This window comes from Enoplosus armatus, chromosome 18 (genome assembly GCF_043641665.1).
Source record: "Enoplosus armatus isolate fEnoArm2 chromosome 18, fEnoArm2.hap1, whole genome shotgun sequence".
NCBI classification, from domain to species: Eukaryota; Metazoa; Chordata; class Actinopteri; order Centrarchiformes; family Enoplosidae; genus Enoplosus; species Enoplosus armatus.
Window position 1 is genome coordinate 8,194,466 of NC_092197.1, and position 288,358 is coordinate 8,482,823.

At 40.1% G+C, this 288,358-nt stretch overlaps 7 protein-coding genes across 9 annotated transcripts; 3 read left to right on the forward strand and 4 right to left on the reverse strand.

The window, feature by feature from the left end:
* Window positions 1-13,677: 13,677 nt before the first annotated feature.
* On the reverse strand, window positions 13,678-42,236 carry nup214 (nucleoporin 214). Its single transcript, XM_070924195.1, has 36 exons — window positions 42,195-42,236; window positions 41,230-41,425; window positions 40,935-41,089; window positions 40,038-40,236; window positions 39,874-39,944; window positions 39,698-39,761; window positions 39,438-39,541; window positions 38,730-38,836; window positions 38,504-38,570; window positions 37,806-37,929; window positions 34,266-34,424; window positions 32,926-33,349; window positions 32,686-32,822; window positions 32,453-32,541; window positions 32,010-32,093; window positions 30,811-30,960; window positions 30,434-30,592; window positions 30,228-30,331; window positions 29,972-30,151; window positions 29,457-29,545; window positions 29,285-29,371; window positions 28,703-29,014; window positions 28,002-28,169; window positions 27,494-27,605; window positions 24,994-25,067; window positions 24,390-24,455; window positions 24,095-24,179; window positions 23,723-23,775; window positions 22,079-23,614; window positions 21,259-21,326; window positions 20,998-21,169; window positions 20,692-20,844; window positions 18,553-18,724; window positions 16,862-17,007; window positions 15,932-15,965; window positions 13,678-14,421 (listed from the first exon to the last, which is right to left on the reverse strand). The coding sequence occupies exons 1-36, from the start codon at window positions 42,234-42,236 to the stop codon at window positions 14,385-14,387; spliced, it is 5,979 nt and encodes a 1,992-aa protein (XP_070780296.1). The 3' UTR covers window positions 13,678-14,384.
* A 6,431-nt stretch (window positions 42,237-48,667) lies between these two features.
* Window positions 48,668-71,992, reverse strand: LOC139301414 (nucleus accumbens-associated protein 2). The gene is made up of 7 exons (XM_070924801.1): window positions 71,916-71,992; window positions 53,835-54,016; window positions 52,964-53,716; window positions 51,183-51,359; window positions 49,670-49,775; window positions 49,298-49,395; window positions 48,668-49,200 (listed from the first exon to the last, which is right to left on the reverse strand). The coding sequence occupies exons 2-7, from the start codon at window positions 53,944-53,946 to the stop codon at window positions 48,668-48,670; spliced, it is 1,779 nt and encodes a 592-aa protein (XP_070780902.1). The 5' UTR covers window positions 53,947-54,016; window positions 71,916-71,992.
* A 4,213-nt stretch (window positions 71,993-76,205) lies between these two features.
* LOC139301693 (transmembrane protein 250) lies at window positions 76,206-77,375 on the reverse strand. The gene is made up of 2 exons (XM_070925137.1): window positions 77,278-77,375; window positions 76,206-76,986 (listed from the first exon to the last, which is right to left on the reverse strand). Exon 2 carries the CDS (start codon window positions 76,777-76,779, stop codon window positions 76,360-76,362), a length of 420 nt encoding a protein of 139 aa, XP_070781238.1. The 5' UTR covers window positions 76,780-76,986; window positions 77,278-77,375; the 3' UTR covers window positions 76,206-76,359.
* A 34,709-nt stretch (window positions 77,376-112,084) lies between these two features.
* lhx3 (LIM homeobox 3) lies at window positions 112,085-122,442 on the reverse strand. Of its 2 annotated transcripts, none has more exons than XM_070924684.1 (6): window positions 122,373-122,442; window positions 116,680-116,851; window positions 116,344-116,546; window positions 114,174-114,325; window positions 112,860-113,031; window positions 112,085-112,518 (listed from the first exon to the last, which is right to left on the reverse strand). In XM_070924684.1, exons 1-6 carry the CDS (start codon window positions 122,440-122,442, stop codon window positions 112,085-112,087), a joined length of 1,203 nt encoding a protein of 400 aa, XP_070780785.1. The 2 variants fall into 2 exon arrangements, with proteins under 2 accessions (XP_070780785.1, XP_070780784.1); XM_070924683.1 differs by lacking the exon at window positions 122,373-122,442 and adding an exon at window positions 119,583-119,685.
* A 16,069-nt stretch (window positions 122,443-138,511) lies between these two features.
* On the forward strand, window positions 138,512-163,629 carry gpsm1b (G protein signaling modulator 1b). Its single transcript, XM_070924330.1, has 14 exons — window positions 138,512-138,602; window positions 147,458-147,679; window positions 148,471-148,606; window positions 148,786-148,928; window positions 150,535-150,658; window positions 152,611-152,726; window positions 152,898-153,053; window positions 153,153-153,261; window positions 153,382-153,496; window positions 155,383-155,453; window positions 155,566-155,736; window positions 160,931-161,093; window positions 161,222-161,427; window positions 161,600-163,629. Exons 1-14 carry the CDS (start codon window positions 138,541-138,543, stop codon window positions 161,798-161,800), a joined length of 1,995 nt encoding a protein of 664 aa, XP_070780431.1. The 5' UTR covers window positions 138,512-138,540; the 3' UTR covers window positions 161,801-163,629.
* A 792-nt stretch (window positions 163,630-164,421) lies between these two features.
* On the forward strand, window positions 164,422-170,442 carry ak1 (adenylate kinase 1). Of its 2 annotated transcripts, XM_070924622.1 has the most exons (7): window positions 164,422-164,508; window positions 168,317-168,354; window positions 169,099-169,134; window positions 169,233-169,396; window positions 169,862-169,978; window positions 170,066-170,257; window positions 170,355-170,442. In XM_070924622.1, the coding sequence occupies exons 2-7, from the start codon at window positions 168,348-168,350 to the stop codon at window positions 170,418-170,420; spliced, it is 582 nt and encodes a 193-aa protein (XP_070780723.1). In that variant the 5' UTR covers window positions 164,422-164,508; window positions 168,317-168,347; the 3' UTR covers window positions 170,421-170,442. The 2 variants fall into 2 exon arrangements, with proteins under 2 accessions (XP_070780723.1, XP_070780722.1); XM_070924621.1 differs by lacking the exons at window positions 164,422-164,508; window positions 168,317-168,354 and adding an exon at window positions 168,922-168,970.
* Window positions 170,443-177,538: 7,096 nt separating this feature from the next.
* eng (endoglin) lies at window positions 177,539-212,010 on the forward strand. Its single transcript, XM_070924980.1, has 14 exons — window positions 177,539-177,580; window positions 178,566-178,717; window positions 192,062-192,204; window positions 198,026-198,139; window positions 201,927-202,104; window positions 205,115-205,295; window positions 205,381-205,483; window positions 205,774-205,969; window positions 206,432-206,583; window positions 206,892-207,122; window positions 207,304-207,370; window positions 210,867-210,977; window positions 211,069-211,116; window positions 211,202-212,010. The coding sequence occupies exons 2-14, from the start codon at window positions 178,660-178,662 to the stop codon at window positions 211,321-211,323; spliced, it is 1,704 nt and encodes a 567-aa protein (XP_070781081.1). The 5' UTR covers window positions 177,539-177,580; window positions 178,566-178,659; the 3' UTR covers window positions 211,324-212,010.
* The last annotated feature ends 76,348 nt before the right edge of the window (window positions 212,011-288,358 follow it).

Genomic DNA, 288,358 nt, shown 5'->3' on the forward strand with positions numbered 1-288,358 from the left:
TTGTGTATGAATACCAGTTGTGTTTCTATTTATGGGCTGGGAGAGAGTGCATTTAACTTTGTTTGTTATTGTTGTTGTTGCTGTCGTGTGCTTCACATGACAAATTGCATTGGGTGACATACTAGATTTTAGTACTTTTTTAAAAAAACATGCAAGACATTCAATCCATGCTGCCTTAAGTTTACATCGCTTTCCACTGCAAACTTTTTCGCCTTAAACAAAGTGCAATGCAGTATTTTGCTCATTTGTCCCGTCTCTTCCAGACTGTTGGTGCTGGCATGTGTGGGTTTAGGACAGGAACGACACCACAGAAGTAGACCTGCGTCTGGAGTTTTTTATGTTTAGTTGCGTTCACCTGACAAATGTATTGTCTCATGAGTACAACCAGCATTATGCGTAGACACTGTTACACAACCAAGCTAACTAGCTGTGTTTCAAGTGCATTATGCAACAAAAGAGATGCTCTGTACTGATGGACACGCAGAGAACAGCAGCGAAGCCAATCCTCGTCAATAGCACTCAACACAATAACGTGCAATAACAACTTGAGCAAAAAGTACACTTTATTCTGCAGTCGTAGCATTCAACGTCCAAAAACAGGTTTTCCTCTCTCTATCACTCCATCTCAGGGCCCCCTTTTCACTTCCTTCCCTTCTCTTTTTTCATCCATCCTGTTTCGCCTACTCTTTCTTGCCACCGTGAGTAACTAAGTGTTTGCATTGCTCACATTGAGCAATCAATACTTTAATAAGCAGCCGCAGACAGGGTAAATAACTCTAAATAACTTGGAGAATAAAAACAGCAGGATATCTGCTGTGCTGTTTGTCATCTTTTCTCCACTCGTCTGACAATCTTATACACGTTGTATTTATTATTGCTGCCTTCCTTTAAATCAATAGCATCCCTTTTCCTTCTATTACATTTAAATCAAAACATGTCTGTCTCTCATGTTAACAGTGGTTTTGTTCCTCGTCCTCAATCATCTGTAGTCTTCATCTACACCAGCGTTCTGCCTCTCACTCCTCCCTTCCTCCTCCCCAGCCTCCCCCTCTTCGTTGTCTCGTTCTTGTATCTGTTGTTGAGGCTGAAAAGCAGAGCAGGAGGCATGCAAGTTTGATCCTGACTGCTTGGTTGGCATATAGATGACCCACTTCTCTACTTTGCCAGTTGTAGCTCTCGCTGCAGAAATGTGGGGCTTGTCTCCCTTTATTTCACCGGCAGCAAATGTAAGACGCAAGCACACGCATAAACAAGCAGCTCTGGTCAGCTAAAAACCAACATTAAATGCGATGATGCCCGTTTCACTGTTCTCTATGAAAGGCTTCAGCTACAAAAAACTCTTTTAAAAGCAGAGCGAAAGGCTGAATTTGGCATTAGAGCATTTTTCTCTCCTTATTATGGGAAGCCAAAATATGGATAAAAAGTAATTTATGCACACATATCTGTTAGCTCTGTAAGAGTTTGTTCTGTTAATGGCCAGTTTTTCACTTTAAGATGTTACAAACATCTTGCAAGTTCACTATGCCCACCGAGGCCCCGTGTTTTGCTTCCAACCACAGAAATCATTTGCATGCAGGTCTGATCCGCTCATGTATTTCACAAAGATCAGTCAGCTGCTGCTGTTTCAGTGTGTTAGTATCTCCTTACTATCGACGTACAAAGTATTCGTCCTTCCAACTAGGTTAAGGCTGTTTTTCAGGATATTCTGCCCAATCCACAATTACAAAACTGAATTATTTTGTGATTTTATTCAGTAGTACTTTGATCTGCCTGATATTTCTACCAAGACTGTCAAGGAAAAGCTTAACATTTTGGGAAATACACTTATTCGCTTTCTTGTCGAGAATTAGATAAGAAGATACCACTCCCATGTCTGTATGCTAAATATGATGTTATAGGCAGCAGTTAGATTAGCTTAGGGGGTGAAACAGCTAGCCTGGCTCTGTCCAAAGGTAAAGAAATACACCTACCAGCACCAAAATAAATCACTATTTAACACATTATATCTCATTTTGTTTATTTCATACAAAAGCCAAAGTGTAACAATGATAAGTTGTGGCTTTACAGGGGGTGTTTCCTGTTTTTATGCTAAGCTAAGATGACCTTCTCCTGGTTGTAGCTTAATATTTTGGATAAAGATATGAGAGTAATCTTTTCATCTAACACTCTGCAAGATTTGTAAATATTTCTTTAACCATGAGTAAAGTGGTTTCCAGTGTAAATACAATGGCAAGAGAGCGCAGTAGAATGACACTTACACTCTATGGAGAATTAGCAAGCTAACGGCTCTGCAGAGCGTCATGTAGATTTGTGTAGTAAAAGTCAAATAATATCTAGCTGAACCAGAGCTCAAACGTCACTTCACGATGTCAATTTGATGCCACCAGCTAAACTGCTTTGTTCACATTATAACTTAATGCTAAGCTCACACTACATCAGACACTCCTGCTCGGCCGCTGGGTCGCAGGGCACGGGTGGTGAAGGGAGAAGGAGAAGTTAAAAGGCTATTGGGGGACTGCTGTCATAATTAGATCTGCAGTGACACACTTACATGCCCTAGATGGACTGAACTGTGCCGAGTCGTGCAGTGCAGCGCAAGGGCTAGCTGAAGTCATGGGTGAGGTTTAAGTGAGGTCAAATAGCAAAGGTGAGGGTCAAAGTGTTTGAGTGAGGGGAGCCATCAAAGTCCTAAAATGAGCGTGGAGACAGCTGAGTGGGAATGAATACGTAGGTGACAACAAATTTAATCCATTTAGACATTAAAGCCAGCTTAAAATAACGCTGACATTTGCCAAGCACAACTTGGATGTCAACCACAACTTATTTCAATTTGCGGTTTGTTCTGAGGGCAGCACAGAAAGCTGCGGCTCATATTAAAAACTCAGTGACCTTTCACATAACGTAGTATGGGGCCATTTTTGTGTCGTGGACTGCCTCGTAATGTCTTGCGATGACCTACGGACGCTGTGGATAGTACTCAAGCTGGACTACACATAATGTAATTAAACCTTGACATGCAGAGTGGCCCGCACTCACAACGTGTGTGTGTATTCATGTGAGCGTGTGTGTTAAATCCCATTTGAGGGATTTAGGGAGGATGAGGAGTTTCACTGATGTGCTTCTGCTGTTGTCGAGTCATGATTCTTTCTCTCTCTCTGTCTCTGTCACAAACACACACAGTGCAGGGAAGGTAACGTCCTTGTCATAAAATAGGGGCAGAGCTTGCCCTCACAAACACACACACACACACACACACACACACACACACACACACACACACACACACACACACACAAATACCCTGAGGGGAAAGGAGCAGGCCTGGTGTGGTATCTGATTGTCACAGCAGTGTCACATTGGCAGTGTGAACTCATTTATCAGCCCTGCACGTGGACCGTCTGAACACATGCACATGCTACAAAGCCATATGCACAAACACACCTGTTTACTAATAAACAGGAAGTGATATATGTATTGTTTGTGTTGTTAAACTACAGTGAATAGGTTTTAATGTGAAAGAGAAATGGAAGTATTGAGGTCATTGAGTGGGTGCATGTCAGCTATCAACAGCATTTCATGTTATATTTTAGGAAAAGGGCACTAATTGTCTTCTCTGTGTGTCTGAATCTGTTAAAGATGTGTTAATGATGTGTATTTTATGTTCACACAACAGAAGAATTTAATAGATGCTTTATGTTCTTCCTTAACTAAGCCACAGAAAAACAAAATCACTCATTGTTTGTTTGCTGTATGGAGGGCAAAAAGTGCCAAAATTGGACAATGCCAAAACTATGCAGTAGGATTAGTGACTTGTGAACGAGAACACCTCTTGGCACTTAATAATAGGCCTGTTTTCAGTTGTTTTTGATCATTAAATGCATTTAGCATATTTGTATTTCCAGAGAAACATCACAAATGCAAAATGTAGCCATGTGGAAGTTTCTTGGTTTGTAGTGTTTTGTGCTTGTAGGGCTGTGCCAAGTGAATGGAAGCCTCTCCTAAACCCACACCATTGCAGGTATTCTGAGGGCTGCTACCTTTGCGTCAGATCTTTAACCCCCATGAGACATCAGTGAATCCTCATCCCTTCATTTAAACCAATAAGTTCACACTCAGGACCACCTGCCTTCATTTCCTGGCTTTTACATTTGGTTTTATCCCATGAAAAAGAAAAGTTAGTATCAGTTCATCTTGCTGTTCTCCTAAGTCCCATTGTTTAAATACAACCCTAAATGTAGCACATAAGGTATGAGCGACTATGTATGTTTCTCATTTTGTTTGGTTTGTTTTCTGGAAATACAGCACTGAAGTTGCTAAAGCAGTTTGTGCTCTTTAGTTCAGCTTTGACTTTTACACCAATACTTGAAAATGGGTCAGTTCTGGCAAATATTTAAAAACTGTGAAAATGCACAACACTGGGGAAACAACCCCTGAAAAAAAAATATATTAAAAAAAACTTTTTTCATGAATGAATAAAATGTACAAATACTCGGTTGTCTTTGTTTCTTTTTAGCTTAAATGTGGAGATATATTTTTCCCGTTATTCAAATACAGTATGTGCACTATTAAATATATATTTTGTTCTTATAGTGAGCTGCCTTACAAAAACATGTCTCCCAAAATTAAGAAACACCCATGTTTGGAGAAAGTTCATTTTGTCATGTTAAATTCTCAGTCATGTTACTCTTACTCACTCTTAACAAATCAAACAACCTTATACCCTCTGAGAAGGATAAAGATATGCGGTCTTAAGTGCTCAATTGAGAAAATCTTGAAAGCCTGCATGCATACTGTATGAACAAACCCCGAGGCTACTCATACATGGCTGAGCACATGATGTGCTCTTATGCCTCGGCCATTTAAGAGATTTCTATAGCTAAAACAGCTGGGCACTGTGGTTTTTAGCAAACGTACCTCAAACAGGAGTAAACCACATTTGTTGGGGACTATTTTCAGCTGCGGATTAATACACATTTTATGTTCTCGTGAGTATGTGGGATTGACTTAAAATAAACTACAGTGCCCACGTTCATGGTAATGAAAGAACATGTCATCTAGAGCAAAAGTGTGGCTCCTTGATGTGTTTTGAACAACAATGAATGTCTGTAGCACAGAAGAATAATCTATATTAGACTTTGACAAAACAGGAAATACTGTTTAATAGATATAAATATAGAATATACCAGGCCTCATCCTTGAACAGTTTATGTGTACAACCCCCGTCTTATCATCAAAGGGGATATAAAGGATATCAAAAAGGATAATTTACTTAAATTCTGAGCATCAGAGCTACATTGTATGAGACGAGGCACAATTGAGCAATGATTAACTCTCAGTGCCTCCAGAAACTCTTTGTATCCCACCAACATACAATCATTGGCTCAGATGAATCAAAGTTTATGAATCTGAATTAAGTAATTGAAATGCAAGAGGGCGCACAGGTATGCTGAACAGCAATAATAGCAGAGGAGCTTTTTTTCCCACCCCGTCTGTGCTGCACCTCCATTCGAACTCTTTAAGGAGTTCTCAAAGGACTGCAAAGTGCTTTATTGGGTTCCTTAATTTTCAGTTCATCACTTGGTATGTAACATTACCACATTAAGCACGTAGGTAAGGGCTTAAAATTAATCTCTAGTCTACAGCATAAGCAGGGAGCTGATATTTTCCCTGTCAGTACAGGCTCAGAGAATCACTGCAGATATGAAGGACATTGACTCACAAATCTTAACACAAGTTTGGGATTAAGCCACTGGTGGCTTTAATGAGAAATGTGGAAACTCTGGATAAAAGTATAAAGAGTAAAGAAGACCAAATACCAAAAAAAAAAAAAGATTTCTAGTGATTATATAAATGCCTCGTTTGTGTGTGGAAAACCATGTGTAGTGAGTCCAGCAGCAGCTTCTGTAGTCTAGTTGGACCCAGACCTGCAGCCTCTACTGTCTCTAAGCTATCCTGGTCACATTCCTGAGTTGTGCATTCACAGCTATATTTACTTGGCTCAGAGTCTGTGAGTATGTTGCCGTGTCTCCCTGCATACATCCACCTGTCCCCATTTGTAATACCAAATAATCACTGTACCACTGTATCTTTGGCACCAGACGTTACTATTAATACACCCATGGTGCCAATGTTAGAGTTGCAATAGCTCTCCATCATTCTTTATGAACTCTGGGACAGTATTGGGGCTTATTAGCCACTGATCCATAAAAATCTACTAGCTCTGCTATTTTGGTTTGAAAAGACTTCCATCTTTATCAGGATTGACCTCTGCATAACTTCGGTGTTTGTAGCAGGACTTAGTTCACACTTTATATCACTATTTCCTCCTTGATTTTCAAAAGTTATAGTACTTGCAAATATGGAATATCCCTGTCCTGTAGTGGGACGTAGTAAAGCTACCATTGAGGACACTGAGGCCATGCCCTCAGTATTATTTCTGGAAATTTTAACAACCTGTGAGAAGGTTACATTGTACAACTTAAAAACGTACACATGGTAGTCATCGTATAGGCTGATTTTTTGTGCAGTATTTTTTTGTGTAGTTCTACCTGACAGTCTGAAGAGACAGTATTTAGAACAGATCATGTTGGGAAATAAAATTTACAAAAACTACAATTCAACACTAAACTGAAAAAAAAAACTATGAAAAATGTAAGTCACTTTAAAAATGTAGAGACCTTCTTTTTGATGTCTGAGGATGGAGAGACTTTGACTCATGATCCAAGTATTTCTTTCGTAAACTCTGGGCTAAGGTACAAGATAAACCCCCCATTTAAAGTTGTAAGTGAACCCACAGCAAGCCCTGAGCTAACAGGAGTCTTAAGAAACCTTAGGTCTATGTAGAATCCAAAGACATATTGTGAGATTCAATTTATTTATGCAGTGTCGACAAAGTCCAGGAATCAATACTTTCTGAAGGCACTGTGCTGTATATGTCTGCTATGAGTGATCCGAGTGATGATCCCTGTGTGCTTTCAAGGGTGTAATATCGTGTTTGGCCCATCGGTTTCTCAGTCAACACAAACAGGACAAACTACTAGAGGGAGAAACAATAAAGGTTTCTATTAAGCGACATATTTCCCTTCAGTCACAAGATTTGAGATCCCTGTTGATAGCATCAGTCACAGGGTTTCTGGAGGGTTCACCAAGTAACATTTAATATATTGTAAATCAAATGTAAGACTTTTTAATACATTCTAAGGCCTTTTTTTTTTTTTACTACTATACTATACTTTAAGACTTTACGGCCTGCTGTCACCCAAAAGACAATATTATGTAACTTCCATTTAATTGTAATGCTGCGACAAAGCAGATCAATCATTGTTAAGCCATACACTCTGATTGCAACCCCTACAGTTATATAAGAGACTGGTGTTTAAACAACATGCACATCAGGACAACATCTGGACTGTCGGACTAAGCCTTGAAAAAGGACAATAACTGCTTACTATACATTAAATTAACGATAGCCATTAAACACTGAACATCCCACAAGCTTGGGCAGGGGTACTTATGGGCAAACGTTAATTGTCCTCAGTGTAATTACAGCATCTGATGTAGTTGGATCCCACACCTCCCACACTCGGCCGAGGCCTTGTAATAAACCCAGACATCACAAGCAGCTCCTGAGGGAAAGCATCTAGACCCTTTACACAATTATAAGCTGAAGTTAAACTGAACACCTCATCTGACCTGTGGCTGCTTTGTCTATAATTAATTTCTGTGAATATTAAAACCTTCACCCGCATGAATAAAACATAAGACTTAGTCCCCTTTCATTTCATAGTTACTTTAATTTCTCTCTCTCCAGTTGTACAACTTAAAAGGAGCTTACAAAAGGTCGAGGAAATCCAGTGGGATGACGGCACGTCTAAAATATGTGGAGAAAAATAGCAGATAGACAATTTATGAATAATTTTAAGTGACCCCATTAGAGAATTACTGAGGCCACATTGATAATTCTTTACACCGCCGGTGTCAGCATGGTTTTGCAGTGTCGTCCCTGATGCTGATGTGCTGCCAGGTGGTGACATATGTCCACGTGTCTTGGCTGATTAACCCCCTCCCTCTTTAATCTCTCATGTGGTTTTCTGAGCGTTGAGAATTGTCAAAAACATCAAAACATGTCATTGTGATTGATAGCCGTGTGGAACACAGAGTGAAACATTCTTCAACGCCAGTGTGCTTAAACAAAATTCATGGTCGTGGTCTGTCATGTCTTGTCATTCCACGCCGCTGTGCCATGTGTAGCACCTCCATATAATCCTTGGTAAAAGACTTTTTGGCACCACTTTCTAGCACCTTTTGTAAAGAGTTTAAAGTTGTTTAATAAATCATTTAGTAATGCTTTATAGATCTGTTACAAGAAATTAATAAAGAACACATTTTGGGTTGCCAGGTTGTTAAAAATCCTGGCTGGTGTTTGTCCTTTCTATTTTATAGAAAGCATTATAAAATAATAAACATAGATTTTTTTCCCCCCACTAACTCTCATCACTTCTGTGGGTGTAATGTCAATAAGTCATTAATAAATGGTTTTAAGCATCTAGTCGGCAGTTCTGTGTTAATAAGTTGTTAATGAATTGAATTTGGTCCAGAAGGTGAGTGGTAAAACAGCCCAAGTTAAATGTAGGAATAAAACATAGTTATGCTTAATGAGCAGAAAACAAATTAATTTGTCGGTCCTAAGTCAGATCGCTCAAATACACTACAAAATAGACACAGAACATTATCTGTAGATGGGAATTTTATTAAGGGCATTTACTTTCACTGTTGTATCTCACTATCTGGCAAAAAACTAAGAATTTACAGTGTGAATAATTTTCTACCATTTACTAACTGAGCTGAAGCCAAGAAACAATAAGGGATCGGAAGAGTACCTACGCTGGCTGGCAGACTCTGCATTATCCGCAATCAAGCATGTTTGGGTGTAATTAATGTAAAAGCCTAGTGAGCACATGGCCTGTGATTCCTACGCTTATCCCCTTTGACCGAACAGAATAAAAAGCCATTGGTGACTGGCAGTTTGGCCGCATGCCTGCTAAAATAAACATACTATAAAAGATAAAAGCATGCAGATGTTGACAAAGACCTCTCTAGATCTGTGTGTGTCTGTTACACATACAGTAACACTTCTAGATGCACATTAAGCACCTGACACTAACACAAGCTACAGGCACTTGAGTTGACATGGTGTCGTTAGAACAGACCAAAGAGCTGTGTGATTTCTTATAAAGGTAAAAGCTCATTCTGTTTTTGCTGAATCATTTGCAATGTCTCATCAGACGACCTTTAGATTTTATTGACGATCAAAAAACAAAAGAAGGAATCACTTTCGGGGCGGATATGGATTTAGTTAAATTTGGGCAGTACAACACATCTGCTGACACCAGCAGTGTTTAATATGCGTTCAAATGCAAGATGCTTGCTTAGTGAAAAGGGGGAAAGTCCTAGATTCAGCAAATAAGAAAATGAACTACTTTAAGTGTTGACTGAGATTCAAGAGCTCAAACTGAAACACTCTGAAAGGGATATTGATGAAACAACACGGTAACCAAGTCTTCTGCTGCAAAACAGATTCCATAAATTATATCAAATCTACTGCAAACAAGTGGTTGGATAAGCTAACAACATAGTTAGTAGGCAGTTCTGACAAAGTTGATGAAACCTGGGTGATGACTGAGACCAAAGCTTAAGCTCAAACTGGAGGCCAGCGCTATAGAAACAGGGAATGCTCACCTGAGTGGGACATTTAGAGGGGATGCTGGGAAGCCAGTTGTGTCTCAGCCCTTCCTCTTAAGAAGAAAAACAGCTTTCATAGCCAAAGCAAGGGGCTGACCTCAAGTGCACGACATTGTGAATGAACGAGGACTTCTCACATCAGTGGTGCAAGCTTGTTAAAGCTATTGGCGATAAAGGACTCTCATTAGGATGATAGTGAGGAGCAGCAGGCTGAATGCTGTCGGAAACAAGAGTAGTGTAGGTGTGTTGATATATGCTAAATGATTTACATATTAGGATAAGGCTTCCTATGTCTGCCTCTATATATATCTGGTCTCATATTTTCAGTTATCATGGACAGATAAATGGTTGAGATACTGTCACAGCAAGCCATGCAAGTCCACATGGCACGCGTTCTCCTTCTCCTGGTGGTGATTGTCTCATTTTAGATGTTCCCTGATGTATATTTTTGACTAATGGGAAAGGAGTAGAAGGAATTGGGATTAACAGAATTTAATACTTTTTTTGGGGGACACAATAAAAAGTAGATTTTGCTTTTCATTACAGGCCTTTTGAGATTGCCTTCTTCACAAACCTCAGCAACTCTGTGCGGCTCTGGTGATGCTAAAAGCATTCCCCCCGACATCTGTGATAATGCCTGACATCCATGATCAAGTCTATTAGATAAGACTTTAAACCCATTCTCCGTAATCCATTCACATGCAAAGTAAGCGTTGAAATTGCCGTTGCATGCTCCTGTTTATGTTGTGTCACATGTAAATGGAGAGGGAGTGTCGACTCCTTCTGCAGGGCTCTTTTTACCCCCCTCCCCAACACTTTGTTCATACTTTGAAGACTAAATGGAGTTTGATTGAAATGAAAACTTTCAGCATAAAGCTCCTTTCAAGTATCAGGATAAGTAATGACACTGAACTGCATAATCCCTGTGGAGGAGTTAAAGACGAGGAGGGAAAGAGAGTGAAGAGGAGGAAGCGAGGCAGGTGGGTAATTAAAGGTTGTGAGGTTCGGATGGACTTACTAGTATAGTGGCTTGGTGTTATTTATCATGCATTATGTTCACGTCAGTGCCGCTACACTGCTCAAAGCTGTACTTAGCATTTAAGCATGAATACCAGTAAATAAAGTGATCATGTCCTTACATTCTGCAACTTAACGTACCAGTACCCGCAAGACTGAGTGACAGCAGTTACAGAAGGGACAAACACATGGCTGGAGGTGATGAGTGGCACACAATAAAGAAAACAAAAGTCATAACTACGATGCCATTTAAAGTTAATATTAATACTAAATACGACAATGTAAGACATACAGCAAATTATAAAGCAAATGTTGTCACTTTCTTTGTTTCTTTTAGCAGTGGGTTGTTTTTGAAAATGTCCACTTTTACTGGCTACTTATATGTGGTGTAATAATATATCATGCCAAAGCCAAACTTGGTAATGGATGCATCCAGTTACAATTATCATTTATGGAATTATATAACAGGCATCAAAAATTCAAATTGTCCCCAAAAAAAAGAAAGGATGTTAAAGAAGACCAAGAGTCAGTCATAATAGCGGCTCTGCAAGGTGGTACTTGGGCACAGTGGTGCTTTGAGCTAAATGCTAACGTCAGCATGCTAAGATGCTCAGAATGACAATGCCAATATGCTGATGCTAAACTGTTATATTTACCATGTTCCCCATCTTAATTTAGTGTTAGGATGCTAACATTTCCTAATTAGCAATAAACAAAACAAAGTATAGCTGAGGCTGATGGGAATATCATTAGTTTTGCAGGTATTAAGTCATAAACGAAACCATTAGACAAAGTGAAATTTTGAGTTGATGATGGTGCTAAAGAAAACATCAGGGAATCACCAAAGTCATTAGGATTCATCCTTTGTATATCATGGATATCTGTACCAAACTTCATGGCAATCCAACCAATAGCTGTCGAGATATTTCAGTCTGGAGCGAAGTGGTGGACCCACATAGCCACCAATCTTGTGAAACCTTTCAAACTTTTCACAGCAGTGTGGCCACTGGTCATAGGTGTGGTTCTCCAAATATGGGGAGGCCTCAGCAAAAGTGATCCGCAGTGTACCACCATGTCAGCACAGTGTGCAGAAAGAAGAGAAACAGGGGGCGAGGTCTCCCTTGTCTGTTGGTGGATTATTGGATTTGGATTATCTGTGCAGACAAAATTACCCATTAGGGGAAATCGTAGCATGCTCTTTCAGAGGAGCTGGTGCTCACAAACGCTCTGGACAACACTAATCACACAGACCTGAACAGCCTGGCTGGTACATTATGTACAGTACAGGAGACACTTGACCAGAATCAGGAGAAGCACACTGTTCATAGAAATGCCTGAAGACCCAAAAGATGCACATGCTGGGGAGTGCAGTGACACATGTAGAGATGATGAATATGTCAGCAAAGCAAGGCAGGATGTGCTCAAGAGCTGCTAATCATCACTCACTTGGGGGGAGGGAGGGAGGGTGCTGGGAGAAAAACAGAGAATAAGGGTGGGGGTTGGGGGAGGGGTGAGGGGTGCTTTAGCTATTTTTATCTGGATTCCATGAAGACAGCTGACATCCTCCCGAGTGTTTGTGAGACTTTCCTGCACCAGCAACAGTAACACAAGAACTAAGAAAGAAGTGCTGTCACTGTTGAGTATTTCTGTTATATTTGTGGTATAATAAAAACAAAACAAAACACTGCCTTTAATGCTTTCATAGAGGCCAGTTGTGGAGTGGGTGCTGGAAATCTCATAAGCTCATCCGCTTTAGCTGAAAGCATTACAGACTTTGGGCTTTGTAACTGCCCGTGTGCCTCTAATCTGCCAATGTATCCATCTTTACCTGAGACATCAAATAGATCATCATTGTGATCATGTAAATAATGCTGCTTATGTCTCTTCAGACAAAAATCTCACTTGGATGACCAATCTAAAAAACAAACAAACAAGAAAGTGCACATTTATAATTGCTTTTTAGCTAATTATTTGGACACCAACAGTGCCAATGGCTCCAGTCTACTGTTTTATGTCTATTAAAGACAATTGGGGAATGTGGATTTGAGGTTCAGGTCACATTTTATGACCCCGACATTCCCGCGCCACTTCAGAACGACCAGGACCTCTGCCACCCGTCTGGTGAGAGGCGCGAGATAAGGGTGGACAGAGTGACAGTGACATGCTCCACAGTCATGAGCCGGTAATGTAATTCTGTAGATGGTGGCCAAATGCCACAACATCGAGGCTCTGATACGAGCTATAGATCCCCATCAGCATTCCCGCACAGCCCGACTTAGCTCTGAGTCAACAAATTCCTTACTGAAGATGGAGGAATGAGCAGCATACCAAGAAGGATTTAGCATTAATTAGTGAACCATCTAAACATGGCCTGGGGGTTGCTCCCATGCTATTCTTCATGCCACCATGTCCAGTTTTATATGGCTAATATTCAGATTTAATCTTCCTCTGTATTAAAGAAAGACTAAGCATAGTGATGTCCTGTGATGGCTGATGTGCTGTTGCAATGCATGTCAAGATGTTTTAGTACAAGTTTTGCTGTTCATTAGATTCAATAAAATCAAAGTAGCATCTTCCCACTTTGCAAGACAATTTGTCATCTAAGGAAGATGCCGAAGGATTTTTAGAAGAACTTTTAGTTGCTACTACTACCGCTTAAATTTGCTTCCTAGAATGTAAAGAAGCACTACATAATTGAATAAGTCACATTATGCTCAGACAATGTTTGCTTTTATCTCAGTTTCATAACCACTATAAAGAATAAACATAATCAAAGAGTCATTAATATGACTGCATTAATGGATTTTGAGTAGACAAATAATTTGCTTGAGAAACTTCATTTATTTCCACTTTTTCCATGTAAAAATATACATCAAGCGGGGGTTTACTGCAAAGATCATGCGAAAAGGAAAATATAACTTTGGTTCATCTCAAACCACAATTCTTTTTATTACAGTTCAAAATGTTGGGTTTGTTTAATTTTGGTACATTCTACATGGGTGTACATATTTGCCACTTGTTCATGGATTTTAATTCATGTAGCCACACTGAGAACACCATCTCACATAATTCAATGAAATGAGTGAAATGTTCACAAGTAAAGCTGGAACGTTTTTGTTAATTTCCATGTTTCAAAGTGCAGAAACAAAAACTTTAAAATGCTGGGCACAAAAGGTACTACATTTTCTGAAGAAGGCCATGAACTTGATTACAAAAAGACTATTTTTCAGTTTTATATGATTTTCAAAAACACTGAAGAAAATCAGTTTTTCCTTGTACCTCACACACTAACCTGTCTTCTGCAGGTATGGATGGCAATCCATACCTGAAAATTGATTTTCCTGTGTTACTAAGAAAATACTAAGAGCAGGTAATACGGCATAAACTTCCCAAATTAATATATGTGTAGATAACAAAAAGCACTCTGCATGTTGCTTGAAAACCTGTAATTATATAAACGTTTTCTACAAAGAAAATGCAAGTACATCTATCTTCTAATTCACTTTATTTACCCCTTTAAGCCAAATGCAACACACCCCTCTCCCTCCGCCCACTGTGTGGCACAAAGAGCTTGATTGCAGAAAGTACTGTAGCAGTGACGTCTAGCTCATGGAGGTTTAATAAAACTAGCTTCTCCAACTGGCAAATGTTTGAGGACTTGATCTGGAAGAAGAAATGACAGACAAAGCAGAAAGGGAGAGATTACTGAAAAAGAGTTTCAGTGCTGGAAACAGCACTCGCAGTAGTATTATTAGAATCACCACAAGACCTGTACAATTTTCCATTTGATGTAATAGTGCTGTTTTTAACATACTGCATATTGGATTTGAATGTTTCTGTCAACATTAGCATGATGAAGCTTCAATCAAGCGTTGGAACAACCAGACAGATAATCTGAGTGATACTGAGGAGTTTTGTGTCATTTTAGGACAATAAGAGGAAATTGAGAATTTAGGAGGTTCAAGAGGATAAACAAAGCAGCGGAGCTGGACAGACAGTTTCATATCAAAAATAAACAAACACGAAAATAATATATTTAGGCTTTTTTCCTGACATGTCTTGTGTAATTTATCAAATATCACTGGAAATTAAATGGCATACGATTTCCAATGAATTCGATTTTTCAACCAGTGAACATGCGCGATCAGTTGAGGATTCAGTAAATTGGCAACAGTGGGTTGACGATGGGCTAGTGATTTCTGTTAATCTGATATCTAATTTTCTTGTTTTGTTGTTTTGTTTTGGTGGGGGGGGGCGGTTCCCCCTGCGTGGTCGTGGTGAGCTGATAAATTGTGGTACAAAAGAATATTGATATACTGATATTGCTTATCAGGGTAGCAAAGAAACACAATGAGCACAAAGCTGAATATGCTGTAGGAGAAAGACAAAAAAAAAATGCAAAACTAGAAAAGACTGAGAGAGAAGGATTATTAACAGCATGTGAATGTGTCCAATAGGCTAAGCCTCGTCTCCACACACTCCTGCACACTTCAGAGTGCATTCCACTGGAACACACCCCGGGGAACACTGGCTGCCATGTGACACACAGCAGCAAACGGAGGGAGAGGCAGCATAAGAGAGGGAGAGGTGGAAAGTGGGATTGAGGGATGAGACAGTAGGATGGGAATGAAAACCTAATCACAAGGGCACAATTAGTAAGGAAGGTCCTACTAGAGCACTCATCATGCACCACCCATTTCAGGGACAGCGACTTTTAACAGGGATTTAATATGATGTATATTTAGCAAGTGTTCAGTATTTATTGTACTATTTATGGGATCCCCTATTTAAACACGAGTTAACGTATTATTAATTTATTTTTGTGTTTTTGTATTCAAGGCTTTAAGTGGCAAACTGTAATGAAATCCCCGTATTTCATTACAGTGAAATAGCAATAAAGGTGGATCTGAAATGAATAAAGAGAGGAGACAAGGCAAAGAAAAGGGAAAGAGATGAGGGTAGATGAGGGGGTATTAAATCTGAAAGGTTCTATGGGGAGCCGTGTTGTAGAAGAAAGATGTGAGCTTCAGCAGAGTTCAAGCACCACAGGCAGAAATGTGGTCTACTCATTTCTTCACACGCATACACACACACACACACACACACACACACACACACACACACACACACACAAAAAAGACATCATTTAAAACTAAATGTGTTGACCACTTACTGGTTTGCAGACCCAAAGGTGTTTCCAGAGAATCCTACAAAAAAGAAAAAAGTGATTACTTGGGTGATTGTAGTAATAAAACATTATGACTGTCAGTATACCAAAAGATGAAAACACACTACTGCAGGTCTCATTCACAGCATAAATTATCTGTAACAAACACACCTGTGTGTCTGTCTGTGTACATAACATGACTTGACACAGGCAAAGCTTTGCTACCCAGGGCTATCAAAGATAGAGGCAGAGAGGGTTTAGAAAGATGAATGGATGAATTGAACGGTCTGATGTACAGCATGTGTATGACTAACAACACAGCCATTAAAGGCTGTAGAAGAGTCAAGGTGACTGAATAAGTTAAGGAGACAAAAGAGAGGAAAAAAGGACAACAATCGCAAAGAAATAAGTGGGAGGAAGACGGCAAGAGAACTCTGATCTGCTCACGCATGCAAATCATCTCTGCAGAGAGACACCAAAGGGTACGACTAAATCACTTAAGTTAAGTAACACTCATGTCTGCAGAAAGAATTTGTTGTGGATGAGAAAGGTGTACGCCTTGCAAAATGTACACCGACATTATAACTACTGCACCGGAACAAGTAAATGTTGGGCATTTTAAAGCTTCCCAGGATCCCCAGCTAAAAGTACACAGACACAATATAAACCAATACATAGCGGGTGGGAAATTACAATTATGATTTGCACTGCTTGTATAACTTTATAGGATGAAAAAATACTGGACTCATCTCAAAGGCTAGAAGATGCTTTGTCGTCATGATTATTCAACTGTACTGATGTTGGAAGAATTGCATACCGACTCCACTTGACCGGCTGCTGAAAATATTCAACTTAGTGCTGGTAGGCAAGAGGACATTTGAAGATGATGAGGGAAGAAAAGAGGGAAAAAAAGGGCAACTAAAGTAGTAGTTTCACCTCCCGCTTGTGGCTGTTGTCCAAAGCCTGAGAAGCTGCTGGGCTGACTTCCAAACCCAGAGCCCTGCTGGGCCATGCCCCCGAATGATGGAGGGTTCTGATTGGCTATAGCACCAAAGGATGGGGCGCTGGGAGGTGAGGCAAACCTGAAAACAGGAGCAGACACAGACAATGTGATATGGTATACAATAACAAAAAAGGTACAACTACTAAATTAAAATAAATATCTGCTATTGACGGAAATAAGAAAGAGAAATGACTACAGTATATATATTCCTTGTTTAGCTCCTTCCAAGTAAACATGCTAGCAAAGGCAGAAGGTGTCAGATGGTGTGTGTTTGTGTGAGGATTGAGAGACAGGGGTTTAAGCTGTAATCCCTTTTACAGGACCCACGCCGTTGACTCCAAAGGGAGAGAAAAGGAAGAATAAGCAAAACAGGGAGGGGGGAGAGGGAGGGGGGAGAGGGACAGAGAGAGAGAGAGAGAGAGAGAGAGAGAGAGAGAGAGAGAGAGAGAGAGAGAGAGAGAGAGAGAGAGAGAGAGACAGTTTAATCTGCAACCAGCAGTGAGATTATCTGAGGGAATAATCTACTCCTGCACAGGGCTCCATAGTTTTGGGCTCATAGCTGTGCTCGCTGTAACAAAACACATCCACATTGTGGACACACCAGGTTGATAAAGCTGGAGGAATCATTAGATAAAATAATCCCTTTCCCTGTAGTTTAAAATGAACCTTCAAATGGAATAAGGATGACTTGCTGTAAAGGATTTCCCATTCAGCAAGTGGACCTCAAGTTAATATGTTTGTCAAATTCAAAATTCTTATTTTAAGGACACGTCTGCCACCTCAAGTCTTACCTGTTGGAGGTAGAAGAAATAATTGCTGTGTGTATATTACAACAGTGTGAAAGCAGGCCTCCCTTAGTAAATGGACAAGGTTTCAATGGGGCTTGCTCCGTTTATTTTATCACGTCATCACTTAATGTTAATAGTGTTTAACAATGTGATGAATGCTTCCCTTCAGTTGCTTTATGCTTTATGCTTGTGTGATGGCGCACTGAGCCAGAGAGAACACAGATGTTCTGATTCCAAAAAACTGCTCCACGCTGCAGGCAAAATCCTGCAGCTCCACCCCCCGTTTGTATTACACAACAATCCTGGTGACACAGACATTCTCAAATGTTTAGTGAACAATGTGAAAACCAAAAATAAACACTTGATATAACATGATATACTACATAGTTACTAAAACGTTGTGCCACATAAAACATTTGCTGATTTTGCCTTGAATGTCGGTGTTGATTTAAACCAAAAAGACAAAAAAATATATATAAACTTTGGACAAACCATTTCAAGTAGTTTGCCTGGTGGTCCAGCAGAAGGCATTCTTAAAACCTACATGACCTACTGCATGCCCTATTGACCCATCAGTAATTCAACTGGAGGACATAATGAGCAAAGCCGTGTTGATTGAATAATGATGACGCCGAAGCATCTGAGAGGAAGTGAGTGGAAGTCTTTTGGAGTTCTACACAGTAGATGGGGTGGTGTGGGTGTAGCTGACCCTACAACCTGCTCAGAAATCAGCATTAATTACTCAATGAATGTGCAATATTGTCTCATTAATATGTATGTACATATTCCTTTTTTCATACCTGTCACAAGGTATGAGGTGTCATAAGGTTTCTTACCCAAATCCTCCCATGTTGGCAGCTGCTGTTCCCTCTCCAAACACTTTGCCAGCGGAGGGACCCATGTTGTTGTTGAAGGAAGGGCTTGAGCCAAATGATGCTCCACCACCAAATGCTGGGGAACTACCAAAGGAAGGGGGACTCCCAAACACTGGAGCAGTGCCAAAACCACCTGTGGAGGGGTAAATAGAGAAGTGCTTAAAAAAGTAGCGGAACATATACAGCGAGTTCCAGGCGCTCAGCACTGTTTCTACAAGAAAGGATAAAACAGGTCAGTCAGGACACTGTTTCTGTGGCTTTTTAAGTATGGTGTGAGTATAGCTTGTTTACATCAGACCTTGATCTTCATCCTCTCCTCTTGTCTCTCTGTCTTTCTCCCATGTGTGCATGTTGTCCTTGTCTCCGTCTCCCTCTGTGCGTGTGTGTGTGTGTGTGTTTCTTTTCTCTTATCTGTGTGACTGGTGTGCTTGAGCTTTGCCTCCACCATGGACACCTTTTTCCAGGTCTCCATGGTGGAGAGGAGGTCGTGTGGCTCAGGTCCTATCTGTTTGGCAGCATCTGGAAGTTACTTGACACCCTCCTGGATGCGTTTTCATTTACAATCAAATTTTTGTCATCCTGATTGTCGAAACTGTAATTTTATGTTGTTTTTTTATGTACACAAAACATCTATGCATTGCATGCATAATAACTATACACAAGTAAATAGATATAAACAATGAGTATTTTAATCATATTTCCAATAATAGTTCATATTCTTCCCTATTGTTTATGTGAAGGATGAGGTCTTCACTAATTCTCACAGCCTCAGGAGGTAGGAATGGGGAGAAGGGGTGTACTGAAATTACAGCCTGGCTACCAGCATGCCCCAGTAAATAATTGATTGAGCTAATGTAACAAGATTACATTCCCTGTACGTAGGCCAGTGATAGGGCATCAGTGTGCTGAGTGATACCAATACCCCAGCGGAGCTAAGGGATAGCTTGGATGGCTGCTATGACTACTCATTACCAAAAACTGCAAAAAAGACAGAAGCTCAATTTACATATTGAAAAGCAAACAATCTATTTGGAGGGAATGAAGTTAATCCTTCAAACTTAAATTTGTAGATTATGCTCATTATCAACTGGCTTCACGTGCTCCTAACCACTATAGAAACCAGATGCAGGTAAATACACAAGATAGGGGTACAGAAATTTCAACATACAGACCTTTCATCTTTAAGTAAAGACTCCTAATAGGGCCAGAAAGCTTTTTAAAGTGTGATTTCAAAATTGCACTGTTATGTTACTTAGACAAAACATCAGAGCAGCTGCTTTCAATAATTTACACTCTCCAGAGAGGAGGCACCAAACAGAGAAATCAGTGGCTGAAGATATTAAAACCTGCATACACGACTCTTACTGTGCCACAAATACATAACCAGCTGTGATGACATTACTATTTTAACTGGTATGTATAGTACACATACAGTATGCTATACACTGTTACACACTGTAAATAGATAATTTAAAGCTTTTTGTGTATCAAATATGCATCAGATGCTGAAATGTCATCACATCGTCACACTGCACTGTGGTTTAGCAGTGCTGAGAGGTAACATTGCATCAGCAGTATTCTGGCAGGTAATGACAAAGCACGACTACCTCACTTTCTGCTCTGCTGGGGTGAGGAGATAAGGGCACTTGCTGTAGCTCAGGTGATAAAGGAGAACGCAATGTCAAGAGTTGGCTGCTGAGTAAAATGCGATTGTGTAAAGGTGCACAGGGCTTCTATCACAGCCATCCCACTATCACTGAGCCTCACACACCACTAAACCAGAGCCCCTAAGCCAGACCCCAAAAAATGTGAGAGAACAGAATATCAAACATCACTAATACAAGCAGGTGAATGTGTGTAAGTGTGGAATTATGATTCTGTAATTACCTCATAACAGCACTATTTACATTTACAAAGGGGCCCTTTGCTCAATTCTACTTAGAAAATGACAAGACCAACAAGTCTGGTCTGAAAATGTCAGCAGTATAAATGATCAAGAACAAGCAAGCATCATGGATGAGAGAATCTTAAGGATGGGACAGTAAGGACTGAAGAACTTCAGTACTATTAGAATAAAAAGCAATATGGGGAAACTTGTACCTGGTTTTGTCGGCGTAGAGAAGGAGCCAAAACCCTGGGCTGCGACACTCCCTGCACCGGTGCTGAAGGTTCCACTAGGTTTCTGCTCACCAAAGGAGGACTGTCCAAAACCAAAGGCCTTGGCACCACTATTCCCAAACAGACTGTTGGAACCTAGAGGTGAAAGAGGCAGATAAATATATCTTCAAGGACAATAAAATGGGGTTTGTTTCTAGTACTTTTGCTTAACAGTTTCAATTTGGCTCTCAGAGGTTAGAATAAAAATATAAACAATCTTAATTTATTTTACAGACTGCGTTAGCCTACCTGTCTGAGTGGGCTGCCCAAACCCTCCGGTGGCGGCAGCGGCGCCGAATGGGTTCTTGTTGGCAGCATCTTCACTCGGTTTACCTCCCAGGCCACTGAAGAACCCTCCAGCAGCAGTTGAGCCCGCTGTATTGGCTGAACTTGAACCAAACAGACTCCCACCAGATGACGGCTGCTGCTGGGAGAGGAATGTTAGTTATACAATGTGTCCAGAAAAATGGGAAAATTATAAAAAATTCTAAGACAATACTATTCATATACCTGTCCAAATACACTCCCACTGCCAGCTTGTTGGCCAAACACAGGCGTGGCGGAAGAGCAGCCAAAAGCTGTAATAAGAAGAAAAAGAAAAATATAGTAAAAACAGACATTCTCTGTTAACTCTACACTCCTAAATATGTCATATAGCCGGTGAAATGTCCTAGTCACCGCTACAGTTTCCTTTTCTTTTCCCAGTGTCATAAAATAGAATGAGCTGACTCTGGAAAAATCTGTAGACAGGAGTGACAAGCTAACTGCTGAGCTAATACATTAACATCAGCTGTCTATAGAGACATAGACATTCCCATACTGCGTTGGGAATTTAGAGAATCTTTGGGAATGGGACAGCTCCCCTCATGCCACCCTCCTTACTCAGACTGCCACACCACCCAAAATCTCACAGCAACTGCTGGCAGTATACTACAGACAAACTTGGTTGTCTTCCCTAATGCTAGAAGCTGCCCTTTTAACTAAAAGAAGTGTCACATATGTGAATATGTGAACAAAATTTAGTAGCTACAGCTTTTATTTCAATGTGTCAGATACCTATTTAATCAACATTTAAGTAAATATAAGTATCTGATCAGACTTGGTATTGGCAGATGTTAATGTTTGATGTTAAAGAATTGGGGCCAAAAGAACTTGATCAGGACAACCCTAATCTTTACAAAACATTTTCTTCTATAGCTATACTACTAGTGTATCTCACAGACATGTTAACCTTCATTACTCAGCGAAAAGAAATAAAACCGTTAGCCACAAACTCTTACAGTATTTTACCAATGGCCGAGTAAGAAATCAAGTGCAGACTCCCACTCACCTGAGGCCTGTCCAAAGCTGAATCCTGAAGACGAGGATGTGGTGGTGTTACTCCCAAAAACAGACCCTTGCCCGAATCCAGAGCTCTGGCCAAATGCTGGTGCTGTGCTTTGCCCAAACAGCCCTGAGCCAGTGCTGCTGGCTGTGTTGGCACTGCTTGTGCCAAAAGAGAAGGAACTGGCATTGCTAGCAGTAGAAGCACCAAAAAGACTTCCTCCAGTAGTCGCAGTGTTAGAACTTGCTCCAAATGCTGATTGGCCAAAAGAAAAGCCACTGGCTGTTCCAGTGTTGCTGGCAGGCTGGCCAAAGCCACTCCCCTGGCCAAATACCGATTTGCCAAAACCAGTTCCAGCTGAAGTACCAAACCCAGTTGAGCCGAATTCTGAGGATACTGGGGCTGAAGGGGCTGAGGGTGCTGAGGGGGCTGGGGAAGCTGGAGGTGCAGCAGGTTGCCCAAACACAGTGCTAGCCGCAGTAATTGTTGTACTGTTAACAACAGTGGCGGTGGGAGTGGTGGCTGCAGGGGCAACAGTGTTGATAACTGGTGTAATTTCAACCGAACTGCTGTCTGTTATTGCAATGGCAGGCTGAGTAAAAATGGAACCTGGTTTATCAGAACTGGGTACCTGGAATGCTGCTGGAACTACCTGGGAGACAGGCGCTGCAGCAGGGGTGGCAGCAGCTGAAATGGGCACAGGAGCAGTGGTGGCGGTGCTGTCTGAGGTGGCTTCTATTGTGGGAGTGGCACTGGCTGGTGATGGAGGGGTTGCTTCAGTTGGTGCGGTGGTGGAGGAGGGAGGGTCTGGGGTAGGTGCGGTTGTGGCCACAGGAGGTGCGGGTGTTGGTGCTGTAACTGTGGCTGATGTGGTTTCTGTGGTGGCTGCCTCCCCTGCAGGCTCAGGTACTACTAGGGGACTGGCACGCTCCACAGCTGGTTCAGAAGGAGGTTCTTTTTCAGGGGGCAGTGTGGGCTCTGAAGGTTGTGGGGGAGCTTTTGGTTCCGCTGAGGAGCCTGAAGAAGCTGCAAGAAGACTACTGAAAGAAGTAGGTAAAGCGGAGGCAGTTGAGCTAGACTGGGGAACAGAGAAGGCTGGCTTGGGGATCGATTCAGGAGGCTTGAACAAACTGCCTGACCCAGCCCCTTTGGACAAGTCTGCCCCTGTTGAATCTTCTGCAGACTTTTGGAGACCAAAGCTAAACTGTGCTGCTCCCTTACCCATACCAAGTCCAGTTTCCCCAAAGGCAAATGAGGCAGCAGCAGGTTTAGTGGATGAATCATTAGCTTCTTCTCCTTGGCCTACACGTAGTCCAGAGAAACTGCCCAGCGTCTCTCCTCCAATTGTCTTAGGGGGCTGTGGCTCTATCCTGAGGGCAGTTGTGGTGGGTTTGTCTCCTGATGTGTTTGGAGGCAGGGTGGGAGACGCAGTGCCGAGAGCAGGGGAAGTGGACTTTGGGGTGAGTGGGAATGGCTCCTCTCCAGTCTGCCCAAACATCATCTTGCCATTTCCACCAAAGGAGAATTTATTCACGTCCTTCACTGGAGAAACATAAGGAAAACAAAAAAAACCTCAAAATGTCAGAAATGATGAGGGTGGTATGTTGGACATCATCCTGTAACAAGACCAAACTGCTGTACTGCTTTTACCTTGTGAAATTCCAGCTCCCTGTGTAACTGAAGCAAAACTGAAGCCTGTGGACCTGTAAAAGAACATTTAAGTCACAATGAAACAACAGTGACAAAATCTTTAGCTTCTGCAATGTGACACATTTTTGAGTGAAACAGAATATGTGGGGCGGGGACTCATTTTGAGAAGGATTTGATCAAATTGCTGGAGAACCACAGCAAAAGGGAGGTGATAGGACAGCAATAGACTGTTAACCTCCACCCACACCTCCCTCACCTATGTGGTTAGATTAGTAGTCGGGGGCAGAGGGAGAAATTAATAAATTAGACCTCAACCACAATCTTTTGGAAAAGTACACGACCCATGATAAAAAATTTAATAAGTTCTCTCACCCTGATGTGAAGGAGAAACCTTTGCTGGTGCTTTGCTCTGCTGAGCTAGCAGGAGCAACAGAAACATCTGTTTTGGATGATGCACCTAAAAGGGACACAGAAGTTTATGAAGTCAGTCAAAATCATATATCACATCACATAAGGTACCACCTTGCAAAATAAAATGTCAGGATTGTGCACCTTCACCTATGGTCAAGAATCATAAGCAATGTTCTAGACTGCAGTTTTGTTTATGTGTAACCAAATCTGGACAATAGGGAAGAGTTATGTATGCACAGATCTACCAGGTGCTTACCAAACATGAAGCCTCCCTGTGGGGTGGTTGCACTTTCAGTGGGCGTCTTCTGGATACCTTGGGTAGGATTCTGCACAGACAGTTTAACTGGCTATCATACCTTAATTATACAAAACCTTTATACAGAAAAACATTATATCTATTATGTGTATGCCATTAAAAAAATCATTATGCAGGTTACTTTGAACACACTCCTACAGGTTACAGCATATGTTGCACACATGGCTGCAGATCAGTATGTTTGGGTCATTCCCATTAAATTGAACTTGGGCCTCAACAGTGACGAAGAGTTGTGTGAGGAGTTCCCCCGTCACCCAACTGCAACTTGTAACATCAACATGGGAGGGAGCTGGGACATTTCTCACCCATGCAGTTAATGGTCTGTCTTCACATGCAAAACTGTCAGCAGTTTGTGATTTTTCACAAGTTGAATGTTCTTTAAAGTTGTGAGGAGAGGGATAATAACACTGAATTTTTCTTGATTTTGAGTATTTAAGTCCTAGCATGTAAAGGATAACGTAAATGATAGATATATAGCGATATAGCTGTGTGGGTACCAATATATGAAAATATGGATGACAGCTTGGTGAGAGATGGATAGATATAGTACTCACTCGTTTGGCCTGGTTGGAAGAAACTGTTGCAAAGACCTGAGCTGCTGGATCTGGTGCTGATGAGCTGAGAGCAGAGAGCAGAAGGGGGAGGGGAGAGAGTGGTCAGGTATTCTTTTTAAATTCTGTCCACACGGAACAAATATAACAACCACCTGACAGTTTAGTGAAATGAGGTGTTGTTGTTTAATAAAACCAGGTGTCCACAACCAAAAACCTGTTCTCTGCCACCAAATGTGAACTTTGTTTTTTGACAGAACAGTAAAATTACTGCATCTCTCTCTATAATCATATTGTAGCACAATTTTCATACTGAAGGCTTGGTTCACAGTTAATGTCTAAATCAATGATTAATAATGAAATAAATGAAACAAATTATGAATTTAGATTTTAGTTCTGGTAAAATAGATTATAAATATGGGTTCTCTATATTGAGCTAAGAATCATTTGAAGAAATGAACCATTACTGTTTGACAGAGATAAAGAGTATGTTATTGCGGAATCGGGGGAAAAGCCCACTTTCATAATCATCTTACTCTCACAATGCCTTGCTTTGCTTGTTTGTTATTGTGCACAAGCTTTATTTGGGAAAAGCCCCAAGGAGGGATGGCCTGCCGAAATATCAAGCACAAAAGTGGAGCAAAGCCCAGTGAGGCAGAAAGAGTAAGGTGCAGGAGGCAGGAAGGGTGCATGAATCATGGAGTGAATAAAGACCAAAATGAAAGACATGAAGAAAGGGAAATGAAGAGGATAATGGTATGAAAAGAGACTATTAGATAAGTATTCACAGTTTTATTTTGGCTCTTTTCTCCAGCTTATGGGTTGTTAAATTAAACTGTAAACTATAAGGTTATAGTGTTGACTTTCAGCTGAACCCCTTTTTATATACCACCCACCCCTCAGGGGTAAAAAGGCCATCCTACAATATTTACATAATAAGCATATGAACATTTACTAGACACTCTTAAACAAGCTGAAAGTCAAGACTTCGCAGTTGTAATACTTAATGGACTGCATTGTATGTGGCACCGACAGGATCATACACAATACATTAGCATGAGGAAATTAAGGTTTAAGACTTAAGATTTTAAGAAATTAAGATTAACTGTGAACATTCAAAAGGTAAGAATAAAATATAATGAGAATATGGAAGAGATATAATGCTTGAGGAAACAAGTTGGGAGGCAAATATAAGATGTCCTCAAAGACTGCTGGCCTCTGCCAGTCGTGTGCATTGGCTAAGATTAGGTGGAGTCAGTGACCTGATAAATCCATACCGAGGAGACGCACTCAAAAATAAACACTGGACCCCTTGAGGACTCATAGTGACAGACTGTCTACTCACTGTATCAGAGATAGATCCAAGCGGATACAAGCATTATTTAACGCCATAAATATTATATAACATGCTTAATATTAAACAGGAAATACATAGATGGGACAGATTAGATAGATAAGACAGATAAGAAAGTACTTTAATAACCCCAATGAGAAATTGCGTAACATGGGAAATTGCAAAATGCTAATTACCTTTATCTGCCATAACAATTAAAATGTGACCAGTACCAAAGAGACTCCATAGCAATTCAAAGTGAAATGCATGAAAACCAGTTAGGACATATCTTGACTTTGAAGCTTTGAAGTACTCACTGGTAAGAACCAAACAGCATGTCTGTGGACAATGACTCAGGGGATAACAGCTAAAATGTCAATCAGTGAGTGCCTATAAACTACAAATATTGTGGGACTATGGAGTGTCTGCCTGCAGGTTTGTCAAAATCAGTCCTAATACCACTCCAGTGCCTAATAAAGTACCAGTTATCTCTACTGCTCACACATTACAATAGGTTTAGTGATATCATTGTCACTGTATGATGAGAGCCGTATCTAGCCCAGACAATGTTTGGCCACATTCCTGACTTTACCTGTCTGAAACTTATAAAAGTGTAATATTTTTTTAAATCCATTTTCACAATTCTGCACAAAGCAAACAAATTCATTAAACAAACAAACAAAAAAGATGTTCTGTTGGATGCATACTGCCACATTACAAGTTTTCTGAACCACATTACATACTGTAATCCAACTGTAGGCCATCCAATGACAGCTAGCCATCATTGAAGCAAGCTAAAAACACCTGTCTATCTCTCCACCATAAATACACAAAGACAGACAAAACTACAAACATAAAAATCTTCACTTATAGATTTGGCTCCATACGGTACATGGTCCGTTTGTGGAAAAAACACTGTGTTTCCATATTCCAATTTGAATCAGAACTTTATTGATCACCGGGGGGAAACATCCTCTGCTTACCTCAACTTGAGTTTGAGAACTAGCTGACAGAACCTCATTCAATACACAGTCTGTCTTTACTACTAGTTTTATTCTTGGGCCAAAACCTTCCATCCCTTTACACTAGAAACTGTCACTTACTTAAGGACATTTCATGACATAACTCAAAAATAAATCTAAACAATTTTTGATATTTACCTCATGATATTGGAAACCGGCACAGGAGGCCCTTTGTCCTTGAGCTCCTGAACATTGACCACCTGAGGAACAGTCTTCAAAGTGGACTCTGTCAAGGAAGTACTGACGATAGCTGGAACACAAACGCACATGTGAGCAATTCACACACAGAGATGTACATAAACACACACACGCACAATGTTTATATTAAAAACAACAACATACCAAATAGGTGTAATTATATGAAGCTATTGTTTCCATGGCGATTTAAGCCTGGTTTGAATTATGCTGACACTATATAATTATATTCTGAGATATGATGGGGCACTGAGCTGGGACATAAAGCTACTGGAAGTCTGTGTCTCCCCCTGGTGAATTACAGTGGGCACAGCAATACAATATTATACACACAGCTCCTTTTGCACACATTGTCAACCATAACAACTTGATACTCTTAAAAATCTTCATTACCATTTAAAAATAAACAAATAAATTGCCACTGAGAGGAATAATGGCTGGTTCTTCCTACCTGTCTTCTGATTGGCCATCTGCCTGCGTAGAGCAGCAGTGGCTGCAGCCTGCTGGGCAGGGATGGTAACAGGGACGTTCCTCTCAGTTGGTGGGGCTCCATGTTTTACTGTCTTTGTGGCAAGGGCAGTGCTATCAGCCCCGCTGAGGTTGATCTTATTGGTTGGAACTGAAATATCAATAAAGTGAGCAACATTTATGAAACAAAGCATGTGTAGTACTTAGTAGCTGTACTCTATGTTAAATGTGACATTTAAGGAACTACACCCCCCTCCCTACAGGACTTCTACACCAAGAGGAGCAGAACCAGAGCCTGTAGGATCATGAAGGATCCTCACCACCCCAACAACGGACATTTCCAGTTGTTGCAGTCAGGAAAGCGCTTCCGCAGTCACGCAGCCAAAACAGAAAGACTGAGACAAAGTTTCTTTCCTCAGGCTTGTGAACACTTATCTCACAAGGGCCCCTCTAATTTTCATATTTTTATATGCATTAAAAATATAAATGTATATACTAATATTATTGTAATTTGTTTTGTATTGTTGTGGTTCCTTTTAGTTCTGTGCTATCTCTGTGGGCATTGCCATTTTTCATTTCACTCCAAATCCTACACGCGCTTCTGACAAATAATGTTCTTGAATCATCAACTGCATGTTGCATCACTTCATGGATGAATAGCAATAGTTGGTGTGATTTACTCACCAGGGCTGGCAATAGGGCTGAGTCCAAAGCCCATACCCTGAACCGAGTGAATTTTGGTTAAAGGGGTGGACTGGATGGCCCCAAAACCTGGCTGGATAGAGGGGGTCCTCACGACGGTGGGGTGGCGGGGGGTGGTCAATGCTGGAGGAATGACAGTCATGGGAAGGGGTTCTAGCGGCAGTTCCTCCTCCTCCTCCAGCTCCAAGTGAGCCGGGTGAGGCTCCAGGGACTGGGACAGGGAGGACGTAGAGCTCACATCATCCAAGTCCTCATAGTATTTAGGTGAAAGGAAGGCTGAGCGAGACAGGTTGGCTGGAAGAGAATAGATGAGGAACATGTAGATCACCGATAACTGGGCTGCATTATGGTAATATTTTTAACACCGTTGTCGACATAAAGACTTCCTTGACATCATGGAGTTCCACAAACGTTGACTATTATTGGAATCCCCTCGAGAGCTTATGGTAACGTTAAACTCTATTTGTAAACTTTCATGCAACCACACGTCTAGTCAGTAAACCAAATTTACATATGTACATATTAGTGTAACTCTTGCTAAATTAGTTTGAGCAGGATGTGTACCTGGTGCAGTTGAGCGGACAGGAGGCATCTGTCCCTTTGAGAGGAAGTTACGCAGCTGGGACTGTTTCACTGGCGATATCTTGGCTACTGGAGAAACATCTATAGTTAGTATATGTTGAAATGAAGAAAATAAATATCCTATCCTATTATTTGTATATATAAAGATCGATACCTGAAGATTTGGATTTGGTCTTAGGAGGGGTGGTGTCCAGTCTGGCTTTCAGGAGTGCATCCCTTAAACTCTCAAGCTCACCTTCCAAACTGTCATAAAACACAGAAACAAGTTGTTTAAGTTGCAAACAACAACTTTTTTGAGAGCCATTTGCAGTGTACTGAAAGACATAGAAAATTAGAAATTGTTAATATTCTGTAAAGGCTGCTACACTGAAAGAAATTAGTGCAATATTTATGTTATTCATGGACTATGGTGATTATATTGTTAGCATTTATGCCAACCAGTTATGAAAACAAAAAACAAGTTTAATATATTCAGTTTTAATAATTAAAAACTGCTCTAGATTCAAATTGCAGCCCATTTAAGTGAAGGTTAACTTGAAATATGAAGTCTCTGATTCCAAAACCTACTCTGCAGAGTCTCCCTTCTTGCAACAAACTCAAAATCTGCAAAATGTAATACTTATTTATCCCTGAGATTTTCACATTCCTCTAGTCCTCCGCAGCTCCTACCTAGCGTTTGTTGCTGTAGCAGTATTGTGGTTTATAGTTGGAGTGGTAGTCTTGCTGTAGAGGCGCAGTGAAGTGAGTTCCTTAACCAACTGGTCCAATCTGTTCTTCTGCTGGTTGATGATGTACAGGTTGTTGGCCAGTGTAGTGAACAAACCCTCACGCCCGGGCACGACCATGTGTCTGTGAAGAAAATAAGAATGATACTTAACCCAAACTCTTTTCAGTGTCAAATACTTAAATGGTCTTTTGTGTTTACTTCTGCTTTTTCTTCTTCTCCAGGTGTTTCTCCCATTCCACATCCAACACGTCATTGACGTCTTCCACAGCAAACGTTACATACTGGTACAGCCTTCGAATCTCCTGAATAAAATAAAAGAAGAATGCGATGAGTATGTAGGTGATTTATACGAAAAGTATCCACTCTTGCAAACATTGTTGGTCATCTGTCCTCCTGTCTTTCACCTTGAGGCGTTCCTCACTGCGTGGGTCCAGAGGCTTTTTGTACAGCAGCTGTCTGTAATTTTTGTCTCTGCTCAGCTCACTCTGGGCCTTGGCTTCTTCTGCCCCAGCAAAGCCCTCCAGTAGGGTGGTCTTCAGTGTACCAATGTCCCCATGGAGAGACTGCAAATCAGAAAAAAGGTCGAAAGTAAAAAAAAAAGGGAGAAGAGCAGAACAGGTGTTGCACATACTGGTGTTTTTATTTATCATAACACTGTAAACTTATGACAGTGATTTTGTTATTCTAAGATCATTGCAAGAGCAGGAGGAAGCTGTTGGGGGTAGGATTTGGCTGGTGAGTGTGATTTTGCTAACAGGGATTTGGGTCAACCATTTATTACCTCTGTAGTTTCCTTGATCTCCAGGGTGAAAATATGGAGGTCTTCTGACTCCTTCCTCAACTCCTTCATCTCCTCATTGGTGCCAACCTTGAAGTCAGTTCTTGCGCTTCGTGCCTTAAGGTCATCCAGCTCCTTCTGGAAGTGCGCAATCTGATGACAAGTCAAAGACATGCTTAGTTACAAAGCAATTTGAGGAAAAAATTTCCAGACTTATTTCGACACTGGGTGTTGATCTTGGTGACCAGGAGCGAGTTGCGGCAGCTATTTGCAAGTTTTTATATGAAGTGCTTCCGAAGTTCTTAGTAACTACTACAGTAGCATGTTTAAAAATTGTGATTTAATAAATTGGGTTGCACCATTAAAGCTAAGAAATGTCTTAGCTAATAAAGATGTGTATGTATGTATAATATATTTATATTACATTTAACTGGCAATCCTTTCTAAATGTAGGTATGGCTTTGCTTTATGTGTGTTTCAGAGTTAGAAGTGTTTATACAGCTAACCTGACCGATCTTATTTGGTCATTTAGTCTTACATTAGCATAATGCTTTATAATTTGAGGTATATTAAGTTTTTTATGAAATGTATTTCAAAATCAACACCGTTATTAAATAGCATTTTGATCAAGTGTCAGGCCAGATATGTCGACCATATTCCATCGTCTCTTTTACACTTCAATTTGAACACTAGTTCAGTTTGCTAACAGTATGTAGAAGTTACAGGGTGTAAATAACTAATTTTACATGGTAACTAGTTTGTGTAGTGCAATCCATTTTAATTCAGTGATGCATACATCTCCACTTAGTAAGCATTATGACTAGCCTTGAACTTTAGAAAGGCTGGTGCAACAGAAGGAACCAAACCGCCTTGACCATAATTTGTGACGCCAATACATATAATGCTAACTACACAAAAATCTCAAGTGAAATTATGTTTACAACAAATATAAAAACATGTGTCCCTTAATCAAAATATAAAAAAAATTAACAGTAAATACATTTACAGATTTAACATAGCTACTATCACATTTTATTAAAAGGAAAAATTACACAAGGAAACCTACAGTGTTTAGTCATGAACACAAGCATCTTGCAAGTATTTCCCCACATGGTTTGGGCCACAAGGCCCTCACTTTTTTTAACAAGTTCACCAATTAAAAGTGGTACATGGTACTCCAGTGCCTGGATGATATGTCTCACCTCCTCCAATATACCAGCCATAATGGGATCAGAGTCTTTCTTTTGCTGTAGCTGTTTCTCCAGGGCCTTCACACTGACAGCCGCCTGCATCGAGAGGTGGTAAAGTACATCAAGTCAGTAAGAAACACACACCAACATACACACAACCCATGCAACTTTGAACAAAAAAAATAGCAAGAGTTTCTGTAATCTAGCTAATATACACTTTTCTTCTCCCACTGACAGTTTAACATTCCGTTGCTAGTAGCAACCGCTCCCAGCACAATTCCATTGCAGTTGTTGTTTAGCTGACATTGTTACATCCACCATTTTGTCAGATCTGTTACCATACAAATATTCCATATTTTATTATCTCCCCTAATACTCCCCTTTTAATCAGTTGTGATTTTATGAGTTGTGATATGCTCATTAGTTTTTTTAATATATGAAAATAATAAACAGACCTGTGGAGTTTGGACACGGCCATGGGCAGCAGGAGCAGGTTTCTGGACGACTGTGGGTGGTGTGCTGGTTTGAACTGGACGCACTGGGGCTGCGACACAACCAACAATATTAGCATCACAACCCAAGCCATGAACACTTAAGATTTAAAGAATACGTTTGATAAAAAAAATAAAATAAGAAAACAACTTGTGCAAAGTATAATAGTCAAGTAAGTGAGGCAGGACTTTGTTACCTAATACAGCTGGTGGTTTAGTGGCTGAGAGTGGAGGGGCAGTTAAAGTACTGGAAGTAGAGACAATGGTTTTGGGCAGTGAGGAATTGAAGGAGAAAGACTGTGGGGTTTGTGCTGGGGTCTCCAGTGCTGAAAACCTTGGGAAAGAGCACAGAGATTTTTTATAGAAGTCTTGTATGTATGTATGTATACAAATCTCAATGTCTCAGTCGAAATAAATAATCAAAAATAATGATTTACCTCTCATTTAGATTCAGTTTCACCGTTGTTGGGGAGGCAGCAGCAATGCTCTGGGGTGTTGGAGCTGGAGTTGGAGCTGTCACTGCTGATGGTTTGATGGAAGGGGTGAAAGAAAACGCTGAAAGTGCTGAGGGAGTGTCAGAGGGAGGTTTGGAGGCAAAGGAGAAGCCTGACGACCCTAAGCCAAAAGGTGTGGACCCCCCCAGGGGGAAAGCCAAAGGGGCTGAGGTGGAGGATGTTGTTGGGACAGAGAAAATAAAGCCTGATGATGATGACGACGACACAGGAGCTGTGGGAGCAATGCTGAATGGGGTAGCGGAGGAAGAGGCAGCAGGGGCTGCTGAAGTAAGACCAAGGTTTGGAAATGTTGCTGGGGCAGATGGGACTGAGGCAGCAATTTTGGGTGGTTGGACTGCCAAAGAACCTGTGAACAGAAAAATTATTTGCTTTCATTTGATCTCATCACACCTTAGGCATTTTTTGTCTACAAGCAAAGGTTGTTAATTCGAGAGAAGAACAAGTCCATATTCCAAATGTTGTCGAGCCTCTTTCTAAATGAGTTTGTCAGAGATCCCTGTATGATCAAAGCAACTGGTCACATTCAATAAATGTTGTTATATATATATATATATATATTGTTTATAATTAAAAAATAAAATCATAATTTCTTGTTTTTATATATATATATATATATATAAACAAGAAATTATTAGAAAGAAAAACTCTTCACAGCATATGAGGAACAGAAAAAAAAGAGCAGAAAACAGTGCCAGTGTTTATAAATAACACTTTGCTTTCAAAAATGTGTGATAAATGGCAATGATAACACTCCAATTAACAAAAACGTTCCTTTCTGCTCTCATTACCACCACACTCAAACACAACTCATCGCTTATACAAAAGTGCGATAAGACCTCCAAACTTCATTGGTGTATTTGTAATTAAGTTTAAAAACTAAAATATTATGTAGAATGAAAGTTCCTTCTAAACATTAAGATAAGCTTAATGAAGGATACATTTGGACGTGTGTTTGCTCGACTGACAGATCTCTCAGGCTGTTAAACTGAGCAGTGGAGCTCGCCAAGAAAAGGGTGATACCAAACTCCACACTTAAAAATGTCCCTCTGGAAACCAACGGGTGACATGTCAGATGATATGTTTGTCAACAGCCTATGATGGCCCCACACCAGGAAATGGAAAATCTGGCAAACACTTCACTGCATTAGATGATGATCACTTCAGGAAATTTATCGTTGCAATGAGTGATTATAAATAATTGTGCAGCCCTCCCAACAACATTTCAGACTAAAAGCATCTGTCGAGTTCAGTGGCGCTCTTACCTTGCTTGGGCAGTCTCTCCCCCTCCAAGGCAAGGGATGTGGAGGGTGAGATCAGATGCTTAACCCCAGGATTGAGGTTGAGCAGAGCAAACGGGCAGAGTAATCCCTCCGTGGATAGCATTAGCATAATGGGCGCTGGGGGCAAGGTCTTCTCATCAGCTTCGAGAGGGTGGAAAGATGGGATACAGACAGAGGCAGACGAGACATTTAGACGGAGAAATACTGTAGTCTACATGATGTGCAGAAAAAGACTCTAGAGTACATTTACTATAGTTTCTCAAAACATCCCAAACACATAACTCTCCAGTCAAACTTACTCACTCTCCCACAAACACTCTCTAGACTCTCATTTCCTCCCCCTCTGACACACTTTGCAACCTTCCATACATCAGAGAGCCAGGGAGAATCTCTATAGATCTCTGGTAGGAAATATTGTCTTGAGTCTATTAATTGAGAGCCACATGCATATGCAAGACTTCTGCACATTAATAGTGTCGTCTGCTCACTATGTCTGCTCCGTTCGTGATGACAAAATGCTGTTTGTCAATTTAACCATGAAAGTATTGACAGCATTTGAGCACACCTGTACGTAGCCTGTATGTTAGTGCTGTACCTTGGCTCATTAAGCCCTCCAGTGGTTAAAATAAGCACCCAGTGGTCAGTCGAAAAAGCACACTGTAGTCGTGTACAGAGATAACCGTCCAGTGATGCCTCATTTGGTAAAAAACACATTCCTCTTCTTGCCAAACCCCCAAAAGTACTGGTAGAATCGCTGATCCTGCTTTTGATTTCCGAGGTCGAAATCGAAAGCTCATTGTGATCGATTTTCGATTTAAAAATCAAAATCTTAACACCTCTAGTTGAGGTTGATACTAACAGGTTGATAGAGTTGATACTAGTCATTTCAGATACTTCAAAAATCACATTCCTCTTCTTGCCAAACCCCAAAACTCTTTCCTGTCCAGACTAAACCAACATTTAAAATGATGAGACTCTGTATTCACGCCCTAAATTAAAGCTGGATGAGTCAGAGTTGATTAGGGGTGTCACAAATCTCCAAATCCACTATTTGATTTGACTTTTGATTTTTAAAAGGTTACGATTCAAATTAAAGACTTTTTTTCCCCCCACACAGACGGTTATGCGATTGTTTGACTATCGAGTCTTGATTTGTAAAGAGCAACAGATCATCTGACAACTGTCATTGACATTTTCAATTTCTTCTTTAAAAAAAGAAAGCAGGAGGATTTTCCACTTCTGTTGTTTCTTCGACATCATCCAACTCAGGCCGTGGCCAGAGTGTCTCAAAAAGTGCAGCTGCAGGCTACCGGTAAGCTATGCTGTGTTGTCTTTGGTGAATCTCTCCACCCCCAAGTAGGTGGGGGTGGAGAGATTAAAAAAAAGTGCTGGTAGAATCACCGATCCTGCTTTTGATTTCTGAGGTCAAAAAAGTTGAAAGCTCATTTCGATCGATTTCAGATTTAAGATCAAAATCTTGACAATCAAGTTGATACTAGTCATTTCAAAATCCTATATCCTTTTATCCTATATTTTGCATCTACTGTATATTCATGGCACTGCAGGTATGCTTTTGACATCATGACAGTATATTAGTATTTAATTGTATAAATTCAGAACTATACCACATTTTCAATATACACATACAAAATACAAATTCAACACAGATTAGTATAATGTTTCAAAAAATAAAGTGATCCTAATTTCTCCACAAAATAAGCACACAATGTAGAGAACAAAAATACAGCATAATGTTAAGTTTCATTTTGGTTATGAAACTATAGTTTGAAAGATAAAGAGAAGCAAAGAGATAGGGGGGAAGAGAGCGTGAACAGAAGAGAGAGGCAAACGGTAAACCTCATCAGCATTCTGCAACAGGATTGTCTGGGCTTTGTTGTTTGTTGTGGTCCTCTAGCTTGTCTGAGCCATTTTAATGAGTGCATTTTTTCTCCACAAATAACTCTCGCTACTCTCCCTATGCCTTCCTGATCTAATGTCTCACTTCAGATAAAGGTTTTGATCAGACTACAATCATGTCAAAATGTTGCTCAAATTGCAGGTTTTTTTCTTGCTGGGGAGGGAGTTCTTAGAGTGAGCGGGGAGCGATGTGACTAGACAGCAACAGCACCTCTACGTGAATGTCTGGCAGACTAGGCCAGTTAAGATAAAACAGTGCACTGAGACGGTAGCTTATCACTATTCTTTACACATGCTGCAATAGAGCACTGCAGTGGACGCTATATGCACAAAGAAACCTGGCGGATTTCAGTGTCATCTGATCATTAGGGGAGTGTTGAACACAAAACGTTTTGGAGCTTAAAACAAAGACAGACAAAAGAATGCAGTATAAGAGATAACACCAACTATTATGAAATTAAAGTTAACTTAAAAACAAGAGAATCCCTTCAGTTCTTAAATATGCCTACGAACACCTTTATACCAGAATTCATGCGTTTGTAAAAATCTGAAAAGACAAATGGAAAAAGCCACAGTGCTTTGAAGTTTTTAAAAACCAGTAAAACATATACCATACCCGTTTCTGTATGAAATACCCTGAGCATTTATGTTCATTAAATTGGGCTTATCGGGGTGGGTGGTATCGCTGGTGGCAGATGGTGAACAAACCTGCCTAAAATGGTTTAATTTTCTCCTCACCATCCATACTGTCATTTAACTATTTTCTGAAAAAGCCTAGTGCATTCAGTTTGTGCTTCACTGCAGATAACACAATGCATGATTAATAACACTGTGAAAAGAAAAGTGATATCCACAAAACAAATATATGGAAATAGCAAGTGGGAGTTTGACATGTTTTGACTACTGCAATGAGAGATGTTGTGATTTTGGTTGCAAATAGGGAAATATGTCTAACATATCCTATCACAGTGTATATGATTTTATATTGTGATAGCCATCATATAAATATTGGGATATAGTAACATTTCTGAATTATATTCAGAAACTGGTCACAGATAAATAACCAGATGGCAGTGCCTGTTTTGGCTTATATAATGCTTTAAATACATGCCAAATTAAGGTTCACCTCACTGATGTATAAATCCTGTGAATTCAATATCACCATAAACCAGTCCAGCACACATATTTCAAACACTGTCCTACCTAAATAAATAAATAAACTCAACTGCAAAGTGACTGAGGTTAGCATCGACTTCTCTTTTTACTGGTGTTCTGGGAGAACATCAGTATAAGAATTCTCCCACCATGACAAGATTGATTAAAACACCACTGTGATAAAAGGCATTTGACCTTTACTCAAATGCTTAAAAAGGCTGTTAAATCCCACTAGAAATCCCCCAAATTCATTAATAAGAAAGTATAGCCGAAAACAGACTTTACTAGGCTCTATATTGGTGTTATTTTGACAACTGACAACCACCTTTGAGCGCCAGCTTAGCTGCAGGGAAATTAACTTTAACATTCAACAACAAACATTAGGGTGTAAGTGTAGTTGCATTGTGCAAATGTGATCAGACAGGTTTCAAGAAAGCCAAATTCACTTACTGATGTGGATCTCCTGCTGGCTGGTGTAGTCTATGGCTAAGCCAAGAGGAAAAGTGTCGTCATTTGTCTTGGTCACTGGGAGCTCAGCCCTACTCGCATCCTCCAGGATCCAGAGCTCCCAGATCTAAAAAGGACAACAATCTGTCATTGTCATCACAGTCTACAGACATTTTCCTCATACCATACAGTAAGCATTCAAATAAACTGTAAATTAAAGCTCAATAAAATCTAAATAAAAACCGTATTTATGTAAACAACACTGAGCATCAGCAACTTCATGTCTTCTAATTCAACACTAAAAACCCAGGATAATGTTATTTGTTTTGCAGTGGAGACCTAATACATGTCGTCAGCACACCCAGAAGCTGGCCTAACTCTCATCAAGAGGGCTAGTTAAGTATTTGGCATTAGCTTTGTTTATTTTAGATGGGGGAAGCTCTGCTAGCATAAATGATATAAAATGAAAGTGTTTTGAGTGAGAAAAATGTTGTAGTTATGCAACTCAACTTAGTTTGGAGCATCTCAAACACTCATACTATCAAGTTTTTCTTTCAAAACTGTACTGATCTCAGAGTTTACTTGTTTCCTGGAATTAAAATGGAAATCTATCTTGAGAGAGACACGTTTCATTTTTATCTATACTTAAAACAGGGTGTCATTTAAGCTTATAATTTTCAGCTTTTCACTTCATTAGATACCTTGTCCTCTTGTCTGGCTATGATGCTGACTTCAATGGAAGCTGCCGAGGCCGCAAACACAAGGTCCCTGGATGGATAAACAAATAAACATTCCACCAATTTACCTTGGCTTTAGAATAATACAAACTGAAGAGTTTGAAGGAACAAATAATGCATTCAGTCTCAACAGTGAACATGCTTTTGGGTGCCTACTATACCAGCCATCAACCGGCCTGTAAATTCTTACCAGTCCTCAACGTGGCTAAGAAAGTAGTGGTGTTGTCGCTCAGTGCAGCTGCCGTACACCGTGTCACTAAAGTTCACATAGTTTGTCTCCACCTTCTCATCCTTCTTCTACAAGAAAACAAACAAAAACAAAATCGCACTTTGTAACATTATTTTGTTTAAGGTACATTAACAAGATGGAACAGCTGATGAACCTTCTGAGTGGTGGAGGAATATTTAGATGCTTAATAATTTATCCTTTTACCAAAAAAAGAACGGCACTACATATACTGAGAAGTACATGCATTAACATGTTGCATTGACATCCAACTTCATTTTCAAATTTCATATTCAGTGACAGTTGATATGAACATGTGTGATAAGTTGTGACATAAGTAGCTATGAAACCAATATCAAAATTCTCATTCTGTATGGCTTATGGCCTCCTACTCAAACAACAATACATAAGGAGGTGCATGTCAGCTGCAGTAGGAGCCTCTATGTAACTTCAAAGCCACTGCACAAAAATGTGGTAATGTTACATTTGTTTCTTCATCTTGTTGTTGTGGCCATGTTGAGAAAATGTCATCCACCAAACAGGTAACGTTTATGTGAATTTCAAAAGAAATATACGGTCAAATTTATCCACCGAGGCAATGAGCGAGACAGTATTATAAATCCAAATGTGATTAGGTGAATTCAGTGGACTATGAATGTACGCCATACTCACAGGGATGGAGATCAACACTAGCTCAGGAGGGGTCTCAAGGGACCCATCTGCAGCAGCATATACAACTGCAAACACAAACGTTCTCAGCCACAGCACATCCAGAACTGTGAGAGACAATGGAAGAGAGGCATTAGCCACAGAGGTTTAAACACAGTAATGGAAGTACTGTATTGTCATTATATGCCATTAATAATCCAGCTCAGTATATGGGCATACAACACAGATCTCATAAAATGTTATAGGTACGGGATTTGTCTTACCTTTGACAGGTTCGTCAGAGGTGTAGAAGTGTGGACATGGGATAACTTTCTTTTCTTCTAGTGCCTTTTCAACAGAGGAGAAAATCAGTTACTCATCTCGTCAGTCATTGGATGATGCCGCTCTCAGGGAGCAATAAGTGTTTTGTTTTTAATGATGGTGCATTAGGTTTACTTACTGGTGTATACTGACTGACTGTGGCATTCATTTTTCCAGCAGCGACTTGTTTTCCTTTTGGACTCCAGCAAACTGAGTGAAACAACGTACATTAACTATAATTGAGCCACAATAGAGACATGCAGTATAGGTAAGCTCAACTATTATGCTTAGAGTCTCACTCACTGCTTGTGATGCCACTTGAAGCGGGTAGACCGGCCTGAACTTTGATATCATCAGTAACATCCAAAATCATCATACTGCCGTCAGACAGACAGGCAGCCAACATGGATGCCAGAGCAGGATTCCACTTCAAGTCCTGCACTGAAGTGCCAGGGGAGACTGCTGGCAGCAGTGAGGCAAAAGGTAACTTCTGTGGTCTTGACTGGAAAGGTAAGTAAAGTAAAAATGAAAGAAAATCAACAGGTCAAATGCTTAAAGTGACTGAATCTGGCAGATACAGGGACATTGAATAACTGAATATCTGGGCAAGAGAAGTCATCAAATTCAAACTGACATTCGGTTTAATAAAATTGAACATAAAATTTGTTTTTTATGCACTACCATCTAATAGTTCAGTTATTAGTTGCATACTCAATATGCCCATCTGCTTACAAACTGTGTACTATAAAGGCCAAAATAAAAAAGGTAGATTAATTATTTGGACACTTTATGGTGAATTTAATTGCAAGTTATGTTACTTAGCTAGTAAAAAATAACTGCTGGATGTCAGGGTTTTCTTCATATTATGGGGCATCTGCAAGCTTGCTGCTGTTTATGCGGGATAACTCTGAATAACAACGGAAGCTTAAAAAAGATTAAAATGTCCACAACATTTTTATTAGAATAAACCAGTAATTTCCCTGTAGTCACTGTTTATTTTTAGTCAGTCATCTGCATTGGACAATTATCTACTGGACTGTGGCGATCCAGAAACCTGCAACTTGAAGAGTTGCAAATCTTCAAGTGTCTCTCTATGTTTGTTATAAAAACATAATTATATATACACAAACTGCGGCAGAGCCTGAAATAGGCGCATGTCTAATAGACTGGCACAATATATACACTGACTAAAGTAGTCACCTTGTTGATGAAGGTGCGGACATCATAGAATGTGAGGGACAAACCCGCCTCCGCAGACGTGCCACATACTGACAAAGTAAGTTCATCACAACTCAGAGCCAAGTGGTGCAGAGCCAGTTCCACAGTCACCTCCGCCAACGCTGCTAACCCCTCGACTAAAACGAAGAGGAGCATTTGAGGAAATTGTGAGTAAGAGACATGAATGGAAATTATGATAAAGTTGAATTCTTAGTAACAGTGACAATGTAGAAGAAAACTGAATGGATAAATATTCAAATTCAAATATTATTCATACCTATTTCGTTGGAGTGTCCGTCAACTTTATCAGCAGCCAGAATGTCTTGAGTTAGGTAAACTTTGAATGTTCTGTCGAGCCCAACAAAAGTTAAACCAAATTTGTTTGAAACGGTAAGCAGACTAGATCTTTCTTTAGGCAAATCTCCAGCGGGCTCAAAAACCCTTGCTTTCTTCATCTGACGAAACTGAAAATCCTGGAACAGAAAAACAAGCACATGCAGTTCCAGTTCAATAACTGCAAATTTAAACTAAACCGTAACTCCTTCTAGGAAGTATACAATAATATACCGTAAACATGCTTGACAACATGGCTTGTGCGCTTACAGTATGACCTGACAGCCACATTTCTTTACAGGTGTGACACATGGAGCGGCATACTTGCCTTTTAAACAAGTATTTGGTTACTTTCAACTTGAGCAGTTTGTTAACAAAACAGGTTCGCAAAACCCGAAACCGAAAGTTAAAATCTTGCTTGAGCTAGCATGCCGTGCAGTCACGTCAAGTTAGCCAATGATGCTAAGCTGCATAGATAACGTTACAGCTAAATGTACTGAACGTGACAAGTATTTCATAACTTTATTTTACACACAGGAGATTAATTCACCTAACTTCGAGTTAGCATTCAACTCTCGACGAGCACATATGATACAATATTTTATTGGCTACCCTGCTAGCATAGGTAACTAGCTAACAACCGAGAAGGTAAAAGTTGCTGTAACAACTTTTTCTTGTCAGACTTTTAAACTGTTACCTAATTCTATAATTGTTAATTGTACCTAAGCTATTAATATGGCGATGTAAATGCTTTAAGCTAAACGTGAACTAAACAGAAAATCTAAACCCGACCAGCTAGCTAACCAGCTAAGCTAACGAGGTCCATTGAAGATGAACTGACACAGTGCTAGCAAACATTAGCTTACACAGGCTAACCTGTCAACACAACTTATGGATAACATTGCGTACCTTCATTTCCCTCTCCGGAGGGGAGTCCGTGTCGTCACTCATTTTGAAGCACAGAAGCTGTTGCTTTTCCCGACGATCTGTTGTTTTAGTTTATTCCTTTCTAGTCCGTATCTGAGACAAATGTCTGGTGAGCCACATTAGTCTGTCCGGACAGCTGAACACACACCGCGCGGTTTTGCCGTAGAAAAAAAGCGTCATAGTTGCGTAGGATGATAAATAGATACCAGAGCACCCTGAGACCACAACACTGAGCTCATACACTAAACCTCCTCCACAGAACGGGCAATATGTGGCATAGTTTGGAATAACCTAAGGTTACATTCAAAGACAAACACAAAAAAAGAATGAGCTCCAAGGCAGATTTTTGAAAAATACATTACGATTAATAAAACTGTCAGTCTTACAGCATTTAACAAATTCAGTGATAGCACATAGGCCTCATAACCAAAATCAAAGCATGACTGCTTCCCTGATTGTTAGATAAAATACGTTTTAAAAAGTTCTTAAGAAGTATATAGTTTGATGATAGTTATCAGTCAATTCAGGAGCTAAATTTATATCTTCAGATAATCTTTATGTCTTCTGTAGAAATGATAATTAATTGTTATTGTATTCCAAACGTTAAGAAAGATTTACAAAACCTTGTCAAGATGAGGTGTGACTGCCCTGCTTCTTGAGGGCATGCCCTGCTGTATTTTATGTGAATGCGAATGTACTATTTTATGCTAATAATTATTTTTTCATTAAAGTTTATGATACTTCTAGCAAGGTATCACTAAAGGTGTGGTGCAATTCAAATCTGTTTTTATCCTGTAACATTTATATTGGACTATTTTGAAGAGCTCATTAATGAAGGAATAACACAGTTGCCTATACCTCTATGTGCTACGTACGGTGCATGAATTATTTTGTTTTCTATATTTCTGTGAAAATACATTTCACTCTAAAGTCATTTGGATTGATTTCAAATCAAGTTAGAAATCCCAATTTTCCATGCATCTTCTTTTTATACTACCAAAAATAATTTGTGCAAATTATGGAACTACAAGTTGAGACCTTTTAAATCTACAATTTCTGCATGAAATAAAACTTTGACACATGCTGTCTATCTTAAAGAAATAATTTAACAGCATACAAACAAGAGACAAAAGAGGGAGGGCAGTTATGGTGAAGTAAGGACTTTTATTAGAAAGCAGTTTTTTCTGTATTGCATTTAAAGAAATCAGGTACTCTTGGACTACACAACTGAAACTGGTGGTGGCAAATACCATGATGGGAATGAAAGGTAGATTCTTATGCAACATCAAAAGTGGCAACTTGCATTTCTGTTGTATATATTATTGATGCTCGAGTCAGAAGGCGCATACACATTTTAACATTTTTCATTTTGAAACATAAAGCAAGTATCAACACTGAAATTGTCCCATCCCAGTTTGCCTGGTCCAAGCCCTGTTGATAGTGAAGAACATTACCATGATCAAAGTGTAGGGTTGCATGATAAGATCCTCTTTTGTCATATGGACTGTTGTTGTCCATTGAGAGGTTACCAATAAGCCCAGACTTAGGACCAAGTTCGGCCCATTCTTACCAGAGCATTAGAGATATGGTCCATGTCAACATGGGACAGCTCTGTTCACGAAGCACCAAGGTTATCAGTCAAACATCAGTCAGTCCTTGTTGCAGAGACACACACTTATAACCAAGAAGGCTGGAGTTATCACCATGTCCCTCCACTCTGGAAAGTAAGCTAGCACAGACCAAAGCAAGCTGGAGAAAGACAAAGCAAACAGCAAGAGCACAGCAAGTCATGTCAGATCTCCCATAATGCACTTTGGGTCTCATCCCTATTCTGATTGTCAGCGCTCTGAACACATGGCTTTAAAAGTTGCATTTTCTCCTCCTTCGTCAAACCCTCGGCCACTCTTGACGGTTTTTTTCTCTCTCGTTTCTTTCATTTGTCTAAGTAGTTCTAAAGTGCTGGCATTATGTTCAAGGACACATACATACATGTACAAACTTATAGTGCATTTTTTCTGAGTCTGCTGAAGGTTCAAACGCACACTCAACTGGGTAGTTAGTCTATGTATTCCACTCTTCATCACTATGTTTCTGCCGATATAGATTAAACTTTACGCAAACATTCAATAAAAGGCCAGGGTTTATGATAAAAATACAACCCTACTCATTGCAAGACTCTACAGTCTTTGTTTGCTAACAGTGACAACAGTTATTCAGCATAAAATACATGGTGCATAAAGATCAGAGGTTTCATTGGGTTAGAGTGAGTGTCTGAATGGCATGCATTTTATGATACACGTGTCTCTTTGCATATAAATGTATTGTTTTCAGGATAAACCACTCAGTGGAACAGAAACTACTGTGCCCATTCGTTTGACAGTAATGGGGGATGGACATAGCACTATGTAAGGTTTTAGAAAGTAAGTAACAATTTATTTGCAAAGAAATGTCCTTTTCAACCAACAGTCTCATCCTATCTCTTATTTTGTCATTTTCAATGATCATCCAGGTGAATAGCAGATATTGCAAAAGACACATTTCTCTAAATAAAAAACCTGCTGTGAAGGACACACTGGTTTAAATCAAAGATATGCTGTATGTAAAACACACTACATTACATACATTGTACAGGACTTTTTCTTTCAGCCACGTCAAATAGAGCTCATCCTCCCACGGGTTAGCCATGACATTCTCTGAGGATTTCTCAGTTTATAGTGCAACATCATTCACCCAGCACAAGAAAAGAAGAAAAGAAAAAAGACCCTAAGCAGAAGAGAAGCAAGAAAACATTTCCCTAAAAACAGTCAACAAGCTGAAATGTGAATGCATCAAGAGAAATAAATGTAAAATGTTTATGTGTGATTGTTTTGTGAGGAAGACTATTCAAAAACCTCATCTTAAATGTGAACAAGGGAATGAACAGGTTCAACTACAATGGCATATTTTTGTATATACTTGGTCTGTCAATCGTGTAAATAATGTGAGGATGTCAGTCCAGGGGATCCAGTTTGTTGCTGATTAGCTGCTGAATGCATCTAAGTGCAGTAAATCTGTTCAACTTAATTAGAATGAGATGATGGCAAATATGAAGTAAGAAAATGAGTGAATAAAATGCTACGCACATTATACCGACAAAAGTTCTTGGAGGCCAATTTTAGTAGAATTATAACGTCAATAAAGAAAATAAAAAATCAGTCAATGTCTGCATTCTACACCTACATGTACTTTGTCTTGTTCGCACACATCACAGCATCCACACCCACACAGTCACAGTCTAAGGCACTGCTCCACACCCCTTTATCAATACAGTGGAGTATATCAATGTTTCCCACCCTATATTATTTACCGCTTTGTTTTAATTGGAATTCCTCTAAGCTAAAGTAATGGCCATGGGAAATTCTGCCTGTTCAAAAATGGTAAAACCAAAAGCATAGATTTATCGTGCATGAAAATACAAAGAGAGAAAAATAGATTTGCGTATATGTTATACTTACTGCACAGTTTAACAGTGGAGTATACAGGTTTTAATGTTTTGGGCGGCAGGTTAATCAAGTTGCAAACTATTTTGTAATCTAAAGTAATAACTGAATTTGGTTTAATTCCAAAATTATATACAGTGCGTAAGCATTTTGGGAAGACTGGTACCTTGGTTGACAAAATCAGAAGTCCAGTAATTATGATAGTGGCTCCCATAAACAACTTAATATCTTTATTTAGTTCACAAGAGCAACTTTAAGAAGTGAAGCTTGATAAATTAAAAATAAGATAGAGAAATAATTTGCAGTATATCTATACAGAAAGTTTCAGGACTCTCAGTTTTGTGAACACGTGTAATTTCAACATTAGAAACATACATAACTGTCAAAAGAGTTAAAAAATGAGGAGCTTGTTGGGATAAAAATAGAATAAACAATAGAATAATAAAAGCCTTTACATGAGCCTCTATTAGAGAAATGCTCCCTGGTGTTCACCCCATTGGAAGACCTGTTCACATCAGTTTAAAAATCACAAAATCGCTAAAGCTTTAGGTTCACCCAGCTTTACAGTCAGATTCATGTTATGTTATGGCCCATTTTTAATAGTAGAGTAGATAATTGAGGAAAAAGGAACAGGAAAAAGAGAGTATTTGACCATATTCAATCAAGGCTTGGACCCCTTGCCAAAGCAGTGCTACAGTTTACATTCATTCATCATCTCAGCCATTCTATCACAGCCCTGTTTTATCAATGGCAGATCACATTTCTACCAAAAGAAAAAAAAGATGCTGTAAACATCATTATTATTACCTAGTGCAATTATAACCCTGTGTTTCTTGTGCAGGGCCATCTTAAAGCTTCCCCTAAAGAATCAGAAACAAGATACGTAGAACACAGACAGAATAATCTGGCCCAACCTTGCTTGGTTGTTAGTTTAGACTATCAATTTCTGCAGTGGAAAAAACTTGGATCAATTTTATTTTTCGCTTTTGAAAATGTTGGTGCCTTAAAATAACATTGGGGTTCATTCTGTCACTAAATTTGATGTTCTGATCTTGTGATTAGATGTGCTTTGACAGTGATCAGGAAAACCCAGAAAACAGAAGAAAACAGTGTATCTCTTAAAATCAATGCACAAAACAACAAAGGAAGGCTGTTTGGACTGCGTCCCTATGTGTGGCAGAAAGCATGAAAACATATGTCAAAAAAAAAAAATCAAAAGAAAATGCGTATGACAAATACAGGTTTAAGTCCCTGTTCGACATTGCCTCACTCCGCCTCCTTCCAAAATATAGAAACAGTTATCGTCAGAAAGACCAGTTTTCTCTTTTTTTTTTGAGTCTTTAGTACAGTCACATTTTTTGCCAAACTCCTAAGTTTCCCACCCTTTAACCTTTTTTGAGTGCAAATGCAATAAGCCAGCAGAAATTGCTCTTATAAGTTTTATTCAATAATTTACCCCCCAACCCCCCCAGGAAAAACAAAACAAAACAGAAAAACAGGATGGAAGCAGGACTATGAAGTCTTGGTGCCGATCACACCACCACATCAAGGTGAAACAGTGCTTCTCTCTGACATTTTTTCTCTTCTACCACTCAGTGTAGTGCGCTTCCTCTTACTACTCCGTATATTCAGTCCCTTGCACTCGTGGTGACAGCACGCTCCGTAGTTAGAAAAGAAAAATCCAATCGATATTGTGACAAACACAGTCAGTCCTGGGCTGCACCCAGGTCAGTTCTAACATGTGTCAGACTGAGGACAGATCCCAGTGAGAAATGGATAAAAAGTCCTTTAATGGCATATCTCGAGACAACAGTAGCTGTTTTCTTATTTAGATGCAGGTTTGTGGCTTTGTTTTCAATAATTCTCTGTATCCATTGTTTGTATTCATGCATGCGAGCTTGGATTTTGGTGCATGTTCTTGTTCATGTCTCTCTCTGTGTCTCCAAGACAGAATGATGTAATTTAAAAGGATTTTTTTCAAAGTTAAAAAGCATTGTTACATTTCTTGGACAGTGTATTTTTAATGCATCGGTGCAGATATTAAAAGGCTAGTATCATATGGTGAGAGATGTGCGCACATGAGTGTGTGTATTCGTACGTGTGTGTGGTTGGGAGTGGGCGGGGTCTGGAGCAGACACAGGCATCACATTGACAATCGAATCCAATTCATCACGGGCAAATATGCTTGAAAAACAACTCCATGTGATAGATTATTTGTAAGATTTTTGGAAAACGTTTCCTCATTTTTATCATAAAAAATGACGTGCTGTTTTAACATAAAGAAAATTGTTCGGTTTAATGGTAGTAATACAGTGCTTGACCTTTAATTATAATACAATCTTTGTTACATATTCATACATATTTATCATACAATAATATGATGTAAAGAGGTCAAACACTGCAAAATAAGCTGCTTTTTAAGAGTGCTGTTTCTCGGATCTGTTTTCTCCCAAGGTTACGTGGTTATTTTCAGATGCAGCTTCCCAAGAAAAACGGAATCATTTTACAAACCATTATACCACACTCCATAAACTGCCAGCAAAGCAACTGTTGCTTTTGTATTGCACTGAAATGATGAATCATTACAGCCATTTGTTCTGCTATCAGGCCTTTGTAATATTGCTGCAGGTGCCAAAATACTGAGTAAATACAGAATATACCGACAAAAAGGGTGGAGCAGAAAGGGTTGATTTACTTAATGTGCTAATGCCATGCCTGTGTCTACTTCTACTATCAACGTTCTACTTCCGCTATCAGTAAGTATGCGTGTACACAAGCACACGTGTGCGCATGCATGTGTGACAAATTCCTGTATAGTAAGACCTAGGAGCTCAGCTTTTTGTGGCGAATAATTCCTGTTGAGGAAGCACAGAGGAGAAGAAAGAATAGTGGACGAGATGTTTGAGTAAGAGAGCAAGCAAAAGAAAATGCGGCGTTAAACAGATTTCACAATGTGAGAGGCAGCCCAAGGGACATTCACTGTCCGTTCACCCTCAGACCTTGTCCAAAACTTTCCACTTCCTGCTCAGGCGGCATGTCACCACAATTGCCTGCCTCAGCTCCTGGAATCAAAGTTGGCGCCCCCAGTGATCCATCTACTCCCTCTAACCCGGCTTCATCCTCATCTTCCTCCTGTTCCTCCTGGACTACTCCTTCACCTTCACCTTCAGCCTCCGCTCCGGCTACCCCAGACCCGGGGCTGCCCTCTGTCAGCGGTGGGTGAGTCCTGAGAGGGTCCTTGCGATCTGGATACAACCTTTGCTCTAGGGTCTTGAAGTCAGGCTCGAAGGGGAGCGGCACCCCTGGCTGAGGGGCAGCTAGAGCCAGGCCCAGACCCACAGCGGCACCCATGCCCATTCCTGCACGGTACACCTCCATGCCATCAGGCAGCATGGACTTGATCTTGGGCAACCACCTCTTGCGGACACGCCTCGCATTAGTGCACATGTCAGCAGCGATCACATTCATTTCACTCTCCTTGAAGTTAGGGTTGAAATTTTGACAGTAGACTGCAAAAGAGAGAAAACAAAACAAACTCCATGAAGACAAATTGTGCTCTTTTAAAATCCTCTCACGTATATAAGATGATTTAGATAATAAACCTACGTTTGACAGCGTTGAGGACCCTGCTGTCCAGGGGTTTCCGACTGGGGTCACTAGTAGAAGAACGGATACCTGTCCCACAGCTATTGGCTAAAGTGTTTCTGCAGGGACACAGAGTTGACACCAGGGGGCAGAGTCAGCACCAGTCACATACAGTAGATAAACATGGGAACACACACACACACACACACACACACACACACACACACACACACAACTAACTGCATTGCACAACATGGCCACAGATGGAGTGTGAAAGTTGGTTTGTGACAACAGCGACAGTGTTGGAGTCATACACAGAACACAAATCTATCAGTAGGCCCTTAAACACTAATAAAAACTGTTCTGCCTAGTTGTGCATGTCTTTATACTCACCTATCAAAGAACGTGGCTAGCAGACGGCGGAGCAAGACTTTGTGTTTGATACCAGCACATAGATGACAATTCATCAGCTGGCCTCGAGTCATAAACACCTGTGTACCTGGAGTAGAATAACAAAAAAAGAGGATTTGCTGAGAAAACTGCATATTACAATCCATTTCCTGTCTTTGAATACCCTAGGGGATTTGTCCTTTCTCTCTTTGGCCCAATTTATCTTTTATTATTTTGCTACATTTGAATTTCACGTTCAAACAAAGCCTCGGCTTTCCAAAGTAGAATCGGGAGAAGAATCGAGGTTGAAGGCCATTAAAACAGCACACTATTAAATTACTTTTAGTTTTGCTTTCTTTGCAAAACCATCTCTTTCATATTCATGTATTGTATTCTGTATCTTACATGCAGACCACAGAACTGAATTACACATTTCCACTGTGTTTTAATTCAATTACATTTCAGTCTGATTGAATCTGAGCATGTGGTAACTTTTAACTCTTGTACCAGTGCGTCTTTTGATTGATTACCGACTACAACTTGCATCTGCATGTGTCATCCTGTTCGGCTGTGCCTGCCTGTAAAGTGCACTGGGAAGTATTCAGACTCCTTTCTTTTGTCTGAAAAGATTCAATACTAAATTGATTAAACTTTTTGCCATGCTCCATTGTAGGAATTATATTAGGTACATGTTGAGAGGTACCTGGTCTCTTTGAAAGTCTCTGGTCTGACTGCCAAGAGCGATATCTGGCAGTCAGACCAAAGAGCTCACTTTTTGTTCTCATCATACCAAAAAATCTTTTTCCTCATGCTCTCAGAGTCCTGTAAGGGCCATTTGGCAAACTCCCGGCAGGCTGTCATATGCTTTTTACTCCAGAATGACTTCTGTCTAGTCACTCTACCATAAAGGCCTGATTGATGAGTACTGCAGAGATGGTTGTCCTTCTGTCACGGTCTTCAGTCTCTGCAGAGAAACTGCAGCTTTGTTCTGTCCCTTTCAGGTCAGCATAGTGACACGGGTCAAAACCACTATGGCGGACAATCAGAATCTGATTGAACGTGGGTCAGACAATACTAAAATGTTGTCATTACGGATGAGAATTCAATTGAATGTTATTTAATTATATGGTTTAGCACTAATGTATATTAGAACTAGAGATGTAGACTCAAGCCAGTGATGACCAGAGGTTAACCTGGAAACTTAAGTAAGTCTCATATGGGTCAAACAATGGTGTTTTTGCCCAGTTACTGATCTTGAGCGAATGGCCAACTCTAGGAAAAGTCTTGATTTTAAAAGTTTTCTATTTCAGAATGATGGAATTCTCTAAGCTCTTGAAATTATTAGTGGAAATTTATTCAGTCGATTAAATTTAATTTGACCAACTATTTTAAATGATCTAAATGTGAAAAAGGTTGGAGGTATGAATACTTTCCAAACTCGTACAAGTTATTCTCTGCATGTGTGCAAGTGATAAAATGTGAGCAAGTAAATGTGTGTGAGTGGATGCGTGCCTACCAGCTACCAATTCCAGCTTCTCCCCGGGGTCCCCCTCAGAGTAGAGCTTAGGGTGGCAGCGGTAGCCTATCTGGCTGATGAGGCTTGCAGGCAGCGCCACCAGGTCCCTGCGGATCAGCACACAGTTGCGGTTCTCCAAGGCCAAGGGCACTGCTGCCATCTCTGGCTTGTCCTGGACTGATGAAACAAAGCAAGAACAGAAAGGGTTCAGAAAGCTTTAGAAAAACTAAGAGGGTTTTGTGTTACACAGCAACACAGAAACAGATAAAATGAGTATGCATATATTTAGCTATCATCCATATCCTCTGTGCCCCCTATTTAAATCGAGGCTACAAAATTTAATTAGTGAAGCAGGTTGGTGTAATCTCATACAAGTTTGTTGTGTTTCATAAATGTTTTAGAGCATTGCAGATGTATCCCAGATAAGTCACGATGCTGCATCAGCAACTTGAGTTTTGGAGGGGGGCAGATCCAAAGCTGGGTGTTGGGTTCTTACTCACAAAATTGTTTCCCCCTAACCTCTGAGATGACTTGTGAGTGTATGCACATGCACGCACCTCCTGTGCACACACATGCAAACACACACATACATGCACACACATATAGATAACAGGAGAAATGAATCCATTAATTGCCACACAAGTGTGGATTAATGCACTTGCATGTGCATTCACACTTGTACCTACACGCACACACACACACACAGGAAAGACGTGCATGGTTCTCAAATATCCCACAATGTCACCCTGGGGTGCTCTGACTGATTGCAGATAGAGTGGATTTCATAAATATCTGAAACTCTAGAATTTGACAAACCTGTGTGATGCCTTTGAGCTGCAGGATGCTAAGAATAATGGAAAGGGTGTGTATGTGTGTGTGTGTGTGTGTGTGTGTGTGTGTGTTCAAATGTGAGTGTCCATTGGTGTCTGGTCTGTGTGTTTACGTGTGAATGCAAACACAAGTGAATCTATGCCTGCATGTGTAGGCAAATCTGCCCCAATATGAAAGTGTGGTGGAAAACTATAACAAAAGCAATACAGACCAGCTGTTGTAGCTATGATAAGGACTGTGTTGTTGGTCACGATGCACTCCAATCATAACTCCATAAAGCTATCTTTATGCTGAGAGAACCCACACACACACTGGAGGCACAACATCCTGCTTTTTTCAAGATGCTCAGGATACATGATTTATGAAAGATTAAATAATGTAACTGGGATGAAATGAATGTGCACAATACATAACAAGCCTGGACAAGGAGCAACTATGTTTCCAAAAGTCTGCATTTATGGTTATATATTTCTGCAAGTCATGCCGAGTTTTACTTTTAGATCGGTCTGATATCAAATGAATATCCACCATCTGAGCCAAGGGCAATTGGAGAAAGTAATTCACTTTCAGTCAGATCTTACATGACCAGAAAGATAAAATTGATGCTGGATTTGCCATTGAGATTGTCTTGTTAGCATTTGGTCATTTGACCAGTTTTTCCTTTAAACTACTTTCATTTACTGGAGTTAAGAAAAAAATGCTATAAACGTTAGTGTAGTGGAATAAAATATTCTTGAGTTTGTTGTCAGATGAAATGTAATATCAGTTTTTGACTATAACTGAGTCCATGCTGTATTTTTAGAAGTTTTTGAGGATGAAAAATATTCCAAAGTTAAGCGTCAGTGGTGAGTGCTCTCCACCAAATACGCCAATGGTGTTTGAAATGCACCTCAGCACTACGACACTTCACAAAGATCTCAAAAAAAGCATCAACATAACATAGTACTCACTCCCGTAGGGGTTAGCTGAACGTCCGTAGAGATGACTGTAAGCATCCTCTGTGATCCCATCATAGGGCTCTTCTTCAAACTCCTCATCCTCATTCTGGTAGGATGTAGGACTGTCAGTGGTTGGCAGGCTGGACGCTCCAGGACTGGACCTTTCAACTCCTGCTCCACCATTACCAGCCCCTTGAAGGTGGTAAGGAGGCATACCAGGGATGTGGGTCCCACCAGCTGTTGTGTAGAATAGTGAACCAGCCCTCGCCAGCCGACTCCCCAGCTCCGAGGATGAAATCTTGCTTTGTGTTGAGGGCACCGTCAGGGGTGTCGGGTCACCCCCTTCTAGTTTAATCTTGCGTTGCGGCATGAGTAGGGATGGAGACCAGCCTGGGGTTCCCAATAGGGCAGCCACTGCCAGGCCATTACCATTATTACAAGGACTCTGCGGCTCGGATCCTGTTTCCTCTAAGGACCCTGCAGTTTGCGAGTCACAGTGAGGCGAGTTCGCCTTGAACATGAGGTCCATGCCCTTTTCAACTATATGCTGAATTTGGAGGTAGCCAGCTGTGTACATGACCACCAGCTGTTCACTAGCTGCCATTGTTAGCTTCCCTGTATAGCAGAAAGTGAGAATCTGCTCAAAGCAAGCAGGTGTGACTGAGGAGGGCAACTCAAACTGGGTCTTGGTGGAGCTGCTGAAGAGGTCACGAAAGTAGAGGCTGCTGGCAGCCAAAACGGCCCGGTGGGCTTTGAACGCCTGACCTGGTTGATAGAAATAACAGAGAACAGAAAAAAAGTTGAGAATATTGACAAAAAATTCTAGTATCATTTCAAAGTTAGTGTAACTAAAATAAAATCTTCAAATCTTCTACTAACCAACCTTTGACCAGGATGGATACATCGCAGTAGTGTCCCAGCAGGCGCTGCTCATTAAGGGAGCCCAGAACTGTGGCTCCAAAGTTCGGGATCTCCACATGGAGCTGCTGGGACATGTTGGCCGCAGGAGGAAAGGGAGATGTGGTTTCAGATTTTTACTGCAGACTCTGCCACTGAGAGAGGCATCTGTAAAAAAAAAAAAAAGAAAAAAAGAAGGTATGGAGAATGTGTTTTGGGAGAAAAATACAGTGATAAAGAAGGAGTGAATTGAAAATGCGTGAAAGATGAAAAGACATGCCAGAGGGAGGTAGAGAGGCGAGAAGGGAAAATTGAGAGAACCTTAAAGGAAGCAAAGAAGCAAGAATGAAAATAGAGTTGAGATGAAGTGAGAAAATGAATACAGTTGAGGGAGAAGTGAGAGGTGTGTGAAAGAGAGATGGATATGCCGAGATAGTGGGTGAGAGAGTAGAGGCAGTAGAGCGAAAGGAGGAGTGAAGTCAATCCACCAGAAAAAAGAAAAGAAAAGAATACAATGCCGTGCCTACTGTACATGAGCATGTTGTGAAATACCTTAAGGCTGTGTTTTTTTACATGACTAAAATTCCAAGGACCTTGGACTCACTCACATGTAATGCTGTTAATGCATCAACAACAAATCTCCCGACCTGTAAGTCAGCCTCGACAACTTTTCTCAGCGAGGAAAAACCACACCGTATACAACCAGTTTTTCATGTCACAGTTTATAGTTACATACTCCTTGATTTTTGCCGACTCTACGCCTTTGTCAGCATTTGTCCTCTTTCTAAACTTTGGCTAGAAAACAAAACAAACACACCTCGTGCCACACAATTTCATATTAACTTAGATTAGCTCCCTTTTCTCCTCATCAGTAACGTTCTCCAGGCTTATTTGCACCTCCTTCCCTGAACCTTGTGTCATTGTTTTTTTTCCTCCCCACCAACCCACACACACACACACACATACATATACGCACTAGTTTCATTATTAAGCAATGCTGCAGAACAGTTTCCAGGAATACAAACTGAAAAAAATGTCACCGCCTCTCTTACAAACACACTCTCTCTCTTACTCTCTCTCTCCCACTTCATGCACTTCATACAGACAGACATGCACTCTGGCTTACTTACGTAAAAGTGTGCACACATAAACACACACACACATACAGTGCAGGCTGCATAGGGAAATTACTGTGTACTCTGGCACACAAGCACTCACCTGGAGAAACCAGCACACGACTTTCCTCCTGCTAACAGTCTCTCACACATGCACAAATGCAGGGGGAAAAAGAGGCGCTCACTGTTATCCCAGACAGTTCTGACCTGTGTAAACCAGTCTTCTGGTTCAAACACACCATGGAGCCTTGGCACACACAAGACACACCAGCAGCAGCAGCAGCAGCAGTCAGGACCAGGACAGAAGAGGAGTAGTTAGAGATGGAAGGAGAGCACTCTGATGTACTCCGTCTGGCCGACTCTCTCTTTCACTTAAAGTGTCATTCTCACTGTCTCAAAAGATGATTCTCTCTGCTGTCTGACTTTTCTCTGTCTGTCTTCCTCAGCCTATCTTCTATCTCTATATCCTCCAAAGCCCCATTCTCTCTGCTCACTGTCTGCTCTAGCGCTGTCTCAAAGCCTCCCTCTGCCTCCCTGTCATTATCTCTCTCTGTTTCTCTCCCCTCTCTCTATTCTCCAAGGGTTGAATTCAACAAGTGCCGCTGTACAGAGAGAGAGAGGGGGGGGGAGACACAGAATGGGGAGAGAGAGAGAGAGAGAGAGAGAGAGAGAGAGAAAGAAAGCAGAGCACAGCAGAGCGAATCAATGATGAAAGGAGTGGGAGGCTCAGTGTGTGTGCGTGTGTGTGCATGTGTCTGCGCGCGTGTGTCTGATCAATGCAGTATCTATACGTCGCAGGGAGTGGGAGGGAGAGAAAAACACAGGCTACAGTTACAGACGGAGACAGAGACTGGGCAGAGCTAGAGAGAAGCAGAGGAGGGAGGGGAGGGAGGGGAGAGTTGAGACAGAGAGAAAGTCATTTGAGGACAGTACGAGTAGAGAAAGACAATTAGGTTGAAGCAACTTCTGCCACTTGCCCCTGGACACAGATGCCTATATGGTCTAATAGAAAGAAGAGGAGAATGACTAAGACAAAAGAGAAATGAGAGAAAGCTTACAGAGGTCACAGACACCATTAATTAATTAGACATCGAATAGTGAAACTTCTGAAATCCCTGTTTGACGCAAGACTGGAGAGAATGCGTCACGTCTAAACTGGAAGCTTTAATATACACAATGCAGTAATCCTCTAATCCTTCCAATTGTAGAATTAAAAAAAGGTTAAAATCAAACACACTGTCATTTCAAGGTGTTTCCCATTGTCTTACAATCTGTGTAGGACAATAGTTACAAAAAAAAAAAAAAGAGAGGTTTTACTTCTGAGCAAGTGTTGTGTATTTTCTCTGAATCATGCGAGGACCTCTCTGCCAAACACCTACACACACAAGCGGAGAGAAGTTCTGTCTTCACGCAGGACTATTTTGTATTTCTACATGAATTGATAAATCAAATGATTAATTTACGCCTCCACGTTGGTGGCTCGGCTTATTCAGGTGACATTTCTGTGTTTTTCTGGTGTTTTTTTTGTTTTCGGACCGTCACATGGAAGGCCTCCCTAAATGTCGCTTGATGCCGATAAGGGAGGACAGGAGCCAGATGTCACAGCCTGTGACAGGGAAGGAAAGATAAAAAGACAACGGCTAACAGAGGATAACTTCCAGAGAGATGTGTGTGGGAGGATAAGAATGCAGAATTTGCTGTGACAGATGAGTAAGTGCATTTTTACAGCATACACACATACACATGTAAATGTTGTGTCATTCTTGCGTGTCAGAACAAAAGCACAATGGAGGAAGTTCTCTGACCTCTACGCTGCATTTTGGTGGAAGAGACATGAAGACGGTAAATGTTCAGTAAATCATTTCAAAATCCGTCTTTTCACCTCACAATACACAATCTGTTTAGAAAAAAAAATAAAAAGCTAATGCAGATAATTATAATAAATCTGAGCGTGTCCCCAGAAAGTAGCCTATCCAGACACACTGCGCTTCATTTTTTGCCAAAAGAAACCTCAAGTGGAGAAAGTTGTGCTAAACTGAGCAAACTTTTACTCTTCAGTCACAGCGGAAATATGAAAGGGAGGATATCACAAAGCGTTGAATACAGTGAGTCAGACTTTGGTTTAGAGAGCTTTGCCCCAGCAGTGTGATATCTGCACGGCACATATAGGCACACATGAGTGAGCACACACAAAAAAAAGCACAGTCAAACGCAGGAGACACAAATCCGCAAAACACACTAATGCAAACAGACATATACACACTCCCCCTGTTCTCTTACACTCACACGCCAACACACAGTCAGGTAATCTCCCTGTGCACACTCAGCAATACACATTCTGTTTGTTTGTCTGTCTGTCCCTCTGTGAGCCTGCCAGACGGCTTGTCCATCGGTCTGTCCGTCAGTTATTGTGACGATTGTGTCCTTACATCGCCTCTTGCTTCTCCCCTTTCCCTTCTCTCTATCCTTCCCGCCCTGCATACCACATACCCACTGTCTCTCTGCCAATTAATGCACACAGGGCTGCATTGCAGTGAGGTTGGCGCGTGCCACGGCAGCAAGCACAGTACAGAGTCTACAGACATGCATGTACGTGCCAGCCGGGCAGAGTGAGAGGGAGAGGGAGAGGAGGAGGAGGGGGAGGCGGGGGGATGTGAGGGAAAAGAGGAAGAGGGAGGGGGGAGAGAAAGAGCAAAGGAGAGTGAACAGAGAATATGTTGAGTCAGGCAGACAGGACGGCAGTGTGCCACACTGCACATATACACAGACACACAGCCGCATGGTCATGTAAATGTATGCACGAATGAATATGAGACAAATATGCATGTACATATATATAATGAGAGTAGGGACACGAATTCACACACATATAAAAAGCGCACGCATATACACAAACATTCACACGGAAATTGCAACCTCCTCCTGCATTAAATATAGACTTTGCACATCCCTGATAAAAAAATACAAGGCATGAACTCTGTCAACTTGTTTGCCTAACGAGTGATTATATGTGTGTGTGCCTCTCTGCTGCCTGTGTCCTCATTTCCTACTGTGTGTGTGTGTGTGTTTGCATTTCCATGTCAAAGTTTCTTGCATACCAAGGCGTGTTTTTATAATCATCGTTATATACCTGGCTGTGACTTTTGGCACTGTATGTCAGGCGTGTGTGTGTGTGTGTGTATGTGTCTGTGTGTGTGTATGTGTGTGTGTGTGTATGTGTGGGGCGGCGTAGTTTCTGAGTTGAGATTTAAATGCTGTTCTGATTGCTGTTGTCTGCTTTGTTGGAATGTGTTACATCCATTTTAATCAAGGATTCATACCTACGCACAGTGTTATTAACTGTAGCAGCAGGTCCAGGCATATTTGAATAATATGAAGAAATGAGACGATTCGCCAGATGGCACACACACACACATGCACACACACACACACACACACACACGTGCACACAGATTTAATTACTAGTTATACTGTAGCTACCTAGCAAATGACAATAGGGTAACATTCAAACATAAAATCATAAAAGTCAACACAATTATGATTTATGCATCTGCCATTTAGTTCTTTATGGAATAGTTCAAGTAAGTTTAATCTTGAAGTTAAGTTGGTGTCAAACTAACTTTTATTCAGGATGCGGATAACAAAAACCTAACTAAGCTAAATAGATATTAAAAAGGCAAATACAGATAAGTGTTAATATTAATTAATATCTCAGTTAAAGTACAGCAATCCACAAAAAAAGCAAACGACAAGAAGATTTTGAAGTGAGCTGAATAGGAACAGCTCCTTCCCCTCGTGCTTATGTTGCCTCTATACAATCTCAATATGAACAGTCCCCTCGTTATAAATATTCAGATCCTGCAGTTGTTCTCATGTCTAAAGTGTACCAGACAACAGATTCTATCCACGTTGAGACGGCAACGCTCCCTGGCAACAGTTCTACCAATCGGGACCGAGCGGGTGTCTGCCTGAGTCTGTCTGAGTATCATTATGGGATGTCGAGAGAGAGAGAGAGAGAGAGAGAGAGAGAGAGAGAGAGAGTGAGAGAGGCTGCTTATCACTGCTTATAATGCAACATCATTCTCTGTGTATAGACCCCGCTGGGTGAAGTTGTCTGCACATAGTCAGGATCAAAATCATCTTTTCTTTAAAAAAAAAAAAAAAAAAATCTCCCTATGATTCACACAGTTATGTAACAAACAGACAACTATGAAATGATTTGTTGTGGGCTGAATATTGTCTGGTATCTTTCCACTTGTATTCACTCAATATGCACCAATAATGTAATTCGTGGTCTGACTAGGAGAAGAAAAAAAAAGGCTCAATTTCAGGTTTAACTAATGGCACAATGCTGTCTGTGGGAACAGAAAAATGACAACGTGAATATAAGGTCATGTAGAAAATCACACAGTAGAGCTAGATGATGTGACCTAAAACCTGTATCATAATAACTTGTCACAATTATTCAGATAATATTAAATGTACCTTTTTTTTAAATACACCAGATAATTAATTTCTTGTGCTGGCTCACGTCTGATTCATTTGTCCTGATTAATACAGTATGACCACTTCGAGGTTTTGGGAGTTTTGGACAGGACTGTAAGCTGATTGATTTGTTGAACTTCTGGTTTTAACATTACATAATTCATCTGAAGTTGCCTGTTAGCCTGTCACTTAAAGCAGCTACAATCAATATTTCTTACAATAACAATGGATCAAATGACTATGTGTGATGTAAAAGGGGTCGCTCGGAGAGAATTATCACCCGACTCTGCTTTATAGCTTCTTTCAGCGTGTTGTTTTGTTTTTCCAGCCCACAACTTAATCGTTTGGTTCACTCTCACAGCAATGTTTTGGCCATGGCAAGCAGCTATGTTCAGCAAAAAAATATTTGATTAACCAGCCGTAAACTACCTGCCCAGCACCAAAAAGCAGAGACACTAAGTTAGCGGCTCGCTGGTGAACACAGTGCAGCATTTAGCAGCTAAAGAGCCAGATATTGTTTTCAGGAGCAGGTGTAGTCAAGAAACAAAGCTAAAAGGAGAGCGAATATTGGATTCACATTCGCCATGTGGCCAGAAACATGACTCAGAAATGAATGCTAATGTCACTCCAAATCTGCTGGATGTGTGCATAGGCAACTGCATGCTAACAAGTTAGCCGTATCAACTTAAAATTGGACAATATGTCAGCGGTTGTGTTCAAAATGAGGCAGCAGACGCACTGTAAATGAACAGAATAACATCAATTCTACAGGGTACTTTAGATTACGCTTTCTGGGTTGTGTTCAAATTTATTCGAACAAATAAGTTAGTTCTCAAACCGTTCAAACTTGATTTTTTGAAAAAATTACATCCTTGCTGGTTTTTATAGCTATTCTCAATTTGATTACATGTAATTCAGACAATTAAATTTGCAGTTTGAGACTTGGATTGGTAAAAGATTCATAATTTTGGTAATTTGATGAATTCAGTTTATTGCCCAGCCCTGTCTCATACTATATTATTGCCTGCTGTAATCAGCGGTCACCTTTCATTTCAGTCAAAGCCTCAATTGTCATTTGTGCAAAATGAACAATAACATCCTTCCATCCATTGTCTAGTGCAGGGACAAGGGATGAATACTAACATGCACACACGTATACACAAATATACATATGTAAATGTGCAGCAAGTTTGTGGAGGAAGACACATAAACCTCAGAGATTTCAGTGTTTGGAGACTTTATCAAACACAAAGTTGTGCCAGAAAACTCCTGTAACGGTAGGCTACCTGTCAGTTTAGCTTGTAGTCGTGGTGATGTGAATGAGAGACAGCGGGAAAGACTGAGGAAGTGCATGTTTGTGCATGTGTGTCCGTGAGTGAGTGAGTGAGTGATCCTCCCGAGGCAAAGGCATTGCTAATGAACTCCAAGTGGCTGTGGGAGGTAAACAAACAAACAGTAGCTGCGGCTACAACATCACACCAAACTCCGTTGACTAGGACATCGTGATGGCTGCATGCACACAAACATATCAACCCACATACCCTTGAACATATATGAAGACTTTTTGGGGTGTACAGTTGAGAGAGAAATAAGAGATAGAGGAGGGAGAAAATTGAAAAGGTGCACAAAGGGAGAATAAATTGAGAGTGGCGAAGAAGGAGGAGCAGAATGGAGGAGATAGACGAACAAAAGGAGAGAGGACAGAGAGGGAGCGTGTGTGAAAGATGCAAATAGAAAAGAACAAGAGAGAAGTTGACAAAGCACAGTAACAGGGAGAAGAGAGTTAGAGGGGAATAGGGAAATTAGGCGGTGAAAGGAAAAGGTAAAGCTCAAAACGAGTTCTGGATGAGGAGAGAAATGACGACAAAAACACAAAGAGGCCCGCAAAGAAGAGAAAAGAAATCAGAATATTAATAGGGTAAATAGACCTGATTGGCTGTACTAATCATATTCCCATTCAAAACTTGATCAGAAAGGGCAATAACTTGCTATGTGGTGTAATTGTATTTCAAACAGTTGCATTTGGTGTCTGCTTTTCAGTGCAAGGCAACAGACGATGGACACTTTATTCTAATCAAAAGAGATTCCACCTCCACATTACTGACTCCAAAATGTCAGCTCCACCAAAGAGGCTTCCCAGACTGCCATGTTTTTTTCTGAGAAGGAAAACTCTGCTGCGTGATAGAGGAAAAGGGAAGAGAAAACAGTATAACATGAGTACAACAGGGGAACGCGTGAAACAACAAAGACAAAAGTTGGATTTTTCGGTAATACTAAGCTCATATTGCAGAACCACGGGGGCCTGCAGGTCGTTCCAGTTTATAGCAACACATAAGTGTGACGTTAGAGCGGCAAGGAAAAAGCCCAGGACTCACGCAAGACTGAGATATTTTGAACAAACACTGACACAAGACCGAAAATTCCCCCGATTTCCAACTTAAAAGGAAGCTATGTAAGCAGCAGAGGAAGAAATGGAGGGACAAGAGAGTCCACCAACACAAGAACTGATTCAGGAGGCATCAGTAGAATGAATGTGTGTGTATAAGCAGCAGCATTTATGTGTGTGTACACAAGGATACAGTATACTGCACCATGACTGCCATGTGATAGCTCTTTTTTTGTTTCTTACTAATAAATCCTCTACATTGGCATCGGCTCGCAGCTGCCATGTGACTGGTGGGTGTCCAAAGTATAACACAGAACTGTACATTTTCCATGAGCCTAAGGGCCTTAATTTCATGCCGACTTGCACTGATCTTCTGCCAGAAGAGTATCGGTTTTGATGGGCTCACGCCTGTTTGGTGATTTCAAGGATCACCATGACATTACTTGAAAACAAATGGAAACGGATATTGGTGTCATTTTTGGTATGCATGGCACCTTTAATTGCAGTTTAATTGCACCGTTAGGGACTGTATGAAAATTATTGTCCAGAAAAAAAGAGGGAGGGTTATGCAGTTTGTTTCTTATCTTACCTCCGTGAAGCTAGGGTTTATTGCAAGACTGTTCTAGACTAAATTAGTTTTAGCTAGGTGTGCCTAAAAAACTGGAGCTTAATAAATCAAGCAGCAGAGAAAATTATAATGCTTTTTCATGGTACAAAGTTAGGTGTATGTGAACAGATAACTGTCCATCTCCTGAAACGTGAACTCCACTTGAATCAAACATCATTTGCCCTTGGCTTCACAGTAGCTGTGTTGTACTCCTGCCTTGTGACTCTTTGCTTTGACAAAGACATTGGTTTACACTTGGGAGAAGCTTTTGTGGCATCTCGAATGTTGCTCCCTCATTTCCACACTGTGATTGTGCCATGGCAGTGAGAGTGCTGGTTTAAGAAGGAGCTAATTTGCTGTAGTTGGTGCCTGCCTTCTGAGCATCATGATAATTTATTCTAGCAAGTACAGTTACAAAGCAGGTGTGTCACTGCTGTGCTAGCGCTCCTGGCCACAAGACATCTGATACTCAAGTATGCTAAAACACAGTGGATTTGTGCAGTTGCTTGCACTTTGTTTCAAAAGCACAGGGCCCTGAAACTTCACTGATATCCTCCTCTTAAAATGACCTTCATCTGGGGACAACAGTTGCCATGAGATGGCCTGCTGAGTGTCACTGACTGTCACACAAGGACTACAATTAGGTTAGATTTCACAGGAGGTCTGTATGTTTGTGAGCGTATGTGTATCAGTGGTGACACTCCCTATGCATTTGTTCCAAACATGATTTGATTTCATGGCGCATGAGACTGTAAAACATGGAGGAAATAGGATGAATCAGCATGAAATGAAAGCATATCAATGGTTGATCCTGCACACGCATATACTGCACAGAAAAGAGACACCTAGTGAAGTAGTGTAGGTGAGAAAACATGCAGATTTTATTGTACATATGCACGTATCTTAATATTGACCTGTTGAATAGATTTACTTAGAATTACAACAATAATCAAAAATGTTGTCTATTGCTGGTTTGGTCTTGATTTATTGATAACTCAAAATGCCTTCTTGTCCCAGCCCTACTTAAAGGTGCCCTTTTGAGTTTTCTTGTAAACAAACAGAAAGAAAGTTATGTTTACCTTCAGTGTTACTCACCATAAAACATTACGTATATCCTTGACGCTTAATAAACCCAATGAGTGCATTTCCTTAAAACAATTCTTACATCTAAAATCTGGAAATGATTTGATCTGGATGAATCAAACTGTTGCAGTCTTTTCCCCACACATGTGGTTGGTGGATATGTTGCTCTTTATATCAGCATTAAGATCTTTGTCAATGACGATTCTTAGTCATCCAGGTCAAATGTTATCTAGAAGTCAGAGCCAGCTGGATTTGCAGTTTTAGTACTCATCCAAGGAGCTTCATGGGTTCTACTGACTGTTGGGGAGTTCCCGTGCCTTTAAACCTCAAACAGTTTGTATTTGTTGGGGGAGTTTCAAGCCGGTGACGGGAACAAACTAAATTGTTTGAAATGTGGTTTCGCTGAGTGTTCAGGAAAAGTGATTTTTAAAAAAAGAGCAAAAAATTATAATTTATCAGTTTCACAGCCTCATCAATCCAAGCCCTCTTGACCACCAAAATGTAAGTCATCTGAAAATACCTGTACTGTAACATGGTCATTTTAGGGGTGTTCTTTTGATAGACTCACTAGGTCTTATATCTAGCAAAATATTGGAAAATATAGCTGACACTGTAAGAAAGACTGGTACCAATTCCTATGCCTATAGTTGCTGAGGCACAGCTCCATCCTTCAAACTAAAGAGCTTTACAAGTTCTAGCCTTTTCTGATTTACGTTGGTTAACTCTCCTGAGAAAAACAACAGTGCGGACTAGAGTTTAATGGCCCTTATTGAACTCCATGGACCATTTCAGAACTTCAAATATGAGTGTGTCTAAATGGGTCTGTGTTTATTTCCTTTTGCAGTGTTTCGTAATGTTAACAGGTCTATAGGTTTTTACTTGTTGGAAACATATGACATGTTGCAATAAAAAGGTCTACAGGTATTCATGATCTGTCAGTGGCTATTCATCCAAGATCAATTAAAATGGTTCATAACAGCTGCAACAACAGTGTCAATCAAATAGGGGCATGCAAGGTGAGAGGAATTTAAAAAAAGACATAAAATGAGGTTGTGCTCTGATAGGATTGTCGCACCTTTAAGTGTGAAAGCAGCGTTTAATTCCTCCCCAGCAAAACCAAAGCTTTTTTCCCCCTCATGAAGTATCTCTCTGCATTAAAAAAAAAAGAAAATTGGATTCCAGCAGGGGCGGATAATGACAAAAAAAACCAAACAAACTTGAAGGACAAATTGTATGTTAAAGTTTCCAGTGCATATAGCGCCGGCAGTGAGTAAATGAGTGAGTGACAGGAAGAGAGTGACACAGAGGCAAAGAGAGGGCGTAGATATGGAGAGAATAAACATGCCATTTTGATCAGCCCGTGCTGTCGTTTCTGAGCTGAATGTTCTGCAGTGACACATGCGTGACATCAGAGCAGCCCAACATGACCGCCAGAGGAGCCCGGTGCAATGCAAAAAATGAGGACACATCTTTCAGCATCAGTGCCCCACTGTCTACAGACAGGCGTACACAAACACACACCCACACAAAGACATACAGAGAGAGCATTGCCCACATCGGCTGAGTGCCCCATGTACATTTTTCAAGTAGAGCAGACAGAATGCTTTAATTCATTCTTCTGCATGGAATTTAAAAAAAACAAACAAAAAACAGTAGTGGAACGAAATGCTGTTTGATGTCATGATCAGGGTAGGTGAATCTCATGACATGCGGCAAAGATTTCCCATGATAAAAATCATAATGTTGTCTAGTGTTGTATAATGTATCATAAAAGGCGGTTTGTTCAAGTGCACAGCAGTATATACACATTTATTTTGAGTGCCTAACCCCCACCCACCCACACAAACTTTACTGTGACCCAAGAGTCCTCCAGTCAGCACCAGACTAAGCTAGCATACATGTGCTCAAATAACATGTCACCTCGTTTCACCTCATCACATTGGTAAAACACTGAATAGGACCCCTAGCTGTGCGAACAGAGCTTGTTTATTCCTGTCCCAAGGCGGAATTGAGTAAACAACGTGGAAATAGGCAGCACCCTCACACAGCAGCTAAAACATGTGGTAATTTCACAAAATGCTCACACACACACACACACACACACACACACACAGTATAAGACAGGAGTGTTTGCGACACAGACTTCTATAGTGTTTCCAGAAACTAATCAGTTGCAATCCTGACTTGCGTGACTTGCTGTGGCAAAGGTATCATAATCATATTAGTCTTCTTTGAGGAGATAACAATAAGAAAAGAAAACATAGACCACGGTTGGAATCGTCTTTATTACTTCAAGTAATTTTGAATTGCTGATGGACTGACAATATGGAGCAATGCGGCCTATACTGTTTTTCATCAGCAACAAAGGGGCTTTTTATCAATGAAAATATGATCTTTTATGTTAAAGTAATAGTTACACTACACTACATTGTGGGAAATACACTTACTTGCTTTTCTTGCTGAAAGTTAGATGAAAAGATCGATACCACTCTCAAATATATTTGTACGGTAAATATGAGGCTACGGCCAGTTAGCTTAGCCAGGCTCTTTCCTAAGGTAAAAAAAAAAAGTTGTGGTTTTATGGGGATTTATGTGCGGGACCCTGTTTTGAGTCTTTATGGTATAAAATGCTAACTGTCTCCTGGTTGTAGCTACATATTGAACAGATGTATTTCCCAAAATGCCGACCTATTACTTTAATATTTAGAAATAAATGTACAAAAACAGGATGCATTAAGGGATTATAATGTTAATTGTTGCCATCAAAACAAATTATTTTTCAAGAATTTTAACATATTACAAACCAATAAATGTCAGGACAAAATTCCAGGTCAGAGTGGCTTTCACCTTCCGCAGGGAACACAGTCGTAATGAAAGCATCAGGTAGGTAACGCTGTGATATAGCAGTAATTGCTAATGCATGTTAGCTGTGGAAAGGGTGCTGGGGGGGGGGGGGGGGGGGGGGCTGTGTAGTGAAAACGACCCGCCTCAGATTCCTGTCTTTTTCCACTGGCCCCTACCAGCACTCTGCCAGGCAGTTAGGACATGAAGAGCACATACAGGATAGGTCATTGCCACAGAGAAGGGGTCAGCCTATTTTCTTTCCTCACTTATTACCTTCTGCACTAATTAGCAAGCTTTGTTTACTGGCAGCGGTCTTGAGAGAGGCTTGAAGTTTGCAGCAATTTAATTATGTACAGCACACAGCAAAAAGAGCATGGAAAATTGAGGTGGGCTGCAAGGATAAATGCCATCCACAGTGCTCTCCCTCTCTCTCTCTCTCTCTGTCTACTTCTGAGTGAGTGAGTGTGTGTGTGTATGTGTGTGTGTGTGTGTGTGTCTGCATGATTCTGTGGGGTTTATTTATGTGTTTGTGAATGCGTGTGTGTGTTTGTGCATGCCTGCATGCGTCATCCCCCGAATTATAGGTTTGACTTTCACAGTAAATCTAATGTCCCCTCACTGACACTCTAAGGATCTGAGAAAATTGTTCTAAACCTACTCATGCTACTGTCTTCAGTTACAATGAAGCCTTTGCAAAGATAGGGGGAGTCAAAAAGTTGATTTAAACCCCCACACGTTTTTCTCTCGAGATACTTAAGTGAATGCCAGTGACCTTATGGTTGTGAGCCCTGACGTGCTGTAAATTGAATATACAGAATGGAGTTCAACTAAGGTTCCCAGGACTGGAAATTAAGTACCAGGTAATACTAAAAATGATTACACAAGTATGAATCTTTGCTCCTAATGCACATTACATTAAAAGTGAAATAAGCTCTCTATGAGACTACATAACCTTCATGAATTTTTAATGTGCTGATGCCACAAATACCATCAAATGAAGCCAAATAGCTTTGACTATGAACTTCAAGTATTATTCTGCAAAATCTAATTTTCCATCCTGTTTGAGAATGCGATCTCATGACTGTATCAGAAACACATCCCCATCATACTTCTCAGCACTCTGTAATTCTCTGCTACAGCTACGTGCTCCTATTCAAGCTGAAAATACTTGGAACAATCAAATGTGCACAGGCTCCCATTCTTTTCTTTTTTTCTACTCAAGCACAAATGCACACACACACACACACACACACACACACACTCACACAACACAGGCACGACATTCATGCCATGTGATCTTGCTAGGCATTATGCCAACGGCCAAACATGTCACTTACCAGAAATCTCTGAGACAGAGCGAGATAGAGAGAGAGTGAAAGAGAGAGAGAGAGATTCTGCACATTTGTCAGTTTGTGGGAGCTCCTTGTCAAGTGTAAGTACAGTACATACACAGGGAACATGAAATGTAGCTGCTACAGTTATCTGCAATGTACTGTGGTGTGGGGGCTGTCGATTCTGAGAAGAAAAGAAGAAAAAAAAAGAGAGAGACACGTGATCTTTGAGATCTAATGTGGAATTGTTCTGAGGAACATGCCATGTTTACTGTTCATTGTCTAAATTCTTGGAAGGCTTCCTGAAAAGCACACAGCGAGCCAAAGCAGCCCAAATCAGTTACATTTCAAGATTCCTAATGGCTTTTGTTGATCCCTCTTTCTCACATTTGCTCCCTCATTATTTTCCCACTTCTCTGTATTTCAGCATGCACATAAATGGACTGTACGTGTGTCTGTGCACAGCAAACGACAATAAAGCTGGGCAGTTTGTACTTTATGCTATCAGAAACTTAGCTACATAATTATCTCTGTGTGGACAACAAACCACTGGGAGCCAAAAAAAAAGAAATTCTGCCACATTACATATTAAATGAGAAGTGAATTCAAGGAGCTGCTCAACCCCTTTTTGTAGCTTTGGCAATCACATTTTTTTACACCATAAAAATGTGGCACGAAAATAGGCACCACACTCATATTAACCTGCCAGGTACAACAACACAATGAGGTCTTACACATATATATCACCAAAAGACAAGTGAACAAATAAAGATCTGTCTTTTTTATTTTTATTTTTTCCCTCTCCCTGACCAAACATTTTTACTATTGATTCGGTTGTGAAACGTTACCTGGGTAGCTACTGTATATCAGTTAGAAGACAGTCCAGTGGAGCATCGGTCATTTTGGACCTAATTTAGTTTATCTAAGTAAATTTATGTTGGAGCAGTGCTGCCAAAGTCATCCATTTAGCAGTCAATCTGATTTGATGTGAATCCCAACTTAATTTTGGCTTTAATAAGAAAATATGTGGACACGGCGAGGTCACTGGGGCCTCCAACTCTGTTTACTATTCATCTGCATTTCAAGAGTTGAGAATTTATAACCCCTTTAAAACCCACACATGGAGTTGAGTGGACACTCTTCCTCCACAGGTAACTGTTTGTATCTTTCAAACCTTTTGGACGGTGAACATTAAAGGCATCTCAGATTTATGGACTTGCCGGGCGTTTATACTGAACTCTAGACCTATCACCACGCTAAGAAGAGAACCAAGCTGACTTTGCTTTCTTTTCAGTTTCTCTGGCACATTAAATAGTTTAAGTGCTGTGCGAGAAAAATGCAGCAAGAGAGAAAAACTACAAGACAAAACTTTGCATGTTGCCAAAACAGAACCAATGCCATGCGGACCTGGAAATAGTTAAGTGTAATTTCCAAGGAAGAAAACCACCTTGACACCTACACAGTCAGCTTGAAACTACTGTCTAGAGTAGAGTACAGGCCAACTGATTTGTCCAGAAAATGCAGATTCATAGAATTAAAATACATCATTTACATTTCTAACAGCCGGGACATTATGTGGTTTCTTGATGTACTGGATATCTCCGGCTTTACCTTTCAGTAGAAAGACATTTCTTCACATTTAACCTTGATTTCAGTTGAATTTCAGTTCCATTAACAGCAATCAACAAGCCTGAACACACCGGCAGCAGCAGCAGCAGCAGCATTTTTTTATCCATCAGGGTTTAACAAGAACCGGCTCTGCACTACGTAGAAAACACAAGGCTGATGTATGAGAGTATGATGTGCGACTGGTGCCCTGTATCGCATACCATCAGCAATGACTCATTACTGTCTCAGGAAAGGAAAATCATACACACATAAACACACTCCCCACATGAGTATGCACGCATATACAGCACAAAGAGCAGTGCACCAAGCATGAGGGCACGCACACACACACACACACACACACACACACACACACAGTCTCCAGGTTATAAATGTAGTTTTACTCTTCTTCTTAATGTGGTTTTGTGAAATACAGTAACAGATTGAGACTAACAAACTGCTCGACATGTTAGTAAGGGATGGTTAATGCTGCCTTGTATCTCTTACAAAGCGCTGCAGGAATTATATAGAGGTTGTAACCTGAATCTGTATCTTTCCATGTGTTGAGACAACATCAACTCTTCATTTATGGGCCTAACAAGAGGTGAGGCAAGACCCTCAATGAGGCAAGAAACTCGCAGTCTTTGTATTTTCTCCCTCTCTCCGTCAGTATCTGCGTCAGTTATATCTGAAACTGTGCTGCCGGTCTCTCTCTCTCCTTGACACTCCCCACTTGCACACAGCCCCGGGCCCCCTTGTGGAATGCTGTATAGTGTGAGGCCTATGGAGGAAGGGCATCCCGGGACACAGCGAGAGCACACACACACTCACACACACACACACACACATACATGCTAACACACTCGCCGACACACGCAAACACGCACACACACACACACACACACACAGACAAATACAGCTGTTGAGAGCCATCACAACCCTTTGGCAGACATCCAAGTCAAAGACGAGTGGTGTTGGAAGGCCTCCGTTTAGAGAGAAAGAGAAAAAAAGTCCCACATTTTCCATGTATGTTGTGTTAAACTCTGAAGATAGAAACTTGGCAGTACAAACCCACATTACCCCGAACTGATTTCCCCGTATTTGGGTGGGGGGGGGGTATCATAAACTACCTTGATAAAACCTGTCTTTGTGTTGCCTTGTAGGGCTGGCAGGTACACCTATGGATACATACTGACTCAGTACAATCTTGTTATATCCCGTGATAATTTTGCACGGGAGAAAGAGAGACAGATGGGAATAAAACACTCTGACGTGGGATTCAAAACTGTAAATTGGTGAGGGATGTTTCTTTTTTTAACAACCTGTGAACTTCACACTACAACACTACCTGAATGACTCTATAAGAGAAGCTTTGAGCTGTCGTTTTAACCTCCGACCTGTGCGACACCTGTCAGGGACCGGGGCTGCTAGATAATACTGTAAGTTACACACTCTCAGTCTGGGTCGTTACCACATGACAAAGATAAGATGCAGACCACAACGAACTTGCACATATTTTTCATAGTCATCTCGAGAGAAAAAAAAGCCCCCACTCGGCTTTGACGACGGACTAGAGAATAAAAATGAGAGTATGTGAGAGGGAAGGAAAGTGACAGGAAATGAAGAAAATTGCCACAAGCTACATGCTGGCTAGCCACACACTGCACCCATGTACACACAGGAGAAGAAGGAGGGGGGGGGGTTCAGGTGAGGCAAACAGAGCCACAACTGACAGATCTGACACTGCAGCAGGCAACAGTGAAGTGTCCCAATTACACTTGTTTATAACTTCTTAATCTCAATATTGCAATCCACTCTGATTTAGTTGACATAATGAATTGAAGTCTCACTCATCCTCAACTGCCCAAACATTTCATAGCCTATGTCATGTCATTTTAAATTATTATAAAGTTAAATGGAAGGGAAATAATACTTGTGGTGGAGGATTTTTGAGAAGCCAACTGTATTGGATCACATCACACAACAACAGATCACCACACTTATGAAATAATGGGCCTGACAACACCAGCAACTTCAATAGATGTGTGTTATGTATTCCTTGTAGCAACATATAGCACCACAATGGATGCATTATGGGTGGAAACGTTTTGGGGTTTTTTTTGTTTTGACTTCATCATGACGCAAGACCGATAATATCATGCCACTTTCCCCACTCACACTGTTGAAACTAATGATAGCACTATTTCCTGTGGTTTAAAAGTGTTGCCCAACACTATAATTACACAGCAATGGCTGGTAAAAAAAACCCCAAACAAAACAAAAACGACAGTTATTATCAGTCTGATAAAATTCTTCTAGTGGCGCGCAGGGGAATCACCCACCAACCCTCTGCGTAAAAAAAAAACCCTTCACATTTCGTGATATCACCTCATGAAAGTTTAAGAGTCTAACTTAGTTCATCGGGTAGTTTCATCAAAATGAACTCTCGTGCTGTAATGTCAGCAGATTGTGCGGGCTATGCAGCTGCCTATTGTACCTATAAAGGAGGAGAAGCGAGGCTATAATGCATGGTAAAAAAAAAACCTATGCGTCATACAAATCAGGCACTGTAAACATCAAGCCAAGACAGAAGGGGGGATATATTTACCAGATATGTCGCTATTCCATGAACTGCGGCTATCAGCTGGCGCAGATGTGGCAGGTCTTCCTCTTCGGATAACCTATAAAGTTTGCGGGGTGTATGAACAAAAAAAAAGAGAGAGAGAGAGAAAAGCAGGCCCCGGTTTCCCCCCCCCCCCCCAACCTCGTCCGCTGGCTCACTCTTTCACTCTCGTCCTATCTTGGCCGCTCGTCCCCCATCTCTCGATCCCACTCTCTCGTTCTCTCTCTGCCCGCTTCTGTCCCTTTGCAGGAAGTGAACGCCGCTCACATGAAGAGTATACGGACTGCGAGCAGCCTGACATCATGCACCACTCGGTTAAGAGTTCTTTTTAAAGACACAGACATTTTTTTTTGGGTTGGTAAGACCTGCCAGGTTAACTGTAGGTACACTGTCCTACTGTAGTCTACGCGGTCGTCATATCGTGCGCCTTTACGGACACATGAACTCGCTGCACTCTCGCAGGCTTAAAGGTGCAGACTGCTGCCGCACTGTAGGTACAACAAACCCCACCGGGTGACCGACGCTGTGTGTAATGTATCATGAAAAGACAACATATAGGGGTTCATCTGGGGCTACGGGTAAGACAAGGACGCCTTGTTGAGCTCCTTGTTGAGAACATTTACATGTGTGGCTACCTCACGTGTCCTTATGTGATGACAGCTCAGGCTACATGATGCGCATGTGTGCTGTTCTGCTAAATTATAAGCGCCAACTGCTAGCGGTGTGACCTCAAGTCAACTTTTCTTTACTGCAGCCGTACAATATCACAGAGCCACAGCTCACTGAATCACTGCTGCAGGGTCTACTGTACCTCATAGTGGCAGAATATGAGTCCTTAACACCTCTCTGATCACCACCGCCAATCTATATGTAATATTTCACGTTTTCTGTAATACCTTACATTAACATTTTAATATATTTTATATGTTATAGGCCTATGTTTAGTCTGTTACGTCTGCCTCATGATTCACCACTATTCCGACATATCAATGGCAGGGTATCAGAATCAGAATCAGAAATACTTTATTGATCCCCGGGGGGAAATTGTACAGTACCGGTGCTCCCATTCAAGAGTAGAAAGTGGCATAATTCAGAACTAAAAGTATGTACAAAATATAAAAATGAGAAATAGAAAATAAAAAATATACACATTTACAGTATTTAAGTGAACAATGAGGTAAAAAATATATACAACAACAATGTATATGTATGTATGTGTTGCACTGAAGTCACCTACAGCATATAAACATACTTCATAGCCACACCTATACTCAGTGGTGGAAAACGTATTAAAATGCATTAGTCATGGAAAATATGTCAAGAAAGCAAATTTAACTACTTGTTTTTTTATTGTCTATTTATTCATTGGGTTCACTTGCATTGTTTTTTTAAATAACAAACATACAATAAAATAAAAATAAACTTGTATTCACTTGTCTTCTAATATTAATAATATTATAATATTAATGTGTTTTAATAAGTGGGTGCCTCCTCCTTCTTTGTGGCCTACGGCCCTTTAAAACAAAGCTAAGCCAAAGTGCAACCTCTCGTCAAAGTTTACGTATTTTTTTGAGCTGCAAGCTCTTCAAGCCAAGTGTGATTTTTATTCTCAGGTTGTTAATGTGATCACTTTTTTATTAGAGGCCTGAAGAGGTAAAACCACCTGTGTAAAAAGTAAAAAGCAAAGACAAGAGAAATGTCATAATTTCATGTGGCAGAAATGTTTCTTTTTCCAAACTCCTTAATCATCTTCTGGCCCCTCAAATTTATCCCATGACGCCCTGGAGGGGTCCCAACCCCCAGCTTGGGAACCATTGTTGTAAGTGGACCAGGTTCAAGGACAGCAATCCACCAAACTTTATTATCTCATTATCTGAAAAGCAACTAGCTAGTAACTACTGCCATCAGATAAATGTTGAGTAGGAAAATGTAAATTCTGACAAAACAGACATATTACTTTTAAGTATAATTACCTCAAAACTGTACTTTTTTCTAACACCGTAAACCAATTTAGTAAATGTACATACCTGTGTGAGCTCATCCACGTAGGCCACATCCCAATTTACTCTGTTATTCATTATTATTACATCGGACATTGCTGTTTATCTCACTTCAAGATGGCACTGAATTTATCTTTATTTCTTTTATTATATCATATTTCTCACTTGTAACTTCTGTCATCTCAGTGTGTGTAGAAGTACATCTATGTGATACACAGTTTCCTTCAAATTTCAAATATTTTTGTATTTATCTATCACACTATTAGTCCTATGATATTTCTATATGAAGTTGCAGTGGGTTGCTTTACAATGCTCTTATTGTACCTTAGTATTTAAAACGTGTACAGTGCCACTTTAATATTCCTATAGGGACTATCATGTGTCTGTGGTACTCAGTGGTGAGCTTATAATGATCTCATTGTACTTAGGTCTATACCATATGTACAATTACATTCTCATTCATATTTACAAGGAAATTAAAGATGTTTCATCGTGGTTCATTGTTCAGCCTAACTAGTAAAACTGTTACTGTAGCCTAATAAAATGGCAGCTGATTTTGTTCGCTGTGAATGGGACGAATTAAGTTGACACGCTATGACACGCTTCATTTTACTGCAAGCAAGTAATTATGTGAAATCCCCGGTTTCTAATTCATTCAACATACACATTTTTAAATTGCATGCACGGATTAATGATGCATCATCCTGTGTTTTATATTTTTCATGAACGTTCAAGGGTTCAAGATCTGGACTGGAAGAAGAGAAGGTAACCAAACACAGATGAGGTGTTGATCAACAAACAGGACAAAAAAAAGGCAAGTCATTCAGACTAAGCAGGCAACTTCAACTTTTCAAATAAAAAAAAGAAGAAATGAAAATCAGTAGGCCATGACTTCATCATCCAGCGTACCTATTGCACTATACTGATATCACAAGACAATTCATGTTCTCTAGTTCTCCTCTGGTGCAACTGGGCCCGGCTCAGAGTATGAGGCATATGATGTGTTGATCCTCAGAACAAAAGCTTATTGTTGCCCCCTGATTATCCATTTACAGCCTGAAGCCATACCAGTCTCAAGCATGTCTCAGTCAGGCCTCCAGCCACTGTGTGGAAAGTTCATATCTAAAGATGGCGTGCTGGTGATTTCCAGTCCCTTCTTGCTTCGTTTCCTGCATTAACTGATGATAAACATGAAAGTGTAATGCAGAATTCAAAACCTCACAATTACACAGTTTAGTGCAAAAAGCTTGTCTCAGTGCTCCAACCTGTCGTGCCCTCATTAGCCCTGTAAGCATACTTCATGCCATGTAGAAATGAGGCTATATAAGGTGATTGGGACACAGCCATTTCCATTGTTATGCTTGGCAGAAACAGTGGGGTCTAGTTGTGGCTGGTGTTTGCCTGCTGGAGGAAGCTAAACAGAGAAGTCTGTCAGAGCAGCCCTGAAACAATGTGAAGAGCGACTGATGGTACACTTGACCCAAAGACGTTCCCAATTTGAACTGTCACACACTCTTATGACACGGCTCGAGGCATGCCATCGTGTTACTCAACACAGTAAACACATTCACTCGGCCATGCGTATTAAAAGGAGAAAACAGTTCATCAACAGAAAATGTATTTAATAACTTTACAAAAAAAGTCACGGTCCTCCTATTCTGCCCCACCCTTTCCACAAAAGCACATTACACACACAGGTCGACGACTTCACTTGGTTTTTCTTTTGGTCACTTTCTCCACCATAAGTTGCTGTATATCAGCCTCGTCTCTGTGGTACATGTATGTTTGCATGACATTGTGTTTACACACGACACGATCAAAATAATCTCAACCTGGGAATCATGGTACACTTTTTTGCGTTTGGAGCCCCAACTCGTGTTTTGGCACAAATGACTGTCTTGCATCACACCTCCGTGATTCACATCAGTCATATGTTAAGTCACTTTTCCATGCAACATTGACATTCACATTTTTCCATTATTGTAAACAAATGAGTTTCCAGTCAGGATGCCCTTTAAAATTTGTGAAAACCGTTTACAAATGGCATGAAAATAGAGGTTTTGACCCTATTGGTCTCTTGAGAGTCCTACAAGATAACTCAAGTCTGACTCTCATGTTCAGAACGACTTCATGCATCTTTTTTTTTTTAATTAAGCAACCAGATGGTTCTCTCTGAGTTATACAGGACCAACATTTTTAAAAGAACTGTACACACAGATGTTACACAGATTCTTATTGGATTTGTATCATACCATATATCTGACATTAAACCAGTAAGAGTTTGAGTTGTTTTGAGCGGAGAGCGATACAGAGCAGTCCTACAGGACATGCTGAGGCTGTAGGTCGTCCCATAACATCACACAATGCTGAAGTTACAGCGTGAAGCATCCACATCATACACGACATTCCCCACTTCGCTCACATTGCAGCTACATGTCCACGAACACCATGAAGCACCAGCCGAGCCCCCCCACCAGAAACATGGTGATCTGCATGCTGTAGATGATCAGGTCATTGAGCACCCCAAAGTCCAGGCGCCTGTGCCCTAGCAACAGCAGGATGACAGACAGCTTGTACTGCAGCCGCAGGAGCACGCGCACGCTGACGTACTGTAGGAAGAAGAGGGCAGAGAGCGCCACCCAGAGCAGAGAGGTCAGCAGGCTGCAGCCAAAGTAGAGGAGGAAACGGAGGAAGCTGTACATGCAGCGTGAGCGCAGGTAGAGGTCAAAGTTATTGTACTTGGTGCGCACTAGCTTGGAAGCGTGCGTCGACCCACAGGCCGAGTGCATGCAGGTGGTGTGGGGGCCATGGAAGCTGCGCACCCGCCGTGGGATGGGGATCACAGGCATGGGTGGGCTACTGGAGCCCAGCACAGTGCACAGGAAAGAGAGTCCTCTGTGAGCGCTGCTTCTGGGGAGGCAGTTGGCTTCATTTGGTTGTGGTGCAAATAAGCGGCTCTTGCAGGAGCCCGGGATTGAGATGTAGCTGCTGCTGGTGGTGTCTGTCCGCTGTGAACTCCAGTCAGCAAGGTTTTCTCCTTCAAATGCAGCAAAGTTCTGTGAAGACATTGCATTGTTCACTGTATGTTATTGTCAAAGTGCACATGCACAGATTGCTGCGAACCTAATACAAGAAATGCAGGCCTGTGCACACACATAGTTAAGTTGAAAACAGTAGCTTTTGATACATTTTAAGTGGTAGGTTTAAGCCCATGTCTGAGCATAAAGCTATATTTTATGTTTTAATGACTACATCGTAGCTAGCACACAACATCTCCAGCCCCAAAAGGGGGACCTTTCATCCATATTCTGGTATAAGTGATCGTGCAGAACCAGTGGAAATCTTACATGCAACACTACGGGGTCTTCCTCCTCACCAAAAAAGCTGGTGTTTGATTCTCAGACGACAGGAGCATTGTATCACGTTATAAACAGTTGGCTGTAACATAAACACACGGGATTTGTTTTGTTTTGTTTTTTTTCTCTCCCCACGATGTACTGTTTCTGTTTAATGCCAGCGGAGATGAGCCAGCGACGGCGAGCCGGTGCTTGTACGTCCTGTCGCAAAATATACGAGTCATCCTGCTGTGACGACAGCTGCCCAGTTAAAGGGGAAGTGCTCCCCCAAGAAAGGATGCTCGCTTTGGATGTCATCTTAAAATACTTAACTGTTCTGCAAGTGTTACGCGGGGATTATGTATTGTGTGCGTGTGTGCAGCTTTGCCACAGTGTATTGGGAAATGAAAGTCACATGATCTACTTCCAGGTTCCAAACTGCATTGGAAAAATGAATGATTTTCCCTACTTCCCTACAACAAAGGGAAGGTCGGGTCAATTTCACAACTACTTGGTTTATAGACACATTTTCTACAGTTGTGATATGTTGATATGCAGTGCAGTGGTGGAAGAAGTATTCAGATATTTAGATTGAGTAAAAGTACCTAAACAGAAATGTAAAAAGACTCAAAATCCCATTAAGTAAAAGTACAGAAGTATCAGCTGTAAAATGTGCTTAAAGTATGGAATGTAAAAGTACTCGTACAGTGTTACTGTCCCCTGTGACTGATATATTATTTTATCTGACATTATTAGATTTTTAATACTGATGCAACAATGTGTAAGCAGCAGTTTACTCTTGTAGCTACTACAGGTGGAGCTAGTTTTAACTACTTTATATACAGTAAGCTAATTTAGTGCAGTGGTTCCCAACATAGGGGTCAGGTCCCTCCAAAGGGTCACTAGATTATTTATGAGGGGTCGTGAGATGATTCTGTGACACGAATCTGATGTGATCTTCATATATTTTTGCACTTTTCTTCTTAGCTTTTTTTTTTGTTTGGATAACGTTGGGCTAAAAACAACCATTTAAATGAAACCATGTGAGAAGTTTAGAGGGGAAATTTCCCTTTGGTGGAACTACTTACAACTCAAAGATGCTCAAAGATCAAAGAGAACCTCGGTTTTAACCTTTAATAATGCATTGTATTGTATAAGCTTCTCATATGTTTTTAATGTAAAATCTTAATCTGACAAGTAACTAGTAACTGCAGCAGTCGAATAAATGTAGTGAAGTAAACAGTAAAATATTTCCCTCTGAAATGTAGTGAAGTAGAAGTATAAAGTATCATAAAACGGGAATAGAAAAGAAAGTACAAGTACCTCAAAACTGTACTTGAATAAATGTACTCAGTTACTTTCCACTGTTGTTGCAGTGTGAGAGAAATTTGACCACAAATATGCAAGATTCATGGACTAAAACATCACAAAGATCATATAGAAAATAATTTACAGCCAAAAACTTTCTGATTTATTCCAAATATGTGGAAATGTTCTGCCATTACCTATCTACCTACCCAACCTAAGAGGGCTGGGTAACTTTTAGGTAAGTAAGTAGTAGTAGTAAGTAAACTGGATGACATGTTGTTAAACTGTACCTGCAGCAGTTTCGGTAAAAAAAGAAACTTTGCAAAGGTTATGTGTGTATTTGTCACGTGTCTGTAAACCTCACACAAGGTTGCACTGTGTGTTTACAGGTACGTCCTCAGGAGTGTGTGAGCCACATAAACGTGTTCCAGCCTCGCGCTCTGTATATCAAGTCACCTTCATTGGGCAGATTTATGGGTCGGCTGAATGATTACATCTCAGCTATCTGTCAGCAAGCCAGATGGCAGCAGGTGGCAATAAATCACAATAAATACAGGGTTTAAAAAAAAAAAAAAATGTTATTACAGTTGTTAATTGTGTGTTGGATCACTTTACTGGGAGTTTAAAGGTGTATTATGCAAAATTAGAAAAACAAACCTTATAATATTTAATCAAACATATATAAAGCTGTCACGGAGACTGAATATATTGATCCATATACTTTGCTTTCACATTATGATTGAGTTTAGCAATGGAATCCATAATTTTGAGAGGCTCTGTCAGCTCTGGCCATACAAATTAAAATGTCTGTACTCATTAAAATGGAGAGTATTTACTTTGTCCACAAGAGAGCGCTCACTGTCCACTGCTGTGGTGCCACAGTGGTCTGGAATGAATCCTATTTGTGTGTAGGAGATACCTTTATATTGTACCTTTATAATCCCGGTTCACAAATAATTAGTTCATCATATCTCACCTGTCCTCATTAAAAACAAAGTGTCACCTGTTTCCTCAGCCAGCATCAAAGCTGTGATAAAAAGCGTGTGTTGTGTTAAAATATTCATGTACTTGAAAGAGGAAAATGCATTGAAATATAATCCTAGAGTGATTGCAGCGAAAAATTTGTATTACCATGGAACTGGAAAAATAGTAGACTTCTCCCTCGTGTCTGTGTGTGTGTAGCACGACACTGTATGACAACCTCGTGACAGGATGCAAAGGCTGGGTGTGAGGGAGCGAGCAGAAGCATGAGCTGGACAAAGACAAGTACTGTGTTTAATGTACAAAAGTATAGAACATACAAAGCAGAGCCTGTTGCTCCTTTACATAAGATAAAGGTTGGGGCAACGACAGGAGGGGGTGAAACCTATGACTTGTTGGTGACCCAGTATATATATATATATATATATATATATATATATATATATATATATATATATATATATGTAGTTTGTCAGGCAGTCTCTCCCATATCTGTGTGGAGGTGTGACTCTTGCTCGTAGGCAATAAAGAACTCTTAGGAACTAAAAGAGATATTGTTGTCAGGAATTTTTTCACCATCATCTCACCAACAGCATCAGGTTATCTTTGTTTTTTTTGGGCAGAGAGGGGGGATGACATGCTGCAAAGGCCCCAGGCTGGAGCTGAAACCATGCTGCTGTGGTAAGAACTCAGCCTTACACTTTACCAGGTGAGCCACCAGGGCGCCCCAGCATCAGGTTTTCTAATTGCCATGACAATTGGCCAGAGGAAGCCTGACTACAGCCTTAAAATCCTCTCCCCTCCAGCCATCTATATTCAGCGTGCTGTTGCATGATCCTTTTACCTAAACGGCTTATTTTTCTGAAGTATTCTCCATGAAGGTTTTCTGATGAAAGAGTTTTTAAAGTTCAGGGTCATCTCAGCGCATGGGCTGAATTCACTGGAAGAGCAGCTTTCAGCGCTCTCTTTCTTTTGCTCATCTAATGTTATTGCATCTGTGTGAACTTGATCTTTGGCTTATCAATCCCATTACTGTGGCAAACAACATTTAACCAAGGCGCCAAAGTCTTGCCTCAGAAAATAGAAAACACTCTTCATTTTTCAATATCAATAGATAAATGTTACATCAAGTTATCGGTCAGAACCCTGAACATTGATTATGGCTGCTAACTGACCCGTATATTGTTCAGTTTAATGTACAGGTTGAAAATCCATTTTTGTGTTATTCCATTAAAGCTTATTCGTGGACCACCCGTATCACTATTCAATCAAATGGCAAGCAATAGTTCACCTGTAGCCACAAAAGTCAGATCACCCATTTGGCAGTAACTTGATTAACACACACCTTTCAGAAGGAGTTTTTCTATCTTTGCTCTGAATTAGATTTTTGGATCTTTGGGATCACTTTGGGACCCGAACATGCTGTGCAAGTTGTTGCACTTCTTTTCCCACCTGAGTTGATTCCATTTGGCAAGAAACTTTTCCTCCTATCTTCCTCCGTAACTCCTTGGAGAGGTGTTGGGTTTGCACTATTTTCTGGGTAGAAGATTAATGGCGGGCCATTTAGAAGAAAAAAAAAACACCTTGAAGTTTATCCTTGCTTGCTTGTCAAGTTGTGAGGAACTAGATTTTCTTTCTCGGGGATAAATAATGTTGGCACAGTAGGAGAGGACGCAGGTAGATCAAAGATAAAGGACAAAGCATCAGAATCATCTCCGTGTGAGTTCACAGTTATGGTGGCCTAGTGATATGCAAACATGAGCATTAAAATATGCAAATGTGGATTTATTTTATCAGTTAAGGGCAAATCTTAAAAAACAGAAACTCAGTCGAGGGAAAGGTTGCAGATAATTTGGTTACACTTTAATTGTCTAAACGAGTTTAAGCCTATACTCTTGACGAGGACACTTCTTCAATCTGCAGCTGACCAACAACAGATCGTCTTTTTAATGACTCTTAATCACGAGTTGGCCCATCTACAAGGCTCACTGATCAAACAGAACAAAGCAACGTTTTGAATCTAGTTGTGATGCCAAGTTCCATGTTTGTGTTTCACAACAACACATTCAAGATCTGATATAATCCGCTCATAGGAACACAGGCCTACGATAAGAGAAGTCTTGTTGTTGTGTTTTTGTAGTTTAAAGTCAATCACACAGTACATAATATTTGCGGAGAGCCTTTATTTATTCATTTTTTTTCTCCCACATTTGTTGGTACTGTCTAAAACATTTCATTACATTTTCATTTATCATGAGAAACAGTTGAAAATTTCTTTGTTGGATGTTGACCCCGGAGATGAGCACATAAGAGACGCCATGTTGATTTTACACCACTGGAGGGAGCTGTTTGTTCAGGTTTTACTGCATGTTTAACAGCACTTTCCAATCCACTGCTTGAGAGGAACGGCTCATTCAAGGGCATGGCACCAAGTTATGTCTCTTACCCCTTATATAGGCATATTTGAACAGAATCCAGCTCCTGCATTATTGCCATCTTTGATGAATGGACACATGCAGTGCCATTACAGCACAAATGCCACTAAATAGTGCCAAGTTTAGACGTTGCCTTTCCCCCGCAGCTGGTTAATAACTGCATCCAAGCTGAGGAAGCTCCTCTGTCTCGTACCATTATCAAGAAAAACGATGTCAATAAAGTGGATGCTAGTGATTTAGGCATCCACGTGCCCTTGTAAAGGATGTTCTAATCATGCATTATGGCAATATTATTGACTCGTATTTTTCTCTTCCAAAACATGAAGACCTTTACAGTATTGCCTCATCTTCCCAAAGGTGGATGTTGGTCAGGGAAAGAAGTTGATCTGTGTAGTTTTAAGTTTCTTTCCAAGTTTGAAAGTAGCTGAAGAATGGTGCTTTTAAAATGTCATTGCCAAGGCTACGTCTTCATTTACTGACAAACTGCGGAAGGCCAAATCTACTCTGCACTTGTAGCCTTGTGGAGTGGCAATTGCTATCCACAGCTACCCCCCCCAAACATTTGCCAATACATTGCCATCATGACCCAAAGAGTGTCTTGAGTGAGCAAGATTAAAGGGGCAACATGTCAAAATCCTCTTTGACTCCTCCAAATACACTTGGGCTAAATCAATTAATTCATTAACTAAGTACGGGTCACAGCCAATAGTTGAGCTAAGACAAATTAAATCAATTAGTCGGGGCTAATAAGATGAGGGAGACTTTAATTAGTGAAAGTTTAATCAAAGCCGTGTTTGCGCTGTGCTGCGTTACGAAGCAGCTCACTGGATCTCCTATAGAAAGAGCTATTAGGCCTGTCAGACCAAACTTAAAATGTATGTGTGTATGTATGTGCTTATATGTTAATTCCTTTTTAATAAAAGGAGTTTCTGCCCGCTTTTCTTTGTCTCTTGGGAATGTAATGCATGTGGTTGTCCCTCTGGCCCTCGGCCTGAGCATGATTTTCTGTTGAGGAATCAAATTATTCATGAAAAACCCCCCTAAAATAAATAAGATTAAAAGATGAGAAAAGGGCCGAACACTGATCCACTTCCAGGACAGTTAGGTGTACAGAGGATGCCAAGCCTCGGAGAGCAAATTAAGTACCCAATTAAACTAATTAAAATAAAACATGATGCAGGCAGCCGGGTCAGACGGTTGCTTCCAAGTTTCTTTGCTATATAAAGTTGAATTATTAAGGAAATGGCCCAGAGCCTGTTCAAACACTTTCAATCTCCTCCAGTGTTTTTTCTTATGGTTTCATCATCTCTTGTGCATGTGTGTCTGTTAAGTGCACACATTTGTGTGTGTTTCATAATCCTGTCAAGCCATCTGTTGTCATTAAAACCTGCTCCTGTTGCACCATAGATCCCAAGTATAACCCATCTGGCCAGATGTTACTTTGAACTGTATCTGTAACTGTATCACAAAGTTTTGCTGGTTGTTTTGCACAAACCTCGACCTTTGAACAGCTTGGTCAAACATGTGAAGTTCACATGTGTCAGTGGTGGTTTCTGTAAGACTTAGGCAGGATTTACACCTCAGGGAAATGCTTAAGTTTGGAATATAAGAGTCTTATCCAACATTTTCATTACAATAATGCACTTTTTGCCCTCAAATTTTGCCAATAAATAGTAAATTATTAGATAAAACAGACAACATTTTATAGGCGTTATTGATGCAGATGTTTCCTTTTGGGTCTTCTTGTCCCCCCTCCATCCCCAGCCTCATGTGGCTGGATTGGGCCTGGCTAGTGTTAATCCTTGGCATAAGGGGGCTAGGCTGGATTATCGACTGATGTGGAAACATCTGTATGGGTGGATGAGAGGGTTGCGAAGCTTGGACCTAGAAATGGAGGAGGGGGTGTTTGGGGTGGACTGGGGCCTATGGGAGTGGTGAGGCTGCTGTCAAAGGTCCAGTATGGCTGGGGCCGAGAGGGATAGTGGGAATCAGAATGTGGTTTTCCTTAATTGCACCGGCATAAAAACAGCATGCTTGACTTTGTGAGAGTGTCTGCATGTCAGTGTACAACTTGCCACTTTACATGACAGAATAAAGTCTATCATTCTAACAAACATCATCAAAGGTTAGAGCACCTTTGGTAAAAGTTAAAAGCATCTTTCAACAAACAAGGAAACTACTCTTGGCCACATTTCTTTTAATTGTTTCGATCAGGACATTTCAAGTTTTTAACTTAACTTCACTGCCTATATGCCAGCACACACAGCTGCGTGTTACAAACCTGTTTCTCTTCTTGATCATCATGAGCCCCAATAAGACCAAGGCCTATGTTTTACATATAGACCCATTTTTCTATCTGCATAGAGCCATTAATGTGCAGGGATGATTTAGAGGGCAGGGGAGACTGGGGGATTAGGCCTGATTCAGTCCTCACTGGGGGGAGTTTGAGGAAGGAGGAGGTTTACATCAACAAGCCCTGATTTACGTCTGCGAACAGATGGCGGAGAAATTGCTCTGTTTGAAAAAGATGTGCAATTTATTTCAGTTGATATTGGAGAGAGAGCGAGAGAGGGAGGGAGGGAGAGAGAGAGAGAGAGAGAGAGAGAGAGAGAGAGAGATAATTGATTGTTGCAGAGAAAGAGGGCTGAGATGAGGTAGCTCTAGAACTGGCAGGGTGAACTTTACTCTCATGGTGCAGTAAAAAACAGGTGAAGCTGGAAGCCAAGGTGTCTAGATTAACATAAACCATGATAGACCAGAGTGTGGTGAAAGGCACATGGCAGTTTGTTTTGAGCAAACTCTATCAACTCTTATTGTTGGAAGAGGAGTTTTGAGCATCAAAAGGAAAGAAGAGAAGAGAAGAAGACATGTGAACTGGTGGGACAAAGTGGATGTGCAATCCTCAAGATATGCAGCATTTTTCCTGATTTTACTGTGGTCGTATCAATACATGCTTGGTGCTGTGCCCATGTAACAGGCTGTGATGTTGTGATGAAGTTTGATCATAGATTGGCAGAGAGCAGATATCCACCACAAAAGTCCCACTCAGGGCTGCAAACCTTCAAAAATTCTACGTTTCAGATGAAAAAGACGGCACCATGTGTGAATCGCTTAGACCCGAAGAGTTCCAAAGAAAGGGTGAGCCCTTTTGATTGCTGCTGCTTGAAATGTGGCTATTTAACTAAGCTACATGTTACCTTGTGAGCTAACTTTAACTTTGTTTGGCCCAGCGATTTGATTCTCAAGGCAAAATGCATGCACAGATTGTTTTCTATGTTAAAATCCCACATACCTGCTCCATCTTGACACATTTCAAGTCCCTGGAAAAGCACCTCTGTAACCCTAACCCCTCTGTGAGGCTGAAATTTGGGTCTGTCTTAGAAGCGACCATGAGCATTTATAATCTTGGTTTGGTTTCTGAACTGTCCCATTATCCCACTTGAGTTTGGCTTGTCCACCCCACGGTGTCTGGAGTGACACCTCTGATGTAATCCCTCTTGTCGATCAAGGATCCATACACTCCCAATACATCAAATAAGTGGAAACATGATACAGTTACCACATGCTGGATGTCATCAATACAGCCCCTACTGTCACTTCTCATCCACACACACACACACACACACACACACACACACACACACACACACACACACACAGCATTTTACTATATAATTGATTTATGGAGATTCAGTCTGCAGAAACATATTGATCCACACCAGGCAGTTTTGATGGAATATGGTGATTCTGCATTTTTATGATTAATATGAACAAGTGGTCCCAAATGTAGCATTTTGTACATTTTACACAAGACTGAGAACTGTGACAGCAAAAAGTTAGTCGTGACTCCAAAACAGGCTTTAGCAGTCCTTTTCTGTTACTGTATTGTAAAGTGAACTGATCAGCGGCCTGCTGATTTTAACAAGCATGCAGAGAGGGAAAGGTCAATGCTAATGAGAGTCCCTCAGCGAAGGGGGTGCTAACACAGGCAGTTAAAATTGAGATGGGGTACAAACCCAGGGTGTGAGATAGGACTGGATGTCAGTCTGTGTGTGGGAACACCAATAAGGAGTGCAAGTGAAAGGATACTAGTGAGGTAAAGCTCGAACCACTAGCCACCATTAGCCTGATTGGCCTGAGAGGTCAGCAGGGGTCAATTGATGGGTCAATCACATTGTCGATTTGATGACCCAACCACATTGGTTCGGCAAATAAGAGGGCTGTACGCTGGACACACTCGCTCTCTTCCCTCCCTTTAGTCTGAGTTATTGTGCATGCCAAGGCTACGTTACATTAACACAGAAAAATCCATCCGATCACTTATGCTGATTTACGCCTGGACTGCGCTGCCCCGTCAACCCTCTTGACCAGCTCAAGAGAGCGTTTTTAATGCAACAAGATTTATGCTGCAAATTACTTCACAGTGGTAAAGTATGAGTGCAGGAGGTCTGACATCTGAGCCGTGTGTTTCAAACCAGACTCAGGAACTGAATGTAAAAAAAGAAAAGAAAAAGAAGAAATCTGATATTTTGTGTGTTTCTCTGTGTTTATCTCTTTCTTCACTTTTTTTGAACAACATATATCACTGTTGTCACTCAAACGTCTTTTCACCGTTGTATCAATTACGGCCATCAATTTTAAAAAAGCCAGACCTACATGTGATTTGAACCAAAACGTGGCCTAGATAGAAAACACAAGATAAACGCATCAGTTTTCGAAGCCAGTCTCCTAATCTGTAGCAAAGTGCCAGGAGATCTGCGTATCTTTATCAGTGCGCCATTAATGATACAGCAAGTACAAAAGTACCCCAGCTCGGATACCACTCTTCCTTTAACCTGCCAAAATCCGGATCCGCCTGAGCCACCAGAAAGAAATACCTCCACGTGCTGCTCGCAGCGACATGATGTCAGGGGTCAAAAGGTTAAGGGTCAGGACAGCAGGTGACCTAACCTCACCAACACAGTGATGAAAGAATTAAAAGGGGCTGTTTACCTAAACTTCTTGCTTTTTTTTTGTTTGTGTGCTCTTTTTGTTATTATCTAACCGCAGAAAGAGCCAATGTCAAACCAGAATTTATGGGTTGTGTAAAATAAATCTCATTCAAAATCACATTTTTATAGATATGGAAGAAACCAAGTTACGATGATGTAAATGATAAATGTTCATGGGAGCTGTAGGTCTTTTGTATACTTACAAATTAATTGTTTTTTTCTGCATTTTAAAATCTGCATTAAATTATGTTTTTGGCCAGTTGGGAGCTGAGCAACAAGCTGTAAACACAACAGTGACATGCTGTCGTCTTACAAAGTTAATATGGGGAACATGTTAGCAAACAGTCACTCATTTACGCATCCAGCAGATACGGAGCAACATTAGCATTCATTTGGAGTCGTGTTTGTGTCAATCTGATTAATGCGAGTCCAATATTCACTGCCGCTGCTTCTAGCTCTGGTCTGGTCTCCCAACTCCTGAGGGAAATATCTGGCTCATTAGCAGCTAAATGCTCCACTATGTTCACCAGCTAGTTGCTAACTTTGTCTGTCTGATGTTCAGTGACTTTATCAGACCTCTTCCCCAGATGTGGGTGGTAGAACCAAAACAATGACCTGAAAGACGCTATAAAGCTGCATAGACTAGAGTTAGTTGCCTATGTGAATCGCCTTCTGCTTAGCTGTCCACACCTACCTCCTACATCGCCCCTCTCTTTTGCTCCAGACGTCAGCAGAGGGCTTTAAGTATCTGAATCATCGCTCTTGTACCTCATATCTCTTCGCTATCTGACGGGAGATTACCAGTGTCAATTAGTGTTCATGGGATTCCTTAAACTCTCTCAACAACCTGCCTCTTGTTGGAAGAGAGACACAGTATTTATTAAAATTTTTCTCCTTCGCATGTTCTTCTCAATTTTGCTATTTCACGTTCAGATATTTCGCATGAAGAGGAGTAGCAGTATCGCAGCTGTGAATAGCAGTACTGTTACGTCTTCTATACCCTCTAATGCACATAAAATGCATCAATGAGTGAAGCAAATGAAACAAAAATCAGGTTAAGGATATTAGTCCTCCAGGCTTTTACAATAGCTGTGTTCAGCAGTGCTACAGATCGGGTGTCCAGCTTCACACACGGTGACCCCAGGTTTGCAGGTTTGCGGTTACCTCAAACTCCTCCAATATTAAACACAGACGTCTATTATCTGCAACTGGTCTCCCTTTACACGAGGACACATGCAGAGACACACGTGCACGCACGCACACAAGTATCTGCCTTCACATGTGCACGCGGGGGTTTTGTTTGGCTGGTGTTGTGTGCATGTATGTGTGTGAGCTAAGGACAATGGATGGGCTCACAATGAAATATTTAACTAAGAGCAGCACGTAGCCTGTAAGGTGTTAGAGGTCACATCAGCAGGAGAAAGAGGAGGAGGAAGAGTCGGTAACGCAGGTAACGTCAAACTTTGTGGTTATGTGCTTAAAAGTGGAATGGTCCTGGCAACATTCACTTCCTGTCTGGTCCTGCAGTTGTTTCCTGATTTTGTGGTGATAGCTTTAGCTTTTAGCAGATGTGCTTTATCTTAAAATGTGTGACATTTATTCTCTCTTAATGTCACTTGCAGATGTATATAGTGTTGATTTCTTAATAACTTTGAGAGCAACATGTCTTTACTTGAAGTGCTTTATGATTTCGTCTCCCAAATTGTTTAATTGTTATTGTTTCACTTTTATTTGTTTCCTCACATTGAGGTATGCTAATACACTCACACTTTTATTTTGTCTGTAAAAGCTGTATTTTTGCAATGGTAATCTTATAAACTTCGGCTCAAACTCAAAGAGTTGGAACTTAACAAGTTTTCTTTTTCATTCAAAACCACCATCTCCTACCGTGATAAATAGTTCCTCCACAGTTCTTAGCAACAACATTTTCATGCTTACAAGAGCAGACTTGCTTCAGAGCATGTGGCAGCTTACCCTGCCCAGGTGGGGTTTTGTCCCAGTCAGCTCACTACAAAGAGCGTTTAGCCTCTCCTGAATAATCCAATGAGAGCATCCGGTAGATGGAGACCTGGGGTTCGAAACCTGAGAGCGACATCTGACACATACGCACAGAGGGGATCTGGGGACTGGTTGACTTCGGGTGGTTGGTGGTTGTGGTGGTGGTGTGGCTTCTGGACATGTCACCTAACCCACAGCTCTCTCTGCACCCCCTCCTGCTGCTCCCTTGTTGATGCCTAAATGGGGCAAAGTGGGTAGTGGTGGGAATACACACACCTTCTCACCTGGCCTCGAAGGGGTCCACTTTCAACCAGAGAGTCTCTGGTCTGGTTTGGATGTCTTTCTGTGGTCTGGCTTGATAGTTTTCCCCTTTTGTGTGCGTGCATCTGTATTTGATTTTGTAGACGAAAGAACAAGCTGAAGAAGAAATATTTGCAAATATCGACTTGAGAAAACAAATAAAATATATGATCAATGAATAGACTCAGGCATTTGAGAAATGCAGTGTTTTCCACCAAAGTAGCCTACGTCATGGTGCAGTCCAGCCGCCACAGAGGTTCATGTCAAAGCTGTCAAGCAATCACAATAACTGTATATTTGTTGGCCACCTCTGCGACTCACCCTGAACGTGGTGCTCAGTAACTTATCGCCCCGTCCCTAACCTTTCTGGGCAGAGGGCGCATCCATCATCTTAAAGTGCGATCTATTCCGGTCCACCTTCAGTCAGGAGGGGGAAAGGCCTGAGCCAGCGTGTGTGTGTGTGTGTGTGTGTGTGTGTGTGTGTGTGTGTGTGTGTGCGTGTGTGTGTGTGTGTGTGTGTGTGTGTCGGCACAACTTATGGGCTGTCAGCACAAAGTGCAGAGCCTTGCCGGAAACTGACAACCACCGAGTGACTGACAGGGACATTGCCCCTTTATGTTCCCTATATATATGTGTGCGTGTGCATGTTTGTATGCTTGTGTGTATAATCGCGCACATTAAACCCTCCCTTCAGTTATGTTCCTCTCTTTGCCCTGAAGGATCTTTCTGTTTTTTTATGCCACTCTTCACATAGTGAAGCGATGCACAGAATCGCCACTCATCATGATGATGGCTTCAACACTGTCACCCAGGAATGTGATTGTGGCAAATTAGACAAGCCTTCTTTGCTCATTGCTGCAGTAATGGTGTTCATCTTTTCCCAAGACTTTTCTTTTTACATTTTAATGTATATAATAATAATAATAATGTATACATTTTTATGTAATGTTAATGTATCTACAGTCATGGAAAAAATTATTAGACCACCCTTGTTTTCTTCAATTTCTTGTTCATTTTAATGCCTGGTACCACTAAAGGTACATTTGTTTGGACAAATATAATGATAACAACAAAAATAGCTCATAAGAGTTTAATTTAAGAGCTGATATCTAGCCATTTTCCATGGTTTTCTTGATAATAACCAAAATCACTTAAGTTCTTACATCAATAGCTATGGCATTGTACTGCCAAAAACAGTGCTTTTAGGCATTCCATGTTTTCTTTTCTGTCTGTTTTAGTCACATGATACACACAGGAGTTAGTACTTGATTGCATAACCATTGTTTTTGATGACTGCAGCCATGCGTCTTGGCATGCTCTCTACCAGCTTCTGACATTGTTCTGCTGTCACAGCAGCCCATTCCTGTTGCACAAATTCAAACAAATTTGCTTTGTTTTGGGGCTTGTGGTTCTCCATTTTGAGTTTGATGATTTTCCACAGGTTTTCCATTGGATTTAGATCTGGTGATTGAGCAGGCCAAGGCATGGTTCGAATGTTCTGGTTCTCCATCCAGGCTTTAACTGACCTTGCCGTGTGGCAAGGGGCATTGTCTTGTTGGAAAATCCAGTCATTCGAGGCAGGAAAGAGTTTTCCAGCTGATGGAAGAAGACTGTTTTCAAGAGTAGCCCTGTACATGACCTGGTTCATTCGCCCTTCACACAATTGCATTTGCCCTGTTCCACCCATACTGAAACAACCCCAGATCATCACTGATCCACCCCCATGTTTTACTGTAGGGGCAAGACAGTCTGGTTTGTAGGCTTCTCCAGGCTTCCTCCTAACCAGTAAGTTGGCTGGAGTGGGCATCAACTCAAAATTGGATTCATCACTGAAGAGAACCTTAGCCCAATCATCAACAGTCTGATCCCTAGCAAAGAGTAACCGGGCCTTCCTCTGCCTTTCGTTGATGAAGGGCTTCTTCCGTGCCCTGTGTGACTTCAGACCAGCTTCAAGAAGTCGGTTTCGAACTGTCCTTGCCGAACAAGTCACATTTCTCGACAGTGCCCACTCATTTTTAAGGTCCCTGGAGGTCTGACGACGATTCCTGACACAGGAACGGGTGAGTGCACGGTCATCTCGTGGGGTAGAAAGACGTTTCCTGTCTCGACCAGCTAGCAATTTGGTAGTACCATGTTCGGCTTGTTTTTTCTTGGTGTAATGAACGGCTGTCTTGGAGATCTTCAGTTTTTTGGCTACCTGTCTCTCACTCATGCCAATTTCCAGCAGTGCCAAGATGGCTGCCTTTGTGGCTTCACATAATTCTTTTGTTTTAGGCATTATGTGAGAGCTGACAACTTCTGAGTTGTGCTACGGCTTGAATGTAAGCAGGAAACCACTCCAGGCCTTTGCATGTGCAGTGCTGCTTATGACATGAAATGGCCTCTTATATACCCTGGGAATACAATTAAGCTTAAGCATGTCAAATAGGACATAAAGTATTATGTAATCAGCTGCATTTTTTGTCGTGTTCATTGTATTCTTCAGGTAATATACCTTTAGTGGTACCAGGCATTAAAATGAACAAGAAATTGAAGAAAACAAGGGTGGTCTAATAATTTTTTCCATGACTGTATATATTTTCATGTCTCATGCCGTAGAACATATTAATTTCCCCTCTTGGCGACACCAAAAGCCATAAACCAGTTAAAATTATGCTGTCATCTTGCTGCTTTATCAGGGCATGTTTGTCTCTTTGCTTCTCGGTGTAGGTCTTATTCTCAGATTTTCTCCTACATGACTCCTCCTCCTTCATTTCTCCTTTTACACTCAGTTTTTCTCACTTTCAAATATTCTCGCCTCTTTTTTTCCTGCTCCCTCTCTCTGTACCATGTGATCCCTCTCTCCATCTCTCCCCCAGCCACCGACCCTCCTCTTTCCCATCAGCACCCAGGGGCTGATGAATGCGTGGCCTCCTATTGATCGCGATGGGTGATGGATGATGGCTGGGAGATGAGTGATGGGGTGCAGGCAAAGGTGCCAATAAGGGGGCAGCCGGAGGGTGGGGTCTCCCCTACTGGCGTTAATGGGAGAAGACTAGGGGAGACGGCCGCTGTGGCAACCGCTCAGCCCCGCCTTCTCAACCCCAACCACGAGCAGCGCTGCGCTTCACCTCTGCTTTGCATTTTCTTCCCACACACAGCATCTATGGGTCACGCTGTTATGTCCTCTTTCAGATAGGCATTGCATTGCATCAGCTGTGTGTTTGTGCATGTATGCTTTGTGTAGAGAGTGGTCTTGCGTCGTTCCAGTATGTATGGCCATGAGTGTGGGTGGAAAACAGAGGGTAAGCGTGTGTAAGTGTGCATGTGTGTGTGTGGTGGAGGAGGGGGGGGGAGGGTGTGCCCAAGTGGTGGTTAGTGCGAAAAGATGATGGATGATGGGGCAGGAGGGGAAGACTGCTTCACAGCTCCAAATTGATATCCCAGCAAATGTTTTTGTCTGCTGTGAAAAATGGTGCCGCAACTCTCATCTCCACTGCCCCCCCCTACCCCCCCCCCCCCCCCCATCCCCCCCTCCTCCCTCTTTGGTCTCTCTTTGGGCTTCTCTCTCTGCAGTGAATCACGCCCTGCAATCCATTTCCAACACTCAAAGCTTCACTTCCCGCTCCCTAGCATCCTGACAGCACCTGATCACTGCACCGGCCTCCCAGCTTTCTGCTCACATTGTATACCTGGCTCTTATTTCCTTGTTGCCATAGAAACCTGCCTCGGATTATTGTTCGTCAGCCCTCATCATTTATCCCTTTCTTTGCCTTGCCCTTCCTGGCACAGCATTTAGTGAAAACTACCTATCAGTTGTGGACTATTAGTGTAGCTGTTGGGGGGAGGAGTGGAAGGAAAAGTAAAAGTACTCCAGGGAGAGGGCGGCTGATTCTCTAATTGAGTGGAATGATGTTGAAGTTATAGAGCCGTACAGTTTAGAAAGGCCATGCTGTACAGATTTTCCAGATGTACCCTTTTGAAAATACAGCTTCGGGAAATTGCTTCACATGGTTTTAAAATATGACAGATATGAGTAAAAAAACACTAAAATATTAAACTAAAAAGATTTTGCTTAACCAGTGGCCTCATCAACATTTACTGCAAAACATCAAGTATGAATTTAAATGGAGTATGATATAATCAGTGACAAAGAATGTAGGAAATGACCATTTTTAATACTTTTAATAAATTAAAATGAAGACTATACCAGTGTGTAAGCAAGTTTTAGCTCTTTAAAGACAAATTTTGTACACACTTCAAATTTTGATCTGACCATTTTTGAGTGCTCTGCAGTTTTAAATTGTTTCACACCATTCCAGTCAGCCATTGTCTTCCAATATTTTCTGTACAGCATGAAAATCAATTAGCAGACTCATAAAACCTGGTCGGGTTGTGTAATACATCACAGTGAACATCAAGTCTGCATTAACTCACCACAATAATGTAACTGTGACAATAAATTCACAATGATACTCAACAACTCAAGCATGTTTTAAGAGTCTGCTAATTCATTTCCATGTTGTATGAAAATGAATGGAACCAATGGCAGTACATTCAAATTTCTAAAATACAGCAGCATGGTTGTAAAACATACACGATTTATAGATTTATAGCCTCTGATACAGTTAAGTACAGATAGGTTTTTAATCTGAAGAATGTAAGTCATTTTGTGCATCTTGAATACAGAATACATAAAAGTTTAGGTTGTCAACAGATCCAATTTGATATCTGTTGGTCATTGTTTAGAAGAGGACTGATATTCCTCTCGATAAATATATTATGATATATGTAATATTTAAATATTAATTAGAAATTACAGTTTAATACAACCTGGCTTTTTATCTCTGTAGTTTTAGTCATCATTGTGCACAGCTCTGCAATGAGAGACTATTACTGACATTTCAGGCATGTTTATTTTCACCTCCACATAAAGTGGTTAAGATATTCTGGCTGAAACGTTGGCTTGTTTACAACCTCTTCGATCATCGGACCACTTCCCTGTTGGACTTCAATGTTGCCACGTTCCCAGAACTCAGCGGCTGCTTTGGTGAGTACAATGTCTTCATAATTCATAGAAATTCTGGCAAATCTATGAAAAATAAGACCCATGTTGTAATAAACCAGAATTTAGTTTTTTATTTAGCTTACTATTCCCTTGCAGTCTGTGTGGGAGTGAGTAGGAAGTAAAGCTGCACACATTCCCACCATTGGATGCCATATCTGAAAGTGCTCTATGCTTTATGGTTGTGGGGAAAATCAAGTGTTCAGGATGAGAAATGAGGGAGCAATGTCGGGAGAAAGGGATGAGAGAGTTGAGAGATAACGGGGGGGATAACAGGAGAGATAGGGATGAGCTCACTTCTTTTGCGGTGCTTAAGGAGAGAACCATCTGCAGGAGAGATTGTGCCTCAGATTAGGAGTGAGGCGAGGCTCCAGTGGAGAGGATTACGCCCGCGAAACAGAAGCAACACTAATAGAGGACAATCCAGCTGCCTGGAACAAGCTCTGCCACCCACCCAGGAAGACACATTAGCAAAAAGGAAATACAGACACACATAAACTCCACACTAAAAAAAACATACTTACATTAAAATTTGACGTTTTTAAATTCTTGGAATCAGCAGCAAATGAGGCAAGAGCAATATTTGGAGGACAAGTGATAAATATTTGTCCATGCAGACATCATAAATCAGGATCATTATTTGTCACCCTGACTGTTCTGTATCTGGAACACCTTGTTAATGTGTCTTTTATGTGGACATTGTTCTATTGCTATCATCAATGAACATAACATTATCTAGATTATCAGTAAATGTGTGAAAATGGTGCTAAAACTTCACCAAATGATGGACTATGTGAACTGTCTAAAAACATGTCTATTTATATCTGTCTGTTTTTTTTTTTATCAAAGAGTTTTCTTACAGTTACAATCCCTAAATCTGAGGATAGAGTCCGGCTATGTTTGGCTCCAGGATATGTCGTAACTCTAATCCTAGTTCACTAACTGGGCTGCCCAGTGAAGGGGCCAAGAAGCCTATAAGACCAATCTATCTGACATCTGGGCCTCTGCCTTTCTCTGGGCTCCAGACAGATGTTGGATGATTGTTAAGCTCCCAGGGTTCTTAGGGAAGGAGAAGTGAGAGTTGGCCATGGTTTGACAACTGGTTATCAAATAGCGCCGTGTCAATCGGGCATGTAAGTATGACAAAAGGTTTGTATATCTGGTAATTGATGTTTCAGTATTATGCCTCTTAGCTACATGGTACTGACGGATTAAATGTTGAAGCTTCCATTGAGGGCATACATTTCATACATTTATGGTTCCATGGCGATATATCTTAAAGACTTTGGTGATCGCCTGACTTCCCCCAGCACCACCATGAAGTTGACATTCCTAGTTACGAGTGAAATGTCTCAACAACTATTGAACGAATTTCAATTAGATTTTCCTGAAGTTCACGTCCCTCTCAGGACAAACTGTAATAACTTTTGTGGTCCCTTAACTTTTCATCTAGTACTACCGTCAGATCAAAATATTAATGTATCCGATCCGTCTTTGCATAAACTAAACACTTACATAACGAATTACAACCTCAGCTGCACTTTGTGTTTAGGAGTGCTTAAAGTAAGCAAGCTAACACACTAAACTAAGATGGTGTCAGCATGTCAGCATGTTGGTATTGTTAGCATGGTGACATTAGCAATTAGCTCAAAGCAAGCAAGGCTGTAGACTCTTGTCAATGAACACGAAAAAGTTATACATGGTGTTTTTCTAAAGGCTAAACATCACCAACCACCAAATTTTGGCAAATTGCAAAAACAACATAAAGCACTACAGGTCAAGGACAATAAGAGCTTGGACAGGTACATTCAAGGCCCTATGTTTTAACTAATTTGTTATGATAAATCCTTCATACATTTTGCCGTTGATTGCATGTAGTAAAATATTAGCATATTGTTTATGGATTTAATCAAGTCTGGGGACAGAAGTCACATTGTGCATCTACGTACTGGACAAGGCAAAAGGTTACAACGAAGTTCAGATCAGAAAAACCGTCTGCTGCTTCATCAAAATCCAACTGGACACCAGTCGGCTGTTTTCTAACCACAGAACGAGCTACTGTGTAAGTCATTCAGTCAATGTAAACGTGCTAAAACTCCTATCAGGATCGTTTTCCTGCCTCTGCTAACTTTAGCACTCTCCTGCAGATTTACAGTTGTTGGGGTCAGATCCCTTGTTATTCTCAGTCTACGCAGATTTATGGACTTTGGGAGTCTCTCTGGTCAGCCAGCACTGAAATAATTAACATGAATAATACGAATAAAATGGAAGGCGCGCACAACCATGCACATGTAGACTCTCGTACACACATACAATGAAGCATATGTGCATATATACATGTAGATATGAATGTTTGTACAAATTACACAGACGTACAGATGCAAGTGTGCACTGTGGTTTACCAATCTGACAGATATAAATGCATTGTTAGTTGAATAATCACATTATTATAACACAACACTAGTTATGATTCCACAGTGAACGTTTGTTGATTAAACTGTGTGGCCCTCTCACTTCATATGGATTTTAGTTTATCTCTGAAATGACCAGCCATTCTTTCATATACTAAATAGTGCTTTCAAGTTAACATTTATTTGAATTTGATTAGTACATGCCACAGTTCAGTGGGCCTGGACAATACTTTCTGAATGCTAGATACCGTAGTAGGCTTAAAAGATGCACGAAACCTGAACGCACCCTGTTCACCCCATAATGTCCAGTTGTCTCTCTATAATGGCCATGATATAGTTTGATTGGTGGATTAAACACTTATCCCTCCCCTCAGTCCGCCTTATTGATTTTCCCTGTCCCTCTCGCCCCCCCCACCTCTCTCAGCCCCCCTCTTAAAGGTGAGGTGGACGCATGGCCTGATAAATGGCAGAGGATTGATTCGTATTTAATTAACAATTTGCTGGAGACTCTCTCTCCCTCCCCGCTCAACTCCCCATCCCACCCCTCTCTTCTTCTCTCAATAAGGTCTCAGACGGCTTGTGAGACACGCAATGAGGAGAGGAGAGGTGATGCATGGGTAATTTATGGTCTGATCGATAAGTCCTGGCCTAACATCTACACTGCCTGGATATGAGGGCCGGAAGGAGTGTCAGGGTCCACAAACAGGAGAAAAGGTGAACGTTGGAAAAGAAAAGAGTAACAGAAAGAGATTGATAGAGGCAGATGGAGACAGACATGGGGACAGAGGCACAGAGAGAGAGCAGCAGTAGGGAAATCATATTTTCAGAGGTTGAAAACATGATGAAAATGACAAGCACCGGCATGTTCATGAGCCAAAATAAAGGGAAAAAGGAAAAGGATGGAACACGTAGCTGAACTGGTGTAAAAGATGTGCTCCAGTGATTACATTGTCGAAGAAGATGGAGGAGAGGGGAGAACTGTCTAATTAGGATAAACAAACTCCTGAATAAGTGAGTAAAAGGGGTGAGATTAGTTAGTCTTTGTACAACTCCAGTTCTCTTCATATAAAACAATTGAAGTAGAAATTTCACCTGATCAAAAAACACAATTAATTACTGTTGTGTAGCAGATAAATAAGCCATCATGCTAGATTTGTAGTCTTTGAGGCTTTATAATTATTTGAGAGGGTGCATTAAAAGCAAACTGCTTGAAGTGTAATTTTACTAAAAGCTTCTAATCTAGTGGAATTACTAATTAATCAATTGAAATAAAATTCATTTGCAATTATATGGGTAATGATCGAAAAGCTAAATATTATCTAGTTCCAGCCACTCAGTTGTGAGGATTTGCTGCTTTCCTTTGTCTTATGTGACAGTAGATTGAATATCTTTGGGTTTCGACTCTCACTATTCACTATTTTCTGACGATTTATAGACCAAAAACTTGTAAATTATCAGCAGGGTAATTGATAATGAAAATAATCGTTAGTTGTTGCCCGTTTTAGTCATATAACAACTATTATACCTCAGGTTAGGGTGCTGTTATTCTGTGAAGCATCCATCAGGGGGCAATGCTGAGTTTAAGTCCATGTTCTCTGCGCTCCTCCATCAGCCCACATACACACACAAGAAAGCAGAAAAGAAAAACATGAAAACCACGTCTTCAAGCCAACTTGAGAAACCCATATATGTATAATCTGTCTGCACAGCACAGTGAAGCTCTCATTATGTTAAAATACCTCAAGATGAAAACAGATACTCAAGAAAGGTACAAATACGATGCGTTTAAGAAGTGTTTGCATGACTTGAGAGAGGCAACAAATGAATTTACCCAGAGCAAACCTGGACCAAGGTGAGCACAAAGACAATGAGTCAGTGCTGCTGACCCCCCTTCCCATTCAGGATCACTGGATCTGGACACTGGACACCAACCCCTCCCCAGTCCCACACACTCACACACACGTAGACAAAATGGGCCGCTGAGTGGGCACAGTGCGGGATGAGACCGCAGCATTTACAGCCCTCCCCATAAAAGTGTTTTATCACACATCTTGTAATGCAACACATTAAGGGTTGCTGTTGTTATTTCCAGCAAGGTCATTTGTGCCCCCTTTCCCCTGCATCTCACAGTGTGCATCCCTGTCTCTCTCCCTCTTGCTCTCTCTCCTCTTTGCTGTGACACCAAGGCATGATAGTGTTATTAAACTCATAAAGGTGTGAACACGGGGGAAAATATACACATGTAGGAATAGCAGAGGGCTGCATCATGACAAGGTTATCTGCAGCATCGTAGCATCTGCCCCACATTCACAAGCAATGGTTTATCTGCGCGTCTGTGTGTGTGTGTGCACTGTCTGTGCATCCATTTGTTTTCCTTTGGTTCAGTCGATGTGCACATTTCTTTGTTGGGGAGCTTATGTGAGATGTTTGTGCACTAAGTTTCTGCTCACTGTGTGTAATCAAGTGTGTTTGCGCAACCGTCTTCTGTGTCATCGCTGAACTGCTTTTGAGCTTATCTTGGGATTATTATCCTGTGCCAGACCTACTTTTACCTTTTATCAGTATTTTTAGCCCTTCTTCTATTCAGGTTTTTCATTCAGTCATCATCTTAATGAACACATATATGTATTTTTTTATATTATTATTATTCCGCCCTTCATATTTAAGTCCACAGGCTTTTCTGGTAATCCTATCAGTTCGGCCTTACCCCCTAACCCCACAACTCTCCTCCAGCTCCAGCAGTAATAAAAGAAAAGCATAATCCAGTGTTTAGAAATATGAGATTTGCTTGTTGGAATCCAACGAGCCATGTTGGATTAAGGATGGCCTAGGCTGGCCCAGAGGCGGTGGCTCTGTGCCCCCTGGTGATCGTGGCTCTGGATGGACGGAGAGAGGAAGTGTGAAAAGCACAAGTTTGGATAGAGTTATAGTTCCAGTGGGTTTCTTTATCTTCAGCAGTGATTGGATCCTGGCAAAAATCAGTGCAAACAATATAACTTTTTTTGCACCTCAGGTAAAAAAAAAAGTGTAAGAAAATTACCTTTTGCACAGATGTGATTTTTTTTCTGTGCAAGTGTGTGTGTGTAGTGATCGAGAGAGAAAGCGGGTGTGTGTTCATGTTATTTATGGCAGCCAGGATTTGAGATGATAGAACAGGAAATTGGGCCGCTTTTTCATTTTTTACCCCCCCTTCCTATTTTACTGCACCCTGCTCATTTCTTTAATACCCTCTAAAATGTAAATTCGTATGCACACATGCATCCTGGACAATGTGCCCGATGTGAATTTTATGTAAAATGTACCCATAACTCTAGTCGACGATGTAACATACGACTGGATGTAATTTCATTACGTAAAAAGGGTTTTGTGTTTGTTGGAGAGCGGGAGGTACAGTGTGTGTGTGTGTGTGTGTGTTTGTGTGTGTGTGTGTGTGTGTGGGCACATGTATGTGGTTGGGGGTTAAGAAGATAGAAGAAGTGATTATTAGTAAAGCCTTATGTTTGTGTCATGCCTGTGCATATACTGTGTAGGGTCGAGGGGGAATGTGTGTCAGCATCAAGATCACAGAAATGCAAAGTGGGCTGAGGCATTAAATAAAGAGGGGAGCCTTTCATTGACATAATAATCCACGCAGTTTTTTGTTTTCAGATTTTTACCATGCACTCATGTCGGGAGGCAATCTACATATGGGACTGAATTGAAAAGGTCAAATTCCAATAATATCTAATATTCTAAGTAATGTCAAACAGAGGCTGAGCTCAACTTCGATAAACCTTATGAGAAACACAAATGAAGATTGGAAATGGGCTTTATTTTGTTAAGTATGTTTTGTTACGGTATTTAAAAACAGCACCAGGAATCCTACACAATCACACAAATTGTTACATTGATTTCATAGATGCTGCGTAACTATGTGGTACTATAACAGCATAATAGAAAATGAAAGCAGGCCATAATGATGTCAGACAAAATAAAAGCATTTAAGTGTTTTCCGTGATGGTTAATCTCAGTTGACTTCATGAATACAACCTTTTCTAATTACTAAATATTGAATTCTCATGATCAACACCTATAATTCAATTCATGAATGTGTGTATGAATCTCTTCAGTGTGTTTCATGTCCTTGCGGATGCATGTTTATATCTCTTCATGCTGCCCTGCTTATGCCATAATTCTCATATATATGTCCTTGTGTGGATTTCATTCAATTAGAGTAATTAGAGGTTGAGTCAGACTGAATATTCGGTCTTTTCCTGCAGCCCTCTGTTCAACGGGTGATTGTCTTTCCTTTTGTATACTGAACAATACAGATCAGAAATACCTTCTTGGAGAAGTATAGTCATGTCACTTTCAGTATCTTTTATACCCGCTCTCTCTCTCTACATAAACACAACATTGAGGCTCATACACAGATGCACACCTTTTCTTTTATTAAAGAACTGCCAATCTATAATGAGGAAATCATGCTCTGCTGATATTGATCCAGTGTGCTGGGGGCGTGGTGCTGTTTAGTAGCAATGGCAGCGAGTGTATTTATACATATATATTTGTGTGGTGTGTGTGTGTGTTTTATGTGTCTCCCTGCATGCTGTGTGTGTAAGCTGTACCAGACACTCCAGTCTATTGGATTGAGATTCATTCGCTATTTAAGGGTCAGGGTTCGGGCCACGTGTGTGCTGCATGCCTCACTGATCAATACCACTGCCACACACCCTGCCTGACCCCGGCATTTTGTCACCGTAAATCCCCGAACTCCCTTTTCTCCTGTTTGCCCCCCCATCCTCCTTTTTTTCCCCCGCTTCTTGAGTCATTGGAAGAAGTGATGGATTCAATGGGGAGCACTTTGTAAGATCTAAATACATTTAATGCAGCCGGGGATGGCCCTTTGATGGCTAACGCTCAGAGATTCAAGTGATGGTCTCGTCTCAGGAGGGATGTGCTGATGATTTTGAGTAACTCGTCTCATGATGACTCCGTTTGTATGAGGTTGGAAAGGGATTTTGATGTTGTACAGGGGATGACGCACTGGGACGATGTACAGTAAGAGCCTGATCTCTACACAAAAAAGTCCGCTGTTACACAGAACCAAGATCAAGACCATACTGTAGAAGTTATGTTGGTTAAAATAAGGGTGAAATACCTTATTATTAACCAATAAAAATTCATCCTAATCTTGACCAAAACAATTTACCCTTGTGTGGAACCCCTAAAATTAACCACAAACTAAATACTGCAAGTGCAATATCTGTTGTTTTGGTGATTTGATCAAATGCAAACTTTTACTTTTATTTTAATAAAAAATAGGGCTGTGATTTTTCATAGGTTATGATACTAACATGCTAACACTAGCATTTCCTTTATGCATGTCTGACATAAAGTTGATGGCAATTAGGTCACCAGGCCTCCTTTCTCTTAAAACCATCAAATGCACACACGCACACACACATTCATGGACATCCACATGCACAAGTACACAAATAATACACACACATGCAAAAACAAAAACACACAGCTTATTTGCCCTTCCTTAGTGTCCTTCACACATCCTTCAGCCTGCTCCTCATTCCATACAAAATGCAAACATGGTGCCCCTTCACCTCCCATCACTTCTGCTCTACATACCTCCCTCCCTCCCTCCATCTCTCCTTCCATCCTTCCCTCCATCCTTACCCTCCGTCTCCAGGCCGACTGTGGCAGCCGTCACGCCGCGCAGACGTGTCTGCCTGTCCGCTTTGATATAGTGGCATAAGGTTTGCCTGATCACCAAGGTCAGGGACGAACAATCTATTCAATCCACTCATTATTATTAGGGGTATAAATAAATTTGGACGGGAGACTGCACCTTGAACTCTGAACCTTTACCCTGAGCTGAAATTTATCTTTTTACCATTTTTTCCCTGTTGCTTGGTGACAAAAGGTGTCTCTTTCTCAACCTCTAGAGCTTTCCTTCTCTTGTGGTCTTTGGTCCGAGTGTGCGACGAATCCATTAACTGAATGAGATGGATGCTGCCACTCTACATATGCAATATCCAGAGATACAGTTTCCATATGGACGAATATCTCTAGTTCCACTATAGAGTCAGACAGATGTATCAGTTTACAGATGTGTGGCAGTAATATTGTTTAGTATTATTTATTATTGTTTTATTGAGACAAAGGATAAAAATAATCTACATTTAAAGTTACGTTTCATAAAAATTCTATTCTTATTTTTGGTCCATTTTTTACATTTCAAACCCCATATACCCACCAGACATTTATGATTATTTGTGGTCAGCTGGGATTTACAGAATAGCTTTTGTAATATTCATCATATAAAAAAAGGTGGCCGGGTGGAAAAAAATACTGTGTTAAATCCACAACCTGTGAAGCTGGACAACATAACACCACAAACACTGGACAGAGGGTGATAATGTTGTCCTACACCATTAAGGTTTGGTTACAACTTGTCAAATGAGAAGTTGCTTTGGTTTAAATAGACTTGGGGATGGATTCCTTCCAGTGCTGTTGAAACATGCATGGTGGCTGATGTCTTTCGAAAACTACAGTGAGAACTATCAGCTCTGTATGAATGTGTATACATGTGTTTGTCTGTATGTGTGTGTTACTCTCCGAGTTGCCCCCTTTAAAGCACATAAACCTCTTCAGACACAGTATCTCAGCTTAAAATCACAACATGAAAGTCGTGCACTGTACTGTATTCTGCTCCTGTGTTAACAATAGTTCAGCGTCTCCCTCTTGCTTTTGTCCCTGATCTCTCCCCACCCTCCCTAACCCCCAGAAACCAAATTATAAAATCATCGAGAGCATGATGAGATTGCTGCTCGGTTATTAATCTTCAATAAATACATCTTGACCCAGGGATTAAGTGTATGCCCTCTCCACCCCCTTGTCCTCTCCACCCACCACCCCCCTCTCCTACCCCAACACACACCACCCTCACTCATCTCTCCAGAGATCCTTTGACATGAATTATGAAAAAAAAGGAAAGAAAACAACAGCCAAGGGTTGAGGGAGAGAGGGGCTGGAACAAATGTTCCAACCTGGATTGAGTGTTGGCGACTGATGGCGGCGACCTTGGGGGGCCCTCGGCCTGAAGCGGGATTACTTCTTCTCTCTGGGAAAGACAAATAGCATGGCTGGAAACACAGTGAAATAGAAACCCGGGCACTCGTGTTCAGGATGGGTACAATGAATGAATTTACGGACGTGCTATTTTTCAGACAGTTCCAACATGCTCATACAGTATCTCAGAAATCTAGAAAAAATGATATAAAGCCCAAAATACCATCAGAACATATTATAGCAGCATCTTATTCAAAATAAGACCATATATATCATTATTAATTAATTAGACATGGAGTGGAAAATCATCCTGCTATTGTATATGATCACAAAGAAGGAACTCACTATCCATCTTAAAACAGTTAAAACCACCACAAAACGGGACTGTTTTGGCAGATAAATCCATAAACCTTGACCTGTATAATAGCCTGCTAAACTGTGGTCTTGTTGTTTCTCTATCATGTGACAGATGTCTTCCCCATTTTGTTAGGCCTAATGAGAGACGACCAGGCTCCTGCCACATGTTTCTGGCCTCATTGATTACCTGTTGCCCCCCAGACGCAGCACCCAACAGGGATAAGCAGGCGGGGAATAAGGTGAGCTCTAATCTCTATAAACAGATATCTGCATATGAATGCAGAATCTGTAAGTAAAGGACTAGAATTTGGTATCTGAAGTGTTATGGTTTTCGTTTGTAGTCCAAGTAGTATTGACCAATCACGTTTGAGCGGATTTTGGTTGCATACAGGTAAACAGTCCGTGTGGAGAGCAAAAGACGTGGAGCGCAATCTTGCGTCTCAAATTGCTAATCGGATTGTAAACTATGACCGGCGCACGAAAGAAGTCTTGGCGTGGATATCTGTCATCCTGATATCTGCTGGCTACACTGGTAGCCCCGAGTTGACAGTTGTCCCCAGAGGCTAAATTTGTCTTCAGACAATAGCTGATGGGTTCTAAGATTGGGTGGGCTCTAAATTGTGGAAACAGTAGGAAAAAAAGGAGGATCCAAATGCAAACACTGAGCAGAGCAGAACAGGTAAAAAAGGGAATTTATTAAATCATTGTTCAAATTAACAGGCTTAAAGTTTGCAGGCAGCAGGTTGAAACACAGGCAGCAGATATCAGGCAGGAAATCAGGAACAGGTGCAGACGACACAACATTCAGGTTTCTCCAGTCATGATTCCTCTTTTCTCTAATAATAATAGAAAGGCTCTGAATAGCCGTTGCACAAAAACTCAAAAATCTTTTTACATTCGGCCCTCTTTTCCCCTCACCCCACTATGAAACAATATTCACATTAAAACACTAACAAACAAACAAACAGTCAGGGCTTGTCCTCCTTGTCTCTCCTCCCCTCCCTCCATTTCATGCAGGCAACTAAAGTGAGGTGTGAGGGCTTCAGCTACAATCTCCTTCCTTTGCCACTTCAACTGCTGGCTTCAAAAACTCCAATTATTCTAAGTGATTTATCGCCACAGATCAGAGCAGACTGTGTATCAGGAAGACCCTCTTCGATGGGCACAGCTGAGGTGTTGCAGCTGTACATTTGTTGGTAGCAATGATCATGTGTATGTGTTTCCTTGAACACTAGAATCTGTTCTTTGGGTTTTTCCAAGTTTTGGATGCAGGAATTCTCCGTCTCCCGTCCCTCTCTGGCTCCTCCCCTATCCCCTGTGTCACTGAGCGCTGACAGCTGAGCAATGGCCTTTCCCGGGCGTAGCGATAATTGAAAAGCGTGATGGCTGGCTGCTGGTGTAGCGACCATCTGTGAGTCTGAGTGGTTTGGTGAGTGTTGCGTTCGTGGGCGGGGAGGTCGAGGGTTATGTGAGAGCCAGACAGCCTCCCGTGGGGAGCTGTTAACACCTCATAGATGCCAAAAGGCCCCCGAGATGGCCCTTTGCAGAGCCAAGGCTCCTAATGAGAAAAAAGGGTGATTATCCCACCGTGGTGCAAACATAAACACGTGCTGTTATGAATCCTGACAGTAGTAATAAAAGCAAAATCCAGCAGAAATATGGTTAAAGCATCAGTGTCTAAAATGTTTCATAAGATGTCTGCCAGTTGCTGTACAAACACAGGTCGTCCACAGCGACTGGCTGAATCGTTGCTGTTATATTCTATGAGGGAATTTGCTTGCAATAAACCAACACAGTTGCAGATGGAAGATTTATTACCCATAAAAAAACAATTAATGCTGCAATGATTACTCAATTATTCAGATGATCGATGGGAAATTAATTAAATCCATATTCGATAATCATTTGTTTTAGTCTTTTAACAAAGCAGATTTTAAATGCAAAAGAGCTGGTTACTTTTCTTTGTTGTTTTTTTAATGCTGGTCAGAATGGACAATTTCATCATTAGAAATTATTTGGGACTCTGATAACTTGTACATTTTAACATTTCATTCACTGATGATGAAAATAGTCTAGCTAATAAAACACAATAATTAGAATTATGCAAAATCTTCATGCAGTTTGGTAAATAGACACACACACACACACACCCACACACACACACACACACACACAGCTCAAATGAAACTGTAAAGCAGGTGTTAGTGATGATACTTGCACAAACATGCCATCTGGAAATCAGTATGTTTCTCATGCACACACTCCTGCGTTAATGCCTTCATGAGGTGCTTTGAAGATTGCATAAAGAAATGACAAACATCTAAATGCCAGCAGTGAGAAGAAGCGCTGAGTGATGCATTAGCCGATACATTTCTAATATAAATGTCCCTGAATGCATTTCAGTCAACCATTGCAGACAGATTACCAGATATTGCATTCCCGTCTGAGAATGAAATGAAGAGATAATTATGCGGCTGGCGGGTAATGGAGAGGTGGAGCCGTGATGGATTTGATTAAAGTTGTCAGTAAAAACACACGCTAATGACCGTGTTGATTAGTTAGATTGCTTTAATGCTGCTGCCGCCATTAATCTGTGGCATAAACAAAAGTATGCTGTTGGTCAGTGCTGCGTTTGCAGTTTGTTTGCCTCTGTGTGTTCACCATCGTGGAGACTTTTGTATTTTCTTTTTTTAAACTCTCCATTCATTTACATTAAGTTTAAAGCAGTTTTTATGCTTAGTTTTTTTGTGTTGTAATTTGAAAATAGTAACATTTAAACACAACCCATTCATTAGTCTTTATCAAATATGTTTAATGCATGGAAATTAAACAATTTTCTGATAATGTCTTGAAACAAACAAAAACTCAAATCATATCTTCTATTGATGTATGACTAATCTTCCTTCCGTGTTAGTTTTCCACGTCCCACCACCTTTTCCTGTCCCATCTCTGCCTCTGTACAACCACAAAGCCCTTTAACCACTGCAGGATCTTATTCATTAACACGCTGCTTTAATTGATTGATATCTGTACCACAGATAATCCACTGTGCTCCTCCTCTTCTCTCCCCCACATCCCTTCCCTCCTCCAAAGGTCCCAAAATGAAAAAAAAAAAAGAGCACGCCGCTGCTTCCATGCATGCATGCATACATTTGTGCGCACACACACATATGCACGCTCCCCTCCGTTGCTGCTCCATTAGGTCTGAATTGTAGCTGTGATGTGTGGGACCCAAGGGAGGTGTTATTGTCAGACCTGATTTACTCAGCACCATCTGACACAGGGCTGGGGGGGCTTGTGTGTGTGTGTGTGTGTGTGTGTGTGTGTGTGTGTGTGTGTGTGTGTGTGTGTGTGTGTGTGTGTGTGTGCGTGTATGAGAGACAACAGGCGTGCTGCCAGGCTTGGAGTCCTTTACAGAAAGGACAGTCAAAAGCAACAGTTTAACAGTAGCTGCAAAGCAATAGGCAACCTAACAGTCATTGGGATATAAATGTACAGTATATTTCCTGATTTACACCTTGTAGTTCGTATTTTATAATTCTTATACTGCCAGCACTGGTGACTTTGTGAGAAATATATTTTAATTTTTATGTTGTAATTTAGAAACTGAAAAAAAAAAATCATCATTGCAAAGACAAATTACATACTTTAAATCTTAAAATCTCACAGTACTCTTTGAATACATTAATCAAAATATACTACTACTACATCTTATTCATCCTAAAATAAATCATAAACTACATTTAAGCAGAGGTCTTATCTTAAGTTGTGAGTTTATATGGTTAAACAATTAATATTGAGTTATCCACGTCTTCTTAAAGCATTTAGAGATTAAATATTTAAAATAAAAAAGGTCTAGCTCTGAAATTGTGTGGTGGATTTTAGTGCTAATCCAATCACAATCTTGTCTCAGTGAGGACCAATCAAAATCTGTTCATCAGAGGCGTTGCTAATGTCATCTGAAAAAAGAATAATAATGGTGAAAGAGGTGTGAGTGCTGTTTTTTCTCTTTGGTGTATGCCATAGTTGCAATGTACAATAAGTACTCAAGTACAAATGATTTAATTCCGTGTCCTGTTTTTGTGCATATTAAATACATTAACATTTCAGACATAAGAAAAACTACGTACGTCCAAAGAGTAGAGCAGAGATGAAGCTGCAGAGCTTTACACAAAGACAAAACAAAACACAATTTTTGGAGTTGGCGAATGGGGACTTGTTCTGTTGTTTTTACATTTTTGTTATTAATATGAACATAACAGTAGTTTGTTGTGATATCAACAAATACCATTTTACTTACTGTAATGCTGTAATAGTCATGTGCTTCACAATGTCATAAATAAGTTAACCATTAAATCATAATCATGGTGTTGCCCACTGAAACTAAGGTTATGTCATTGTAAACAGATAATACCTTGTAGACTGAATGAATGAAAATAGTATTGTTTAATATAACTGTATAACTGTTCATCACAGCTTTTTGATATTTTCCAGCCAGAGTACAATGGGAGCTATTATTAGATTCTAATGCTGGGACCTCAAAACATTTATTCTCATTAACTCAAAACTGCCTCTTAGAAATCATGCCATACTTGAAGTCAGGAAACATTTGGCCTTCAAATGGCTTTTAATTTAGAAGGTTTTTCATTTCTTTCTCAAAGTTTTTTTCTTTCCCTGTACATGTAATAGCTTTCAGTTACCTTTGGTACATGTCATTGTATTGGATACATCTGATACCGTTGTATTTCGTGTCTCTCAGCATCCTCATCTTTAGCAGCTTTACTCTTCATCAACAGGAAGGAGGGTTAATGCAGCCAGCCTTTGTCTGCCTAAGAATGAGTTTCTATTAAGTGTCATGCCTTCACTTGCACACAAGCCCTCCACCTCTATTTCTTTCTTCCTCACATCATTTTCCCACCATTTACTTAATCATTGCGACGCTACCTACATCTGTGTTGTTGACACTAACACCTCACTCAAAACTCCTTTTCTCACCTTCGGCCAGTCTTACACAACCCATCTGACAAATTGCATACCAAACTTAATCTAATTATTTACTCGGAAAACGGTGGATTTCCAACTCAATCTGAAAGAGTGGAGTGGGATAATCCCAGTCATTTGTTTAGAAGAGTTCATCCCATGGTCACCAAAATCTCACACCTGCTGTGTGACAGAGCTATTAGAGGTGAAGGAAGGTGTGATCATTCGCTGAGAAATGATTTGTCCAAAAATTCCATGCAGCCAACAAATTCAAAGACTTCTTAAATGTTGTGCATGCAGCTTCGGCACAGGTGGCCTGTCGCCAGACTCTGGTAAACTGCTGTCTTCCTTGAGCCAAACACAACCCCAGTCGACAGCTTAGGCTTTTTAGCAAAGTACTTCCTGTTTGCTCAGCGACAAATCAGCCCGTCTAACCCCAAATACAAACAGCCTAGTAAACTGACCAAGACGGGTATCTAGGAGATTAACACAGCCTTTCACACTTCACTCTCACCGACTTTCTGTCTTTGCCAAACACTCTTTGGGTCGAGTTACACACCTGTCGCTTTTGAGAGGCAACAGTGATACCTGCCACTCAGCTGGAAGGAATATCCTGTCTGGTGTTCCTTTTCTTGTTCTGGGAACCTGAGGAGCAGAGCGGGCGGCCATTAATCGTGGAGGAAGTCAGAGGTTGCACTCCAAAACAAAAGGTTTGAGGACAGCTGGCTATCACCTTCATGCATGTCATACTTTACAGATCTGCACACACACACAGAAAGCTGCACAATCATTCTGCCAAACATTCATGCATATAGAAACACAATAAGCACGGAACAGTATTTACTTTGAATGCTTTGTCCTAAAATATCAATTATTTTGTTCACAGTTGTCTGATTTTGCATGAATTAAGTGCTGCAAAATTAATTAGACAAGGAGACCACAATATTGTTATTTTAAGTGGTGGAAAAAAGTGAGATCATACAAAAAAGTGAGATCATACTAAGACATTTTAAACTAATGCTGTCAAATAAAGGTAGTGAAGTAAAAAAGTTCAATATTTCTCCCAGAAATGCAGTAATTGTAATGCATATAATAGCATAAAATACTTACTGTATTAGTAGTAAAGAACAAGAGCTTCAAACGTGCAGTACTTGTGTAAATTCTTAAGTAAGTTCTTAGTTACTTCCCACTTCCGGTTGTCCAAAATGAACACATTTGATCTGCATGTTGGATGATTCAGTTGAAATTGAAAAACAGTCTCACAAATAGTCTTTTGTTGAGTGGCTTTGGAAACAATCCACACATTACAAAATGAATAAATAAATGATAAAGAGAGCAGAAGACTTGTGATGTGACAGCTGAAAAAGTTTATGTATCACTTGATAGTCCCCTACAATCATGCAAGGGTGTTTGCACACACACACATCACAAGCCGCAAATACATAAACATGCAATTCCACACACGTAACACTCACAAGCATGCACCCACCTACACATATACTGTTTAATCTACTTAATTGAACCTGACTTTGAATAACTAAACAAATGAGGAAATTCACAAGGGGCACCTGATCCCTTCTCAGCTAATGGATTGGAGATTCCTTTCCCATAGGGGCATTTGGGCAAACAAGACCCAGTAATCTCTGAATTGATGAGTTGACTCTCTGTCTGCATCAAATTTCTCCACTAAAGAGCTGTTGAACCCCTGATACAGTGTTGGTAGTTAGCCAGACACTCAATTTGCAGACACAGGCAGAACTGTGGGCTTGCTCTGGTTTCACTATCAGCGCCGTGATATGCTATAGATAAGCAAGATAAATAGGAGAGATGCTGCATGTAAGATATAAGATAAGACCTGGTTTGTTGGCTCATGTTTCTTGGCTTTGACAAGAGATTTTCTAATTGTACAAATGACTTCAAATATATCCCAAATATTGTTATCATGTTTTTTTTTAATACTTCCTGTGTTTCAAAATGTAACATAAAACACAATTATTTATAAGACCACTCATTGCTAATTTTGTCTCATGTGATGCACAATCTTGTAGTCCAACCAAAAAAAGATAGAACTCCATCTTGATTTTGGTGACAAATTTATTAAAGTCCTGCCATTTAATCAGGAATCATCATCATCATCATCATCATCATTAATCAGAAGGAATAAATAAGACATAAAACATTTTTCACATAAACAAACATATACATCAAACCCCGGGTGCTATAGCAGTTCCTCCTTGGGGTCGTTTTCAGTAGAACAAAACGAACGAGATACATCTGAGAACACACAAATGCATAGAAGTAATTGGACCCCTAGGTACCATTTAAGACAACATCTACATTTTTGCCTATATCCCTGTTTAAGAATGTACAAAGTCCTCATATCTGGGTTCTTATTCGCGTCCAAGAAGGGGTTTGTATAAAAATAAAGTCTCCACAATGATAAACCATTATATATATATATATGTATATATATATAGACATTTGGCAACAACCAGACATTTAAAGACTCTGAACGTTGAACTGAATTCTGCACCTGAACACAGTGTTGAAAACAAAGAGCACTGGGAGGAGATGAGAATAAAGAGGGGGAGTTGGTGGAAATCCAAATGGTCGATGTCTAAACGTTCTGAGTATCTGTCTGTGGTCTCTACATTGTTCTGAAAAAGCTTATAGTGGTATCGGAAAACTGAACGACAGATTTCTTGCTTTAAATACGGTACTGAATTGTTAGGCCAAGTGCATTTAGTGAAGGACATTTTCCTCCTTCTTTCCATCCAGATCACAGCTATTGAATGGACCTGTTAATCAGATGTTGGTGAGATCCAAAGACAGCAGTCTAGTCCTTTATACAATCACTGTCCTGTGTGACTATTTTCCAATCCTAAAAATCCAACAGAAGACACAGAAAAAACAGAACAAAAAAAAGTCAGATTTCTTTGCATTGACCAATCAAAACTGCCCGTGGTCCACTTCATCTAACCAGGAGGCAGGACTGGCGGGGAAGTCTGGGTATCCTCCGCTGCTGCCAGTGGAGAGGTCCGAACTGGGGCCGTTGGCAGGCCCCATGGAGACCCTCACGGCAGGGTTGATCCCGGGTCCGCTGCCCTGGGTCATGATAGAAAGGCCAGAGTCGGGGTAGACCAAGCTGGAGATGAGAGGCTGGTGTCTGGGTAGCGCCTGAAGCGGCCCCGGCGACTGAGGAAGACCGTAGGGGCTGTTGGAGCGGATGTCGTGGAACTGGTCTTGAGAGGGGAGGACGCCGTGCTCCAGGGGGAAGGAGCTGTGGTTGTTGCCCCCTTGGCGGCCGCCCATGGCTGGAGAGGACTCGCTCAGGCTGCTGTAGATGCCGTTAGTGAGGCCAAGCTCTGACATGGGTGGTTCATCTGAGCAACGAGGATGAGAAGACACAAGTGATATTTGTTATTCTGATCGGATTGCAAAAAACAGGAAAGGTATAGATAACGGCCGGATGGAAAATAAGAGATGGCAGAAGTCCAGCACATTTTGAAGAGATTATCTAGAGATTATCAAACATTTCAGCTAATTATTAATTAATTATCTGGAACAATGCTTAACATGTCTTTGCATTAGGATGTAAAAACCCTTTATAAAAAGCCTGGTCTCTGTTATTCCTGCTTCCTGTTAGCACATTTGTCTGTCATGGCTTAGTGGGAGCGAGCCATCGTTCATGCCTCCTCTGTTCCCTTTATGAGCTTGACTCTACCTGTAAATGACACCTCGGCGTCACTGTCCATGCCCTCCTCCTGGATGCTGTCTTTGTCGGATTTGGAGCTTCCTCGTGACCTCTTCATGTTGCGAAAGTACTGTCCCCACCTCTGCCGGCCAGCGTCTTTCTTCAGCCTTTTCTCTTTAGCTCGCCTATTCTGAAACCAAACCTGGAACGTACCAAGATGAGATGTCTTACTTGACTTTGGTGGTGATTTTTGGTGAATACTTCTGTTATGTACAAAAACCATAGCTTTAACATGTTCTTTATTTTGTAAATTACTGATAAATACACCTTTAAGACAGTTGCACCCAAATTAAATAAAACACTTTTTGTTTAATTAAAACAAACCATTTACATTTATTTGCCTAATTATTTAAGTCCTCTCAGTCTTGAGGACCATAACTATGCAAATAGCCCACAATGTATTTTAGTCCTCTACATCCAAAGTCCTCTGCTCCTTCCTTGATGCACATATTATGCTTTCAAGCGTTAAAAGAAAATGTTCAGGGACTGTCTGGATGCGGCTTCACGCCTTTGTGAGTCCAAGTGGGAGACTGAAACAGTGACACTGACCACTAATCCTGGGACCAGCGTCCCTTACACTAGATTTATCACGCATTTAATTAACTTCACGACAGCTACAAGTTGTCCTCACCCCAGGGTGCAGACAGGTTAACAGTGCCACTGATTTAAATTATTCTAAATTTTCTATATCCACTTTTGATCTGACCTATAAATTGTAGCTTGCACTTTAGAAAACACGTACACAATATAGTCATAAAGGTAAACTGCCTAGAACCACACTGCTTACAAACATCTATGAAATCTGATGCAAAATGAATACATGCCCCATTTCTTATTCAGTTTTATCTTACACACAGAATTAATTCATTTCAGTCACAAGCACAAAAAGCAGTTTTACATTCTCCTTAATGATATTCCGCCCTAAGTGAACCCTCTTCACCCCTTCCCTTTCACTGAATAATGAGGAGCATTTTAGTGGCTTCCGTCTCTACTTTCGTCCTTGCAAATAAAACAATATATATGACCACCACCTAGCAACCAGCGTGAGGCTCCTCAGCAGCAGACAATATGCGAGGGGGCCCTCTTAGCATTGTTAACGAGCTTGCACTTAAACCGTGCTGACTTTCATGTGGACTTCATTTTACTCCATCTAGCCGTAAATCCCCCCCACACGCACACACTTATTCGTACAGTAGGCTTGTGCCAGTTCGGCCACAATTGTCCCTTGATAATGAAGTCAAGACACTAATGGAATAGCCCTTAATGGATAATAATATACTTTACCTGCACAACCCGCATATCCAGGCCCGTCTCTGATGATAGCTGCTCCCGGACGTGGCGGGCAGGTTTGGGAGAGTTATTGTAAGCGTTCTTCAGCGTTTCCAGCTGCTTCGCTGTGATGGTCGTTCGTGGCCTTTTTGCAGTCGAGTCTGCTTCTGAAAAATTAAAAGGACAACACACAACGTAAGCCAATGCTGGACACTTATTCTGCCAATGTGGTGGACCTCAAAGCTGTCACTCTTTTTTAAGGTTTCAGGCCTGAGGTCTCAAGAAAAATGGTTTTTGGATTGGAATGGATTTTGCAGTATATAACAAGAAATAAGACAAATTAGAGAATGAGCATAGTGAATCTCCACAGTAATAGTCTAAGAGGGATTTTCACTCCAGCTGCTATTAAACGTCCATGTACAGTGTTTCAGGTCATTGCTGTCTCTAACAGTAAAATATAATAAAAATATTGCTATCAACAAGAGAAATCTTCCCATAGTGAGTCCCAGGGACAAATTCTTTATGTGCATGTATTTTGGGTCAGTAACGTGAAAAATCTGTCTTAGAAACACACACATTCATGGCAAATGAGAAAACATAAAACAGCTTGTATAAAATACAACTTTCTAATTTAACATAAATGGATAAATTCTCCTCCGCCTATAAACTAAAATCTGGCATCCTGTGCCGTAACTGCATCATGTCTGCACATCTGTTGGCCAGCACAGCAAAATACAAAACCATCATCGAAATGGATGCTGCCCGAGTAATTGCGCCCTCTCATTAGTAAAATAAACGTGTGTGTTTTTAGTGAAAACTTGCGCTAACTCGCTGCATAAATCCACACTTGGTGTCGGGCAGTAAATTCAAACAAACAGATGGGGAGATAAAACTTGACCATGCCCAGTCTGCCCCGTCAGGAGCAGAGCATGCTGGGATTTTCAGTGAAGTTAATGTGGCGTCAGTTGATATAATCATAGTATCTAATGAAAATGTTCTTGGGAATATAAACAGGGGAAAATCTGGATTGCTATTTACTTTTCCCTGAAAACACATGTTAGAGTCCATTTAACTACTGCAAATCAACTACTTCAAAGCAATACACATGCTTCAGCTGGTAAACAGTGTGTTACAATAATCACAGTCAGTTATAAAAGCCCATCATTGAGCAACAAATGACAAAATAGGATTGTTTTTTTTTTCTTTTTGGTAATAATATGTTTTTGATAATATGGCTTAATTTAACTTTTTACAACTTGTTTCTTAACTTGTTAAAATATCTGTGTAATGTCAAATAGTTAAATGCTTTGAACAATTATTACAGATAGCAACGCAAGTTCTTTTTGGGTATGAAGATAAAACCTTTACCAACCCAGAAGCAGTATTATTGTTTTCAGATGCAATTTCAATGCTGTGACTTATTTGTTTTTCTAGTAAATGGAATTTTATGAAGCGTTCTTTCTCAAAGCCCATCCTGTTTAAATTGTAATAATGCTTAGAAATTTAAGGACAGCAGTTCAAAGTCACACATGAAAACACTCTTTATGTTCAGACTGAATTGCTGTTAGCTACCTAAAACATGAATAAAAGTGGGAAACTGCAGAGTGTGGATTTACTGAAAATGTAGAATTTCAAAAAAAACAACAACAAAAAAACAACTCCACAACATGCCCCTGTCATTTAACCCAGTTCCATTTTTCATTTAAAAACATTTAGACATTTAAATTATTGCTGAACCTATGACATGATTAAACACAATATATTTTCTTTTCCATTTTTACATAATGACACAAACACAGAGATTCTTTTAACACGTGCATCCACACGAGCTTCCACCTTCCCTCTCTCCTCCTCTACCCAGGAAGGCACACATGATCTCCGGCACAACAATAAGAGTTATTGAACGCTGATTCCTCCCAGCGCAGGGTGCAAGTGTAAAGCCTCCAGGCCTCCGCTTTACGCAGTTTGCTATCGATTGGGTTGCGGGCAACGACGCAATTAGCGCAGGTGGGTCAAAGTTTATGGGTGACCTCATTGTCACGTCAAACGCACAACTCAAAGCGGGTAGTATTAAAACAAGTCTACAGAGAACGCGTCATATAACTTAGAGAAAATGACGCAATCGTGTTGCAATTATCCAGCCAGTAACAGAAACGTTGAGACGGCCGCTGTAACTGCGCCTCACCTCTCTGCTTGGCGGTCTCGTAGTCGGCCTTACAGACCAGCCTGCTGTCCTCCATCAGGTAGTACTCGTCACCTGTGGCCAGCTGCCTTTTGCACACGATGCAGGCAAAACAGTGCAGGTGATAGACGAAGTCCTGCGCTCTCCTCACCACCTGGGTGGGCGGGATCCCCTGCTGACAGGCTGCGCATTTGGTCCCGAATCTCCTTTTGGGAAATTAGACGGTTGCCATCAATTCGTAATAACTATACACATCACTGTAGTCTAAATCTAATTCTAAGCAACAGAGATAGTTTTCATTTAAAAAAATAACGACTAAAACATTTGAAGGCTACTCACTTGAAGAAGTCCTCCTTGCAGTAGACGCTGTCGCCCCTGCTGAAGCACTTCTCCGCCAGTTGAGCCTGACAGTCGCTGCATTTCAGGCACTTGCTGTGCCAGTGGCGGTCCAGCACTTTGAGGATGAAGCGGTCCACGATGTGCTGATTGCAGCCTGCACACACTGGGATTTCTGCAGGAGACATGATGGAAGCAACACAACGTTTGAGTCAACTCAGTGTGCATTAGATATGTTAGATGGCCACAGACACGCAGAATGAACGCTGAACCCGCTTATTGTGCTTCATATGTGGCCACTATACTTTAAGTAATTGTATGCTGATGAACACACTTTTAATTATATAATGCTCTCAAGGAGACGTCACACTTTACAGCTGAAATAAAGATCAGCAACGGGAATAGACGTAATGACTCACATATTTTGTCTTTTCCTTTCTATTTGTAAGTCTACTATTTAGTCGATTCATTTCATGATTTCATAAAGCAGTCGCAATAAATAATACACCATTTTAAAATAGGAAATCAAATTGACTTACATTTAATAAAATGGCACTACATCATCACTCTTTTTATTTCACATATCCCGGAATCAACTTACAATGTTATTAATACACAATCATTTCCATCTAAATGTTTTACCCAAATGTAGTAAAACAACGCAAATGCTACACCGCCGTCCAGTTTTCTCAATTCCATTAATCAACAAATCTTTGAAGCACATACATCATTATTATTATTATCATTAGTAGCAGGCAAGCGTTAATACCACTATACCAGATACACGTAATTGCATTGCACAGTATAAACACACACGCAAACAAAATAAAGAAATAAATGACAGTGGTGTATGGAAGCGTGCACCTACATGGGATCGCGTGTTTTCCATCACTATATATATATATAAAAGCATGATTAAATAAGAGGAGTGTTCCCTCCTCTAAGCCTGAGTCCGTCCTGTAGCCTATAATATCTGAGGGTTTACATCAGACATGATCTGACTGCCCACATGATGCCCTGTCAGTCACCTGACATTTCTCAGCGGCGTCCGTACGAGTGTTTGTGCAGAGACTTTAATACACCTGCAGATTTCCTCCAGCCAATGACGATTATATCCATCCCCAGCTATCTTACATTCGGCCTTAGTTTCTTGTGATCGAGGAAAAGAAAACCAAAAGGCCATTGTTCAAACGCAATCACCACATGCCTGAAAATACACATTTCGTAAAAATGATTATCTAATTTTACGTTTCGGAGGCAGTCCTTGTCCTTAGTGTGGAAAGGATGTTTCATGTGCCCGAAATCAGACTCCGAGGTGGGCTTCCCCCTGCAGTTAACACCTGCCTTTCAGTAAAACTTCACGTGAAACCACAATCTAGGATTATATATCTCACCGATGAATAGATCATTAATTAACTCACATTTCAAAATGTAACTGATGAATTTATATATATATATATATATATATTCACAACTAAAATGTGGCGATAAATAGACAACCGAACTACTTTTTATTCATGCAGGATATAAATGGACATTCGCACACTTATTCTGCTATATTATACTGAACAAAGCCCACATGGAAACCGATGGAGGCCATTCTGAGCTGAGCATAAATCCAATAGTGCAGACTGAAGTTTGCAGGATTCTTAAAAAGTCGATATAAAAAAAAAAATGAAATTATGAAAGGCATTTCAAATCCCTAAATAAGGTGATAAGGTGTAAACTACAGCATCATCTTGGGAATGAATAGCTCATTAGTCGAATAGTGGTTGGCTGGTTATTACTTTGTCACACGTGTCTTTAACAAGCAGCAGCCACATTTACGCAAGGTCACTTTCAGACAGAAAGGCCTACTGTACGTAGCATCACAAAACCCCCATTTGTTCCCTCAAAGGAACAACAACGACGGATTAAGACAACAGCTTTCTGAGACATTTTACTATTAAAAAAACAAACAACTAAAGTAAAAGAACGAGGACAACTAAAATGCCAAAGACGTTATCAGGCCTCTTTATTACTAATTAAATGAGGCTCAACCACTTCATATTCCATCCGCGCAAGGACTCGCATTCCCATTGTTCTGTTGTGGACAATCCATGAAACATTAATGAACCATTTCTTCTTGCATCACCAGCGAAGCCCTACACAAGTGTGGTGGGAGCCACGTCAAGAACAGGTGTATCCAGGTCATCATTAATTCAAAAGCTGCGGCCTAGAGTCTCACGGTACAAACCAACAAGGTGTCCAAGCCATTTGCTTGAACTTGTGGGACCCACTTGGAATATTAGAAATAATAATACGTAAATTAACATGATCTAACTTTGGAGCAGGTGAGGTACGATGCATCACTTCAACACCTCTGAACTGTTCAAAATGGACGAATAAAAGTTCATAAAAAACACTTTTTATATATATAGTCCACGCCTTACATGTGGTACCACCTTCTGAATCATTATATAACAAAGGTTTACGTCAGACTCAAAAATGCGTAAAACCACTTTCCAAAATAAAACGAGTTACGCCTGAATTACTCCCTAAAACACTGCAGTAAATATAAAATATAATATATCGAAATCTTAACGACCATTCAGAGGTTAAAGCCTGATGCGTAAAAGTTGCATTGCCGAGATCTGGAGTAACGAAAAGACAAGAGACGTCCTTCATCTCAACGACTGCACAGCTTCCATCATACACCAGTTACATAGCGTCCATACTTATTGAACATAGAGCAAACATTACCAACAGACTGAAATTAGTCCTACAGCCACACTTCAACACCTATTTAAACACGCTGAAGTCCAATGCGTCTGATCACATGCCACACACACACACACACAAACAATTATGTGTAATATAAACGGGGCTAAAACGAATAAATTGATTCTATTTTGGCTTGCAGTTACCTTTCCGTAGCTCCTCACTGTGCGACAGCAGAGCAAGGAGCATCTCCGTGTTATTTGGTGCCTCTTTTTCTTTTGGAGAGTTGCGCTCAACATGCCCATCCATTGCTCATGGTTTACGCTTACATTAAAGCGAGTCTTGCCTTGTTTGTTATCTATCCACGCTCACACACACACACAAGGCAGTTGCTGTCAATTTTGTGGAGCACGAGTCCCCAAATGCGAACACAAGCGCGCGAGTGTGCGGTGGAGTTTGCTTTTCTGCTTCACTGTGTTGAAGCCTTGTGCAGGATTACGCTGCGCCGTTTCCTGGGCGACAGGGTAGATAGATTAACATCACCTACCAGTGCTTTACCCGGAAGAAGAAAACGCAGGAGGTGAGAGGAAAAGCCAATGGAGTTTCAGTGTTGGGTGGTAACGTTACTCACAGACACCTTATAATATTGTAGCTCTCCAAATAAAACGAAAAAACTATCAAGAATTCTCCTTTAATTCGGCTACCAAACAGAAACAAAATTCAACTCTTCTCCAACTCTGAATTGACTTCATGCTATGATAGTTAATTTCTCCAAGTATGCCCACCATTACATTACAAGATATGATGGCATTATTCTTCCTTTCATTATTCTATGATAGCATTATTTAAACGTTTTCATGCTATTATGGTTAGGCAAAAGACATACAGGCCGCTTTTGAGAAATAAATATACAGGAAATATTCTGCAACTAATAACTAGCACTAATTATAACTAATACTGGTAACAGTTTTGATTTTGCTTTACCGAGTTAGGGCGTAATATTCTCTTGTTAACTGAGTTTAGACAGAACATACAGTAAATGTTAATGGTCCCCTCGTGGAATTGGACGGATGCAATGAGCAGTTGAGGAAAAAAAAACAACTGGTCCACAGCTTCAAAAAATCCAGAAAACAGGACACATGTTGATTTATTATGTAAATCGACCACAGTGGTTTCTCGCGAGGATTCACCATGTCAATCCATTTTCAATTCAGATTCCAGTAGTGCCATGCGTAAAGGAGAGACTGGGCCCTGAGGGAACACTGCAATCTTGTTTAGATCCTTGCCTTGGGCTGCCTTTTTAATTCATTCATGTATTTTTGCAGATCGTAGAAGACTGTTTACCAGGAAAAATAAAAAATTAAAATAGCATTGATCCAGCAATTCTTATTTTTAAACAATTGCTTTGTTTTACAAGGAGATGCAAGTATTTTCATCGTTATCACCGTTTTGTTTGTTGCTCTTATTATTGTTCTTCTCATCAGCATTATTATTAAAGGACAACAATGCATTGCTTATTAATTTAATATACTTGCTCATGGAGCAATGTGTGCCACAAGCTTTGTATCTGATCAGATTTTAAATATCTCTCTCACACACACACACACACACACACAATCTTCATCTCGTGTGTTGAGTGCTCAAAGACAAGTGTTTATTTAGGGGAGAGATTGGCTGTTCAATAACATGTTGATCGGGCCAACACCCCCCAATGAATTTTATTGACACTGATCTTTGGCACAAAAGAGCGCCTGGGGAAATCACGGGTAGTGCCACAGCCGCCGGGCCGCTGATGAATCTGAAATCAATGTCCTATTTGCCTGTATTTCAGAAGTATATGAAAGACGTTTTGGAGAAAGGTGCGGGGTTCATGGGTACCCCTCTTACTTTTCAGCTTTGTAATAATTTTTATGTCATATTGATCGGTCACTTTTGAGGGGGAGAGCCCGACGGTAATGTGACAACAAAGCGATAAAATGACCATCAGAGGAATGGCCAGTCAGTTAGAGAAAGCCGAAAGGATGACGGAATAATTTTTTTTGCGTCAATTTGAAATGATAAATTTGGTTAAAATAATTTGGGTGACCCAATTCAAGATGGTGCTTTATTAAGGTTTCATTCTCCATCATTTCACACACAGCATTTACTTAAAAACAAATTAAAATGGAGCGTCGAGTGGCCCCTGTCTGAAGCTTATTCCAGAAACAGGCCAAACAAACAAGACATTCAATCTTATATCAAATCTAAAATGTATTATCGGGAAGATTTGAATCACTAATACAGGCTCCATAGCCACCTCCACTGGCAACCTCAGGTGTCCCACCTGTCAGGGCAGGAATGTGACACCTGTGGAGCACTTTGTGTCGGTGGGCTGCGGGTGGGAGCAGCTCCTCGCCTGCTGGCAGACTTTCCTATCCAGCCGCAGAGAGACTGCTGTCGCCAAAGCGGGTCCGGTGGTCTCTCCATATCCAGCACCCTGCGCTCCCGTTACAACCGCAGGCGGCGGTGTGAAATGACAGCACGCGCATAACATCTGCTCGTGTGATTCTCCAACAATGAAGGCTCATTACAGATTCATAACGTCTCCCACACGCAACGCAGAAGAAGCGCCTCTAAACAGTCTGTATACATCAACACGGGTTGGTGAATAATAGACCTGCAACTGTTGCATCTTTATATCACTTTTAAATGTCTCTATCCTATTTGGCCTCGCAAAACCGCAAATTATCAAACATACAATAATATTTGACAGTCAGAGTCCTTTTCACAATAAAATAAAGGCAGTTTACAAGGTCCATTTCACACTTGTCAGCCAAACAAGACCAAGCTTTTAGTCCTGCTGTGCTGATTTGCTGTATTATCCTCCATTTCACGCCTAATTGTAACTCATTAACGGACCCCAGGACATCAATTAAAAGTCAGTACTGCCTGTATCTTAACACAAACACACATTATAATGCATTTGCACAGTGAAACTAGTTAAGCTGGTCTCTTACCTTGGCCTGAACTGTACCGGGAGAAGTTTCCGGTGTTTTGACAACTTGACCCCGGGTGTTCAAGCAACATTTTGAAGATGTTCCGACGTTACCACGGAAGAAAGCAGCGTCTAAAGACGCACGCCTGTGATAAAAAAAAGCCTAAGAAGTTACTCAGTAAGGACGATGGATTCAACCCCGCAACTTCCTGGAGATTTATCCTCTCGAGAGTGACTTGAGCTCTGTTCGATGGCAGCTTAATTTCTGAAAAATGTTGAAAAGGACGCCCGTCGACCTTTCTCCTGTCGTCAGCCACCGAGAACGGAAACTTTGAATATTCATCAAGTTGCTCTTTGATTCCGTGTTGATGAGCTCGAGATGAGGTGGAGACGAGGGGCGGGTGGCAGTGGAAAAGTGTCTGACCATTAGCAGCGTCAGCTGACCTGACTGTGAGCCCGGCAGCCTGCGACTTCACTTCAACTAGAGGAAGCGGCGGTCAGCGCTGCCTCTGTCCAGGGTGCTGAAAGGGGAGTTTCTCTAAACAGGCTGGAGGCGTGTGTGCTGCTCCTATATCCCCCGTAGCTGTCTTTAAGCGCGCTCACACACACGCACGCACACTTGCCCTCCCCTCTTTCTGCTTATCTATGTTGTGGTGCACGTGTCTGTCTTTCAAGGCGCACAATGGGGCACTCGGGCATTGCTCGGGACATTGTGGTCATGCGTTTCCATCGCTGCGTCTCTCTTTTGTTTGGTTAAAAATAGACCGCATCGCGTTAATGATAAAAGTGGACGGAGCGTAGCTTATATGGTTGGGCTATACTGAAATAAAAAAAAGTGCATGCACATCCTTACTGCTGGGATTAGTTTACAATTATTGATACATACGTTCAGAGGAAAACTGTGATAAAGTTTTTTCATCAGCTGAGAAACATGACCACTGAAACACAGTACAGAATATTAATAGTTATGGTTAACAAGTGTAAGTGGAATATTTAGTGTAAATGCACAGACTTTCATACAGTTCATTGGTAACATCTTTCTTTCATAAAAAATTGTCGCTAATTTATTCTTTCCTGTAAAACTTTATTTCAAGCACGCGCATGCGCAGATGTGGGCGGTCATTTGGCTGAGTGCCATGCTTCATGCCTTTGACGCTGTGCCAATTACCACCACAACGCTCAAAACTGCTCTGACGTAGTCCTACAGCTTTGATTCAATTTTGCTCGCCCAGCACGCCAGCCCACAAGTGGTGTAAGCCAATTAGACCTATGCTGTTCATTAGTCCACTCAGGGCAATTAGCCTCCCAAACTTGGAAAGAAATCAACCATCTTTTTTATTTTCTTATTATACTTTAAACCTCGTTCCCTCCATGCAGCAGTTTCACTACATTCACATGATTTTAAAAACAATGTCGTTTGTTTTGATGGATGAAAAGCAAGTTTTTGTGTTTTCATGGGCAGTAATCTCTGGTCAACGAGTGAGTGTGGATGTTTATGCAGATTAAGGGAGGACTGTTTGTAAATCTGGAAGGAGATGTACACAGTAACCAAAAGCCAATGCAGCATCAAAGGAGCCTAGACCACAAGCACAAAAACAGGACTGCTTTCCTTTCCTTTCATCCACTGTGACAAGAGAGTCTTTCATATTCCACTATAACAATGTGCAAAGTGAAGATGTGACTAGTGACTTATGCATGTTTAAGATCATCATTAATGAATAATTTTCCTCTAATTTATTATTTTGATATACTAAGAGTAGAAGTTACTGCGTGTTTTAGGAGTAATCTGAGAGATAAAACAGAAATAAAAACGACTATGCTATTACGGCCACTTTCTTCTATAAACATTTTGTTTTCTGGTGTCCTCTCCGTGTATGAATATTATGAGCCAATCCCTTAAAATGTGTCAAGGCTTTTATCTTGTTTTGTTTGTCCTCTGTGAAACCTAGAGCATCATCACAGGAAATTGGTAAAGTGTTAATACACCTGGGTCCCACTTGAGAAAGCAGCTGCAATCAGCCATTAATGGTCCTCCATAAAGACTCTGCTTTTTGCACCTATTAGAACTTGATTTCTGACATTGAATATGAGCAGGTTCAACAGGCTCACAAGTGCCCTGCGGATTAGACCAGCCTCGGCCCCTCAAGGATTACTTCAAAAGAACAAACGGCGCACTGCATATGAAACCTCTGTTTTCCTTTAAGTGAGGGCACTTACCTCAAAAGAGAATGGAATAGTTTTATGAATACAAATCTTTACTCAGATCTGTTGTGTTTCAAGTATAATAGAAAATGATCTTAGCTTATATTTGTATTTTTGCACTAAAAGGATCTCAATAGGAGCAAAGACATGCCTTTTTCCCCCTTTTTTCTTGCTCTTTTTATCTGAATTCTTCTGAAATGTGTAGTCTGACTGACAGTCAATGTGCTAGCTTTTATGCACGTGTTTTTACATACACATATTGGAGCACATGGTCTTGCTTTGTTTGTCCATGTCATTTTACATGCTTGCGCATGTCCACAAGTGCCTCTGTGTGCTGTCCTGAATTGTGTACATATTGCATATGTGCATACATGTCATGTGCGTGTGTGTAACTGCTTATGCACAGCTGAGTTGGGTGACCGAGTGTTACCGCGGGGGGTCCATGTGCACCCATACCACCCCTCTGACACCAGGCTGCCATTGTGCTCCCGTCATGATCAATCATGTCCTCCAAAGACTGGCCTTGTTCAGGAGGGAGGGGACCAATCACACGCCTCATTACCCAGGCTTGGTTACTCCTAAGCGGAGTAGTCCCAGGACACCTCAGCCTGTTGCTGTCTGGAGAGAAAGAGGAAGAGAGCAAGAGAGAGAGGGAAAAAGTTAGCAAGTGGATGTCAAAGATGGCAGGAGAATGACATCTGAATCTGAAAAACAAGCCTTGACAGTGAATATACAAAAGAATAGAGGACAAAGAAAAACATATTAACATTATTTAGATGTTGTATCTCAATTTTCAGATAAGTCTGGATCAGTCGCTAGAGAGACAAGTCAACAAAAGGAATTAGCCTGCAACTGGAAAACTTTAATTAAATCAAAATTTCTGCAGGAATAAGTTGCTGACCCAAAGAATATTTCTAGATATTGCAAGCCCAAACACCAGCCATTTACTGTAGATAAAGGCCCACCCTCTGCGTCCCCAGAGCAACCAGCCTCTAGTTTTCAACCATAGCAAGCAGCTCTCATTGTTTTGAAATGGCTCCATCTGGCAAGGTTTCACTGACCAGGCCAGCCGTGGCTCGCTCCCCCAGCAGCTGGCTAAACTGCCCAACCGCTTTTCCGCTTGGCCCTCGGAGTAACCGACACTCTCTGGTGGCTTTACCCCTCACACACACACACACAATAACACATGAGGCTAACTGTCCCCCGGCCTGCCAGCCTTGGGGTCAGCTGGCCTGAGTTGAGGAAGGGGAGGGAGGTATGCTGGAGGGGTGGTTTGGGGTAGAATGGGTGACACCACTTAGCTCTTTGTTATTCACCCAAGAGAACTGGAGAAATGGTAAAGTATTTCATGTCCACAAGACATTTGAATTGATCTTTGCAAATTTAAAGAAAAATGCTCTAAGCTGTGATTCAAAGTCAGCTCGACTTTTAGATCGGTTATGATTCATCACACTTCTTATCATTATGGGCTTAACTCAACAGCTGGCCCTTAAGAGTCAAATGCAGGTTTCATTATTTGTGGATGAGGGTCTACTCTAGGCTAAAAAGGCTGCCACCTCTGCCCAGCATCAGCCCCTTTGAATATTGATATGCTAATGATGAACAACACAGGGAACAAAGCCTGACGGCTACCACTGGAAACCAATACAATGGCCCTTCAGTCAGGCCTTGACACTTTTACCACCCAACATGTGTCCCTGGTTTCATGCTCAGACAATACAGGCCAACAACTGTCCATCCATTTATATGGGGGATGCTGTTACTCAGTTCCGACGCACCGTCTGGGGACCCGACTGGCTGCGGTGTGTTTTACCCGTCTTTGTCCAGGGTGGGAAATATCAGCTTTTTAGAGCAATGATAAGCCACCCCAGAGCCATAATGCCTGGGAGGTCAGAGTTCAAACCTTTCAGCCAGAGCTGAGGCTTGACCTAACTTGTCATTACAGATGTTGGTCTGTTGTGGGGTCTATCTTGTTTGCAGGTGGTATATTTTGGTTGAAATACTTAATGGAGAAAATAGGGAATTCTAAAGAGCTTACCAGTAATATGAGCTTTACACACATGGACTGGTTCAAAGTGTTTATATAGACCTAATCAGCTTTGGAAGGCTTGATAGGATATTTTTATTGTGTGGCACAGTGACATGTTTTGATCAAAAAGAGGCATTCATGTAGCCAAGGATGCTGTCCATGGTCAAGAGTTGTGCATCATTCTTAATTTGTATTTATATATGTCTGTGCTAACCAAATGTTCTTTCTTTTATCTTGTTGGATTCGGCTGTAAAGGCCAGCTAACACAATGCTAGCCTACTAGTTGTCTAACAACTAGGTGATGCTGCAAGAAATACCATCGAGTTAGTATTTATAAGTATTTAGTATAAGTATTTAGTATTTCCCCTCTAGACTTTTGACTGTCCAGTGCTGAAAAGTCAAGGTGTAAACTGTTAACTAAATGAATAAATATCACATTGAAATAAGGAAAACACTTAAAAAATCCTAGTAAAGGCTCTGATGTTGCAGTCTGCATCTTAAACACCATTTCTTATTTAACAGAAGAACTGTGTTCAGGATGGTGTTTTTTTTTTTAATAAAATGAGAAGTCTCAACAGAAATATTTCATAATAACAACAGAATTTTGGGTTAAATTTGCGTTGTTGTAACAGTGTTGCGGTGTGTAAAATTATGGACTTAATGGAAGGAATTACTTTAACATAAGTACAATTCTAACAAACATAATTATTACCCTGTACCCTTTATAGGGCACTGAGATCATGTGATATATTACCTCTGGCACCAAATTACAGAAATGTGTTGTTTGCAAAAATATTTGCCAGAAAGAAAAAACAATTCTAAATAATATCCTGACAAAATTGTATTACTATCTTGCAATTTACTGTATAGTGCCACACAATGTAATTGTGTTTCATATTTCTGTTCATGTATGGCTATACTTTTCTAAGGGCAAAAAAAAATAGTATAGTATAGTAGTATAACGAAAGTGCTAGATGAGACAACATGGCTCAATTTAATGTTGTGTTTGGATTTTTAAGGAGGCCATGTGTGCTTATAATTGATCTCTCTCTCTCTCATAACAATGAGATGAGCAGATGAATTATAGTTCCCTCTGCAGCATGAAACAACCCCAATTCCAAAACACAAAAAAACAATTGTTTTGGTCTTGAACTTCATTTTAAACCTCTCATACATCCAACATCACCCCTATCCCATCTTTCTTTTCCCAACTCTTACTTTGTATCCATCTTTCAAAGTCTCCACAGTCCTTCATTGATGTATCCTTTTCTTTTGCTATCAGTAGGAGGAAAGTAGAGAGAGAGACACTGATTAGCGACTGTACAAGGCAACAGTGACCTCCAATGACGGATGTAATCATTCTGCTGCAAAATGAATGTATTTATTATTAGTAATTTATTTGCTGATTAATCACACTCCACCTCAGAGCATACCAGACAACCAGCCTGCCATTAGTATCACGGGGTCAGCTGTTTAAAAGCTAGCATTTATCATGGTGTCACTATTAGATGTCATTACTGCTGAGCTGGTTGGGATTCTGTAAATTATAAAACGGTTTATTGGGAACACTGTACAAATCACGCATCCTAAGGTGACATGCCAACAGTTTTTTCTATTCGTTTAAACAACAACAATACAAGTAACAATACCATGTTGTAATTGTTGTGGATGTATTTCCATGACTTTTATGACTTAAAAAAGTTGAGAAGTTGGAACATGCTGTACTTTTTCTTTTTTCTCCATCATCATCTCTGATGGAGTAATTGAGATGGTGCATTGGGAGTCAGTTCTGAATTGTCTTAGACTAACAGGCTTACGGCTAAAGATGCATGTTTATGTACCCGCGGGTGGTGGAGGGCATGTGTGTGTTTTTTTGCCTTTCTTTTCCACTGAAAGGAGTGGGTGGGGTGGGGGGTGGAGGGGTCTAAACATTACGGATAAGAGGCGGCCCGGCACACGCCTGCCTGACGGTCGGTCGGTAATCCCACAGTCTCAGACTCATGACCCACTTTCTTGGAGGAGCGTGATGGAGCAGCAGCCTCTTACTCCAGGAGGAGCCTCCAGACGCAGGGTGGAGGGGTGGAGGAACCCCCCTACTCTGTCAAGACAAAGGAAAAGACAGACTCTTGTGAAGACTCCTAAAAGCCAAATAAGAGGTTCAGGAACACTAATACCTCAACCTGATGCTCTTATCATTCTATCTAATAAATGATTCAGAGGACGTGCCACTTTGTTCTCAGCACAAAGTATCTGTTAGTTGGGGGCTTCACTTATTCTTGATTGTACCTGTTGTTGTCTTGAGATTCCTTATAGATACTACAGTATTTCAGCAAACCTTTGACTTACAAAAATGTAATTTTATGCAGATGGTTCCATTTTAGGATTCAGTGGAACATTGTGCAAATATGCCTACTTTGTAAACTTGGCCTTCATGTCAGATGGACTATGAATCTTCTTGCCCCTTAACACCGGACGGCCTTGAGCAATGCAAAGATTCTGCTTTTGTTTCCTAAATCAGGAAATTGTAATACCAATAACATTGAGCATAAAGATCCGAGCCATTTCCTAATTAAACCACTGAATTAAGCAGAGATCATCCATTAATACAAAGGAAATGAAAAGAACAGCTTCTCCATTATTGTGTCTTATCCCTTGAAAACATACTGACCGACATCATGGCACGAGCCACAGGCAAATAGGTCAACAAATGTTGCATTGATGTATTAGATCATATCACCACCATACATCTTATTTTTTTATTAACCACCACCCACCCCTCCTCTTCCTTTTTTTGTTGTTGAAAACATCTCCCCACGCGCACCACAATACATGCCGCTCTTACTTCTCTCTTTATCTTAATCCCTGGCAGACTTTAAGTGTCTGGCATCGGGGCAAAATCCCAAACTGGAGAGGAGCATGTTTGGAGACCTAATCCCCTTACCCATAGACTCGAGTTGCCCTCAATTCACCTCTCGCAAAGTAGGCCAAGAACAAGGAGCCACAACAGAGATGCAAGCGGCTTCACGAGAGCTCAGCATTATCACGCTGGCAGACAGACAGACAAGAGTGACACACACGTTGGCGCACACACACACGCACATACACACACACAGACAGACAGACAGACACATGGACAGATGATGTATAAGCTGATACAGTATAGACGCACATGCGACAAGCTGACATACAGACACACCCAGATGCTAACCTGAAAATCATACACACACTTGCTTCCATGGTTTTTCTCTTGCACTCCTTACACAATGCTGATCACACACAAACACACACACACGCACACACACACACACACACACACACACACACACACACACACACACACACACACACACAGTCTCCTGCAGTACTTGTCTTTAGCCATAGCCTCCTTTACTATCCTTCAGCAGTCACTTTGTAATGTTTGACTTGGCCACTGGAAGAGACAACACATCAGCTTCACTCCACTGTGTATATTCTGTTTCACCTCATCAGATAATAACTTTCTTAGATTGTACAGCAGCTTAATGGGAGATAACACCCTCTTTTCACTGTGGCAGGAGGAGGAGTATAAGCTGCGAACACAAATCAATACTTTTCTAAATCACATCCCCATATGCTGTGTTCAGCAACCTCTACGCTTGTGCAGAAAATACCGTAGGTCAAAAAGCTAAGGACGAACACATGAAATGGCAAATTTAAAAGGCTTGGTGAAGGTGAGGAGGAAGTGTTGCTGCACATTGAGCGACAGGGACCGTCACCATGGAAACTCATGTTGCCATAATGACAGATGTAACTAAAGACATGTCAGCCTCAAACAATATGAAGATGAAGTGATTCTTGATGTAAACATGTGCGTAGTGGTCCGCTCAATGACAAAAATACACAGCTGAAAATGATCCCTCCCTTTGAACCATTGATTAACATGTTAAACATTCTTAGAGATTTTATCAATCAGACATAAAGAATATTAGTATATTAGTGCATATGGCAACTTCATTCCAATTTCAGACCAATGGCTTAGCATGCAAAGGACATAAACGGAATCATTTCAGGTGTTAACATTAAATCTTAACAATTTGCTGCTTAAAGGATAAAATAACACTCAAATGGCCATGTGTACCCTGACACAGTTTTTGGTTGCCATCTCATTCTTGCTGTCAATACTGACTGTGAAATAATCTCATCCAAATGTGATTCCAATGTACTGCAAGTCATAGGGGATAATGTCCATGTTACTTGTTTTGTGAAAAATTGCATTCCGTAATTCAGACAAAGCTAATATGAGGCTTCAGCACTGAGTTAGATGTATAAAGTGGGCATCATCCAAAGTTAGTCTTTTTAGTACAACATTTTCTCTTTGCTTTACCATTCCTCCACCACAACACAGTCTGCGGAAACACACACATTTTCACAGAACAGAGACTATGCGTTATGTCTCTGATCACTTACATTACAATCTCATTGGGAACAGTTCTGTAGGGCCAGTAAGGACAGGAAGAACAATTAAAGTGACAAAAAACCCACTGTGCATGTGAATATTGTTTTAAGATTTTACAATTCATGATTCAATTTCATGCTACCATTTCCTTACCATCTGCATGCTGTTAATTTGCTTTACAATCTTTACCTTAAACAATTGTACATGTTAACTCTTGCCAGAGAGGAGTAAACAACACTGCCACCCTTTGGTCATCAGAAGAAAATCTCCCCATACATTCCGAGTTTACAATATAGTCAAAATGTACAAACATACTGGCTATAGCCCAATAGAGAATATGAAATGCATTTTTCATGTGATTTAGAATAAAATAAAATAGAAAAGAAAGATATTTGTACTGTATATGTATTCTGTCAACTGCAGTCCAATCTGTATTTAGTGCAATTAATGCCTGCAGGATATATGAAGCTCATTGTAAAGATGCAGTAGATGGTTACATGGTTTGCTGGACATCCCACTACAAATGATAGAAACATGTCTGCATAGCATTATGGAAAAACTGAGGCAAACCTGAGTCAACACAACTATGCTTCTATACTAAGGGGATTGTTGGAGGCCAAAGCATTGTCTTGGGGATTGCTGCAAGATAACGGGTATTCAAAGAGGTTTAAGGATAGAGCTCAGAGACTCCAGTTGGATTCTCAGATTTAAAGGCTCATCCATTGCTTTTCCCCTTCCCTCCCTCCCTTCATCTTCTCTCCAAGCTCACAGGCCGAGTTCTGGAGAAGATTAGGTCTGATTTTTCCATTATGCAAATTGTTTTCTCCTTCCCAGCCCCGTCATCACTTTGTTTTGTTGAGAGATAGCTTTATCATTAGTACCAAACTGCACATAAAATAGCCAGGTTTTAAAGTAGTGTATTACTACGAGCCACACATGCCTGTTATCCTGCTTTCAGAAATTAGAAAGTCCAGATGTTTGATAGGTAATCGTAATGAGAGAAGAAAAACAACACTATAAGAGAAAAGATGCTATTGTAATGCATTCATCAGGTGTTCACCAGGTAATCTTGCACCTACAGTTCATGGATATCTGTTGCATATCAGTGTGATTTGATCACAAAAATAATGAAGCATAAGCTCCAATTAGTTTTATTTATTAATTCATTAATTTAAAATATATTAATAGTCATATCACTGATGCCATTGCCTGCCAAAACTCAAGATGATTGATTGAATTGGTAATATTATATATTTTTACATAATATAGTACAGAAAGAAAGAAGTAATAAAGAACTCTCTTGGGTACTAAGGCTTCTCTAGAGTGGTATATTCCTGTTGCTATTACATGTTTGAATAACATTTAACATAGTTTGTTTTGTTTTTTGGCAATGCCTGTTGTTTCTATACTGGGATGAATGTGATAATTAAGATGATAATCCTAAAATAAACTGTAACCAAGGATATTTACAGTACATCTACTACTTTATTTAACCTCCCCCAAATTCACTAGAAGTTGAGTACATCGATTTAAATATATGGAATGCAAAAAATAATAATAACAAACAAAAATGGAAAATTAATATAAAGTTAAAAGGTTTATATGCATGTCTTTAGAAAACTGTAAATCCCCCTGATTAAATCAGTGAGGGCACAGATTGAAAGTAATCTTCAGACTGCCTCACATGGGAGGTCAAGTGGTCTTAAACTGGCTTAATCTATGTATACAAGCCCAAGCTTTACATATTTAGCAGTCTGCACATTTTACACTTTACACCTAGTCTAAGTACAATGCAATTAATTATTCATCATTTTGTAGCCATTTAAAATAAGCTCTATTTAGAATGTACATACTGGTCTGAAGGGGCAGATACAAATGATGTAGGTGTTGTTTTAACAGCAAGCAAGTTGGTGTCTATTTATCTCACAATACTTATGAAACTGGAGACTTTATGGTATTTACAGTAGTTGCAGCCACATTGTGTGATTCATATGTTTTCTGTCTTAAAAATACTTTTCTAACTCGCCTGCTTCTCTTTAGCTATTTTACTTTTACTATTACCTTAATTTCAGTATGCTGGTATTTCATATTTGCCTCACTTCCACTTCATGTTTGGACCTTCAATTCATTCTTTCATACACATACTGTAGACCTGTAACTGCGTAACAAAAGCGGTCTTACATAGCAACAGCGGAAGTACAAATTCTCATACGATGCAGGTGATATACACAGCTTGTTCAACTCAGGAATGCTTCCTTATACATTTGAAATAGCATAGAGGAGAGCGGTCAGAATCAGCTGAATCTTCCTCATTTTTCCACCTACATGTTCCCAGCAGACATAAAATTGTCTCACTAGATACTAGATACTCTCTCTTTTGTGGCCAATAATATTAGTAAATAGGCATGGTACCCCCGCCCCCCCCCCCCCCCCAAATTGGTGCACCTGTTTCTTGTAAAGCTATCTTTAATATCTTTTTCATTAGCAGGGAAAATAAAAGCTGGCATCCCCAAAAGCGTTACAGAGTACTGATGCTTCAGTCTTGAGTGATGCTGGTTCAGGTTGACATTCATAGGGTTTTCAGACCACAATCAACAACAGCAGCATCAAAAGCACCATGGTTTATTCTCCTAGTTGTGTTCTGTGTTGCTGGTATAATAAGTGCTTATGCAGTTGGAGCTGTGATAAGATGACATGGATGTTTCCATCTCCAGATTATCAGCACCACCAGAGTGAGGATTGTTTGATAGCAGCAGAAAGTAGACAAGTATCAAATCAGATGCTGGCAGAAAGTGGTTAGGGTTAGTTTTAAGATAAAGAATAAAAATGTGACCATTGTGACTCATGGTCAATGATGTACTTAAACCCTCACGTTTAGCTTTTATGAATAATGATGAAACAGTAGCAAGATTTTACAGTTTTTTTCCCACATAAATGCTGTAATATCTAGATGGAGGAAGGAAAATGCATGTCCCTTTGATACATGCGTTCTGACTGAAGTTCCTATAACCCTGTGAAAAACAATGCAACATTTCCAAGAGTACCTAATAGATGCAGGCAGATGGTTTTGTTTTTGTAAAATGGGCTGCCTCACAAAAGAGAAACAAATTTGAGTTGCTCAGTTTAAATCTGAAATCAGCTTACCTCAATCTCATTTTGCTTTTGTTGCTCCTTGTTGTCTGTAATGAGCTGTTGCTAGTGCCGCCATGCATAAGATCCAACAGATATACAGCTGGAGGATTAAGGCAAAACACAACAAAACGTAAAGCAAGAGACCAGGGAAGAGAGAGAAAACACCAGAATTTAAGAGTATGAAGTGGCTGCTTTGAGGAGCTTATTATTTCAAATGCACAAGTGGAATTTCATCAAAATAAGTGGTTTCCATTGCAATAATATAATAGCAGACAAAAACAAATACAGTATAAACATACAGAACACTGAAGATTAGTGGCTGGGTGGATTTATTTCTTATTGTTTGTCAAAGCTGGAGTTCTGAATTCTTTCTGATTTCTTGACATAATAATTTAGTTCATATATGTATATATACACAAAAATATAAACTGATACTGACAGGCAATCATTTAAGCATATTAAATATATTTAATATCTATTGTGTCTTATTCTGTTTAGTGGGAACCACTTGATTTCCTGTTCTGGTGGATGAAGGAGGCTGGGAAGTGCATGGGTGTGTGGCTCTTTACACTAATAGCATTTTCACATATCTGAATCTCATTATACATTGTCATGCTGTGATCAGCATATTAATGCCATAGAAGAGGAGCATTAAGGAGTGCTGAAAAGCCACAAGACCTGATACACTGCAACCAAAACATCAGGATTGTCAACATCGCAGCACAACAGCTTGGAGCCTAACTGCAGGGCTACATATGTGCTGTATCTTGACAGTGACAGAAAAAATCTGCTCTATTACATACATGTATACAAATAATTATAGAAAAATAATATCTAGTTACTTAGTGTTGTGCACACATCCATGTTTAGGTGTGCCAGCCCTGGTCCATGTACATGTGAAATGCAATATATTAACAGTTTTTGAACATTTTATTTCAAACAAAATACAGTAACAGGCCGATGATATAGAGCAGTAATAAAATAGTAAAAAAATAAATATAAATACTGAAATATGCCTTGTCATGAGAATTCAAAGAAAGGGAACAATTAGGCTACTGCTATAGTTAAATAACACAAAACAAAATGGAAGAAAAAAAAGATTACAATAAAAGTATTTATAAAAGAATTTCAAAGAATTTCAAAGATGATAGTGACTCATAATTTCTTCAGGCAGATTGTTCGAAAGCTGTGGAGCCCTGACCACACTTGCAAGTGGCCTTATAGCATTTGATCATTTTGGACTTATGTAGTCATTGTAGCAGACAAACAAGCATCTTTGCATGGCTATTAAATTGTTTGGTATTTTAATTGTTAGGTGTTCATGTTATTGTGTCCACACACTGTTGTTCCTTTCATGTACTCCCATCTTTCTGAGAGGCTCCAGCATGGGGAAACAAATGTTGTTCCTTTAGGCTTTTCATTCACTAGTATAATGCTGCTCTCTTATGGTGAACCTCAGGTACTGCAGAGACCCCTTAATTATGTGAAGCTCAGAGTGATATAAATATATTATGTTAATATATTTAGGCAAAACAAAAACAACATGGCTGAACAGCTTTCATAACAAGTTGACAATCAAACTATATACTATGTTTTATGAGAGACACATTTTGCAATTAATACTTGAGTAACTAAATTCATACGGTAATATTGTGCATTAATATCTGACAATGAATTGAACTGAATTCTGACAGACCCTCAAAACCTATTTTCTCTATCAGTTTCTTATATTATGAGTAATGGTGTCCTACATGATCACAAAATGACCTGCCTGACAGGACAGATTTCTGTATTTGCGTTTTTGTTCTTGCCCATCTCACTGGTTAGAAGGAGGTGAGGCTCAGTTGGAAAAAAGGTGAAGTTGGTTTGTTTAGGTTGCCATCACTATCAATAAAATCTGATCAAACCACACCAAAGCAGCCCTGATGAAGCATATTGGCTGACTTTTGGAGTGTTAAGGCCTTAATAAATATTAACTTTTTTTCAGAGTGCAAATTATTCCATGACAACCATGGGGTCAACTGTTTCACTTTTCCAGGGTGTAAAGGGAACCCAGTAAAGAGCAGGCGCATGCTTCAGTGAAATCTTACAATCCTTACAGTATCTTGCTTGTTTAACATACTGTCTGCACTCTGTAGATGACTATAAATCAACTATTTCAGTAAATATCTGGTATGATGCATACAAGTGCAGTCTCCTTCCTAACTCACCTCTTTGCTACAAGGTCCTGCCTGCTCACTGTCCTCCTCCTGCCTGCTGACAAGCATTCTGACGTCCCTCTGCTTCCTTAAAACAACAGCACATAAATGTTCTGCTCAGCATTAAGCCTGCATGACAACCACAGAAAATATAGGCTGCATTATCATTAAGTTTCAACATACTTTCTACTTTCTACATTCTACTCTTGAGTTCAATAAAGTAGTAATACATTTGAACTAATACAATTACTCAGCCTTCAGCATACATGGATTTTAATATTGTTCAATCATTCAACCAGTTAACTCCTGCATTAATTAGTGAAAACAAAGGGGGTGCCTATTATAAAATCTAATATCAAGAAGGCAAGAGACTAACTAAACCACCACAGCCACACAGCAGAGTATCAAAATGAAATAATAAAGTCTATATTGATGTCAAAACGTATTTCTACAACAACTAATCCTCCATTGTCTCACTGCTCATGACTGAGCACAAATGTTAGCTAACATGAAATGCCAAGCCATAGGCACACCTAGCAAACTAGTTAGCCTACATTGGAAATGAAAGGGCGCGCTACCAGCTAGCTAACGTTAGTAAGCTAAACTGTAACTTATGGCAAAAGATAGAAACTAGCTAACGTTAGCGTTCACCCGTAGAGACTTGACACAATCTAATTCAGAAACTTTGAAGTTAAGAAGGTAAAGTGTATTAAACTAGCTAGATAGCTAGCTACTTACATTGACCTACAACGTCTCCTTTGGCTTGCGGGTCGCACCAGACCTCACAGATTTGGACGGGAGCCACTGCAATGATGAATGATGAATGAGACGTTAAGGTTAAGAAGTGGTATGGTCCTCTTTAGGGGTGTGTGAAATCGTATTACAAGATTCTTCCAGGTATGAATATGGAAAATGAATTGTAATATTTACGATTTCAGGTAAGAGGGCTCCATAAATGTTTTGATCCCCGTCGACCTGTTGGTTTTTTTTTATTTTTTATTATTATTTTTTTTTACCTGTTTTGGGGGGTCCAAGTCTTAATTAGGCAGGGTCAGACCCTAATTCGAACCTTGCTTTTTTAAACCCACAAACTTTCATTTTTGCTTATTCAGTCATGAATATTAATTGTTATAGAAATATGATTTGAAAGTTTTCAGGGGCTTTGAAAAGAATAACACAAGTATGAGTCATGTCACAGGTATTTCTTTCTGGAAAGCTGGGGATTTTAGCAACCTGAGGTGATATTTTCAGTACCCAGTATTTTAAAAATGGGCTGCTTTTAGGCTAATAATTAAATGGAAAGTAAAGAAGTCAGAATTTCCCACCAAAATGGAATGGTAGTGTGGAGGAGGCTTTGGAGCAGCAAGATCATCATGTTGGAATGTAAAATATACAGACAATTAAGTTAAACAGTTAACTTACAATCAAACAAATGTAAACATTTCTGCCATTATTTCTAAAATTTGGACTTAGTTTCTGCTGCTGGGTTACTAAATAGAATTATTAAACTTTAAGTAAAAGCAAAAGTATGTTGTAATGGTACTAGATACACTGCTAGACTGGCTGTAAATGAAAATCCTTACAGGGTAATTAATACCCCCTGAAACTTCTGACCTTGCTGGGCACAGGTGAGAGCACACCTCTGACCACACCCAACCACACCCATCTGTGGTGTGGTCAGAGGTAACACCAGCTGGAAACTTTCAACAGGAAGGGCCGCTTTTCAGCAGCAGTTACTCTTTAAAAATAGAAAGAAAAAAAACATTTTGAATAAGAGACAACAACAAAACATTGAGAAAATCAACATTAAGAGAATAAACATACATTGTTTCACATGTAAAACACACACACAGTTAGCACTTCCTCAGCAGCCAGCACGTTCAACGCTCTCACGCTTTAACAACTCCCCAGCCTGTGACGTCGTTTCGGGGGAGGAGCTGTGTGTTTTTATGGTTTATTTGCACAATACCTCACTTCCTCAGCAGCTGCCATTGCTGTGGTGTATGAGAGCAGAGGGGAGGGAGAGGAAGACACAGTGGCAAAGAACGAGAGAAAAAAAGGGGGAGGGAGTGACAGAGAAGCGGAACGGCTCAAGGAAGAAGAAAAGGGTAGCTGCCTCTGGAGGAAATAATAGTGAAGGGGCCTCATAGCGGGAGGAAGCAAGCTAGGAGGCAGGCAGATTAGCAGCGGTTCTATGGCTCAGTCGGCTGCTAACGGTGTGGACCAGGATCTGGCCAGCAAGAGGCTGCACTCAAGGTAGGACCCTAGGGGGGGCACATCGGCAAAAAAAGGGAGGGGGGGGCAGCTTTGTTGCCTGTCCTTCAATAAGTCTGTCAGGATAAAGAGAAAGGAGAGACGATAGGGAGCGCCTGGAGGGACAGAAAGGAGGGAGAATAATAGAGAATAATAGAGGCTGCCAGCTCAAGGCTTTGCTTACTAAGGAGGAGCCAGGCAGGCGGAACTTGACCAGCCAGCTTTCACTGATTTAAAGCTCAAGACCCAGCCACAGTTGCAGCCAGAGCCCAGATCCAAGCCTCATTCCTGGCTCGGGTCATTGAGCTGCTGTGGCTGGAATGTACAGACTGAGAGGAGCCTCATAAGATGTGGAAGTAGGAGGAATATACTGTAGCAAGGAGTGTCTGTGTCCAGGTTGGACACTTTGACAGTAAGTTACACATGGCTTTTGGTTTAAACGTGCTATGTGGGTGTAGAATGACACCATGTATGTACAGGGTCAGGAGATCAAATGGGTGAAACATGCACACACCTATTGTGTGGGAAGATGGATTTTTGTAGCATTATCTGCCAAGATGTTACCGGTTTAACCATGTATTTGCATAGACTTCCTGGTGTATATGTGATAACCATGTTCCCCCTCATATGCAAATGTTCTATCTTTCCTTGCCTCACTATTATCTGTATCATTGCGATATTTGCATGCCATAAACCAGTTTGTGGCTATTCAGTTTTGACAGTTAACATAGACTGTTTTTTTTATACTACTCATTTCTAGGGCTGCAACTATTGTAGATATTTTCCTGATGAATTTATTACTTGTTTGCCTATAAAAGAGGAGTGGAAAAGGCCTATTATGACTATTGAGATCCATTGTTTTATTAGACCAAGAGTCCAAAACTGAAATATATTCAGTTTACTATCATATTTTACAGAGAAAAGCATAAAATCCTCACTTTTGAGAAGTTGAAAGCAAAACACATTGGGCAGTTTTGCTTGAAAAATGACTGAAAAGATTAATCACCTATCAAAAAAGTTGACTCTGACTAATCGTTTCAGCTCCACTTATTAATGCATCTTGACAGTCACACATTTTGGCTCATGGGATAGTTTTATGTGATTACCCTTGTGTCATGCCATATCTGAAAACACCACTGATCAGATTTTGGTAAAACTTGTGAGAATGATGCATCTCTGTTTTATATTTTGAAAATTACTGATCATTATAACACTGATAATATTAGGGTGCCTCCAGTCAAGTAGAATAAATCAGATATACTACCCACGGATTATGCGTGAATTTAGGGAAATTCTGTATCTAATAGCTGCATGTTAACATTTTCCAAGGGAATGGTTTGAGGGGAGTGCTGCAAGTCAAATAGAGAATGTAGAAATAATAGCTTGCTGTTTTGTTTGTGTTGGACATATAGAAGTTACAATAGTGTAATACACTTTGAGCAAACACATTTACTGTGCTGAAATTCTTCACACTGTTTTTGTGTAAAACCATATTGCGACATTACGCCCCCCCACCCCCCTTTTATTTGGAGTCCAGTGTCTGTGACACACAGCGGATTGCAAGGAATGTTAAGTGTTGAGTTGTGAAGTGACATTCAAAAATCCTGCAAGGTTGTTTTGACAAACACACTCACACTCACACAAAGATAAATACATCGTGACTTACAGTGCTGGTTATGATCATATGGTCAGGTCTACCCCCCCTCCCCCATTGCTTTCCCTCTATTTTATAAAGACAATACATGACCTTTGTCCAATGAGGGTATATTTGTGTGTGCGTGTGTATGCTTTTTTTGTCTGTAGCTTAAAAGGACATACACAAGATTATATTATCTGTCGAGTCTCTATCAACAAACAATTCCAGTAAAATGCTTGTGTAATGTTAGGACTTTTGGTTCCAGACATTAATTCTGTTAATTGGATATTGCCAAAAGGAGAACAATGTTAAGCCATGGATAGAAGCAACTCTGAAAGAAGTATTTCAAAGCTTAAACTACTCTACAGAAATTATTTTTCAGTACTGATGACTTTTTAAGCTAAATTTAAATTGACACATTTTTAAGGCACATGCTGCATCCTACCTCCACTTAACCAATTTGGGAAATCACAAACCTCTAGGAATATTACAATTATTCTGTTATGCTGTGTTATTTTCTCTCAATGTTTTCCAGGACCGTATTACATGATACTGCCCCATTAATATTGCTGCAGACAACAGGGTTAAGAGAAACTGAATCGCGGAAAATGAAAAATGCAGTTTTGCCAGAGAATCAGAAGAAAAAGAAGGAGAAAGCTCTGCTCTAACTGAATGAGACATGCACTGCAAGAGGAAAAACATTCCTAGAGAGTTTCTCTTTGGTTTCCCTGACAACTAGCCGTGGCACTCTGTAATTATGGCTGGATTACTACTCTGAGCACAGAGTTTCTTAGCTAAGCCAAGAATAATGGGGACAGTAATGTAGAACCGTGAATATGGACTGAGGATCTGTGAATAAAGGAAGAAAAAAAATGTAGAAAATGTTGCTTACTTTTATGAAGAAATACATTTCAGTGAAATTTGATCATCAGGCTTTAATTGGGTCAGATCTCATATTCAGGTTATATCTGAACATTAATTAACATTCAAAATTGTACTATTCATTATGATTTATATACCTTTATGGGTTATTCTGCTCCCCTAAATATATCTGACAAAAGTTGGGTGTATTATGTTTTTGTATGTACTGTATATACAGTATGTACTTTGTGAAGTGAATACATTAGATACAACAATACAATACTGAATATTAGTCAAGGCTGTTACACAGTCATGTTGATGATAGTGTGCCATTCCAATAATTTAGACATCATCATGTTTCATGATTTCATATGTGAGTGGAGTTTTAATATTTTGTGCATTTCCAAGATGGCGTCATGGCCAATGCTGACTTGTGTTTTCATTCATATAAAAACTTAATGGAAGAGGTGTTGTACAGTATGAAGCAGGTGTATATTGCAGCATTTGTTAACTATTTTTTTTGTAAAAGTTGTATCTGGGGCTGCTATAGATAATTTTCATGATCGATTAATCTGCCAATTAATTAATTGATTAATGGTTTTCTCTATCATAGATGTCAGACAATAGGGGAAATGTCTTTTAAATATACCACCGTCCAGGGTGATATATTTTGATAGCTTGTCTCATTCCACCAACAGTCCAAAACCCAAAGATATTCTGTTTACTATCTGTGAACAATAAAACCATCAAATCCAAATATTTGAGAAGCTAGAGCCAGTAAATGTTTTGCATTTTTGCTTGATTAATTAATTAATTGTTGCAACTCTAAAACAAACAAAAGCAGAAAATCCTCACGTTTGAGAAGCTGGAAATAGGTAATGTCTCAAATGATCAAGAACTCCAAACCTAACCCTAGCCTTAAGTTTGTCTCCCTCTTTTTATTTCAGTTATCTTTGGCAGTATAACCTTTCTATGGCTGAAGAACATGATCTTCTCTTCTCTTCTCTTTTTATATCAACAATGAATAAGTTGTGATTCATGATGATTCATGACAAAGGTTCATTGTTTAAATTATGCTGTTTTCCACTGAAAGAACAAACCTTAGACATGGCATAGCTCGTTCGGCTTATACACAAACTTCTCACTTCTACCTCCTTAACTTACTCCCTGAAACCTGTCCAGCATGTTACGTGTGCTCTCTGCTACCATGGTAACAACACTGGGAGACTGTCTCTCTTAGACCACAGGCAGGCTATTATGGGATGAGTGTCTCCCAAACAGACCAATTAGAGTGGTAATCATCAGAGGAGAGAACGGCAGACTGTACTGCACAGATCCATTCTTATGCCAACCACAAAGATTGCAAGAATGAAAGTCACTTTCTCATGGAGAATAATATTTTTTTTGCCTTTGTCTTGCTGTTCATTTGTCCATAAGTGTCTTTTTGTCACTCTTTGTCTCTTTTTCTTTTATCTTTCTTTCTGTCTGTCAGTTACCCTCGCTCTCATGCAGTACTTTTACTTTACTGACTTTGATCAAGATGAATGATGATGTATTGTGGCCTCTAACTTTACAACTACACAACTTAAATTATTTAACCATGTCGGCAGACGTTCTTAAGGCTACACCCTCTTTCCACAATCTGTTTTACAATTCAGGGTTTTACAACTCGGTCGGGGTTTCCAGAGGCGCCTGCACCATCTGCAGCTGGACTCAGTATCCTTATGTCTTCCTCCTCACCTTTGTCTTTGTATTGTATACTACCTCCGTCCTGTACTCCTTCCATCAGGCACCGCACAAGACACAGTCCTTGCCAATCATGAAAATTCTCCTCATGGCCATTTGTGTGTTTACTCCTGTTATTGTCAGACAAAGGTGATTGTATGAAAAGCAAAGGAGACAACATCTCCTTTGCCTCTAGTACATCTGTGAGGTTCCTGAGGACATGCTGAAACCTTGGGAGCAGCATTAGGCTTGCTCAGTGTCATACCACTGGTGCAAATCGAAGGGAAAAAGTGATTACAGCTGACTGGTTAGCCACATTTAATGTCTTCTACATCATGGATAGGATTATGAATATATTCCCTCTGTGATCCTTTGTACCTGTATTGACCTTGTACCTTTCATCCCTCTGGTTACTGCTATTAGTGCCTGCTCCCCTTTCCTGTTTGCACTGAAGAGTTGTGATCTACAACTTTGTGTTCCCTCCTTTTGATGACTTGTTCAGAGATAGTTAAAGGAATTATCAACATTTCTGCACTTTTTCCCCACTGAAGGATTTCAGTGGTGGAGGGTTTTCCCCACTGTAGAAGTAGTTGTTGCTATTTTAAGTCTGTCTTGTTTAATGCCAAGGAGATGACCTTGCACATTTTAAAGGACTTTTATCTACAGTGGAAACCAGTTCCATCCACTTTCCAGAGTGATGACTTTCGTCTGTTATTGCCAGCCCAGCTGCTTGGAGTACTTTTGCCCTAGGGCTTGGGTATGTTGCACCAACAACAGCAAGATTCATTTGTTATGAGCAAGGGAGACAGTTCGGTCACTTCAGATCACCCTTTGAATGAGGGGGCTGAATGGTTCAGATGGCTTAATGTTTGTCCTTGCCCTAAAAAACAGCCACTTCAGTTGCTCTAGTAGTAGTAGTTTTATGACTTCATATAATGTTTGTATTTGTTAGGTTGTCACACAAAGCTTTGCTGTCTAAACCAGATTGAGAGAGTTATAGGTTGGACCAATATGACAATATGTACTGTGAGATGAAATACATGTATCTTGCATCAGGAAAAAAAAAGAAAGAAAAACACCTGGTGGATGCTGTCATGGAGAGTCACTTTCAAGGGCAAAAGGTTTGTTTTGGAAATATAACAGTTATTATTATTATTACTGTTATATTGGTTACTGTTAATGTTATTAGTAACACCTGTGCTTTTTCTTACTGTGACAAGTCAAAATGTCTGCTATGAGAAAGGCCTACTGTGGTCAAAGGGGTAACTCTGGTATTGAGATGATGTGTGCACTGTAAGTGACAGAGAGAAGATGGCCATGCTGTCTGTCAACGAAGCTAATTGACAAGGATATGTCTAGAAGCAGGCAAAATAGTGGCTTCTCCTAAGAGTAATGAAATACTCAATTTATTCCGATATTGTGGTTAAAAAAAATGCAATGTTTTTTTCACATAAATGTCAGTATGTTTAGATTTTGTTGTTTGATAATGGTACACCACCTTAGTTCAATACACCTTTTTCCTGGCAGGCATTTGCATGTCATAGCAAGTGTAGGCCTAACCAATAAAATGATTGGTGCTTTCCATTTAGATATTTCAGTGGAAGGACCTGGGTATTGTGCATGCAGTTGTGGCTTAATGACGCACCTAAATGGAACAGAGCCATTGTTAATGTTATTACACTTCCGTGGCAAACTTGTCAGTACATGTATGATGTTTCCATGGCCTTACACCGTGTCTACACAGGAGGCATAGCTTGAGCAGCACGCAGCAGCTTCAGTGCTCTGCGTTTGTCTACGCAGGATGTGTTCAGGCACAGTATTGAGTGTGGGTCACCCCCATTTTGGCAGCTGAAAAAAACATTTCCATTACGTGGCCTGTGTAGACAGCTGGATTGATTAAAACAGGAGCGTATCTGTTCTGTCAGACGGGCGTGAGATGGACGACTGAAACGCTTTCTGCGAAGACACGTCATTATGCTCACCAATTTTGAGTGGATTTTCCACATACAACATTGCTCTTGGTTGTGTGGAAATAAAGGACAGTGGGAGGTGTGAAGGCCATCATAGGATATTTACTTTAAAAGTTGTGTATCCACCCAGCTAAAATCAACTTAATCAACCCCAGTAACCCATTTACTCAATGAAGAATCTGCATGCAATTCAAACATCATGCAAGTCTCATAGTAGTTGCTACATTATTTGTTGTGTAAAGTTAGAATCAAAATACAACATTTAAAGATTTTTACTAAGAAAAACAGACAAACATGAACCTAAATTAAGAGTTCTCATCCATACAAGTATGCACTCACAGACTTGACATTTATAGGTCCCCTACCTCCTCTTTACTCACAGTCTTATTGTCTTGGCTGGTGACCTAATAATGTTTCTGCCAGTGTCAGCAGACAGTTGGATTAGTCTGGGCCAATCAGTGCACTGTGTGGTCTCTACCAAGGAGGTGCAGGTCCCTGGATTAGCGATTGTCTCTCTCTCTCTCTCTCTCTCACCCTTCCTTTCAGTCTCTCATCGGGGCAGTGGTATTGCACTCGCTTCTTCGTCACTGACTGTCCCCCTGCTCTCACTCAGACTGTCCCCCACATTACACCCTCCCTCGTTTTAAAGCGTGACTTGTAATGGTCAGGCAGAACAATGGATTTCTCTGTCACAGCTGAGGACAGGTTGAAGAGGATCAAAAGAGAGGACACACATTTTGAATGAAGAACTGAATGACATAACAGCAAAGGACATCTCAACATCTTGATTAAATTCAGTTGGATTAGTGGAACATGCCCTCTGTAGACTTTTTAAATCAACATGATTTTGCTAAGAAATACAGTTGTAACTGGAACTGCTCTTTCTTGGGATTTTATTACAATTCCCTCCTGACTGGCTTGGTTATGGGAGTAGAGGGTTCACAAGTCAGTTTTTGGAACGTTCTCAAGGACTTGAACAGCAGATGTGACTCTTGGCTGGTCTGGGACTCTGTGTAGAAATTCCAGTTGGATTTTGTCCAGTTTTGCTGCAACATTGCTGACATTGTGGATTCTTATGGGGTAATTACATGGACAATATGGACTTGGAAACTAGAAATTTCATCTCAATAAGCTATATCAGCTGATATCACTAAAAGTGCACTGCTTGAATTAACTCTAATCTCTATGTACAGAGTTGCTCATTTCTCAATCTATTTTGACATAGTTTTCTTGTTGCCCTCATGGCATCTGAGCCTTGTCCTCTGACTGGAGCAGAGAGAGCTATGTGTAGACTGGTCCATCATGGACCCCGACCTCAAGCTATGCTAAGACCTTTACACTTGGAGCTACAGGTGTACGTGGACAAAACACGAACCAAGCAAAAACACAGGTACTGCTACAACAAGGACTAGTTCTGTTGTCATTTTGTTGCTTGTGTGTGTGAAAAGCCCCAGAGACAAACTTAGTGTAAACGGGTGGAGGACGTAAAGTGTTGTTTTGAAAGCACCAATGACATAAATGAACAACACTTTTTTGACTGAACCTGTTGGTGAAACTTCACATGGTACACATCGTTTTTGCTATACGTTTGGGTGCCATTTGTAAAACAGATTAGGTTCAAGGATAATCCTTGCTTAAATCTACATTCTAGTACCATATCTGGAATTTAGAATGGGCTGGTCTTTAGTTTATCCTGGATTATACAATGAATCTTGGATGTGTACTTTCTGGATACGACTCACTGACGAGGCCTTGTTGTGCTTCTCGTGACTGAGCTTTGTGTGTGCAAAATTCATTTGAAAGGACCCCATGGCAGCACACTTACATTTCTTGTGACCACACACACCTTTTGATACATCAGTATTTTAATACATGATTATTTGTCTCTATATTGTACACAGCAGCTTATATCCGTAAGATGCTTACTTCGGAAATTATTAAAATAGATTCCAACAAATACCTTAGTTAATTTGATTGAAACAACAGGGAAGTTAGTCAATAGACACAACGTTAATAGTCCTTCCCTGAGTCAATGTCATTGATCCAGCAGTTGCCATGGTAACCAGTGTATTGTAGAAATTATAGGAAGACTCCTCTTGACTTCCCTTTTGATAGTTATTTCTGGAACATGTTGCTTCTGTTATATTTCAGCTTTGCGATGTAGGGGAGATCATCACGTGTTGACACAGCAACGGTACATTATTGATTTGCTGATTTTTCCATGTTCATATGGATGATGAACAATAATGTAATTCAGCTAATTTTATATAGAAAGCATTACTATACACAAAATGCAATCTCTGCATCTCTTACACTCCAAAAGTGTGGAAAGCTTTATCAGCTTGATATAGCCAACCAATGATGCAAGAGAACTGGATGTCTTTATAAATCAGAACAGGCTGACCCTTAATGAGTGAAAAGTGCAACACCTTTTCAAGGTGCTCATCTTAGAGCCTTAGACTCAGTTGCTAAGGCAACAGTCCACAGATATGACTACAGACCTTGTTGTCATGGTGATACTGGCAATTTGTTCCTCACCGATGTTGCACAGCCACTGTAATAAATGTTCATATTACTATACATTGCTCTATCTCCGATGGTGCTCAATACTGTTTTCTGTCCCGGTCTCCTGCATGTATGTGTAAACCTGTGTGTGCACCATTCAGGATGGAGGCTTCCTGCTTGGAGTTGGCTTTGGAAGGAGAGCGGCTGTGCAAGGCAGGGGACTTTAAAGGGGGAACAGCGTTTTTTGAGGCAGCCGTGCAGGTCGGCACAGAAGACCTGAAGACCCTCAGTGCCATCTACAGCCAACTGGGCAATGCCTACTTCTACCTCAAGGAGTATGGCAAAGCCCTGGAATACCACAAACATGACCTTACTTTGGCCAGGTGAGCATTGCACCTTTTTAATAGCTGCTACCCACTGCCTAGTAAAAATTGGTGTCAAGTTGCCTTTACTTGTTTTGAGTTTTGTGAGAATAGGTGCTGGAACAAATGTTCTTTTAAGGATATAAATGATTAACCTGAGAGAACCAGAGAGGTACTTCTTCTTCAATTAAAAAGGAATCCTCTTAGTTGTGTTCTGATAATGGTTTAATCATTTCAAAGCTTTGAAGCTGGGTGATAGTTATTCATATCACTGCAGTCAGCTCATTTATGCAATATGAGTTATATATATATATGAGTTTTATATATATAAGAGGAATGATATGCTAATGATTCTGCTATTTGATATTCAGACGCAGGATAGAACAATTCAAGTTACCACCCCTGACAGATTTTGTTTTACTTTATTAGATGCCTAAAGAGCATCAGAGATTTTATTTTGCTGACAACGAATTAAACAATGAAAATTCCAAGAAAAAGTGAGGGGACTTTCATATAGTAACAGTCGACAACGACCAGCTGGATATTTAGTTTGTATGAGTAATCCGGTCCCCTGCAGTGAGTGCAGCTGGTACTTCAGCAGGGAAGCGATCAAGTACCCAGGGGAGATTTACCTTGTTACATTACGGTCTCACCGGGGCCCTGGTCCTAGGAAGTAAGCAACCAATTAAAAATGTTCTATACAGCATCTGCCACTATTAAATCTTGTTACAGTGCCTTAATGGCTATTGTTTAACTAAATGACATGAATATTTGCTCCCACCACTCAAAAAGGGGTTTCCGTACTTTCTCAGAACAATAGGAGACAGAATTGGAGAAGGAAAGGCCAGTGGCAACCTTGGTAACACATTAAAGGTTTTGGGACGCTTTGATGAGGCTGTTGTGTGCTGTCAAAGACATCTGGATATCTCTCAAGAGCAGGGCGACAAGGTAACAAGCATGTTTTTTTTTTATAGCCTTAAAGGTCATCAAAAAGCTACAATACATTCAGAAGTTTGTTGCTAATATTGTTTATTTGCTCCTTGGACCACATGAAACCTGTCCTGCAGAATCTTGATTTAATATTTGAGACATTTTACATGTGTATACTGTATTTTTATACCTCGTAGGTTGGAGAGGCCAGAGCACTGTATAATGTAGGGAACGTGTTTCATGCGAAGGGCAAACAGCAGTTATGGGGCTGCACCCAGGAGCCAGGGGACCTGCCTCCCGACGTCAGAGACACGCTGCAAAGGGCTACTGGCTTTTATGAGTATGTATTGTTGCGTAATGAAAACATACAACAGAAAATCTAAAGCACAGTGGTAGCCTAGACAAGTGAGTTTAACAGCATTTTGTGGTTGTTACCCCTTCGGCTATTCTTGAATACATCTGTGCCTGCATGGCACATCTGGATTTGTGTTTTTTTTGTGTGTTATTGTTGCATGCAGATTTAATTTTAATTACTGCTAAATTGGACGGTGGACAGAGAGCATCTGTGAGAGGGAAAAAAAGCAAACTGTAAGACAGTACACAGATTTCCAGTCATGTTTTTGGCTGCAATTCTTGTCACGAAGTAGTCCAGACTTGATTTGGCTATGTCTTGCTCACTCATAACATTTACTTGAATTTGCCAATATTCATTATTCCATTTATTATCACAATCCCCTCACTCCCTGATGCTTAAAAGCAACCCAAGATAATACTGCCACTGTCATACTTTACAACCAGGATGCTGTGAGAATTGATGAGTCTTCAACACAATGTTACTTTATATTGTTGCTGAATATTTCGGTTTATTTTTATGAGACCACAGAATAATTTACTCTGTGCTCTGTGTTTCACATGCCTTCTGGCAAAATCCAGGCTCATGTTTGCCTCCCTATTTAAAGCAGTTCCTTCAGGCCAATCTGCCTCCTGTGAAATACTACACCGACTGCTCTTCTTTTCACAAGATCTTCCCTCGCAGCTAAAGAGCTCTGCAGATTTGTCCTTGGGTTGCTCAGTTTGGTTGGACAACAGCCTTTTGTGTAGAATGTGTTCACTCTCAACTACGAAATATTATACACATATTTTATCTCCACGCTATTGTCTGAATTCTGTGTACAGTTCTTTGAACTTCATAGTTTAGCAGGTTTATCTAAATATACTTCATTTCTTTCTAAATCATGGGCTTCCTGTTGTATTGGTCTCAGGTAGACTCTCAATGACATTTAAAGGAAATTGAATGCAGTTAATATCAATTTGGAGTGGCTCTGCAAAAAATGGGAAACCTACTGAATAAATCAGGAAATAAGAGCAAATACATTACACTTTTTTTTTTATGGTTTATGTGTGTCAGTGTTCAGGATCAGTGTTGAGATGAGAACAATTTTAAGTTAAAGCTTATGTGGAGCAAAATGCAGAAAAAGTGGTGCACTAGAATAAGGCAACTCACTGGTGGGAATGTGTGTAGCTCCATGAATTTGAAGCAGGCTGGAGCTGAAAAATAGCATGCACATTTGGTGTTGCCTGGATGAATAAAACATAATAACACATAATAATAGCTCATCTGACAGGGCAATTATCTAGGCCCTATTAAAGCCAATTTTTAAACAATGGAGCAATTAACATGAAATTGAGAAACTGTCAGAGGTGAAAGATAGGATTCATACGTGAATACAAGGTGCATATCAAAGGCTCAATTAATCATTTTTATTATCATATGCAAATATGTGTTATAAGTAATCATAATAAACGGGTTTGTTTTACAACAACATTTATAGATTTATAGGGATGGGCAAATAAAATGAATAAAATTGATAACATGCATATATTAACAATTTACTTAAACATCATGTACATACTGCTACTAAATTGGTGTGTACTTGTCTCTGCAGGATGAACTTGTGTTTGGTCAAAGAACTTGGAGACCGAGCTGCTCAGGGGAGGGCCTACGGGAACTTGGGCAACACCCACTATCTGCTGGGAAACTTTGTTGAAGCTATCAAGTTCCACCGTCAGGTGAGATTCACAATGTTTACCAGCATCATATTAAGACTACCATTGCATAGATAAGAGTTATCAGCCAGTGCGTCGCCAGAGCAACACCCTGACTTTGCTTCCGACACAAGGTCGTTCACTTTGCACATATAGTGCTTTTGTGGTGCGGCATGATATTGCACTGGAATGCACTTGATGGGAGTGGAAATACAAATCAAGAGACACAGTGCAGTTTTGTCATCAAAAAATTTTATACAATTCTTTCATCTTCCCTTATTTAGAGCAGGTCTTACAAATACTGTGATCATAAACCTAAACACGTCTTCCTGTTTTATGTACAGTATGTTTGGTTTGCCTCGTCCAAACCATTAACATGTGTAAACTATTGTGGGAATTTTAGGAAAAACAGAAGACTGGCAACAAGGGAGTAGTTCTTGTGGTTTTATTCACGTCGGACGGCCCCGACAGCAACTCAATTGCTCCTGCCCGGCTGACCATACTGCATCTCAGAGTTTTTATACAGCATGTACCGCAAAAGGATGTGAACATTTGTCAGACATACTCTCTTTGACAGTCATCACCTTGTAGGGAACAAGGCCACAATAAATGATGATTATGGACTGCTGAAAATACACCACTGAGAACACGTAGAGAAGGCCATGGTCCTTTGCTAGGGTCAAAGGGCCTGTACCTAATACCTGTGACCTAAAATAAACTCTTCAGGGTGAGGAAGGGATGCGTTTTATTTTCCCACTACATAAACCTTAATGTGTATTAAGATGTGGTTTGGGGGTGTTTTAGTGTCTTGCGCACATGGTGTGTGGCCATGACATCCCAGCCAGGGATCTTTGGGTGTCCTCCATGCAGCCACAGTATCACATGATACATATGCAGGGCGTGGTAGTCGTCCTGTTCAGCCTCCTGTGTGTGTGTGTGTGTGTGTGTGTGTTTGTGTGTGTGTGTGTTCGTGTGCTTCTGTCATGTCCTGCCCAGAAGCAGGTGGTTGTTACAAAATTTGACTTACTGTTGCATTCTGATTAAACATGTTAGCATTCCTTTTAGCTTTTAGTTTATAGGTGCACTAACAATACACGGCTGTTCATTTCAGTAAAGAAGCAGGCTATATGCATTTGCTTCTTGTTGAGAGAAGGTCTTACCTAGATTTGCCTTGCACAGGCTTCAGTCTGACTAAAGCTTTACATGCAAAACAGGAAGACTCGTCAATGCACAGCCAGTTTGAGAGCGAAGGGGAGACTGACCTCTCATTCAAGAAGGTATTACTTTTGTTACTGTGAGACAAGTCACAGTCTGATTTAATAAGTAGAAGAGATGGCATGGGTGGCAGTGAGTGCAAGGACAGGCATGAAGACTAAAACAATATAGTGTTTGATCAAAATCTGTATTATTTTCTTGTGGAATGCTAGTGCTACATGGCTAGTCATGCTAGTCCTAGCTTTTTTTGTGAGTAAATACCACCTTTTTCAGTGGATCTCGATCCACCTCACACTGAACCAACACACAGTGTGCAGACACTGATGGCCTCTCATAGAAAAGAAAATGCAGGAAATTGGTTTCTTGGTGAATCCCTTGCAGTCATGGCGTCAGGCTCTCTCTCCCCATGTTATCTGTCACTCTCCATTGTAAACCACTTGTTTCCTCATAGGAAAAGCCAGTCTCACCTCTCTTTCCCATTACAAAGCTATCAGTGCGCCATGTAGGGGAGCAGGCTGCTTTTAAATTGAATCGGAGGAGCTGATTTGATGCACCACTGCTGCAGCAGCACATCTTTTCATGGAATCATGTGACCCACAGAGCTTGCAACTTGCAACTTGTGTAATTGCCTCTACTTGTACACTGAGAACAAAAAAAGGCCAAGTAAGGTAAAATGACAAGACATGAGAATTAATAATTACGAGGCAGATTGAAAATATTGTTTGTATATTTGGTTTGACCTTCTGCTCTGTCATTCACAGCGATTATCCATAGCCAAAGAATTTGGGGACAAAGCGGCAGAACGGCGAGCCTACAGTAATTTAGGCAATGCCCTGATATTCCTGGGCCAGTTCAACACAGCCACGGAGTATTACAGGTGAGGAAAGAGGGAGTCTGACATCTAGTGGAGGGAAGGTGAAGTGAACCAATTTCTGCAAATGTGAAAATGTGACTGAACTCTTAAAATACAGAAAAAGTACTGCACCTCCTTCTTTGTCCTTTGTTACCCTCTACATCTTCAATGTTTCCTTCTCTCACTTGTCTATAGGAAAACTTTGCAGCTTTCCAGGCAGCTGAGGGACCAGGTGATGGAGGCTCAGGCCTGTTACAGCCTTGGAAACACCTACACTCTTTTGCAACAGTATGAGAGGGCCATAGACTACCACCTGAAACACCTATACATAGCCCAGGAGCTTACTGATAGGTACAATGAGCATGAGCGACATCTAATGCATACACACAAACATGAATGAGCGCAGGAATAGTTTATCTAACACTTGTCTGTATGTTCATGTCTCATTAGAGTTGGTGAGGGCCGTGCCTGCTGGAGTCTGGGAAATGCATACGTGTCTTTAGCAAACCACAAACAAGCTCTCCACTATGCCCGAAAGCACCTGGACATCTCTAAAGAAGTGAGACATTTTTACAAACATAGTCATTCTAAAAATAAATGCACCTTTTGGTAAAGTTAAGGCTTCTTGCATTCAACCTAATTTGGCCCATCTGGCTCTGTTTCTGAATTTCTTTCTCAGATTGGAGACAGAAATGGGGAGCTGACAGCCAGACTGAATGTGGAGCAGCTGATGGAGGCCCTGGGGGTCAATGAGAGCGACCTTTCACCCTCCAGTTCAGAGTTTGAGATGCAAGGTGACATTTAAAGTTCTTCTTAGCTTTTATGTGAGATGTAATATGTGATTTGGTGAGCTTTAGAGGTGCTGGAAGGCACATTTTGTTACCTTCGATCATCGTCAAGCTAGCTGTTTCCCCTCAAATGTTGAACTATTCCTTTAAACAAAAATATACACACACACACATACAAATTCACAGAGTGGGAGAGTCTGATTTAAGAGAGCCCTTAATTGACTATATGTTTGTTATATACTCTCTATTTTATGCTAGTAATGGAATGACCCTGGAAACCTCTTATTATTACTATGTCATTAAAACATGCCATTGTCACCGTTCATACTAATTATAGTTGTTCAAATAAAGCGATATGTAGACAGCGTCACTTTATTTTACACTTATCAGTCTAAATGTGACAGAATTAAGGTCTTTGTCCTTTAGTGTTACTGAAGAGCTTTTATCGCATATTGTGAAAAGCTATCAATTAAATCTATTTGTCAGGTATATTGTGTGCATTAGACAATGTGAGCATTAGAATCTGGGAAATGTGGACCCATTGGACAAGTACAATGTCCTTATAAAGTAATAGTTTAGTTTGTACATAACACTTGAATCTGGTGTCATAGGTCCACTGAGTTTAGGTTTACTGTAAATTGAATGCTGTATGATTCTCTTTATGATTTGTTTTGCTGTAGATTTTGTATGTAGAATGTTAAAATTACAACCATAGGTTTAGTATTGCAAACAAAACAAACAAAAGAATCTTCTGGTGCCCTCACTGACTTTGCAATGAAATAGTGACTCAATTGCAGACTTTAGTTCACTTTGGGTCATTGTTTTTTATTCCACCAGTGTTTTACATGCACTTATGTAACCTGATTTCCTTAACGTTGTGCAAGCCTGTTACTCCGTGTCCTTAGACATGACAAGGGAAAGGGTGTGGCAGATGAAAATGCCCAACTGTGTGTGTGTGTTTGAATGTGAGTGTAAAAAAGAGACCTGTCTATTTGCACTCTGCAAACTGTGGTTTGGGGAAGCTGTCTTGGAGCTGTACTTGCCCTCCCATTTCACAGAAATGGGAACAAAAAGTAACGACCACCAATCTCTAGGAAATTGCTTATATCAGGGGTTAAATGTAGAAACTGGACTGAGGAGTTCAGTAAATGTTGATGTATCCATCACCTTTAAACTAGAGATAACAGACTTTAACATCTATTTCTAAATTATTTTTAGATTCTGCTCTTTTAACTTCAATGTTTGAAAAAAATAACGTGTGGGCTTGAGTAAGCTCACTGGAATACTGTGTGTGTACACAAGGTGGCCATTTAAATGTAAAATTAACTTAAGGTGAGACAGACATAACAGACAGACAGTCTGTGTTATGTCTGAACTAAGGTTAAATGTGAGAGAAAGCAAAGGGTGTGTACAGTTTTGGGGTAAGATGAAGATTCTTGTCTTTGCCCCCAGTCTCAAGAAGACGATTTGTTTCTAAAGTCTGTTTTCAACATCATTCTTAAATATTGAAATTGATTATTATTATTATTATTATTATTATAGATTCCCCTCAACTCACATCTTTATCTGTACAGTCACCCTGGAATTTGTGTGTTTGCTTTCATGAGCCCTCCTCCAGGCAGAAACTCACACCCATGTCCTACATTTCCCTCTCTGGTGCATTGCTGGCAAACAGACTCTTATTCAGATTGTTTGCTCGGTTGTCTGCCTAAACCTCCACACCGAGCATCACGGGACCAATGCTGACATGATAGGCTGCTGCAGGGAAAATACAAAGAGCGCCGTTTAGACTAAACTGTTTGAGAGATTCTACAGTTGTGAGATATTTTGTTTTAATGATATGTAATAAGTTATGTAGCAATGTTTATTTACTTGTGTATTTTTCTCTGTAGGAGCAAGACCCAAATTCACCAAGAGAAACAGCATGGACAGTGTAGAACTGTGGAAGTACTCTTCAGATAAGGTGATTTCTCTTTCTCACATTTCAGTGCGACACTCCAGGGAGAAGTGTGACCCACACACCTCTCCCCAAAGAGTTATCAGTCTCTCTCTAACAATATGTTCTTTTACTGCAGAATGGTGAGAACCAAGACTTGGAAAGTATACCCAGGAGATCCAAGAGTCAGCTGTCGCAGCCAGGTAAAAGAAAAGGATATCCCGACAGTCAGTCATCAGATGAAAGGCCGTGGTTGGACTCTCCTGTAGACACTGATGACATCACTGTGCAAGTCCCGCCTCCAGTGCCTGTGAGTAGCTGTAGCTTTATTTTTTATTTTCTCTTTCTTAGCTTCTTACTCTGACCCAATTATGTTCCTTATGTGGTGCCAGGTGTAAGCATACCTCTGCACAGAGCCAGGCTTGATGTTACCCCGTTTCAAGCCTTTATGCTAAGCTAAGCTAGCCATGTTGGTGGTATCGATCTTCTCATCTAGCTCTTGGCAGGAAAGCGTATTTTCCAAAATGTTGGTTCCTTCAAAGATTCTTGTAAACATCTATTTTTGGCTTTAGTCTCATAATTTTTGACACTTCACTCCTCTGAAGTGTTGCATAGTAGCCTATTCTGAAAAAGGTTTTCCCATATTGTTCAATCATTTGGAATTTAGGTATAACTACTGAAACTGAGATTATGAAATGTAAGTTTTGCACTCTCTGACACCACTCATAACAGTGTCCAGTTTCCAGTAAAGCAAGTGTCAAAATTCAAATACTCCTCAGTTTTAGAGACTTATTGCAGCTTTAGTTGATTAAATATAGGTATTTTTCCCCTTCATTTTTTGCTGACAACAGAAAAATAAAATCCTGCTGAAGCTCTAAATTTCCTCATGCCTCAGAGGTTTAAGCAGCCCACCAAAATGTGTAATATCAGTCACTAGTTCACATTCGCTGTAAATCCACGATATGCCCACCTTTTTAATTCAATCACTGAGAGCCCACCTGAGCAGAGATGGGTGTAATTTTTATCATAGAAAGCATCAAGGGGACCTGAAACGCTGACTGCTGAATTCGCTTAACTTCTTTTTCCATTCTCGTCTGTTCATCCCCTGTCCAAAATCTCTTCAGGGCTTCTGCTTTAAAGAGAAAATGAGAGAAATTAGAGAGATTAAATTGGGAACATTTCCCTTAATTTCCCATGAGGATATATAGTATGATGTAAGAAGTCAGATACTGTGTAAAGGTGTCTTCTCATTAAATGCCAACAGTGCTCCATTTGCTATGAACTAGATTCTTAATGAATATGCCGTTTTGCAGCTGTGGTATCCCTAAGATCCTGTGTCCCCACAGCACCTAATAATGCCTTGTTTCTGTGACAACGCTAATTGTTGTAATCAGCAAGCTGGCATGCTAGAAAGAAAGTGAAAATTACTGTGCTGCATGATGATTGTTCATCACAAGGTCCTAGAAATAGCATCCAGAGCTAAATGTTGGTAATCCTGATGACATTGAAGCATACCCTTTTTCAAATCTGCTGATCTCTTGGCCGGTCGTGTCTCTGCCACTATTTCCTGAAGCTAGAAATCAGAGAAAAAGCCACCTTGTGAAGGCTTTAGGATGTATCGTCACATAAATGGTGCACCAACCATCAAATGATTAGTTTTGCCATCAGAATGTTCACAGTTCTGTTATTTCTTATGAACGTGTCGAAATCATGTTTGGGTGCAACAACCTACAAACATCTTATTGGTCAATAACGATATCAATGCAATGCAAAGGAAATCAATCTGCTTTAGGTTAGTTGTTCGATTTTATAGATTGACTGATGCATGTCTATGAGGATTGACTCAACGGCCTGGGGGCTGTAATGACACACAGTATATAGTTGACAAAACATTCTCAACTCAAGGTCCACTAACTCACATGTTTCGTAGCTTTGGACTGTGTCACATGGTCATCATCAGCCGATGGAGTTAACTCTGTCGTAATGGAACTGTAGATGTTCAAACTTTCCATTGGACTTGCACTTGTAAACAATCCACTACTTACTCGCTTTTTCTGGAGCTTTCGACCATATCGATTTGTTGGCTAAAATGACAACTGTTGCTAGCAGATTTTACCAGCTGTAGCTACCTAGCTGATTAAGCTTAAGTTAGCTCCACGAGTGGATTGAAAATGCCGTCTCCTGTTGACACATTTTAAATATCCAGTGGATGGTTACATACATACAAATTGAAGTTAAAGCTGCATGTCCTAGGCAAAACGTTGGTATACGTAGAAGACATGGAAATAAAGACACAGCGTTGTTCTTGTATTTCAGAGTAAAGCTAGTTAATCCTAGTTTATTAAGTATGATCAATATACTTAATAATATATATATATATATATATATATGAAGTCACAACTGTGATATAATAAATAATAGGAAGAACTGCCCTTTATTCTCCTCCATTCACACACTCACTCCCCCTCTCTCTTTCACGAACAACCTTTCTCTCTTGTTCTGTCCCTTTGGCCTACTTGATTAATTAGACAATACAGAGAGGGAAGTGAGGATATCCACACAGAGACCATGGGGCCAAGGACAGAAACTGCTATAAGTCACAGTTGATTAGTGTGCAAAGAGCAAATACATCACAGTCACGTGAAAGATTTTTTTATGTGCGTGTTAGAAATTATCAATGGTATATTATAGAGCTTTGTCATGTGAGTTTTTGAAGAACTGAGTGCTAACATTGGTGGTTTTTGTCATTTGAGGGTAGTTGATCCCTGCTGGCTGCCATTGTGGGCATGCCATTTACTCATAACTGTACCCCTGCACCCATGCCCCCCCCCCCACCTCTCCCTCTCTGCTGATAATGTGACCTTGATCACAGATCCCTACAGGGTCAACCCCCCTGCTTCCCATAATGAGTTGTTTTCCCACAGTGGGTGAACGGGACAAAAATGGCCTGCAGGACAGCCACAGAGAGAGTGAGAGAGAGTGAGACAGAAAGAAAAAAGAGAGGGAGACAGAGAGGAGGAGGGAGTGGATGGTAGATATTCAACAGAGGGCTGGAATAGAGAGGAGAGGAAATTAGAGGGAGGGAGTCGAGTACAGCAGAGAGAGTGATGTGAAGTGGTGGGTGAAAGTAGGGGAAAAGGAGGTGTGAGTCAGGCGTGTTTCAGAGAGAAATGAGAGAGAGAGAGAGAGAGAGTGGGATAGATAGAGGACAAAGACGACGTGCTGCTGGTAAGATGTTTTATTTATGTTGTACAGCCTGAATAACAACTTCAAGGTTATCATCTTTATTTTCCTTTTAGATTTTTGACAAATGTGATTGCGTATGTATTTACAGTTTGCGTGTTTTTACTGTATGTGTGGATATTTTACTGGAGCCGATGCATTGTAAGTAAAGTAACTTTTCCTGATAAATAGTAAAAGTTCTGTTTTGTCTTAAGCGTACTTTGATTTTTCTAACACAAAAGTTGCAATAGAAAAGAAAAGATTCCTTGAATAGAGCTGAGTGAAATCAGACTGCTGACGCTGACCTACTTCACATCTCGCTGTAAGGCAAAGTGATTTTAACTTAACATCCACTAGTTGCTGTCAAAGGTGTCATACCTTATTCTGGCTCGGTGATACATACTTTTAATTGTGAATGTTGATTGCTGAATTGTTATTATGGGCTTGATCATTAAGGCGGGAGAGAGAAGTATATTCACAAAGCTTTTATAATGCGGACACTATCAGACTGTTTTTGATCTGTTGGTCTCCCATTAACTCGCTTTGGGGCATTTTGTTGATGTTTATTGCTTTTGCAATATAGTGATTGTCGTTCATTTTTACTGACGCGTGAGATGTCTTGAGTCCTAATCCATCGTTAGTTTAGTTAATTAACGCTCAGTTTAATGTTTGAGAAGACACATCAATACCAAACCATATGCCACTTTGATATTCCGCTGTGAACTGACCTGTATAGTGTTGCATCATTTTTTGTTTGTCGTGAAAGAATTTAAGAAATGATGACTTTAATTCTTGCATGTGTTGTCTTTTATGTCAATTTTATAGTAACTCTTAAGTTGATCACTTTTTAATGCTTAAACAATCTGCCTTTTTCTTTTCAACATGGGTAACTTTATTTTAACTAGTTGAAAGATGTTCTTGGTTCATTTGAAAGTTATAGTGATTTTGACTCCTCGCTTTGAGATGCGTGATGCTAAACAAAACTATTGATTATTAAAGTTCATCAGGAACCTGTTCCAAGAGGCAGTTTTAATTATTTATCTGGTTAGGTTTGCCGAGTCAGTTTGCAACAGTTCTGCGGGGTTATCTAGATATTAGTAGAAAAAGATGGAGGAAGGACAATTAAGCCTATTGTAGTACTTTAAGTTTATTATTTTTTTAAAGCTGAAAGCTTGTTTTTTTGCTTTTATCCGGTAGCTGAATTAGTTTGTTGGCAGTTTCATATGTTCTCAGGTCATTTCACAGTGGACCATCAGCTTCATTTTTATTTTGGCTCAGCGTTATTGTGTACGTCTCATTTTTATTGCTGCTGTCCAGGAGAATAGTTCTCATTCAGTATCATAACGTTGCTATCTGATTGGCAAAACATTTCAGTAGCACTGGTCAAACACAATAAATTCCACATCTGCTTTGCTGGCTCAGTGCATTTGTCGCTAAAACATTTTTTATGCATACATTATCCACTTCAGTTGCAAAGCTTAAACACACATGAGATAGACTGTGACACTGGGAGAGACAGCATCATTCAGTATGATGTGAGAGAGCACCTTTTGGTATTATCTCAAAACAAACAGTGGAAGGAGCACTGTCCGCTGTCCACTGACTAGCTGTGAGGATCTAACACATAAATAGCATTTAGTCAATCAGTGGTTGAATCATTGATCATCTGATCATTGATTAGAGCTATATGCTCACTTCCAGCACTGCCAACTGAACCTGAAACCAATGACTCTTTTGCTTTATTAGGTGAAGAAACTAACTAAATAGACAAGTAGTACAAAGTGACAACACATATATTAATATTCTGTCATATTCAAGTTATAGATGATCAACATGCATAAACATTCTCAGCAGTCTATGCCGGCTACAGCTGTGTCTGTTGATACTTACATATGATTTTACAGGCTACCACTATGTGGGCCATTTTACTTAAATACATGACATTTTATGATATTGAACCACCTTCAGTATCTAGGCCAAGGCAGTCTCACCAGGAAGGCCATCCCTTGTGAGTTAATCAGATTATTTTTCTCTTCCACACGCTGGCCATGTTGAAAATCCTCATGCAACTCACACTGGCATCGAGTTTGGTTATTTTATCTGCTCATCAAGTTTCTCCGGATGTAGAAGTAATATTAACAGACAAGACAATATCCGTATAATTGGTAATGAATATTTGATCACCTAAAGATGTAAGGAAGTCTTGATTCCAGTAGAAGTAAATAAACAAAGGAAAGAGATAAGTGGGTTTTACTAATTTACTAACGTTGTTTTTCTTTCAGAAGCTGGGCCGTGACCCCTCCGATGAAGACTGCTTCTTTGACCTCCTTAGCAAGTTCCAGAGCAGCCGCATGGATGACCAGCGCTGCCATCTTGATGAGCCACAGAACGGAGACAATGGAGAAGGTGCTGCGAACTCCGTGCCATCCCTGAACGAGATGATAGGTTGGTTGAGAACAGTATTCACATATCTGTTTAGTCCTTTATGGGATATTGTAAGGACACTGAACTCCTTTTTAAAAACCTGAGAGCATCAAACATATTTGGCTCTTCTCTCTTTTCTCTTCTCCTAGATCCTGCAATTACCACTTCCCCCCAGACTGAGGAGCTGTTTGATTTGATTGCTAGTTCTCAGAGCCGGCGCCTTGATGACCAGCGGGTTAATGTTGGTAACCTTCCAGGCCTGAGGATCACCCACAACAATCTGGGACACCTGGTGGGTGAGGGAGATCATCAAGAACCCAGCGATGACTTCTTCAACATGCTTATCAAGTGCCAGGTAAGGCCACAATTCACAGATGATTAGATTTTTAATAATTAGTCTTATAGACTTTGGAGATTGTTGTATAGGAAATAGAAGAAGTTGCCCCAATAATTCTGTTTAATGAGTCTCTTTACACCATGTCAAGCATTTCTCTACACTCTAAATGTATTCATCTTTCTGACTGTAGTCCTCTAGGATTGATGATCAGCGGTGCTCCCCACCAGAAGCGGGCCCCCACGCCCCCACAGTGCCTGATGAGGACTTCTTCAGTCTAATCCAGCGGGTGCAGGCCAAGCGTATGGACGAGCAGCGCGTCCAGCTGCCCACAGACGACGAGGACAACCCACCGTCCCCTGATCCAGAGCCGCCTGGTGGTTTTTCCAGCTAGGACTTGGTGAATAACGCTGCACAACTTCATGTCAAAGAAAATAAAAGGGGAAGAAATAAAAGAAGGAAGAGCCAACATTTAAAGACAGCACTGAAGGGTGAACTAACAAGATTTTTTAATAACAAGACAAATTCCATGTGCAATAGGTGGCGCCCTCTCAAATGTTGCCCGATGTGTTATGTTCTAAATGTGTGTAAATACAACAGGAAAAAGAGCAGAATTTAAGCTTGGTGGTGTGGGGAAGAAGAAATTAAGTTTGGGGTAACATGATAACATGTAATATGTACTCAATCTAATGCCTTAATCAGCATTTTTTTCAGACTCAAGATTGTATTCCCTGGTGTCAGATGTGTTTTGTCGAAGCACATGTTGGGCATAAAGTGTAATGTGGACGGTTAATGTGGAGATGAGTCGTGGGAAAGATTTAATGATAGAAACAGAGTTGATGAAAGCATCAACAGAGAAGTGACAGATTTGCACTGAAATCTGAACCAGTTTTATAAAGACATGATTGAATTTTCGACAAAATGTATCAATTTAATTATACTCTGATCAATGCTGCTTTTATCATTCAATTTTTGTGGTTCCCACCGCTCATAGAAAACTGGTGTAATTTGTGCAGTAACAGTATTAGGGATGGCCGTCCAGTGTTAAACAAACTGCTTTGGTCAGTTTGAACTTTCCACTGATTGGTAACCACACTTTTTTCTGGCTCAGACACAGTGATATGATTCATTTAATTTGACAGACTAAGTGGCATATGATTTTCCACATAAATGTTTTTAATGCATTTATAAAAATGCATCTCTTCATGCATCTCTATGCAGTAACTAAGGTTATGGGGCAAAGGATACGAAATAGCTGCATATTTTATAGATTCAAAATTAGAGTTGTGTAATATTTCAAGCTCTGATTAGTGTTTCTGCTTAGCTTTTAAAGTAATGCTATCTGTTGCCCATAATGTTCTCAACATCTGACAACAGATGACTGCTTACTGCCATTATTACTATTACTTAACATAGAAATAGAAACAGATGGATAAGGTGTCATATTTTGAAGAATCTAATACCATGAACAATATTAAAGCACTAATTCTAGGTTGTGCTGCTGGTGTGCTGCCTCCCTGTGGTCAAAACCTTGTATTACTTCTGTGAAATACAGACTGCAGTCTACTCTTGAATATTTGACAACATTGTAATAATAATATTGCGATAAAGTACAAGTATGACGATTCTGAGAACTTTCCTCTGGTTTTAGCAACAAAGTTTTGCCAATTTATACCATAAATGTGGAGATGTTTGCTAAGTATTTCATCAAGTGTCATTTCAGTGTATCATCAGTACAATCAGGCAGAGCTCAGTGTACAATTCTATCCATTTGTTGCTATGAAAGTTCCAAAATCGGCAAGACGGGTACAAACTGCAGGAAGGAAATTTTAATTGGCTAAGACTTTGAAACTTTTTGCTGTACAGAGCACATGTTTAATGGTACTGTACAAAAAGTATTTGACCTCACCTACGGGATTGCTTTTTATTCAGAAGTAGTGCATACCTCATTTTTGTACCTCAAAGCTTATGAAACTTAGAGATATTCTGAACCAGGAGGGATCATCGAGGTTCTGTTTTATTCATCTATCTTTGATAAACAACACGAAAGCTAAAGTTAATTTTCATTTTCTGTTTTTTGTGAATTAACATTTTTAGAAAGTACCTGGTACGCTTCTATTTGTCTCTGCCATAATTTGTACATATAAATATATTTTGTATTTATGTTCCATTTGAGGACATGAATATGTCCCCTCATGCTTTTAATAAAATGTTTCAGATGTTTTTTTTGTTGTTTTTTTTTATGTAGTTTTGGCTAAATAATAAATAGGATAGCTGTTATAAAGTTTGCTCATATCAATTCCTCTTTTTAAGTTTGGGAAATTTCATGTGCAACACTGACCTCTACAGCTCAGAAGTATCATCACATTCAGTACATTGGAAAATGAGTCCTAGACGTGCTGAGAACTACACAATAAATGGATTGGATTTCCCAATCTAATCTAATCTTTGGTGGAACAAAGCACAAAGGGCGGACTAAACGTCTTGATTCACTTCCAGTTTGGTTGCATAACCAAGAATCAAGAATGTAAATAATTTATTTAAACACAAAGATATTTATTCAGCTCCTGTTTTTCATTGACAAACGGGAAACTTTCTAAGTACTTATCTCAGTTCTCTCATAACAATAATAAATTGTTCAATTCCACTTTTATCACTGTTAATAATGACAAACACTTCTAATATCATGATTATTACACTTACACCCATGCCATGACATAATATTTCCAGTTTCCAATATTCTGGCAGGCCTGAATAATAAGTGAAGCACAACATTTTAAGTTTATAAGAAGGCTGCAGTGAGTCATGAGCAGCCAGTCGTGCATTCTGCCACAGCCCTCCCCTCCTCTCCCTGTGCCTCTAATTTCACCCCTGCCTCCTCCTGTCCGTCATCCTTTTTCTCCCTCCCTCACTCTCCTTGTCCGTTCTTCCTGCCTCTTACCCAGAATGCAACGCAGGCTGAGCAGGCTCAGCTGAGCTATAAAAAGGCATAGCATGGGGGAGGGAGGGCTGCCGTGCAGCAGGAACTGTGCAGACACACACACGGGGATCCAGGGACGGCAGCCCCTTGCACTGGGATCTAGAGCACAGCGCGAAAGAGAGGTCAGTACAGAGGACAAAGGCTCCATAGAAGAAGAAGAAGCATGAAATGACAGGGACCGGGTGTAACTCTGTCAGAGGGACTGACTAATAGAGAGATGTCAGAGAGAAAGAGTGTGGGCAGGCAGAGTGGGCAGGGCTGTTTGATGGGATGGAGAATGAGAATAAGACTGTAAAGGTAAACTGTCATTTGGTTTCTTGAGACACTTTGGTGAGTCACACTGTTTAAAATGGTTGACATTGTCAGGAGATCAGGCATTTCTGCAAATTGCAAAGGCATGTAGCTCTTGTGTGTCACTCACAGTGATGGCAGTCAATGGATGTCATCATTATTTTGCTAAAAGAAAATATGTATTACCATCATTGATTCTTATTTTTTACTCCAGACATTTGCTCTGACATTTCATAGCAGATGGTTTGCCTTAACTCTAAAGGCATGGTAACATTGTCCTCCACCTTCACCCATTAAAGGGCATTTTCATACAAGCTGCTCTAGCCTGTTAATTCCACTGCCATGCCTCTAGCCCCTGTAATGGTCATTAACAACTGATTAGGGGCTGAGTACTATTGATTCTTGTGAGTAGAAGGTGCACATTAAAGCTTGTAATTTAGAATACAAACATGTTCCACAGCGGCTAACACTAACACTGAAATGATCTCGCTCCATCCCTTCACAAACATCACGGAATATCTCCCACTGCACTGACGTCAAAGGGTCCCCTGTTCTCCCTTAAAGGGACAGTACGCTCAATTAATTTGCAGTGTGCCTTAGTAACCACAGTCCACAGAGAGAATGCTCTAATAGATCATGTGCTCAGTACTTTGTCTTCACTCCTGTTGCTTCGAGTGCTAGTCAGTGAAAGCTTCGTCCCCATGTGCTTTTTGAGAATGGTTGACACACTATCCCTTAACAGCTGCAGACTGACCGAGTCTTTTTATAGCTGGGCTGAATGTTAAAAAACAGTAATAAGACATGAGGGCGGGACAGATGAGATGGACTAACACAACGGTGGGGGTTGCGTTGAGTCTAGTAACTCTATATTTCAATTCAAGGATAGAATTACAAAAATCAGGTTCTCTGAAGTACTCTTACATTCTGCATTAACAACGCACTCAGTTGCATGGTTACTACATTACTTTATTCATGTAGTTTTCAGAGATTTGTGCATTTTAAGGGAAACAATATGGATTCAATCCTAGTTCAACATTTGTCGACAATATAATAAAGTTCAGTTCAAACACCTTGCCACATCTCCAGCACTGATACAGCCTCTGTTGGGAAATGTAGCACAATCACACAGCAGCAAAGCCATGTAATACTTCACTGCATAGCAGGTTTCTGTTCCATAATTCCACGCAGTATTGAGCGCAATTCCCACACCGAGAGCCATGTAATGTTGTTAGCACTGTATTACAACCAGAACCATGTCTGACATGCCAAAGAAGCAGGGGACTCAGACGATGGCACCATAATAGGCCAGAGAGGGATTCCCAAACCGACTTGGTGCTGACTCAGACGCCAGCCTCCAAGTGACATTTACACAGACCACAGGGCTAATGGCCACTGACATAAAACTGGACACCTGAGAAGCAGCACCACCAGTACTGAGGAGCGCTGCATGTGAGAATCAGTGAACAAGCTGGTAGCATTTGCAGCTTTGGTGTATATTCTGTAGTGTATCTTTATGATGAACCAGACACCACGTGTTAGCTCCAGAAATATAAACATCGATCATTTGGACCATGTACAGTGTAGTAAAATTATATGTTTTTCTCTCTCTGCTGCAGTGTAGCTACAGCTAATATCACCTTTCTAATACTCTACATTCCTTAAAGCTTACTTATCAAGCTGGCACTATAGTGACAGATTATATTATTATAGTATTTGTTGGAATAGCAGGTATGTGCCAGTGAGCAAACAGCCACATTGTCACAAGGTCAAATCCAAGTCAAATCTAATCTAATGTCACTGCCCCATTCATATATCTTGTAAAGTAGGGCTAAGTCTTCACAGAAAGACAATATATCTCATATTTATCTCATCCTAATTTAATTTATTCTTTTTTATTGTCTGTGTAGATTAAAATTCCATGATTATACTCAAGATATTCAACACTGTACCTATAAAGATATTTGCAATTATGATGTTTTGTGTACAGTATGTATCTCCCTGCTGACTATGCCAGGACACATAAATCCAAGCTTGGACCTCACCATGTAACCTAAGAAATCAGACCTTTGCCCTTTGTCAAAAATGTGGTTTCACTAAACTCAGACCAGCAACTTCTCTGGTTACTTGATGACCACAGTGTGCACATGTGTGTGATGTAAATAACCAGGTGACAAGCAAATACAATCGCCAAACTGGAGAATGCATAAGTGTATGGGAAGGCGAATGTCACTGTAACAGAATAATAGATACAGATAGTATATAATCCATATACTGCACATTTACAGGTGGCAAAAGGTGGCTTTCTGACTCCTAATTCATTCCAAACATGAATCGGACGTAGCTGTATTGAATATATCAAATGTAATTAAAATACATGCAAAACTGAGAACTTCCATATAGTCAAAGCAGATGCAAAACAAGGTGGTTATTTAGGCATAGAGGCGACACATGTTGAGCCAAATCTTAAAGTTATTTAAAGTCAGTTCTTTCAAACGCACCCTTTTTCAATCTGAGACATGTGACACAGGCAAGCAGCTCGTTGAAGATATCTTTTTACACATGCCAGCACCAATGACCCCCCCGGCCTCCTTCCTCATTCTTCGGTCTAAAGGAGAAGCGTAAACAGGAAACCATGCAGCTGTTGTCATCTTTAGATATATTCAGTACTGTTAATACAGAACAATAGGCATTTCCTGTCTCAATCAAACTTTGAGGGACTTGAATTATTGTGGTCTTATTCTGAATTTGCAGCATAAAATAATCCCACTTGCTACAGTCAAAAGCTTCTACTGTCTGGTCTATCGCAAGAGAGTTAATTTGCTGTTGAGGGGTGCAACCAAACACTGTTAAATGTAATACTAACATTTTATCAGTGATGAGACATATTGTAATAGCTACTTAGTGTTGTAATGCTCTTGAGTGCGGCTACATTGCAATGTCTTTATTAATACAAACACTGAAAATTGATTCTTCAGTATATACATTACAGAAAAATGCTCCAATTACTCAACCTTGAAATATTTAGAGAGACGCATATGTCAACACAGACAATATTATTACCAGCAATACTAATTCTATTACCAGTACAGCTTCTTCTACAGATGGTTTTTATGTGTTTGTGAGGAGGAAGTGAGTCTGGAATTCAAGGGTATCCAGTCTACAAAGAGCAGGCTACTACCAAAGAAGTGGGTTTCTTAACAGCAGATAATGTTACATTATATTCAGTATTTTACAATATTCACTATAAATAAAGAATATTATGTTACGTATCAATTAAAGGAAATGCCTTTGGGGAATTATAGTATGACCTTGATTATGCTGCTTCAACATTATAAATAAGTAACTGTTAGGACTTCGGGATTTACAAGAGGAAGCAATTTATTTGGAGAGTCCAAAGTTAATATTCGATTAACTATCAAATGCTCAAAGTGTCACTTGTCTTTTCTGACCCATGCTTTAAAATGAACCCCTGTAATGTAACACTTATTATCTGCTTTTCACCAAATACAGATTGTTAGTTTACCGCACAACGATGGACTCTCTAAATAAAGTGTAACCCACTCAAATTCTATTGGACTTGGTCAAAATATCTGCTGCAGTGAACTTATTTACTTTTCTGTGTCTTTTCCTATCTTTTAGTTGAAAGAAAACACTCATCAAACGCAACACAATGGCAGGTAAATATTTTATCATGTAAAATTGATTAATGATGTGGAAAATGTTCATTTGTATTTTCATTATTAATGTTATGGAGGTAAAATAAGGCAGAGGAAGACTTGTTGTGTTTTCTTGGACTCTACTGCCCTCTTCTGGTGATTTTTAAGAATACAGTGTAGGTCTTACATTTTACATTTGGATGCACTGTGTTTTGATATGGTATTCCTTTTTTTATTGAAAAATAGATTATTGTGATATATTACATTTAATTAACAACAGAACACTGTATAATAATAATAATAATATAGTTATTGTATGATATAGTTGCACGCATTACCATACAATGTAGTTAAGAACAAGTCCAAATGTGTTTTCTCTTCATTTTTTTTCCACATTTGTAGGATTTATCACTCTTGACTTTTCCTGTATATTCCCTGTGAACAGTTATACCTGGCTACATAATATTATTAGGTGACAACAGTTGCCATGGCAACACTGTTTGAGTAATAGCACAAACCTACGGCAAAGCAAGCTCAGTCAAAGCAGCCTAGTGGACCAGGCGACACTGTGCCCTGCAACTAGAAAAAATGGGAAATACGTGTACTGCTGATTCCACTGAATGCCTTTGTCGAGATGGTTTGTTACAAAAATCCTTTGCTAGTGACCTTAACTTTTGTTTATCTATTTATTTTTCTGGATCAGAAGAAAGCTTTACCATATCACACACATGGACTCATAACCTCTTTTGCACATGCTCATTTCAGACAAAATTAAGGACGCCAAGATCATCTTCGTTGTGGGTGAGTACACTCAGTTTGTCTCATTTTACACCACACAACACATTTAACCACTAACAGCTATCCCCCTCATGGTATACTGACGCTTTTTTCTTTTTCAGGTGGGCCTGGCTCTGGAAAGGGCACCCAGTGTGAGAAGGTAGTTGCAAAGTATGGCTACACCCACCTGTCATCTGGGGATCTGCTCCGTGCTGAGGTGGCTTCTGGCTCTGAGAGGGGCAAGCAGCTCCAGGCCATCATGCAGAAGGGAGAGCTTGTGCCCCTGGTAAGATAGTGTTACCTATAATAATAATTTTCAAAAAGGTATTTATATCTTGTGCAACTTGTACTTATAAGCAAGGATCACTGTCTTTACATACTTGTGCAATACCAAACAAAATGTGTGCACAGATAAGATAAAATATGTAGCTAAGTTCTTAAAATGCTTCCTCAGGTGCCACTTTATTAGGTACACCTACACTGTAGCTAAAACGTATGCAGTCTAATACAGCAGTCCTGCAATAAATCCTACTTTCATGAAGGCTATAATGTAGCTTGTGAAGCTGTTGAACTGTATGACATTATACAGAGAGGCGTTTTTGTTATTTAGCCAACCCTCATTGATATTTATGGGGAGGACAAAATAAGAGAAACACCTGTCAGCATAATAAACTGGCAACTGAGTGTATTTTCTGCCAGAAGTGCCATATCATTGTGAAGGTTGATCATAATACCTTGAGTTTGCTTTCAGGACACAGTCCTAGACATGATTAAGGATGCCATGATCGCCAAGGCTGATGTCTCCAAGGGCTTCCTTATTGATGGCTACCCCCGTGAGGTGAAGCAGGGCGAGGAGTTTGAGAAGAAGGTAGGCGAGGGCACGAGATGTTGGTCTATAATTCATCCCTGCAACACTGGAAAAACCTTAAATGAACAAACTTGTCTTTGATCCCAGATCGGCAAACCCTGCCTGCTGCTGTACGTTGATGCAAAAGGTGAGACCATGGTCAAGAGGCTTTTGAAGCGCGGTGAGACCAGCGGCCGTTCTGATGACAACGAGGAGACCATCAAGAAGCGCCTGGATTTGTATTACAAAGCAACTGAGCCAGTCATTGCCTTTTATGAGAGCCGTGGCATTGTCAGGAAGGTGCGTACGACTGCTGTGAATCAAAAAACTAGATGTGAATGTGTGTGTGTGAGTCCGACATAAATTCTCACACATGGTGTCATCTTGCTTTGCCTAGGTTGACTCCGAGTTGCCAGTGGATGAGGTCTTCAACCAAGTCTCCAAGGCTATTGATGCACTGTAGTAAAACAACTAGATGACTTGTGTCTGGTTGTTGTTGTTTTATTTTTTATTTTCTCAGTATCAATTTCATAAGAACAAAACAAAAAATTAACAGCAACAGAAATAATACCCCTCCCACTCATCGTGGTTAAAAGAAACTGAAGGCCAAAGATGCCTTAACTCTACTCCTACTCCAGAAATAGGAATCTACAGTTTTAAGATCACAAATCTGCTTAAAGTAGCATCTGGAAATCCATGATATTGAACAATGGCAGAGATCACCTACTGTGCACAAACGGGTGAAACTCTGCATACATGTACCCTGACAGAACTTTTTAATTACTTTTTCCAACCACCATGGACTTCATACATTTACAACTATATTTAAAGCACAGAAACTATCTAGTTTTTTCATCAAGATATACACGTGTTACATGGGTGTCTATAAAGTGATATATGTAAAAAAAAAAAAAGAAAAGAAAATTAAAGTATGAGGAAAAACATATATTTTATATTAGTTTATTAGTGGTGACTGTTTTTGAATATTGAAAAGATGCACTTTCCAATGACATGCAATCTACAGTACTTCTATTCAATAGTACACAGATATTGTGACATTGTGAGTAATCTAGGACAACCACATACACACACATAAACAAGGGACTTTGACAACGCTACAAAGTTGAAAAAGGAAACGCTTTTCTATTCAGAAAACATGGTCAAGGTGCTGGAGCATGTAGACACAACAGGATACAGGACATGCTGCTGCAGCCATAGTTCACTCCTGTTATTATAACTTTTCCTTTGAGCCCGTGATGACCAACAGGTCTTCCTTTACCTCTCACCTTCCTCACACACACACACACACACACACACACACACATCCAGCTGGCCAAGAAAACACTGCAACAGGTATCCGGACTACCCTCCACGGAGAACTCTGATCATGACTCTGCGCCGTAGGGATGAGGAAGAGGAAAGCGGCTTCTGAGGGGGGACAGGATGTGTCCATCGGAAAGTCAATCAAGAAAAGGCGTCTGTAAGCACTTTCATAAAGTCATCGAGGATGCTGCTTGAATGCTTGGAATGCTGCTCATACTTCATAAAGGTACAAAACAAAGGGGAAGAAAGGAGGTGGCAGTGGTATTTATCACGTACAGCAGAGAGAGAAAGACAGAGACACGTCTGTGAATGTGGGGGAGAGGGGAAACTGTGTGTGGAGTCTATTGTGAATTACATTTGAAGATGACCTCTTGAACTGCCAAGTACAGAACATTTGAGCGTGACAATTTACTTAAAGGCCCTGTGTGTTGGATTTGAAAATCTGACCTCCTGTGGTAGCGAGGCAGACAGCACTGGGCTACACACCATTTTCTATTTGAAATAAAATTGTCATCTCTCCTCAAATAAAGTAGCAATGCAAAGACCTACAATAAAGGAAATAATAGTAGATGATCAGCGCATTCATTTTGGTGAAGGAATAATCGACCACATGGACAAAAGCCTGCATCCAATCATGTGAGGAGCATTTATTCAATCTTCAGCTGTAGGTACGTGTCAACAAAATAATATATTTTCTCCCTACCTGCAGAACTAATGGTGCTTATTAACCCACTTCTATGGTCATCACCATAGAAGTGGGTTAATAAGCAAATTGCACATTTGCAAATGTAACCTTCTGTGTAAGGCTTCCACCAAGGCAGATACATGATGAACCTTAAAATTTAAATTGTGTGCACTTACTGTAGCTACAGAGTCTGACATAATTGCAAGGAAAAAAAGAAAAAAAGGGTAATTTTTCAATTAGGCTTGTAATACAACAGTGAATCAGATGAAAAATCAAAAAAAAATATGAAAGCTTGTCAGTTACAGACATACTGTATGCATGCATACTGTATGGATACATGCATATTATAGACATGCATACATGATACGTTTATTTTTGCTGTCAGATGACTTTTCTAAAATAAAAAAGGCTAATAGCCCAGAAATCAAATACATGAGTAGCTCATGAATTCTGAAAAGAGTCTGGTGGACTGAATGTAACCTGGTCATGCAGTATCTCCTAAAAAAACATGTGGTGCTACCAGGCAGTTATTCATCCAAGGGTGATACGAGGACATTCACAGATTCAAACATGGCTAGCTATGCTCAGAAAATAACCCTCTCTTTAGACTGTCCAAGACAATTACATGCGGCTTTGTGGCTCCAGTGTAAAATTATCCAGGACCACTTACTTAACTGAATCCCAACTGCACTTCCAGCAAAACCCCCTGAATAATATTCAAAAGTGAGGTATGATTTTGCGAGACGTCTATCCCTATAATGAAGGCCCTGTCAATTAGCTGCCTTATGGGATTGTAGATGTACATTCTATGACTTTGTAAGGCTGGCGGGCTTCTGTTAATCTAGTATCAGTCTCGGATATTACCGGTGCAAGGCCATGCGTCAGATCCCCCTTGGAGGACGATAAGGAAACGAGTAAGCCGGCGCATACACTTTATTCTCTCTCTCTCTCTCCTCTGCTATGTTCTGTGGCGGACTGGCTGGCTGGCACCACAGAGACCCAGTGGCACCGTGCGGGAACCAACGTCAACCCGTGATGAAAGACGATGGCCGATTGTTTCCTGTTATTGAAACACTACTCATGGGCGGGGGTGGAGTGTTGGGGGAAGGCTCCAATAAAAAAGGAAAGCCGTTGAAGGAGAGTGCTACTGTAGAAGTGTCCTTTGGCCAGCCTCAGATGTGATGGAGTACCTTATATGAATGCCAACAGTGACATATGCCTCAGCAACTAAATCCAAGTCATGCCAACTGCTGAAGGATTGCAATCATTTAAGTAACAAAGAGTACAAGTCGAGCAAAATCGTCTCTACTTAGTGTAGTATCCCTTGTGCATTTCTTTGTTCGTGCTGCCTGAAGGAATGAGGTCAAGGCGAGTTCACAGAGTCAATGAGCAGAATATCAACTAGTCTCAGAAAACAAGGCTCTGTGTACCACTGTTGTTAATGCACTGTGGGATTTTTTACACTTTGACACGTCGATTAGCCTAGTTAGTCATTAAGCACTTGTGGTCTGCAATCGTGGATTAACTAGATTAGGCCTGTTGTGTGTCTACAGTTCAAGTGCACATTAAACTCACTTCAAAATTATTGAGGCATATATATTCTTTTGATAGCATATTGTGCACGTGCATTATTAGCTAAGATTTACATTAAGCTGTTTGCTGCTTAGTGGGTTATTAATGCTTAATTTACAGTGGGTGGAGACATTCTAACATTTCTGTTCATAAGAAATATTTATCAGCTTGTCAGGTCACACCTGTCCTGGTTGATAACGCCAATAAAGATTCCAAATCAGAGCCATCACACTAGTTTCACATTATTAAATTTGCAGGCCTATACTGTCACCTTGAAGACGTGTATTTACAATATTGGCAACTTGCCTGCATTAAATTTCTAGTAAACAATCTTTGTCCTGCAACTGTATGTTGTTCCTGTGATGTGCAGGTACAGTATGTTCCTGAATAACCAATTCCACATATAGGAAAGGAGATGCGCTTCACTTCAAACTCTCAACTTTTTATTATTTTGTTTTAATATCAAGATCAGGAACAAATTTAACTGAAAATAGCTTGACTGGCTTTTCTCACTGAAGAGTGAATGGAAGAGGATCGGGCTTGTTTCTGCTCTCCTGTTGTGTACCAGTGTTGCTGTTAATAGGTATATCACGTGACACACACGGAGCCAAACAGACTTGTTTGTATGTGAAATTTAGTTTGCTGCAGCAATTGTGTAATTGTTCTAAATGCTTTTGAATCATCGTCCAAGTCAAGCCTACATGTCTGTTTTTCTGTTCTCCTCTGCTCTGCCAATGGACTTTGTGTGGAGAGTTGATTTGACGGAAAGATGACTCCTCCGAGTCTGCTCAGTACAGAAAGGATGTTGTGTCTACTCGTTGCTCCAGTCCATTTTTCCTCACAAAGTACTGGTGGTGCAGCAGCCAAAGACAAATGCTGTTCCTCCATGTTTAGGTTTTATTACGATAAACTAATTAACAAATAATAAAGACCAAAATATATGTATTTTTTAATATGCAGATACAAAATATGATATGAAACACAAGACATACCACTAGCAACAACCAGTGAGTTCACAGTAAATACGCAAATCTATTTTGTAATTGTGTGTGGCTCTGACATTTAACTGTCAGCCCATACACCGACGCCACACCCACACAGGTGTCTTCACTCATTTTGGTTGATTGGACCTCCTCTCAGGACTGTGTGAGTGTGTACAGACTGAGCTTGATCCATTTTTAATCAAATTTGTTTCACCTGTGCCCTTCCTACTGCGACAAGTCAAAAATGTCCGTTCACTCTCCTGTTGCAGTTGTCAAACTTACACATTTACACCATTTGTTAGAACTGTGACAAGTCACTCCCTCGGTCACTGTTTCACCACTCCCAATAGGGTAAATTTAGAGTTTTATATAGTACATTAGAAGTGATTTCAAACACAGCCTTGGTAATCTCACTTAATTCCCTGCACACTGTAGTTCCACCTGACTTCAACCAATGCAGAGCTCTAATCAGAATAAATAAAAACACCTGTGTGAGTATGAAGAGTCTTTTTTTAAATAACTGTTGTAGACTTATATGTGCTGTTATTAATGGGTCATTGTAAAATCCAATGGGTTTAACGCTTAGTCTAATTTATGGGTCCATTTTAAGTTGAATCCGCACACAAATTTCACTAAAATAAGAATCAGGCCTCCTTCCACTGGCATACAACATGTCCAGCTGATATGTCATATTTAGTATGCATCAATTGCCTGCGCATGACTAGTGAAAAGTAAGAAAAATTGTAATGAAGTGGTTTAAATATTCATGTTGTGTCTAAAGCACAAATTCAGACATTTGAGCAATTGGAGGTTTGCGTGTGGACAAACTACACTTTAATTACCAAAGAATAGCACCTGCGAATTGAAAACAGGTAAATACTTTTCACTAAAATGCACTTGCTAATATCTTTCAATTATGCATCAGTTTCCTACAGTATAGACCATAAAATGTAGCACTGACCTTTAACTGATAATAGCTGAATAATTTCCATAATAGCACTGTAATTACACTGGAATTGCCTCCCGAGGCATACAAAAACTCACTTCTACATCACTGGTTATATTTTAGTATATGTGAAAACATATGTGTTCAAGCATGTTTCTCTCACAGTGACGCATCATGAAACCATGGAATTAGCTCAGGGGACATGATTAGAAATCGACCTGGAGATATATTGATGAGAGGAATGTCTGAACCTTGTTGTGAGACTGCAATATAAGAGGTGACAGGATGAGACGATAATTACAACATACTCACTGAGCTTTCTGTTCTCATCACTGTCAGTACTGTTGTCATTTAATTTTGCAACACGACAAAGACAGACCCGTGTTGCACTGTGCTGTGTTGCAGATGTGTCGCGCGTGCTGTGCAGGTGGAAAGCTGGCAATGGCTCTGTGAACATGTACATACAATTGTGTTCTCTGTAGGGGGTCTGCTTTGCAATGTCAGTGTATTTATGTGGTAAGACAGGTAACAATCACATTCTAACCAAAGAACAACAGCAAGCCACGTTCAAACAGAAGGGAACACATCACACACACTTACAGATAATAAGGATACACATACAGAATGGAAAGAAACAACCTGTGGAAACGCTGTGTGGAATTTTAATTAAAAGTATATAACTGAAATATTGTTTTCTTTGTGTTAACTGTAGCCAAACTACAACTGTACTTTACATGTAAAATTCCATCATACTGAGCCTATAATTAAAATGAATCTAACAAAACATTTGTGACAACAATGTTAGGATATTACTAATATAGGTGGTGTTCTGTTCTGTTGAATTAAACTGGTATGACTCATTTCCACAAAATTCATCTCCTTTGTGGTGAAACCTTGGTTGTTTCATCCATCCTTTGTCTAAATACCCTAATGTTAGTCCACTGTGGGACGTACAACTACAATTTGCCACATGAGAATATATATTCAGGGAAAACAAGAGAAATTATTATTTTCGTCATCATCATCATCATCATCATCATCATTCTATCAATATCAAATGTCTGACATTTGATTTCTCCTTTTTTAATCTAACCATGTCTTAGACCAGATAAGGCTTGAATACATCACTGTCCGCTGTGGGACAACATTGCTTTGGCACTTTAAAGGAATAGTTTGAGATTTTAGGAAATATGCTTATATGTTTTCTTGTCAAGAGGTAGATGAGAAGACACTTTCATGTCTGTCCGTTAAATATGTATGCTAATGAGTATTTGTTACAGTCAGGAGATGTTTAGCTTAGCTTAGCATAAAGACTGGAAGCAGTGGGGAAATGCTAGCCTATCATCATTCATTCATTTATATCTCCTTTACTCAATCCATACAAAAAAACAATATAAGAATGACAAATTGTGGTTTTACAGTCTCCTCTGGTTGCCTGGCAACCTCATGGTGATGACAAGACTCAAGGAAGACACTGCACTCGTTTTACACTTTTTGTACAGATTAGCATAGACAAATTAGATATTTTTCCTTTCACCTTTTGCTTGAAGTCTTTAAGTTAAAGCTAACCGCCTTCTGGCTGTAGGTTAGCTTAGCCAACAGTCAAAAATTAGAGCGGTCTCAATCAAGAAAGCGGATTAGCATATTTCCCAAATTGTCGAACTATTTTAGCAATATCACCCTGAGACCTGGAGGCTGAAGACAGAGAGAGCTCAGCAACTGTAGGCCAGGCTGTCACAGAAAAATAATTCTACCATATACACCTAAAGATAAATACTATAGCTACAGGGACCTAGTATTAAATATAACAGGCGTGTTCAGTAGGCTACTATAAAATCACAGCACTGACTGAGTTGAGATTTTATACGTAGTTTTAAAAGAGTGTATTGACCAGATAAGACACGCTGACTGGGGCAGCACTGACTTGGAAAAGAGAAAAAAAGAAAAAGAAAAAGAAAAGGCCGGTGGGAGGGGTACTGAAGTAAAGCTGCACCGCCCCGGCAGCACAAAAAGTTAGGAAAGTCCTGACATCGTTACATCGCTGAACTCAGCCACAACCTCTCCTTGTGGATTATAAAGCCTACCTTATTCAAGAAAGCCACTCTACCTAAACAGTAAGTTTTTGTCATTCATAACTTTGTTTTCACGCTCATGTCGTCTCGGGGGTGTGTGGTCTGTTAGATTTCCCTGCTAGTCTGGAGGGCAGAAACTCAGCCACTCTTCACTTAGTCCTCGGACGGTCCGCTTCATGTCTGTTACAGACTAACGTGAGACATGAGGTCAAATAACGGTACAAAGTGCTACATGTTGTGGGGATCCTTAGGGGTCCTCACCTTTCAGATTACTATTTCGCCTCATTAGTTCCATTTATTATTATGTTATTAGTGTTTATTAGTGGACTCAAGTCCTCGTTCACAAATCAAGCTTTTTTTTTTTTTATTTCAGTACACTTTTAGTAGTCATGTTACTCGAAAGGACGTTTTTCTCTTACAGAAAGAAGTCCGGTGACTTTTTGTTTTCCTTTGGAAGTGCATAAACAGTTTACACAGGCTCTTCCTTTCCCTCTATATGAATCATATAACAAGAGCAGTCTCCCTCTTATCTGATCTCGGCATTGTGGTTTTATTTAAAGAAAGCGATGCCGTAGTGCTTCCTGAAACAGTCGGCCAGAAGTTAGTGACCACCAGATAACCTCTGGGCTCAGACCCTCATTGTGCACCAGGAAGAGGGGCAGAAATATTGTGGGATTGTCTCAGGAGGAAAATCCTGTCATCCCAATGAAAGGAATTTAAGACATTTAAGCAACTTTTCCATCACTGTCAGTGTTGAGGGGATTGTGTACATGACCAATGCCCTTTGTGATCTTAATTGTTTTATTGCACGGAACTAGCATTTAATCAAATATATAAGTATATATATATTGATGAGTATATAATACTCATCAATACTTACAGCCAGCATCAGAGAATATATGAGAGTGACATGCATGAGGTTGACAGTTGGTCGCATATTTATCAACGTTCGCATCTCCTCATTTATTCTTTTCCCTGACCTTTTGACCTTTATGGACTGGAATTGTCTGCTCTCCCGCTGCCACAGTCATTGCTGCTCTGCCACTTGACAAGGACACTTCAACCACTGCCCGAGTGTCTACTCAGCCTCCACCAACTCCCCAAACCTAAGCTTCACAGAGATGGAGGGTCACGTGGCGCGCTTTGCCCTGCTTCTGTGCATCGCTGTTACAGCCTCTGGTAAGTGTACCGGCTGATAGGCTTTTGTTACTGGATTTTTTGCTAAAACATGCATGTGTTGAAAAGGGTATAACCTTAGAAAACAGACCGTAGGCCACTGGATTTAGTGGGTTTTGAGCCTCCAGGGCATAGTTCTGTCAACCTAAAGTTCAAAGGCAGATATTAATCCTGTCCTCTTCTGTGTCCTGACATCATTTAATTCTCAAGACATAAAAGATTGTCGTTTGCTCTGGTGTGTTTTTTCTTGCACGCTAAATCAGGATTTTACAACCGGTCTGTAGAGAGGTTATGTGCTAGTCTTTTGGCTTGAATGATGGTTTATCCTTACCACAACTCAAAGGTTAGAAAGAATACAATATCTGAATTGAGTAGGGAGATAAATATGACACACTAGTCCAAACATATGTACCTCCAAATGGTATTCAGGCTATTGAATCACTGTGTCATCTTGGGAAGCATTCGATTGTGTAGTTTTTCCGGTTTTAGTGATAAAGAATATTTTATTTAAAGACAGTCCAGGCACAAGAAACAAGTAAACATGTGGGGTGCTCATTGATTTTATGTGATCCTCCGCTGTTGGCCTCCTCTAACACCCCAGCCCTCTGGCTGCCTGTGGCTGCCCATATCAAATTCAAACCTGTAATCCATACAAGGTGGCAAATGGATCTGAAACCCTCCCCATGCCCTCAGGCCATAATACAGCCTCACACTCTGCACTGCTGCTTCGGGTTGTTTGGGTCTCACTTCCCTGCAGCAAGCTGGCATTTGGATTGGACACATGGCCACATGGTTTTCAATGAATAAGACAGTGCTAAATAGTTTATTATTTGATTTCCTTTTTGTGCAAATATCTACAATATAATGTTCCAAATCTTCTGATCTGATTTTATAAAGATCTAAATCAAAAGTCCATTATGTTAGACAGTACATTTTTTTTCATTTTTTTGTAGTTTTAAATCTGCTAGAGATTAAATGGTTTTACCAACCCATGAATCTGGTGGTTATACGTCTACTATATGAACTGCGCCCCAAAAAACAATATACACTTTCTGTTACAAGCTTCTTTTTAATAGTTGAATGTTAAGTACAATAAATGCCACACATGAAAGCATATTGCACCGAGCTGATATGTAACATGAACTGTCAGCAAAATAAGGTTGTCTGCATTCATGTTTCAATGCTGCACTTGGAGGTGAAACACTTCAGGGCCACACAACCTTTTCCTTACTCTGTGTCTACAAAGATACATCTGTGAAATAAACAGGCATTTTCAACTTGCTTTTTAAATACGCCAAAAATGGCCCTGGCAAGCATATATCACTTTTAAGATTATGTGCCAGAAAAACAAGCCTGTTCGCTGAATCTGGCTTCGTTGCTGACCTACTGTATGACAAATCACAATATTGCCACAAGTGCTAAACACCCTCTCAGCAGGGGTGCTGGTGGCAGGGATACAGAGGTATTTTTTTGGCCAACTGGCAGACTTGCGGAGAGTTGACCTCATGTAGCTTCCGCCGCAGGGGATCAGTCTCGCTGTCTGCTGGTGGAGTCTGTAAGGAGCTGTTTAGCTCAGCCTTAATTGCCTCTGTGACACATAGTCCTGAATTTGCTATCATTTTTTTCTTTCTTGAAAGAGGTTCCAAGGATTTTCTTTTTCTCTTCGTCTTATTTTTGCATCTGCTACAACACCTTTAGGAGAAGGCCCAGTTGGGGCTGTGACGCTGTTCTCAGACAGGAGGGGTACTCTGACCCTGTCTACCGAATGTTGAAGCCTTAATCAAAACATTAATGTGACATGTATGAGTTCCTCTATCTCAGGCATTGTTTATTCATCCTTACACAGTCCAGTACTGTCAAATTAATTTGCTGTTTTCTCTGACGTTGTCTCCTGGGCTTAGTACTGTGCTGCTGTTGAACCAATGAAGCACAAACATCAGGTGTGACACACAGTACACAAAATCACATTTGCACATTCCCAGACTGAACAATGTGCGGCAAAATAAAACAGCACCCATATATTCACTGTGATTTGCAGTCTGTTTGTTTAATAGCATCCTCGCCAGCTGCAAGTCTCTGTGGGAGCAGACACGATGTGAAAGTTCCTCAAAAGAAGAAGTAAACATAGAAAAAGTAAATCAAAAATAGCCCGCAGCCTGCAACAAATCCCACGGCACTCTTGGCCAGTTGCAGGCAGCGGTATATTGTGTTTTACCTGAGCTCAGTATTGCTTTAGATTTATTGAAACTTTTTATATGTTTGACCCCCTGTCAGCTCCTCGACGTCAAGCCTATTAAGTCCTTTTGTGATCTGAGGCATGGTCTGAATATACAGCAGCTGTTATGCTCACAGTTAAAGTAAGCCAAACACTCACATGGCCAGATTTACTGTGTATATATATCATAGATACATAACATGATTACCTTGCCAAGTCTGAGTCTGAGACTCATATACTACTTATCCACTTAATTTCCTGAAACTGGAAACTTAATTCTTCCTTAGAGCACCCCCCTGGCCTGTGTTCTCTTGTCATACATTTATTCATTTTTCAACAGATGCAACACGATGACGGGCAGATTAATGGAGGAATTGGTGTTTCAACACTATCACATTACTTGGCAATAGTTTGTCAGTAATATAATATTTCCATTGCTATAGACTAGTTATTTTAAATGTTCCCACTGGGCAACCTTAGATAAACTGTCTCCCAAACAATCTGACCAATTCAAAATTTAAAGACTCTATAGTATATGATGGATTAAGTTGAGTCTTGTCTGCCTGTCTAAAACCACAGGCAAAAGAACTCTTAATTTGACCCTGAAATTTGACAAGCACAGATGAATTATGTCCTGAGATGGTGTTTTCATCAGCGCTGGATTATTTATAAAATCTTCCCGTGCTTATCTCTCTCAAACCCAGAAAAGATCGTCCTTGCTTTCGCCTAACACCTTGATCATTAAAATTCCCTATATGTTGGCATCGGTTTGGCTCTTGTTTACAGCTCATCCATAATCTCCGGACAGGCTTCTGTCAGGCTCCAATAGAACAGACGCCATCACGCTGGTCTTAGTTGCACTACGCTGCCTCCCTGTGAGGTTAATTGTGTTTAAAAAAATGTATCTGTTTGTTTTGAAGGCCTTACATGGTCCAGCCTATGGGTTTATCTCTGAACGCCTGTGGTGCAGCAATTCATTTAAATTCCTTTAGTCATTTAACTGGGGTCATGTGTTTGTGCCATGATCATACAGGCGGTGATGCCTTTGCAATATTATCATTCATTGTCCCTCTATGTTGCTCAGCTGAATCCTTCCTTTTTAATAAAATGTGCTAAAGGCTTACTGCTCCTTTTCTCCAAGGCTTCTAACAGTATTGCCTGTTTTCATTTATTTGTTTGGACTTTACTCTTAATGTTGTTTATTTCAGTCTATTTGTGCAGTGTTAGTAGGCAGTTGCAACACTTTCTGGCAACTGTGCTGTTTAAAGGCATTTCATGAATTGATTTAATTTGGTAGGGATTTAGTATTCCTCATCCATAAAGTTTGGGGACAGAGTAGATTTTTAGTTTGTTTTACGGTTCAAGCTCCAAAAAGTGCTCCAAAAGTGCCTACATTTCCCCTAATGCAACTCAACAGTGTCTTTTATCAGATCTTCTATGCCCATGTTTTACAAACCCCACCACCTCAGTTTGTAACGCAGGCTTTCTGCTTGTAATTTTGGAGTCTCCAAGTCCAAGCTGAGGCATCCCTGACGACACCATCAGGGTGATTTTGTCACACTTGACAAAGCTCCTCCAGAGACACAGAAGTCACTATGCAACTGTTTTCACAGGCTAATTAATACTCCCCATGATGAGTAAACTGATCTTAATGTGTAAAGCTGGTGGAGTGTCCCTTTTAGGGCTTTTAAATCCTGCAATTTTTGCTAAATAAGCTAAAGCATAGCTAAAGGACTTCAAGAAATAGAAGTTCTCAGATTCTGTCTACTTAGCTGCTTATTACATGGGAGCTCCTCCATAGGAGCAGATTTTCAAATGTTTATTTCCAGACCACTTTATAACGGCAAGCACAAACCGCTACCACTTAAGCCGACTGCAGCAGTTGGACACATTAACAATTATCTATGCGTCTGACTGAAGTCTTTGTATTTAGTGATTTTATCCACTGTGTGCCCGGCATTTCCTGGCAGGGAAGCAGTGTTGAATATGCCCCCTGCTGCAACAACTTTCCCAGTGGGAGCCAGGCATCATGATATTAACTGCCAGACCTCCTGCTGCATTTCTGCCTACCCCAGAGTCTCCCTCCACGGGCTGAAGGAAAAGCACAAAAGTGATTAGCGAGCCGCTGGAGAAGGAGGGAGGGCTGTCTGAAAATGAACCTTAAAGAGGGAAAAAGAGCCAGACAGACAGACAGAGATAACAGAATTCATAAAGACTGATTCATGGAGACAGTAAGGGAGTGGGGGGTCAAATTTATGCGACTGAAAGAGAAGTAAATAAGGGATTAAAATAACAGAGAGATAGGAAAAAGGACAAGACAGAGATAAAGACGGGGAGATAAGGAGACCCAGTTAAATTATAAGTTAGAAAAAGTGAAAGTAAAAGACTATGAGTAATTAGATAAAAGAAAAAGAAACATAATCTACACTAACACATTTGTCGGTTGACAGAAATGGGGTGTCAGGAATTTAAAAAGAAAAGAAAATGGAAAGGGATGACAAAGGTTTCTCGGAAGGCATGCTGTATTAGAATAAGCCAAAAAAAGAGAGGAAAAAACGTCATGTTAAAAATGGCGTTGAGAGTCAAAACAGTCCACTTCCCCTGTTTTACTGTAGTGAGCCAGCTCTGCCTGCAGTCAGACTGGGTGGCAGGGAGACGCGACCACTTGTCGCTGCCGCAGACCGATTTCAATCTCCTTCAATGTTATGCCCCTCCCAAATAACAATCCATTTCTGACTGCCTTGCTTTTCCTCTGTTTGAATGCAGAATGCAGTGTGAGAGAGCCTCACCAACGCTGTGTTCCTCTCTTCTGTTTGTTCCCACATGATTTTCACCAGCTAACACTTGACTGTTTATCAAGATGGTTCTAGCATGAAATGTAACATATGAATATTGTGGGATCCTAAAAGAAAAAAATGACAATTGAATGGCATTTAATATAAGTTTTGACTGGCGATATGCATGATATATGATGCTAAGGGGGCATTTGTGTCAGTGTTCTCTTTCTGCTTTAAATTTGAAAGTTAATCCGGGAAATTATCGGTTATTTGTTCTGAATAATAAAAACAGGTTAAAATCAGATAAAAATAGTTAATCCTGCAATCTCCAGTTTCAGTATTTTTTTATTACTTGGAAGGACTCTGCAGTAATCTGCAGCACACTCAGCAGGTCTTTTGTGTTATCTCCCCATTTTTCTTTTCACTTTCTATTACCGGAAACATACTTTAGGCTGTCCCTGCCATGAGAGGACCCTGGTTTCTGTAAATTTCATTAAACAGTGTGCAGAAAACAAAAAAATATATACTTTTGGGTAAGAATCTAAAAACTTTTATACTGTATACAGTGTCTGGCCTTTACTTCTATGTTACATAACTAGGTCCCTAGTCAAGCCTGATTCTAAATAATTTAAGTACAGAAAGAGTTTAGTCATCTGTAATGCTCGTCATTACAGATTTCAGATATGGCTCTTTGTTGTATCCTGCCCGAATTTCTACTGAACATCATCACTGTGTGACTATGAGGTCTTTGCGCCCCCCGGCCCAATACTTTTCATTATGCAGTTGCATGAGCACTGAATGGCTCATTAGTAGTGAGCAAGATAAACGCCTCGTCAGCATGGCGACCACTTCTCCTCATGTCAACATGCCTGCTGTCTGCGCAGATAAGGCATGGCATTATGTACTCTTATCTCTAGGTCTGTCTGCCCGGTGGTGGTCAACCCTGGGGTCTACACAAACGCAGGAAATGTACCTGTGTATCAGGACAGAATTTGGAGGGAAAACTCTTGGTGGGTCAGCTGACTCACCTATGACTCTTAAGTCAAAGGTGTGCACAGTAGGGTTAAAGAAACTTCTGGGAGAGCTTCCGATCTCTGGCAAAACAAGAGAGTATTTTACATAATATGTCCTCATTTCTCTAAAACTTTTTTCACTTTAATTAATGAGGGTACCATCACATAGGGCAGAATCAGCCCCTTAATCTGTCCCTGGCAGAATAGCTATGAACAAAATATTCTAAAATGCCTCATGTCATGTTTTTGAACAAATGAAGAGCCTTTGCTCTTAACCTAATGGAAATTCCAACAAACCCTAAAATAGCATTTTAGAGAATGTTAATGCACTTTTGTACTAAAGACGGGAACATACTATCTTTCTGCAGAGACATACTTTGATTTCTAACGTGGTCAGTGCTGTACAATGTTACAATGTGCAGATGAGTGTTGTATAATAGCAAAACCTCTTGATTCAAGCACTGGGTGGGTAGTTTTCCTGTTGATTCAGGTGCCACACCGCTCAATCTGTATTTAGAAAGCTGAAATCTCTCTCTGAAGTCTGACTGTATGTATGTGTGTGTGTGTGTGTGTGTGTGTTTGATGAGAGAATCCTCGCTGGATTTGGACCTTGGATTTTTCATTTGCCCATATTTCTGTGATATGTCAGAAAGCAGAATATGTGACTCAAAGAAAAAGCCTTGAGACATCTGACAGATTATTTTAATCTGCTCATATACTGTAACTACAACAAATCCAACAGTCAAACTCTGGATACTTAATAATCTTTTCACAGACGCTGGAGGGAATAAAGTTACGCTTGTCAAACAACTCCTAGTCCAGACACTTCCATTAGTTAAACAGTGAAAATGAAATCATAAACTCAAAGCCAGCTCATAGATCTCTCTATGAAAACCTTTATGCTCTTAGAGGCCCAGTAAGCTTTTTTGTGAGTTGTCTCTACGTATGTAATTGTAGTCTTTGAACTAAAATATTCATCTTGGTGTTTCCCAACTGATTATAATAGAAAATATGCTTATTTTACAGATGTCACAAACTTTAATAGCATCAGAAAACAATGTTCGCTTGTTGTCTGGTGTGGAAGTATTAAAATAGTTGTGAATCAATTTGGGAGTGATATCTTCTTTGATCCTGCTTATTGCACTTTGGTGGTTTGTCGACTCTTTCGTTTAGACGCGGATCATGGCTTGCAACTTTGACTTCAGTTGCTTTAAATACAAAAAAATAAAATAACAGAGCCTTCATTAGTATGCCGCCCTCGTATCGGAAAGCATTAATATTTACTGGCAAAAATCAGTCAAGAAAAACGAGCTAATCTCTGTTGGTTCTCCACGAAGCATATGTTGTGCAAAGCTACATTAATCCTGAATGATTGGGAGCAACCACTGTGCAATGAATCTCAAGCGCTTCAATCTGCCGTGGTTGCTCGCAGTTAGCATGAAACTTGCTAAATTAGTCTGTCTATCCACCAATTAACACTCAGATGATTAATTGTGTTTTGCTGGTGCTCTTTCGGTGTATTGGGGGGGGGGCTAACCACATAAGTGAATGGAAGAGACGCACTATACCCAGTCACTGACAGTGTCTGGAATATGACAGATCACCTGAGAGTATATATGAGCATCAACATAAAAATGAAGGTGCATTTTTCATGGCTGCAGCTGCTGCTTTGCTTACAAAGGACCACGATCCATACGCTGAAATCAAATAATAGAGAATGGCTAATTACGAGCAACAGACATGGCATAAAGCGAGTGAGTGAACAACGGAGGAAGTGAGCCATAGACCTTCCATACGCCACTGTTGGACTTGTTGTTCCGCTGGCTTCCGACAACGATGAGACGACGGACGAATGGCTCCCAGAGGTGTAAACAGAGCTAGTGTGAAGACAGGCTGTCTCCAGGCCCGCTATCGCATCCTCAGTTCCTCTCCAGCAAACACTGGACGCGGGACTTGGCACACAGGCACACACATGAAAAAGTCTTAAGCCATTAAACTGACAAGGCTGATCAGCAATTTTTTTTTGATCGAATTTCAGGGCTTCAGGAGAGGGAGGTGAGATGGTCAGGAAGCTTGTGTGTTGTGTATGGAGTGTGTAATGTGTAGTATGCAGGGGTGAGAGGCCAGGGGACAGTGCAGGCCCCTGCAGAGCACTGATAAGAGCTTGTTTACCTTCCTGTGGATGGTCAGGCCTCAATCTGCAGTTGCGGAAACGCCGGGACAATAGGTGTGTGTATATGTGTGTGTGTGTGTGTGTGTGTGTGTGCATGTGGAGTCGAGAGAGAAACTTGAGCCAGCCTTGAAGCTCCCCTTTCCCTCTCAGACTAACTCTGATAGGACCGCTGACCCCTCCCTCCCCCTTCCCCATCATGACTCCGTCGCCCGACCCTGGACACAAACAGTTTACTCTACCCCGAGGGACCAAGGGAGACAGTTGGTCTTGACGTTGTCTCCTGTCAGGGTTTTCCCTTCTGTTTTTTTCCCCCTCTTGCTTTCAACCAAATGCCGCCATGCAAGTCCTCCTGTTGCATCTAAACTTGAAGCAAGTAGGTGATGCTCTTTTCCACAGTGACTTAGAATGAGGGAAGGCATGAAAGACAGGGCATGAAATCAAGCCTGCCTGCTCGCTGGCCCGAGGTGAGTGAAAAGGCAGCTAGTTATCGGGCCGCAGGTACTCAATCCCTTGAATCTAAATCAACATCTAGTTAAGGTGCGGTACAAATTTAGAATTCAAGGGCTCGCCACTGCCTGTCAGTGCCCAGCAATGTTGGCGCAGCACGGATGCCCAAGTTGAGGCAACAGTGTTACAGACAGGCAGGCAGCTCCTGAGATCTTTAATTTACAGGTAGAAGTAAGCAGCTAACACAAACAGCACTGTTAGTAGCTCTAACAACAAAACCTCGTCCACCATTTACACCAAACCACCATTTGCACATACGCTGTAATAAGAAAAACACTGTAAATATGGAAAGCAGAACCTCAGCAAAAAAATCTATCTGTTAGTTCAAGGAAACATTTATCTGAATCCTCATATTTCTTAGTACTTTAATTTTTCTAAGAAGCTTATTGAAGACATTTTTTCCAAGAAGTGACTTCTTGCTGGCAGGTTTCCAGTCTTCCTTTTGATTATTACCCCATAACCAGACTTCTGTCATTTTTTCCATTTAGTTAAGGTCATTTTTATTTCTGCTGACCAAAGACTTGCTGACACTCCAGAATATGTTCAAAACAAGAAGTAATCTAGTCAGTCAGATATACAGTAACTGTGCTTTTAAATGTAGGTATTTCTGCTTTTTGTGCCGTTATAGACAGTTAGGAGCCAAAGTGTGCCATTTCCAGGACTAATAAGTTGCTTGTATGGTGAACTATCGCTCATGTAAATGAGTGAAGCGACAACAATTTCACCTCCTGTCATCACTCCACTCCCAGCCACTCCAGGTTTTCTACTTGCAGCTCTCCTCTCACACTAAGAGAAAACTCATTCCAGCTTGCTCTATAGGATGGGTTGAAACAGATTTGTTTTTTTCCTTATCACCGTAATGTTAACATAGTGTATAACAATGCAGTGAATGCCACCCTAAAGTTTTGATTATGGGCTGCATAATGTAATGCTTGTGGGATGGAGCCGTGAGTGCTCTTCTCACATACCGTGCAATGCCTTTCTGGCCTTGCTAATGCCTCTATGGGCGCCCACATTATGGAGACTTATTTCCTAGTGCATTCGTAACAACATAATGTCATTTGGTCCCCCCAACTTTGAAATATGTTCTTTTTTTGCATTCATGAATGCTACTTAACATTTGTTGCAAATTCTTGTGGTGATCAGACTGTCAGTGAGTCGTCTGTGTTTCACCATTGTTAAAATCTTCTATAGAAGTTTTGCGTACTTGTAGGGTGGTGCACATGCTCCATTAGCATGCCACGATACGTGCTGTCAGGGACTTAATGCTTTTTTTGTTCAAACAATTCTGACAAAAAGCAACAGAAGAAGGAGAAATACAGGATGTCAGCACTGTGTAGGCCTACTTTGATCCCTAATAATGATAAATCACCTCAAAGTCACCAGCAACGCCCAAGCACAGCTACTGGCCTCAGTGCAGCAATGGTGCACTCCGCAAGATTATGGACAGTGAAACTTAATTTAGGAGGTTCAGGTTGGCATCCTGAATTCATTTAATTTAAATCTTGAGACAACAAAGATAACTCTTTGACGCAGACATGGGCAGTCTTTTACTGGGACGCTGTTGGCCAAGGTAGCTGTTTGTAAAACTTTTAGTTGGATGTCCAGAAAACTATGGGAATGACTGTAATTGACAACATACAGCAACCTGATGAAACGCAGCATGTAGAGGCCTCGAGACTGATGGAAACAGAACAAAGTTAATGTCAAGCTGATCTGAGATGCCCTAAAATGGTCACAGTAGTGGTGCTGTCTTAATGGTACCATGCACAATTGAACACATGCGGAAAACGGATGTCTGTGATTTGGTGAACTAGTCTCCTATCTTTTTCTGGAATGCCCTGGGGGTTAGGAAGATAGACCCTGGACATTTGAAGTTACCAGATGGGAACTTTTGTTCTCCTTGTTAGTTGTGGCTCCAGGGTGCTGCTGCAGACAACCAAGAGAACTGCTGAGGGCAGTTTAAAGTGCATCATATCATAAGTTGTTCATCACTCCCAGATATTGGCACAGTCCACAAAAATGTGCTTTCTCCAAAGGCTGTTTCACTGCTTCAGCAGCAAATTGGCCATTATCGATTTTGGCTGCACATTCGTTGCTCTTAATTTTATAAGCATTCGATCCGTTTGCTATAATATGTTTAATATGTTTCCAGTTAAACAAATGTGCTTATTAAGTAAGTGGTAATTTGGCCATATAGTGTTGTTAATGTGGTAATTAGCAGTAGTCTATTCAGGTATACAAATTCATTGATACCCATTTACGTGACGTGTGCAACTACTGAAAAACTTTAACATCAAATCTGATTATGTGCACTTTTCATGAATTGAACCCTTTTTCTGTCCTCCCTAATGTTCCCTCATGGTTTCTATTCACATCTCCCCCTCATACCTAACATCTAAATGGAAATCACCAGCATCCATAAACATGTCTTCTCATGGAATGGGAAATGGAGGGGACTGATATAAGTAGATAAAGAGGACAGGGAATGGAACGGTTCTTCTATACCTCATTTACCAGCAAACCGCTTAGCGAGGCCATTGGCATTTCCGGGGTCAAGAGGGCAAAATGAATGTTCTTCATATCCTATGGTGACTCGTAAAAAGGAGACCAGTGACACATGCATGTACGCACATACACACACACACTCACACACAGTGTTACGCAGTCAGTGTGATTTATACCAAGACCTCTCGGGCGACAGTCATGGGCTGTTGACTCTGTCACAGCAGAACAAGAGAGAAATAACTTTATGGATGTGGATATTGAGCAACAGACATTAACGCAGAGGGCCAGAATAACAGGAAACCAGCCTTGACCTCTCTAGGGTGAGGGGGGGAAAAAGAGATGGCAAAGGAGCATGGATGACTCTCCATCTTGATTCCCAAGAAAAGCTGCAGTCCAAAAGCTGCAGTCCAAAAGCTGCAGAAACAGTGAAGAAGTTGTTCCACGAATGATACAGCCACTTCCTAAATCCCCGTGCCAAATGTGTCATTGATTTGACCGTAAAATAATGCTAAAGGGCAGTGGTACAATGTATTACTCCCCAATTTCCAAATTGAATCAATAAGCGTGAGATATCGTGTATGACAAGCTAATTCTAAAAAAAATGACTGATCAAATTCAAATAATATCTCATTAGTGGCTCTTTCAGTGGTATTGTGGCTCATAGTCCATAACACCAACCCAATCTCATTGTGGGGACAGAAAGAGCTGATTTAGTAACATGTTCTAGCTCCCTCTTTTTCTGTTGTTTTTCATTGCATTCATCACTTTCTATCAATTTTTTTTATATCTACCTCTGTCCATTCTCCTCCATCAATAGTGATGACATTGCCTCCACCAAGGTCTGCGATTAGTGCCTCTTTCTAAATTAGGCTCATCCTGTTGACCTTCCAAACTTTGCAATTTCCTATTAACCCTTTCCTCCTCTGTTCCTCTCTCTCTCTCTCTCATCTCACTTGTTTTTACACCACATCTCCTCTCTGAGGGATTGTGGCCTGCTGGGGTAAACAGACCAAATACATCATAAAAGTCAGTGGAGCGGTATGTCATGCAGCATTTGCTTACTAAATTAGTTGTTTCTGTTATGATATCACACTTGCCCCGCTTTCAGCACCAGCTGTTTTTGGGGGTGATTGAGCGTGTATAGTGGATGCTTAGGTGTATATTGCTTATATTCATCTTACTGTAGATCTGCTTATCTAATGGTTAGGCGCAGGACAGAGTAGTTGAAATTGATGCCAAAAAGTGAAGGTGCGTGGCTTTAAGGCTTTGTCCTGAGGAGTAAATCCAGACTGGAGACTATGTCAGCCACCAAGACTGGAATGCCACATGACTCCCATAATGCCCCAGTCTGACCCGTTCATCTCTAATCAGTAAAAGGTGGGAGATGAGCCAGGAAAGAGGTCCCTGATTGAGTTGGAAAAGACATCTGACCCCCCGACATTATATTCTCCACTGTTCTTTTTGAGGAGAGAGGAAGTTTGCTGGAGAATATTTTCTAGCTGCCCAACTTTAGGCAGGTTACAGTGAGCATGTGCATGCGCATACTCACTCTAATCTACCACAATAGAACACACACACACATAGTCCAGGTCAAACACCAGCCGTTTATACCCAACCTCATCCATGACCGCACAGCCTCGGCTCGATTAATTCAGCCTCCAGAGACATGGATCCCCAGGTTAAACAGCAGGCTCATAGCAGAGAGCAGAGTGAGCGGGCTTGATGGATGACTGCAGCCCGATATCCTGACATGTCTGATAAACGTGAACCGGCAGATTCGTTTTTAAACAATGTAGTCCAACCTACACATTTAACACCCATACTCTGAGACCAGGGGGAGAAGCTTTCAGAATGACTAATAACAAATTTAGCCTCTTTCAGACAAAGGATCTGTAACATAGCTGGGTTCATCTATCTGTTAAATAATGGCTTTTTGACTTTCACACAAATAGATCTTCAGTCATGTGCTGTTGATGTCAAAATATGACAGAGCTGTTGCGGATAGAGCCGTGGTCTCGCACTACTCAGCATTTGACACACGAGACTAGATAACGCAGGAATTTGCGTATTCATGTTGGAGGCCATTGATTATTTAGTGCAACGTGATTATATGCTGCTGACACTGCTTAACCAGTTGTACTTGATTTCTTTCAGCCTCAAGTCAGACATGTGATCCAATGGAGGTTAATGACAACCCATGGGTCTCCGTGAGTGAGATGCTAATTGGCTGTTGGACCAGCTACATCAGTGACCAAAAGGCAGAGGTCCACATCCTTAACCTGAACTTTTCCGACACGGTAAGCATGTCAAGGTTATACAAATGAGATGCTGGGCAACTAGTGCTAATTATGTAAATGTGAACAAGAGAAAAATCTGCTTAACCAAGAGTAAAATCAGTCAGTATGCCAGTAAAAACATTAGTAAAATACTCTTACTCACTACTTACTTAACATGTATAGTAGCGGTACAATTCTGCAGGCAAATGAAACTTCCTCAGTAGACCAGATAACAAAGCTTCACTGCAAAAGAACGTAGAAAGTGAAAATCCTGCACAATCAACACCATAGCTGTCTGTCAAGCTGACAATTCGGCTTACTTGTTATTTAAATCCAATACTATGGCTTGTCATGGGTATGTTAACAACTGCTAATTAATCATCCTTCTCAGTGGACAGTACAGTCACACCTAAGAAGCAGTGTGTAACTTGCATTTTTCACACACTCACCTTGCATGCATTTTACTCCTTTCAGATAATAGAATATGTCACTCATTGTTAAAAACACAGGGAATCAGTTTGAAGTCAATTTTATTTTTATTTACACAGTTGGAATGTCTCTCAGATTGCATGCAATGTTATAACATTGTACAAAGTGGGAGCTATGCAAAGTGGGAGCTATGCGGAATCTGATTAAAAAGAAATCAAAGAGTAATTGCCTCAAGTGATGTCACTTGAATAGACGTCTGTTGGGACTGAAGACTACAGATTTGAAAATATAGAAAGTCTTGGGGTATGAAGTTTACCAGACCTCTGTAGCCTGCTCCCCATCTTGCCTTGAGGCTAGCAGCTCAAGGCTACATTAGCACTAGCGTAACACACCTGAATCTCTGCCTGAACTGTCAGTGGGTTAAGTTGCATTGTGGGTATTGTAGGCGCCAGGTCAAAAAAAAAAATCTTTGAATCTTTTCGTCCATCGTGAAACAACGTTTATAGAAGTGCAATGCTAAATCGATGCTCTTTTAAGTTTGTTTTGGTTGGTATTTTTGTAGTGCAAACTCTTACCCTAACTTTTAAAAAAATAAGCCCCCAAAAATGTCTTCCCACACTATAAACTGTAAACACACACACAGTCCATGTCCAACTTTTATCAGCCAAATAACTAGCTAACCCTTAACAGATGCCAGACGTAGCAGAAAGATAGTGTTTCACAACATTTTTTACACTAAACAGGCTCCTGTGACAACCCAGCTCTGCAAGTTTGGCTGTGTGAAAAATTCCTTTTTCAGCTAAACAAAGAGCACACCATAATTGCAGATAGCGCATTGGGTGATTTTGACTGTAAAACTAGGAATGACACACAGAAAGTAACTCAAGAAAACTTTTAATCTATATGTTGTTATTGCTGTGCCAGACTCCATTTTTCACTGTCCAACACTGTCGGTCAGCTCACATTAGTCATTTCTTTATCAGTGTGCTCTGTTTGTTTGCTTCTTCCGTTTGTTCTCACTTAGGGTTCTTTATGTAGTACTTTCACATAACTTGTGTTAAGCAACTGCTGTTTATTTATTGTCTCTTTTTATTTTTCACTCTGTTGGCCATTCTTTCTCATTTGGTAGTGATTATGAGGAGGGAAGCAGATGTGCTGTGTGCAGTGTAGCTAAGGCACCATCACAGGATGGAGCAATACAATGCCTGCCTGAATCCATCACCTCTATAAATCCTTCAGTTGCTTCTAGGAAAGCTTCAGAGAATCCTGTAATAATTTTTCTCTTAAGGGAAACCTTCACCAGTAAGTTAAGCTGACTTGTACAGTATAAGTGCTTTTCTTTCAGAATTAATTCTTTTAAATTTGATGTTTGAACATTTTGAAGTTTACTGTTGATGTTACACAAAGACACATTAACATAAGTGTGTTGGCAATGAAGCTGGTGTAAGAGCTGTGTTTCTTCACTTAGTTTTCTTTTAAGCAAGAGTGCTAACGTTGTGCAAGCAGAAGATAGTCTTCGCCTCAAAGACTGGGTTACTGGCATAAGTGTTGCTGAACTCTTTTGCCAAGTCTTTAGCCTCTTTTAATGGACTGCCGTGTTTTACAGCATATTTAATGGACTGTAAATCAGAAGAAAAGGCTGTTTGATGACAAAACAGATTTAAAGTATATTAAGAAGGAAATGCTTCTCTCAGTCATCTTATTAGGCCTGAAGAGGAAAACATGACACATTATGTTTGTGTGGGAGAATAAGACAATTCAATACAATAAGACAACTCATTGCAAAAGAGTTTGTACAAAGAATGGTGCAAGTTGTCTTACAAAATAGCGCAAATTGGTGTGGGGGTTTGTGGGAGTTCACGGAAGGAATTTGGCTCGGGATCTGCGTGATGCAATAGACGTTGTTAGCAGACTTAGCACATCCGGTTCTCTCGTGGGACTATGAGTGGATGTTTTATCAAATGAAAGAAGAAAGTGGACATAAGATCTCCTAACGCAGACCCCTTATCTGCGTTTGACTGTCTGTTTAGAACAGATTTTTCTTGTAAACACAGAGGAAGGGGAACGTCTTCATCTCTTGCCAAGCTGTCCAGACAGACGGGAGGTTTGCTCTTGCCTCCCCCCTTCTTTGTCCTTTAAATTTTCCTATCACCTTCTTCCCCATCCCTTTTGTTTTTCATACTGATTTACAACCGCCAGAGACAGTTGACTCTCACAGTTTGACCGCAGAGAAAATTATAAAGGGAGCATCAAGGGGGCTGCACCGGCCAGGAGAATTCATAGGGAGGAGCTGCTTGTACAAGGCCCATTGATGTCACACACCGGCTTGGGTAGTCAGGGTCTTGGCACAAGGCCGAGACTAGACCAACGGAGCCAATTCAAGTTAAGGGAGAGAGTCAAAAGAATAACTGGAAACTGCATCAGCAAAGGCCCTTCAAAAAATGCTCTCTCTCAAAAAAAAAAGCCTGAAAAGGAAAACAATTGTATCTTGAAAGCACAGGAACAAAAGCAGCAAAGGTGAGCGATCAGGGTCAGCGACAGTCATGATTCAGTGTTCAAAATGAAAGAATGAAAGTCACAAAAGGATGAAGGGAGGGAAATGAGGCAAAGAGACAATGAAGCTCATTAGGAAGGAGTATTTAAGGAAAACACCACTGAGTTATCTCTGTATGAGGCACAATGAACTCCTTAGGAAATGCCATTCGTTCATTTACTGTATATTCATGCGACACGATTCAGGTAAAAACAGTGGTATTTCTGGGAAGACGTTGCATGAGTGAACGTGAGTGGAGACTCATGTTATAATAACTCAGTCCCTCGTATGTTCCTACTGTCTTCAGGGCGATCAAGCTATATTCTTTCTATAATAAATAAATTCTTCACTGAAGATGGACACCAAGTGTCTTATCACTAAATGTTAAAACAACAACAACAAAAAGCAAGGACTCCTGGTCCATTCAGTAACAAATGTCACCATGTTTTCACCTGGGATTGTAGTGCCCCCTTTGGCCAATTTTTAAAAAGAAAGGACGGAACACATTTATGAGATGCAGCAAAACCCACTCTATACAAGACATTGATAATTCTTTGTGTGTGTGTGTGTGTGTGTGTGATGACAGATCCCTCTGTCCATTGCACTCGGCGTGCAAGCCTCTCTTTTCAATGAGTTTTGCTCCTAGGCAATTTGTTTATGGTCTCCTTAGACCTAATTTGTTCTGTACGGGTCTGAAAATTTCCATAGCTCTGGCTGGAGCTCATCACAATTCTCTTGGATCACGCTCTGGCAACATCAGGTAGCAAGTAAATGAATTTAATATTAGGGATTCACACTGTTTCCCCAGCATGCTCATTGTCTCCCCAGCAGGAGCAGCTCTGAAAACAGTCTACATTCAAATAAACAGGATATAACAGAATAAAGTATTTGGTGTCAAAAGGCATCACAGATGGATGAAAGCAGGAATTTGTATTTATGAATGTTAAATTCCCACAAATGCCTCACACTGGAGAGATATTTTCAAGCTTTTTTTAAAGCTGTTGTCCATTTCAAATGCATTGAGTCATACAATTCAACTGATTTAAAATTCTTGACTCTTACACTTTTCTAAACCCAATTATCTTGGGGCTATTACAGAAGTGAAAGTAATTAGAACCAAGATTTGGAGTAGTCTTTGAAAAAAAAAGAATTATTATTCTACAGTGACATACTCACTGTTTACTCACCACCACTTATATCCACAAAACTCAGTGGTACCAGCTTTACCCGTACGCATGGGTAATGTGGAGCATGGTAATTAAGGCTGATTCATAGACTGACTGTGGTGGTGATTAGCAAATCACATATCCATTGTGTTACTCTCAGCTGAAAGTATGGCTAATGAGGTATTACATTATGTGTTGGATTATGTTAATGGTGTTTTATATACAGTATATAACTACCGGCAGGATCTGCTATGTGTGGCAGGACTCTGGGTTATAAGAAATACATCAACTGATAATAAAAATACTGTACCTATAATAATTCTGAGTGACAGAGTATGTTTCTCTTTCCCATTCTTGTTTTTTTTAATTATTAATGTTAAAGCTTGGTTTTACTGTTTTTACTCATATTTCTGTCATTACTCCAGAGAATGATCACACTGTTTCCCACAGTTTATGCTGCAAAGACATACAGCCTAATTAAAAAAAAGCAGCTTATTGCACGTCAGGTAAATATATTTTTTTGTAGCTCTTTGATTTGCTTTTGACTTTTCCCCCCTTGTTGACTTGATGTAAGAATAGAATTGCTGCATTACCTCATTAATGCCTGTGTCAATATGAAGGCAGACAGCAAAGACAGCTTCTTGTCTGTCTACGAGCCCCCCTCAAATGACTGGCACTGCTTTTTCTGGAGAGATGCATGTGTTGACATTTCCGAGTTGCGAAAACAAGGATAATTGTCATATCCCCCACTGATTTCTGCGATAGGGTAGAAATGGAATCAAACTTGTAGAATTAAACTGCAGTTGGAACTATTTTTAAACTTGGTGCTGCGAGCAAAAATGTCTCTCTACTCTGTCAACTTGAGGTCTGTTCATTTAATGACACTCCATGCCAGATGGGGAGGTTTGCCAGTCAGGGGAATAGCTATATCCCCTTATACACAGAAAACAAATGCTGGCTTGAAGTCAGCATATTGGCAGGGTTATTTTTCTGTGCGAAAAGGTCATAATAATTACTGTTATTTGTTTGTGATATATGGCTCAAAATATTCCAAAATTCCCATACATTATAATATGCTTAAATCACATAGTTATAATGTTTTTAATTTTTAATCTTGGCAGTATGAATCTCAGCAAAATATCACATGTCAATGGAACCTGTCACGTGTTTCGAGTTGACAAGACGGCACAGATATATGTATCCCTGCACTGTACTATAGCATAACACTGTTAACAATTATGTAATAGGAGCAAGAGGCATCGTTTGAAGTACTCGAAACATTTCAAGTTTTTTCATCGTACTGCTTTGTTTGTGTAACACGGCACACACTCAGCATGGTACACTTACTGAAAAACTCATTATAGGCAGCATAGTAGTTCCCATATGGATGGCTTCACAGTGTGAGTGACTATTTATGCCACTCGATTTCTTTGTGTTCCTAATAAGTCCCAGTGTTCCACCTGGAGATTTACACCACTGCCAAACTTTCTCTGCCTGCAAAAGTCACAAACTCCAAACTCTTTGGCTTTCACTCAGAATTAGAGGTTGTTAACTCATTAACATGCTTAAGCAGGACTGAATTTGCAGCTAGATAAGTGAGACTGTAAATATTTAAATGTACAGTTTGAAGTAAAAGTAAATACAGTACATTGGGATTATTTTGTGTCATTTTCTGTTTTCGAGTAACAAATGTTTTGCTTTTGTTTCCTCTCAGGATTCCAAGATGTTCTCTCTGGAGATGACCAACGCCAAGCCAATGAACCTCATCCTCACATCGCCAGACACGGCCTACTGTCTATGCAACATCAACGCCGACGTCAACATTTATGTGAGTGCTGTCTCCTTGTTTTTCTATGTCAACATTCAGGCTGCACTCACACCCAGCATTTGTCTGGGTGCAGGATGGGTTGATGTGTGCAGAGTACTTGTTGTGAAGGGAAAAAAAAATACTGATTGTGCAACATACCATTTCTCTCATGTGTTACTCAGTTGTATGTGATTCCACTACTCAGCTTGCTATTGATACAATAGATTGTTCAAGTACTAACTAATCATGAAAAATTAAAAGGTTGTGTGGGGACGCCAGTGTAAGTGGTTCTTTTTTCAGTATTGTATAATTTCCAAATTTCTCCAGATGTGCTTAACTGTTGTCTAGTGCCAGCTGTTTAACATACAGTCAAACTGCCACAGCTGTGCAGCACTCTGGGCCTGTTAAGAGAGACCGTGAACCATGTTGGTTTTCCATAGATATTCCCCCAGTGACTGCTTTGTATGAGGCAGTTGGTGTTTTTATGTTTTTAGTATCCACACTATAAAATCGGTAAGAGAAGCTTTAGAGTGGCCAGCAATGAGAGGGGCTGATGGCGTCGGCTGTAGAATTAATGCTCCAATGAAATTGGAGATTCTGACTTTTACACACTGTCCTCTGATTATATCTGTGAATTAAATGTAGGGAGGCCACAAAACAACTTTTATTCAGCTGCTTAAGTGTCTAATTAAATAGAAGAATAATACTGTTTGTGGACCAAGAGCAGCAGTTTGGTTATAGTAGTGTGTCAAACTATTTTGGTGTTTAAATTGCGTTGGTGATGAACCTAACAAGGTGAATCAAACACAGAAATGTTATTGAAACAAACCACTGAGTCCTTCTGCTTCTTAGAATATGTCACAGCCTTTTATCACCAAATTAAATAGCAGGAAACAGGGAATTATATCAAAAAGGAGTGAGGTGTCAAATGAATGACATTGCCTCAAACAGGATTAATTCTTAATGTGTTACTGGTGAAACACCTAATTTCTTTTCTTTATTAGTTGTGGTTTGGAACATTATCCTCATGGAAAATCACAATAACTCTGATTAAACCAATATTTAAACCATGAAGCATCTCCAAGTCATCGACATGTTTTATAGGTTACATTACTGCTGAACGTTTTCAAAGCAAATCGGTCAGTTTCAGCCTTTGTCCTCTTTTGTTGCACCATTGTGTCAACTCCATATTACACATTTTGGTTTTCAGTGTCAGTTTCCTTTGACAAAGTTGTACCTTTGTTCACTGATGAATGTGTTTTTCTTACCTCACAGGCAGTCACCGGTGTCAGGTCATATCAGTACAGCATGACAATTGAATTGAGATTTGAAACTTTCCACAAACTTCCATTCTCATGGTGCAATCTTGGATTGTTTTAAAACACATGAATCTCCTAATCTCTCTTTCATGAAGTTATAGCTATAGCTAGGTGTTTGTCTTCCGTGTTTGAGCTTATGACTAAATAGCTCATAAGTGTAAAGCTGTTTGGCAGCAGACTCTCACAGAGCTTTCCTCATGCACGTGAATGCATCACTTTTCAGAAGCTTCAGCACACAAAAATGATGTGTGTAACAAAAAAGTAAATTGGGATTAATGTTTACTGTGTTCATGACCTATATGTCAATGCACTTTCGTACGGATGTGAATTGAAACTGCTAGAAGACAAAAATGCTCTATAAAGCTATGATGGTCAAATTGTCAGCAGTATTGCAAATTATTAGCAACTATAGAGCAGGCTAACACCTTAAAAATGCATAAAGAAATAAAGTCAAAATCACAGCTGACCAGTCACTATGATGAAATGTTTACAGGAATCAGTTAGTGACATGCTGACAGCGGTGTGATACCACATCCTGTATCATGTCCTGTCGTGAGCCTGGACAACATTGCCTTGTGACTGCAGGATGTTTTCGTGGGATGAGCAGTATCACTGGGGGATAATAGTGTTTTACTGCAGATTGCAGTGTAAGAGAAACAGCATCTGTTCTGCGTCTGACAAAGTACGTCACCAGCTTGACAACTTGGCTCAGTGTCACAATCGCAGAACTTGTTGGCCTCCCAAAGCTGATGAGTACACAGTGTTGTTAAAAAAAAACCCAAAAAAAGACATGGGGACAGCAAGATTTTGTCTGTAAAGTCTTGAGAGTCTTCATACTTTTTTTCGGTTGAGTATAATATGTTTAAAACTATTAAATAGATCACCAGCATCTAAAACTCAAACATCCATCCCAAGGCAGACTGATCCATAATATCCTGTATATAGAGATGCACTGTTCTCTCAGAATTTCTCTGGGTTCCTTGAACTTTACTGCGAGCCTGCAGAATATCAAACAGATTTCACAGAGACTAATCACAGTTAAATTCCACTGTAATCATTACAATGACTGCCATCGTTATTTCCCTCTTTCTTTCCCGTGAGCCTTTTCAAGGCCTTCCCCGTCTTTCCTGGTTCTATCGTGACTGGTTTTCCCTCTTTTTTATTTTTGTAGTTTCCCTTCACGCTATTTTTGATCTCGCGTCAATCAAATATTCATGTAGAAAGACCAATGGCTCCCTCAGGCTTACTTGGCTTTCACCATTTTTCTCTGTCTCTCGCTTTTGTGACGCAAGGACACACACAGACACAGCACACATACCAGACAAGTACGGAGAGGGATTTTTATTTTTTAAACAAGCATACTCTTACTTGATAAACATTAACAGGATTATTTACAAAAATACAGCTCTTTTTGGAATGACTCAGCACACTACCAATCTTCTATTTTTGTTTTACCCTCCCCTCATTTTAGTGAAATGCTATGAGCTGTAAATGGTTGTTGCCTAGTCTAAATATCCATCTGTATGGTAGTTGCACTAATGTGGTTAAGAATGATGAAAACACTGATGAGAATAAGGAGGCTGAATAACTGTGGAGTCAGAATCCACCTTGTCCATGTGCTGTGCATTTTAAGGCTAAAAAATAACTCAATTAAATAATTCAAACAAGCACAAAAAGCACATGGAAGAAAATATAGAGTATAAAATTGCACTTGACATAATGATATAAAAATTCCTAGAAATCTCATTGAACTGTCCCATAAAAATCTATAAAAGTCTCCTTCAGCAAAATGACAGTCGCAGTACTTGTACTGAAGTTGAGAAGGACAAATCAGTGTCGATTAAAATCCATTGAGATTTGAGCCCAAAATAAAACTGGAGCACGTTTTCTTTCTCTAATTGTTATATGTCTTACTGTCTAGAAGCTTACTGTAGACAATCTTAACTCCTCTATTCCCAACTGCTTTCTTATTCATGCAAAGCTTAATGTAAACTCCATTATTTCCCATTGGCCCAGACGGGGAAACAGCAGTGTCTAGTCGATGGGATGGATGTATATATTTATACCTTGTATGGAGCCAGATTCCAGCCGACTGTGGTGACGCACAAAGCTAAAAAAGGTCCCATTTCCTGGCCCCACTCAGGAAGCAAAGGAAAGACCATGGCTCCAACAGGGTTGTGCAACTGGGCTCGTGGACACTTAACCATAATAAACATTTCTTTTTAACAGGACCCTGCTCAGAGAATAGAGGGAGAGTTGGGTGGAGGGTAAAAAAAAAAGTAGTAGAGGAGAATGAGAGGAATGATATGACAAAATGTGAGCAGACACGAGGTAAATATAAATAAATATAAAGCTGACTCACTCACTTCTGTGTTATTGTAGCAATGGGTAGCAGACAGACTCATGGCATGTAGGACCTCTGTGACTGTTTCTTTCGTGAAATGGTTTTTAATGAAACTAATTGGCGTGACTTGGCCTCTGCTCTCCAGATCAACAATGACTCCACAATTAACCTACATGGCAATCAACTTCACAACAACGTCCACATACAAGACTTCCCCACTCAAGAAGAGGAGCTGGTCAAGTGGGCCGAACAGAAATTTGGCGGTGTGACTTCATTCACCACGATCCGAAATCTGAAAACAGTTGCATGGATGGGAACAAAAGGTGAGAATTATTTGTGTACCCTGGCTGATATTTTATTTTAAACAGGGTTTCTCTTACTAATTAACTTGTGGGCTGTATGTGCGAAAGCATTATAGGATTCCATCAAAACGCTGCAATATCGTAAAAGGCTTTTATCCTGCTTAAAAGTGTTTCAGATAGATCAACCTTGACACTGGGATTTTTATCTGGAATATGCTATCTGCATCTTTGTTTGGTCTAAAACAATATTTTTGGTGCTGAAGAGAGCGAAGTAATTACAGTCGGCACAACGTACAGCTCCAGCTTACATAACCCAGCAGTGAGTCTGCAGCACAGTAATCAAGGATGGATGCAGTGTTGTTTCCAGACCTCGCTCTCTGCCTACTAACCTCCTCTTATCTTAAATGTGTATGAAAACCCTTTCTGATGAAATCACTGAGAAAACACTCTGTGATGAAGAACATGTTGCATTAAAAAACAATGCCTGCATATTCAACCTCGCTGTTTAGAAAGAAAGTCTATTACTGGATGTCATCACCCCATTGATTTCCAATGTTCCCATGTCACTTTGTGGGAACACAAGCCAGAGGAACTCAAAACTACACTTGTTATGCATTGATTCTCAAAAATATAATAATGAGACATGGACAGATTTTTCAGCCACTGATAAATAAATGAAAATAAATTAAATATGTCGCTTTGAACATTTTTGTTTTCAAACCAGATCAGATGATGTCTATGACTGAGAGAGTGACAACAACACCTGCCCCCAAACCTGCTTTACATACAGAACCAGACCCCATGCTGTTTTAATATTTGGAATCTTCTGTGTGTGGGTTCAGCACCGGCTGCCATATGTCCTTTCTCCTAGAGAAGGCACCTTAAACCAGTGAGGGAATATACAGGCTACTGAAACATCACAATTCTATATATTTAACATACTGAATGCAATTCTAAAAATCCTACCCAGCTTTTTATATGCACATACTAAGACAGCCCATAATCATTTGTGACCATTCTAGAAATTCTGTGTACCTACTGATATTTTATCATATACAGCAGTGAGCTAAACAACAGCATGAGCAATAACAGCTGCAAAACAGGATGTAATAACTAGAGATTGTATTTATTTTACCATTAACATATATGGAGCACCAAGAATGTGGAGCTTTGAGTTTGCAACCAAACCGAAAAACGTTTTATACTGTATATACCAAAATAAGCAGCACTGCTACTGATTTTAAATCTCAGTAAATCTCTTATAGTGCTGCACGTTTGAAATATAAATACCTTGTACATTGACAAACTTATCGTATGGGAAAATCTCAATTAGTCAGTGCAAATATTTAGCTTGGGTAAAATCAAGTGATGGGGACTGACTGAGCTCAGCATTCTCAGTGTTGACAGGACGTCATTACATATGACAAAACATTTGGAAAGGGAAGCTGTGGACAAATGGCCACCGATGCTGAAGATGTAGGAAGAATACCATGATTTAAAGTGAGCTTTCAAGGCTGAGCAAAGGCTGGACATTAAGAATATTATTGGCTGCTATTGCCAGCAGCAGTAGCAGCGGGATGCTCGATGCAAGCACAATTATTTCCTAACAAAGCCTCCCTAAGGCGGTCTGAGCCAAGGCAGAGCTCTGACATGGGTCTAGATAGAAGAACAGGTGGTGATGCTGAAATGGTGGCTGCTTTTATGTCTGGTGTCTTTTACAGTATTTTAGATGAATTAAGTTTTAATTGTTCTCTTTATGACTGTCTTTGCTTCTCCAGGTCTATCAACTAAAGGGTGTTACAGTAGATGACGGGTTAACGTCGCGGTCTGGCATACTGCTCTTTTTCCCATTTTAAATGTGTTGATTAAATTGTGATGAAATGTGGTGTTTTCAGCCACTCTTAGTTCTAACTAGTGTTTTTACTGACTCATAATCTGCAAGGGCATTAAAATCACTCAAGCAGGGGAACTGTTCACATCGCTATTTTATTGTATCCCTCGGCCCATAATGGGGTGTTTGGTGAACTTGCGTAGGCCTTGTTGTAGGTGTTTCAAAAGTCTGTGCAGTGACTGCACAGCAGCATGTTGCCAAGTTTAAGGTTTGCTGAGGAGAAAACATGTACATGTCCTTCAGAGTTTTTAAATGTCTCAATGCGAGTGTTTAAATTCTAGTTGCCCAGCTACATGCCAGTCAGGACATAGTAAGTAAAAGTAGCCTGAAGTGATTCTGCACTCAAAATCATTCATGTCACAAAATGCTTACACCCCTGTAGGCTTGGAAGCTGGTAGTTTCCTCTGTGCAAGGAGGGATTCAACTCTCAATGTACTCTAATGGTAACAAATTCTTGTAGTGGGAAAAAAACTCCTGTAGCATAATCCACTTCTTCTCCACTGTTTCCACATCCATGTGCTCAGTATGTTCCACACATACTGATGAGGCTATATGAAGTGTTGTGGGAAACGTGCATCACCCCCATTTAAAGCATACTGTTTCGAAACAAAATGTGTGCAGCAATTTGAGCACTGCACCTGGATGCACCTGTAAACCATCCGTCACCATTATGTGGTCAAATGCTGAGCATAGTGTACTCTCATGAGACCACTCCTGGAACATCTTCCATAGCGGGGGAAAGGCATGTTGCTAATGCGTCACAGCAGTTTGGTCTTCTGCTGTAGACTGGGCTATGGCCCCCCAGTGCTGGCCTCTGAGAAAACCCCAGAAAACTGTCAGTTCTGTTACCAGCCACACTGAACGGAAATAGTCTCTCAGAGCAGTGAAACTACCCTATAAAATAAATATAAAAAATAGGCTTTAATTGTAATTGCTCATTGCTTATTGCAGCCACTAACCCACTGCCACAATTAAGTATTTCAACAAAAGTGCTGACAGTGCATTTGGAGCTGTTGTCTTCTTTATTATATGGGATTATGCATGCAGAAATAACTTTATTACTTTCACACTGGAATGTCTTTTCTGTTTTGCAAACAATGAACACGCAATGATGGAAAATATGTATTTCTTGTTTTACAGGAACCAAACCTGACTCTCATCACTGCATACTTAAAAATGAAGATGCATTAGAGAAGCACTTCATGAAGATTGAAACAGCACCCTTGGCTTCTTCGCTCAAATCTTGCTCCCCGCAGCAACAGAACTCTGGGGATGAAGCTGAGCTTCATATCATAAACATCCCAGAGAATGCCAGCATTCGGTAAAGCTTGAGATTTCCAAGATGTAGCACCTTATGTGTTGTTTTTGCTATGTTTGTTTGTAATATTTGATTCTTCACATTGCAGCAATGTATCACTTCGCGTGGACACTAAGAAGACCAGTGTGTTCCTGAGAGGCCCTCAGGGGACCACATGGACCTTTCTCAACCCACAGCACACCCAGTTTGGTGTAAGCTTACACACACACACACACACACACACACAGTAGTTAAAGCACAGAGTGTTAGCATATTTACTGTCCCACAACCACATGTTAGGTAGGACAAAGACTCCACTCTATGTGATTACACTGTTGTCAATAATGTGATATAGCTCACTTAATAACAGTGTTAAATGATTTTTTACACATAATGTGAAATGTGCTTATTATTGAGTGAGTACTTGCACAAGACAGTCTCTAAGTCATGCTACGGTATTGTACAGTACTGATTTATTTGGACTCATCTTCTCTCTCTGCAGTCTAACAATGACATCCTGCTGCCCACCATCGCCCACAGAATGCAGCCTCTATTTACACTGAACAGTGACAATGCAAGGGATGTGCAAAGAAAGGCTTTAGACCATTTTAAAGCCACTACTTTCACTAGCTATACTGAACTCAGACCAGAGGACCCTTTGGTTTTACTGATTCTTGGAAGAAAAGACAACCCTGCAGGTAAGACGATAAAAGGTAAAAATGTGTTTTCAACTTTGAGGCATTTTCTATAAAGAGACTAGATGATGGAGTACTGCAAAACAGCCTTAGCCCACACATAATTCATGTTATACAATGCCAGCAGTGAGATGAGAAATTAGGAGGATAATGACTGCTTTGGTAATAGTAAAAGTACTGTTCACCATCATCATTATCATTATCACATTAAATATATTATTTAACATACACAATGCTGCAATTTGAATGACATTTTGAAGTTTTTTATGTTGTGTAAGTCTTGAGCTTTTCGCTAAATCCTAAAAACTTTGATTTTGTCTTGAGGAGAACAGCATTGCACAGAAAAGGACAACTATCTGTATTAAGTTCAACAGAAATTCAAGACAGTACATTAGCAGTGATAAAATGGGTGTATGTGGTTCATCTCTTGTTCGTCTTTTTTCATTTTAGCCGTTTCTCTCTCAGTTACAGAAACAGTACCAGAACCAGTCATTCCCAACTCAACGAATGCCCCCCATCAGATGCCTCTGCTGATGCAGCTGTACACCTCCCCAGACTACCGTTCTCCTCTGGACCCTAACACCAAGGTGCAGAGTGACAAGAGAATTTATGCAGAGGTAAGAAAATCAATCACCATCTTAGCTGCACTTGACGTCTCCTTGCTCAACTCCTGCTCATAGAACAGCTAAATATACGGTGGATAATATAGAATAGCAGTAAAAAGGCATGTTGTCAAACAGCAGCTAATATATAATATTAGTCATATTAAACACTGAATTGCTTATATACAATACTGTATTTCTCAGAGTTTTATACTCATTGCTTGTGTAATACCTTGCTATACTCTGCTGATGTCCATTTGGCTGATTCTTGTGCTTTTTCCATTCTGTTGCAGTTTATTTGATCTTTTCTGTGTTTCCTGTAGATTTCAGGGCACACTTTCGGGGACATTGTCTTGACCATCAAGGTGATCAGCTGCTTTGTGCACTCCAAGGGCTCATGCCCTGTCGTGAAAGAGCTGCCTTTCATACCAGAGGCCTGCTCTTTAAATTCTTGTCCCAACAGCACCCGACTCAGCTTCTCCTTAGATCAGCTCCAAGAGCTGACGTCCACCACATGGGACCTAGAATGCTCCGTCAAACTGTGCTACAGTGAGGTAGGACTTTATCAACTATTTGAAATAAAACGCATCCAATGAAAGTGCTTTTATTCATAAATAAAACCTTAACGCTAAAATAAAAATAACTTTCCTTTGGCTCAAATGCAGTTTATGGCAGACTTATGACATAGTGACCTTTTGGGTGTTGATACATTTTCTTCTTTCATTACCTCACTAGAAATGTGGAGATGGAGGAAGAGTGAAGAGGAATCTGGAGGTTACTCAGCCGTGTCTGCAACCACCAGGTGAGTTGAGTTTAAACTCCAAAATATGGATAAATTAACTTTTGAAGTCCAAATCAGAGGCAACCTAAGCCCTCATTGTGCCAGATTTGTATTCATATTCTTAATCATCGGTCACATACATCCCTCTCCAGTATACTTATGATCTTCTAAATACAGTGCTCTTGTGTCCACTTTTAAATAAAATAAATGATTTGGAACTTACTTACTATTACTTTGTAGATCATAGATTATTATAATTATTTTCTTTGTGTAGTAATTTAGTCATATAAATGTATAAATATTATAATTTAAGTTTTATATAATGTGTAGCTCAAATTGGCGGTTCAGTAGAACAATATATTTAACAACAGCTATACAGAAACATTAGCAACACTATTATGTGTTTTTTCAGTCTTACAAAACACAACAAAGGAGAAAGGTCCAGTCTCCAAAGTAATCCACACAAAATTGTGGGAAAGGGTGTCCTTACAGTGTCATTTCTTGACAAACCCGTAATATGAAGATGAATGTTTCACATTCAATTATTTAACAATAAACCCTCTGAACTCTCTGAAGCTTTTAAACAACAAAACTTTTAAATTTCCCTTTTTGCCCCCAGGACTTAATTGCTAGTCTGGTGCTTGGCCAGTGAATTGCTGCTTGCTGCTATAATTTTGATTCCTATTGTTGCTTTCAGTGCACAACAAATGCTGCGCGGGCGGTTGTCATAGCAGTGAATTCAGGATATGCAGTGAAGCCAGTAAGGGGTTGCGGGGCAGGGCCTCGTCCTTTAGGAAGGTCTGCAGGCTGACCTTGTGGCCACAATCAGAAGTAATGGCCCTCAGGGGAGGGGGGTGAAGTCCTTTGTGTTTCCAAGTGGGTCTGACTGTGTTGCTGGCCAAACACAGCCACTGGGCCCGGTGCCATTGTCAGACCATTCAACACAGTTGACTCAAACAAGGAAAGATGTCTTTCTTCAAAGAAAGAATAGACAGATGATTCATTTCTAGGAAAATCCAAATGACTTCATTTCGGAGGAAAAAGACACAAGGAAGTAGATGTTGATTAAATTGGGGATCACCTGGAGTTTGTCAGACTTCTTTTGTAAAACTGACTGCATCTGTTTATTCCTTAAGCTTCCTTTATCCTCCATTTCCTTCTAGAGGAGAAAGATAAAGGCAGACTGTATGTGTTGGGGAAGCTGACTAAACAACTCATCCATGCTGTCCTGTGTCCTGTTTGTCCTCTTTGCTGTTTTGCTTTACGTAATTAGAAATGTTTTTCTGGAGACTGAAATACAGGAATGAGACTAGATGTGAAGGAACATGCTGGTTTGGTAGTTCTGTTTATGTGCTTACCGTCATTAGCCAATGTCGGAGATACAAGGGCTATAACAGCAGGACTAGCATTAGACTGCATTCACTGGGCAGGGCTGAGTGCTCCATTCAGCAATCATTCCTGTTTGGTAGTTTTCATACAGAGGGCTCCTGGGAGTCACTGCACAGGCCTGCTGTCTGTCTCCTCCTCTCCACCTGCACTGGAGCTTCTGCTTCCTGCTCCTGTTTATTCAGCTTTGCTGTCAAAGCCTCGCTTATACAAACTAACACAGCGACTGACTACAGGAAAAAAAAGTCTCAAGAGAAAGCCTGCTTGTGTTGCTGTGATGTTTCTGGCCCATTCGGGGTCAAGGAATGTCCCTCGCTGACAGAACAACTAAACTGGGCTGCAGTCATCCCGTATTCTCACAAGATGTCACTGTTTCAGCGCTCTGGGTCATATTTAATTCAGTTGATGTTTAGAATTGTTTAATCAAACATCAGCATAAAAATATTTAATGCAGTCTTCATTTTAATTTAAAAAAAATAATGAAACCTTATGGACTCAAATGTACAATATCAGGCTTTGTACTTCCCAAATGCATGTTCTGATATCAGCATTAAGTTCATCTTCAGCTCCACACTACACACAACAATTTTTCAAATACACGTGATACACAGAGGGGTGGCAAGTTTCTACAAAACAAACCCACTGTCTTCTGTCCTTCATGTCCTCTCTTTAATGTACTTCAGGAAAGCAGAGCTGTAGTGTATGAAGCCCAGTGTAGTTCTTAGCCTAGCACATTCCACCAGGAGGCAGGAGGCAGCAGAGGCAGGTGAGAAAAACTCGTGCAAAGGTGATGATTACTTTCTTCCAAATGTTGTGTATAGTTGTGGGAGGATCTCTACAGGTAGCAGAAGAAGGGCAGAAAGGAAAAGCGTTTGTTTGCATGTTGTTTTTCTTGATATGCAACACATAGCATGCACACACTGACAATGTTAGGTTCTGGTGGGGACTTCTGACAGCTTATTGGCATGGTTTCAGACAAAGTTGTGTGTGTGTGTTTGTGAGCCACACTACATTGCAAGTTCAGATTTTGGCACAAAATTTAAGTCTGGAAACAATTTGACAACCAATTCAGCCCGGTGAGATGTAGAGCACACTGAAGCAGTCAAGTTTAGATAATAATTCTATCTTTTTAAACTCCCAAACTGCTTTTTATCAATTATCAATTATATCAATTACATCAGTTTGAAAACTGAAGAAGAAGGCGTTTCTCAAGGATTAAAGAAACATCTGGCATGTTTTTTCTGCTTGAGAGCAGCAAGCAAAGATGAATATTGCCCAGTGAGCAGTTAGTTTATACAACCGGTTTTGGAAGAGTTTAAGGTGACGTCAAACTGTCAATGATCTATTGTACAGCCTTCTTGAAATGATGTACGTCTCAAGGTAATCAATTCGTGGCCTTGCCAGATAATGAGTGAAGCAAAACTTTGAGATGGCCTTGCCAGGCTCGTACAGTATGTCTGTGCCACAGTATTGTATGTCAGAGGCTTGAGCAAGTTTTACTTTTTGCCTGTTCTCTTACTCTTTCAGAGTTGATTTGAAGGGAAATAATTTATCATCGCTGCTGGCTAAGAGTTTTATATTTTCTATTAAGTTTGTTAGTAGTGCAGCACGTTTGTGTGGGGGAAGTCAACCCACAGCTTGCCCAGAAAACATCACCAATGCCAGACGAGATTGTAAATTGAAAGTTGTATCATTAAATTAGAACTGAGAAAATGACAGAGCACAAATTTACTTTTTTATTTCAGTAAGTAATGACTGTTGTATCTACTGCATGGGCTCTACTTGTATTGTCTTGCTAACTAGGAGGGGGGAAGAGTAGTATTAAGGGATCACAAATATATGTCAAATATATGCAATTTGTACAAGGTAGAGGCTTGTACAAATTGCATATATTTGACATTACTGTTAGTCATGTTAGAATATGTACCATCAATCTTTAAATTCACAAAATACAAAACGATATGAGAATGTTCACTGTGACTGACCACCTGCTGTATATCAAGCACATTTCAAGTCTCTGCAAATGTATTTTCATATTGTGTTGGCACGAACAGTAACATAAGTTTTGACTTGTGGTTGTTGTTGTTTGAGTGAAGCTTGCAAACATTGTTTTTTCATGTGTATGTTTCAGCCCCACCATGCTTTGATTTTGGCCTTCCTGGTGTTCTGGGCATTGCATTCGGAGGATTCCTGATTGGGGTATTACTTATCGGAGCACTGTGGTTTATCAAAATTAAAACAGGTAAATGTATTACTAACGATATAATGTTTCTGGTTGAATACAGATCTGAAATGACACTGGATTTGAAATTGTCACATTCTGCTTTATTCAGGGTATCCAACTGGACTGGACATTAGCTCAACTGCGGCAAATCTTCCTGGTAAGGACTTTTTCCTTTTATTTTTATTTGTTCTTTTCTTTTCTTTTGATCGGGTTCTATTGACTTCTCTCTCGTCTTTCTTCAGGATGTCCCTGCTCAGGAGCAAAACGACAACCTGTTTCTACCAACCCTTCCCCCTCCGAGAACAGCAGCGCCAACGCTAGCATTGGAAGCACCCAGAGCACACCGACCAGCAGCATGGCATGAGATTATGGTAATCTCCACCACCAGCAGGGCCTCCATCTCCCTTCAAAGTCACCTATACGGGTTTTGTGCGTTTGTTTTCTTTAATAATGCTTAAAAAGCATTTCTCCCTTCCCTTCCCCCTTCAAATTCTCACGAAAAAGCACAACCCACGTCTTTGACACACCAAGCCTGAAATGGATGTGATCTGGGAGTTTGTAATGGTGGATGGGAAGGGGGGTGGTGCTGGGTGACGGATAACAGAAGTTTAATCAATGGCTTCTGACGCTCACCTCTGTAGCCTCTCTGTAAAGTCAAACTCCTAGACAGGAAGTTAAAGAGGGCAAGAGAAAAAAAATTGGCTCCCAGCAACAGGAAAAACAAACCATATCCCCCAAGAGCTAACAGGAAATTCACTGCATTCCTTTCAATGAATTGTGCTTGTGTGATGGCAGCACAATAATAGTTAGACAGGAGACAAACCAGTCAAAAGACCGACTTTGAAAAACAGATGAAAAGCTGTTTTGCATTCACATCTAAGCTACAAAAACACGAAGGGCTTTTGGCGAAGTCAGTCCAAAGAGTTATCAACAACGTCTTGGGGACTGAAAAGAATCAACATGTTAGGATCTCAAACCAGTCAATGAAATGCTCTCTTCAAGGGGTATTTGTCTTTAATTGGAGTTCGAGGTCAATTATTAACTGCTACCTCCTATTATTTTGGAAGTCTGGAGCCAAGTTTAAACTTAGCACTAGATTTCTCTGGTGAATTGATCTTATTTTCAATTTTTGTTTTATTGTGTGTCACTTTAGTTGAATCGTATAGTTGACCCTCTGGGTCATTTGTAGCTCACGAAAACAAAGTTACGGTGCCATTTTCATGCTATCAAATAGCTGTATCACGGCCTTCATATAAAAGTCAAGTTGTGTTTGTTTCAGTGTTTATTGGAAATGACAGAGAAATATACTTGATTTCCTCATAACTCAACAAAACCAATCCTAGATCATATTTATGGCCCAAAGGTAGCAATAAATGATGAACCATTAAGAAAAATGTACTTTCATCTATGTGAGCTCAGATATAATTACTCTTGTAATGTACAGGACAGCATGCAGAGATACATGGCGGTATTCAGAGCTGAGTAATGTGCCCATAATGAGGAGTTTGCACCAAAGCTCTGCACATCAGTTTTCAGACCTCAGACTTATACATGGACTTAAGTACCACTCATACAGCTACGCCTACAGGGTGGAGTTTCCCCAAAATAGCCTGTCTGGAGGTAGAATTCCTGTACTTTTCCTTTGCACTATGTCCATTCTTACCAAAATCTGTAATCCATCACCACTGCCTGACAATCAACCAGTTTTTCACCACAAATTTCATGCCTATGGTAACACACACATAGAAAAATACCTCTATATATTGCATTAAAGTGTTTTCAGCCCAGTTTAATCACCACCCCATAGATGCAGCTGTTCATGGTGTATAAACCATTACTCTTCCTATATTTGAAGATCAAGACTTGACATAAGCAAGTTTAAACTGTCCAACTTGCTTGCTCATATTCAATGTATTTTCATTCAAAATGTAGCCTGCCATTAATGTTCTGCTTTCATCTTGTGATTGGAGATGAGTGCACAGAAGGGAAATAGTTTTTATACCTCTAATGGATGTTATGGATCACCAACGCATTCAGAGATTTGGCTTTGACAAAAAAGCAATCCTTGATCCCTCCTACATCCTGAAGAGTTCCATCCTGAACTCCTTGAGACTTTTATTCCTTGTGGGGGGAACTTTAAGTACAAACAATAGGCTGAAATATTCCATAATGAAATTCACATTTAATTAGTTTTTCTTAAGCAGAAGGGAATGAAATCTGTGAGATTGCAGGAAAACGAATTGAAAAATCTGATTTCCATGTGAAAACTGGCAAACTCAGACATGTGGACTGTACATAGGTAACTTTAATATATCTAAATAAACACCTGCAAGCTCCCCCCAGTTTTCCCTAACTTTTGAACTTAAACTTCCCATGTCATCAGCTCTGAATACAGCCTTTTTGGACTCATAATATAATCAATAGTAACAATAGACCACATTTTGTATGTACTGTTCAACCCTGCGAAGATTGCTTTGAAAACTCATCTGTAGTTTTATTTCCAGCTGTCACATGACATGCCTAATGATATGGTAACTGTCATTTGTGAGAGATGAGCTTCTTGTTAAAATGATCAATTCTCTTCAAATCTCTACATTTGATAGGCTGCATCAGCCACTGCAGTGCTAATGATAGACAGAAGCTGCATGGATGCCTAATGGGGACTTTCAGGAGGGCCACAACTGTAGAGTGACGGTTGATCCGTGAACCCACTATTTGTTTCAATGTACAAATGTAAATTTATTTTATATTTTTATTGCCACAAATAATGTTCCCATCACACATCAAGTCTTGTGGTATAAGAAAGCTATTTGTATCCACAGTACATAGCTTTGACACAAGCACCAAAATTGTGATGTTAAAACTTCTCTTTATATACATTTGACACAGTGACTTACTGACGCATATATATATATATATATATATATATATATACACTCCCGATAGATACTCGCCTTCTGATTTGGATTGTTAAAATAATTTATTCACCTTCAAACCTAATCTCAAAACTATTCTATGCCTTCCAAACCAACTGCATTTGTAAAATCTCTCCTCATTGTATGTCAGCTATGTACCTTATTACCCCTCAGTGTGTGTGTGCATGTACGTTTTTTTCTGTGCATGCCCGATTTTCTTTGTGTATTTGTGTGGAGGCAGAGAACAAAGAGGGCCAGTACAAATCGCCACTTGAGTATTTGTGCAATATGATGAGGTAAACTTGTATTTAATGTCTATATGTATTTTTTTTTTACCATGTTTTTTTGAATGTGTTGTATGATATCCTTACTTTGAACCATTTTCTTAACCTGCTTTGTTCTTTTACATATTTGGAGAACTGGGACGATTCCTAATCAAGGCACTTATCAAAGATAAGAAGATTTGTATAGTAATCTTTGTTTTTTATTCTCATGTAGATTTGAGTTTCGATTACATCGTAGTACAGACAGTGCGTGTCACACCACATGTCGAAGACGGTTCGTTAGTTTTACCCGTTTGACTTTTGCCTTAACCCTGAGATTCACCCTGCTGTCCAAAAACACGGCATATCTCTGCTGATACTGACATCCTGACATTGTATTGTGTTCATTGTACTATCTTCAGTGGGTGTGATGGGGAAGTTCATTCTGAAAGACTGTGTGTCTCGCCACAGAGAAGCATCCCAGTTCAATTAAAACACAGACAAACCTGTCTTTTGCAGGAAACATTCAAACTCGTGAAAGTGAAAATGTGGCAGTGAGAAAATTTTATTTTAGCAATTGGCTGCAATATATATATTTTTTCCAAATGTCAGGTATTCTGTGCCCGTGTTAAACCCGGCTAGGTTCTGTCTGATCAGACAGGTTGCCAGTTAATTCACTTGTTAACCCTGCAGAGCCCTTGTTACCTCTGACAACAAATTCCTCCTCCTCAGACACTCGACACAGTTAACGAAATATGTGTGTGTCTGTGTGTGCATGTACACAGTACATGCACTGTATGTGTGTGCGTGTGTGTGTCTGTTTGTAGGTGTACAATAACAACTATGCCTACATTTCCGTGAGCGCATTCTTCCTCCCCTCTCTTAACAATGTCAAAATTCTTACCAAAAACTCTGAAGCCTTAATGACATGTCAGAATGTCTGCTTTGATTTTATCAAGTATAAAATGTTATTTTTGTGGGCAGCCTTTTACCATTTTAAATGGGTCCATTTGTTGAGACAGTACTCAACTGATGTCATGTAATTCCATGTTGTCTCTGAAGAAATATATGTTTTGTCTGAAATTATCTTAATAAAGTCAATATGACAAACTCTCTTTGTTTTCTGTCTTTCTTACAGCCTTGTGACATTGCAATGGGTAAACCTAGAGCATTGTGTAGTGTTGGAAAACTCCCAGGACACCCAGGATCTCTTAGGACCAGTAACATCATAGAGTAATAATACAGCACACTTGGCAGAGCAATGAAGGATAGACTGTATTTAAGATGTATTCGTCTTAAGGCTTAATATAAATGTTGTATTGTTGTAATATTAATGTGACATTTTCACTTGATGACTTGTCACATATACTGTAGGTGAGAGCTTCTTCTGTTGACTTTTATGTTCCTGATTTGATAACAGCACTGGCATTGTAAAGAGACCTGAAAATTAGCAACAGAGAGGAAACGTTGCTTTCAACCCAATTAGTGGACACATATGGTTTGACATAAAGACTAATAACAGGGGATTTCATAGTTTAGCACAGTTTGAACACATTAAATCCAGATTCCAGTGGCGCAGCCCACACTGCAGGAGACAAGATTAAAACCTGGATCACAAGTGTTTCTGACTCAAAAGATGAGATTTTCAGATCTTGAAAACATGGACTAGCATTTTTCATACAGCATCAATTTGTAGTCAGGTTTCATCAGTGGTGGAAAAAAAAATCAGATCCTTTAAGTAAAATCAGCAACACCACAATGTAAAAATACTCAATTACAGTATTCAAAATGCTACTTAAATACATACACAAGTATAGCAGTAAAAAGACACTATAAATGTGAAAGTACTTGTACATATTATATTATTGGATTACTCTTCGTCATGCATTAATCTTCATCTGATTCAGCAGAGCTTGACTGGTGACTGACCTGAAACACAATTAGCTTAAAGTATAAAACATCACACTATAACGGTGTTATGAGCCATGTATAACCTTTATTGTTGGGCGAAATGGTGAAAATAATGGTGTTTTCTTCTATCTATGGCCTTTCCTGAAGTTTCAAGTCTTCCTTTTTATATACAAATTCAATCATGTTTTCAAGACTGGAGCCAAGGCACACAATACATGTTTATGGACTGCCATTACCTGCAAATATGACCATGGAACCATTTGGCCTTGCACAGGATACATTATGTGACGTGTGTGTGTGTGTGTAGGTGTGTGTGCTTTCTTGCTCGCTTCTTTAGGTTGTTTAAGTCTCAGGACTAATCTGTTCTTTTCTGCAAAACTGCTCCTGCTGAAATGTGTTTGTTATCTGTGCATAAAGCATGCAACAATGACCTCAGGGTGAAACTTCACAGCTCTGTTTTTAGGTGAATGAAGGTGTGATTTGGTATAGAGAGAAGAATTTTCCTTTTCTGTTGACGGCATCAGTCTGTCAGTGTGTTTCCATGTGAATAAAGAAACAGACGTCATTAACGTGGGGAGTGGCGAGCTCTAAGGATATTTCTTTGCAAACTGAATGCAAACGATATATGTCCATAAGAAAAAGCGGAAGCAAGTACTTCATTATCGTTGCCAAGGAATTGCTTTCCAACCATATACATCGTAGTGTGTTGCTAAGGCTCTCAAGGGCAGCAGAGTCAGTAGCACATTAGTGTTATACCTTAGTCAGACCATTTGAAAAGCAGCTTTGTTTGGTCAACTAAAATGACTTTATTCTAATAAGTAATGTACTGTAGATGGTGACTGTTAATCATGTTGGTGAGCTTGTAGCCCTACCTGATAAGGAAAAATGTTAATTGAGATCACAGCAATAAACTTGCAATGTAGATTTGGAAAACTCAACAAAGGAAAGCAAAATGTTCGTCCAAAGATTTAATACCTCAATGTTTCTGTTTTCTGAGATGTTTATGGCATTTTCTTATCACCCACTCTTTTCTCCCCAGCAGCAGTAGCTCTTTCATTTCCTATTTGCATTGCACTGTGTGGCAACAGCACACTCAAAAATCAAGCAAATTCATTATGCACACGGACATCTTTGAGTACACTTTTTTTTTTTCACTTTTCTACCCACTACACATTCAAAAACGGTCACAATTATTATGTAGCAGGGACCTAGGATGCAGCTATAGTGTTCACGTCTTCTGAACACTGTGTCAAAGGTAATTACTTTAACTTGCCATGTGTTTTCATCACTTACATATAATAATAACATGAGTTTGCTGAACAGTAACCGAAGCGGCCTCGGGATGTCTTGCCTACTTTTTTGTGGTTCCAACATCATTTGAATGACAAGCTGTCAAGGGTGAAAACAGACATGCGTTTGCTGATATCAAACATGCTGCAGCATATAAAATGGCCACTACAGAGAGAGAAAAAGAGATCGGAAAAAGGGGATCAGACTGGGAGAGATGAGCTGTGTGAATAGACAGATTGTTGGGAGGTAAATAGAAGGCATGGACTTGTTCTGTAACCTTCAATTAAATCAACCTCATAAATAGAAGAGGAAGCAAAAAGATGCCTGATGCTAAAGGAATTCTGAGTTGTTTAGAAATACAGGAATTTTTTAGTTTTTATTTTCTCCTTGGAGAGGATTTATATTGATTTAGTATATTGATTGATATTAATTAACTATCTTAATCATTATTAATTAAGCAAATCCCCTATTAATTAGTTAATTAGTTAATCAGTTGACTATCACAAATAAATCTCTATCTCTCAACCTCCTGTGCAATAAAAGCCTATGTTTATATCGTGCTTTACAGACATAAAAACACAAAATACACAATGCAAATAAAAAATTGAATAAAAATACGTAAAAAGTAGGAATATGCGAGTGGGAGAAAATGTGAGTCTTTAGATTTTCTGATTTAACAATGACCCTGATATGGTTTTACACAGTAAAGGTCAAGTGTTTAATTGTATGTCTCCGAGCACTGCGTAAGTACTCTGTAAGTACAAACTGTCACTTGTGTAGAGTTGACCGGCGACTATGATGAAATTAAAAAGACAAACTATCTCAGTACAGCTTTCTTTATAGTGTAAGATTTGCTGGTAACACTGCATAATGAGTGGCTGCAGGGAAACGTCCCATTACATTTAATTACTCTGATAAATGGGTTACCACTGACCACCACCAGAGGGTGCTACATTTTTTTTATTTTCTCTGAATACACTGATTGTTTTGCCTGTGAGCAGAAGAAGACAACGAGCCTCATTGTAGAGCAAAGTGCCAAGCAAATTTACTGAGAAATGACTGAATGAAATCAGTAATGAAGTGATGAAGGAATGCAGTACAGTTCTAACATCATGCTGCTTTATAAAATACATTTGGGCCACCATATATAAACAGTGCCACGGACATACTCTGTTTGTCACATTATCATGTATCTATATTTAAATACCTTTCTTAGAATCAGGTTAACAAATCTGTGACTGATTGTGACATGAAGCCCATAAAGCCTCGAGGGCATGTTGAATTCGGGAAGCTACATGCGAGCTACTCAGAGTAAGCCGCCTCTCCCTCAGACTTTCACACCCCGAGGCGCTGTGCTGCACACAAGGTTGTTTACACACACCGAGACTGTGTACAGGCTCAGCCTCTCTCTCCCCATCTCTCACCCACACTCAGACATTCACTCTCTCAAAAGCACCCATATACTTGCCCACACCTCACTGACTATCCACAGCCTGGACCGGGGTAATCCTCTAACTTATAGGCACTGCTGTGTGCTCGAAGCAAATCCCATTCCTTCAAAATGCAGACACCTCTGCAGCTGATGTGTGGCCCAAACACCTCTGAGGTGATATGCCATAGCTTTGTCTTCTTTTATGTTTGCTCCTTTTGCTCCACTCTTTCCTCTCCTACATGCAAATAATGATTGAACGTGTATCATTTAATAAAAATGCCCAGTCGACAATGAGTTGTTATTATAATAACTGCTTGTTGTTATAAAACACTGTTTGCAGGCTGGATGTGTGACTGTTCTCTGTAATGTGGAAAAAACACACAGGATCTACTATATAATTACATATGCAGATACAGACATGGAGAAAAACTTACACTTTTCACAATATTAAAGAAAACCTTGCCCGTAATTACAGATATTATAGGTCAAGAAAAGTGAATTTCATGAGCAACAGGAGGGTTTTCTTGCCTGTTTCCTTTTTGTGATTCCATTAACACCACTTGCATTAAAATTACCAGGTGCACGCTAGAGGGGATTATGGATGCAAACAAGGTAGCCCTGTACATTTTTGGTATTTTGGAAAAACACGCTTCCACCTCCTAACTCATGCCTTGGGGTGTTTTTTGATATTTTTGTGGTTGTAATTGATGAAAGGGTAATTACTCTCCAAAAACCCAACCCTTTTTATGTATTTTATGAGTTTCTTTTATTAGTGTGATGTATAATTTCTTAACCAGAGGTCCAGTACACATTTATGTCAATCCATCCATTCACCCAATTGGGGATCCACAATTGTTTCAACACCAACTGAGAGAAGTAAACCCCCCCAGCATGCCCCCAAACTTCCTGATGGTCTCTTTACTTGTGCTAAGAACGCCTCCAAAGGCTGCTGCCCATTGGGGAGAAAGCACGAACAGCCTCAACTGGATGGGAGAGGCCGTCAGGTCACACTTGGAGCAATTTTACCTCCACATATACTTGCTCGTCTCCTCATCTTAAAGTGCCAGGTTGTCAGGGGTGCTCAGTCACTCTTTTAAATGAGATACCCAATCGTGGTGCCTAAAGCACTGCATTTTTAACTGCCACAAAGGTAGGTCTATGGCTCTGACAGACATCCTCATGTGACGGAGCAAAGGCATGACTGTTAAGTATATTGATTGAGTCAATACAGCAGCATGATTTGAAATGCCGTTTATACAGGGAATAACTTTCAGAGATTTATTTTCTCCAAAGGAGGAAGAGACGGTATCATTATTGTACTTATTCAGCCACAAATAACCAGTTACCTAATCTGTAGTTAATTTTAGAAGAAATCCAGCTTCCTGTAGCCTGCTCTCTGAAATAATTGATAATAACATAATGCAAGGAACTGGCTAGCTTGCTGGCTACCTGGCGTGACATTAGCTGACAGCGTACTTGCTTTGCATTAGCACTCGGTGGATTTTATGTAGGAAATGCTACAGTGTTGCATTGCGTTGCCACAACCCCACCCCACCATTGTTTTCAATATTCTTACAAGAGTAATGTTTTTCCTTTAAAAATCGACTGTTGGACTAAGACCGAGGGTACTGAACATTTTCTCCTTGATCCTCTTGCCTGGTGATCCAGTTGATGTGTAATTGGCCACAGCTAAATGCTTTACAGGTATTGGGTTTTTGTTTCTTTTCTGGGTTGGCTCTCTGCTTACTGCCACAACGGATTATAGTTTTCTCATCCTGTAGCTCTCTCTGTTAACTGCTAATGCTGGTCTTTCAGAGAGCACTTTTCATGTTTACCACTTTTACTGAAAATGGGCTGAGCACAGAACAGGACTTATGGAGTGCACAGTTGAGGCGGTTTCTGCATGTCACGTGTAACTGGAGATAACTAAATGTAGCCAGACACCACTGAAACTGGCTAGTTAAGCACCCCCTTGACTCTGCGTTTTGTTGGGTGGAGGAATGATGCACGGTCGGCTCAGACTTAGAATGCGCAGGCATATCTCATGAGCTGGCAAAGTTACACAGTCAAAATGATAAAACAAATGAAACAAAACTATGTAGCTGGATAGGAACAGAATTTACTGGTGAGTCATAAAGTTGACTCACCACTGTCGACTAAGACCCAGCACACTTCAAGATCAACAAGTTGTTTCAGCACAGCCATCATGTATGCCAAGGTGCACTATTTTGCATTATATGATCAATGTAGCATCGTAAAAATGCATTATATCCACTTGGGGTTAGCATTCCAGTCACAACACTATACATGAACATATGAACTGCATGTAGCCACAGGTGCCAGAAATTAGATAACACTTCACACAACAACACACAACGCATGTCTTATATGTAAGGCTACATCCAGCAGGGGGCTATCTTAGCTTATCACAAAGGCTCAAATCAGCTAGCCTGGCTCTGTCCAAAGGTAACAAAATCCACCTGCTAGCACATCTGAAGTTCACTAATTAATATGTTATATTGTCAAAACGTACAAAAACCGAAGTGCAAAAACCACAAATAACATATACAGAGTGCTCTTCTCAATCTTGTCATCTAACCAAAAAGCACATCAGTTTTCAGTTGATATGGTGAACTTGTTAACAAACAGTTGCTTATTTTCACATCCAGCAGTTACAGAGAAACAATATATTTCTTTCAGAGGTGAGGTGCAATATTTACTATGTTTTAGCAAACAGTCTTGTGTCTTGTTTGTCAAATGAAATGATGATGATATCGTCTTCTTACTCATCTCATTTCTTCGTTCATTCTTTCGTATCCCTTTGCAAAGTCCTCTCTCACTTGATCAGCGCTGGGTGGCACAGAGTGCATTGTGCCATGCTGTTTGGTGTTTGATCTCTTATCAACTTTGGTGAAGTCGTCAACAAGATTTTTAGGATTTGATGTTTTCTTTGAACTTGCCTGGCATTCGATAATTAATTTTTTTTTGTTCATAGCAATGTTATTTTGCTTTTTGTCAAGACCAAAATCATTATTGACCTCGTCTGCCGTTCCTGTTTTCCGTGCTGGTGATAACGTTGTTGCATCACCATTCAGTCCCTCAAAACTGAGTGTGTGCCCATGATTGTGTGGTGCTGAAACAGCCTGTGTTAGTTATAGTTTAAATGTGATTGATAAATTCCCTCTTTGAAGGCAACCCCACAGTAGCAGATATGGAAATAAGTGGAAAGGAAAACACAAATGTAAATTAGTGTAAGCAGTAAGTGTAGCTCTAGATAAACCCCTGACTGGCTGTAAAGACAAGTGCCTCCGTGCACAGAATGCTGAGCTCAGCTAGCCCCTTGTAAACAAAGCTTCTGCTATTTAGTTTCAGTTGGTTTAATTAGAATGAATGAGGGGGCCTTGTGCAAAGAGGACAGTTTTTTATGGGTGGAGGGAGAGAGGAATTGGCTATGGTGGATGGAAAGCTGGACTGAGAGATAAAGTTACTAGCGGGTGGCACCGACCAATTGGACAATGACAAACAAAGCCTCCAGCCAAAAGCGCAGCCGTAATGAATTTAGGGGAACAACATACATGTTAATACGCGTTCAAATCGAATTATTATGATTATATTCCATGTTTTATCTGTACACCAAAGAGAGGGGAACTGTGTGTGTTCAAAAGAGAGATGATGGTTTTATGTGTGAAAGTGGGTGTGCATTTGCAGTTGTGATTTGTTTTTGCAGACTAATATTTAGCATTTAAGTCCTACTGAGGCACTTCACCACATGTGTTGGGGAACAGATTGTTGGTTTTTTCTAATACCAGTGTAATGCAGATTACATTATACAGTGAATGGTTTCCAGGCAACATTTCCAAACAATCTTGCATTAACATTGACTATGAAATCATTTCCAATACCTCCTAACTATACATTTCATAACTTGACTGCATCATAAAAACACTACTTTCTATGTCTAGTCCTGAGTAAAGTTTTAGTGGTGCTATTTCACTCACTATGTGCTTGAATGTGCTACATACCACCCCCTGGTTCCCATTATTAATATGCTCTGGGTGTGCTCAGGTCAGAGGTTGTAAAGTGAGTGTAAGATGTCATCAGCACAGCTCCAAATCTGTGAGGTAATGGGATTTATTCATGAATAATGCATGTGTTTTGTTTCCCCCCCACCAAAAGGCAGAGTTATTGTGCATGGCAATGAGTCTTCATCTGATGCCTTAAGTATGTTTGACTTATATATAAGGGGGACTGTCAAGAGTTACCTTGATTTGCGACAGTTTGATTGAACATGACTATGGTTTCTTTTAATTTGTCTGGGTTAGGTTTTTTTTTATGTTGGTTTGCCTTAACCTCCTAAGACCCAAGTTCTATCTTAATTTCTCTTTGCTATCTTGGCTTATTGGGACCTGATAAGTATAAAAACTAAGCATCATCTGTTGACATGATGCAGTTCCACATACGGGGACAATTTTGAATTTCCATATAAGCAGAATTAAGTATTATGGTATAACCCAAAATGTGATGTCCACGCATGTGGATGCCAGGTCCTAGGAGGTTAAAGACAGGATCCCGCCAACTGACGCCTTAAAGTCCAACTGAAATCACATGTAATCATCCCTCAGTCAAAAATAATGTCAACATGTTTGGTAATGTGTTGTGAATAGTTTTTTATTATCAAAAAGGAAGAACAGAAGGTATTTGGGGACATATCAGAAATGCTCCTGTTCTTCTCAGCAGGTTTGATGGGCGTGTCGGTGTCTGTGTTTGATTGCCAGCTGGCAGGCTGCCAGAGTGCCGGTGTTACACCGTAGGGAAGAAGACACAAAGTAAACAAACTTATGCTGTACATGTCATGGGCAGACAGCGTGTTGTTAGTGGTATTGAAAAATGAGGACCACACCAGCATCTAACCGGACCGGAGTGACATTTGCAGGTATATGTACATGCTGTTTAATGTGCTGCAGCTGAGCAGCTAATTAGCTATCTAACCTGCAAACTGATGTTAGCAGTGCACTTCACCCTGGTGAATGTTTGTTTTGTCATTCGTTCGACAAGCTTAATTCGTTTGTAAGTTAGATAAGAAGTGGACTAACAGGAAAGCTATTGTCAGTTATTCAGAGTTGGTGGCTCTTGTGTTGTGTAGCAGGCTGCTGTGTGACTCAGTGCAACCGTCTGCTCTGCCTTTGATAGAATGCTACGTTACTGCTTCATGCAAGACTTTATGGCTGTTTCGAAACAAGGTCTCCATCTATGTAGACAGATATCAAGTGGTATTTTGTCAAAACCATCATGAAACCAAAAAATATCAAATAATAATCTCTCCTTTTTGGTTTCTGATTTTTTCTCAAAGGAGAACACAGGGCAAGTGATTTACAGAGCAGATATGTGTGCTGTAGCAGACAAAAGAAATGCAAAAACAAATTCAGTTGGACTCTAGCCTCTGTTATATCTCCACAGCTTTTTTTTTTTTTTTTTTTAGCTTTTGCTTTAATCAATCATTTAAAAAGCTGAGGCATGATATTCTGTTAGATTGCTGTTGTATTTCTTAGTCCAGCAGTCGACGTCTACACCTCTCACAAACCTTTGACTTGGGCTGTCAAAGCTTCACAGGAGCTGTAGTTACACCATAAAGTGTCAAAATCTAAGATTGAGGAAAGCATCAGTTCCATGTCCACCTCCAGACATGACATATTGAGGATGAGAGGTCATGTCCACATAGAGAAGGTGATAATGACCAATGTTTGGGACAAGGATGGAGACTGGAACTCAATCAGGTATGTGTCACACCAAGTCTCGTCAACCACAAAACACTGGACGACAGAGTACCTATTGTTAAATGTAAAGGATTAAAATAAAACTAAGAAGCAAATGAAGAAATTTTAAAGTTTTAAGGGGCTAGATGAAAAATCTGATGAACTCAAAATGTACTACTTTGACATTAATGAATACAGTTAATCTACATTTAGTTAGAAATGCATCAGGCACCAAACAATGGTGATTAATCAGCATGTCTCATCTCTGGCTGCATTCTCTCCCCTATAAGTTTGGTATATAAACAACAATAACACAGAGGTTACTGTGTGACGTGTTCAAGCGCGAACAAGTCACCCATATTGACTTTGTGTCACCCCTACCACTTGGCCTTTTGTTTTGGTGGGGATAGCCTGTCACTGAGATGGCAGAGGAAGGGGGGAAGATTTCTCAGAGGAAAGATGGCAAGGGAAAGGTCATGGTGAATAAAAGGCTTTTAATCTGAGTACCTTGTGTCATGTGCCCAGGGAATATCAAAGTCATCCCATTTCGAGTGAGGTCAGACCAGGGCTGCCTCCCTATTTGCCCACTGCTCTCTTGTATGTTTCTGATGCCTAAATACCCAGGCTAAGAAAAGGTTAGAAGCAGGATAGTGTTTTGTCAAACTGTCCTGCTTATTTCTGTTCCTCTCTCTGTGCTCATGTGTGCTTGTCTGAAGCTCACTGCATGGAGATAAGATATGAAATGTGGCTCTGTTTGAGGCTTAAGGCTTTGTGATTTTACAATTCTCAAATAGAAGTAAGACTACATACTGTATTTGCTGTCATTTTGTTTGCAACCATTGAATAACTGGAGCAAGATTCTGTTTCTTTGCCTGATTTAAATGCATACAAAAGCTATTACATTTCTGCAGGGTTTATATAAGTATATATATATATTATAATAATCTATTCAATATAGATTATATCTCTTAGAATTTTTGCAACCAAGGGATTGTGATTTCAACACATGTAGGCTATCTGTACTTTTGTTATACAACATGTTGGGAGTGTTTGTCTGACCCTGCCAGTGGAGATAGATGGTAAAGGTTTAATTTGATGTCAGCCGTGTTGTCAGCCTGGCAAAATATCTGGCCCTTTATTTAGGAACTCTAGCAGTCTAGGGGATGGCTTGCCAGTCCATTAGGTGTGAAGTGGAATCACGTTTTCCACAACACTGGCCTCGAGCATCCATCATGTCACACATTCACAACTATTCAACTCCAGCACAGTGCTCTCTGACTGCTTTTAAAGTCGCACTCTGTGATCCAAACGTAAACAAAGGTTTAGGCCGACTAGGAATCAAAACACAACAATGGAAAAAAGCAATCACTTTAAAACTGATGGCAACAGAAGAACAAACACATCAGATCAGGACTCAGGTCGAGAACAATATGAGACACACAGCTTTGAGGACAAAATGTACAAAGCTTAGAAGAAGAGTATATATATATATATATATATATATATATATATATATATATATGTATGTATATGTGCATGTGAAAGTTGAGAAAACCTCAGTGCAACAAAACCTGCCTGCTGCATCCAGCGCTGTTACAACATTCACGTATCAGGACATCAGACCTGGAAATAAAATGGGAATACTGGATTACATTCTGCATTCACATAGGCAATGTTTTGTGTGCATGTTGTAGTTTTGTGCTCAGATACAGGAATTGATAAGGGTCATTTTATTTTGCCACACATATCAGCAGATATACTGCTGCAGATTGTAAGGGATGTTATGGTGTATCTCTTAGCAGTTTATTTAGTTTATAGATGTGTGAAGAATCTGGTGACTCACCTGCCGAATCAACTAGCCCTGAAAATGGATGGTGTTTTAACTTAAAAATCCTTAGTTCAATGCACACACGCACAAACACACACACACACACACACACACACACACACACACACACACATAAAACTACTGTAGTCCATGGACTGAATCATCTGGATTTTTGCTTTGCCTCATCTATTATACACTGTTGCCCATAAAGTTGGAATAATTTTGTTTTCAGACACATTCCTCTTCTTATTCCTATTTATACACATCAGTAATCACCTTTGACCAGGTGCAATGATTACATACTGAGTCCCAGTTACCCAGGTGAAACGAATTCATGCTTAACAATTGTTTGGCGCTATAAAAGGCAAGACATTCGCTGTGTTGTCCTTTTTCTGCTTAAAGTCTTTATGCAGTAAGTCCACGTTTTCAGAATTGGCTGTATAATTTTCAACCAAATTTGACACAGAAGTTCCCTAGGCTATGCCTCGTCCGACGCAACTGGCAATACGCCAAAGAGTGCTTGCACTCCAACAGGACGGACACAAACAAGAGTGTGGTCTGTAAAATCCTCAAACATCATCGAGAGGAGGGTCATTTGAGGCCACGAAAATCTCCAGGACGACCACGACTAACTACCAGACGAGATGATCGGCAACTGCTTAATCTGTGCCGTAGAAATCAGAAAATGCCAGCGAGCCGCCTTCGTCATTTGTGGAGAAGACACCATGGAATCAACGTTTCCTGCCAAACTGTAAATTGAAGATTGCTTCAGCATGGTTACCGAGCAAGACGAATGACCAAGTGTTCACACCTAACTGTTCAACACAGAGTTGCTCGACTTCGCTGGGCTAGGGAGCACAGAAGATTACAGCTTGGGCACTGGCGACATGTTGTCTTTATGGATGTGAGCCGCTATATCCTTGATTGTATAGATGGAAGACAAAGGGTGCAGCGATTACGTGATGACTGCATCCAGGAAACCACTCAAGGAGGTGGCGGCTCAGTGGTTGTATGTGCTGCTGTGTACCGGGACATCCTGGAGAACCATTGCCTCCCGCACGCAAGAAGGGAACAACTTTAGGCTGCAAGACGACAACGCAAGAGCACATAGGGCAGCTGCAGTGAGAGAATTTCTTGATGCAGAGGGGGTGCAGCAGATGCCATGGCCTGCTTGCTCCCCTGATATGAACCCTATCGAGCATGCCTGGGATGCCTTAGGCCGAGCCCTTAATGAGAGGGACAATATTCCTCAGAGTCTACAGGAATTAGCCCGGGATCTGACCGAAGAGTGGGACGCCCTGCCCATTGACGGCATCAACAAGCTTGTGGACAGTATGCCATGACTTTGATCCATGTCAGGGGTGCCATACTCAATATTAGTGACTGAGTGACATTTGAAAGAGTAATATTGGACATTCTTATGCATGAAATGTGATAAGAATGTCATATGTGTTTCCTGTTAAATTGACCAAGGTTGAAAAATTGAAACAAAGCCCTTAATCCTATTGTTCAATACCCCCAATTTTGTTTGTGGTTTAATTTTCACTGTGATATGTTTGGAAGAGATTGATCAATAAAGTTTTGAGAAGATATACACTTTATCAAGAATAAATCACATTGTCACAATCATTTCATGAGAAGAGGTAAAAAATATTTTATTCCAACTTTATGGGCAACAGTGTATTATTCAGCTCACGAAACTATGGCAAAGCGGTAGCAAGCTCAGTATGCTAATAGCTGGGCTGCATGTCTAGCAACATTACATTTTATTATTATTATTATTATTATTATTATTAAATCATTGTTATTTTACCTCAAATAAAGGTGCCCTCATTCGGTTAATGTCTTAAGTGAGTTTATTTGATTGAATCACCAACGGCAGAAACCTTAGTATTTATTTGGTATTTGTTTATTTCTAATTTCAGATAACCGTACACACACTCACACCCTTATAACCTCATATACAGTGAGCCATTGCTGTGTTCTTGTCCTTGACCTTCTGTGGTGGTAATTACAGAGACTGAATCTTGAGAGTGTCACCCAATTCCTCTTGACCGAGGGTGATTCAGTTGGTGTACCCTTAACCTGAAACAAACACATACAGCACTCAACAACTACTGTGACTCCCATAATTGGATGCACTTTGTACAGATACATTTTCAGCAATATGTTCAGCTATGCCTGCGCTCTCTCACAATGAACAAAAAGGTGATATAGGTTACATACATTTTGAGCTACGGCCATTTGAATGCCGTCGATGCCATTCAATGCTTTACTCTCCTCTGCCTCTGTCCGTGGTGCTGAAGTCAAATTATCTGTGTGTTACTTCAAAACCCAGCCTGCTGCTTGTGACACAACTGTGACTACAGCAAACACAGAGTACACCCAAGAAACTTCCTAGCAGTACACCCTGGCAAACATGCAGAATTAGCATTTCAACAAACCCAGACACCCAACTATGTAGCAACACCCTAGAAACCTCACAGAACACCATATCAACCACCGAACAACAACCTAATTATGCCCACATGGATAACCTTAGCAACCACCAAGCGACTCTTGCCACCGCGCAGAATATTGTTTGGAACTGGTATTTGTTTCAGCAATGTGACAGCAGTGAATTACTCGCTTGGCAGTAACTGCATATCGATCTGTCTACAATAAAGAGGGTCACAGCATAATTGCTCTTCATATTTTAGATGTCACCCCCAAATTCAACAAATAACACTGTTCCACTTGCATACAGTAGATTTTGAGCATAATTCAAGTCTGGAAAGAGGCTAGTACAAGGTAGCCATTTTCTATTTTACCATTATGTTGTGCATCTTAGTGAGCACTGATGGAGACATGGTCTAGCTCACACCCTATATATCAATTCTTATAGACCTAGTTTATTATTGGATCAATACCAACTTGTCATGTCTTTATAATGGTAGAGGCGAGGATGGGAGATGGTGACTAGTTGATGGGTGTCCCGCTAGATTGAAATTAAGCTGATTTTGAAATGTATGCCTGACCAAGATTACCTTCATTAATGCTAATATGAAGGATAATGGTGTTTGCGTTGGGTTTATTTCCATGATGGCAGGAATAAATGCACATTAACAAAACCAATGATAAGGATTTTTTCACTGGGGATTTGTATGTTTGCAGTTCGTATTTTGCAAATTGTATACATTGTATTAGGTCACTGGAAGTATGTGTTCATCTACCACAATGTTACTCAAACTTTAATCAGCAGCTCACATGGCAGCAAATAATTATATGATAATGCAACTAATACACATAATTCCAAAAATACTCAAAACAGCTGCACTATTCATACACAAGATGGCAGTAAAGGGGGCCTACAAAACTGCGTGTTTTCGATGTTTCGTTGTTAAAATGGCTCTCCTAATGACTATCTCCTGCCAGTGTGGCTTCCATGGAAATAAATAGTGAAAACCACTGATCTACCAGGTTCAAGCTGACATTTGCTGCAGCAAAATCAATGAGTGTTGAATGGGCATGTGGGATGTATTAATCTATTTCATTTACATTAACCACAGCACCCTGTAAGGGAGGGATTCAAACAGCTTAGCATCCTCCTGAGTTAGACTAAATGAGAGAAGTCAGGAATGACACATAGGTCAGGACTAGTCGATGTCTGAGTGACTGTTCCATGACTATTCATCCTGACAATGTACTTCTCCCCTCATGGACTGCTTTCAGCTCTAGTCAGCATGCCAGATTGCCTTTGTAGAGCACTAGTCCAACAAAACATGTTGGTCCTGGCAACTCAACAAGAGTGTTACATGTCCCACTTGGTTTTCCACAACCACACTAGTTTTATGAAATCATCTGGACAGGCAACACCTGTTGCGGCAGCTTCCCTGTCACTAGTTCCTCTCATCAGGTTTTTCCATTATCTCCTTTGTCATTTGCTCTTTCTCAGAGCTTGTGCCTCAGGCCTTGCATCCTAAATTAAGATACTGTGGACATCTTTAAGGATATTTAAACAAATTTTCACATGCAAAATGGATAACAAATGCCTTTTTACTCATTGACATGTCCGTAGTCTTGGGATGTTACCAGTTCTGAGCTAAAACATCTCTCAACAAAGACATTTCAATACACTCACTGGTGTTGCACTGTAAAAGAGAAGGATGGGGGTCTTTAATGAGATGGGGATGAGATGCCACGATATGGAGGTCAGCAAGATGTATTGACAAGAGCTGAGGCAGCAGAGAAATTCACTGTGGAAAGGCCATTTTGCATCAGAGTGCTGTGTCAGAATTTGTGGATGAGATATGATGAAAATGCTTTAAAAAAAGAAGCAGCTTTTGGACATGAATGCCAATCTTAAGATCAATGAAGATGATTGTTGTATAAAAAGGCGTGTTGGATGGGATGTAAGGTGGCCATGCTTTACTGGAGGAATGTGCATCTCGGACAGGTTGACCTTTCTTGTTGGGTTCAGGTAAGGCAATGACAACACACTCACAGGAATTCCATTATTCTTCTATGTTCTTCTTCCCCTTTAAGAAAATGCATTCGTCTTCTGTAAGATAGCTTGCACAGGAATATTCTTGCAGAAGGCTGTCTGAGTTCATAGTTTATTCTTTTATGCTGAATGGAATTGTGCGACTGCCTTTGAGTAGCTTTCAACAGTAGCAAGGCATGTAGCAAGAAATATTGCTTGTTGATGTGCCAAGGCATTGATTACCATGCTTGGCCTTGGTAGCCCGTCATATTAATGGACCAACTTATGAAGTAATTTAATGCAGAAATTACTTTGTATTTCTGCAGAGTAATTTTCAAAGGTAAAATGCAGAGTGGAGGTTGGTGCCTCTGAGGCACAGAAGATGGAGCTGAGCCTGACCCAGGCTTAAGAGGATGTGTCTGCCATGTCGTGCTTGATTAATGGCACCACAGGCCTGCTCATCAAGAGGTAATAAAATATGAGGGCATAAGTCAGGCCTCATCCTAGGGTTCTGGCAGGTGCTCAGGTCTGTAAGCACAAGCTTCTCCAAGGTAGCCCAAACCAAAAAATCTATCTGTATCCTCTTGCTTTCAACTCTTGACCACACCAAACAGTAATGTCAAATTGCAGAGTTGTACATTTTCTGGCCTGTCAAACTTTCACCTGCTAGATGATAGAAAAGAAAGCTTTTTAGCCTGTTTTCATAAGAAACTGAGGCTCCAAACTTAATGCTTTGTCTAGAATTCCCAAGCATTAGAAAGTGTCTCCTGACGTCTTCTTCCATATAAATGGACTGGCCAAGAAATGTGCTGTCACAGAACGTCACATTAGAAGATGGCAAATCCTTAAAGACTGTCTTAAAAAATCCAGTCAGAGGAAATCTCTCTGTGGCCCCAAAACCAGCTGCCTCCAAGAACTTGATAGTAAAGTATATGTGACTAAAAAGTAGAATGAATGCCAACCACCGGAGTCGTTATTCAGCTGAAAGCTTTGGAGATCAACAAACAGTTGAATCCCTAGTTGTCTTTGAGATGGGCTGCAGTTTTTCATTCCACTGTATTTACCAGTAAATAATCATTGATACGTGTACATGTAAAAGATGTTAAATATTGTATTTCTTTCTATGCTATAATGAGTCTTATAATGAAGGTTATACTCAGGCTGATGCAGTATTTGCATTCTGTAAGTGCTTCCTGTACTGTATATGTTAGTTGCCTTGTGTGCTTGTGGGTCCCAGGAAATATGTAAATTTGATGCACGCACAGGGAATGATCCGTACACAAATATGCAATACTGTCAAACACAGAAGAGAGGAGCTAGTGGAGACTATGCTAATGGCTAATGAGACAGTAGCTGAATACTGTACGAACAAAGACAATCTGACATACCTTCTATATAAAACACTTTCCCATTTTAACCATGGTGGTTTGTTGGGCGTTTGCCGTATAAATGCGTTTGTCTTCTGCTCCTAATGAATCTCCGTCTATCTGTCAATACTATATTTTGTTCCAGATGAAAGTGTGAAATATTGATGTGACCATCAGGCACCCTAAGTGTTACCAAATCCGCCAAAATAGCACCACAAAACAATCTTTGAGATAAATACTTGGATAGCAAATGGAAGTTTTGTACACTTCACTTTGAGATAATTTGCTCAAACCGATTTTCTCTTCTCAAAGCCTGACGCAGCCAACACTGCAACAATTTCCTCCACTGGTATTGAGTTTCTATTACAGGCCATGGTTGTAGTTCCTTAACATATTGCAATTATGTCTATCTTTGTAGATATCTCAGGCTTCCTCCTCAGATATTAAAGTGCAACTTTTTTGTCATACTTTTTACCTATGTATATAAAATATCCAATATTGTAGTAGGCATTGACACACACCCACATTTGCTCTGCAAGTTATGCAATATTAATGGAAATACCAAAATGAATCATGTTTTAAATTTCCTGTTCACAGAGGGTGCACGATAGTAATATTTGATACTGTGCTACTGAGAGATCATCCTATAAGATACTGGTGAAACTGACTGCCAGTCTCTTCTTTATCCCTATCAGCTCCTGACACAAGAATATTCACCATTAAAAAAAAAATCACATTGATTTTTTCCCCCCATTGTGATCCCCCAAAATGTTTATAAAAATTCACCTTCTCAATATAGTTGATACATATTGACATTTTTGGCCTTTTTGCAATTTGGTTAATTGTTTGTAGCATATAAAAGTGTCAGTCATCTTCTGGAAGGTCATGTCTACCAGATTGTGAAGACCTTGCAGCAGCTGGATGAAAACAGAAAAATATGTCTGTGTTTGGCAGGTTTATAACAGAATGCTGCCATCAATGAAACTTGCATTCAGTGAAGTTCAAAAGACAAACTTGTAGACTCATTATTTAAAAAAATACTGTTGTCAGAGGCTGACGCAATACATTTTTTCTATAGTTTTTTTTTTCACGTTTATATTGTATTTTATTCTATTTGTACATCTTTCAGGTAATAGTACATTTAATGTACAATTGTCACAAATAATAGGAGAAATAGGAATGACTAAGCTACTTTCAATGTAATGATCAGTGAGGCTGTGAAAAAAACAAAAACGCTCAAGACTGTATGGGAGTTATTCAGAGAAAAAAAACACAATGTAAGTGAGCATAAGGCACTAGAAACCTGTTTGAGGCTTACAGGTTAATGGAAGGAACAGTTCAGGAAGCTTGTGGTTCCTGAATTACTAAAACAAAAGCTGCCTTGACGAGTTGGGACTAGGCATTTGCAAAACAGATTTATTTCACAGTTTACGGTGTAGGCACCTGCTGGTCAAAAGACTTCAGAGCAGGCAAGCCCTAATGTGTTCAAAGGTTGATACAACATAAAATCACAACAGAGTGGGAGATTGATACGCTGTCTTCATCCAATAGACTGTAATGGGGTGCTGTCAGAACGACTTCATGTCAGGCTGTCACTCCAGGCTCTGCTCAGTCAAACCGATGCATTAGTGCTAAAGCAGGGCATTTGTTTTAGCAATTAGAAGCAAGAGTTAAATACTACAAATATTAAAAACTTTTCACAGACTTCATTTAGCTTAAAACATAATGAGTTGCAGGTACTACTACACTCCCCACAACAGAATGTGGCAGGTTGTTTACAGGTGGAAGTTGCAACAGCGATAATTAGTGTGCTTGCTTCAGCAAAGCACATTCATGTTCTCGGATTTACTTCTTGGTTCTTTTGACATCATCTAGCGCCACATACTTTCTTATCTCTTATCTAAACTTCGAAATTGACTTTGAAATGCTGATTTTCTTTTTTGCTAATTGTTTTAGTTGTTGAGATATTTAACTTTTTTGTTCTCTTTATTTTTGCCCCAATTAATGTCAGTGGAGTGCAGATCATCGGAGGAAGAAGCTATGGAATTAAAAAAAAAAAATGAACTGCTCACAATTTTAACTTTTCACACACAAATTATACATCTACATTTTGCCTCCTCTCTCTCAAAATATAAAACTCTAACCCACAGGAGTTACAGGAGCTTTAATGCTTAACTGATGGGTAGAGGACTGTCAAACTCTCATATACATGTAGCCTACTGCCATTGAAATGGAAGGCTGAACCGTTCTCCTCTTTCTCTTTCTGTAGCTTACAGATTCTCACTTAATTTAAATGCTATATATAATTATATCCAGGTACTCCTGTTCCCACTCACAGTGTAAAAATCTAGAGCTGAAGGTTCTAATTTTTGGGGATGTATTGTCTGCATTGAGGGCTTTAAAGGTTCATGTCCTCCTTAAAAGACTATCCATCCCACACAGGTGTATGGCATTTGGCTAATTAGTCTTTTCCTCAGGAAAGCGTGTGCTTGTAGAGGGTCAGTGGTTAGCCTTGTTGCCTCGCTATAAAAAGGTCATTTTAAGGTTGGTCCTTAGTGTGGCCAGCTTTTCTGTTGGTCGATAATGATGCGTCTGGTTGGTTGATATGACGCAATGTTCTGCTTTCAGAAGTCTGTCTAGCTCGCAAAGCTTGTGACGAGCAGTTTCCCTGCCAAAGGTCATGGGTTCAAATCCATCTCTGATCAGCATTTATGTTGGTTGTTTAAGTTACTGCTACCACCACACTACACCCCTCTTACCTTTGGAAGCAATTGAATAAACTTTTTAAGGCTTTTTGATGTGCAGCAAGCATTTCCTTTTAGCCAAAGCAAGCTTTTTTTTTTCCAGAAAATGTGCCTTTTATGCTTCTCAATTAATTTATAATGAGTTCTTTTCATTATTCAAAGTTGTAGGTCATTCATTTTGAAAAGGTTACATTTATAAGAAAGATTAGCAGAGCTGTTGAATATTTAGAATATTTTCTAAGACAGGAATTACATTTGACCTCCCTGTTTTCATAACCTGCTTCTCTTCCATCTGAAACCACACCTGCAGCATGCTTTAAGGTCTGGTTAAACCTGCAATAATGGATTTTTTTGGCCACTTGGGGGGAGCGGAAACGAGTTGTGAACACAACATTGACACATCATCACATTTTAAGTTGATATAAGTGTTGTTTAACCAGCGTTGCGGAGCAACATTATCATGCATTTGGAGTCGTATCTCTGGCCACCTAACCAATATTCGCTCTCTTTTAGCTCTGTTTTTGGTCTCTCACCAGCTCATTGCTATCTGTCTGCTGTTTGGTGCCCAGCAGGTGGTCTACAGAGGCTTTTTATAGATTTGACACCGAAAACAGCTGCCTGCTGTGGGCGAAACTGGCACAATGAGAGCGGAGAGAGTGAAACTGTAAAGTTGCGTGCCAGTCAGCTAAACAATGAGCTGAAATTCGCTATAAAGCTCTGTAAAGCCGAGGGGAGCTTGATCGCCCCTTTTACACTGTTGCATCGTTGTCACATTGTCATTTGACACATTGTTATTATAAAAATATTGATTACAGCCGCTTTCAGCACTGTAGAACTATGTGTATTTGCCAGCTGCCCCTAGCAAACATGAGGCTGTAAGAGATTTGATTAAGAGCTGAAGCAGAATGTGCTAACTGCTGTGAAAATGAATGCAAACAATCCTCCAGTTGTAATGCATCTCAGTGTCTGCTCCCTAAAAGACCTCCTAAATGATGGAGCCTTTTAGTGAAATCAGATTTAGTCCTAATTGGATGACAGGCTCAGGGTGGACTCCCTCAGGATGCTGATGCACATACATGAGCTGGATAAAATAACACATTACAGTATACTGTGATACCATGCAATAACACCATAACAAATACAACTGTTGTGAAACTTGTTGATATTTTGTCAGACAGATGTTGACTCAATGCTGGTGAATTAAGAGGCCATAGTTTTTGTTAAGCAAATACACCAGTAAGTGTCCTTCAATCAGTGTTGGTGTGGGTCTAATTGTCAGCACTGTTTATCTTTGCCAGTGCAGTATTCCTGTGTTTGGCTGGGGCCTGAAACTGGAAAACCTGAATGGCATGCAGCCATTGTTAACGTTACATGATGATTACACCTGCGCTTTTCCTGCAATGACATGTGAAAATGCCCACCCAAAAGGCCTATAAATAGAAGGCCTTATTTTCCATCATTTGTTTTGGACAAAATAGAGTATTTGAGGTAAAAATAAAACAATGCATATCAAATTAAGATGTTTACCCAATTAGCAAGACCAGAATCATGCTTTTTTTCGTCAGAAATGGGAAAGCCACTTAATTACCCTCAGCTCAGATGGACTGTGAGTGAAATCGAAACACTAATAGGAGCTTCTGCTCTCACTCAGAGCCCTAACCACTGGAACCCTTTAAAGGGTCTCTATCTGAGGAATGTCCTGCTGGTTTCCCTGAAGGAATATTCAGGCTGTATAGCCTGTCAGGAGCTTCAAACAGGAGCAAAGACAGAGGCGGTGGCACTCATGATATCTCTTCTGAACACACAGCACAAGAAATTAAAAAAAGATACACTTGGGGTAATGCTTTGCTCCTCAGTGGGGAGCTGGGGTGTTAGATAACACCTCACTTTTCACACAGGTACAAAGCAGATGAGGCGTCGTTAAGACCTGTCATTAATTTGTTTTTGTCAGCATAAAATAAAGGTGATGTGGGGATAGCTAACTCATTTGACTGTCTTAAAAAATGAAGGGTGAATTTATTCATCCCCCCTAAGCGCTGCTTAGGGATTCTAGGCAATATTTGATAATGGCATAGCTGGAGTGCTTGTCAAGATATGTAATCAATTCTGAGTTTTCATCCTAGGGATATGTTGACCCACATTTGTGCATAATTGTATGGCATAGAGCACAGAATGCAGTGTTTTGAAAAAGCACCTCTGTGGGGAAGGAGAAGAAAAAGAAAGGAGATAAAAAAGAAACAAAAGCACAAATTCACACTCAGAGTTATATCCTTATAACTCCAAAAAGTAATGATGCACTTCAAACAGACCAAGAGCCAACTTTTAAAACCCATAGTAAAATGAAGAAGGCTTTGAAAGTAACACATATTTTCTTCCTGTTTTGCTTGAGCCTGTTTTGCTTTCGAACATGGTTGATGGGGCATGAGGAGGAGGAGGAAGGGCATCTGACTGGGCGCTGTTGCAGTCCATCGACTGTTTTCTTCAGAGGGAAAGGTCAGGGGATACAGTACGATGGGACACCTGCTGAAGGTAATCATTAATAAGCCTGCTGTCCTGTCAGCAGCCCCTGGCTTTACCAGATGTGTTCTACTGAAAAGAGGGAAATGTGGCAGGGGTGTCCACACATCATTATACAGCCGTACTGTGGGGCTGTCCTCAACAAACATGCAGCAATGCTGAAGTGTGATTTAGGATACAAGAAACAACACCGAATGTGCTAACTGGCATATCTTGACTGTTGTCAGTTACATGTGTGACCTGTGTGACTGAGAAACCGGATGCCACAGAGCTCCTTCTCCAACCAGGAATGTCTCTCATTTAAAGGTTACCAAGACAACCCTCTCTCATACAATAGATTACCGCCAAGGACAACTGTAAATGTTTGAAACTGGATCCTGTTGCTGTTTTGATGATATGGCAGTCAGCTGCAATGGCTAAAACAAACTACTATCATGCTCTAGTTTATTATGAGTTCACAGTTTGTGCCTCAGCAATTTTTTTCTATTTGATGATGTTACATTAGGAAAAAAGGCAGATTGGCAGCTTTATATCCATGATTCAGTGTCTGGCTTTGCTGCCCTGTCTAAACCCTTCTCCCTTGTTCTCATGTCTCTACCCACTATGCTTCAATTGCAACTTCATGCAAATAAGTCTCCTGTCCTGCAGAGGAGAAAAGGTGGGAAACCAAATTGGATCGAATGTAATTCAGTTCACCGAGCAGGGAATGAATCGATAATGCTGAGAAATGGCTTTCGAAAGAACTAAGGGCCCACCTTGGGTAAGAGGTTTTTTTTCTGTTTACAGCACAACCTGGGCCTGCCTGCTTATGTATTTTACGACAGGTTCATCAAGAATAACAGTACCCACTGTTTCATACCTGACATCTCTTCTCGTGATGTTCACCGTGCAGCACTTCAGAAAATGTCCTGCCTGTTTGCATTCTCAAGTGTGATAGGTCGGCTTGAATGGTTTTTCCATTGACTGCAGATTTGCATTCTCATCTTTGTGTAATGTATTCACGGAATATAGCTGAGCAAACAAATTGGTAAGGTTTGTGTTTACTCTCAGGCCCATCAAGCTACTTATAAGATACAGTGTTTGTATATGTGTACACACAGATGCCTTATACAGTATCCTGCATTTCCACTCAAAATGAAACTTTTATTAAAGCAGTTGTTTTCTCTCACTTTCCTTTTGCCACGTAATTACGAATGGCTTAGAGACCACATGGCATACAAATGATTACACACACTTACTGAATGAATCCAACCTTTTTTGTTTCTACTTATTTTTCTGAATTGAATACAGACAAATAACTGGGTAGCACTTAATTTTCACATTACCAGATAATTAGCACATAATTCTTACACTTGTATTTCTGATGTTATTATGCACTATGTATTGCTCATGTTGCAACAACAAAAGGCACGCAACAGCATAGGGGTGGACACCAATGATCTGAAGGGACCTTGGAGTTAAGCAATTGCTGCTCTATAATAAGAAGAGCCAGAAGAGGTTGTTTGGGCACCTGATTTGGATTCATTTTTCTTGCAAGAATTCCAGGCACTATCGAGAGAGAGGACAACCCAGTAAAGCACCTGGACTACATTAGAGCACTTAGAGATCCCACAGTAGGAGTTGGACGAAGATGTTGGGGTTAATGTGGTTGCACTGTGCCGAAGTAATGCATACTTGGGTATCTGGCTTTAAAATGGATAGCAGGATGCATGGAGCACCCAAGGCTTTATCATGGGGTGTTTCCTGGCCAAGGGGTTTGGAGGCAGTAAAAAGACACCAGTAGTATCAAACTTTAGTTGACATAATTCCTGCAAATTAGCTGTCTCTACAGGATCTGGGATTTTTTTAAATCAGGAGCCACAAACTTTACACAGCAAGGCCCAGTATTAAGCAAGGGGTCCGTGTAACTCTAGTTACTTTTTATGCATGTAAATAACCACAACCTACCTAACAGCAAATCAACCTTGGGCTGAATTGTCTTGTCTTGAAGGCGAACACAAAATTCAGGCAAGACAACAATGTTATTTATTGGGGGGGGGGGGGGGGTCAACAAGACAGCTCAACAAGCTCTATATCTAAGGGTCACTGAATCTGGTGGCTCATGGTGGTCAAACACCTTAGTAAGACACTTTATGTAGTTATTTTCTTTCATTTGTCACCCATTTGTATGTTACAAAAAAGTAGTGAAAAGGGTAGTGTGTGAAGATCTCAAAAACAGCAGCTGTACCTGAGTGCTTGAGCTGACATATCTGCCACTGGTGTCATACCATTCAAATATACTTAGACCACATATCTTGAATAATCATGTTTAGTTAAACAGTAACAGCACTCAGTAGAAAGCAGGTGTACCTAATAAGGTGGCTATGAGTGTATGTCTACAGACTGGGCCTTTGTGTCATTGCTTAGTGTAAATTCTTGCAGATTATAGTTTGCTAGCTATGAAAAGCAGGGATCCATTTGCAGACCATTAGCATTTTGTTTTAACTGTTCCTGACTGTGCCTCTCTGCTTGATTTAGGACAGAAGTGAGAGGGGCAGAGAGAGCAGGAGGGAGAAAAGCAGTCAAATAGACAGGGTGATGCACTGAGTGAGGGGAAGGAAACACAAAAATTAGCTTTTCATCTCATGACAGCCACATCTCAAAAAGAAAGAGAAGGGATAGCAAAGCTGGGGGAAGGGGAGAGCTAAAAGATGCAAAGTGAGAGTTACATAGATGTGGAATATTGCTGGAGGGATCAAGAGGGAGAGGTGGAGGACGTGGGCTGTGAAGGGAAGCAGGGCAGAGTGACAGAAGCAAAAAGACATCACAGTACAGGACCAGAAGGAGAGGAAGGCAGCTACAACCCTCTACACATTAAGAATGACTGGTGAAGAAGAGGTGTAATTAAAGTTCCATTAAGCGATATTAACATTAAATAAATGTCTGTGTAATTAAACTGTCTGCGTAATATGGAAATGTTGCTTGTAGGCGACTGCCAAACCTACAGAGAATCAACACATAGCAGCTTGTAGCGAATTGTTTGGGTTGGTTAGTTATAGTATATATATATATATATATATATATATATAGACACCCATTTACAGCAAACAAGCTCAGAAAAGCTTACGCTACCTGCCTAGTGCGAAATGGCAGACAAAGAAAGCTAAACACCTAAAGATTTTTCTCATGAGTTGTTAGACCAAACCAGAGCTTAAAGGGGATGTTGGAAGGAAAAAATACTACAAAGGCATGCCCATGTTGCTGTTCCTGCTGAATGTGTAATATGTTATTGTGAGCTACTATGACCTTGAAAAGCCTAAACTATGCCAGGGCTAAGTTACTGTGACATTGTCTTGAAGTCTTTTTCTCCTCTAGAAGTGAAAAAAATCCTATAACTACAACAGGCAGAAAAAAAGTGTAGAAGAGACGAAAACATGTAAAAAGCAAGAGTAAAAAAAGAAATGGCGTATGTAGTCAAACCCATTATGCCGTTTTTGGACTGTGCCATTATATCAAATGAAAAATTCAATTGTCTTGAACATAATTTCATATACAATTTCCTTATAATTCTGCCAGAACCATGGTTATTTTGAAACATCATGACCTAAACTGGAATTTTAAGTTGTTATGTTTGTCTGAATAATGGTCGGCCTCTCAATGTGCATTTGTAATAATGAGTTGAATTAAGTTTAAGAGGTAAACCTGATTAATCTGCCGGTTTAGCCATGGACCTCTCTAATGGCACTTGAAAGCACTTATGACAGACATAAAGACAGATGTACCCACTGACTCAAGTCACCATACCCAAGGAGGGCTGTGTTGCCCAGAGCAACACTGTCTGCTGTTCTTCTCTTCGCTCATTGAGAGGCATCCATGACAAACAAGCATGTCCTAAAGCGTGGCTGTGACTGGCTAGCTGCCCTGCTTTCATGTATCCAAGCTCAAAGCTGTGGCAAGAAAAGGCATGAAGAAGAAGTTCGAGTAGGAAGACTAACAAAGTTAGATAGAAAGCAAGGGGAAGAAACAAAGTAGGGGTGAAGGGTTGAAAACAAACAGCACTCACGAACAATGGATTGGAAATTAATGGGTTGGTCATACACACTTAATCTGATGCAGCATTGGCTGTGGCCACCAGAGAGTGTGCGCACAATTAGAATTGTTTTGGGGCACTGATTTTCTGATAGATGGCTACTTAGAGGCCCTATACCTCCTGAATAAGAAACCCAGGGCAGTGTCTGGGGATGTTACATCAATGCTACTCACGTAACATGCAGAAAATAGAGGGGATGACTAGCAGTAGGGGGGAGCCGTGCTATTTGGAGTAAATCCACTGATGTACAATGCACTAAGTGTACATAAGCAGCAGGGGCAAAAAGGGATATGAAGAATGCAGACACAATATAAATGCAGGTACACAGTAACTCAGGAAATAAATATCTATCAATATAAAAGCTTGGTCACCTTGACCAGTTGTTGATTTTTTGATTTTGAAAGTGAAAATAAGTGAATTCAGCCTCTGCAGGAAGCAATTCTTGAACAGGACATACTTAGAAACACCTGCTTTGTCAGAAACCACCGCCTTATTGTTCCTTGTAGCCACCTATCCATTTTTGCATTTTTTTTTCTTTCCACATTTCCCTGCAGAACATCTCTAGTTCAGAAATATTCATAGGTCATTTTTATGCACTGCACCTTTGAGACATAATCACAGATATTCAGTAATAATCTGGGGACTGTGAAGGCCAATGCAAGACCTTAATCTAGTTTAATCACCTTAGTCTAGTAAAGTTTCTGCATGCAGGTCACTGTTGATTCTGTATTATGTGGATCATTCATTGTAACATGGGACATTATGTTCCCTGGATTTGTTGATACTTAAAGATGGGTCTCCCAGCAACCCCAATTTTACAATGTCTGCCGGCAACAGTATTGCTAAGAGGAGCTGAGGAGGAGATGTTGATAGCTGATAAACTACAGAAATTACAGAAGTAGTGTGGAACTGAAAAAATGTTGAAGACCCAAAGAGGTAAACATACTTCCCACACAAAAAGGAGAGTATACTCTATAACACAGACTCTCTATTGGGACATTTGGACACTTGGAGTATCTGTTGCCCATTCAAATCACGGAAAATAGAACTGGGTCGATCTGATTGGAACTCCCATCCCCAAAGAAGAAATCAACTGACCTGTGCAAGTTATGTTTATTGCACCCTAATTAGCTGCTACTTTTTCTAATCTAGTGAGTTTTAATTTATGTACTGCCTAGATACCAATTGTCAGACATAGTGATTTCTTGGAACATAAAAAGAAAGACCTAAAAACCAAGATGACTCCGCTGCTCATCCTGCGTCAGATAGAGCAGATGTAGTCAAAGCCCTGGATTTTAATCTTGTCCTGATGCTTTGGCCAACAGACCGACAGCTCTCTGTAGCACTAAGCCCAGTGCTTTGCTGACCCGTGTGTCTGTGTCAGGATGTGTTAGAGTTCCAGTGTGTGACTTGGTAACAGCTTGCTATTCAGGTTTGGCTCATTGCTTTGAATGGAAAGCGCATGACTTTTTAATGAGTTTTCACATGTGATTCAAGGATGTTCCCCAGTAAGTGATAAATACATTATATATTTATAGAGCCCTGTATTGGTCCAGTTGTATATGAGTGAAACGTTGCCTACGCAGGCAAACAATATAACAAGTTTTTACACGAGATCCGGCTTATTTGGCAGGAATTTCATCTTTGCTACCAGCTTGCCCCAGCGTAGTCAGGGATGATTTAACAACTTTTCACCATATCCCCATTTCTTCACTGCATTAGGAAGAGTCTTTGGAATGGGGCTACCTTGATGACCTCTCATGAAATATTTGGTCTTGAAATCTGAGTTTTTTGAAATGTTTATGTATTGCATACGGGTAGCAGGGTTTTACCTGGCTGAAACTTTAGCGCCAGCTGGACCCGTTCTGGAGGGGGCCGACTGACTGACAGTTTGATGGGGTATGTGACTAGCAGGCAGGTACAGTATGCTCCATACTGTTGGTCTACTGATCAGATGTACAGTGCGTCAATAATTTTGACATTTATATGAACCATCAGACGTTTTGATGTTAATTATATATAGGAGATCACATTCTGTAGGCAGCAAGAGGTTGTGGAGTAATGTTAATCCTGTAAAGCAAAAAGCTTACACACATTTATAATTAGATCCATCACTTTCGAGTGATGCCTCCTCACAGGATCTATGCAGCTCTGTTTATAGCTTGTTGCTTGGAGTCAGTCTGCCACCACTTTCAACAATTCTCTCTGCATAACCAAAATAAGTACTTAAGTCATGGAAATGGATTATTATTGGGGCTTGTCAGTTTATGCAGTTCTGAGCACAGTATTAGCGATGGCCACATCACTGTGGATATGTACTGTATATATAGAATATAACTTACTGAATGCAAGTTAAACTACAAAATACAAAATAGAAATAAAAAAAGAAGTAATTTTAGAACACAGTATTATTATTTCATCATTGTTACTGCGTTACTGCCACGTGTTTTTGATTAAATGTATTTATAAGAGACAATTAAATAAATAAAACCTTAAGAATGTATAAGAATGCTTTGTATCAGTATTAGCTGCTATCCGTCCATCTGCATTTAGCAAGCAAAAGATTCTGATTGATGGTATTGGAAATTTAGCTGACAATGTCCTGATACATTTGATGAAGCTAAGAAAGCTCCCTCCGATACTCCCAATTAATCTCACACTTTGAGTCTGTGGACTGGGTTGCCTTACAAGTCTGGTGTGTACAAAAGCCCCAAAGTGACCAAGTCAGTGAAGAATGTATTTGTGCGTGTGTCCTTCAGGTTTGGGCAACAGAAGGCTGCATTTCAACAGCCTTTGGAACAGTGTTATTGACTTTTATGATGAATTCAGTCTTGAAATTTAGACTTTGAAAGGGGAAGCTCCTGTATTAAGACACAAAATGAACTCGCCTCTGAAAATATTGCTTGTCCTGTGCTGTGAAGTTAGACATAGCTTTGAGCAAACAATACGTTTCTCTCCACTTCTTCCTCAGTTAACCACACCATGTCATTGATTTCGCAGTTTCTCTAGGTGGCATCTGGTGTTCAGTGTAGTCCAAGGCATGTTGGCAAACTTAATAGCTCAACATTCTTAGCATATTGGCTCTTGAATGCTTTCACTGGCTGAAAAAAATGGGTGGTGAAAATGAATGAGTAGCACTGTCTCAACCTTGCTGAAGTGTCATCTGTTGCATGCTCTACTCTTCATCAAAACTGATAATAATATAGTTTTCTACTTGGTTACATTAGGATGATTGATGAATTTAATTATTTAAAAAAAGACTAGCAACACATTATTGCTTAGCATGTTCCCCTTGACCTGTGTATCGCTAAGGTCCTTTGTCTTTGGGTAGTTACTTTTAGAGATGAAAAATATAACAGTGGAGCAGTTTATTTTAAGCATCATTACCTGCTAGTAAATTTGTGCAGTGGTTCATGGATTAAAAAGTTATAATTAGAGCTCAAACAACAGCTCGTGTATAGCCTTCAAACACGTAATGACAAACATTCATTCAGTAAGTAGCTGTGCATTAAAATTGCATTTCCTGTGGACTCTTACGTCTCAGAAGGACTTCCACAGCAAATTAGTAATTCAAACAACCGTGTCGAAAACCGCCACTCTTTCAAAGAACGGCCAGATGGTGAATCTCTCAGCTGACGGCCAGGGAGTGTGTTCTTCTTCACCAAAATGACTCAAACAAGGACACAGCATTAACGGCGAGGAACAAAACAAAACTGAGTCTTGTTTCAATTGAAATAACATAGATTGTTGCCTCTTAAGATAAATGAGAAAATGTTGATGCTGTAAAAACACTCGAATTACATAATTAGAATGACAGCAGTGCTGGACAGTATAAAGGAGAAGGCCATGGATTTGACCACTATGGTTCACCACTAATAGAGGTTTGCAATCACAAAAAGGTCATTCCATTGTGTCCTGGCAAGACAGGGGCTCTTTGAAGGGAGCAATTACAGCATTCACTGCTGCCAGGGCCCTGACTTATTTCTCTTCAGAGAGTGCGCTGTACACATAGTCCATTTTGCTTTTGCCCTATTTACCATCATTCTGTCTTCACATGCTGTTCTGAGATCCTGTTACGACTGCTGTGGCTTCCAGTACAAAGACCTAATTACAGTAATGGCAAGGGATAAACAGATAAACAAGCAAACAGATGAACTGCAGGCCATGGAGGCATTTTGATAATATGTAAACCTCCCACGCGGCTTGCATAAAATCCATCTCAACCAGCCAGTTAACTAGTCAGAAAGACCAGCTAAGGGCTACACCAAAGCAGATTACAAATAAGCATTTATATGATACAGCTCTGTGTAATTATTCAGGAGATGTCCAGTAGTATCATAAAGCATGCCATTAAAATTAAATCAAATTCCATTTCAAATATATTTTTGAATTAGAATTTGAACATGTTTGAACATCTGCATGGGTGCCTATGTGAGATGTGAATATATTCAAAGCATGTGCAGTGAGAGCAGCTCCAGGCAAGATAGCAGAATAGGGAATGGGTGACTAATGAGAACTTGTTTCACCACCGTTTCTCTCTGGGTGTAGTGCTTAATCGTGACTGTGCATCGTGTCCGTCGTTTAACCATGGGACCCTGTCTTCACAATGAAGGGTTAGTTGCAGGTGTTGGAGAAGGATGGCGGAGATCTAGGAATCTGTTGTTGTCCTTGATACTGCATAGTCCACTATTATTGATCCACGGAAAACCACTCAATCATGACTGTGTGCCTTCTGCAGAGCCAGCAAAAATCCTTTGCCTGAAAATGAAGATCCCGAGGAGCAGCCGCCCAAGCACACATTCTTTTTAGATTATACAAAAATGTGTGTATGGTTGCATGCATTTATAGCAATAACATTTTCATTTAATCCTGATCTGTTCAAACATAGGAGAGTTTATTCGGAAACAGCTGCATGTGAATGCATTTTCCCCTTGATAATGTGAAAAGGGAAAAGAAGCTAAGACGCTGCAGCAAATGAAAATGAACAAATTTATGACCTATTCTTACAACCGATGATTCTTTTTCTACACCCACAGCACCATTTAAGCCTACAGTACAGTAATGTTTACCAGCTTCGACTGCGTGTGGCTGGTATTGTTTTCACCTTGTGAGTCTGTGTGTGTGTCATCAAGGGAAAATGTGGTCCTGGAGACACCTACTGTAGGAGGAACTACCACAGAGGCAGTTTTGAGTACTTTGCCAGGTGTTTTTATGTCTGCCTGTCTGTGGACAGATTTCAAGATGGGTGGCAGAGTTCAAAGATGGGTGTGGTCCAAGCAAGGACGCTGGAAGTAAGGGGGGTTGGAAGTAACACATGCTGTTGTGGCTGGTAATAATAGTTTGACTCTGGGCTTCATACTGAAGTAACAAAGATTAAATAATACTACTAAATGATCTTTTATAATAGATTATTTAACGTTTTTAACCGGAGTCACAGTCACGTAGGAGGACATACATTGTCTGGTTCCATTTCTTTTACCGACGAGTAATTGTGTGATTAAGTTAAAAATGTCTGAGTAAAAATTCTCAGTCTCAAGTGTAAAAGAAAGAGAATAAAATAAAAGGACAAAAGTAAGAGGAGAGAGGCAGTGAAGTGAAATATTGACTTGCACAAAAGTACAAAGAGGGATTCTGATCTGTAGAACTCTCAACAGATCAACACCAAGTTGTCGTTGTTGGAGGAGCATGGATATTACAGATTCAGCAACTGAACCTGAACTCTGCACAGAGTACCCCCTAATGGAGGGTAGGTGAGAGGGGAAGCAAAGAGAGGAGAAAGCGCCTGACCTGTTTGGGTTGACGGATGATATCAGTAAGGACAGGCTGTGCCATTTGTCCGACCCAGCACAATGAATTCACTCTTTTGGGGTTATAATTCTTTTAATAAACCAAGCCACAACACTGGTAAGTTTTAAAAGTCTGTTAGGCACTTTGAAAAAAAGCCGGACATTATAAAACAGGGTCTCTACATTGTTATTCATTTTCAGTAGTTTTCAAAGAAGAGATCACTTCTATGACTGGAAGAGCGTGTTACATAACGAACCAGAGCAGCAACATTCAACAGAACAGAATTGCATGTAAATGTCAAACAAAGTTAGATCACCAATATAAGCAAAAATAAAAGTGCAAGGGGCAATCGTGTTATAACTGACTGTTCCCAATGTCCCTTTTTGATTTGCTATATTCAACGGCAGGAGTGAATCTGTGGAGTGCAGTCTGAACTGTATTTGGTTACATTTGCTCATATAAGTGAACATATGGAGAGAGCCCTTTCATCAGCCCTGAATGAATTAACCTGATGAACTGACATGAGCAGAATTTTGATAACGTGAGTAACACATATTCAGAGCTGTGTCCTTCACAGCCACAGAGCAAAAGAGGATAATGCAGTGAAGATTTTAAGCGTATAATGATAAAAATATGCATGAATGTTGAATCTTATTTGACACAACCAGGAGTCCAGTCAAGCAGTTGTTGGCTGACTGCAAAGCAAAAATAAGGTCTACAATCGATCAATCTTACTCGTGAGCAAGACCCTGAGATACTTAAATTCCTCATGTAGGGCAACAACTCAATCCCAGCTGGGCACTGAGGTGGGAGCATGCCACCTTGTTCTGGCAAAGCACTGTGGCCTCAGACACAGCTGACTACAAACCACCCGAAGAAGGAACTGAGAACACACTGACTTAGTGCCAAGAACGTGGACATGATTCTTAACTTTGGTCAAACCAGAACACAATAATAAAAATAAGGCAGTTGTGAGTTTGAACAGAAATGGTGTTTCTTATCAAGTGAGATTGTCCGCTTAAACTGATCAATCATTTTGTCTATAACAAAGTGAGAATACGGAGAAAAGTCCCCGTCACTATTTCCCAGCGCTGAGGTGATGGCGATAAATCACCCCAAAGACATTCAATGAACAACAGTATGAAGCAGAGAAAAGCAGCAAAATCCTCACATTTGAGAAACTGCAACCTGAGGATGGGCTGCATTTTCTTCTTGACAAATTACTTAAACGATTAATTAATTGTCCGTTCATTTTCTGTCGACTAACTATTTGATTAATCAACTAATCCTTTTAAACACTAATTGAATTCAATGAATGCTAATCGTTTCAGCAGCAGCTAAATGTGCTCTTCCATACTCTTCTTCCCTCCTCCTTTTGTTCCTTTTCATTTCCTTTGCAAAACCAAACACTATAGGACACAATCAGGGACAACTGCCATTGTCACTCTCATCACTTGCACGTAAGCCCTTGTCCGACCCCAAGGACGAGTGCACTCAATAACTGTCCCTGTCCAGACGCAGTAAGCCTGTGCCACAATCCCTTAAACCCCTGAACTCTGACATGCTTCAATGAGGTACATGAAGCCTCCTCCTTTGGGAGATTAAATTGAAACTCTTTCCCGCTAAACTCCTGATTAATTGGAATTTTTTTAACTCTGCTAATCTGCACTGTTGTGTATTGTCCTCAAGCAGTGGTAAGTGATAACATCAGAGCATATTGATGAGACGTGACAATGCTCCAGATCAGGACTTCTAGACAGAGAAATGATAGGGTGACAAAGGCCTTGGTTATGTTTCTCAAGCTGCTGCTCTCGCTGATGAGGTTTTTGCGTCACCATCATTCCTCACATGAAAAAACTAATCAGACAACTGAAAATGCAATATTTGCCACTGCTGTGCACAAAGTTTTAGACCCTTGTAGCTGCTTATTCCACTACTTTTATTTATTTATGAATTCAAGATAAATGTGTCATCTCGGTTTCTTTTGCAAGGCGATTATCTGTCATTTCTTCCTATCTGCTGCCTGTGTCCTACATACAGTTCTGTATTTACCTTTCAAAATTTCTTTATTTTGTGTTGAGTTTCAAATATCAAATTGTAAGCGTGGCAGTCTCAGACAGCCTTTTTCACGTAGATTTATATAGGACTTTTATCATTTTTTTTAGTAGCTTACTTTGTCACATACAAACTCCAACATTAGTCAATGTTATGACAGCATAACTGGCTACAAGAATACGTGCAATGTTTCTCAAATGTAGCAATGATCTATCTATCTATCTATCTATCTATCTATCTATCTATCTATCTATCTATCTATCTATCTATCTATTTTCTTATCTTCCTGTCTCTCTCGCTGTCTGTCTGCCTGGGATCTAAGAGGCTACAGTGCACTTGTTTACTTTGACTGCACACTATTGTAATCCCTGAGGTGAGCTGAGATGCTACACACAAAATTCTCTCTGAAGTGGGAACTGGAAATAAAAACTCTTGAGTCTGTGTGTTTTCGTGTAGATTTGGAGTCAGATCATGCTGCTCTACAGCGAGCAGTGCAGTCACATACTGTACTGTACATCTGTCCCACTTTATAGGTTTTCCAGCAGAGTAATTGAATCTCTGGCTCAGCTGACCTTATATATATATATATATATATATATATATATATATGTTCTTTTCATTCTGAATTGAGCCTTTCACTGTTCCTTTTAAATGTTTAAAACTGAACTTTCAATTACATCTTTACAATTATATTGTCAATGTCATTATGGCTGAATATATACTTTTTACATAGTAGAGATAACTGTACACCACATATACAGTATGTTGTCAGTATACACCTCCCTATGTAACAAAGAGAGAGTTTCTATGACGACTGTTACAGCGGGCACCTTTTGTTCATGGTTCACCACCCCAGTATTGGTCCTCAAGTGTCATTACGCCACAACTGGGAATGGAGCTCAGATCACAGACTGATACTGCAAAGAGCTTTGCAGGATGTGATTTTTGGCGTAGTATCTGACCTCTTATCTTAACCTCTTTAATACCCTTTGTGTATGTCTCCGAGAAAAGATATCTTTCATCCCTCTTTTGCATAAAAATCCCATTAATTTCTCCAGCCTGTTATCACTGGATAAGTTTTGGAGGCATGAGATCCGAGGCAGGTTTGTCACATAATAAGCGTATTTGTATTATCTGTCTATTGGTGTGGAGGCCTAATTGTGTTGGAAAGCGAGTGGAAAATCTGACAGGTAAAATGACATTAACAGGCAATATTCCTTTTAGAAATTATATTGTTTGAATACAGAATGAACATTTGGATGATATAGTTTTTTGCCTGTAAGTGCAAGTTGCAAGTTCAGTAGACATGTTGCGGAGGCTCGATTATTTCAAGACACATAGAGCTAAATCTTCTACTATACATGAGCCCTGCATTAAATCCTAGACGCTTATTACTGTATATTTTTATTAAAAATTTTGGTTGATAATGTGTTACTGTAATTCAAGTCTGGAGTCTGAATTAACTGGATGACATTATCCACTCAGGACAATATTTTGCTACGTTAGCAAGCTAGCAAATCGTCAATGTTAGCAAGAAAGCTACATGGACTCTGTTAAGACTCCATTTCTAAGCTAACGTTGGCTAGTGTTACACACTGTTGGCAGTGTAGGGGAGCTGAAGCGAGGCAAGGCACTTGTGTGTGTTCATACGCCACATTCTTTACATAGAAGTCCACAGACTGTTATATGCAACTGAGAAAGTCAGGGAAGATTTAATTTAATTTAAAAGTTACGTTACAATCCGTTCACACATTGGCAATACAAAGCGGTTAATAATAATGTAAATTGTTTCACATAGTACCTTTAAAAAGGCCTTAGTATAGCTGACAGCTAATAACAGACAAGTACAAGTAGTGAAGTTACATGTTCACACTATATATATCACTGTATGCATATCATCACTGTCCCTGACTTTTGTACAGGCCTTTGATGTTTTGTAGGCTTTTATTCAGCACATTTTTTGCCCCAATAGTTCATTAACATTTTATGGATAAGAGATTATTAAAGAAATATTCAATATATTGATAAGCAACAATAGATTAATTGATAATGAAAATCATCCTTGCAGCCCTACACATAGTGTAACACCTCTCTACTAAAAAGAAAATATGATAAACTGACATTAAAGTAGTCACTTTGGAAGTACTGGGAGGCATTTCTTTTACAAAGGTGTCAGTGTCAAGGAAGCATCAATGTTGAGAAGCCCCAAAGCTACTCTATATCGGGAGGAAGTCATTAGTCACAAGTTCTCACTTCACCTTTGGAATTAAATAAAGAGCAAGTTCCACAGCAGGAGGGCCTGCTTGCCTTAAAACCAACTTTTATATTGTATCTTATTTGTGGATGAAAATACAAAACACAGTACTTTGCAGTTGATAAATTGGCTGTTTTTCCACTTATTTTATTTACAGATTTATGGCACATTCACTATGTCTAAGCTAGGCACCTGCCATATATTGTTATTTTTAGGATAAGTTCAGCTACTCAGAAATACTATTATCTGAGCTGTGAGTGGTACTATACATGTCAGTAGGTTGTCAACACATAGCAAGTATGAATAGAGAGGCAAATGTCAGTGGTCTAGGGACATAAAAACCATGTTGTTTGTTTTGTCTATCAACTACTACTTTCAAAAACATTTCTTTGATAGTGTAAAATAAAAAAACGTGTTTTTCCTTTGCAGAAGAACCCAGTTATTGGACAACAATTTATTGTCTAACTTCCTAATGGAGTCTTGACACAGTTGGTGTTCGAAAGTTGGGCAGATGAGTGCATCAACATCAAGGGTGGGTAGCAGCATGATTTGATCCCTCATACGTGGGACAAAAAGACAAGGAAAACCGATTGAATGATTCAAACCAAGAGGCTTTGGACTAATTGGATAATTAATAAAAGCAGGAACAAGTAAAGTAGCTTGAGGTGAAGCTAGGAGGGAGTTGAGAAAAGAGTAGAGGATGGATGAAAGAGTGCACACCATTAGTTCTGAAGGAAACGATAACATATAATCCAGCCATAGCACATAGATTTGGGGAAAAATAAAATCCATGAAAGGAACCCATTTTAACTAAGACATATACATGTCTGTATGACATCTTCAGAGTGTCATGGTGTGGGGCCTCAAACCTTTGAATATGCCTGACACACTCCACATGTCAACAAGCAGTACATGGTAATCATCGACACATCCACACAAGGCCTTGCTTCAGAAGAAGTCAATATCTGTCAGCAGTAAGCACCAGCAGCCTGCAGTTCTGGCCTGGCCCTCTACAGCAGACCTGTCAGTATGCTTCAGGCATTGCATCATTAGTATAACCCCATGTCAGCACTCACTCATGTTGTAGCCCAATACCCACTGTTTGCTTTTTTACAAAGAGTACTAAATGAAGTCTGTGTACTAACTCCATATGTTCATATCACCTGCAAGTGAAAGATTGGAATTGACACTTGCTTCATATTGTATAATATGCAAAAGAGGCTCATTGACCTTTGGTATCCTATCACACTGTACGGCTTCAAGATATTCTGACCAATAGTTTTACCAACAGGCTGTGTTAATGGCCAAACAAATCTAGGCTCATTTGGTTTTGTAACACCACATACTTGAATTCATAAAACGAGTTGCAGAAAACGTTGTTATATAATAAATATGCATCATGTTATTTTGTACTTGTAAATAGAATACATGCTATCTACGAAAAACAAGTAAACATAAGTACAAGCAATTAATTTGAAAACAGGTGTACAGCTTTGTATTCTTCATACAATTATTTTAACTCGAAGCAGGTAAAATCAAATACATCAAATGACAACATATACTGTATGTTTAACATTGTACATGCTGTATCTTACAAATACATAACATGGAAAGACATTTAAGCCAAAGATTTACTGCATACCAAATAATCTTTAAGGAATGCAAGTTTGTATAACTGTGTCTAATCAAAATGCTTTTCCAGAAAAATCTGTTCAAATGTAGTTGAAAGGGTTGAATATCCCCTGAATTTGTTTGGTAAGTATGCTTTCACATGGAGGATAATACAAACTTCAATTGACTACGATTCTAATGATGCCTTGTTTATGTTTTTGCTCTGTGAATTATTTGTCTACTCGTAGTCATACCTCCTCCGTAGTTGTACTTTATGATTCATCCGTAACATATCCAATGAAATCCTTAGGGGCTGCATCACTTTTAATGATGAGGACACTGATTAGACAGTTTTTGTTGCAGCTGTATTGAGGTTGAGGGCTGAGGCTTCTAACTTAATCAAATGAAAACAAAGCTTAAGATCTTAAATAAGATAAAGTACAGGCAAGCAAGGCAAAAGACAAGCTCTGAGAAAGTCACAGACCTGCTCATGCATGGTGCTTGTCTACCTCCAGTTTATTGTAAACACATACAGAATGTCTTGCATGAGTGTCAAGATGAGAGACTGAGGAATTCCAGTCATTTATTATCCTGATACATGCTCTGAAGCCCAGGCAGCAAATGGGTCCTCTGGGGAGTCTCTGACTTCTTTCTCTGTCTTTACCGAGAGGGAGGATGTATGGCCATTGTCACTGATGTCAGATTCAATGCTTGTTAGAGCGTGTTTACGAAAGAATACCATCAGTTCACTGCATGCATTTTGGTTCAAACACTGCACAAGTTACTGGATACTGGACTGAAGAGTGTGTTTTGTTTTCCAACATTTGAATACGCCTGTTCATCACATAAAATGGTCAACTGCCTGTTCAATAGTCAAGTTAATTTGCACTTTGACCGATAACTGATGGGCGTCAGAAAATGAAATATTTTTATGGCTACTAAGAGTTTGGCTCCACAACAGGTGTGCTTGCAAATGAGATTAAGTATAACGGCATTAACAACAAACAGCCAAAGGCAAAAACCATCTTGAATTTGAATTAATATTAATGTGTATTAGTAAACAGGGGTATAGACAAAGCACCAGGAACAACAGCATCCACACACACAAGAAACCTACACTAACTCTGGACTTGTTCCCGCTCTGTGCATCAGTAAAGCTGAAGGCTCTGTTGCTGCGCATTAAATCTTCATCAAAATGTCCATTCATCTTTTAACTTGTGTTTGAGTGCCTTTTTGAAGGCAAGCTGCATGAGATGGGCCCTGTGTTTTGAGCAACATGTGATGTGGTGCTTCGAGCCAAATGCTTTTAAGAGTTGAGAAGAGTTCTTGCATGTTTCAGTGGCTACCTCCATCACAAAGACGAGGGTGAATACTGTGAGTGCAGTTGATATGGCCCGCACAGTGGAGCACACTGTGAATGTTGGTTATAGTCTGTTTTCCATCCTTTTCACGAGAATGTTACTGTGAAAACAACATCTTATTCAGATTTAAAGGGTTCATTGCCAGGTTATTTTAGTAGAAGGATTGGCTTTGATGGATCCACAGTCTTTCTGCAGCCTCTGGGTTTGATGCAGCCAGTGCACTAATGACCTCGCCACATTACTCTCCACCACACACATTTCTTCTTGCACATCATCGATAATACTGTTAAGTATTCCCGGGAGTTCAGATTTTTCATCTGTGCCATTCTGTCGGCTTAATAAACTACAAATCCAGACAGGGATTTAGTGTGCATGCACCTCTTGCCTTGACAACTTGCACCTACCTTGGCATCTACAGTGGAATCAGAAAGAACCCAAAGTGTAGTGAAATAAGTCTCTGCATGCAGTTTCTCAATGCACTGCAATGTATTATGCACTGTTAACAAATTCAACTGCAGTGAACAAATCCATATTTCTTGCTTATGGTTTTCTGTTTGACAGCTCCACAAATGCTAAACTCTTATTCCTTATGTGTTTCAGGGTGTTGGCCTTTTAGTGGATAGCTTTAAGTGTAGTGCCTGTTTTGTCGTCTTGTAAGGAAAGTGTCTATAAAACAGCCTTTACACTCCCTCACTGCTCTCCATAAGTTTTAGGAGGCTGTTTTTTATAATGGTCTATGTACTCTAATAGAAACCCTAAGTTACAGGCAGAGTATAAACCTTCAGAGCGTTGTGGATGGATTTCTCTGGTGAAACGCTGCAGTGGTAACCGTCGGGACTGTATCATCCACCAGCCTAACAATGAAGTCTGCCACCACTTTGCTAAAGTCTTGATTCATTGTTTGCAGACACCACTAAAACATTTTCTTGCAGAATGACATTTCCGGTAAGGCAAGCAAATGACAAAGTCTTCTCTGCTGTGTGTCATGGAGTGTTTTAACTCGAAGGCAGACTGACTCATTATCTGTGCAATTACGCAACTTAATTACGACTGCTAGGGGCTAGCCCTGCGTCTCTACTGTCCATCTGTCAGGCATCCTTGAACTCCATCCATCTTTTTTTGTCCCTTTTCTGTGGCGTCAAACCCAGGGATGTAGGAAAACTGGGATCTGAGGACGGCTGAGGGCTGTCATATGTCTGTCTTTCCTTTATCCTGATATTGTAGCGACATTGGTTTCCTTGTTTTTTAGTCTTTTGAGCAAATGATGTTCACTTTGAGCTAGAGCTGTTTTCAAAGTTGAGGTACTGTTGTTTTGCTAAGGACATAGGGAAACGTTGCCTCTTTCAAATGATTTCAATCTTTATCCTGTCTCAGTGGTGACAGACACCAGTGTTTGAGGGAAAAATTGGGAGTTCTCCCTCCAATACTGCTGACATTTGACTTGACTGAGCGCAGTGCTATTGTGGCCCGGTGAAGTGAAATGGCCAAATTGGTGCCATGTTCAGATTTATCCTCTGTGAGTTGTTGCTAAAAAAAATCATCCCTTTTCTGTGGTTATTAGGGAAAATCTGTGTATCAATTTAACATTACTCATTAAAATAATGAAAAAGAGAGGAAGAAAAAAAATGCGCATGTTGGAGCAATGTGTTAAAAACAATCTAAGCATGTATGTTGTGGAGCTGAAACAATTAGTCAATGAATTGATTGAATTATACATAATTTAATTTAACATACAGCATAATCATTTAAATGGAACATCATTGTGAAAAAAAAAACTATTTTCTGAATAGTTTTTTTTTCTTTCAGGACTGTTTGTTGGGCAAAATAATTGACACCCTAGGCTGTGGAAAACTGTGATGAGCATATTTCTCACATTTTATAGATAAAAAAACATAATCTATTCATGAAAAAAGATTAATTAATAATGAAAATAATTGTTAGTTGCAGCTCTAGTCATTAAAAGAACTGGATAAATGATTAGTATGTAAAACAGTGACAAATGCCAAAAGCCCCAGCTGACATCTTCAAATGTCTTGTTTTGTCAAACCAATGTGCCAAAACCCAAAAACATTTGGTTAACTATCATGTTAGACAAAGAAATGCAGCAAATTATCACACTGGAGAAGCCAATGACTTAATGACTTAATGATAAATCAATTATCAAAATAGTTGCCATCAGTTTTCTGTCAATGAACTAATCAAGTAATTGTTTCAGCTCCAGTGTGCTTTGTTCTCTAATTGTCCTGCTGGTCAGTCCACAAGGGACTTTTATTTATTCATTTTCTTTGCCTTATTTTTTGCTTGGCCCATATGTAGGCGGGATCTCTTAGATATTTCTGTTGCACCAGATGTTATTTTTGCCTATGATTAGCATTGTTTCCACCTAATAAGATATTTTCCAGTTTTATTGTTAAATTACTGTTAGCACCCAACTGTTCAGATTCTTCACTTAAAATTCAATTCAAAATGCACATTTTTAGTAGTTTCACTGCCCCATTACCCTTACATGAGTATGAGTAAAGAAGATTCACATTTTTTGGCAACAGTCGTCCTGCTTTATTAATAAGTGTTCATACGGATGCTTGATGATTTCCATATTAGAGGGATGCACAGTTTAACAAAATATACATGGCATTTGGTGCAGTGAATTGATTCAGTTTAATTGATTAATTTTGATTTACAATTAATTGAGATCTCCGAAGCTGCACTGCAGCTCTATACAGGGCGACATCAAATAGACGCATGCACACTGACATTATTCATGAAGCTGAGAAATGAAACCATGATGAATGACTGGACTGCTCATCTATGCAAACACACGCATTCATACATAAAAAGACAAGCACACACACACACCAGCAGACACACACACACAAACACCCTGCACACACAGGCTGCTTTGAAACCAGTTCAGTGAGTCAGAGTCAGAATGGCTCTGTCAGTCTAATCAGCAGTCAGCACAAGCTCAAGACCCATCAAGAGAGAGACGAGAGATCAGTCATTTTTACTTACTTTTAATTTGCTGTATTTATTCTGGCTCCCCTTTGGGTCTTTTTACTTAATCCTGCACAACAGACAACATATTAATGCCATGAAATGCGGCCAAGATAATAAAATGAGAGAAAGCACTAAGAGGTTTATTATCACCTCAACTCTATTCTAGTCCACGACCCCTTACTTCAGTGTAGCTCACAGCACTTTGGACAGAGCAGAGATAGCGAGGGGGTAAAAGAAATGAAAGGGGGGATAAACAGGAGGTTTGGGACCATGGGATGGTAAGTTAATTTTGACTGTAATAATCCTGGAGCTGGATGGTGGTGGTGAAAATGCTGTTGTCCATTTGGTCAAGGCAGGCGTCTTGCCAACACACAGACATGAACAAGACATGATGTGTGTGTGTGCAAGAAAATGTGTGTGTGTATATTTTTATGTTGAGGGGCAGTTTGTGTCCCCATGAGTGTGTATGTAGGTGCATGAGCACTTGCGAGTCACCACCATGTGTTTACGCAGTGTTATGAGCTACAACCTTGGCACTGTTTTCATACTCCAGACATGCTCCTCCACCCACACAGTTCTGCTAGTGCGGAGATCTGGAATCAACCATCCCTACCACCCACCCAGCCGCCTTCTAACAAGTAGTTATGAGGCGTGTGTGTGTGTGTGTGTGTGTGTGTGTTTGTCGAAATGCAGCAATCAAAAATCTATTTGTTGATCTGCCCAAAATGTCCAACCAGCATGGAAGCAATAAAGTGCTGTTCACCACAGTTGCACCTTTTTACCCCAAAAGTTAAAGCACAGATCAAATCGCAGCTGTTTTAGCCAATATTTCTGTCTCAACTTTGCCCTCTGGCTTCACACTGTTGCAGCTGCCGAATGGTTCACTTTTTTTGTGCCCAACTTTTTGTACACAGTGCCTTTACCTAGAAGGCTATGTGAATATACACACTTTTGTATTCTTGGGAAATGGTCTTAAAATTGAAAACAAACAAACAAAAAACTAAATTTCATACAAGGCAATTGTATCCATTCCTGACACCACTTTAAATGTTATATAATAAAAAAAATAAAACAAATATAACTGCATGCTCCTGATGGAGGAGACAGAGGCCTATTACAACAAGCATTTTCATCGTTTTATTCACTCAAACAATTTCTGCTTCTCTCTCACACTGTTGCTAGGTTGCCTCTCAGTCCTAATTAAAATGCATAAATTTAGTTCCAGGTAACAAAAAAAAAAAAAAAATCAACTCATAATGCATTATCATATCATAGCTGTGACTGCAGTTAACATAGAACCGGTTTAAAATGTCAAAATATAGCAAGCTCACCGGGACCTGTGTGACCTCAGAGCTATTGCTGACCTTGTGGTTTCTGTATCTGCGGATGAAAAGCAAGAGCACAATTCAGCAACAAAATACTGAATGTTGTTTGAGATTATGAGCTTGTGATATTCATGCTGCACTGAAATTTTGAATAGTTGGTTTTTGTCTTCTTTTTAGATCTTTTGACATTGCGCAGCCATCTGAGGCCATATAAAAACATGATGAAATGTGTCAAAAAGCAATAGCTTTCAGTCATCTGTGAATTTCAACATTAAATTTGTATCTTTTTTCAATAAGAGCAGGACTTAGATTTGCGAGACATGGTTGTCCTAGTAGGTGTCAGGATATCAAGTACATAAATTTGTTGTAATTTCCCCCATTCTTCAGGCCTCTCATTCCCTTCCCTGAAGGCACGTGTCCACATATTGAATGTTCACCATAGAATTCAAAGTGTTGGCTACAATATTTGCTGATAAACAACTCAGCCTCTGCCTATTCCCTCCGAGGGCTGAACTAGTGAGCTGCACATGCACAGATGAATGTTGTCCCTCAGCAAACAAATCAATAAAACTAATTTCCTTTTGGTCAATTGTTAATTAAATGCCAGTTTTCCCTCAATTAAAAACTGACTGAAGTGCAGTATATGGCATATAATCATATTTTTCCTCTGCATCCCACAGGGCAATTGCAAATACCCAGGGATGATTGCTAATGCAAAATAATTTTCTGATTTGTATCTGCAAATTGCTGCTGCCCTTGTGGTATCATCAAAGCTACGTAAGCTTTATCAGCCCCCCACCTGGTAAATGATTTTAATGTTGATGGGTTAGATTACCCAGAGAGGAAGGCTTGCCAGTATGCGAAAGGTCATCCAGCATTATCTAAAGGTTACGCCTGACAATTATGCAGAATAGGAATGTGGTCTTAAATCCAAGCATAAGGTATATGTTATTTAAAATGTGAAATATGAAAATACACCGGCCTTGTTATTCTATCAAGACAAAGTGCTTTCATTACTGTGATATTTCTCAAAGGGATGATGAAATGTCTCAGTGGACTTGCATTACTTTTCAGTTTTAAAAATCTTCCATTTTCCATGAACAACTGCAAGGTCTTCTTCTTTCGAAGAAGCTGTGAGATGCACTATTACTTGAAACCGATATCTGACCATCCAAAACTCCCTTGGCTCTGACCTTAAGAGTAATGCATTCGATTCTGGCCTTGGTGAAGTCACCATCAACCAGGATCATCCATGATTGGAGGGGCAGGTGTGGAGAAAGGGGGAGGGGGAAATGGACAGGGAGCAGACAGGGGGAGGAATGACCATGGATCAAGCTGTGGTGCAGAGATGTTGCTCAATGGGCCGCAGTTGCAGTGAGATATAAATTTTTATGACAGATGCTTCTCTTGAAAATGCATTACTGCATCCAAGTTCAACCGAGAGTGTTGAGGGGAATACCTAACCAGAATACCAAAGCTTTCACAATTGTCAACATGCATTCTTTCCTGCTGCCAGCACACAAATGTTTACACTTGCATATGCCTGTCATATTCAGAGACAGACATGTTCACACATATCCTAGCTGTCATGCATCCACCCAAACACATCCGCACATGCACATGCAATAAAAAGAGATTTCTTTCCCCCCAAAGCATTCATATTCTCATAAATCCTCCACAGTTGTAGTCACAAATAAGTCTGTTCCTCTGTTGCAAAGCACCCCTGAAGCAGAGTCTGCAGGACAGATTTGCTCCGTACTGTCTAAAATCCAGACTCTTTGCATTTTCTCTTTCCCTTTTATTTATTCAATTTTTATCCAGACGGCGGTTTATGTAGGTTCCAAATACAACAAAAAACAGAGCATGCATTTTGATTGAGCAGTTAAACAAATGAATACTGCAGATCTATTGTCGGCAATGAAATTCAGATACTACCGCTTAGTTTTATGTTGTTGTTATTGAATTTTTGGAAAATCAGGTGTAAAACAAATCATTTAGTCACCTAATGGGCTTATGCAATGCAATCGAAATAGCCTCTCAATGTCACGGTAATACAGTGTTTCAAATATTCTAATATGCCAAGGTGAAAGGCTTCATTGCCTTTTCATACAACAGGCAGTCGATCCTTCATTCCTCCTAGTAAATTAATCTGTATGTGAGTGTAAGAATTAATCTGAGCCTGTAATTAAACACAGGTTAAGGTTTGCTTAGCTGTGATTTTAAAACTGGTTCAGCACTCAGGGGTGCTGTGTTTAACGTGATGGCTCAGTAAAAACATGCACACACATTTAGAAACGGATATACTGTCCCAAAATACACCACCGGTTGTTTCTTCAAACACTAAAAACATCCTTGTTTAAGTTTTCCCGACAACCTATAAAACAACTATCGAAGTTAAAATGTTTGTGTAAAAACATCCTTAGGTTTTATTTATCACTCCACAACTCAACTAATCTGTTTCATCAGGACCGTGTGGGTGTGGTTTTATCAGATTTGATTGACAGTGGCTCACAAATGTCATCACATTTTGATTCAGAATCCTTATTCATGCACAGAAGTACGTGACGTCTACTTTTTCCAACTGAGCCTTGCCTACTTCAAACCACGTACATGTTCATGAAGGATCCCATGAAGCAGTTTGAGAAAATAGGTTTTCATGGCCTTTAAAGGGGCTTTGTTGTTGGGAATATGTTGTTTCAGGTACCAGTGAGACAATGAAATGCAATTCAGGAAGATAATAATTTACATACGGTATAGCTCTACTCTTCTTTTACAAAGAAAATGATGGCTTAGCTACATGAGTCCTTTGGGAAAGTTGTAAGCCTCAGTAACACTGGCCTATCCTCCCTGAACAGGACAGCCTCGGTGTGGTCTTGTCAAACCCCAGTACCACCGCCACAGTTCTAGAAATCATAGAAGGATGCCAGGGATTCATGCTGGTCATCCATAATGTTCGGCAGCCTGTCCTCTGTTGTGGAGATGGCGTGAGCGTGGAGCACACTGGTCCACTGTTTTCATGCCAGATGCAACGGTGCAACTCCTGTTCTGCATTTGGAGCAGCTTGTGAATGCTCTAGTTGAGTTCCAGAAGGGAATTATCCTCCAGCAGGTAAACAGACAAATTATTATTACCTTCAAACACTCATACACACGCACCGTACAGTGACACTCATTGCTAGGGATAGATCGAGAAATCACTGAGGATAAGGACCCTTGTAAGTTTTCACAAAGGATATTTCAAATCAAAATTCACTCCACTTTAACATTGATCATAACATTCAACGTGTCTGGAACTTCACTGAGGTACACAGGAATTACACAATGTTAAAGTATCCTGCTATATCCTCTATGTAGTTTTGCATTATGTTCAGCAGGCTTGAAATTAATTTATCATTATTAGTCCCTCTCAAGTTTAAGTACCATGTATGATGCTACACTGCACATGCTCAAAACGGCTGAATAAACAGCTGAAGACAAATGGCAGGGCTGACGGCCATTGAAGAGTAGGGTGTAGACATCAAAGCTGCCGCAGCAAAAACAGATGGGCAAAGGTAGGTTTTGCAATTGAATATGAGATGACTCAAATGAAGCTGTTTCTCAGCGATGCAACATATAATTTAAGTAATGCAGCAACAATTATGTTGTCTCATAAATCACCTCTGTCATTTTCTCATTTCAAATAGAGAGGGTTATGCTGCAATGCTGCACCAATTTCAGAGGGGGTTCCCGGTTTCCATCTGTCATGCACAAACCCAGAACATGTACTTCTGGATGATGAAGACTGGTTCTGCAGTGAGGCATGTGAGCAGGATGGATCGTATAAATCGATTGTTACTGAAGGGGGTGGGTGGGGATAGGGAATAGGGATTGAGGGGGGGGATGGTCCAGTGTGCACTCACGGACAGCTGCAGATGATTTGAGGGGTACCATGTTGAGTGTCTGAGACAGCAGAAAACGACGCCATCAATCTCTTCATTGCCACTAAAGTACTAATCTTAAGAGTACACCACGCATAGGTTAGTGATAACCAAGCTTAATCGCAGGTATATGCAATAGGGAAAGTGCAATGTGCAGCAATAATATTGTCATTGTAAGTGATATGCGTACCACAGCACAATATTTCTGCTCAGACATTTCTTGTTAATGCTGAGATTGAGGACCAGGTCCAAAATGTTTCCGGAGCTGTCAATGGAGAACGATTCTGCCACCTGGCCAGACATCACGCTGTGTGGGAGGGCGATGGTGATGACAGAGTTCTAGGAAGTGAACCAAATGTGTTTTTAGGACAAACACACAAACTCTTTCACCATCAAATTTTCGACTGGTAGGATTTGTGAACCCAGCCTTTCATTCATTTAATCAGAATTTGAAAGATGTCTCCACTAAGTAACAGTGACAAGATTGTCTTGTAATTTATAACACAGGGGTTTAACATATACATAACAATATTGGCTTAGACTTCAGTGAAGGGGATGAAAAATGTGTTCAAAAGGTTTGAATCTAAGTGTATTTGAGAAAGTTACATCTGTGCTGTTGGGGTGTAACAATGTTGTCAGCTCTCGGTTCGGTTTGCTTGATGCACTCATGATTTTTTAAACAAAGTGACTGAAAATAAAACACAAACAATGACAATCCTTATTGGATTAAATATGTAATAACTTAATAATAAATTGTCGTCAGTCATTTTTTGTAGTCATCAGTTTTCTCATAAAAACTCATTAGGTGTTTCCCAAACACATTATGATGGTCAAGAGTCTTGCACACAGACAATCAAATGTGATCAATGTGCAGAGATGCCGGGGGCATTTGGGAAAGACTTGGATGAAATGTTTGCCAAGGCTGGAACTGAGTCTTTCATGTCCCCAGCCTTATCTCAGAGTTCCAATTCTGCACACGTAATACGACGAATGCAGTACTTGTAAAGTTTGTGAAACAGTATGGGAAGGATGGGATGTTTGCCTTCCTACCAGGCAGGTAGCACAAAGGCTTTGAGGGATTTAGATATACCGTTGGGAAGATGAGGAATAAAGATGAAACACGGTTGTGATGTGAACACTGGATTAGAGAGGAATGGCATATAAATTCAACATAAGGCTAGTTCAGTGATATTTTTTCAAAAATATATTACAATCTTGCTAACTGTCACGAACTTGTGGAGGAGTCAGAGGTACCGTTGATAATCATTTTATCAATTTATCATTGATAAAATAATTTCCTATCTTCTTTCTCTGTTATTATTAGTTTTGTCCTGCCGCCACCTCCTCTTTCATCTTCATGCCACTGGATTGGTTAAGTGCTAGGTCTGACTAAGCGTCTTGCCATGAAAGACTTCCAGAAGATGGAGAATTATCCGTCACTCTTGCTACGCACATTATTTGTGGAGAATTGAAATGATGTGTCTCATATGTGGCTATTCAACATTCTCAGTCTCATTCTTTTGATGCCGACGGTGTTGGCATCCTTGAGTGTTACCTTTCAAAATGCAAAATGACTAAGGGAAATGCTTCTGCAATTTTCTTTTCAAAACTGCAAAAGCAGGAATTCATGAAGAGCCAAATGGTTTTCAGTCCCCAGTTTAATTTATGCTTGTTAGTGGTATAAATTGTCTGCAGTGCCTCAAGGAATGTCACAGGAAAAAAAGGTGTTTACTTCAAGTAAGGATACAAATTGGCTTTGGTGAAAAATAAATGCACGGACTAAATAATTTATAAAACTAAGAGATGGACACACTTCAAGTCAACTGACAGTGAGTTCCAATGTTTTACCAGACAAGCTAGCTTCATTAGTGTTGAGACAAAGCAAAGCAGTCAATCAAACACAACTACAGTGGGTGTTTTCTACTTTAGCTTCTCTAAAGCCGGACTGAAGAGCTTACCGACCTACAATTTGAGATTTTAAGTCAAAGGTATTCTTCCTTGACAGGTTTGCTTATAAATTGCATGTGATCATGTTCATCAGCCTTGCCACTGTTATTTGCCATCTGCTACTTTGCCAATCCGAGCCTGAATACAGATGAGTAAATATGTAGAATATATAGAACATTTTAAAAAAAGAAAATAAATGGTATTAATACAGAGATCACATGAATGCTAATCGTTTAGCGCTGCTTGCGTTAGACTGAAGGATAAACCTTTTTACCAGCTTAATCCTGCATAGCATTATTTCTGATGGGATATAATTGTGCTATCTTACTTGGGGATCACTTTGAGTTCATCCCTCACACACTGTTTCCCCTCCAACATCACTGCTGGCTATCAGCACAACTGCACAGTCAGGTTTATCCACCCAGTCAAATTAATCCTCAGGAACAGCTTTGAATGTACCATATCACGGCTGGATTTGGCACATGCACATAAGAAAAGTGTCATTCAGAGGGAAATAACAGACTCCTGTTGGCAGTAATTTAGAGACAAAAGATATATTAGCTACCCATATGGTTTTCCATTCATTGTCCAAAGTGCCTATCCGATATTTCATATAGTGTAAATTACTGTGGTACAGTACAGCCTTCCCAGTAGACTCTCCAGCCTCATAATACTGTATGTGGCCAGATTCATATTTTAGGTAACTAATAGTGCAATACACATCAATAAGTCTAATACCACTTGACTTACTCTTGGAGTCTATCCCACATCTTTATGCAAGCGGTGATAAATTTCAGAATTGAACTCATCTGTTGTATAATGATTTACATTATTATATACCTTCCTCTCACTTGCTTTACTCATAGAAGTAAACACCCCTTTACAGCTTGACATTACAGCTTACACAACCTTTCTTACACAACCTCAAATGGCTCCATCTCAATCTCCACCGATACAACCAGGCGACTTACCAGTTCCCTTCGACATCTGGCACAGACAAGTGTTTAGACCAAGCGCTTTTCATTTGAACTTTTCCTCACAACATGCAGCCATTTGAGTCAAATGATCTTCTTCTACAGCCTTTTTTTGTGTGTTTTATTGATTGCTTTCAATATACTGCCACCCAATGGCTCCTGATGTATTCTGTACTTGAATGATCCAAACTCCCTCCTTCTTGTGAGTGTTTTCAGTTCAGTTCTGATATAGTTAAACAGCACACCTGCAAATTATAGTCCATCTAGAGTCCATCCTGTGAACCACACCTGACCGGAATATCCAATGGGCCTGACAATGTTTCAATAAATGCTCTATTTTACCTCGCCTATCTGATCCAAATGGTAAACCTGGGATATCTTTAGGAAAGTCTAATAAAGGTTTAAGTCTTCTTAAAAGAAAAAGGTGAAGGAGTAGTTAGATAAGAAATGAAGAGCTCTAAGCTGTACTTAACTGCATAAGGACTTTGAGATGGCATGGCAGGCCAAAAATTTAGAGAAGAAATTGGGTTAATGAGAGCTGCTGATGTTGTGTTTAGAAGTAGATGAGGCATTCAAAAAATGTTGTTGTTTTCACATATAAAAAATGGATCAAACGACTGTGTAATGTGAAAGGCGTCGTTTGCTGTTGTGACGAAACAACAGAGAATTTTCAACCACCATTACCCCTCAGCTCTACAGAGTGTTTAAGCATCTTCAGCTCATTTATTTTGGTTTCACGGCTTGCAACTTTACTGTTTTGATTCACACTCATCGCGTTCACAGTGCCGTTTCCAAGCAAAGCAGGCAATGGTTTTCAGCAAAAAAGCTAAAAAAACAAACAAACATTGTACACAACCTGCGCAGGACCACAAGGCAGACTGACAAAGTTGGCGATTAGCTACACAGTTATGCATTCAGCAGCTAAAGAGCTATTAAGAGATATTTCCCTCAGGAGTTGGTGGAGAGCAAAACAGAGATTGAAATGGAATGCATATTGGACTTGCATTCTTCAGTTGGCCAGAAACACGAGTCCAAATGAATGGCAAAAAAGATCAGTTATTTGAGGTTTAATGAAGGCGATTAAAAAAATGGAATGAAATGGTTATATGTGTCTCACAAAGGGTTTAAAATGTAGGAGTTTGGAGCCAAACACTATATTTAGAAACCTTGTGAGAATTCGTGTCCAGAAATTTTAACTTATATTCACATTTTCTGGCAACCATATGGAGACATAATGTGTGTGTGTGTGTGTGTGTGTGTGTGGGGGGGGGTATTAACCTCACTTCAAGGAGAAGTGAGCTGAGCACTTTGTTAATGACAATGACTTTCTTGTCACATTTTTCAGACTACCGAGGCCTTAGCTTACTGATGCTCATTTTATCTAATTACATTTATCAAACAACAAAAGGCCAAAGCAGGCAGAGGAGATCCACGCTAATTACATTAGAGCTGGAGGAAGATTGGCACATGTGATGAAGTGATTTGGCCACGAACAGCCCTACCGCCAGTGCTCAATAACTTCAAACCCATCCCAGTTGTTTATGAGATTGAGCTGTCATCCGGACATCACTCACATTTAAGAGCGTTGCTATAGTCCCTATGTTACAGACCCTTACCAACACAAGTGGTGCAATGGGGCAGCAGGAGATGAATGGGATGTTATTGAGTGAGTTAATGAAATTAGACAAAGATCAAGAAAAAAAGGGTCAGCTAACAAGAACATCATTCAGGCCATACATGTCTGTGAATAGAATGTAAATGTGTTGTCTTTACACATTTTCACACAGCAAACTGTGGGAAACTGGTTTTCGCCATTACACACTGCAAATTAGACTTTTCTCCCGTGCAATTTAAACAGCTTTACAACATTCTCATCATCATGCAAATACCCTTCTGTTTATATTCTGCACTATATTCTGCTCCAGATGCTTGGCACGGTGAGCTCCAGGAGTACCAGGCAGCTCAAACAGGTCCCAGAGAGCAAATCCAGCACCTCTTTGTGGCAGTAAGTATTTTCCCTAGAAGACCGAGTGTCACTCTTACTACTGTACAAGCTTTCAACACAATTCTGAATCTTCTGTTGACACAAAAGAGGGCTTGTGTGTGTGTGTGTGTGTGTGTGTGTGTGTGTGCGTGTGTTTGTCTGTGTTTGCTGAGGGGGTACAGACAGGAACTTAGGAGTTTGCAGCTGTCACAATGAGATGTCAATATTTATGACATGTTGTTTGCTATCTGGTACGTGTGAACTCTTTCTCCTTCAGACATCTGCCTTAGATATTTGTACATTCACACACTCGAGCATTAGGTGTAGAAAATAGGAAGCCAGTAAATTCCAATGAAAATAAAAGACAGTTATTTTATTTTCCTTTCAGCATGTTCTGTACAGGGAAATCATTTCTCCCATTTTGTTTTTAATCTAATGTTTATTCATCCGGGGAAGCTTCCCTGAGAGTAATGCTGTCTCTTTCAGGAAGGCCCTTTTCATACTCACACGGTTACTGTAAACACATTCACACCTGGAAGCTTCCCAGTACAACCCCAGTCTGATCTGTTTGCCAACTGTTTGCGGTCAGGGATTGAGAGCCTTAATTGCTCAAGGTATCGAGGGAGTTGCAAGTGCTGCTCTTTCTCTGTGCCCACCCTAATTGTACCTGCCTGTCCGGGGATCGAACCTCCAACCTTCCAGTTACAAGCCGCTCTGCCATAAGCCAGAGGTCAAAACATTATGGATTGATTCATTTCTTTTTGATAGTATGAGGGAGAGACTTAAAGATAGTGGCTGTGGATGATGACTTGTTGCTACTATAAACATTTACAGCAGCAGGTTTAATACAATTTTATCAATGTCTGGGGTCAATTCCATCTTCCAGCCCCATTCAAACACTTAAAGCTCAAGTGACAGACCCTCAGTCCACGCAGCAGACACACTACAGTGCAAAGCATATGGCTTGTCTAGTAGTTAAACAGACCATGAGGGAGATGGCTGTGCCTTGATGCCTCACTGGAGCTTATGTTGTTTCCCTTTGTATCCTCACTGCAACTGTTGGATTCCCGTCCGTGTGGACCAAGACATTTGCTGGCAGTCAGTTAGGCAGGTTTCCTGTACTGTGACGCGCATCAACACTTTTTCCCAGCACCTTCCTCAACCAGACCATCAGTCAACCTAACACAAGTCATAAATTAAATTAAAAAAAAAGGCAGAGGACGTTCATTTGGCAAATTCAAACTAGTCTTAATTAAAAGTCTTAATTAAGTAAAGCCATAATAATAATTTTGAAGTGGCAACAAAATTAATCTGTTTAATTAATTAATTTTTCTCCATTCATTCGAACTGCGATAGAAGACTACTCACCGAAGTGACAACACACCACGCCCATCTACAAACCAATCAGCAGGTATAGGGAGATGCAGCTCACATAGGTGATGATGACAGAACATAGGTATGGTCATGTATAGTTATTTAGTGCCCTCACATAATTGCAATGTGAAACCAAAACTAACTATCAAATGTGTACACTGTAACAAAAACGCAAACCTTGGTTCAGACTTTCAGGTGTGAAAAGGCCTTGAGACTGGCTCTGTGCATTGTTGTGCATTGTGTGTTTTCCAGTCTCTCTTTTGCAATCAGACAGTGTTTTCTTTACCTTGTTAAAAGTACACAACTTTGAACCTACAGAATCCACAGTCTCACTGACCTTCTGTCACTTCTGCAATGTATTTTATCCCAGAACTCAGTCTTCCAAACAATATTGTTTTTCTTCTTTTTATTTTATTTACTGAGGTTTGAGCCTCACATTCAGTAATGCTGCAGTTCCTCTTCATTGTCCACGCTTTCACATTTTCTTTTCAAATAGACAGTTCTGCTGATTGCTTTCATGCTGTGATTCGTAATGAGGCACAGGTGTGCATGGTGTTTTGTAAATCTGGAAGTGTGCATAGGTACATAGAGACAGGGAATTGTTTATGTGTCTTTCACTTGCAAATCTACTAAAACATTATATACTCAGGGCCAAAGCTTCAATAATGTGCTGAACTCCTGCCAGGCACAGGCATCTACAAGCCCTCCTTTTGCTCTGGGTGATTAAAATATCATCACAGCTTAAATTAGCACTTCATTAGCAAAACCAGTTATTTCACAATGGAGCAGCCAGGACTTTCTGAAAACAAAAATATACAGGGTTTTAACAAATGAAAGAGCAGGGCATGAAATGAAATGTCGAAGTGATTAAATGAATGTGAAAACAAAGTATCATAAGTGTAATATGCTTCAAAAAGTGCCCAGAGCTGAGAAATGTGAGTCTTCGCAGTGCTACGTAGAATGCATAAATGATGAGTGGGTACACACATGAAAAGAGCAGAGGAGCAAAATATAATCTGAAAAGGAATAAAGGAAGGCATGTAGATATAGAGTTAGAGGGAGAAAGAGAATGCAAAGGACAGTAAAAGTTGCTGTCAAGTGGAAAATGGAAAAGTGGGAGGCATGAGATTTCCTCACTGCTGGCTACAATAATACATATTGTGCGAATGGAGAGCTTCAGCCCAGTCCACAGCATGCCACTGAGCCCATCAGACAGCCTTTGGCCGCGTCCTAATCACTGCTTAATTATTTAGACTGAACAACTGCTCTCAAGGCTGCTTTGTTTTCCTTTCCATTGTAATCCTATTGCATATGTTTATTCTCTTCTTTCTGTCTGGTGCGAGAAACAAACAAAGCCCACATTTTTTTGTTTAAATTAGATAGTTTGCCAAGAGCAATAAGAGGAGAGAGAACTCCCCGTAGTCAGCAGTAACAAGAGTTAGATTCCTCCTTAAATTGGCCCACATATCTATTGGATAGTCCACACGTTAATGGTTAGTGTATTGTAGGTGAATAAATGGTTAACAATTGGAGGTACTCGCCAATAGGTAATATAGAGTGCATGTTCTCTACTATATAATCATCTCTTATTTGCAAAATATCTGCTGTGACTTCACTGATTGGACCAGCAGTCTTACGTACTTGAAAGTTTCAACCTTTAGAGAGCAGTTTTCTTTCCTCTGTGTTTCATTGTTGAATTATCCTTGAACACTCTGCACTACGGTGCTCATACTATTTTCTAAATGTATAAATAAAATGATTTATATGCTTCCTTTTTTAAAGATGATTCAAGTATGTGGGAACATAAATTCATCCAGTTCATGTCTCAGATGGAATGAGGCAATGGAAATAGTTGGATTGAAGAAACATCTCTCTAAAAACATAAAATTCCTCTAACAAAACAGCAGGCTAGCGAAACAATGCTAATGAAACTCACAGTAGTATGCAGTGAAAACGTTACGGTTGTCTGACTGCCATTGTGTGATTATGTTCTTATCAAGACTAAGGCCACGGTCAGACTAACTTTAGCCCTGCATGAAAAAATGCAGGCACCTCCAACCTGGAAACTCAGTGGAGGTGCCAACGCAGGGGGCTCCAGCAAACAAAACGCATGCTCGTCCAGCAAAAAGGTTTAACCTACTGTTTACCTCACACAAACAAAACAGTAGAAAAAAAATCAATGATTGTCACTGTGATAACTTTCTAGAGTTGTGCAGTGTTTTGGCGTCTAAGTGGCCTTCAAACTCATGGATATATTACACCGATTGGACTTCCTGGACTGTATTTAACCTCTCACCCGTACTTGAAGCCACACCCCCCCACCAGCACACCTGCCTTGCTGTAATGCAGTTTTCGGTCTGAACGCCCACTAAGAGGCCATGCTAGTGGCTCTGTGCGGTTGTACCTATTGGAAAATCAGGGTTTTGTGCTAAATGCTAATGTCAGCATGCTAACACGCACTCATCTAAGAATTGTTGAGACCAACTGACCGATTGACAGACAGACAGACAGACAGACAGACATGGCCATCCTTAGAGCCATTCCACGAGTATGGTTGAAAAAAACAACAAAACTAAATATATAGATCCTGCATGGATTACTCACTTTCAAAATTCCTCTCGTCTCAAATCTTAACCATTGACATATGATATCAAAAAGAAATATTTTGTATATGGTGGTCTAAGATCTGACAAATGTCTAATGAAATTGACCATAGTCGTATATCAAGAGGAGATAGCTTCCACATAAAAACACTGGTTAAAACCAGATTTTCAATGGCACCAAGTACATACAACCTGTACTTATGATTTACCATATTTCAGGCAACTTAAAACTTTAAGCAGAGGTTACAAAATAAAAGGTGATGTAAGGATACAGCCAAACAATGCTTTGATGGTGAAGTGAATGTGAAGCCTGAGAGGCAACACTCCAGCAGTCAGGTATTCTCCTCTGTTAAGAATTCAGCAAAGTCATTCAAAAACACTGGCAGATTGTTGAATCTCAGTACTCAAGAATGTTTTCAAAGAAGTCCTCAAACTTGTTTCTTTTTTAATGCTCTGCTAAACTTTGTGATATGGTGTGAACCCTCAGTGTGCTCAGGCCTTTGCTTTTGTGCCAGATGGGCAATTAGAAATATGGTTATTGCATGCTGAGCAGCCACCCACACACTGGCTGTAATATTGCCACATGTGTTGAGATTACCTGTAACACCACTCATATTATATACCTCATTCAAGGTCCTTGTCAATAAGCTTAAAACTTTCTGTGCATTGCCAACAAGGTTGAACAGCTGACAGCTTCTACAAAGACATTACAGATCCAGCAATACAGTTTGATTGTGTTAGAACCGATTTACAAGAATCTTTAACACTACATCTCATTTAGATTGACAGTTTTTCCATTTCTCTGCCATAAAAGCTGCATGTGTCTGAAATCAATAGTTTGAGATGGTTTCAAGATCCCACTTCCTGAAGCATCTAATGCACCGTAGGCCTTTCCTCAAATGATACATATATTACCAACATACACAGATTATTCATGTGTGATTTAAAGCAGTATAGATTGACAAAAAAAATAAATACACAATCTTTTAAAATCAAGTTTATTGCAAATGAGATTAGAACTATTTGTACCAACAAGTTCAAGTTTTAATGCTGTAGTGTGTCTGTGAATGTGACACCTTAACCAGTCTAACAAGGGTTGGTGAAGAAATCCCCTGAAACATGTAAACGTTTGTATTTCTTATTCTCTGGAGTTGTCTTTTGGCTTGAAATGGAAGATTCATGTCGTGGCCTCAATAGAAAGGTCATACTTTTAAAAGCTGTTGTCTCTGTGTTTGGATCTGGCTGGCTGACTGTCTTATTACCTAGAAAACTTCTTGAAAATGAGTTTGTTTTTCATTAGAGTAGTAGAGAGGCTGGAATGGTGTCATCTTCATTCATCTGTGTTTCTCCCACTTGACCCTCCCTCCCTCGCCCTGCGAGAGAAAAAAACCGTCATGACTGATGGACCTGCTGGCTATTTGGACATCTGTCTTCTCCTTCATAGCCCTGGCAGGGAGAGGTCTGGGTACAGTGTGACAGGCTTCCGCAACAGCGTGCACTAACACCGGGTAGAAACATCTCTGTGGCCTAAGCCTTAGAGATCAGCCATTAGTAGGTTGTCAATCTAGCAAGCGCTAACAGTCTTCTGGGCAACTAGGAGAAAGATTCTGCCTATGGATTCCAACAAGGAGGAGGATGTGAGATCATTACAGTCCAGATAAATTTAGCTCCCGTAAGGGTATTGTGTCTGGACTGGGGTTGAATGTGGCACAATTATTATAGTTATGTGGATAATGGAGTCAAATCTGCACAGTATAAAAGTATATTTTTACTTGACAGTGGTATTCCCAGAGGGCTGTGAGTTACAAACTTTGGTAATATTTGACATAAAGGAACACATGCTCACCAGTAATGAGATGCTGAATGGCATGCATGTTAGCATATTGCTCCTTAATTCTTCTTACAAGAAGTCGTTAAGGTAGTCGATGCACATAATTTAGGTTCTTAGTATGCTTTGCACAGTAGGCTATGGGGCTAATATGGTGTTACTATCAGTCTCATAGTCTATCTTGGTAAAACTGTTTAAAAATAATTTAATACATACGACTAAAATTATGTAAAGAACTGTTAGTTAAGTGAGAGCAAAACATTGTGTCACACATGAGCAGTTTCAGCTTATTTCTTGCCATCTCTGTGGGATTCACTCTGTTTATTAAGTAATCCTTTGACAAAATAGTCCTTTCACATATATTTGTATATTTGATTCTGTTTTTTTCCAAGTGTCCAAACACTTGATTGCAAATATAACTCAGTCGGTTTTAAGTTCTGTGTATGTGCATCAGTAATAGATTCCATAAACAATCCTGGTTGTTAAAATACAACTGAAATCACAAAAAGTATCTTTTTTACAGTCAAAAATCATGGTCAAAGTAATTTCTTCCTTTATTACTAAGTAAAAGAAAGGTCCTTTAGCCTCCAAGCCTCTGAGGGCACACGTGTGGACATTGAGAGACAATTTAAACAAACTTGAGATGGTAACTGTAGCTTACAACTTAAGGACAAAGGGTTTTTGCTGGAAGTCGTACTGAAGAATAAGGAGCGTACCATTTAGCGTCTAAACTGACCAATGTAGACATATCTCTCTCTAGCCATGTCGGCAGAATTTCGGCAGAGTGGGAAGAACGAGAAAAACATCCTGTAAGTCTGTCTTGGAAGTAGTGACACTCACATTCACATTATAAAATAGTTGGGCCTTTCTGCTAGCGGGTCATGTAATTTACAGAGCAAATGCTGTCGCAGAAAATAACAGTGCAGTCTACTTCAAGCTGGATTGCAAGAGTTTGATTTTAGCCTTCATCCAAATTCACCAGTAAGACCTTCATATTTCTGTAAAACTGCCGTCCTGTCGGCTCTGGCTGGGGCACACATTCCCTGAATTTATTTGTCTGAAAGATGACACCTAATTTTACCTCTAATACCTGCTTAGCCAAATGCACAAGAAATCTGTTTGCATACCAGGTCTCTGTCATCACCAACGATCGACAAGCACAAACAATCCGAATGGAAGATCGTGAGCTCCTAATCTGTCTACATACAAAGTATTTTGATTTAAATGTTATTGTGTGGTACACAATAGACACCGGATCCCATTTTCAAATAATTGATAGACCTTCCTTTCTTGCTAGTTTTTATTTCTTTCCAGTCTGTTTGTCTCCTCTTTTAATCCTCCTCCTCCTTTTTAGTTTGCCAACAGTTCCTCACCAGCACTTCCCCTCTGGAGATGAGGTAATTTAAAATATCCATCCTACCACCACTCTGCTTGTCATCACCCAACACGCACAGTGCTACGCATTGCATTGGACAGGTGTAACCCGTGCAACAGTGGTATTGATGGTTCACTATGGCATTCATGACCAGCATGCACATAACACATAGTGCCATAGTTTTTTATCCCCAGTACTTCTGCACCAGCCGCAGTAACACATGGAAAACCATAGACTTAAAAATCCACATGAAGTACTTTGCTTGGTTCGGTGTGTTTGATGAAGCCTTGACTGACATATATATGTAAGAACACACTTTTAGTCTCACTGAAAATCCAGTTTGTCCCCATATAGTGAGTTATGTATCATAGATAGTGACTTTGTCTTAATGGGCATTTAAACACCCACTAAAGGTGTGAATTGTTTGGCAATTTGGTTTATTACATATCTATAGATGCAATTACTCTGTTTGCAGAATAGCACAAGAATTATTAAATGTTAAGATCCATGTCGAATGTATTTGGAGACTTTCCATTTCCTCAGTGACAATAAATCTCAGAATCTCCTGATGAACGAAGTTGAAGGAAAGTTTCAAATTAAAAGCTATGACCAATAAAATTATTAAATGTAACAACCTCAGTGATCCCTGGAATATTTTATGTCTACTATTGCACGTGTCACCGCCACTTCCAGGCTAATGACTCTGTAATGGCCCCATTTATCCATTTAGCCTCATTGAGTTCTATGCAACGCTGGTCCTGCCAGGTTCTTTGCCCGTTGGTGGATGCTTCAAACACTTGACTGCAAGTGGGCTTTGGACAGCCAGTGAGTTGCAAAGCTGTCTGTGACTACAGCGGATGTAGTGGTGTCAAAATCAATTCAAAAAGTTATCTTTTCTACATGCTTGGGCTTTGAACTACAATAAAGATTTTGAATGAACATTACCGCTGGGTGCTGTCACATGCACTCATCAGATGTTGGATTATCAGATGTGAAATGGGAAGCTTTTAGGGAATTCCATTCAGGTTCCTTTGATAACTTTCACTGTGATGTTAAATAATACGTTTGGGTACATTCAAATCTATAAAACTGTAATATACAACATGTGCTTTTCAGCATATTGTATCATTTAGTCAAAGCGACAGTATGTCTCTGCATCTTATTACTGAATCCATCTACTCAGAATTTTGGGAGGAGGGGCAAACCTGAATGTGACATTCAAGACATTGGTGCGTTTAGTTAAATTAAACTGACATAATCCCACTGGTCGTTCACCAAGGCATTTTGTGTTGTGTCAATCAGCGTGATGCCTCCAATCTAGCATGTTTTTAAACTTCATAGGGGAAAAACTGCCCAAGAGCAACCTTACATTTTAAGCAACCTTTGTTAACCTGGCCAAAAATGGTTCGAGGGAAAGTTTCAACTGCTATGCTAGCAGCTTGATATTAAGTTGATCATTCATCCATATATTTCATCGAGGTTCTATAATACAGCACAGCTGTGGAATACAGTAACCCGAGTATCTTGTATCAAAGGAGCAGGTGGTACTAAGATTAAACTTGGAGGGCTATATAATTACCTGAGGAGGATTTGTTTCATAGCTTGCCTTTTGTGTCATGTTTTAACACTGAAGTAAATATTTAATAGCAAGTGACAAGTGTGCACTCTTATTCATAATGTTATACACACTAAGGTGGATAACAACAGATGTGTTCAGGCCATACACTCACAAACTTACCATGGTGGTATTATTGTTGCCATTGTTATTATTCATTTTTTCATTAATATCATCATTATTGTTATCATTAGCAGTAGTAGTGGCAGTTGTAATAATAGTTTATTGCAAAGGAATTTGCTAATATAACATCAACAACCCCCCCCCAAAAAAAAAAAAAAATTAAAAAAAATAATGGAATCAGACTGTAATTCTTGTAATTGTGTGCTGCATTGTCATGCATTTACAAAAGGTATAGTGTAGTTACTTAAGAATACTAACAATTAGTGGGCTATGAGTTAGACTTGACTTTAGAATGTTGATAGTAATTTTACTCCCACAAGAACTGAAGTTGCTGGGGGTTTTAAAGCCTCTAGTTTTGTGGCCATGGACAGCAACCACCAGAATTGTACTCTTGAGGTTTGTTTTAGCAACATGGACAGCAGCCACTGATGTTTCACTTTTAGGTGGTTAGACAGACTCCACAGAGCCTGGCTCTATGGGGGATTTTTAAAAGCAAGAGTTTCACGGCAAGTGATTCCAAGTTTACATTAACACAGTCATACAGTCACGTTGTATCTTATGCAAAGTACACAGCCTGCACGTGGCATAGTGTGGCACCTTCTGTGCAACTCACCGCCTTCTCACTTTGTTGCAGCTTCAGTTTTTCCTCAAAACCCCTCATCTCTTTTAAATCATAGAGCCTATCTGCTCCTTATGCTTAGATCTTCACCCATTTTGCCCCCTTAACTAGTAATGGTCAAGCTATCTATGGTGGTCACCCCATAGCCTTGTAGTACATATGTGCATATCAGCAGAGAAAAGTCACGACACGGCTTCTTATCCTCATCCACCCTCAGTTCCATCGCCTTCCGCCTCATACAGTCCAGACCCACCCCTTACTGTCTGCCATGACCGTCCTCTACAATCTGAGACTGTATTCTTTGTACCTCCCCTTTCTCGCCCTCAGTCTGTGTATCCCAGCCTCCCTTCCTAGATATCCATCCCACACCTCTCCACCCGCAAACGGCTCCTACGGTGAGAAAAAAAAGAGAGAGAAGAGAACAGTTTCAAACACGTCGGCATAAATCTCACATCCAGAGCTCCCTTTTCTCTTTTCCCTCCAGACGGACTTCATTACTTTATTCCTCTGCGCGCCAATGCCCGAGACCACGCCGAAACGAAGGATTTTTTCCCCTTGAGCATGAAAAGGATTGCCAAATCATCCGCAATCCAACATCACCGACTGAGCCACCAGCATGAGCACTGGATACATATGCTCCAGCAGAAGTTGTTGGCTAGAGAACTAACAAACCTTGGACCACAAATACAGCTAAGAGGGGAGAGTCAGTTTTAGGTAAGTACCTCTGTCCCGGCTTGGACCTCTAACATAATATGAGGGTATCTTACATATATTTCTTTCTGTCCATCACTGACCACGAGGTAGTGGTCGGGTAGGCAGGGCTATATTGTGGCACAATTATGGCGATGTTGCGTGGTCAGCATGTTACTGGGGTGGTCGGTGGTGTCCTTTTCAGGATGGAGGCAATTTGTTCTTCTCACTGTGAAGCCACCTTTCAAATAATCGGTGTGCAAGTCCTTTCAAGCTCCGCCCGGGCTGAATGTCGACTGCGCGTTCTGGGGCTATTAAAAATAACAGGCTACCATGCGTCTTATCATCTTATAAAGACATCATCTCCAAACAGTGTGCAAATGAGTTGTTATCTCGATTATGTGCACTCGACTGCATTCGCTCTGCACGTTGTGAGACAGCATCTTCCCGCGGTGATGCTGCAGAAGTGCGGATATAAAGGAGCATAAAACACCGGGGGAAACAATGATCTCAAAATTTGGGGTTCGCATATTACGCAGACCTGCCGCGGCGGCTTCAGTGGCAACATTCAGAGTGAAGGTGTGTTTGCGGGCCTACAGATCACTGTGCACGGTCGACTTCAATATTTGTATTCAAGCTCATTCCGTTTGCAGTCCAGCTCTTTACATCCATGTTGATCAATTCATTCCGGAAACTGCATTATCCATTAACTAAAAGTGAGTGCCATCCCAGCCTGGATATTGGATATGGGATGAGTTGCGGTCATGCTTCCTGTTATTATTTTTTCTTTGTAGATTCCATGTCATGGATGAATTTCTGCCTATAGTGAATTCTGTGAAAGCAGATAGTCAGCTGGATCTGTGTTGGTGTGGACGTGCTGCTCTGTGCTGTACGTGGTTCTGAGCGCATGAGAGTGCGCGTGCATGAAAGCAAGCACGAACATGTTTGTTTTGTTGTGTGTGTGCGCGTGTGTGTGTGCGTGTGTGTCACCAATGAGGCAAAGTTGCCGTTCCGTGCTCCCTCAAGTTGCTTAGATTGCTGTTCCACTGACTAACTGCGAGGGGAGCTCATGCTCTTTTAAACTAGATGTCATTATGTGGCTAAAGGCAAGATAACTGTGTATGATACTGATAGCAACTCTATGAAATTAGAGAAGCGGCTTCTGTTTGAAATTGGTCCGGAAACATTTATCTGCACTTCCATGACTGCCACTGCAATTCTTGTTTTATTTGTCATTGTGTCTTTTTTGGAAAGCAGGCCTAATTAGCTACATTCATGTAGTATTAACAAATATATCCAAAAAAGAAATGCAATTTATTCATTCATGATTGCCAGGTTTAGAGCACAAGACGTCAGTCCTTTGTCAACCCCCCCCCCCCAAAAAAAAAAAACATGAATAGGCCACAATGAACAATGCAAGATCTCAATCTGACTGAAACACTGTATAGTTTAGCCTTTAAAGAGCAAGTTGAAAAATTGTCTGTGAGGCACTCAGCTGTGAATAATCCAGCACACTGAATGTGAACTTTAAGCAAAGCTTTATTGTCTGAAATTAACATTATATTTACAGCTAGTCTATACATCCTGCATTATTGTTCTGTCTGCTTCTCCAAATGTGCAGTGCAGAAAATTGCACTGGCAGCGGAAATTGCAGAAGAAAAGCTGCCTTCTTCAGTATGCTTCATTCAGTCTGGTGGCCTTTTCAATGGCAAAACGCTGGCAACATGTAATCATTTTCAGAGGGAACGCGTTCCACATCACTTTGCCAAAATGAAAATGCCAGCAGTAGCTTAAAGCTATTTGTGTCATAGCTTTAGATGACCCAATGTTGATGATGCTTTCAAGGACTGAAAAGAGAACATTCAGCAGCAGAGGTCCTCTTACAGACCTTGGTAGTGCAACTTGCGGATTAATTGTCTGCAAAGCATGTGGCTGTGATTCTTAACACCCATAAACATAATTAGAAGGCATGGATGATAGAATTCATGCATTCACTCTTTGCACACAGAGCTGCTCTGTGTATAGGATATTATTTGAAAAGTGTTTTTGTAGTGGACAGAGAACAGTGCTAGTCTTGTATTGGCAGAACCCAACAGCTCTCTCTCTGTCTCTCCCTTTGTATTCTTCCATTGGCACGGCATATTTTTTATGTAGGTGCTGGCTGCAGCTGTAGTGGCCAGAAGGCTGCCTCCCGAGAGGTTTGAAAAAAAATCTGTTTTTATCGGAAACAAACAACAGGGTCACATAATGACGTGACAAAATCTCACAGAAATGCTGGTGAGCTTACCACATTTTGGAGAGGCAGCTGAATCATTTGACCTCCACTAGGGGCTGTCTGACCTATGTGCTGCTGCTATCAGTCCCGTAAGACCACATGGCCCATGCTTGCGCAGAATGATGTTCAAAAAGAATTCTCACCCCGTAGGCTCATAATTAAAGGCTTGGTAGTTGATCACAAGTGGTTAATTGCATTCTTGCACACCATAAAATGTAAACCATGTTAAGCCTTGATTAACAATTCCAGGAGGGACTTTTGTTTTGGTTTAAAAAAAATAAACAAACCTTCATGTGAACATTCGTGTTGAGTGACACCCTCTCATAATACATAAACTGTAGAAAGACATTCACAGTCTGAGAAGCCATCGTTTTGTGAGGAAAATTTTTGAAATTCATGGTTGGATCTACTGCTCCCCACCATCTTTGTCAGTTACTGGAGCCACAAAATTTGGGCTGTGTGTGAAGCCTCAGGGGAGCTGAAAGCAGGCTCAGAAAATCCTCACAACAGTGTCAATTTTATTGTTAAAAACTATTCAGGTATTCAATACACACAGTTCTTCATCTGAATGCAGTGGCCTCTATCCGGTCCCTCTTTCTCTTCCTCTCTCCCTTCACAGTAGGAGACCACAGTCTGAATGTTTGTGGGTGGACAGAATACCATTTTAGGATACAATCAGGAAATAAATTGCACATCAAAAGTTAACAAGCAAACAGGAATCTATTATTTATCAGACAAATATATACATATTCTTTCAGTTCCTGAAAGCAAAGCCAATTGTGGCTTGCTTTCCGACTGCTGATGAACCTGAACATGATGTCACGTAAATGAATTAAATATGGAGTTTATTTGCAGGAGCTGCGGTGAGAGAGTTTTGTTCTAGAATTATAACACAAGATTATAATATCTTGAAATATTTCCTTTTGTATTCAGTTTAACATTAGTCACAAAACAGAAAACAGTGTTAGCTGATCACCTTGATGTTATATGACGGCACAGCTTGACTAGCATGTATCCGCAGTGGTTGTTGAATGCTGAATCCTCCTTACACACTTGTTCTGAAGATTTCTGCCTTCAAATATGCAAAAGCAGACTTGGCCTATTTGGTCAACACGCACAGTCCTCTGCAAACTATGCACCTTGACCTAACATTTGGTGGGTGCCAGGTAGGAGACACTGGATAGAAAAGTGATGCTAAATTGAGCCCCTGCAAACCTGACCCTGGAGTCACTAAGCACTGCCAGGGAGCTCAGTTATTACTCCTTAAAAATATGATAACTCTGAAAACACAGTTATAATAACTACAGTAATTTATCTTGCTTGACACTGCCTTGGTCTTTGCTGGCTTGGTGATAGCTCGGGTTGTACATCCATTTGAATTTTCTGCCCTGTGTTACTGTGAGAGGAGAGGGAGAGGGAGAGAGATGTTTTGATTTGCTGTGGTCTTTCACATCACTGAACAATAGAGGTCTGCACTGGCCAGCGATTACGCATAGAACCTTTAACTTAATTTGCTTCACTGTTGCCTCCCATGTTCCCTCCAGCAATATCATTTGATCTGTCCCAGTCTAGAAGTTGTGTCTGAGGTATTTTAAACAGTAAAATATCTTAGGGCCCCAATTTGTATGGAGATGAAATGCAGCTGTGGCCAGGATTTGGCAATTGGCAGTTTTGTTGCGGTAATTGTCTTTCCCACCTTCATCTATTTGGTCATTTTGTGGGTAGCCATGGTATGAATACATGTTAGGAGAAATATAATGCTTTGTGGATTATGTTCTATGTCAGCATATCATCATATTATATTTACTGTATGTTGAGCATCCACAAAACCTTCACAGCCAACACATTTGTTCACTGTTCAGTGTCGACATTTGTCTGTTATATTCTACAATATCTACTTGTGGCAACTAAAGCTTGATATTGTAATTGTTGCTTTAACAATAAGATATTGTTGTAAGGCTGTTTTCAGAAGAATAAAAAGATAAAACCATCGTATGCAACCTGCCCAGCACTTAACAGCAGACAAAGTTTGTGACTAAAGGGTAAACACAGTGAAGCCTTTAGCAGCTAAAGAGCCGGATATTTCCTTCAGGAGTTGGTGGAGAGCTAATAAGAGGGAATATTGAACATTCATTCTTCAGGTGGACATGGATACAAATCCAAATAAATGTCAATGTTGCATTCCCCCAAAGTGGCCAAAATAACACATTAATGTAGCCACTAAAATGTTTTGGTTTAGATTAGGAAACTATTGTAGTCATGGTTAGATATGACAAATGTCAACAAGTTACGCCAATTCCTTTTTATACCGATTTAACACCCCAACCTCCACACTCTTTCACTGTGCAAGTCACACTACTTACTGCATTGGCCAATGAACATTGTAAATTAGTTGCATGTAAACATCATTAGTCATGTGTTACAGTTCATAATGCTGTAGAGTTTAAAGAAAACACCAGTCCAGTCTAGCTTTAACGTTAACCTTATTTTCCTAGTTTTAGCCATTGATAATACAATAATACAATAATACATACCCAATCCACTCTGGGCACCTTGTGGGAATGATTTCTGTCTAGTCTCATGCCTTCTGGCTCTGTCTTTTTTGTGGTATTCACAGCTTCCACGTTTCTACAGTTCACAGTGATCTCCACAAGATAGCTCTCGCAGATCCATCAAAGATTTTCGGGATAGTAACTCTGTATTCTCATCAAAAACACTGTGTCCAGAGGTGGACCAGAGGCATATGTTATCTCCCTCTCTTCCCAAAAAGTTGTCTTAAAGTAATAACTGAAAGATATTTTTATAGAGACAGGGACATTGTGATAAGTGATTGATCATTTGTTGACTGATTTAGCCCAAACAAACAACTGAAAAGTGAAACTAAGATAATAGAAAAAAAATATAGAAAAGTATCAAGTTGTCAGTTGACTGGGTGCATTATTGTATGCATGTAAATATAGCCATTCACCTACTGAGTGCAGCCTTGGGAGCATAATGTGGAAAACAAACTACAGACAAGCAACAAAATAACTCCTTTAACTGTACTGTGTGAATCTTCATCTTTCATAATTGGTTCGAGTCATTATGGACGGACAAGACTGCGATGGGGATTTCACATCTTAAGAAAATTGAGCCCATCATAATAAGCAGTTGGTTTGGACTTTTCTGTACAACTGTCAGTGTGTTGCGGCAGGGAACACACATTTAGGCTTTTAAAGGGAATGAGAGGGTCAGATTTGATTGGCAATAAAATGACCAAAACCTTGTTCATGCTGATGTTTACGTTCAAGTGCACTACAAGAGCCCAGCATGTGTGCTTTGTGCCATGACTGATGAACATGAAAGTTTAAACTCTCTCTATGGAAGACTATCTTCATGAATGAAACACACAAACAGAAAATGTGATTTTTATATTATTTATATATTATATTAATATTATATATAATATTCCAGTGCATCTTAATACAAAAAAAATGAATATAACAATATAAAACTACTTTTTGAGATACAATCAAACACACGTTATTGTTATATTTATTTAACAATCACATCTTTTAGTATCAAGCAAATTAGATAATTTTCAATGTCCATTTCTAAAGAAAGGGATTCAAGAAAGTATCTAATCCTGGACTTCCACACAAAAGTTTATGAACAAATCTAAAGTATTACTTATTTCTTTGAGTCAGCTAAGTGCCTGTCAGTGTAAAAAAGACCCATTTTGAGATGGGAACAATCATGGGATGATAATCTTTCTGAAGATTTTTTAATTAGGCCTCTCACAGTGCAGGTTTTAATCTTTTCCAATCTTCCTAGTGCTGACTAACAAGCGAGAAGCACTCCCTACTGGAACATTTTAGGTACCCCCAATTATTCCTTAAGAATAGAGAAAAATTTGCTAAAACATGGGATTTATAATATGAAGCCTGGATGGAGATGAGAAACCTCTAATTTCAGCACATTTAGTATGTCTCAATTTTGGAAAAACTGTGGAACAGTGGAGCGTTTGGGAGGGAGCGTAGATTCATAGACTGATCCATGGCCGATGTGATGCTGGTGAGTCAGTGCACTGTTGGCTCATGCCAGTGGCTCTCAGCATCACTGACCTGTCTTGCGGCCTACAACGCAGCAAATGGCTGATCAGATTTCAATATTCAAATTGGGGTGGAATAATATTGTGAGGGGTCGTAAAAGCTTTCTTATCTGGCTAAGCTGTTCGGGACAGATACATTAACTCAACAAATGTTAGCTTTCTTATAAAATCTTATTGCAGATAAGTTGCTATTGGATCAGCATGTGTATGCTGATTATCTTTTGTCTATTAGTGGCAATTTGTGGCCTTGCTTGTAATCTAATTGTGCAATGAGTATGTACCCTGACACTGATTACAAGCTGCAGCCACAAATTATGTAAATGTACTTTCCTTCACCACAAACTGGATTTTGTGGCTATTGTGAATACTATGGTTTAGATCCTTGTATAAAGCCCCTTTCAGACATGCTCCTCTTTACGTAATTGTGATGACAGTTTTACCTTGTGTCTGAATAAGGAGACTGTCCTCAAAAAAGAGTAACAGCATCAGTGGTTTCATGTGCCCCAAAACAACTTATGTTTACTTTAAAGTGACAAAGCCCTGTAGCGGCTGGAGACCACTGTCTGTTCCCCAGTCAACGACAGTCAACATTGTTTTTTAAGAGCACGGCCGGGATCATTCCCGGACCTTGACCACATGTTTATTATAGTGATCATGACGAAGAAGGTCACCCAACCTTAACGTAGTAACAATTTTAACCCGAACCATGATCTTTCCCTAAACCTAAGCAAGTCATTTTTGTGCTAAAAACTAACCAAACCTTAACTATAGCTTTGTCACATCGTGAATCTTCAACAGTAATTTGTTTAGAAGGTACAGACAATTTATGTTGTCATGCTGATAGGGGTGTCAGATCAAAAATAGCTTCTGTGTGTGTGTGGGCGTGGACAAACTATGTATTTTGTGGTGTCATTTGGAGGACTTGTGTAAGAAACATTAATGTTAAAGTCACGTCATATCTGAGTCTAAAAGATAAAGACTGATTATGTATTCCATATCTGAAAAAGGCTAAAGTCTCTGACAGAGATTGGACAGATTTTCTACTCTTTTCCAATACAAAATATTTTTTACAGTATCTCACTCTCGTAAACAGCACCTGCACTTTGTGTGCATTTTTAAAGGAACTGAAATACTTCCCAGCTCATACCAGTAGTCAGTGTTGAAAACAAGTATGAATTTGAACTTCTTGATGAGTGCATGAGTGGATATTGTAGGATCAATCCTGTAAAATCACTGGCAGTGAATGTTTTGTATATTTACATTACAATGCAGTACTAAACATTGTATCTGATATGTGGGAGAAAAACATGATTCAGGCAGCAATGTTTTTCCCATAAAAATGTAACTGCTAAAGCAAAATGGACATCATTTATAGGAGATACGGTTGATTAGCGCAGCATTCTTTTTCTGCAACACCATTAGTGCTGTAAAAGGCATTGTGCTACTGACTCCAGAAGTAGCACATGAATGACCTGACACAGCGCTTTCACAGAAGTACCAACCTATAGATTTTTTTTTATGTACCTGACCTTGTCTGTACCTGTATGTCTTGAACTTTGAACATCTTTTGAGTGGCTGAGGCTTAAAACGACAGCCACGGCAGCAGACATGTATATTAATTAGAATTCTAAACATAGATCCTTCATGTTCACTAATGTCAATCCTACATATCCCAGTGGGTGAACCACTACATTTGCATTCCTAGTATGTGAGTTCTACTGCCTAAGCACCACATCCTGTCACATTAGCCTTAGAAACATAGACTGACTAGAGATCGATGCATATTTGTGATCATCTGACATTGCCTCCAGGGCTGTTGCTATGGGTAACTCTTATAACCTTGTATCACGTCTTCAACTGGTGTTCTTGTGTTTGGCCACATCAATTTCTACTTATCATTCATGCAATCATTATTTTTTAATTTACTCAATGAATGAATGATGAGAAAAGAAATATTTCATAATGATCCGTCTTTTCAACTGATGTGGATTCACTGCTGTCGTTGGACTTTCATGACCATTTGTATTTTAAAGGCAAATTCACACCTGAAGGCTGTAATATTGTTCTGGACATTATTGAATATAAATGAGATTTGCCTCAGGATGAAGAATATGATTAAAAGATAATAAATAAAATGCGATATCACTTCCTGCATCTGTTGCTGTATTGCTTGGCCTCTAAATAGTCTTTATGTTTTGGTAAATGTTCGAAATTCTGTGTTTGATTATATAAAAAAAAACTCCTGTATGCATGCATTGCATGTTTCTTTGAGTTTGATGGCAACATTTGAAGTCTTTTGTTTTTGATTGACATTTTCAAATGTGTGAGGACCTCTGCCAGCTCATACGTGCCTAGAAGTAATTAAAGCTGTATGTGCTTTGAAAAGAGTCAGTATAATTATGGAATTATTATGAAACTAATGAATGGGTTGATGTGGCCTGTGGTCTTTGCTATTGTGTTTCCAGATTGCTTAGTTAAAAAAACTACTCTTTTTTGACAAGTATTTCTCAGTTGAAAGGGAGTGAATGGGATTAAACATCTCAAAAAAGCAAGAACTAAAACTGAACCCTGCCAAATCCCACATGTAATGTCCACTGAAGATGAAGCAAACAAGCAGATGTTGACTGAAAGACACTGAAGCAGATGGAGCTGTGTATCTTAGACCAACTCCAATGAAAAAATCTACTGAAAAGCTACAGTCTACATTATTGATGACCATACTGTAAAATTACTTTAATTCCCCAATAAAATAAGATCACTGCTCAATCTTGGGACACTAGAAGAAGCTTCTCTTTGAAAAATCCCACACTCATTTTAGGGCACTTAACAGCAAAGATATTATTTTCACCCATAAAGAATACCAGCTATGTTATTAAAATGTTTTTGTTTTTTTTAATCCTGGTTGAAAAAGGTCAATTCACAAAAGCACTCATAGTTTGCAGGGAAGAGGGTTAAGTCAACTGTCAGCATGGTTTCTGAAAAGAGGATCAAGCGTTGCATATTTAAAAATAGAAAGGGAACTGTGGCCACAGAACTAGTAAAAATAGACGAAATGCTGAATCAAATTAATTAGAAACTTAGAAGGACAAATTTATGGGTACTGCAGACACATTTTTGCGGTTATTTTAAGTCATTTCTATAAAGTTTGAATCACCTTGCTTAATGATTTTATTATTTCTTCTGCTCATGACAGTCCTTAACACATAGGTCAAATACTTGTTTATACTGTAGGTGGAAATATGCTTTGAGATGGCTGCTGCTGGCTTCAGTGTCATATAGGCATCTTCATATTGATTAAATTTTTTACCACTGTATGTACTTTACATCCCAGTTACACTATTGGATGTACTTTGAGTGTTGTGGGCAGGGTTCAAAATGGAGGCATCATCTTCCTACTTAGCTAGTTTCACCATGTGCATGAGATTGATACAGCTGTACTGGTTGTTGTATCATAAATAATAATTCTTCATCAATTCTTCTACATCGAAATATTTTTTGGTCATTGTGGAAAAACTTTAAGTTAACTGCTCCTAGAAACCTCTTCTGCGTCAACTGAAACTAAAATCTGCGGTAAGCGTACATCACTTGCTACGTGGCAAAACAAAACGGTATAATCCCCTAATCTCCTAAACAGAAATAGGCTAACATGAACACGATGTCAGGCTGAATGAATGAAGTGAAACGAAAAAAAGAACCCAATTCAGTCTGATTATCAGGCTATTAGAGTACATACTCCTGGCCTATGTATTGGGTCTGGTTTAGCTCACCTACACCATCCAAGATGACGCTTTCTGGCACATATATTACATACTATATTAGCCTCATTATTTCATAGGTAGACAGCTTATGATGATATGCCTCATCACAACCTGGTTGCTTGCCGACTCAACTAAACACTCAAATTCTCCTATATGACAGGATGGAACAAAGCAGTCTCACTGCAGCAGAGGCTTTCATGCACTGCTGGACTCCATTCACCGCTACTTTGGTTGCCATTAAAGCTGTTGGGATTACTAATAAACAATGGCAGTGGGTTGCCACCTGG

Excerpts from the sequence above, each read along its gene's own strand:
- LOC139301693 (XM_070925137.1), bottom strand. The coding sequence starts at position 76,779 with ATGCCTGTGATCCCCATCCCACGGCGGGTGCGCAGCTTCCATGGCCCC.
- nup214 (XM_070924195.1), bottom strand. The coding sequence starts at position 42,236 with ATGAGTGACGACACGGACTCCCCTCCGGAGAGGGAAATGAAG. Across the intron at positions 38,571-38,729 it reads CTTAGCCACGTTGAGGACTG|GGACCTTGTGTTTGCGGCCT; the intron begins GTAAGAATTTAC and ends TTATCCATCCAG. Across the intron at positions 28,170-28,702 it reads CAGCCCTATTGCCAGCCCTG|TTCCAACCAATAAGATCAAC; the intron begins GTGAGTAAATCA and ends TTGATATTTCAG.
- LOC139301414 (XM_070924801.1), bottom strand. The coding sequence starts at position 53,946 with ATGTCCCAGCAGCTCCATGTGGAGATCCCGAACTTTGGAGCCACAGTT. Across the intron at positions 53,717-53,834 it reads TGTATCCATCCTGGTCAAAG|GTCAGGCGTTCAAAGCCCAC; the intron begins GTTGGTTAGTAG and ends TCTATCAACCAG. Across the intron at positions 49,776-51,182 it reads GAAGCTGGAATTGGTAGCTG|GTACACAGGTGTTTATGACT; the intron begins GTAGGCACGCAT and ends ATTCTACTCCAG.
- gpsm1b (XM_070924330.1), top strand. The coding sequence starts at position 138,541 with ATGGCTCAGTCGGCTGCTAACGGTGTGGACCAGGATCTGGCCAGCAAG. Across the intron at positions 153,497-155,382 it reads TTCAGAGTTTGAGATGCAAG|GAGCAAGACCCAAATTCACC; the intron begins GTGACATTTAAA and ends TTTTCTCTGTAG. Across the intron at positions 161,094-161,221 it reads ATCCCTGAACGAGATGATAG|ATCCTGCAATTACCACTTCC; the intron begins GTTGGTTGAGAA and ends CTCTTCTCCTAG.
- ak1 (XM_070924621.1), top strand. The coding sequence starts at position 168,922 with ATGGGAAATACGTGTACTGCTGATTCCACTGAATGCCTTTGTCGAGAT. Across the intron at positions 169,397-169,861 it reads AGGGAGAGCTTGTGCCCCTG|GACACAGTCCTAGACATGAT; the intron begins GTAAGATAGTGT and ends GTTTGCTTTCAG. Across the intron at positions 170,258-170,354 it reads GCCGTGGCATTGTCAGGAAG|GTTGACTCCGAGTTGCCAGT; the intron begins GTGCGTACGACT and ends TGCTTTGCCTAG.
- lhx3 (XM_070924683.1), bottom strand. The coding sequence starts at position 119,685 with ATGGATGGGCATGTTGAGCGCAACTCTCCAAAAGAAAAAGAGGCACCA. Across the intron at positions 116,852-119,582 it reads CAGTGAGGAGCTACGGAAAG|AAATCCCAGTGTGTGCAGGC; the intron begins GTAACTGCAAGC and ends TGTCTCCTGCAG. Across the intron at positions 114,326-116,343 it reads CGAGACCGCCAAGCAGAGAG|AAGCAGACTCGACTGCAAAA; the intron begins GTGAGGCGCAGT and ends TTAATTTTTCAG.
- eng (XM_070924980.1), top strand. The coding sequence starts at position 178,660 with ATGGAGGGTCACGTGGCGCGCTTTGCCCTGCTTCTGTGCATCGCTGTT. Across the intron at positions 192,205-198,025 it reads ACCTGAACTTTTCCGACACG|GATTCCAAGATGTTCTCTCT; the intron begins GTAAGCATGTCA and ends GTTTCCTCTCAG. Across the intron at positions 206,584-206,891 it reads ACAAGAGAATTTATGCAGAG|ATTTCAGGGCACACTTTCGG; the intron begins GTAAGAAAATCA and ends TGTTTCCTGTAG.